The sequence below is a fragment of the Ranitomeya variabilis genome, chromosome 2 (assembly GCF_051348905.1).
Source record: "Ranitomeya variabilis isolate aRanVar5 chromosome 2, aRanVar5.hap1, whole genome shotgun sequence".
Lineage (NCBI taxonomy): Eukaryota > Metazoa > Chordata > Amphibia > Anura > Dendrobatidae > Ranitomeya > Ranitomeya variabilis.
The window spans coordinates 989,974,674-990,247,007 of NC_135233.1; the positions used below are offsets into that span (position 1 = coordinate 989,974,674).

A 272,334-nucleotide genomic window follows, 5' to 3' on the forward strand; every position below is an offset into this window, starting at 1 on the left:
TGTTTTCTCTGACAGACGGTTCAGATGTCCACATAAAAAAAGGCTGTTTTTGGATCTGGCCAATAATAATATAATAATAATCTATATATATAATTGTGTAAGGGGTACTTCCGTCTTTCTGTCCTCAACTTCCGTAACGGAAATCCTGCGTCGCTGATTGGTCTCGGCAGCTGTCTGTCATGGCTGCCGCAACCAATCAGCGACGGGCACAGTCCGATTAGTCCCTCCCTACTCCCCTGCAGTCAGTGCCCGGCGCCCGCTCCATAATCCCCTCCAGTCACCGCTCACACAGGGTTAATGGCAGCGGTAACGGGCCACGGTGTAACGCACTCCGTTACCGCTGCTATTAACCCTGTTTGTCCCTATTTAGTATTGATTCTGCCTATGCGGCATCAATAGTAAAAATATGTCATGTTAAAAATAATTAAACAAAAAAAAACCTGCTATACTCACCATCCGCCGCCTTTCCCGCTCCTCGCGACGCTCCGGTGACTGCTCCATGCAAGCGGCAGGTTCCGGTGGCAAGGATGGTATGCGAGAAGGACCTGCCATGATGTCACGGTCATGTGACCGCGACGTCATCACAGGTCCTGCGAGAAAGACCTGCCATGTCATCACGGTCATGTGACCGCGACGTCATCACAGGTCCTGTGCTCATACCAACCCTGGGACCGGAAGCTGCCGTGTGCACCGCACACAGGGCCAGGACTTCAATGGGCCTTCGGAAGGTGAGTATATGTTTATTTTTTATTTTAAGTCTGTATACTACGTGGCTCTGTGCTGTATACTCCATCGCCGTGCAATATACTACGTGACTGTGCAATATACTTCGTGGCTTGGCAATATACTACGTGGCTGGCCAATATACTACGTGGCTGGCCAATATACTACGTGGCTGGCCAATATACTACGTGGCCGGCCAATATACTACGTGGCTGGGCAATATACTACGTGGCTTGGCAATATACTACGTGGCTGGCCAATATACTACGTGGCTGGGCAATATACTATGTGGCTGGGCAATATACTACGTGGCTTGGCAATATACTAGGTGGCTGGCCAATATACTACGTGGCTGGGCAATATACTACGTGGCTGGGCAATATACTACGTGGCTGGGCAATATACTATTTGGCTGGCCAATATACTATGTGGCTGGGCAATATACTACGTGACTGGGCAATATACTACGTGGCTGGGCAATATACTACGTGACTGGGCAATATACTACGTGGCTGGCCAATATACTACGTGGCTGGCCAATATACTACGTGGCTGGGCAATATACTACGTGGCTGGGCAATATACTACGTGGCTGGGAAATATACTACGTGACTGGGCAATATACTACGTGGACATGCATATTCTAAAATACCCGATGCATTAGAATCGGGCCACCATCTAGTTATAATAATAATCGGTGATCCACAAATGAGTGTGCATAGCTTTAGCCAGTGATAGGCAGCCATGATCACTTATCATTTATGCGGTTATGAAAACAAAGGCGACCCTAAGGGTATGTGCCCATGATTTGGAATAGCAGTCCAAAACGCTTCATATTTATAGAAATCCCATGCCCACTGTGCTTCTATTTGACGCTTCGTAAACTTACTTGCGGTACGAGTTTACGAGCTGCAGCATGCCAATAATCTGCAGCGGAGAGTAGTCTCACCCGTAACCATTCATTACATGCAGTAAATATGCATGGTTCATTGAACACATGCGAATTTACCTGCGTGATTAGAATGCAGCATACGCAGCTATATCCTGATTGTGGGCACACATGGGCTAAGGGTCTGTTTACACGGACTGACCGGTTGCCCAATATGACTGCCGATTAACAAACTTTTACTGATCAGTGGTCATTTGAATGCCTATCTGCACTGGCAGACCAAAGCAAATGATGCGTACTGAGCAATCTATACTACAATAGATCGTTCAGTGCGCCTAGGCTGCATTGGTTCTTGGCCGCCTGGGTTTTGACTAGACAGGACGATGCACCGCAAAGAACAATGATCTTTTTATGCTGCATAAAAGATCTTTTTACCTGATTAATGAGCAAAATATATCAGCATTATTGGCAGCCTGTTTACACGGAAAGAGTTAATTCGCTATTATCTTGCAGTGCAAATGCCCCTTTATTCTGCCAAAAGCTAAATTGTGCTAGAAGAGATTGGGAGCTGTCTAGGTAGATATACTACTACTCAGCTACGTGGTCAAAATATTTAAGGACAGTATCTGCTGATAGGAAAACTAAAAGATAAATACAAAGGTAGAAAATGGAAATTACAATGTATAAGATAATACTGCTTAATGTATTCGGTTAATAATGTACACAAAAGAAAATCAGATTGCATGCGGCATAAAAATGGTAAACACAGGAAACCTGTAAAAGTGACCAAGCTGAAATAAAGCAATGCAAAGAAAGGATTTGAAATCCAGAAAATGATTGAGAATTAAAATCAAACTCTCATTTCAAAATTGTCGTTTCAAGCTGAAAAGCTGAAAGCAAAGGAGAAAGTAAAAAAAACACTATAGTTATATAGTAGAAAGCATGTGCTCTGCATACACTTGTAAAACACTTTACAATCTCTCATGCCAACTGAGTGTGGGTTTGATCACACAGAATATTTCCTATAGTTTTTTTTTTTTTATAAATACATATAAATGCATACAGACTGGAGCTGGCCATAAGAATTCCCCACCCAACCCCACAAGTGAACAAATAATTTTCATTATGCTTTTGACTACAGAAAATCATATTTGCAATAACGGGAACAATTTTCTATCTATGGGCCATTGCTAGGGTTTTAAAACATCCTGGGAACAGAACACCGCTGGGATAAATAGATTCCCAAATTAAAAGTAGCATCGATTCCAGTTTTAACTTCTTCATGACCCATCACGTATAGATGCGTCATAGATCGAGTCCTGGCATTTGATGCTGGCTCCGGGTTGTGCCCGCATCTTTTCCGGCACATGACAGCTGATTTGATCGTGATCCATCTGCGGCTGTTAACATGTTAAATGCCGCTGTCAATCTCTGGCAGCAGCATTTAACGCAATTGCGCTGGAGGCACGTCACAAACCTCACCCATCGGTGCCCGTGTCACATGATTGCGTGGCGCTGATGGGTTATCATAACAGCCGGGGGTCTTCAGAAGACCCCCTTGCTTGTCATTGCAGATTTCCTATGATCGCGGCCTGTGGCCGGCTTTCATAGATGATGATTCATAGCCCTGCTGTGTGTAGCCAAGCGATCGGATGACCCCAGCTTCAAATCTCCTCAGGGGACTATTGAAGGAAGTAAAAAGCAGAGAAAATTTTTTTTGAAAATAATTAAAACTTTTTAAAAATATAAAAGTTGAAATCACCCCCCTTTTGCCTCATTCAAAATAAAACAATAAAAAATAAATTTAAAAAATACACATATTTGGTATTTGCTGCCTTCAGAAACACCCGATCTATCAAAATATAAACTAAATTAATCAGATCAGTACACGGCGTAACAATAAAAAAATCAAAACACCAGAATTACAGTATTGATATCAATAAAAATGGCAGCTTGGAGCACAGAAAATAAGCCCACACCCAGACCCAGATCCCAAAAAATAGAGATGATACCGGGCTCTGAATATGGTGCTGGTTTAATTTTATTTATTTTTTTACAAAATGTGGATTTTTTTCACCACTTAAAAATAAAAGAATAACCTAATTTTCCAGTGCACGATATGGTATAATCAATAAATGTTGTTCCCTCTTTCCAGAACACGATATGGTATAATCAATTTTGGTGTTCAAAAGTACAACTTGTGCCACAAAAAAACAAGCCCTTATACAGCCATATTGAAGGAAAAATAAAAAAGTTATGGTCCTGAGATTTAGCAGAGCAAAAAATGGAAAATCCCAGTGTTGTGAAGGGGTTAATGAGTTGTATTGACCATGGGTGGAATGGGGATGACATCGTTACTCTTTTCCACCCAAACATAGTTTTTGTTGTTGTTTTTTCTTTTACATTATTTACAAGTATTACCTCTTCCTTCATGCAAGTTCAATTACATAGTGTTTCGGATTAGTTTTACAAACCTCCAACCTACCTACTTCCTGTGAGTTCCACTCCAACAGTACATGTTGTGACAAGAAGGCAGTGATGTTGTGTCTGTAGAGACATTACGGTATAGGACTGTATTAATGATCTAGAGATGTCTCCTCTGCATCGATGATACATCACTGTGGTGAATATCACCATGGACCTAAAGGACACTGCAAGCCCCTAATGATCCTTACTGGCTTAGGCAGTGCAGGGTGAGACATTTTGACAAATAAATTATAGACTTTTTGTCTTTTGCATTTATTGCATGCTGGTGAGCTTATGTTGTTCAAGAAACGGCTCCATATATTTCTTTGATACAAAGCTCCAGAGATAAGTCATACAATTTTGTTTGTGGACACCTTTCTCTAGGGAAAGGTGCTACATATGGATTTATACAGCGTCCAATGAACTTAACAGAAGATATATACAGCTCGATGTTGTAAGCTGCTCCGAATGGCAACTGGAGTGAGCCAGGCTGTTATAATTCAATGTTTCTGACAGGATGCAGAAGATTTAAGTTATGATCTCTAAAAAGATATGTGCTGTAGTTAGCTTCCTTACGGTGTGAGCCACTGGACAGTTCCCTGGTGCTTAATCAGTTCACCCTTGACTGATCTTAACCATCAGGGTAACTGCAGCACAATAGAAATATGGTATATGTGCAGGTAGTGGATAGTTTAAATGGAATCTGCGACTAGGTTTTTGCCACCTAATCTAAGAGCAGCATAATGTAATGACAGAGTATCACTGGTTTACCGCAACAGAGAAGGACCATAAGACCGTAGCGTCTGATTTCCCGCACTGATTAGAAGCACTTCTTCATGTGAAATGGTTTCTGCTAGCAGTGAAGGGGTTAAACTGTTCAACTAGAGTCTCTGAAGCCTCCCTGCTTGGATGATCTCGCACTGCAGTCTTGGCCATTCCCCTCTGCTATATACACTCAGCCTCTGACAACCTGGATTGTCAATGTTAGTCTTGTACTGCCTGGTGTGGAGTGGAGGTGTAGTTTTATGGTAGAGGGTTTTTGAGTATTGTTTTGTGATTGTTGCTTTGTGTTTCGGCTGTGTGCAAATCCTTATCCTCTCCTATTTGGTTTTCCTTCCTTTTTCTCCCAGGTGTTCCTTTTCTGTTGTCTGTAAGTGCATATTTGTATGTTTGGTACTTTCATTTATCCCTGTACATCCTCTCTTGTTTGTCTGGATTGTGTATACACAAACCAGCATCTGATTTCCCGCACTCCTGCACTGATTAGAAGCACTTCTATTTCATAAGAAATGGTGCAAGTTTCTGCTAGCAATGAAGGGGTTAAACTGTTCAGCTAGAGTCTCTGAAGCCTCCCCGCTTGTATGATCTCGCACTGCAGTATTGGACACTCCCCTTGCTATATGTACTCAGCTTCTGACAATTTGGATTGTCAGTGTTAGTCTTGTACTGCCTGGTGTGGAATGGAGGTGTCGTTTTATGGTAGAGGCTTTTAGAGTATTGTTCTGATTGTTGCTTGGTGTTTCGGTTGTGTGCAAATCCTCATCCTCTCCCATTTGTTTTTTCTTCCTTTTCTCCCAGGTGTTCCTTTTCTGTTGTCTGTGAGTGCATATTTGTATGTTTGTATTTTCAATTGTTCCTGTACATCCTGTAAGGTTTTACTCACTCGGCTGCAGGTTGAGGTAAGCAGAGGAAGTTTTCGCAAAAATGTCCATCAGGTTTATTTGCTCCATAAACCTGCTTAAGTCTAAGGCTACTTTCACACTAGCGTTAACTGCATTACGTCTCAAAACGTCTTTTTTCAGAAAAAACGCATCCAGCAAAAGTTTTTGCTGGATGCGTTTTTTCCCCATAGACTTGTATTGGCGACGTATTGCGACGGATTGGCATACGTCGTGTGCGTCGTACGACGGATGCGTCGAAATTTGGCGACACGTCGTCGGCAAAAAACGTTGCTTGTAGCGTTTTTTGTCTCCGCCTAAAAAACGTGTCGCGACGCATCCTGGGGCATGCGTCGTTGGCTACAATGGAAGCCTATGAGCGACGGATGCGTCGGGACACGTCGTACGACGCAATGCAGCGCTGCAATACGTTTTTTTACACTGAGCATGCTCAGAAGCTGGATTTTGTTGCCAATTGGCCAGACACCCCCAAATCTATATAAACCTGGCCTGGGCCTTCAACCCCACATATATGGCCACGTACTTAAGTGCCATGTATATAAGTGCCACGTATATAGGTGCCACGTATATAGGTGCCACGTATTTCAGTGCCACGTATTTAAGTGCCACGTACTATAAATACTATAACCACGTGGTTATACGTGGCACTGAAATATCGTGGCACTTAAATGCGTGGCACTGAAATATTGTGGCATTTACGTGAAATACGTGGCACTTCTGTACGTGGCACTTCTGTACGTGGCACTTCTGTACGTGGCACCTATATACGTGGCACCTATATACGTGGCACCTATATATGTGGCACTTATATACGTGGCACCTATATACGTGGCACCTATATACGTGGCACGTATATACGTGGCACCTATATACGTGGCACGTATATACGTGGCACGTATATACGTGCCACGTATATAGGTGCCACGTATATAAGTGTCACGTATATAAGTGCCACGTATATAGGTGCCACGTATATAGGTGCCACGTATATAAGTGCCACGTATTTCACGTAAATGCCACAATATTTCAGTGCCATGTATTTCAGTGCCACGCATTTAAGTGCCACGTATTTACGTGCCACGATATTTCAGTGCCACGTATAACCACGTAGTTATAGTATTTATAGTACGTGGCACTGAAATACGTGGCACTATGACTGTCAGAAAATGTTCATTAAACGGTTAGGTGTAAGGTTAGGGGTAGGGTTAGGGTTTGGATCCCTTTATCATCATCCATAGTTCATTAATCTGATGTATCCAGAGTCGCCTCCGTCTCCGTTGCTGCAGAAGCATCCTACGTCTTTCCGCTGCCGCCTCCTTTTCCCGCACTATGATATCCAGGCGATTCGTCTCAAAGATAACGTCGGTAACCAAGCTAGCAATCCTCACAAGAACACCTTCCATCGCTGCCACAAAACTAAAACCCTCAAAGATGGGCTGTAAAAACAGTAACTATATAGTTTTCCATATTTTCCAGTAGCCAATCAAATTTGGGAGCCTCCCATTTTAAAAACGGATCCGTCGTAAAAACGGATGCAACGGATGGTAAAAACGGATGCAACGTATGCAACGCATCCAGTATTTCGACGGAAATGTTTAGCGGATTTGCGACGGATCCGTCGAAATGCTGTATGCGTTGCATACGTTTTTCACTTTTTTTTACGCATCCGTGTTTTCGGTAAAAAACGGATTTGCGACGTAATGCAGTTAACGCTAGTGTGAAACTAGCCTAAGCAAACAAAAGTTGGCCTTCTGTGGCACAAAATGGAAACAAACAGAAAAACAGTTTATAAAACACAGTGGGTCCGTCCGCTCAGGTCAGTGTCTCAGCAAAACACCCACTGGAAGCCTCCATGCCTCCAATCACAGACCATGTTTCAAACAACAGCCTCCATTAAATAGGCTGTAACCACACCCAGGGGTGAGGTATGTGGGTAGCCAGACCTGCCCGTCTCTCATACCTACTCGCAACCTGGACCCAGGTGCAACAACCAAACCTCTTAGTGCTTTCATGCACTAGAGAAAAATAATCCAGGTTACATCACAGAGAAAAGCCATCTCTGTGACACACACCTCCCATTAGCCACACTACAGTCCTCTCGTTTGTCTGGTTTGTGTGTATACATACAGTTGTGTGAAAAAGTCTTTGCCCCCTTCCTTGATTTCCTATTCTTTTGCATGTTTGCCACACTTAAATGTTTCAGATCACCAAACAAATGTAAATATTAGACAAAGATAACACAATAAACACAAAATGCAGTTTTTAAATAAAGGTCTTTATTATTAAGGGAAAATAAATCCAAACCTACAGGGTCTTATGTGTAAAAGTGATTGCCCCCTAAACCTAATAACTGGTTGGGCCGCCCTTACCAGCAACAACTGCAATCAAGTATTTAAGATAACTGGCAATGAGTCTTTTACAACGCTCTGGAGACATTTTGGACCACTCATCTTTGCAGAATTGTTTTAATGAGGGTTTCCGAGAATGAACCTCCTTTTTAGGGTCATGCCACAGCATCTCAGTCAGATTAAGGTCAGGAATTTGACTAGGCCACTCCAGTCCACAAAGTATTCACCCAAAAGTCTTGGGGATCATCAAGATGTTTTCTGGCAGAACTGAGAGGAGCATTTATGTTCTTATTGCTCACCAGTGGTTTTCGTCTTTGAACTCTGCCATGCAGGCCATTTGTGCCCAGTCTATTTCTTATGGTGGAGTCATGAACACTGACCTTAACTGAGGCAAGTGAGGCCTGCAGTGTTTTGGATGTTGTTCTGGGGTCTTTTGTGACATGTTGGATGAGTTGTTGCTGCGCTCTTGGCATAATTTTCGTCGGCCGCCACTTGTGGGAAGGTTCACCACTGTTCTGTGTTTGCGCCATTTGTGGATAATGGCTCTCTCCCACTGTGGTTCGCTGGAGTTCCAAAGCTTTAGAAATGGCTTTATAATCTTTTGCAGAGTGATAAATCTCAAAAACTTTGTTTCTCTTTTGTTCCAGAATTTATTTGGATTGCGGCATGATGTCTAGCTTTTGCTCTACTTCTTTTTTTTCAGGCAGGTCCTATTTAAGTGATTTCTTGATTGAGAACAGGTGTGGCAGTAATCAGGCCTGGGTGTCAGAATTTGAACTTAGCTTTCCAATGGTTTGATAAACCACTGTTAATTTATGTTTTAAGTGTGTGTGGGGGTGCATCACTTTTTCACACATGGCTCTGTAGGTTTGGATTTCTTTTTCACTTACCAAATATACTTGAGTATAAGCCGACCCGCGTATAAGCCGAGGCCCCTAATTTTGCCACAAAAAACTGGGAAAACGTAATGACTCGAGTATAAGCCTAGGGTGGAAAATGCAGCAGCTACCGGTAAATGTCATAAACAAAAATAGATACCAATAAAAGTAAAATTAATTGAGACATCAGTAAGTTACGTGTTTTTGAATATCCATATTGAATCAGGAGCCCCATATAATGCTCCATACAGTTCATGATGGGCCCCATAAGATGCTCCATACAAAATACGCCCCATATAATGCTCCATACAGTTTATGATGGGTCCCATAAGATGCTCCATATTAAAATATGCCCCATATAATGCTGCACAAATGTTGATTATGACCCCATAAGATGCTCCATAGAGACATTTGCACCATATAATTCTGCACAAATGCTGATTATGGCCCCATAAGATGCTCCATAGAAATATTTGCCCCGTATAATGCTGCACAAATGCTGATTATGGCCCCATAAGATGCTCCATAGACACATTTGCCTAGTATAATGCTCCACAAATGCTGATTATGGCCCCATAAGATACTCCATAGAGATATTTGACCCATACAATGCTGCACAAATGTTGATTATGGCCCCATAAGATACTCCATAGAAATATTTGCCCCGTATAATGCTGCACAAATACTGATTATGGCCCCATAAGATGCTCCATAGACACATTTGCCTAGTATAATGCTCCACAAATGCTGATTATGCTCCATAGAGATATTTGCCCCATACAATGCTGCACATGGCCCCATAAGATGCTCCATAGAGATATTTGCCCCATATAATGCTGCACATGGCCCCATAAGATGCTCCGCAGAAATATTTGCCCCGTATAATGCTGCACAAATGCGGATTATGGCCCCATAAGATGCTCCATAGACACATTTGCCGCATATGCTGTTGCTGCGATTAAAAAAAAAATTAAAAAAATCACATACTCACCTCTCGTCACTCAGGCCCCTGACACTTGCTATAGTCACCTGTCCGCGTTCCACCGCTGGGCGCGGCAGAGTCTTCCGCGTCCTCTACACTGACGCTCAGGCAGAGGGCGGCGCCCACACTAATCGCGTCATTGCGCCCTCTGACCTGAGCGTCACTGCAGAGGACGCGGAAGACGGAACGGCGCCCAACGGTGGAACAGGGACAGGTGAATATCGTGCACTGCCCCCGTCATACTCACCTGCTCCTGGCGCGGTCCCTGCACATCCCTGATTCTCCGGGTGCCGGCAGCTTCCTCCTGTGTTGAGCGGTCACATGTACCGCTCAATACAGTAATGAATATGCGGCTCCACCCCTATGGGAGTGGAGTCGGGTCCATATTCATTACTGTAATGAGCGGTGCCATGTGACCACTCAACACAGGAAGAAGCTGTCAGCGCCCAGAGAACCAGGGACGTGCAGGGACCGCTCCAGGATCAGGTGAGTATTATTATACAGCTGCCGCTCCCCCTCCCCTGCCGACCCCTGGGAATGTCTCGAGTATAAGCCGAGAGGGGCAATTTCAGCCTAAAAAAATGGTCTGAAATTCTCTGCTTATACTCGAGTATATATGATAATAAAGACCTTCATTTAAAAACTGAATGTTGTGTTAACTTGTGTTATCTTTGTCTAATATTTAAATTTGGTGACTTGAAACATTTAACAAACATGCAAAACAATGGGAAATTGGGAAGGGGGCAAACTCTTTTTCTTACAACTGTACACTATTACTCCCCACTTCACTGGGTGAGGGAGGGGGACAGATGTAGGGCTGATTCTAGAGTTCAGCAAGGTATGTGGCCCCGGCATCTTCACCATCAGAAGTAATCTGGGGAGCAGGGATAGCTAGGGCGTGTTAGGGACAGTAAAGGAGCCCTGACCCTGGGTATTCCGACAACAGAGTTGTGACACAGAGACTCTGATTCCAACAATGTGTCACTTATTGGGTTGCTTTCTGTAGTTTTGATAAAATCAATATTTTATTAGGAGCAGAATATCACTACTAGAGGGCTAGTAAATCTGCTGCCATGTAGTCCTCCATATTCATGAGCTCTGTGTAACCCGGATCCCATGACTGATTGGCAGCTTTCTGTGTACCCCTTGCATAGGCAGAAAGCTGCCAATCAGTGGTGTGAGCGGGTTATACAGAGCTCAGCAGAGAACTGGTAGATCTGCAGCAAATAAAACAGTGATTTTATCAAAACTGCAGCAAGAATTCCAGTAACACATTGCTGGAATCAGGATCTCTGCCCATACATCAAGCTGCTTTCTTATGGCGTAGCAGAAATCTGGTGACAGATTCCCTTCAATCCCAAAGCCTCAATGTAGCGGAGTTGTTTGGCTTTGGTCCTGTTGAACCCCTCCATTCAAATACAATGTCCTCAGCAGTGTGTATACATGACATGAATGAACTGTGCCTGCATATACAAATAACTACATGACTGAAGGAGCCCTTTATGTAGCACTTGTTATCCTGAAGTGTAAATTACTCACACTATTATAAAAATATAAAACTGGTAATAAGTTACTGATATCGAGATTAGGCACTGTATGCCACATTGGCATACTGCAAAAATATTTTTCAAGATTCACTATAAAATCCATTGAGGGTAAATGATGGGATGTGAAATGTACCTTGCTGTGAACTTTGGCAGAATAGAATAGAGTAGTGTGTTATTTTGGAAGGTCGGTAGAGTGACTTATTCAAGGTGTCTCTGACAGCTCTCATCAACTTTGTGGTGCTGTGTATGTGTGAACTGTGTAAAGCACTGGGGTCAATATTTGCTCAGCAATGCTATTCCTTAAATCATCTTCACATGCCACAGCCATTCACTGCAACAAGAGGGATTTCTGACTATTTAACCATGGATTTGGGTTTTTGCTGCATGTTGTAAACATGTCAAACATATTTAAAGACCTGATTTTCCTGCACTTACTGATAGCCTGGAAGAAAGGGACCAATGACACATAAACCATCAGAGTATTTCCCGTCAGGGTTTACTGCTGCTATCATCTTGTCTCTAAAACTTGTTATGTGCAGAAACTTTTATCACTGTTCCTCATAATTACATCGTGTAACTAATATTTGCATAGACAAGGGTCAGATATAAGGGAATTATTCCAGCAGATAGTAAAATAATATTCAGTGTAAGGCTTTGTTCACATCTACATCGGAGCCTCAATGGCAGATTAAATCAAAAACATAGAACAAATAGCACAGCATGTACGGTATTTTTTTTTTACATAAAATTGTGCCCAGTATGACAGAAACCCAACTGACGATATTATTGTCACTGGGACACATTTTTGTTTTTCTGTTCCTAAAACAGAACGAAAATAAAACATGAGATGTTAAAGGGAACCTGTCATGTGAAAAAACGCTATTAACTTGCAGATATGGGGTTAATGTGGTGTTCATGTAATGCACATACTGAACAGATGGACATATTCACCAACCATCGATACAGGAGACGAACATTGTCAGCATCATATTCTCATCAAAACATATAGTGGGCAGTCCATGATTGGCTGCAGCGGTCGCTTACTGTAGATATGTCATCATCGTTGCAGCCATGTGAACAAAGACCAGGGAAGCAGTGGAGGGGCAGCACCAGAGTAGCAATTGGTGATTGAAGATAATTTAATTTTTTTTAACCTAAGGCAGGCCTACGGGCTATATGAATTAAATATGTAGAACCTTGTTCACATGTGATAATCTGTTAATATTCAGTGAACTCTAAAACAAGTGGAGTCATGAAAACAGCTAGCTCCCTGCCCATCAATGAGTTCTACTCCGTCTTCCCCACTGTTAGGGCTGACAGCGTTTTGTTTATCAAGTATTGTCCTAAAATATGTGCAATATTTAATATGATGCAATAAATATAATAGATTCCTGCTGTGACATTTTGATTTGTCAGCGCACTACTGTAGAATGGATGATTTGTCTATACAGTTGACATACGTATTTTGCACAGAAACCAGAGTGATAAATTATCTTTCTAGATGCTGTTTGAGCTGGCTGGGTAGTAGTTAAAGGGGTTATCCAGCCTTTGGATACAAGTCTGCAGTCTCTTCGTGTGCCCTGTGAGGATTCTCTGGTTCCGGACGGTCACGTGCGATTTGCATACTTCCGGTCATATATCCGGCCTCGCTCCGAACAATTGCATTGAACGAGGCCACACACGCCTATTCGGCACGTGACTGCATGTATGAAAATCACATACTTACGGTCACGTGCCTTCCGCCGTCGGCACCATACAATCCTTGCAGTGAGGATTCAAAAATCTGCCGTCACATAGCGCCACTGCAGACTCGCAGACTAAGGTCGGACAACGCCTTTAACTCAGCATTCCCTAACGGTATTGGAAACTGGGTTTTCTAAGTGGTTGCAGATAAAAAATAAAACAACACTTGAATATGAAAAACTTTCATTTATTCTGGTAAAAAAGTTATAAGAAAATATATAATGCATTATCTCTCCTAAAATATTCATATATATTTCAGATCTTGTTACATAATTATCATAACTTTCATTGATTCTTGAACACATGTAATAAAGGTAGTATACGTGCAAATGATAACACAATCAAACTGATACAAGGGATAAATTATATCATTGCAACCAATCAGGTAGCATCCAGGGTTGGTGTAATCTACCGTAGATAGGCGAGAGCCTTAGGCTACTTTCACACATCAGGTTTTCAGTGTCAGGCTAAATCTAGCTAAATTTAAAAAAAACGGATCAGGCGAATGTTGCCACCGGATCCAGTTTTTTTCCCATAGACTTGCATTAGTGCCGGATTGCGCCGGATGACATTGCGTTTCTTCCAGTTTTCGCCGGATCAGGCAAATCTGCCGTTTCCGGTTTCTGGAAAAAACGCCCACAGCAACGTTTTTGTCTCTGGCGAAAAAGCCGGAAGCGCCTTATCTGGCGCTTCCGGCTGTTTGCTAGAATTGAAGCCTATGGGAGCCGGAAGGTGCCGGATCCGGAAAATGATGGATTCCGGCACCAGATTCCGTTTTTTTAAACTGAGCACGCTCCAAATTTTTTTTAGCCAATAATCTAGATATGCTAGCCGGATCCGTTGAAAAAAAATGGATCCGTTGCATCAGTTTTTCACTATCTGCGCCGGATACGGTTTTTCCAACATTCGCTGTATTGTAAAAACAAAGAGAACACCGACTATGAAACCCAAATGTAATTAAAATATAATTTTATTAAATAAATCGATTTAAAATTTGGAGCAGGTGGAAACAAAACCAAAGGACAGAGGGACGCATACTTGATAACAAAATAATACACATCTCACAAAGTGTTGTCAGAAACTGAAAATGGTAACTACCTGTGGGATAGGTGACAAGATGATGGGCTGTCCAGAGGATGCATCCACCCCGACGCGCGTTTTGAGCTGTGTATAACAGCGTCCACTCCACAGCTTTCTGTGCACAATGTATAGGGACACAGAGCAGCTAATCAGGGCTGGGGGAGTGGTTAGACTAAGAGGCAAGTTGTCTTGTAGTGGGTATTCAGCATTGTTTTTAAAATTGTTCAAAAACAACCTATATTGTAGAAATGCAAAAATATTCATGTGGTATCTAAAAGTCCAGATAGTGATGATTTTCAGTTGTATTTCCACAGGCTTGGACAATCAGCATATGTGTAGGTCATATTAGCCAGCTCAGTGTCTATACTGTAGCTTTGGTTTACAACAAAAGAAACATAAAAAAAAAGTGCAAATGGAAACTGTTGTTTTCCCAGTAGCAATCAATTAGTAAAAGGATTCTGTTACTATTTTTTTTTGCTATGTAATCTGAGAGCACCATAATGTAGGAGCAGAGACCCATATTTCAGTGATGTGACATTTACTAGGCTGGGTTATCCATAGGATATGTCATCAATATCTGATCGGTGGTGTCCAGCATCTGATCCCCTCACTAGGCAGCTGATATCAGCGCCAGCAGGGGCCGGGGGGAAACAGTGCCCTGAGTGGAATACCGCCGCTCCGTCATACAGTTTAGTGGCTGCTCCTGGTTTCTGCAGATCAGTTCCTAGCCAATTCACTACAGTCCCCGAGGAGTTCTAGTAGTAATGGTCTTTTTTTAGGGAAGAGTCAGGCGGCTGTCACGCTTGGGTCAGGAGAGCCGACGGCCAGTTCCAGCATTGCGCTGTGATCCTCATCTGAGTTATACGGCCATCTGACTCTTCCATTAGAGTGGGATATGTTCTGCTCCCCCTATAGAAATATCTCTTGTAGTTGCAGGCAGAGTACTGTGGGTTTGCCTATCATCAAAGTGTAATTTGTATTAAAAATGTTATTTGCAGTAATATTTCATGGGCTGGATAAAAGAAGTACATCAATCAAACAAGATAGCATTTTTATTCCTAGCTATAAAATTCTTTCATGGAATGATTAATCTGTCCCATAAGAAAACACCCCCCTGTAATAAATGTATGGCCGTAGCACACATAATTATGTTTTATGACAACAGATCAAAAACAAAATGAGCACTTATCTGTATAGCTGACAGTGCTTTGTAGATGCCATGACCAGTCTTGAAATGACTTTATCATGTGCTCGAAGAGTGGTGATTATCCCAGCCACAAGTACAGCAGCTCCTGCACGGCCATTTTTTTCTCTTTAGCCGTAAAAAGTTTTTTATCCTTTTATTTCAAGATATATCCATACAAAAAAATATATAAAAACATACAAAAACATAAATGTATAATTTCTCCCTACACATCCACCCTCAACCCCTCACCACCCACCCAAAGAGAAAACATTTTTTTTTTTAATGCATAAATCTATTTTCTGAAAAATATTTATTCCAATTGTAGGGAAGCTCACTATTTCTCAAAAAAGGTAGAAGACCTTTTGCTCTGTATAGACTTTTTTTTCACAGACTATAATGTTCTTAAAATTTTAACCATCCTCCCTTGCTGAATTCATGAAGTGGTTAATGAGCAGAACGCAACGTCTGTTGTCTACGTTTCGCCTCCAGATTGAGCTGCTCTTGTAGTGTGGTTACCTGCGAGGACAAAAATATATTTTTATATATATTTATTTATACATTATGTAGAATAGTTTTCTTTCGCTGGAGGATAGAGAATTATATGTAAAACTTATTTATAAAATAAAATGCTGCGCCCCATCTATATTTCAGCCTAGTCAGCTCAGCAGAGAGGACTTACAAGCTCGTACCCCCAAATAATTGTGAAATCAGGTGACAAATCTGCTTTAAAGCTGCTCTTCACTTTATACAGTGCCTTTTTATTAACCTCTTACAGACTTATGACGTACAGTTGCCTCATATGCCAACTTCTTGACTTTGATGCAGGCTCAGGAACTGTGCCCGCATCTTTCCTGGCAGATGATGGCTCTAACAGACGCAAGTGGAGAGGAGCTCTGTTATGAGCTGGTGGTTTAGGAGCAACATGGGACGTGCTCTGGAGGAGGTGGTACCTGTACTGACCACAATTCCTGAGCTTAACACAACACTAGAAGTAGCCGTGGGATGTTCCTGTCACTCCCTAGACACCTCATCACAGCCGGAGGACTAACTACCCCTAAAGATAGAAACAGGAAAGCTATCTTGCCTCAGAGAAAATCCCCAAAGGATAGGACAGCCCCCCACAAATATTGACTGTGAGTGGAGAGGGAAAAGACATACGCAGAATGAAACCAGGATGTAGCAAAGGAGGCCAGTCTAACTAGATAAATAGAACAGGAAAGAATACTGTGCGGTCAGTATTAAAAACTAGAAAAATCCACCACAGAGTTTACAAAAATCTCCACACCTGACTAAAGGTGTGGAGGGTAAATCTGCTTCCCAGAGCTTCCAGCTTAACTGAATAAATCCATACTGACAAGCTGGACTAGAAAAAACATAGAAAGTGCAGAAAGATTAAGTCCACAACAAGTGGACTGCAAAAGAACAAAGCAAGGACTTATCTTTGCTGAACTGGTCAGAATATCAGGGAAATCCAAGCAGAGATGTGAATCCAACCAGGAACCATTGACAACTGGCACAGGCTGAAGGATAGAACCAGGCTAAATAGTCGAGCCAGAAAGACAATCAGTGGAAGCAGCTGCTGACTACTAAATCCAAGGAGCAGCAGCACCACTTAAAACCACCGGAGGGAGCCCAAGAGCAGAACTCGCAAAAATGCCACTTACAACCACCGGAGGGAGCCCAAGAGCGGAATTCACAACAGTACCCCCCCTTGAGGAGGGGTCACCGAACCCTCACCAGAGCCCCCAGGCCGATCAGGACGAGCCAAGTGAAAAGCACGAACCAAATCGGCGGCATGGACATCGGAGGCAACAACCCAAGAATTATCCTCCTGGACATAACCCTTCCACTTGACAAGATATTGAAGCCTCCGCCTCGAAAAACGAGAATCCCAAATTTTCTCCACCACATATTCCAACTCCCCATCAACCAACACCGGGGCAGAAGGATCAACAGAGGGAACAACGGGCACCACATATCTCCGCAACAAAGATCTATGGAAAACATTATGGATGGCAAAAGAGGCTGGAAGGGCCAAACGAAAAGATACCGGATTGATAATCTCAGAAATCTTATAAGGACCAATAAACCGAGGCTTGAACTTAGGGGAAGAAACCTTCATAGGAACATGACGAGAAGATAACCAGACTAAATCCCCCACCCGAAGCCGGGGACCAACACACCGACGGCGGTTAGCAAAACGTTGAGCCTTTTCCTGAGACAACGTCAAATTGTCTACCACATGAGTCCAAATCTGCTGTAACCTGTCCATTACAGAATCCACACCAGGACAATCAGACGGCTCAACTTGCCCCGAAGAAAAACGAGGATGAAAACCAAAATTACAAAAGAAAGGTGAAACCAAAGTAGCCGAACTAGCCCGATTATTAAGGGCAAACTCGGCCAATGGCAAGAAAGCCACCCAATCATCCTGATCAGCAGACACAAAGCATCTCAAATAGGTTTCCAAGGTCTGATTAGTTTGCTCAGTTTGGCCAGTTGTACTGTTATGAGCTGGTGGTTTAGGAGCAACATGGGACGTGCTCTGGAGGAGGTGGTACCTGTACTGACCGCAGTTCCTGAGCTTAACACAACACTAGAAGTAGCCGTGGGATGTTCCTGTCACTCCCTAGACACCTCATCACAGCCGGAGGACTAACTACCCCTAAAGATAGAAACAGGAAAGCTATCTTGCCTCAGAGAAAATCCCCAAAGGATAGGACAGCCCCCCACAAATATTGACTGTGAGTGGAGAGGGAAATGACATATGCAGAATGAAACCAGGATGTAGCAAAGGAGGCCAGTCTAACTAGATAAATAGAACAGGAAAGAATACTGTGCGGTCAGTATTAAAAACTAGAAAAATCCACCACAGAGTTTACAAAAATCTCCACACCTGACTAAAGGTGTGGAGGGTAAATCTGCTTCCCAGAGCTTCCAGCTTAACTGAATAAATCCATACTGACAAGCTGGACTAGAAAAAACATAGAAAGTGCAGAAAGATTAAGTCCACAACAAGTGGACTGCAAAAGAACAAAGCAAGGACTTTGTTGTGAACTCTGTTCTCGAGCTCCCTCCTGTGGTCAGGAATGGTATTTCTGTGAGTTCTGTCCGTGGGTTCCCTCTGGTGGCTGAAAGTGGAGCTGCTGGTCTGGAGGTGGCTTCCTCAGCTGCATCGTTTAAAACTGGTCTGGTTCCTCTATTTAACTCTGCTCAGATCGTTACCTGATGCCAGTTGTCAATGTATCTGTACTGGTTCAGATCTCACTTGGATCTCCTGATGACCTGTCTACTTCAGCAGAAGCTAAGTCCCTGTTAAGGCTACGTTCACATTTGCGGTCAGCGCCGCAGCGTCGGGCGCCGCAGCGGCGCCGCATGCGTCATGCGCCCCTATATTTAACATGGGGGCGCATGGACATGCGTTGTGCTGCGTTTTGCGCCGCATGGCCGCAAGCGTTGGACGCAAGAAACGCATCAAGTTGCATTTTTTTTGCGTCCAACTTGCGGCCAAAAACGACGCATGCGGCGCAAAACGCAGCGTTTTAGCGTGCGTTTTGCCGCGTTTTCGGTTGCGTTGTGCGCTGCGGCGCCGACGCTGCGGCGCACAACGCAAATGTGAACGTAGCCTAAGCTCATTTGTTGTTCATTTGTGTGCTGAATATATTTCTGAGTACCTGCTAAGTTTTGTCCAGCTGGCTATCATGATATTGTCTCGCTAGCTGGAAGCTCTGGGTTGCAGAGTGGCACCTACCGCGCCGTGAGTCGGCGCGGGGGGTTTCTTGCTCACTCTGCGTGGCTTTTTGTAGTTTTTTGTGCTGACCGCAAAGATCCCTTTATCTATCTTCTGTCTATTTAGTAAGTCGGGCCTCCTTTGCTGAAACCTGTCTCATTCCTATGTTTGTGCCTTCGTCTTAACTCACAGTCAATATATGTGGGGGGCTGCTCTTTTCCTTTGGGGAATTTCTCTGAGGCAAGGTGAGGCTATATTTCTCTTTAGGGGTAGTTACCTCTCAGGCTGTGAAGAGTCGTCTAGGCAGAGTCAGGTACGATCCACGGCTAATTCTAGTGTGTGTGATAATAGATTAGGGCTGCGGTCAGCAGAGCTCCCACTTCCCAGAGCTCGCTCTATTTTGCAGTTTTGACTATCAGGTCATTCCCGGTGCTCCTAACCACCAGGTCCAGCCATAACAGGACTTATCTTTGCTGAACTGGTCAGAATATCAGGGAAATCCAAGCAGAGATGTGAATCCAACCAGGAACCATTGACAACTGGCACAGGCTGAAGGATAGAACCAGGCTAAATAGTCGAGCCAGAAAGACAATCAGTGGAAGCAGCTGCTGACTACTAAATCAAAGGAGCAGCAGTGCCACTTAAAACCACCGGAGGGAGCCCAAGAGCAGAACTCGCAAAAATGCCACTTACAACCACCGGAGGGAGCCCAAGAGCGGAATTCACAACAGAGCTCCACCCGTAGCTAATAACTTGTTAAATGCTGCTGTTAATGTCTGACAGCAGCATTTATAGTGCATCGGTGGGGCACACATCATTCCATTCCCCCTTCGGCACCCTGCGATCATGTCACAGGGGTACCTATGGGTGCATGAAATGACATGTGCCCCCGAGTTGCCTTGATAGCTGTGCCTGTCATGACAGTTCTCCTCTGAACACTAGCTTCTGGCTGTTGTTCATAGGAGACCTTGCATTTTCCTATATGTAGCAGTACTGTGGTACTGCTACAGAGCACAAATGATCAGATGATCGCGGGTTCAAATCCTTTAAGAGGATAAACAAATACAGTGAACATAAAAAATAAAAAAAATAAAAATATATGAAAGTTCAAATTTCCCAAATTTTTACCCATTAAAAATAAAGAAATAAAAAAATACACATTTTTGGTATTGTTACATTATTAAGAATCTGATCTCACTAAATATATTAATTAACCTTATCGGTAAACGGCATAATGAGAAAAAAAAATCTATTAGTTTTTTTTGGCAGCCATAACACTGCAAAGACATGCAATATGAGGAGATTTACTCCAAAATGGCATCAATAAAAATGTAGCTCAGGGCGCAAAAAACAAGCCATCACCCAGCTCCATCGACCAAAAATGTAAAATGTTATGGGTCTCGGAAATGGCAACACAAGCAATTTTTTTCCCCACAAATTTTCAATATTTTTTTTTACCACTTAAATAAAAAAAAACATATTTTGTATCTCTGTAATTGTAGTGACCTGGAGTATTATATTGCCAAGTGATTTTTACTATTTAGTGAACACGGTAACTAAAAAACAATTGTGGAATTGCAGTTTTTTTTGCAATTTTGCCGCACTTGGAATTTTTTCCCCTCTTTCCAGTACATCACATATTAAAATGGATTGTGTTATTGGAAAGTACGACCTAGTCGACAGAAAAATAAAAACGTTATGGCTCTTGGAAGAAAAAAAGAAAATGCAAAAACGGAAAATAGCCATGTCAGGAAGGGGTTAAAGAGGTTCTCTTATAATAATCTGGTAAGGAGGCCCGGCTGCTGTGTCAGCCTTCAGCAGCAATCTGGTTCCAATAAAATCAATAAGCTTTCCATAATCAGTGAGATAATCTCTTTGAACTCGCTTTCTGCTTTTGCTGTTTTATGAGGCTTTAGATTGTGGGGGGCCTCCTGTTAACACAATTCTCCAGTATTAAATTTGACAACAGTTTTTATCCCCTTTAATAATTCAGTTTTACAAGCGATATCCGAATGTAAAAAAAATAAAGACATATACAAGGGAGTAAAAAGTGTATAAAATTAAATTGGCAACATTTTCCAAAAAGCATTGGAAGATTAAAGGTCAGGGGATTTAATAATTGGGTTGATTTTATATTGTATTTGTATTTTTGCCAAATAAATATATGCCTAATCTCCACATACCCTTCAGCAATGGTGTGACAATAGGAAGGGCATGCTAAGTTTATGGCATTTACACAGTACCCACCATTGAAACAGAGTTATTTCATACCCAGAAGTAGTTACCTGCTCCTCCAGCCCCCTGACCCTCTGTCTATGAGCCCTCTCTCTAGACTCCAGGGTACTTTCCGCCTGCTGCTGAGCAATCCGCAGTCTTTCACTCTCTGTATCCAGCTCCTGATGATGTCTCATGCTGAGTTCCATAAGTCGCTGAGAATGAGCACGTTCCAGCTCCGTCATCTGTGTCTATTTAAATAAAATAAGACATTATACAAGATTTGGATACATACACTAACTATAGGGCTAGGCTACATACTAACTATAGATTGCGCTACCAAAGATCCCTGTATGCCATTGCTACATCGCAGCATAATGCAAGTGACTGGGGGGTCCCGACCCGCAAGTTATTGTGACCGCGATAAGCAAATCATAAAAAGTTGTAACCAGAGATTTAGAATTATTTCGACTTGCTTGCTGCAGTACTTTGTGGGTCACAAAAAAACCCATTCACCTGAACGATGCAGCGATAAAACGACAGCATACAGCAATCTGGAAGTGATCCGCATTGCGGACAAAGTCGCCGTATAGTACCAGCCTAAAGGTATTTATGAAACTATGACACATACAAGATAAACGGATATATCCATGCAGCTCATGTGGGTGATCACACAAACAGAAAGCTTTATTGTGTCCTGTTCCAGGGTAAAAAGTGTCTGCCTAACCTTTTCACAAGTGATAGTGATCCTCTAAAACATGGAAATGTGTGTGGGATGAGTGGATGGATTACTTTTACCTTCTCAGGTCACATTCACTTGTTTAGTATTTGGTCAGTATTCTACATCAATATTTGTAAGCAAAAATCAGGAATGAGTGAAAAATGCTGAAGTGGTGACACATTTCTATTATACTTTTTCTCTGATCATTCCACTCCTGGTTTTGGCTTACAAATACTGATGTAAAATACTGACCAAATAATGAATGTGGCTGTCATAGAAAACATTAAAATCCATAACCCACTCGAGTGAGGAGGCTTTCAGCATCCTCCTGTCACACACAGGATTGCATTAAGAGAAATAACTTACAATCTACAATTCTCCTTGTAGTAGAATCAAATATTTAACATAGGGAAGTGAGGAAAATACATATAGCTGAGAAATGACAAAAATAAATTAAAATTCTCTTTGAAGCAGAGGACCTCTGCAGTGCCCAGTAGGATGTTTATTGTGAGGAAGACTGAGATTTGAAGATTGTAGAGGAATAGAAGCAGAAAATTTAACACCATTAAAGGAACCTTTACATCTACAACTAGACAATTGGGCACTGGTGGAAAGTTATGAATATTGGGGTTTGTATAGATCCGATGTTGATGGAACATGCATCTTCAATTTCAGTACTAATCAGGAAAGAATATGCATATTTTTTCATAACTGACACCTGCCTATAAGCTACAAATTAACAGTGGCCAGATAGAAAACATGGCATGGCTGCTGTCATCTATGAAAAGGTAAAATCCAAATTAAAAGTTTGACGTCGATATCGAATGTCTGTGTGCATTAGGAGTGAAGATATTGTGAATGTTAGAAATATACATTTTCAGAGACTGAAGCCACATCCTATAACCAGCCCTGTTGTGAGTTATCAAGGGGAGGTGCGTGGGTGTAACTTAGGTGCTGATAAAAGGACAAGGCAAATTATAATCTATGTTCAATGATAAGGACTATACATCTCATTGTAGGCTTGATCCACGTTAACCAGACATTTTCAATAGGATTGCTTCCATCCGCTAGCTGACCCATCTCTGAACAGCGTATTAAGTTTATCTGTTAATCCATTTTGTTTCTTTTGTTTCATGTAACTGTATATGCTGTATTGCTTTGTCCCCTTTGTAAAATATTTTGTGTTTTTTTTATAAACACTGCCTATTGTTCTGAATTAAATATAAAATGTAAGAGTTCTGTTCCTTTTGTTCTGTAAACCACACTCATGAAAGCCATTAGCTACCAGAAATCAGGCATCCAGTTGGCCTGTATAAACAACTGATGGTGACAGAGCGTAGCTCTGTGGTTATCATGGAGTTAGCAATGACCATACCGGGGCATGTATATATATATATATATATATATATATATATATATATATATATATATATATATATATATATATAATATATTTATATATATATTCCATGCATTGGAATCGTAGGTGTATATACCATTCGCTCATTGTTTGTTCTGCAATAATTGGTCTATTAGGTGTAACAGCCACAGCCTCATCTGTTAATTGTCAGCCAATTGTGTAATTGTCCTGATGATAGGGGCAGCAGAGGGCTGTTTATGACAAAAAGGTAACAGTGGGATGGTTCAGCGTGACTCCCTTGGCTGTGATCTTTGACAATTCGTGGCACGGTGGGATCTGCGTGATCTCTCCGGAATCATCCTTGACAGTGGCTTTAGCCTCTGCTCAGTATACACAGGAAATGATTGCACTTACAGCCCATTAAGGCCTGAGTATTTTGTAGATTAATACAAGAGCACATCAACACACCCCTCTAACTAGATTCAATAGTGGAAAATAGTTAAACCTACCTCTGAATATTGATTGTTTCTCTGTGCCTCAGTCAGATCTTTTTTCAAGGATATCACCATTTGGTTTAGTTGCTCTTTTTCTATGTTGAGCCGTTGTGTTTCAGCTTGCAAATGCAGCTGCTCACGCTTCACCTATAAGGGAGCAATGTGAATAACATCAGGAGTCTCACAAACCTATAATCTCTAGATAATTCCAGCTGCATCACATCTAATGTGGTGTACCTAATTATTTGTACTAAATGTCCAACTGGGGGTCTGTATTTGGGGGAGACAGGGCAAAAGCTTAGAACAAGAATGAACTCTCATCACTACACAATAAGAGAAAAAAGAATGGATCTACCTGTGGCAATACATTTTTGTCTCCCTGATCACAGCATTATGGACATGAAATTACTTGTATTAAAAGGTAACTTCAAATCTCAGAGAGACAGAAGAGTCTGGGAATATAAGCTGATGATGACCTTTGACACTCTCAGTGCAGGAATGAATATGTTGCATGGATTTATGTCTTTTTACATCAATTAAGGAATTTGCTCCTCAGGCTGTGTGGGGGAATCATAACATAGAATCAGACCCCAATCAGAGAACAATAAAACATTCACGCTCCTTATCTATGAACTGTTCCAATATTTATGGACATAACTGTTTATCACTCACATAATGGTAGTTCTGCTTCACGTCACCTGTCTTATCTATGGCATTATTTCTGTGCTGTGCATAAATATGTGATTCTTCAGAATTTGTATTAGTCTATGCCTGATGAAGAGACCTGAGTAGTCTCGAAAGCTTGCAATTTGTTACCATCTTTTCACTTAGCCATTAAAAGGTATCAACCACTGAGGACTCTCAATTCTAAATAGATAATTCCAGGATCCCAGAACAATTAAATGTATACAACTGGACTTCGTGCTCATAGTTTCTATACAATACGCTAAGTATTATTTTATTTCTTTAAAGAGGTTGTCCGGCCTTAGTCTACAAGTAGTCACTGTATATGACTGCAGACTTGTGAATCCTCATATCAGGTGCACTGCGCACTGAGAGGATTCTCCGATGCCGGAAGTATGCAATATGCATACTCCTAGCCACATTCCGACTAGATTTGTCCGGCCTTGTTCAAAACACTTGCATTGAGCAAGGCCGTGCCCATTTAGTTTGCACGTGACCACATATATGCAAATCCCATACTTGCGGTCATACGGCAACCAGCGCTAGCAAATCCTCATAGCACACAGTGCGCGTGATGTGAGGATTCGCAAATCTGTGGTCGCATAGAGGGACTGCAGACTTGTGGCCTAAGGCTGGACAACACCTTTAAAACCTCATTCAGATGTCTATGAAACATGGTCCATGTATGGATTGTGATATATGGTCTGGTCACGGGTCTACTGACCCAAACCAGACATCCTCATAGGCATATATAAGGATGTTGAGTGGGGATCGGGAGACCTGCGGCCTGTATGCAAGGACCGTCTATCACGGACACCTGAATAAAGCTTTAGGTGTATGATGACTGTAGAATGGTGTTACCTTTTCCAGAGCAGCTCTCAATGTGTTGTTCCCTTTCTCAAGAAGGCTGGCGGAGTGCTGAATGTCCTGTTTATCAATCTCAACCTGTGTCTTGTCCCCATGAAGCGCCTTTATTCTTTCTTGCAAGTCATCAAGTACAACACCCTGTTCCTTCTCCCTGTGTTGGTGTTTGAGAAGAGCCTGAAGGAATAAAAATAGATTCAACCAAACAGAAAGCATAAGGAAACTCAGCCCTTATCAAGACTTCTAACTTAGGCAAAAAGATATTTTTTTTTATGCATGTACTTGCCGTCCAATAGACTGTTGGCCTTATAAACTCCATCGCTATCTGTTCATTATAAAGTAGTCATGTAAGGTCAGTAATATGGACCTGAAGAGGTAGGACTCCATCATATCTAGATGGCAGTTTTCTTTGAAGCACAGATTTATATCAACCATTTTCTAATATGGTTTTATTTTCTTCTTTTCTATGGTGGCTTTTGTAGGTATCCTGTCAATCTATCAGCAGATGAGAGGTTGCTGACAGCAGATTCCCTGCTTTATTAACTACACACTTCCTTCAGAGGCTGGACAGACATCTGTCTGGGATGGTTTTGTGACTCCTGCTTTGAGCAGGGGGTTGGACCAGATAACCCAGGAGGTCCCTTCCAACTCTACCATTCTATGACTTTTAAAGGGAATGATAACTAGTTTTGTAAAATGACTATTTTTGCATTCTAGCTATCAGTGTTTTTAAAGTGCACGACATCTCACCTGCTGCAGCTCCTCTGACCGTGCCTGGTATTCCCTGCAGGCTAGCTGCAGTTCTCCCAGCTGCTGTTGGTGCTCCTGTACTGTCTGTGAAAGACGCAGGTTCTGTCTCTTGCTGTCACTCAATGCCTGCCGTACTGAATCCAGCCGCTCCTGGAGAAGCCATAAATAACATGTTGTGAACACATGAAAAGAAAACCATTAGGACACTTGCCAGCATTCCAAATTAAACAAATTACTGCACACCCAGTCCTGTCCCATGATAACTGGGAACACGTCCAGGTATGCATCTGTTCACATGATTCATTTTACTGAGCTGATATTCCTTCTTGTGTCTGTTACCTGTAACACTCGTCTGTCTTGCTCAGCAGCTGTCAATGCTTCTTGTAGTCTGGTCACATCATCTTGCAAGTTCCCTCTACCAGCTGCTGCTTCTCCAAGTGCTTGTGCCAGCCCCTGTGACTTCTCTTGCAGCTGCCGCTCGCCATCCTGTGCCCTGGACAAGGCAAGGCTTAACCGCTGAACCTCCCGCTGCAGAGCGGCCTCCCTATCCTCGCTCTCTTTCAGGTGCTCCTGCAAGGAATGAGCTCTGTCCTGCAACAACTGCACTTCTGCTTCTCTCTCTGCAAGACAAAGACGTGTCCTTTCCAGTTCCCCCTCCAAAGATCGGCGTCTTAGCTCCAGATCCGTGCCACGGTTCTCTGAGGCTTCAAGCACTTCTCTTAGGCTCTTGCTCTCAAGCTCATGCCTTCCTTCATCATTACGAGCCCGGCACAGTCGCTCCTGAAAGAATCAATGAGCAATTACCCGCAAGAACAACTGCGGCATGACTGAAAGAACTAAATTTCTCTAAGGGCTACTTTCACACTAGCGTTGTTTTGCATATGTCGCAATGCGTCGTTTAGGAGAAAAAACGCATCCTGCAAAGTGGTCTGCAGGATGCGTTTTTTCCCCATAGACTTACATTAGCGACGCATTGCGACATATGGCCACACGTCGCATCCGTCATGCGACAGATGCGTCGTGTTTTGGCGGACCGTCGGCACAAAAAACGTTACATGTAACGTTTTTTTTGTGCGTCGAGTCCGCCATTTTCGACCGCGCATGCGTGGAACTCCGCCCCCTCCTCCCCGCTCATCACACTGGGCAGCTGATGTGTCATAAGACTGCTTCCGCTGCTCACGTTGTGATTAATTAGCACACTGTCCGTCGGTATGTCAGGCCCACGGTTTGCGACGGTCCGTACCGACGGACTAGTGTGAAAGTAGCTGTTAGCATAAATTTCGGACTCGGCAGGAAAGTAGTTTGATTTCAGATACAATGGTCCTTTTAGGCTAATACAACTGCTTTCTTCCAGAAACACTGCCACTCTTATCTATAGGTTACGACTGGTATTACAACCCCAATTCACACAACCTTTGTCAAAAGTGGGCATATATAGTTAAACTTATGAAAGACCCTGGGTGCATTATCAATATTTGTAGCGTTTCCATAATTTTTACATATTTAAGTACACCTTCCCTACTAAACTGTAAGTACTGTGGGGAGCAGCAGAAGGTCACACGGGGATCTTGAGCAGGCTTTCCCATCAGACTTCTACTAAGAGAACACATCCAACTAATAGGTGGAGTAGACATTCGTGTTTACGGACAAACCCAGTACAAGTCACATAAAACTGTAGGTGTGAGCATACAACCAGCCTAAGGTTACAGCATTAGAACTGGAATGAAGACAGAGATACACTAGGTATAACACGTTGCTTTGGAGCCTGCCCAACCTTCCTTTACTATGCATATTATTAGCGCTCTATTCCCTCCTGCATACCTGGATGTCCCTCTTCTCATCTTCACTCACACGTAAACTGTGCTCCAGTTTTATGGCGCGCTCTCCTGCGGCTTGTCGGTCTATCTCCACTTGACGCAAGTTGTCCTGCAGCAGATGCATTTCTGTATGAGCGGTGCCCAGACGCTCCTCTGATTTCTGTTGCCCTTTAATGCAATAAAAATGCTGTGATGATATAAAAGGACCAGTTTCAAAGCTAAACTAAAGGGAATTTGTAGTGACTGTCCTCAACCGCTACTGTAGAGGTAGATTTATTCATCCTGATAAGATGTGTGATGTGCATTAGTCATGTTGTAATCTTTGATGAATGGATTATTATTCCACAGTGCCTTTTCCGCCTGACTCGTCCTGTCCCGGATCATCTCATTACACTTCCATAGGCATAACTGGCAGGCTGCATAATGCTCCTAGCGTAACACAGTATTGTATGCAGTCTGTCAATCACCCCAAGAATCCTGATGAGAAGTCTATAAGCCCGGACTAGTCCGGGAGAAGAGACATCCCTCTGGACTAGTCCTGCCTCATTAGCATATGCGACACTGCTGTATAATAGTTAATTTTGAAAAGTCTGCAGTGTTAATAATACAGAGTAAATCCCATTAGCGTTTGGGACAGTTAAGGAAACTGACAGGGTCCTTTCAGTAGCTCTAACACCCACAAAATGACCCCACAAGGTGCAAATAAGCATCCCTGCCCCTGTCATTTCTTAACAAGGTTGTCTGATCAGAGAAAAACTTTTAAAGAAAATGTAATATTACTTGGTTGTTATTTAGATGAATGTCTGTCAATGTAATACAAGGATGGATCAAGTCCGTTAGAACGGGAGCTGCTCTCATACAGTGGCTCCCTGTTCTAGCTCAATGAGCAGAGAGCTGCCTCCATGATAACTGCATGCGCTAATAGGGCTTATGGACAGCAGCTGTCTTTATGAGTCATGGATGAAAGACTAGAATTACAGGCCCTGATTCATCAAAGTGTTTACACTAGTTTTCTGACGTAAAACACTGAAAAGTTGCAACATTTTTGTGCTACACAAAGTTGCACAAACATATTGTGACTTATGGCTTTTCACATATGTTCCATTCAACTCCACCAAAATAGGTGGAACTGGGGCGGGATGCATGGCAATCCAATTCATATGGATAAGTGGATAATAATTCACATGGATAATTCAATTTGTACCTTACACCAGAAATCTTACTCCAGTCTCAGACGCATGGAGGAGCAGAGCACGCCACTTATAAATTGACCCTGATTCAATAAATGGCATGCACTTAATAATGAATCAGATCCTCTCTGTCATTACCCAGTTTTTAAGAATGGCATGTTCAACGCCAGCCTGTCACGAGTGTGTCAGGTGTGATAGACAGTCATCCTGGATCCGACTGTAGAAGGTCTTAGCGATTAACTCGAGTACCTTCTTGATTTTTGCATCTCTGTTTTGGAACAATATCCTTCTCCATCTAGGATCCAATAGTTACTTCTACCTTCTGCTGCTAATCACACACCTGTGATGAAGGTTTAAATACATTCAATTGCTGCAGCATGATGTGGGTGTTAGCTCATACTTGCCTCAGTCTTGTGGGAAGTTCTACCAGTCGCTTAGTGTCTTCCCTGAGGACCCCTGGAGGATTGCTGGTGTGACATCTTGGTTGTCTTCTCAAGATAAGTGTTCCCGCCCCCATCCGTCTACCCTCCCTGTCTTTAGTTTTAGTGGGAACTGACTAGTGGTACCCCATCCCCCTCTCTATGTATGGCCTATCGCTAGGGTCAGGCAGGGATTAGGTTCCTGTTCGGCGACAGGTGCAGAACCTATATAGGGACATTTATGGCAGACAGGGTAATTTTAGATCTGCCTAGGGGGTCTCCACTCCCCTTGTGTACCTCCAATGGCTCCAGAACAGAATCAAAGTTCACAGAGGGTCTGCTCAGACTGAGATGTCAACGAGAGCAAGTTCAAGTGCTTAAATGCATTCATTCTTGGTATAATATTGATATTTTGCAGATGTAGTTCTTGTTGTATATGTTTTATATATATAATGAAAAGCTTGAGTGCAAGATAGCATCCATATGACCAGAAGATTGCAAATACTTTTTGCCATGATATAATTATCCCCTTTAAGAAAGCAAGAGGTAAGGTCCTGAAAGGCAGTATGTGCTACAGAGGTGGTTGATCTCAGTGAGTCTGGTTCCCAAAAGCCAGCCCGGGCCTTACAGGCCTAATAACAGCAGCTGGGTTAACTTAACAGAGTGGACAGAGGTATATGGTGACCACTTTTAATACTACTTGGGCTAATTCTGACTGGAAAACCAAGATTAGTGAGGCTGCTACATTTACTTTGCTCATTGTACCTGAAGAAAGGACTGTTTATATAATGCACTTGTATTGAAGGAAGGCTATTTTCGTTTTGGAGCTATAAAGTTTATGATGGACAATAAACCTTATGCTGTTTTGATGTAAACCCCCCCTGTGCATGTGCATATCCAAGTGGCTACCAGAGAGCTGAGACCCTACAGCCTACAGATTTGAAGGCAGTGAATATAATGCTAATCTACCACTCAGTGCACTGAACGTGCAATACGCAGTGCTAAATGACTGGAGACCAGCAACATGCTAGCCTGAGTACACGGGCACATCGTTCTTCAGATGCACACTGAATGATCTGTAATACATTGATCAGAGTGCAAAGGTTGCCCTTGTTATAGGCAGCGCAAGTCCTGTTTATAGGACATGCTGCCGAGAATTATGATCATTTCACCTGTCGTTTTGATTGATTGCCCGTTTAGACTGCACGTTTCGGGAAAACAAGCATTCCTAGGAACGTGCGATCAGGATAACCGTGCAGAGTAAATGGACCATTACACTACACACTGAAATATTACATTCTTTACAAACAAACAGATATACTTTATGTTTGACAGACATACGTTTCCTTTGCTAAACTAAGAACACCAAGAATTGTGCCCCCAAAAAATCACCTTGTGTGACTCGGCATGAGTTTTCCAGAGGTGGGGTGTTGAATGCAGACCTAAATGAGTTGTCATCCTTGTGTGAGCATGAAATGTAAAAGCTGTCATCGTGTCTTTTATTTCACACAATTCATTAGCGAAGATGGATTTTAAAGAACAAAAAGTGATGTTCCCCATTTATGTGATAATCCGGGCCATTATGTTACAGCTTGTGAAGCTTCTCGTACAGAAAATAGGATAAAGTTCCCTCCCTTCCTAACTCCTTGTTATGGCTGTAGGGTCACACCCTTATAAAACATAGCTCCAGGCTGTGAACACTTCACAAACATAAACGAGAGCACAGAAAAGGTGACATGAAATTATTCTAGTCTAGAAAACTTTTCACACATGACTTTTTCAGTATAGCGTGAGAAGTTCCCTCATTTGCCATTTAGCATATTAAAGTAAACCTGACAGCGGATACTTTCTGCCCGATCAGTGGACTTGTATCTGACCCTGGCTGCATTATCTCAGACAGGTATATTTGACTCAAACGCTGCGTTTCATAGAAAAACATACTTAGAAAGCCGCCTGGGACCGAGCCACGCTAAAGACCAGTTGGACAGGCGAGTTCCCGGCTTCTTCTCGCCCACTGCCCTGGACTGACAGGTCTCTGACTATGTGCGCATATAGGCAAAGACCTGTCAATCCAGGGCAGCGGGTGGGGGAAGCCACCAGGGACTATTCTGTCCTACTAGTCTCTAGCATGGCTCAGTCCCCAGCAACTAATAAACTATATTTTTCTTTGAAACTCTGCAGTGCTTCAGAGGTAAACATTTATGGCTGGAATCGTGCAGCCACTGTCTTACACATGCTGCCTGTGGATTGGGAAGCATGCATCAGCTGTCAGGTTCCCTTTAAAGACAACCTGTCACGATGAACATATAGTTCAATCTGCCATTAATATGTCATAAAGCAGGAGGAGCTAGGAATAGTAATAGCTTTCTGAAAGCTTCCATATAAAATGTTATTTATTGATTTAAATCCCTTCTTGGTGGCCAGAGGGCACTCCCACTCAATGATTGTGTAAGGGCGAGCTGTTTGTGGAAACCTGGCAGGGATCTGGACTTACAACAGTGTCCTCTGGGTTGTGTCATCAAATGAGATCACCCACTGGACTCCTAAGGCGGGGGTCACACTAGCGTACTGCATCCGATGTGAGAGCATCGGATGCGATATGCTAATGACACTCGGCTCCTGCTCTGCTGCGAGCTGGAGTCGAGTGTCATGCGTCTGTGCTCCGCGCCTATCTCACAGAGCGGATCTGAGCACAGCTGCAGAGGAGGCGGAGAAACTAATTTCTCCATCTCCTCCATTGCCGGGGTCAGAGTTTAACGCACATCACTCGGATGATATCTGAGTGGTGTACGGTATCTCACTCGCACCCATAGGCTTATATGGGTGCGAGTGAGCCGACAGTCGGCCGAGTGTCGCATGCTGCGATTGTCTCGGACCGAAGAAAACGGCGGACAAAAAATCGGCTGCTGGGAGCTGTCCCCTAGCTTAACATTGGTCCGAGTGCAATGCGATTTTTTATTGCATTGCACTCGTCCGTTTAAGTCGCAAGTGTCACCCCGGCCTAAGGCCAAAACCTGGATAATTAACTATTCATAAATAAATAATTCCCACAAAACTATATATCAACCTTCTCACTGTATTCTATTCTATCACATTCTGCTGGCAGACCTGACTACATGCTCAACAATATAGGTTTCCATCATGGTTTCACCCCTCAGTGTGTCTAGGATGAAGTTACTGACAGCTCGGCTGTCCAATCTGGTATAGCGCTGTGCTGAATCTGTCAGTACTTTGATTGACAGCTTGATCATCTAATCTGGTACAGGGGTGTGCTGAGCTGTCAGTGTGTTGATTGACAGCTTGACTGTCCAATCTGAGACTGGGAGGTATCAGCTGTATCAAAGTGTTCATTATTCCAGGTAATTGCCATGCTTCTTAACTGAGCTGTGTCTCTCAGAACTCTGCCAGACGTATATTCAGCTTGTGAGGTTTGTTCTCCTGTGCCTTGAGTTCTGTATGTTTGATCTGTTGCCTGACCTTGGACTTCGTTCTGACCATCCCCTACCTTTCTTAAAAAGTAGAACTCATACTTATAATGGCAGTCCTGCATTATCTGTACAGTTTCAGAGGTTAGAAGATTGGATTTGAAGACATCAGTCACATGGACATGTGGTGCTCTGCTTAGGTATTCGTGTGTATGACTTATGACAGGTCACTGATCCCTCACTGACTGACCTGCTCTCTGTTTAACATAATGCATATATGCAATACATAATGCAATATTGTGTGGTAAAAAAAAAAGTGGACCCGCTGAAGCGTTCAGTCGCGAAACAGCCATCGTCCCTCCCCTGCAGGCCTCTTTGAACCAGCACGTCCACATGTTGCTTGAGCACACCATGAAGGGTGTAATAAAGGACTGAATATTTGCTTTCAAACTGGCGAGCGCCGCTGTTTTTCTTCTTTTTCATCGATCTTGGATGCATATGAATTTTTCTTCAGCAGAAGCGTCATCTATTGTTTGAATTTAGGCTGTGATATTTCAGTTATTAAGGGGATCCACAGCTATAACAATGCTTGAAGCCATTGCTCTGGTGCGGTGCTGCTGTTCTCCTATGCCTACATTTGTGAACTGATCTATCGGTAATAGATGCTACTGCGCAGGCACAACGGCACCATTTTGATGGATCCAATTTTTTTTTTCTCCAGCAAAATGGTGCTGCCACTGTTTTGATGATCTTTTTTTTTCCCACAACACTGTATGACTAAATAATAAATGCATATATGCATATTAGTCATTGCATCATGCTACAGCGCAGGCGCCATTTTGATCAATATTAGTTTCTTTTTGTTTACACACCATAGTATATGCATTATATAAAATAGGGGGCAGGTGACTGAGGGACCAGTGACCTGTCATAAGCCATACAGATTAATATGTAAGCACAGCACCAAATGCAGACCCCTCCACAGGCCGCCCCAGAGCACGAGCATATCATTATGGCCGGGGTCGCACTTATGAGTTCAATGCGAGAAACTCGCGCATCAAGTTCCGACACAGCCGCCAGCACTCGGGACCAGAGCGTTCAACTGCATGTATTTCTATGCAGCCGAATGCTCCGGTCCCGAGCGCCTGCGACAGTGCCGGAACTTCATGCGCGAGTTTCTTGCATTGAACTCGCAAGTGTGACCCCGGCCTAACTGAAAACTACAAATAAAGATTAAACAACAATCACAAGACGGATTTCATCATCCAAAGTATCATTAATCAGTATGGCGGCACCGACCTGACACTGTCTGTAGGTTACTATGCACAATCCTGCTGGCAGGTTCACTTTAAGCCTTAAAGGGAATCTGTCACCAAATTTTTGCCACCTAATCTGAGAGTGATGCTAGCACAAAAAAGGATTCGGAGATCCTCCAAAAATTCAAAAAAATAGCAAAAAAAGGCAGAGATGCTTACCTGCCTAGGCCTCCGAACAAATGCATTATCAGGATGCAGTGGACCCATGTGGTTAAGATGGCGGCAACACAGGTGCAGAAATACCGATGAGGCAGCCACTCACAACCTACCAAATTAATGGAGGGGGTGGCTGCTTGGCGTATGACTGCACATTAGAGACTTGTTTGTGACGCTGTTCACACAATGGGAATGCACAGCATCCAGGTTAACAGCCTATTAGTGACGCCCTTCTATTAGCTCAGGCGGGCTGCCCAGCGCTATTAAGATGCATTCCATGTGAACAAACACCACAGTTTACAAGACAGAGTGGGCCCAACTGCACCCCGAAAAAATGCAAAAAACACATAAAAAAATATGTGAGGTATTAGTTTATATTCTGGCCAAAATATGTAAGCTCGTAACCCAACGTCAAGGGTCCCCACGCTTACGAGTCCTACTCTAACCAATGCTAGCACAAAAAAAGATTCAGAGTGGGACTCGTAAGCGTGGGGACCCTTGACATTGGGTTACAAGCTTACATATTTTGGCCAGAATATAAACTAATACCTCTACAGTGAGCTGCTTATACCCGCTTCTCTGATAAGCAGCTCACTGTAAATAGACAATGTACAGAGAAAGCTGTGGTGTGGGTGGGGTTAGCTTTCTCAGCTCTGCTACATGCTTCATCTGAGAACTCTGTGTCACAACCTTTCCACCCAGTAAACCTAGTGATGCATCACTGGAATAAGGGTCTTGTTTCCTACATTATGCAGCTCAGATGAGGGAGCAAAGTGTTTGTGTTTTACTTTTGGATCCTCTTTCTATGTATGACATGCATTTACTTTGCTACTGCTCATGTAAAATGACCTAGAAATTAAATTAATTTTTTTACACCTTAATTCTCTTTAACCCTTATTGTGTAAAATTCTCTTTAACCCTTATTGTGTAAATTATTTTTTTGGGGGCAAATATTACTAACGTTAAGGGCTTGTGCAGATGACCATATTTTCGGTCTGAGTGTGATCCGACACAGCATTGGATCGCACTTGGAACAATGTTATTCTATGGGCCGTGCACATGTCTGATTTTTTTTCTTCGGACCAAGTCTGTCAGAGGAATAAATCACAGCATGAACGATTTGCAGCCATAAATTGGATTGCACTAGGTCATGTAAGTCAATGGATCTGTCCAACAAATTGGACCGATTTTCACGGACTGACAGAATGGAGAAGATGGAGACATTTTTTTCCACCTTCACCACATTTGAGAAAATCAGATCACACTCTGATCAAAATTCTCTCGGCTGAGAGAAAATACGTTAGTGTGACCCTAGCCTAAGGCTGCGGCCACACATAGCGGCCATGCTGCGACTGCAGCCTGTTTCCTGATCTCCTGTACGATCACTTAGTCTTGTATGGGAGCAGCAGTTTCATTCCTGACCGGCAGCCAATCCTGTGTTGTACCTTCCTGCAGCTCGCTCAGCTGTCTCTGCAGTTTCTGCAGCTGGTTCTGCAATCTCTCAGTATGGTTAGAGCTGTCATCTAGTTGTCTGCGTAGAGACACAATTTGTATGCCAGCCTCATCCTGAAAGTGAAAAAAATGATGTTAGTGCTTGGTAAAAATATGCAGGAGGAAATAGTAAGATGACGTGTAGATCGCTGACAGAACAAGGGGCATTTGTGTCTTCAAAGGTTACTAAATCTTTGGCATTATTTAGCCATTATATGAAATTATCTATATTAAACTTGTTTTCATTTCTGTAACATAGATAACGATGATTAAAGTAACAAAGCAACTTCTATATTAGGAGCAGTTATCTTAAAGGGAATCTGTCAATAGGATCACCCCTCCGAAGCCGTCTATATGGGCATGTAGGTCGTAGGAATAGAATAGAATAAAATGAGATCTGCGATGCGATGTCTATTCTAGAGATATCCATGCCGGTCAGTTGTTCCGAATGTCGGCCGGATGTGCCGAGTTGCAGAACTGCACAGCACAGCTCCGTCAAAGAAGTAGTGGCAGCGGCCCGCTACTGCAGATCCACTTCTTATTTGAATCCATGGAGGGCGGATGTGTAGTGACTGGTCACGGCTGCTATGCAGATGATGAAGCTCTGCAACTCAGCACATCCGGCCGGTACCAGGGTGATGCACCCCCCATTGATCAGATATTGATCACCTATCTTAAGGATTGGCCATCAATTTAAAAGTATCGGGCAACCTTTTTAAATGGAATGGGCATTACCAGTGGGAGATATGTAGCTCAGGAGAGCAGACTGTCAGTCATTCCATATCTCAAACTGGTAATGCCCCATTTACATTTACAATAAGCTCTGGAGGCAGATTCTCAGGGAGATCTATGACCAGCCCATAGATCCTAACAGCTCATTTAAATATTCCAGAGAAATCTACATTTTTCTTATAAGACATCAGATCCCAAATATGAAGGTATCCATTTATTCAGGTTTCTATGACCTACATGCCCATGTAGATGGCTTGAGAGGGTTGATGTTACTGACATATTCCCTGTAAAGCCTCATTGGCATGGCAGAAAGACATTAAAAATGTTAATACGTACTATCTATCAACTGTCTCTAACTTGAAGAGCCTCATCTTAAATAGAGGGAAGTTTGCATGCTCGACTTCATTCATTGATTCATTGTCCTGACCTTGTGAAGATGTTACCTATGAGTTTTATCTTCAGCATTCTATGGAAAATTAATGGAGCAGAGGTGGAGCGTGCCCATTTATATACTATCTTCAGTACTTCCATGGAAAATGAATGGAGCAGAGGTGGAGCGTGCCCATTTATATACTATCTTCAGAAGTGCCATGGAAAATGAATGGAGCAGAGGTCGAGCATGCGTATCTATATATTATCTTCAGCAGTCCCATGGACAATAATGGAGCAGAGGTGGAGCATGCGCATTTATATGCTATCTCCAGCAGTCCCATGTACAATAATGGAGCAGAGGTGGAGCATGTGCATTTATATATTATCTTCACCGGTTCCATGTACAATAATGGAGCAGAGGTGGAGCATGCGCATTTATATATTATCTTCAGCTGTCCCATGGACAATAATGGAGCAGAGGTGGAGCATGCACATTTATATACTATCTTCAGTACTTCGATGGAAAATGAATGGAGCAGAGGTCGAGCATGCGTGTCTATATATTATCTTCAGCAGTCCCATGGACAATAATGGAGCAGAGGTGGAGCATGCGCATTTATATACTATCTTCAGAAGTTCCATTGAAAATGAATGGAGCAGAGGTCGAGCATGCGTATCTATATATTATCATCAGCAGTCCCATGGACAATAATGGAGCAGAGGTGGAGCATGCACATTTATATGCTATCTCCAGCAGTCCCATGGACAATAATGGAGCAGAGGTGGAGCATGCACATTTATATACTATCTTCAGCTGTCCCATGGACAATAATGGAGCAGAGGTGGAGCATGCGCATTTATAAATTATCTTCAGCAGTCCCATGTACAATAATGGAGCAGAGGTGGAGCATGCACATTTATATGCTATCTTCAGCAGTGCCATGTACAATAATGGAGCAGAGGTCGAGCATGCACATTTATATATTATCTTCAGCAATCCCATGTACAATAATGGAGCAGAGGTGGAGCATGCACATTTATATATTATCTTCAGCAATCCCATGTACAATAATGGAGCAGAGGTGGAGCATGCGCATTTATATACTATCTTCAGCAGTCCCATGTACAATAATGGAGCAGAGGTGGAGCATGGCCATTTATATATTATCTTCAGCAGTCCCATGTACAATAATGGAGCAGAGGTGGAGCATGCGCATTTATATACTATCTTCAGCTGTCCCATGGACAATAATGGAGCAGAGGTGGAGCATGCGCAATTTATAAATTATCTTCAGCAGTCCCATGTACAATAATGGAGCAGAGGTGGAGCATGCACATTTATATGCTATCTTCAGCAGTGCCATGTACAATAATGGAGCAGAGGTCGAGCATGCACACTTTCCTCTATTGAAGACCGGGTTACAGAGCCCCGCTCTCAGTATTGCTGCGGATCCCTTAGTAATCCCTTACTATTTAGGGAATAGCCATTTAAATAAACTACGTAGTAATAAATAGCTGTAGCCTGTACACCAGTATGTTTAGTCCTGTGAATTTTAGCAACTAAGCAATTGCATTAAATCTAATTTTTTACTCCTTTCAAGGAATATTAGGATGAATTATTATTTATTAACCTTATAGAAAGTGTTTACAGCTCAACTACAATGTATTTAGGTACAATCCTTGTGCTCTACTGAACAATAAAAAGTCCCAGTAACCTTGCAAAACATATTCAGCAAGTTAATTTTTTGAATGTTCCACCTTTATGACATGATAGGAAAACTAATACAGACTGTAGCAGAGACAATGCCCTTAGATCCTCACCCTCTCCCTCTGAGTTTCTCTTAGTTCCCTCAGACGATCTTTAAGAGCTACAATCACTCCTTCAGGTTCGATTTCTGGGTATGGGGAACGACCACGATCAGGAGACCCTCCTCGTGAACATGGCGTCCTTCTTCCATCCAGTAAGGCACTTACAGAGCCGTCCAGACCTACTGTACATGACAAGGTGTGTTGGTTTAAAAATTATACAATTATATATATATTTTTGATTCTAAATATATATATATATATATATATATATATATATATATATATATATACACATATATATATATATATATATATATATATATATATATATATATATATATATAGTGGTCCAAAAGTAGGTGGACAGTATGTGTAATAGAGTTATGAAGGGGGAGATTTATCAAACATGGCTTTTGAGGTTGAAAGCTCTCATCACACATCTAGATAAGTTTCTTGGGTGGGTCTAGTTTCCAAAATGGGGTCACTTGTGGGGGGTTTCTACTGTTTAGGTACATCAGGGGCTTTGCAAACGCAACATGACCCCCGCAGACCATTTCATCAAAGTCTGCATTCCAAAACGTCACTACTTCTCTTCCGAGCTCCAACGTGTGCCCAAACAGTGGTTTACCCCCCACATATGGGGTATTGTAGTACTCAGGAGAAACTGGACAACTACTTTTGGGGTCCACTTTCTCCTTTTACCCTTGGGAAAATAAAAAAATTGTTGCTAAAAGATCATTTTTATGACTAAAAAGTTAAATGTTCATTTTTTTTCTTCCATGTTGCTTCTGCTGCTGTGAAGCACCTGAAGGGTTAATAAACTTTTTGAATGTGGTTTTGAGCACCTTGAGGGGTGCAGGTTTTAGAATGGTGTCACTTTTGGGTATTTTCAGCCATATAGAACCCTCAAACTGACTTCAAATGTGAGGTGGTTCCTAAAAAAAATGGTTTTGTAAATTTTGTTGTAAAAATTAGAAATCGCTGGTCAACTTTTAACCCTTATAACTTCCTAAACAAAAAAAAATGTGTTTCCAAAATTGTGCTGATGTAAAGTAGACATGTGGGAAATGTTATTTATCAACTATTTTGTGTCACATAACTCTCTGGTTTAACAAAATAAAAATTAAAAATCAATAATAATAATAAATCAAAATAAATGATATTTATTTCTGTCCACCTACTTTTGGACCACCCTGTGTGTGTGTATATATATATATATATATATATACATATACAGAGAGAGAGAGAGAGAGAGAGTAAAATTGGAACAGCACAATTGCTCCCCGGTGGGTGCCGGGCCTCCTGGGTTGAGTCGTCCACTTCTCCACCCAAACTGTATACAAAAAAAGCAAGAGAAGGCAGCACTCCAAACACTTTCCAAGGTGAAAAAAGTAGGGTTTATTAAGTCCACATCTCTGTGCGACCTTGGAAAGTGTTTGGAGTGCTGCCTTCTCTTGCTTTTTATATATACACTCACTGGCCACTTTATTAGGTACACCATGCTAGTAACGGGTTGGACCCCTTTTGCCTTCAGAACTGCCTCAATTCTTCGTGGCATAGATTCAACAAGGTGCTGGAAGCATTCCTCAGAGATTTTGGTCCATATTGACATGATGGCATCACACAGTTGCCGCAGATTTGTCGGCTGCACATCCCTGATGCGAATCTCCCGTTCCACCACATCCCAAAGATTTCATGTTGTTTACGCCAAATTCTGACCCTACCATCCGAATGTCGCAGCAGAAATCGAGACTCATCAGACCAAGCAACCAGGGGCTGACTGGCCCAGGTGGCAAAGAGGCAAATGCCCCCCGGGCCGCTCCCCCAGCAGCTGTTCAGGGCCGGCTGCCTGGTGGTGGCTACAGCCACACAGCAAATTGTGAGCAGCCATGTCTGCTGTACTGTGACGTGGCTGGCAGCAGACACAGCCGCATCAGTTAGCGCACACGTCTGCGCTGGGGCCAGGAGCTATGCTTGGCTGTCACCTTGACGGCTGCGCAGCTACTGCTCCCTTCATGTTCTCTATACTTCCAGGTTAGCTGTTGGACATGCGCGATGGCATCCTCACGCACACGCCGACATGACCCGGATGCTAGGAGCAGAGAGGCACTGCAGGGGAGCGACTGGTGAGGTAAGTATGAAGAACTTTTTTGTTTTCTTTATAAAATAAATTTAATGGTGGGTAACTGCAAGTTATGAAGTGGGGGGTGTAAGGAGGCTGCACATGATGGAATTTGTGGGTTAAAGGAGACTGCACATGATGGAGTGAGGGGGTAAGTGGGGCTGCACATGAAGGTTGAGTGGGGCTGTACATGATGGAGTGGGGCTGCACATGATGAAGGGGAGTGGGGCTGTACATGATAGTTTAGTGGATCAAGGAGACTGCACATGATGAAGTGGGGAGAGTGGGGCTGTACATGATGGAATGGGGCAGCACATGATGATGTTGGGGTAAGGGGGATTGCGCATGATGAAGGGGGAGTGGGGCTGCACATGAAGTGGGGGGTAAGGGGGACTGCACATGATGAAGTGGGGGGTAAGGGGGACTGCACATGATGAATTGGGGGTTAAAGGGGACTGCACATGATGAAGTGGGGGGTAAGGTGATCTGCACATGAAGTGGGGGTAATGGGGACTGCACATGATAAAGTGGAGTGTAAGATGGACTGCACATGAAGTGGGGGGTAAGGGTGACTGCACATGATGAAGTGGGGGGTAAGGGGACTGCACATGATGAAGTGGGGGGAGTAAGGGGACTGCACATGATGAAGTGGGAGAAGGGGACTGCAGGACTGCACATGATAAGTGTGTCTGATGTGGGACTGCTCATGATGAAATGGAAGGGGGATAGGGGGCTGCAAATGATGAAGGGGCACTGCAGATGAAGTGAGGGGGTGATCGGGGACTGCAATGAATGAAGGGGACTTCAAATTAAAGTGGGGGGACTGCAAAATGATAAATTCAGTGTGAGGGACAGGGGACAGCAATTTAATTGAAGGTGGGGGTGGGGAGAGCAAATGATCAATTGAAGAGGGGGTGGGGAGAGCAAATGATGATCTAGGGGAAGAACAAGTAATGAATTTTAAGGGTGGGGCAGTAAATGATGTATTGAATGTGGGGTAGAGCAGTTGATAATGAATAGAGGGTGAGAGAGAAAGACATGACAATGAATTAGGGTGGGAGGGGCATGTAATTATAACGAATCGGGGTTAGGGTTAGAGTGGTAGGTACATAGTGGGGGGCGTTGAGGATGAAATGACTGGTAATGAATTGGGGGAAAGAGTACAGGTGCTAATTAATTTATATATTAAATGGGGAAAGTGGCTATTTATAGTTAGTGGGTGCACAGTGGTGGATTATTATTTATATTTGGAATGGTCAGTTAATAATAATAATTATAATAATTTTATTTCTATAGTGCCATCACTTTACATTTTAGAGGGGACTTGTACAGACAATGGACATTAAGCATAACAATAAACACATAGATCAACAGATACCAAAAGGAATGAGGGCCCTGCTCGCAAGCTTACAATCTATGAGGTTGCATAATAACCAATTATATATTGTTTGTGGGTGCACCTCTGTATTCAGATGTCTAGTGTACACCATGTTCTAAATTATTATGCAAATTGGATTTAAGTGTCATAAATATTTAATTGTTTTGTTTTTCAAATAAACTTGTGGATGGTATTGTGTCTCAGGGCTCAATGGATCACTGAAATCAATCTTAAACACATGTGATCATTAGTTTTCCAGGTGATTCTAATTAAAGAAAAACTACTTAAAAATGATGTTCCACATTATAAAGCAGACCACAGGTTTCAAGCAAAATGGGAAATAAAAAGGATCTCTCTGCTGCTGAAAAGCATCAAATAGTGCAATGCCTTGGTCAAAGTATGAAAACATTAGATATATCACGAAATCTTAAGAGTGATCATCATACTGTGAAGAGATTTGTGACTAAAACAGAGCACAGACAGAGTTCATGCAGATAAGGGCATAATGAGGAAGGTTTCTGCCAGACAAATTCATTGGATAAAGAGAGCAACTGCCAAAATACCATTACAAAGCAGCAAAGTTATTTAAAGCTGCTGGTGCCTCTGGAGTCCCTCGAACCTCAAGGTGTAGGATCCTTCAAAGGCTTGCTGTGGTGCATAAACCTACTATTCGGCCACCCCTAAACAGTGTTCACAAGCAGAAACGGTTGCAGTGGGCCCAGACGCACATGAAGACTGATTTCCAAACAGTCTTGTTTACTGATGAGTGTCGAGCAACCCTGGGTGGTCCAGATAGATGGAGTAGTGGATGGTTGGTGGATGGCCACCATGTCCCAACAAGGCTGTGACGTCAGCAAGGAGGTAGAGGAGTCATGTTTTGGCCCGGAATCATGGGGAAACAGCTGGTAGGGCCCTTTAAGGTTCCTGAAGGTGTGAAAATGACCTCTGCAAAGTATATAGAGTTTCTGACTGACAACTTTCTTCCATGGTATAAAAATCAGAATTGTGCCTTCTGGAGCAAAATCATCTTCATGCATGTCAATGCACCATCTCATGCTGAAAAGAATAACTCTGAGTCATTGGCTGCTATGGGCATAAAAGGAGATAAACTCATGGTGTGGCCACCATCTTCCCCTGACCTCAACCCTATACAGAACCTTTGGAATATCATCAAGCAAAAGATCTATGAGGGTGGGAGGCAGTTCACATCAAAACAGCAGCTCTGGGAGGCGATTCTGACTTCATGCAAAGAAATACAAGCAGAAACTCTCCAAATACAAGTTCAATGGAGGCGAGAATTGTGAAGGTGATAACAAAGAAGGGTTCCTATGTTAACATGTAACTTGGCCTGTTAGGATGTTTTGGAGTTAAATAGCTTTTTTGCTCAGTGAATGTGACCTCCTAATGCTGAAAATTCCACAAATGAGCATTTTAAGTTCTTTAAAACAGATCAAATGTTTAGAAATTCTACTGTGCCTAATAATTTGGAACAGTGCATTTTGAGTTTTTATTCATTTTGGGGATTATAATGTTATCATTGGGAGGTTTCTCCAATAAAATTCGATGTATACTCTAACGGGTGATGACTTTTATTAGACTGTCATTTGCACAGACCATTTAGGAAAATCTGAGAAAAATATAATTTGCATAATAATTTGGAACATGGTGTAGAAGAAAGGGAAAAAGTGGGGAATGTGGTCTGGAAGCCGTGCTCTAGGTAACTGTGTTATTTTATGCAGAGACGAGTCCTGGCTGGAAGAAGTGATGGAAGTCTGTGCTGGATGAAAATGAAAAGCAAAGATGAAGGACTTCAGCTAGAGACGTCACTAGTGAGTCAGTGTATTACCTGTACACTGACACTATACACTGTATACTATATACAAAGCTCCTATGTATAATGTCACTGGCAGTGGTGATCACTGTATTACCTGTACACTGACACCTTATCCAGATCTCCTGTGTATAATGTCACCAGTGATCACTGTAGTATCTTTACACTGACCGTAAATACAGAGTTCCTGTATACAATGGCACTTAGTGTTGTACTTTTTTAAAATTAGTGATCAGTATTGTAGTATACAAGTAGTAAAAGTTGTACACTCCCTGACAGAAGTAATGTCGCTTATCCATGTTATGTAAATAAAAGCTTATAACCTGATGTTAAATTCATCCATTGGTTGTATAAATTATTCTTTTGAAAGCTGAAACCTTCCAAAATGTGGTTTAGGTTAAGAAAATAAATTGACATCAATGCAGAAATATTGATCAGTTAATGGACATAGAATGGTCAGATTTTAGCAAGACAAAAGCTTTGTCGCCTGGTCATATAATGCACCCAATCCTAGATTACATCCTCACCTGTGCTCAGTAAATGATCGGTTATTTAGTGTGTGTGTATAAAAAGAAACCCAGCACCCCAGACCTTCACTTGAACTGCAACTTGAGCTCTTGACAACATGCCAAAAATCCACCCTGCGACCAAAGCCTGGATTATCAAGAGGCTGAAGACCAGATCCACTGCAGAGGTGGCGGGCACCTTTAATGTGTCTCAGCATCAAGTACAAAAAATTAAAAAAAAGATTTGAAGAGACTGGATGTCACGGGGGTACTGGGTAGACTACAGCTGATTACCGGGGCCCCTGCAATATCCCTCAAACTAGGGAAACCCTGTCTGTCCCTCTCCCAAAGTTTACACTGAAGGTGTGCATGTCTGGGCCGCCAGGCCTGACCCTGAGTCCTGTTTCAGTACTAAGCTGAAACCTCCACCCGCCACCCAGTGATAAGACCTCTCACCAACCCCCACAGAAAGCACAGACAGGGAAAACTAAAAAATGCACCACGCCGCAGACACAGGAAAACACTATAATGTGCACAGGGCAAAACAAATACAAATATAGGAAGAAGAAATATGACAAAGGATAATACACCACCAGATACGATATTTCCTCTCCTAGACCACCACTCCAGACCGAGATCACCAGGCACAAGACACAAGCTATAATCGGCGATGCCCAAAGCCCAGCAAAACTTTTTAAAGGCAATGGGCGTGACTAAGCCTCGAACCCGAGTACCAGCCAGATTAACCCTGGACAATCTGGATCAATCTAGCCGGCGCCACTGAGCATATAGTGGACGAATGAGGAATTACCGCTGTCTGTCGGACGCCCTAGTGTGAACAGCATCCGACATGACACTGGAGATGTGTTTGACTAGCCCAGGTCCGGCAGACCCCGCAAGACAACTGCTCAGGAGGAATGTTTGTTGGTTAGAAAATCCAAAGCAAGCCCCTCTTCCACAGCAGTAGAGCTCCAACAGGTCTGGTCACCTCAAGTCCCTGTGTCAACTAGTAAAAGTTAAATTCACCGCACGTGACACGCCGATCGTTAGCAAGGCTCGGGAGCGCTGCTTGTCATAACAGACACTGCAGGTCCACACTACTGGACAGGATCTTCCATAGGCGGACATTTAGATTACAATAGAGCTTATATTGCACCGCTGGGACTTTCCGCCTTCTCTGTGTATCACTATCTTAGCTGGAACAAGCGATTACGTGACAAAGGCTCTGGTTGAGCCGAAACGTTGTATATAAAAAATCGCAGATGCTGTAATATTCTGTTACGCTCCCAATTTATGTATAATAAATTTATACCAGACTTTGCATAAGAAACCTAGAGAGAGTAGAGTGAATTTAACTTTTACTGTTATTCTGGGCCATTGGTCCGTTACACCAGCACCTCGCCATATTAAAGCTGAGTGCACACCTAAACCTTTACCTGTGTCAACTAGAACAGTTTGTAGGATTCTGTCTCAAAATGGCCTCCATGGTCGAATCAGTGCCCAGAAGCCAGCACTAAACAAAAGGCAAATAAAAAACCGTGTGGCATTTGCAAACTCCCACAACCTGCTAAATAGATGGACACTGGAAAAGTGGCAGAAGATGGATTTCTCTTCAGTAGAATTACACCACAGCTGCCACAAACACTGCAGGAGACCTACTGGAGCCCGTATGGATCCAAAATACACCCAGAAGACAGTTAAATTTGGTGGTTGAAAGATCATGGTCTGGGGTTACATTCAGTATGGAGGTGTGCGAAACATTTGCAAGGTGGAAGGCAATATCAATAGCCTAAAATATCAAGAAGTATTAGCTACCGCTTATATTCCAAATCATAAAAGGAGTCAAATTCTGCAGCAGGATGGTGCTCCATCTCATACATCCATCTCTACAACAAAGTTCCTCCAGGCAAAAAAGATCAAGGTGCTCAAGGACTGGCCAGCCCAGTCACCAGACATGAACATCATTGAGCATGTTTGGGGAAGGATGAAAGAGGAAGCTTGGAAGACAAAACCAAAGAATGTAGATGAGCACCACAACTTCATTCATCAATGTTATGCAACATATGTTTGTAATTTAAGTTAATTATTTGTCTGTGGGCAACAAAAATTTTGTCTTGCCAAAATCTGACCATTCTGTGTCCATTAACTGATCAATATTTCTGCTTTGATAACAATTTATTTTCTTAACCTAAATCACATTTTGGAGGGTTCCAGCTTTCAAAAGAATAACTTATACAACCAATGGATGAATTTAACATCAGGTTATAAGCTTTTACTTACATAACATGGATAAGCGACATAACTTCTGTCAGGGAGTGTATGGTGGCATCATTGGTCTTTGTATAGAATGCAGTTTCATGTAGAGGTAATGGTGATATTATAATATTATGTATTCTCTGTGTAGTGGTGATAGTACTAGGCACTGTGTAGCTGTATTGTTGTGTGTAAGTTTGTAAGTAAGCTCCGTTGTGGCACCATATCTAAGCAATAAGCTTGGTTCTGGTACTCTATCAATGTAGTAATCTAGATTATGGTACTGTATGTATGTCGTAATCTCAGTTCTGCTCCAGTTTCTATGTAGCAGACTTGGTTCCATGTAGTAGACTTATTAAGCTCGGTTCTGCTCCCTTATCTCTGTAGTAAGCTCGGTTCTGCTCCCATATCTCTGCAGTAAGCTCGGTTCTGCTCCCATATCTCTGTAGTAAGCTCAGTTCTGCTCCCTTATCTCTGTAGTAAGCTCGGTTCTGCTCCCATATCTCTGCAGTAAGCTCGGTTCTGCTCCCATATCTCTGTAGTAAGCTCGGTTCTGCTCCCATATCTCTGTAGTAAGCTCGGTTCTGCTCCCTTATCTCTCTAGTAAGCTCGGTTCTGATCCCTTATCTCTGTAGTATGCTAGGTTCTGCTCCCATATCTCTGTAGTAAGTTTGGTTCTGCTCCCATATCTCTGTAGTAAGGTCGATTCTGTTCCCATATCTCTGCAGTAAGCTCGGTTCTGCTCCCATTTCTCTGCACTAAACTCGGTTCTGCTCCCATATCTCTGTAGTAAGCTTGGTTCTGCTCCCATATCTTTGCAGTAAGCTCGGTTCTGCGTCCATATTTCTGTAGTAAGCTCGGTTCTGTTCCCATATCTCTGTAGTAAGCTCGTTTCTGCTTCCTTATCTCTGTTATAAGCTCGGTTCTGTTCCCCTATCTCTGTAGTAAGCTTGGTTCTGCTCCCTTATCTCTGTAGTAAGCTCGTTTCTGCTGCCATATCTCTGTAGTAAGCCCCGTTCTGCTCCCATATCTCTGCAGTAAGCTTGGTTCTGCTCCCATATTGTTGCTGTTAGCTCGGTTCTGCTCCCATATCTCTGTAGTAAGCTCGTTTCTGCTCCCATATCTTTGCAGTAAGCTCGGTTCGGCTCCCATATCTCTGAATCTAGTAAGTTCAGTTCTGCTCCCATATCTCTATAATACGCTCTGTTCTGCTCCCATATCTCTGTAGTAAGCTCTGTTCTGCTCACATATCTCTGTAGTAAGCTCCGTTCTGTTCCCATATCTCTGGAGTAAGCTCGATTCTATGCAGCAAGCTCCATTCAGTTCCCATATCTGTGTACCAGCCTGTTTTTAAAGTCTGTTATCTCTGCTACTTTAATGCAGTGGCCAGATATAAGCAGGGAAAAGGAGGGCCACCGCAACACGAGGGCCACTACCTTGTGATTGCCCCCCAGGCTGAAAATTGCCAGCCAGCCCCTGCACACATACATGGAAATGTTATGACCATATTTAAGGAAAAGGTGTCTGTCACTTAGATGTCAATGTGTGTGCAACAAGAAGTTCAATACTATACATAACATTCGACGTCCCCAAAAACATTAATCGTTTCTCTCTATGCAGGAAGGAGCCCACATATCGTTGAACTCAGAGGGGGCGTCATAATTTTGTCTGATAGTTGAAAATAAGGTACTGTGTAATATATCGTATTAGATAAATCTTCTTCTTTCTCCTCTTGGACTGGTCTGTGATTCTCAATTCATAGTTAAAATCTGTCTTTAGTTGAGTACAGATATTTCCATTACTGAGATAGATGACAGTTAGTGCTCATAAAGTTCTATGGTGAACTGTAACTGACATTTTAGAACTTGCAGCAGAATGCCTGTGTCTGCCTCTAGCTCCTCCCCTTCCCATCTCCATAGAATTTCCTAAGCACCTACTGCAATCATCTATCTCAGTAATGGGAGAATCTGAATTAACTGAAGACAGATTTTACCCATGAATTGAGAGTGAAATATCAGTCCAGGAGGGGAAAGAAGATTTCTCTGAAAACATATATTATAATGTGTTTCTTACTGTGTGTACTATTGATTTATTAAATAAAAATTAAAACGACAGATACTCTTTAAACATTTACCAAGCTGTAGGCTTACAGACTGCACTCAATAATACTTAAAATAAACATCATGAATATTAAATGCTGCAGAAGTCCAAACCCAATAATATCATATGGGAATAGAACTGAATGTAAAATAACATTTATTTTTACAGTTAAATTATTAATATGAACTGTAGATGCTGAGGGTCACTTTCTCACCTTTACTGGGAGACATGCCTCTAAGAGGTGAGGGGCTGTGGCCTCTGATCCCTAAAGTTCGCCTTAAAGCGGAGTGCAGGCTATTTAGCTGGGTTTCCGCCTCCCTACGTGCTGCCTGGATCCGATTCAGTTCAGCTTCCAGCGCTCGCACCCGAGTTTCACAAGCTCCAAGTTGAAGTTTCAGATCAGCCGCCTCCGTGGTTCCCCGCTGTAGTTGCTCCTGAAGCGTCTTGCATCCTTCCTGCAGCCGTTGCTCTCCTGCTCGGCTCTCACTTAGCCTCTGCTCAAAATCTCGCTCACGTTGGTGAGATGATGACTCTAAAGCTGAAAGACGCTGCTGCAGAGACACAATCTGAGAAAAGTGCAGGTGCTTTAGGGGTAGTCCCTCAGTTTATAGAAATCTGCCATTGCTATTTTGGTTGGCACTGCAAGCACAGTGTGGATTTTACTGCTTGCTAGTTTAGCAGTTGGGGCTACTCCTTCTTACTAACTTCCCAAATGATTATGTAAAACCAATGGGTGTCCACTGGAGTGAAATGAATTTAAAGAAACACTACTCCTCCCATCTAATATTTTTATCCTCTTAACATATTGCAGTCATCATATTACATAGCACTGTGTACTTACAATTGCTCATTTTGCCTTTCTGCCCAGTTTATTCTTCTATTTTCATTTAAGTTTATGACATCACGTGATTAAAAACTGGCTAGCTGAACTCTTCTATGCTCTATACAGAAACAAGAAGTCTCTTTTCCATGCATGAGCCATCAGTCACTGCAAAAGTCCCTGGTAGGGTGGAGGTGCAGAGCAGCGGAGTCAGGACTTGAAGAGGGGGCTGACTCATGCAGAGAAAAGAGACTTCCCGTTTCTGCATAGAGCCAAGAAAACAGAAGAATTATCTGGGTAGAAAAGCAAAATGAGCAAATGTAAGTACACAGTGCTATATAATGTAATGATTACAATATATGAAGAGGATAAAAACTTTTAGGAGGAGGAGGAGGAGTGCTTCTTTAAAGGACACAGACTATCAGTGAAGCGTACATAAACTGTTTGTTGAAAAGGACTACCTGCAAAATGTGGAAAGTAGCTCTAAATATATGTATTTATTTTGAAGAAAAGATGTAAGAACCTACCACTGGAGGATCATGTCATGGTGTACAATACAAGAAATTATCATTTTTGTTATGTACTATGGAGATAGTATTGACTTGTAATCTATTTTTTTGCATTATTGAGTAACTGTCCTTGATTACCTGCTCTATTCACATCCACAGCTGCTTTCATCATTCTGCTTGTTTCCTGTTACCATCGGGCATTGTGACAACTCAGAGGACAGGTCCATGTTGGACAAACCATTTTTGTTTAAAGTATCCTATGAAAATAGGCACTCCTACCAATCAGCTGTTCTCGGTGTTGGTGGTGGCTGGTATTGCTCAGTTACACAGCTGCACAGCTCTGTCAATGGAACAGTGGCCATGTCCAGGTACTGCACATCTGCCCACTATTGATTGAATAGGGGGAGTATGTGCAGTACCTGGCTGTGACCACTATACTGTCGAAGCAGCTGTGCCGTGAAATTCCGTAACTGAGCAGTTCCAGTCACTGCCCATTCCAAGAACAGTTTATCGGCAGGGGTGCCAATCAGACATTGATGACCAATCCAAAAGATACGCCATCAATGTTAAAGTCCCAGACAACCCCTTCAAATGGGTTGTGCAGTAAAATCAAGTGTCAGCAATCTGCCGGATAGGTGAAAACTTACTGAATTTTGCAGGTTCAATCACTGGGACCTGCACCGATCAGCAGACTGGAGCATTATTATCCCCGTTGGGACACTTTTATCCCCTTTAGAAATTGGAGCAGCAGGTTGGACGCCCGAACACCACTCCATTGATTCTCTATGAGGCTCTCAGAAAAAGTCTATCATAGCACTCGTCGTCCACCTGAGGAATGAAAGGAGCAGCGATTGTACATGTGCACTACCGCTCCATTTTAATAGGGATAAAAGTGTCCTGCTCTGCTGATTGGTTCCCAGCAGTCTTCCCTCCATCGATTAATTAGTTATCAACTATCATGTGGATAGGTGATAACTAGTTTTCTCCCTACAACCCCTTAAGTTGCGATGCAGCATTAGTATAGAGCACTGTTTAACTGTTTCGCCATCAAAAACCCAACGTAGCCCAAGCATACGAGAGATTTAGAGCAGGAAATTCCCTTGACAAATCAATCTGACTCCAGCTCACAAGACGCACTTTTCCTTTCCACTAGTCTTGATAAATCTCACCCCACCGTCTCATTGGTGACACACACCTCTCTGCGGGCAGCCTCTCGCTCAGCCTCGCCCTCGGTTATGCGCTGTCTCAGTTCTAGCGACTCCCTGCGACTCTGCTGCTCTCTCTGCTCCTCCTGCTGTATCCGAGCTTGAAGCTCCGCCACTTCTTGTTCCTTCTGACTGCTCTCTCCTCCGAGTGTTTTTACCTGTGTACATATGAAGGGAGAATGAGTTACTGGCAGAGAACACATTAATATACGGGATTTTTTATGCTTACACTTTTTAGTTATTGCAGACTTACCGACTGCATCATTAAATGTACACAATATCTGAGAGAATTAGTAGAATGTAGAAACTGGGCCAGATGACACGTACCTGTCTGCGCAGCTCTTGAAGTTGTCTGCGGGCCTCAATGTGTGAGCGCTCCACCTCACGCAGACTAGTTCTCAGTTGTGCTGCTTCCCGCTCAGCGCATGATTTTGCCTCCAGTAGTACGGCTAAGCGCTGCTGTTTCTCCTCTATTGCCACCTGCAGGCTGGAGGAGTAATGGTTATGAAATGATTGTATTATATATTAATTAAGGTGTGATTAAAGATACCCACTAGAAAAAAAAAAAAAATTCAGTCCTTGATTTCTGACATTGTTTCAATAGGAGCTGATTTGCAGTAACCAACAGCGGCTACTAAACAGTATGACGGAGTTGAAATGTCCGCACCCATCTAGTCGGCACATGATCAATTCGCATGTATGCAGATCACATACTTGCAGTCACGTGCCTGCTGCTCCTGTCACCAGTACCAGAGACTCCTTACAGCACAGTGTGCATTGCGAGGATTCTGCAGTAAGTCTACACCTGTGGCTTAGAAACAAACCGGTGCTGAAGCAAAACCGATGAGGTCGGAACGGAGAAGGCAGGGGGAGAACGGCGATCCCTGCACCCTGCGAAAAACGCTTTCCAGGTGTGGTGAAAAATGTGCTCCAATAAATGCGCCCCGATGCAGGTTTCCGAGCGCAAAACATAGAGGAAACCACCTCTCGGGAGAACCCCACTCAGGTTAGGACCCCCAGGATTCAACGGCCAGGCGGTTAAGCACAGGGCCTTGGTGGCAGATCGGGCCCTGGGAGAGCCAATCTTGTCAATCCAGTGGCCTCCAGGGGGCGTTGACGACGAGCTGAGCCAACTCCGTGTACCACGCCCGGAGAGGCCAGTCCGGAGAGACAAGCAACACCGGAATCCCAACCGCCTTGATCTTCCCAATGACCCTCAGAAGTTACAGAGGACGAATCTGACGCCATGAGCGGAAGGTGTTTCCGCCCCAATGACCTCTGGATCCCTTGGCTGGCTATGAGCCCGGGTACTTTGGCGTTTAGCCATGATACACTCAGGTTCCCATTCAGAGTCTCCCAGCGATGACAAATCTGATGCAACACCTCCGGATGAAGTGGTCACTCTCCCAAGACAAGACCCTGATGGCTGAGGAAGTCTGCCGCCCAGCTTTCCACTCTTAGTGAACCGCTGAGATGACCAAGTGTGACATCTCGACCCAGTGGAGAATGTGATCCACTTCACACCTTGCCACCCTGCTGCGGATGGTTCCCTAATGATTGATATACGCCACAGCCGTAGCATTGTCTAACTATATGCGGATGGGGCGACTCACCTGATGGTGATGGAACTGCCACAAGGACATCCGAATCGCCCGGATCTCCAAGCCGTTGATCGAAAGGGGCGACTTCCGATGTGACCAGCGCCCCTGGGCCGTGTGATCGGAGACAAGCGGCATAGACAGTGGAAAGAGAAAGGATTCCTGTTCCAGCCGATAGTGAGGAAAAGGGCGACAACGTGCCCGAGTCCCCTGTTGAAGGGCTTTGACCGTGTCACAAGAGAAAATTACCAGCCCTCGGGAAGTGTGTAAGGACATCCCTAAAAGGGATACCTGCTGAGCCAGGACCAGGTTTAAGTCTATCAGCCAGCTCAGGCAAGAAAAAGTGTCCAAAGGGATACAGACGCCTTCGTGCAGGCTTGGAAAGACTGCCCCTTGATCACGAGGACACTAGGTGTGACAGGACAACCTCACCCCGAGCGTGCTGAATGGACACGACAACCGCCATGACCCTTGTGAATACCCTGGGATCGGAGATGAGGCCGAAGGGCAAAGCCTTAAATTGGAAATGTTCCTCTCGGACGGCGAGATGCAGGAACCTTCGAGAGTCGGAAAGATCGAGATATGAAGGTAAGCATCCCGTATGTCGATGGATGCTAGGGACTCCCTCTTCTACGCTGAAGTGATGACAGAGCGGAAGAGCTCCCTCCTGAAGGATCCTGACAAACTTGTTGAGCAGCTTCAGTTCCAGGATGGGCCATACCGCTCCGTCCTTCTTTCTTCAGGGATGAACCGTGCTGTAGGCCGGGAGGAAACACTGCCTTGTATGCGAAAGATACCAGAAGACTGGCTCATTCGTCGTGAAGGAGAGAGAGCCAGATATGACAACACATACGTCCGCCTACGAGAGGACCGGAAAAGTTACTGTTGACGAACAGGACGCCTAGACTTTTGATGGGAAGGAATTTACCTTTTTTTTTTTAAAATCCTGTAGCATCATAGATAAGCTAATACGGTTTCTCGACGAATAAGCACCCGGTCTGGGAGGGCAGGGACGTCAAGGACTTTTGGATGCAGCATCCGTTCGTCATCCCTGAGCCACAGTGTCCGTCGGATGGTGATGGCAGTTGCGGCTGTAAGCACATCATAGAGCACAGTGTAGGGACGCATACAAGAGATATTCCCTGGCCAAGAAGATCTGATTGGATAGTTCTGCTGCTTCAAGGGGAAGGTCAGTGTCCTGTATGGTCCTGCTCAGAATATCAGCCCAAGAGACCATAGCATTAGACACCCACACCGTGGAAAAAAAAAGGGAGTGCCGAGCCCAAAGCCACAAAAAAAACCGCGAACGGCCCGGGTTCTCTATCTGTCGGTCCATGGGGGCTTTAATTGAGGAACCATCTGCTAAGGACCGAAGGGGTTTTGAGGCTAAGCGGGTTACAGGCGGATCAACAGGAGGAGATTCTTCCCATTTCTTCTGCAATCAGGGGAAAAGGTATCTCGCCTCTATAAGCTTCTGACTTGTGAAGCATATGTCCGGTCGCTCTATGTGCCGGCGAACTATATCCTAGCTATCCATCGACCTACTATGAGTCAGAAGAGGAGAGAAGGTCCGTCCGTCTCCCTGCCATCACCGCTGTTCATCAGGGCCGATGGAAAGGAGGCTGCACGGACACGGTAGTGCCCGGGAGTGCAGCTGGTCTGCTGTGTCCCTTTAAGACCGCCACTGGGATCTCATTGGCACCACACCAGCTGAGGAGAGTCGGCTGGGTGGATAAAGATGGCCCTCGGGAGTTGTGGTGTGCGGAAGTCTTGCAATGAGCGAGAAGCGCCAGTTCGGGGGACAGGGCGGAACCTTGGGATTGCTCTGTGAATAGGCCCAAACCAGGACCTAAATTCCTGTGGCCAGCATGAGCCTCACCTGGGGGAGGGGGACGCCACAGGGGAGCGCACTGCAGCCAGACACAATCAGAGAAGAGAGTACAGCAGCAGATGAATGGAGCTCTGAGAAAAAATCCCACAGGCATTTGTGAGCCATGTTTGCGCTGGGGGCTGCTCTTGGGGTGCACACCACAGGTAGGGCCCAGACACCCTGTGCACATAAATCTGCCCAGACACCGATGCTGCCCCACACAAGGTCCATTTTCACTCCCACGTATGACAGGTGCTTGTACTGAGATTCTGCTGCAGGGGCTCACCGCCGACCTGGATTCTCTTACCAGCGGTGCGCGTCCTGGCATGGTGCAGCCGCTGATGACTGGGCTTCAGCGTTGTTGCAATGTGGACGGTGCCGGGAACCCTCCAACCACCATCCCATTGTCCGCAAGGTGGAGAGCGACCGTCCGCCTCCTTCCATCGCCGCTGTTCATCAGTGGTGATGCAGTGGGGGCTGCACAGACGCCATAAGTGCCTCTGGACATCCTAGGGGTTAAGTCGCTTAGGATGGAGCAGGGCTGTTGGTCCGGCTGAAATAAGCATGGCTCAGAAGGGGGTACATGGAGGTGACACTCCATGTTCCCACCTGTTGTTGGTTTGGGGAGATCGGAACCTGAAGGGAACCATCGCCCCTAAAGAAGCTCAGGCATACCTTTCAACGGTGCAGGAGGGGGTACATGGAGGCGACACTCCACGTTCCCGCCTGTTGTTGGTTTGGGGAGATAGGAACCCTGAAGGGATCCGTCGCCCTCTGCTATCCATTATATGGAATAAAGAATAAAAGGTAAAATGTAAAAATAAAAAATTGTGGTCTGAAGACCAGAGAGACCCATGTGCCTACTACAGACACTATGCAAAATAAACTAGGCACTCAACTTAAGGATGAATTTTTTGACTTCTTATGTAGCCAAGGCAAAGCGTTTCGGCCGCATCTGGCCTTTATCAATTACAAACTATACAGGAGTGTCAGGAATTCGTGGGAATCCTGTGGATTTTAGTGAGGCACGTCTCGGTATGGTCACTTTCACAAGAGTATGAGGCGTCTAAAGGGGAAAAAAACCCCAATGGTAAACAAGCCAGGAGCTGACAAGCAAGCGGATGCTGTGTCTTTCTCCAGGCACGAGTGCACATTCAGGTCCCCTGGCTTGTTTACCATTGGTGACCATACCGAAACGTGCCTCACTAAAATCCACAGGATTCCCACGAATCCCTGATACTCCTGTATAGTTTGTAATTGATAAAGGCCAGATGCGGCTGAAACGTTTTGCCTTGACTATATAAAAGGTCAAAAAATTCATCCTTAAGTTGAGTGCCTAGTTTATTTTGTATTAATTCATGGTGTGGGATCCTACTACGGAACCTTCCTTAGTAGTGCACACGGTTCTCTATTAGTACTAAAGACACTAAGCATGAACTGGTTCAGCTGGAGCCAGTGTGTGAGTGTATACTGCAGACAAGGGGCTAATCTTTTTGTGTTTTTCTTAGTGTCAGCCGCATTACCCCCATGGTCCTGTGTTCCCCAATGAGGCGAAGGAGAAATAGTGTTCGATGGTGGACAATCACCATCGATTCTACTGTTGTAAACCCACCTGCTCCTGTCTGTCTCGGTTTTCTTGATTGATGCTCTCAGTTCAGTATTCGATCGTTGCAGAGTTTCTCTCTCACGTGTCAGATCGCCAAGATCTCGGCGCAACTCTAAAGCTTCCTTCCTCTGCAATTCACATGTTTCCTCTGTCTCCCGCAGCAGGCGCTGAACTTCAATGATGTCCCTGCGCAACCCATCTCGGGCATCCTCTGCCAACCGCAACTGCGTTCTCAGCTCTTCCACCTGCAAGGCGAAAAACTATTTATCAGAAATTGGCTTCTCTTTGCAATCATTAATAATTAGTAAGTGGTCGGCAATGCTGCCAAAGGTCCCAAAATGTGTATAATTACCAATGATTAGAGGTGAAAACAAGTGCAGATATGAGTCTGGAACATTAGCAATAAAATTGTTGGGCACCAGGTAAGGCGATCGAGCAGATTCTGGGCAGCAGGTAACAGGGATCACTTATTCCAGTCCACATGCTGGCAAATACCCTACTATCCCTGCACATATCATCCCACCCTGGAAAGGTTATTCAGTACATGGAGAACTGAACGTCTTTAATGGGTGGGGTTGAATAATTATACACCACAAAGATAACACCAAGTGAGAAAGATGAGTAGCGTAGCTGCAACACACGGGTGTCATATAGTTAGCTTACAGAATATCCTCTAATATTTGCTCCCCTGAGTATTTTATAGTCTTGAACGCCTTTGTTTATTTTTTTTTAAACCCGCCATATACGGTAGTTATAGAGATATAGGTGTTTTTATCTTACTGCGCAATTTTTTCTGGTGTTTAGCGGGGTGTTGCTCACAGGGTAATAATGTGGAGCACCCGAAAGACACGTCCCCTTGGTAGAGACCATACAAGTTAGCTTGGGTGCACAAAATAAAACCTAGAACCATAAGATGGGAAAAAAGAAACAGACAAAAGAAAAAGAATACTCAACGGAGCAGAAGTTGAAAAAATAGGAGCAAAATCTGGCCACTTTTGGCCTCTGTAAAAGCCAAAGCTCATGCTTATCACACATGTAATATTGTGGGGTTGCTGAGACCAGGCTACAACATAACATAGGTAACACAATTTTGGTAAGGAAACTACAATCCCGCAACTTTCACATGTTACTGCCATATGCAGAAAATAACCTTCGCTGAAGCTAAACCTTGATCCTGTCCAGCACTGTTTGGCTGGATGCCATGTATCCCTTGATATGTGACTGCTCTAGAATTATTTATTGCACATTTATATTATTGATGTTGTTCTGAATAGCCTAGTTTAAAGGTATCAATACCTAGGTGCCTAAGCATCCAACTCATTAGCATTGTGTTTCTGTGTTCTCATTGGTCTTAGCTAACCTTCTACTGTATATAAAGGAGGAAGGCCGACTTCTCACGTCTGACATTCACAGTGCACGCTTTGAACTGACCGCGGGTCTCTTGAGTCCTGACCCAAACTCAACAGCCTTAGGCTACGTTCACATTTGCTTTGTGCGCCGCAACGCACAACGCAAACAAAAACGCAGCAAAACGCATGCACAACACTGCGTTTTGCGCCGCATGCGTCCTTTTTTTCATTGATTTTGGACGCAGCAAAAATGCAACTTGCTGCGTCCTCTGCGCCCGGACGCGGGCGCCACAGGGACGCATGCGGCTCAAAACGCAAGTGCGACGCATGTCCATGCGCCCCCATGTTAAATATAGGGGCGCATGACGCATGCGGCGACGCTGCGGCGCCCGACGCTGCGGCGCTGACCGCAAATGTGAACGTAGCCTAAGGGCTGATGCAGATGAACATATTTTTTTTAATTGAAGAAAATCAGATCAATTATGCTAATCACACTTTGATTACAGTTTGATCATAGTGTGTTTCAATATTTTCAGATGTATTGAAGATAGGGAAAAAAAATTCTCTATCTTCTCCATCGTGTCAGTCTGTGGAAATCAGATGTCACCTGAGTACAGTTCAATGTTTCCCAAGCAGCCATTGACGTGCATGGCCAAGTGGGATCCAAATATTGGATCAAACTCAGGTATGCAGTGATTTATTCCTAGGACAGTCCTTGTCTAAGGATAAAAATTGGACATGTTCAGGCCCTACAGACTAACATTGGTTTGAGAATAATCCAATGTTTTGTCAGATCACATTCGGAGTGGAAATACGGTCGTGTGCACCTGCCTAATAAGCATATATGAGACTTTTAGGTTCAGGTCCATGGCGGGTCCTAACATTGCGGTCTGTAATTGGACTGTAATGTCCAGACATGTGAAACCGACCTTAGACTAAGTCCAAAATGTCTTCAGTTGTTTTTGTCCCTCACATCATTAATAGATGAGGTAAGAGTGATTAAATCTGATGACTACAGTTGATATCATGTTGCGGCGGTAATGGAAATAAATACCTGATTCATTAAGTGCAAAGACTCTAGCTTACCTCTTTGGTCAGGTTTTCCCTGTCTTGACTCAATTGTTTGACACGCTCACATAGACTCTTGTTCTCTTTAGCGTGAGCTGACACAGCATCTTCAAACTCAGCCTGCAAAGCTTTCAGCTCCGAGGAGACCCCGTCCAGCATTGCCTGCTCGATTTACAAGGACACAGATTCAGTTCTGAAGCATTATCCTATTATTCACCCCGTACTGTACTATGCCCAGTAACATGTGCCAAGACTGCGGCAATATATTTCCAGTGTATAATGTATCAGACAACTATGCTGTAATCATCTATACATCACATCCATTATATGAGAGCTCATAATCTTTTTGGAATACATTTAGTAATTGTGTACTGTGTGTGCTGCAGAAACGGACCTTGTCCTGGTCTGTCCTGATCTGAGCTTCCCGTCTAAACCTCTCAGCCTCCAGCTTGGTGTCAGAAAGCTCCCTCTGGGTCTGCATCAGCCGCTCACTCACAGTATTCTTCTCGGTTTCCTTTTGGAGGAGAGCCTGAACAAAAAAAATAAAGATGAGTCATTACCAAGAAAGTTCAGTTCTCAAAAATAGACACAAGCATGCGAAAGCGCCACATTTTCTTATTTATCATGAGTGGGGTAAAATTATGCTTCTGTAGCTATGTGTAGGGGGCTCGGGGCCAAGAAAATGGCTACCCTTGGGCTTCAAGATTCAATATGGAGCCTCTTTCACAAACTACACCAAAAATGGTGGACAAATTAGCACAGTATTATATCAGTTAAATTGACAGCGCCCCACAGGGGCAAACTAGGCATTTGCTGGGTTTCAGGAAGGTGGCACCAACAAGCTTCTCTCTGGACCGAGGCATATAGACACAGAATGATACCGTTTAGGTGAAGGAAACCCAAGCTTCAGCTTTTGCCACTATGATGGACACCCAAAGGACCCCATTATAATCAAAGTGGTCCATATGACTTTTTGATCATCATCTTTTATTTGGGTGTGTTTTTTTATTCTTTTATTCTTTTATATAAGCCAATAATAATTTCCCCTGTCCTGTAGTAATGTCCCCATCCTGGTCCCCTTCTTGTAACAATGTCCCCTATTCTGCAGCTCTTTACATACACAAAAAAAAATTCTTCTCACCTGACCTTGGCCAACAGCGTCCTCTTCCTCCTCCATAGCTGGGCTGGCGCTTAGCAATGACATTGTGTGCGGCCACATAAGGACGCCGATGTCAGCTGCTGGTCTCCAATTGGCCAGTGGCTGGTTGTGGTATTGCGGTGCAGAGAGTTGGTCTCTGCGCTATAATACATTTCAATTAAATGTGCGCCTGAGGATGCACATTGAGTTGAAAAGAAGCACTGACATCGGTGGCCCCTGGCTCACTGGACGCGGTTGTCCCAGAGCACCAAGGAAGGCGCTACAAAGCCTTAGGGGCACATGCTTGTTTGAGACCCCTGATCTACAATTTTCCTATACACTGTAGTATTGCAATATATAGTAAAAGTGATTAAAGGAAAAAAAAGTAAAACATTATAAAATGTTTTACAAAAATATTAAAAACCATATAAAAAGCTTAACTAACCCGCTTTTCCATTTAAAAAAAATAAAGAAATGTAAAAAATAAACATCTTTGGTATGGAAACATTTGTAAAAGTCTTATCTATGAAAATCTAAAATTAATTAACCTGCATGGTAAGTGCCGTAGAGGTAAAAAAAAATATTGAAATACCAGAACTGCCCTTTTTCAGTTGCCACACCTCCCCTCCCCCCCCCCCAAAAAAAAGAAGTAAAATGCAAATAAAATGTCATGTAATCTAAAATGGTATTAAAGAAAAATACAGCTTAACAAGCAAAACACAAGTCCTTCAAAAGAGGATTTGCACATTTCAGAAATAGGTGGCACAAGCCAAAACATTCTTTCTTTAGCAAAGTTCTGATAGTCACTATAATATTTAAAAATTACATAAGTTTTCTATTGCTATAATCATACTGACCTGGAAAATCAAATTGCACAATGAACACAAAGAACCAAACCCAAAAACAATTTGCACATTTTCTTTTCCTCATTACATTTCACTTGGTATTTTTTCTCCCATTTTTTAAGTTGATTACATGGTAAAATGAATGGTGTCATTCAAAAACTACAAGTTATTCCGTAATAAACATGCCCTCACATGGCTATATTGATGGAAAAATAACAAAAAGGTATGGTTCTTGGAACAAAATTAAACCTTGACTGGTCATTAGGAGGTTTAAAGCGCTGTTACATTACAATAAGCAACCCCGGACTCAACAGCATGAGGCAACATTAAAGGAAACCTGTCACCCCCCAGGCGTTTTTAACTAAAAGAGCCACCTTGTGCAGCACTAATGCTGCATTCTGTCAAGGTGGCTCTTTTAGTTGGGGTCCCTTCCAATGCTGAAATATTCATTTTTATAAATTTGCCCGTCATACCTGTAGTCTGTCCAGGGGGCACATCTTTTCCCCCCAGACACAAACACCTCCCAGCCGTCCCTCGACCCCTACGTGCGCCGCCTCCTCTGCAGTCATTAACGTGCCCGGCGCATGCGCTGTAAGGTTTTTTTTCAGGCATGAGCAGGTTGCACTGCCCTTCGACTCCCATCACATTATGGGAACTTACAGCGCAGATGCCGGGGACGTTAATGACTGCAGAGGAGGCGGCGCCCGGAGGGGCTGAGGGATGGCTGGGAGGCGTTTGTGTCCGGGGGGAGGGGAAGACATGCCCCCCGACCAGACTACAGGTATGAGGGGCAAGTTATAAAAACAAATATTTCAGCATTGGAAGGGACCCCAACTAAAAGAGCCACCTTGACAGAATACAGCATTAGTGCTCTTTTAGTTAAAAACGCCAGGAGGGTGACAGGTTCCCTTTAAAATTGATTTGGCTTGATCTTCTTGCCTTTTGTTTCTCGTTTTCCACTCGTAGCAAACTTTCTTCCCTCTCTTCCTGCAAGCGAACAATCTCCATACTCAGCTTCTGCTTGATGTTCTCACACTCGGACAAAAGCTCCTCTTTCTCCTTCTCCATACGTTGGACTGCCTCCTGCTTCTCCTCCATCATAGCCAGCAGCTGGGCCTCCTAAAATGTAAAACGTGGCAGGAGAAGTAATAGGCCATGTAGTAGAGTGTTCAGAGGAATGCTCCGGACAATCTATAAGGGAACTAACACCAAAGTGATCAGCAGCTTATGTCTGCACCCACCTTCTCCTTCTTGAGCCGCTCTACAGTATCTTGGTGCTGCTGGGTCTGGTTACTGAGGGACATTTGTGCTGTTTGCTCCGTTTTTGCTAGTTGCAACTCCACCTTGACCTTTTGCTGCCGCAGCTCAGCCATGGCCTCTTCAGCATCCAGGGCTTGGTGTTGAGCCTCAGCTATCATAGAAGATCATAACATATCTCAGCAATTCATTACCATAAAAAGCAACAGAAAACACATTAGTGGGGTCGGTATTTGGGTGATGGGTGCTAGACCCTATGACAATATTGTAGCTATATGGTAGCGGGGAGCACATTACTCCATGGCTAATCAGATCTCAGGAATTCAGGAGGTTTGGGACAGATGGGTAATAAGGTCAATTTAGAAAAATTGACATCCAGCTCCTAAGGGTGAGATCACACGGTGTTGCTGACCATGCAACCAAGACTCCATCCACCCCCATGACCAATGAATGAACGATTTTGTGACTGTCCTGGGTACAACCGGCTCCATGTGTGGTCTCACCCTTAACACATTGCATCTTTTTCTTCTGTTTTTTTTTTTTGAGTGGGCCCACTCTGAAAAAATGCTAATAAAATGATCCTATTAATTGTATGGGAGAAAGACTTGTTAGTCAAATGTTCATGCTTTTGAACATCTTTTAAAGACGCCAAGCAATTACAAGAAGTAACGCACACAATCCAGCTCTTTTCTGGTAGGAAGGCATGCAATACTTCACAATAGAAGTCAATGGGAAGGTTAAAAAATGCCTGGGTTTTTATTGCCTCCAGTAAGAAGACGCTGAAAAAATGCTCAGAAAAAAAAAAGAGTAAACAACATTTTGAAAAAGCGCTCATGAAATTCCAAAGAAAATGATAGGAAAGGACACTTTCCTATTATAGAACTCCAGAAGAAAGGAGTGATTACTGAAGCATCTTTTGCTTGAAAAACAGACATTTTTGATTACTAGAAAAAAAACACACAGTATGATCTGTGTCTCATAATTGAGTAAGTAAGGAGTGCACTACTCCCCTGCCTCTTGGCTTTCTGCTGGGAGGGGAGCGTTGTGCTCCTGAGTGCTGAATGCTGCAAATAGAGCCAGCTCCACTTCTGTAGCATCAGAGGAGAGCAGGGGCCGGATCCAGTGATCTAGCCAGCTTCAGAACAGCACTTACAAGCTCTAAAGAAAGCACTTTTAGACTCACACATCCTGTCCCTTCAGGAAGAGTCTACAGCAGTTTCCTTAACAGCAGGGGTAGGAAACACTTCTCTAACACAACTGACAATACAGGATCCATCAATCACAGTAGGCGATGTCACAGTTAAACCTTCACGATTACCTTTGCCCATGCTCATTAAAGAGCATCTGTCAATAGGATCAACACCCCACACTACCAAGCCGTTTATATGGCATGTAGGTCATAGGAAGCTGAATAAAATTATATCTTAATATCTGCGATCCAATGTCTTATTCCAGAGAAAGTCATGTTTTCCAGAGAATCTGTCTCCAGAGCTTATTTTAAATGAAAAAGGGCACTTCCAGTGTGAGACCTGTAGATCGGGAGAGCGGACAGTCCATGTCTCACACTGGTAACACCTCTTTCATTTACAATAAGCTCTGGAGGCAGATTCTCAGGGAGATCTATGTGCAGCCCATAGATTTTAACAGCTCATTTACATACTAAGATAAACGAAGATTTATCTGGAATAAGACATTTGATCGCAGATATAAACATATTATTTTATTCAATTTCCTAAGGCATGTATGCCTATATAGACAGATTACGAGGTTTAATCCTAATGACAGGTTTGCTTTAAATTATTTAATACAAAAGATAGGGTCAGAATCTGTTCATTGCTACTCATGTACATGAGTCTTAAAAAGCCCCAGTGGCCTGTGGAAAATTGTAAGACTTGCAAATTTTAATTTCTATATAGACTTTGAAAAACCATAGCCTACATTAAAAAAAATAAATTTAACCCATTCAGCTACAATGGATGGCTAAGACTAAAGCATATTCATGTTTGTGAATGGCCCAGACACAGTCCAGACCAAATTGAGAATCTGTTGCAAAATGTGAAAATTGTTGATCAGACGTCTCCATCCAGTCTCAGGCTATGTGCACACTTTGCGGATTGGTGTGCGGATTTTTCCGCACTGTTTTTGCAAAATCCGCGGGTAAACTGCACTGCACATTACCCATGGATTTACCGCTATTTTTGTGCAGATTCCACCTGCGTTTTACACCTGCGGATTCCTATTGAGGAGCAGGTGTAAACCGCTGCGGAATCCGCACAAAGAATTGACATGCTGCGGAAAAAACACCGCTGAGTTTCCGCGTGTTTTTTTTCCACAGCATGTGCACTGCAGATTTTGTTTTCCATACGTTTACATGGTACTGTACAACGCATGGAAAAAAAGCTGCAGATCCGCAGCGTCAAATCCGTAAAGTGTGCACATACCCTCACTGAGCTAGAGCTAGTTTGCAAAGGTGAACGTGCAAAAATTCCAGCCTCTAGATGTGCAAATCTGGTAGAGACGAAACCCAAAAGATTGACAGCAGTAACTGCAGTGAGAGGGGGACCCCAGGGGTTATATCACATAAAATCCCAACACAATGCATTTAAGTTTATGGGTGTAACATGAAAAAATGTGGAAAAGTTCACGGAGTATGAATACTTTTTCAAGGCAATGTAATGCTACTATCCAATACCCCAGGGGATGTATATAGCCAGATGTGGCTTCCTCCAGTGATCATACCTCCTTTAATTACACTTAATATAAAACTGACACTTTTTTTTTCTCTGATGTTAAGAAAGAAAAAAATAAATGTCATTCAAGCTCAAGTGTGAACTCGCCTTTAAGCGTCTCTTCCTTAGAGACATTCACAATTTTACAAGCATAACTTCACCAAAAATCACACTTATTAAAAAGCAAACGGGGCTTAAAAACACTTATTTATGGGAGAAAATGCTAGCACGGCTTTATTTAGACATTTCTTTGGTAGCTCTTATCAGCAACTTTTATGCAGCTCATAAATGATACATTAAAATAACTGTCCAAAAACTCCTAAGCCTATGTCAGCCCATAGAGACAGATGCGCTAGATTATATTTGTGCTATTTCAGACTTATCAGTATCATGTCATCGTGTTACACCAAATGCTCAGCGGATTATCTGTCTTATAGCATAATTCATATTAATGTCGTGTCTAGAATATAAAACCTTTCATTTTGCATGCAGTAATATTTTGCTGGCTGATTTTATGATAATCTATTGTATAATTTATGACCTCTTATGCTTTACTATAAATGGATCCTGAAGAATATGTAGTAAAATTGTGCCAGGCTGCCCACCCTGCATGACCCTTCCTGGACACCATTCTGCACATATAAAGACTTGTGTGTATAGCTGTGTGTCCGCCAGACAATAGGTGAGCATGGCCTGGTAAAAGCCTTTTCCCTAAATAATATGTACACACTGTGGCTCCTATAAATCGCTAATATGGGACTCATCCTTAGTGATTTTATAAACACAGATCTATATTATTTAAAGAATAATTACTGTCCTTGTAATTTTGATTTTTTAAAAATCAATAGTACATATGAAAATAAGCACCTTTGTAATATATCTTATAAAAATCTGCTTCTATTCCCTCCTGGATTAATCTTTAATTATCAAATCATGGGGAAAATCCGTATTCAGTGAAGACAGATCTTCCCCATTACTGAGATGGGAGATGACGGTTGGTGCTCAGAACATTCTATGAAGGAAGGCAGAGCTACAGACAGACAACTCACAACAGACATAACACAAGTTGGCATGAAACGACGGTTGACAGTTACCGTTCTCCATAGAACTTTATGAGCTCCAACTGACATCTCAGTAACGGGAAAGTCTGTATTCAATTAAGGCTGCTTTCACCCATGATTTGAGAATTTTGAGAATTAACCCCTTAGTGATACAGCCTATTTAGTACTTAATGACCAAGCCAATTTTTACAATTCTGACCACCTTCACTTTATGAGGTTATAGCTCTGGAACGCTTCAACATATCCTACTGATTCAGAGAATGTTTTTTTGTGACATATTGTACATCATGTTAGTGATAAAATTTCTTCGATATGACTTGCGTTTATTTATGAAAAAAATGAAATTTGGCAAAAAATGTTGAATTTTGCAATTCTCTAAATTTGAATTTTTGTACCCTTAAATCAAAGAGTCACATCACACAAAATAGTTAATAAATAACATTTCCCACATGTCAACTTTACATCAGCAACATTTTGGAAACATAATTTTTTTGTTAGGATGTTATAAGGGTTAAAAGTTGACCAGTGATTTCTCATTTTTCCAACAAAATTTACAAAACCATTTTTTTAGGGACCACTTCACATTTGAAGTGAGTTTGGAGGGTCAATATAACAGAAAATACCCAATAACCCAAATCCCAACCCAAACCGTAATCCCAACCCTAACCACAACCCTAACACTAGCCCCAACCCTAACCCTAGCCTCAACCCAAACCCTAGCCTCAACCCTAACCCTAGCCTCAACCCTAACTCTAGACCCAACCCTAGCCAAACCCTAGCTCTAGCCCCAACCCTAAACCTAGCCTCAAACCTAACCCTAGCCCAACCATATCCCTAAACCTAGCCCAACCCAGACCCTAATGGAAAAACGGAAATAAACACATTTTTTAAATGTTATTATTTTTACCTAACTAAGGGGGTGATAAAGGGGGGTTTGATTTACTTTTTTTTTTAATTTTGATCACTGTGATAGGGTTTATCACAGTGATCAAAATAAACCAATAGGAAAAATGTCCTATTCTTGCTGGCTGGCAGATCTCGGCGGGCGCACTGCGCATACGCCTGCCATTTTCTTCCCAAAAGAAGACACGGCCGGGGGACAGGACTGGGGATGCAGGAGGGTCCAGGGACACCTGAGGTACCGGGGGGACTTGGGGGACCCTATTGCTCTTTCTTCTGATGTGCTAGATCATATCAGAGGAGAGAGAAATTATATGGGAAATCTGACTTTTTTTTTCTTTGCGGTCGCCGTTATCCTTTGAATAACGGTGATCGCAACACTGGGTTCGGTAAAGACTGACCTGAATCATGTTCTCTGGGGTCTCGGCTACCCCTGGTAGAAGTGCACAGTTCAGGAGACAGTACAGCACAGTGTGTACACAGAGCCGATTATGGATTAAGTAGAAAGTATAGGCTTAGTAACCTATACTTTTATTTTAATCCATACCCCGCTCTGTATGCAAGCTGTGCTCTCCTGTCTCTGGAGCTGCGCACTTCTTGGGGGTCTATTGAGGAATTGGTGGGGGTCTTAAGACACTTGACCGCCACCGATCTGCAAGCAATTAAAATGCAACACTATGAAAATCAGGCAAAAAGTTTAGTTACTCTGTAAACTATATGAAAATAAGAATATAGTCTAAGCCTTAGTTGTGCCCATGTAACAGTCAATACTGGGGTATTCAGAAAGGTCAGGTGGTGATTTATACCTTGAAGCTTTTGTTTAGCAAGCATTAGCGTGTGCATTTCTCCTTCCAGTTGTTCTCTGCGATCCTCCAGTTGTGCCGCTCTCCGCTGTGTATCGTACAAGGTGCTCTCTAGAGATTCCTTTTGTCCCCTAAGCGACCAGGAGAAGAAAATATAAAGAACAGAGAAAAAGTAGAAAGAGGTAATGACCAACAGCAAAAATAGTCTTACCGCAACTCAGCAACTTCATCTTCTTGTTCCTGCCTTTCCGCCTCCAGGGCGGCTACCTGAACGCCAAACTCTGCATTTTGATTGGTCAGCTCCTCAATGTGCTGCCCAGCGCGCTGCAAGGCTGAAGCCTGTATGTCCAACTCCCTTCGATTTTCTTGCAATTGATCCTGAAGTGTCTGCACGACTGTATTGGCCTTATGGATAGCGGAACGACAGAGCAAAAAGAAAATAGGAATAAAAACACAAAGCTGTGTGCACAAATTACACTTTTCTCTTCGTGATGAGAGTGCAACTATGAGGCTCCACTAAAAACTAATGGCACACACCAAAACATTATATCCTGATTTTTTTTTTGTCCACAACAACAGGGTAGTGAAAATGTGCCTTTGTATATATGTATATATTTATATATCTACTATATAATTGTCTAAGGGTCACTTCCGCCTGTCTGTCTGTTTTTCTGTCTGTCACGGATATTCATTGGTCGCGGCCTCTGTCTGTCATGGAAATCCAAGTCGCTCATTGCAAATTGAAGAAAGCTGAGGGCACCACTGAATATACAAATATTGGGGCTCACCATGGACCTGAAAAGCTACAGTCTAACCAGAAAAAGAAAAAGATCATGTCCATACATATGGGAGCACCACAAACAAATATCAGAAAATTCAAGAAAAAATATAAGGTTTTTTGTTGATAAATAACACAACAATCACATTTCACACAGAAAACAAGACTAAAAACATTTAAAAGTGCAATATACAGCACAAAACTGCACAACAGTCATCTCCTAATATGGGGAAAATGACAAACCACATCCCTATCCCTTCCAAAAGATGGAAATATATATAAAGTGCAAATGACCTGAAACTTGGTAATATAACCAAAGACACTTATGATTAGTATATCAGCAGAATAAATAACCAATATATGACTCTCAACACACAGCTGGAAAAATACAGAATATGTACATATGCATAGGCCCACTAGTATCACAGTACCACATAGCCCTAAAAAGATATACAAAAGAAGGGAAAAATGCTTGCAGGCATATAATAAGCCAAATCTGTGTGGCCAAAAGAGTATTATAAGGCTAACCAGAAAAAACTGAACAAAATGACACTCTATGCCTAAGTAGAACATATACATACGCCCTGTGGATCCCAAATATGCATGTCAGGTTACGATTGTATACGAGCTGATAAGGGAGAAAGACGATTAGAAGGAAGGGATGTGGGGTGCGAACCCACGCGTATCGCCGCAACTATGGCGGCTTCCTCAGGGAAAAAAATAGCATACTGTGAGAAATGCTGAGTGAATCAATATACAAGTTCATGATGAGATAAATGGTGTTCACCTGTTTGGAGCAACGACGGGGGAGCACGAGGAGCAAGATGGTCGCGGCCATGTTGTTAATCCCCATTGTCAGCATGTTACAAATAAAGTTGTGTTTATGACCAACCAAGCGCATGCGCAATAGGCACGAGATTTCTGCAAAGATACACCTGCAGTCAGGTCAGAACGGACCGAAGTCAAAAAATGCGCCTGCGCACCACGTCCACACAGCACAGTGCAGCCATCCCGTCAGACAGCCAAGGCTGGTACATTTCCTACATAGGTCCCCTGCAAAAGAACCCTCGCGTGCGCAGAAATAAGGAAGAGTGATGGAGCGCAAACGCACTACAACCCTCAATGGACTATTGCCACAGATATAAGCACAGACGTGCAAACTAGCGCACTAGAAGGACATATTGTTCAAGGTGAACCATTTATAAAACATATATAATAAGGAAATAGAGGGGGCAGGAGATGACAGCAAGGTTCAAGAATAGCATATGTATTTATTTTAAGGCAAAGAGGTGCAAGATATACGAATAGTGCTGTACAAATCTACACAGGATGCAGACAATGTCTGCACACAAAGTTCAAGAGCAAAATCAGGCTAATATAGTATGGCAAAAATAGATGAACCTAGCGAATCAGGCACATACATGGAAAGGCAATACGTAAACAATACATATGAATAATAGATAAAGAGTTCTTTTCTATCACTATTATTATTAAGACGCATAAATTACTACTCAATGCATGTGTATTTACCCATGTATCCACAAAGGATATTGGACGTGGTGCGCAGGCGCATTTTTTGACTTCAGTCCGTTCTGACCTGACTGCAGGTGTATCTTTGCAGAAATCTCGTGCCTATTGCGCATGCGCTTGGTTGGTCATAAACACAACTTTATTTGTAACATGCTGACAATGGGGATTAACAACATGGCCGCGACCATCTTGCTCCTCGTGCTCCCCCGTCGTCGCCCCAAACAGGTGAACACCATTTATCTCATCATGAACTTGTATATTGATTCACTCAGCATTTCTCACAGTATGCTATTTTTTTCCCTGAGGAAGCCGCCATAGTTGCGGCGATACGCGTGGGTTCGCACCCCACATCCCTTCCTTCTAATCGTCTTTCTCCCTTATCAGCTCGTATACAATCGTAACCTGACATGCATATTTGGGATCCACAGGGTGTATGTATATGTTCTACTTAGGCATAGAGTGTCATTTTGTTCAGTTTTTTCTGGTTAGCCTTATAATACTCTTTTGGCCACACAGATTTGGCTTATTATATGCCTGCAAGCATTTTTCCCTTCTTTTGTATATCTTTTTAGGGCTATGTGGTACTGTGATACTAGTGGGCCTATGCATATGTACATATTCTGTATTTTTCCAGCTGTGTGTTGAGAGTCATATATTGGTTATTTATTCTGCTGATATACTAATCATAAGTGTCTTTGGTTATATTACCAAGTTTCAGGTCATTTGCACTTTATATATATTTCCATCTTTTGGAAGGGATAGGGATGTGGTTTGTCATTTTCCCCATATTAGGAGATGACTGTTGTGCAGTTTTGTGCTGTATATTGCACTTTTAAATGTTTTTAGTCTTGTTTTCTGTGTGAAATGTGATTGTTGTGTTATTTATCAATAAAAAACCTTATATTTTTTCTTGAATTTTCTGATATTTGTTTGTGGTGCTCCCATATGTATGGACATGATCTTTTTCTTTTTCTGGTTAGACCAAGTCGCTCATTGGTCGCAGCAAAACGGCCACAACCAATCAGCGACGGGCACAGTCCGGCGGCAAAATGGCCGCTCCTTACTCCCCGCAGTCAATGCCCGCTCCATAATCCCCACCAGTCAGCGCTCACACAGGATTAATGGCAGTGGTAACGGACCGCGTTATGCCGCGGTGTAATGCACTCCGTTACCGCTGCTATTAACCCTGTGTGACCAACTTTTTACTATTGATGCTGCCTATGCGGCATCAATAGTTGAAAGATCTAAGGTTAAAAATAATTTAAAAAAAAAAAAAATCGTTATATACTCACCGTCCGTTGGCTCCCGGATCAAGAGCAGGCCTTCCCGGCTCCTCGCGACGCTTCGGTGACCGCTCCATACATTGCGGTCTCGCGAGATGATGACGTAGCGGTCTCGTGAGACCGTTACGTCATCATCTCGCGAGACCGCAATGCACTCTTGGGACCGGAGCACGCGAGGAGCGTCGGTAACCGCTTCGCTTGGATCCGGGGGCCAACGGAAGGTCAGTATATAACTATTTTTTATTTTAATTCTTTTTTTTTTAACAGGGATATGATGCCCACATTGCTATATACTGCGTGGGCTGTGCTTTATACAGTACTATGTGGGCTGTGCAATAAAATACGTGGGCTGTGCAATATACTATGTGGGCTGTGCAATATACTACGTGGGCTGTGCTATGTAATACGTGGGCTGTGCAATATACTACGCGGCTGTGCTATATAATACGTGGGCTGTGCTATATAACACATGGGCTGTGCAATATAATACGTGGGCTGTGCAATATAGTACGTGGGCTGTGCAATATAATACGTGGGCTGTGCAATATAATATGTGGGCTGTGCAATATACTACGTGGGCTGTGCTATATACTATGTGGGCTGCTATATACTACGTGGGCTGTGCAATATACTACGTGGGCTGTGTTATACACTATGTGGGCTGTGTTATACACTATGTGGGCTGTGTTATACACTAAGTGGGCTGTGTTATACACTACGTGGGCTGTGTTATATACTGCGTGCGTGGACTGTTATATACTATATAAGCTGTGTTATATGCTACGTGGGCTGTTATAAACTACGTGGCTGTGTTATATGCTATGTGGGCTGTTATACACTCCGTGGGCTGTGCTATATACTACATGGCTGTGCTATATACTCCATGGGCTGTGTTATATACTCCGTGGGCTGTGCTATATACTCCGTGGGCTGTGCTATATACTCCGTGGGCTGTGCTATATACTCCGTGGGCTGTGCTACATACTACGTGGCTGTGCTATATACTACGTGACTGTGCTATATACTACGTGGCTGTGCAATATACTACGTGGCCTGTTATATACTACATGGCCGGCCGCAAACAATCAGCGACAGGCGCAGTCCTGTGTATTCAATGTATTATTCTAAAAAATTTAAAAATAAACTACATACATATTCTAGAATACCCGATGCGTTAGAATCGGGCTACCATCTAGTATGTATATATATATATATATATATATATATATATATATATATATATATATATATATATATATATATACAAAAAACGATGATAGAGACAAAAGCAAAGTGAAACATTGTGTTACAGAAATGTCACTTGACATTAAAATACATAGAAGAATTCAAAGTCCTAAAATACCAAAGCAACATCCGTAAAGTAAGCGGAATTCCACAAAGCGGTTATTAGTTTCGTCAAAGTTTTTCAGTTTATGTAGAGGTACAGAAAAAAAGAACAGAAAAGAAAGAGAATATCATTAGGAGGAAAAAGAGACAAAAAGAGAGTGGTGGACAGGAAGGGGGAATAAAATAGGGAACCAAGGAAGCAAATAAGATCATTCAATCATGACCCTAAGGGCAATCAAGTCTGAGAGTCAGAGAGACAGCCGTATTGAGAGACTGCTGGAACTCCATCCACTAGAACTAAGTTTTTTAGAAGGCCTCATATCTATTGTAAGGAGAAGCACCTTATATCTCTGTTCTATGGCAAGAGAGATGCCCAAAGCATCTTCCCATTGTGTTAAAAATCTGGGTGAGGTTAGATTGATGGTTGTCAAGCAGGAAGTGTAGAGATGAAAGTGGCGAATCAAATGCGGAAGTGCGTTGTGAGCCAGATACTATGTATATACAGTATGGAATCACCGGCCTTGGAGGATGTTCATTCAGTTGTTTAATTTTGTAGTAAAAAGCAGATCACAGACATGGCACAGAACTAAAGTCATTTCAACACTAAAAGAAATCAAGAACAAAAAATGTGGTAGTCAGTAATGGTTACTTTTTTAAACAAGCATAGGGGAAAAATTATGGCGTCACTCAATTATGAGGAAAAAATTATAGAATCATGAAAAATAAACAAACAAAGAAACACTCCAAAACATCACTAGTATTTTGTTGCACCACCTCTGGCTTTTATAACAGCTTGCAGTCTCTGAGGCATGGACTTAATGAGTGTCAAACAGTCCTCTTCATCAATCTGGCTCCAGCTTTCTCTGATTGCTGTTGCCAGATCAGATTTGCAGGTTGGAGCCTTGTCATGGACCATTTTCTTCAACTTCCACCAAAGATTTTCAATGGGATTGAGATCCGGACTATTTGCAGGCCATGACATTGAGCTTGTGTCTTTTTTCAAGGAATGTTTTCACAGTTTTTGCTCTATGGCAGGATGCATTATCATCTTGAAAAATTATTTAATCATCCCCAAACATCCTTTCAATTGATGGGATAAGAAAAGTGTCCAAAATATCAACATAAACTTTTGCATTTATTGAAGATGTAATGACAGCCATCTCCCCAGTGCCTTTACCTGACATGCAGCCCCATATCAAAAAATAACTGTGGAAATTTGCATGTTCTCTTCAGGCAGTCATCTTTATAAATTTCATTGGAACGGCATCAAAACAAAAGTTCCAGCATCATCACCTTGCCCAATGCAGATTTGCGATTCATCACTGAATATGACTTTCATCCAGTCATCCACAGTCCACGATTGCTTTTCCTTAGCCCATTGTTTTTTTTCTGTTTAGGTGTTAATGATGGCTTTCGTTTAGCTTTTCTGTATGTAAATCCCATTTCCTTTAGGTGGTTTCTTACAGTTCGGTCACAGACATTGACTCCAGTTTTCACCCATTCGTTCCTCATTTGTTTTGTTGTGCATATCCTGTTTTGGAGACATATTGCTTTAAGTTTCCGGTCTTGACGCTTTGAAGTCTTTCTTGGTCTACCAGTATGTTTGCCTTTAACAACCTTCCCATGTTGTTTGTATTTGGTCCAGATTTTAGACACAGCTGACTGAACAACCAACATCTTTTGCAACATTGTGTGATGATTTACCCTCTTAAGAGTTTCATAATCCTCTCCTTTGTTTCAACTGACATCTCTCGTGTTGGAGCCATGATTCATATCAGTCCACTTGGTGCAACAGCTCTCCAAGGTGTGATCCCTCCTTTTTAGATGCAGACTAACGAGCAGATCTAATTTGATGCAGGTGTTAGTTTTGGGTATGAAAATTTACAGGGTGATACCATAATTTTTTCCTCTGAATTGAGTGATTCCATAATTTTTACCCTATGCTTGGTTAAAAAAAGTAACCATTACTGACTACCACATATTTTTTATTCTTGATTTCTTTTAGTGTTTCTTAAAGCTAGAAAGTTGCCATTTGAAATTACTTTAGTTTTGTGCCATGTCTGTGATCTGCTTTTTTTCTACAAAATTAAACAACTGAATAAACATCCTCCAAGGCCGTTGATTCAATAATTTTTGCCAGGGGTTGTATATCAAACACCAAAATAATGTTTGCAATGAGTTTTTATGTGTTCCCGCTATTTAGCACTATTAAAGATTTTGAGATATAGCCTTTGAATGTTCAGAGTGATTGATTGGTTGATACTGCGGATTGAAGAACTAGTCATAATATATCACCATGTTGTAACTATGGCTATGCTCCAGTAGCAACAAGTCCACCTTTACCTGTGTGAGCTGTTCTTTCAGTTTAGCTCTATCTCTGTGCACAATAAGCAGCTGCTCCTCAATCCTTTGCTGCTTCTCGTCTGTTTCCCGGCACCTCCGCTCCAGTCCGGCTCTTTCTGTCTGGAGCTGAGACACCTGGAGCTCCAGTGCTTCCCGCTGCTCCCTCAATGCCGCGCAGCTAGCCTCGCTCACTCGCCTGTCCTCCTGCAGCGAGCTGCGCTCAGCCTCCAGCTGTATCAGGAGGTAGAATGGGAGCACCATAAATCCTTCTTGTTCCACATATTTCCAACATTCTAACATGTTATGGTGAAATCTCTTTGCATCAACCACCCAACATTTTATTGGGTAGTGGTCTTCTATGAAATGGTCTTCTCAAAGAAAATAACCAATATGCATAAAGTAAGAGGGAAGTGAAATAAGATAAGGGAGGTTTGCTGAGAATTGTGTGCTTGCTACTTCAACCTGTTAGGGCTAGTTCACACAACTATATTTACGGTCCGAGTGCTGACCATCGTGAAAACTAACGTCACACGGACAGTATTTGGCCGAAAGTTATTCTATTTGGCTATTCAGATGTCCGTCCGCAGCATATACATTTTTCTTTCATATTTCGGATGGCACTCATCTATTCAAGTGTATGGGTGTGCAAAATAAAAAAAGGATCCCGTGCAGAACCATCCAAATGGCATTTGATTTTTATAGATACATTACAATTCTCTACACAGAAAACTGTATTTGGTCTTGCAAATTTTAGATTAGATGATATACAGATGGCCATACTTATGAAAAATCATCTTTTTTGTCTAGATTTTTATATATATTTTTTTATATAAGCCTTAAAGGAATGCGTGCTATTAGTACATACCTACACTGACTATTTGATTATCTAAATCGAATGCGTTATACCTTCAGATAACGAGCATTATATTCAATGAGGAAGATTTCCGCTAACCTTGTCTTTCAGGCAAAAAGACACATTGGACTACAGGTTTAAATAACCAAAACTTCCCACTTAACATATAGAGCCCTAATCCTTCATACCAATTATGTCTTTGATAGTTCAGACAAGTGTTCTCATGCCCTCCTGGGCATGACTGATATTCAGAATCAAGCTCACTAGGCCATTCTGGGCATGACTGACATCCAGAATCTGGCTCACTACCCCTCCTGGGCATGACTGACATCCAGAATCAAGCTCAATAGGCCATTCTGGGCAAGACTGACATCCAGAATCGGGCTCACTAGGCCTTTCTGGACATGACTGACATCCAGAATCTGGCTCACTACCCCTCCTGGGCATGACTGACATCCAGAATCAAGCTCAATAGGCCATTCTGGGCATGCACAGTGCAACACAGAAGCCAGGAAGAGTCCACCTGGCTCCATAGCACATGCCCAGACAGGAAGGAGGAGTTTCACATGTAAGAGATTTCCTGTAACAAACAGATAACGTGGAAAGTGGGAAGATGTCAATTAAACCAAGGAGGCAGGATTGCTCCATGTTAAAGGAGATGCCTGCCATGCAAGTCAGGTTAATTTACTAAAGCTGAGGATGGCAATAAAAAGCTGTTTTTGAGCACACAGGAACACTTGTCTGGGCTACCAAGGATGTCATTGGGATGAAGGATTTGGGCTCTAGGTTGTTATAGGGGTGATGTGTGAGGCTTACAGGACCTAGCAGGTTACCTTTATCTTCTTCTATACTCACCTCCGGCACCGTTCCAGTGGTGACGGTGCTCGCGTTCCCGCGGCTCACATGCGGTTGTTATGACATGTGAGCCCGGAGCCCAATCAGCGCTGGTGTCCCTGTCCCCAATTTTGGATATATAAGTAATCAAGAGGAAGTGAGCGGCCAGCAACTCTGGTATTGTTTCTTGAATTTATTTATGGTGTTCACCATGAGAGATAAGTAATGACACCGTGATTATGGACCCAGAGATACCAAATTTATGTCTTGTCTAGGGATGTATGCTGTTTTCAGATTAAACAATTTTTTTTATTGGGAAAACTGGGATTTTGGAGGGTGGTTATTTCTTCCTTTTTTAACACTTAAAAACCTTTTTCTTTTTTTTTTTCAATACTCATTAGTCTCCCAAGAGGATTTGAATATACGATCCTATGATTTCATGATAGGTAGATATGGGTGGATCGCTTTAGCATGAATTTAAGGCTGGGGTCACAAGGCCGTTTTCTCTCCAACAGATAAAATCAGTCCTATTGTGCTAATCACACTCTGATCAGTCTTTGATCAGAGTGTGATCAGAGTGGGGTCTAATTTACCTGGAGGTGGAGAGAAGAAAAAAAGTTTGTCATCTGAGTGTGGTCTGATTTTGCTCACGGACCCATAGACATGAATGGGAGACTGACATCTGATTCTTGGAGGTAAATCGTGCATTCTATGATTTTTTTTTTTCCCTCGGACCACTATATCTGAGGAAAATATCGAACAAGTGCACAGCCCCATAGAATAACATGGGGACGGGTGTTAGCAGTCAAAACTACAGATGGCACATGAGCCCTAAATGTGATTGGTTAATTCTGAGCATAACCACGTCCCCACTTATAAGAGGGTGCTCATACTTACTAACCGCATTAATTTAGCTTTATTTTTATTTTCCACCTCAAATTGATTTCAGCTAGTTTCTCAATGGATTTGTACACATTATGGGTTACATTAAATGTTCTGAAATGATTCTTCTTCATATGATTTTTACATTATGAAAATTTGGCATTTCAGCAGGGGGTGTGTAGACTTTCCTATACTCACCGTGGATGATAAAGCAATACAATCGCATAAAATATCTTAGAAACGACATAGTGATTGTAAGTTTAAAGCAAATAATTTAAGAGTAAGAAATACCTGTAAAATCAGCCGATTCAGGGCCACTTTATCTTGTGCTAAACCTTCGTTCAATGCACCCATTTTGGCCAACGAGTCGTTTAGAGCCGCCCGTTCACTGCGCATCTGGTTCACTGCCAGCTCTAGTTCTGCTCTGCTAGACTCAGCCTGGCATGGAAATCCATGTTAAAAACACACAATTAACACCAGAGACACTGTGTACTGTGCTTAGATCAATATTTTGCAGCTCATGCAGAGTTATTGGACCAAGAATGATAGTCTATGTGGGTTGGCCTGGTGATCACGCTTCTTGGATTAACACTTAATAACAGATTCGCTAGCATTAATACCAAGCCTTTTTTATTCACATTGCCCTATTAATTAGGGATACTTTAATCGGAACACTATGGTCCCGATTCATTAAGACTGCTGTTTTGTTTTAAAGGGGTTGTCCACTACTAGGACAACCCCTTCTTCATCTAAATGTTTGGGGTCAATAAAATAAAAAAGCCTATACTTGCCTCAGATAGTGGCACCGTTCCAGCAGTGTCGGTACCCGCAACTGACACGAAAGCCCTGCACTCAATCAGAGCGGACGTTACTGTCTCCACCTTTGAACATCAAGAGGAAGTGAGAGAGCAGCCGCAGGCCTGACTTCCCCTTGATATTCGATTTGTCTGAAGGTGGGGCCAGCAATGCCAACGCTCACGCAGGCTCACGTGTCATAACAACAGCACGAGAGCCCTGGGAACACAAGTGCTGCCACCGCTGGGACAGCGCCAGCACCGGAGGTGAGTGAAGATGTTTTTATTTTTACGGGGCTAAACATGGTGAATAAGATCGGGTTGTCCTAGTAGTAGACAACCCCTTTAAGTAGTAAGCATGTCCCCAGGAATGTTACTCTAGTCAGGGAACGCCGACACTTTTAATTAATTTGTTGGGTGGGAATTGCCACGCCTCATTCCACCGCGACTCTTCCCCAGCTGTGCCCATTTTGTTGGATCTGTCCGAAACTGACGTGAAAATGACAAAATTCACAAGATGTTAGACATATCTACATTTATAATACTTTATTGTACTCTGTTCTGTCCTGACGCTTCTGTACCAGGGCACCAAATGTCATTTATAAAGCAGCCATCCTCATATGAGGCATAGGAACCATTGGAGCGCCTTCACAAACCAGCTTAGGTATGACTGTATTCTCAACACCATCTATTGTTACACACCATGTTTATGTCCCCGTTGACTTTTTCTGCACATAGTTACAAAAATAATATCTGTCTATATAGTATAAGTGACATTACATGACAGATAACTTTAAAAACATGTCCTTTTTCTATCAACAAGTACCTTTCTGAGAGCACTGGATACAGCATCTTTCTCGCCTTGCAGAACGTCTCTTTCAAGTACCATCTGACTAAAGCTCTCTCTGACGGTAACTAGGTCTTTCTTCAGCAGTGAGACTTTTTCTTCCAACTTTTCCTGAGTCCTTTGCCTATATTGGAATACAGAATTAAGTATTAGGCGGTCTCTGGAGCCAAGGTAGTGCTAATCTGTTTATTGCAATCACTACTGAAAAGAAATTGGCAAGTATGCACTGTTATCTCTACATTTTAGATATAGACATAAAAGTGCCTTTGAATAATCACACTCATACGGAAATTGAGCAGTGATAACAAAACTGATCACTCTAAATAATATGGGTGTAGGCTGGGAGCTTGTGATTTTGCAGGGCTGATAATAGCTGTTGGTCAGGAGCCAAGATGGAGGATGAAGTGAGCAGCAATGTAAAACTGCTTAGAAATAAATGGTCAGGAAAGATGTTGCTGGGAAGTGAAGAGTTAGTTGATCAGATGCCATCCTGGAATATAGCTATTTCACATACTCGCCATGTTCTAGTGGTCGGTCCCCATGTTAACGAGCAATAAACAATGAAAGATAAAAGTTCACGTAGCAGGAGAATAACAGCAGATAGTGAAAGCAAGTCAATTTTCAATTTGCTTATTTTAATGCTGTCTAACAAACCACACCAATTGAAGAACATAAGAATATAACTCTTCATCTAATCTGAGTTAGCAGAGAGAAGGGTCTTCAGTTCATGGTAGTTTTCTCTGTGATAGAAGCGGTTTGCTTTTTTGGATTTATTTATGTCAACCCCTATAAATATGTCACATGATGCTTTCTTCTCTAAACTAATAGGAAAAAAGGCCAAAAAAACTCTCCAAACCCAAAGCATGCAGCATATAAAAAAGAGAAAACCACTGAACCCCAAAACACCACAAATCGAGCTGCATTGTATGCTATGTAAACTGTTTAATATTTCAAGTAAGACCGGGCTTAAAAAAGGAGATTTTTGTGTACTCACCGTAAAATCTTTTTCTCCGAGTCAATCATTGGGGGACACAGGACGAATGGGTGTTATGCTGCTGCCACTAGGAGGACACTAAGTTAAACACACACAAAAGATTAACTCCTCCCCTGCAGTATACACCCACGGGCTGGACAATCCAGAGCCAGTTCGGTAACAAAGCAGTAGGAGTAAACCAGTTAAAAACAGTAAACATGTTATAGTCAAAACACGGACTGAAGAGAATAACCGAGCCAACTAGGCTAACAGGGAGGGTGCTGTGTCCCCCAATGATTGACTCGGAGAAAAAGATTTTACGGTGAGTACACAAAAATCTCCTTTTCTCCTACGTATCATTGGGGGACACAGGACGAATGGGACGTCCCAAAGCAGTCCCTGGGAGGGTAACAAGAAGTTATAAATGCTGTGCGTGCCTACGAGCTACAGATGAGACACTGCCGCTTGTAGGATTCGCCTACCGACGGACGCGTCTGCCGAAGCCTGAGAGTGCACATGGTAGTGCTTCGTGAATGTATGCAAGCTGGACCATGTAGCAGCCTTGCAGACCTGTGCAGCCGATGCCTGGTGCCGGATGGCCCAGGACGCGCCGACTGACCGGGTAGAATGAGCCTTGATCCCCGGAGGTGCGGCGTGACCCTTGACACGGTAGGACTCTTGGATGGCGGAACAAATCCACTTGGCAATGGAGGCCTTGGAAGCGGGCAGACCCTTCCGTGGCCCCTCCGGAAGAACGAACAAGGCGTCTGACCTACGGAGAGACGCCGTTCTGGAGACGTAACGTTTGAGACCCCTCACTAAGTCCAAAGTGTGGAGAGCCCTTTCCGTGCGGTGGGAAGGAGCAGGGCACAGTGAGGGAAGGACAATTTCTTCATTAAGATGGAAAGAGGAAACGACCTTCGGAAGAAAAGTCGGACATGTCCGCAGAACTACCTTGTCCTGGTGGAAAACGAGGAAAGGTGGTTGGCACGACAGAGCTGCCAGCTCAGAGACACGTCTAATAGACGTGACAGCCACGAGGAAGGCGACCTTCCACGACAAGAACAGCAAGGACACCTCATGCAAGGGCTCAAAGGGGGGCTCTTGAAGAGCACAGAGGACCAGATTCAGGTCCCATGGTTCCAAGGGCATTTTGTAAGGCGGAACCATATGAGAAACTCCCTGGATGAAGGTTTTGACTTGCAGTCTGTTTGCAATCCTTCTCTGGAAAAGAACCGAGAGAGCAGAAATTTGGCCCTTAAGAGAGCTAAGGGCAAGGCCCAAGTCTACGCCTGATTGAAGGAATTCCAAAATGTGAGGAATAGAAAAACGGAGGGGAGAACGTCTCCGATCCCTGCACCAGGCGAAGTATGCCTTCCAGGCGCGGTGGTAGATGCGCATGGAAGAAGGCTTGCGTGCGCGGAGCATGGTAGATATAACCGTCTGGGGCAGCCCCTTCTGCCTCAGTACCCAGGACTCAACGGCCACGCCGTTAAACACAGGGCCTCTGAGTTCGGGTGGTAAATGGGCCCTTGAGACAGGAGGTCTGCGCGGCTCGGCAGCCTCCAAGGTACGTCTGAGACCAATTGTACCATCTCGGCGTACCATGTCCTGCGTGGCCAGTCCGGAGCGATGAGAATTACTGGAATCCGTTCTGCCTTGATCTTCCTGATCACCTTCGCCAGAAGGGGAATTGGAGGAAAGATGTATGGGAGTCTGAAACCCTGCCATGAGAGGACGAGAGCGTCGGCTCCAAGGGCTGAGGGGTCGTGAGACCTGGCCACGAAAACGGGAACCTGGCAATTGAGGCGAGATGCCATTAGATCCACGTCCGGAGTCCCCCATCGAGAACATATCTGGAGAAAGACTGCGGGATGGAGAGACCACTCTCCGGGATCGAGACTGTGGCGACTGAGAAAGTCCGCTTCCCAGTTTTCCACGCCTGGGATGTAAACTGCTGAGAGTATGGAGTGGTTGGTCTCGGCCCAGCGGAGAATGAGCGTTACCTCGGCCATGGCCGCTTTGCTGCGAGTGCCCCCTTGGCGGTTGATATAGGCTACCGCAGTGGCGTTGTCGGACTGGACTCTGACCGCGCGGCCGGAAAGGAACGGATGAAACTGGCGGAGAGCCAGTCTGATTGCCCGAATCTCTAAGATGTTGATGGGCAGCTGGGATTCCTGCAGGGACCAGCGACCCTGAGTCGAGTGGCGTTGGAACACTGCACCCCATCCGAAGAGACTGGCGTCCGTCGTGACAACCAGCCAGTGCACCGGAAGGAAAGACTTCCCCCGAGTCAGGGAGGACCTCTTGGTCCACCACCTGAGAGACTGCCTGATTGGGCGAGAGAGCAGGAGACGGCGGTCGAGCGAGGCGGGATTCCTGTCCCATACTGCTAGAAGGGCGTGCTGTAGGGGACGGAGGTGAAAAACAGCAAAAGGCACTGCCTCCATCGCCGCCACCATCCTGCCGAGTACCCTCATGGAGAAGCGTAGGGAGTGAGGGCGAGGTTGGATAAGCTTTCGGACTTCTCTCTGTAGAGTGGAAACCTTTTCCGGAGGTAGGAATACTAGACCCTGAGAGGAGTCTAGGATCATTCCCAGGTAGGATATGGTTTGAGCCGGGACCAGGGAAGATTTTTTGAAGTTGATTTTCCAACCCAGGCGCAAAAAGGTATTTATGGTGACGTCTACTGCTTCTGAGCAGGATCGAAAAGAGGAGCCCTTTATGAGAATGTCGTCCAAGTAGGGCAACACCACTATGCCTCGAGCATGGAGAATGGCCACGGCAGCTGCCATGACCTTGGTAAACACCCGAGGAGCGGTGGCCAGCCCGAAGGGTAGGGCGACAAATTGAAAATGGTGCCCCTGGACCGCGAAGCGAAGGAAGCGCTGATGAGACGGTAGGATGGGAATGTGCAGGTAAGCGTCTTGAACATCTAGAGATGCAAGGAACTCGCCCTCTTCCAGAGAGGCAATTACCGAGCGGAGGGACTCCATGCGGAATTGACGTACGCGAACGTACCTGTTGAGAAGCTTGAGGTCTAATATTGGACGTACTGATCCGTCCTTCTTTGGTACGATGAAAAGATTGGAATAGAAACCTTGGTACCTCTCGTTCTGAGGTACCGGGATGATGACCCCGTCTTCCCATAGGGACTTTATGGCCTGGAAATACTGACGGACCCTTGCTCTGGGAGGAGGGGACTGGAAGAAACGAGATGGGGGACGAGAGACAAACTCTATCTTGTAACCGAAGGACACTAGGTCGCGGACCCATCGGTCGGGAACTACCGAGAGCCACGCGTCCCGAAAAAAGAGTAGGCGGCCGCCAACTCTGTCGGTGTCCTTCGGCATTTGCCAAAAGTCATTGAGGTGGAGACCTGTTAGGTCTGGGCCCTCGGGATCCCTGTTGTCTGGGTCTGCCTCTCCAGGAGGGAGAAGGTTTGTAAGACGGCTGGGAGGCTCTGTCCTTGCGCTGACCTCTCCCGACGCCGGGTGGCGCGGAGGAGGGATTGGACCAATTGGAGCTAAAATGGAAATATCGGCCTCAGCCCTGTTGGTTGCGAAAGGGCCGAAAAGTTCGTTGCTGGGGAAGGAATTTGCTCTTTCCTCCTGTGGAGTCTGCGATTATTTTGTCTAGTTTGTCCCCAAAAAGGCGTTCGCCCTGGTATGGAAGAGGCGTGAGGGATTTTTTGGAGCCCGAGTCCGCCTTCCAGTCCCTGAGCCAAAGGGATCTGCGGATCGTGACAGCATTGGCCGCTGCCTGAGAGGCACAGTTGGCCGCGTCTAAGGATGCGGAAACTACGAAGTCCCCCGCTCTGGCAATCTGAGTGGTCAGGTGTGAAATTTCGGGGGGTAAGTCGGCACGTAGTGCTGTAGAGGTTAAAGACTCGGCCCAATGGTCATGGCCTTTGCAACCCACGTGACGGCAAAAGAAGGAAAGAGAGAAGCCGAGGAGGCTTCAAAAGCCGAACGAGCCATCTGTTCAATTTGTCTATCAGTGGGATGCTTGATGGACGCACCCTCGGAGGAAGATAGAACCGCCTTGGTGGCTAGCCGAGACACTGGCGGGTCCACGGAGGGTGACTGAGACCACTCCTTAGCTAGGTCCTGAGCAAACGGATACTTCAATTGCATAGCCTTCTGACCTGAGAAACGTTTATCCGGACGGACTCTATGGAGATCGACAATGTCCTTGAATTGAGGGTGCGTAGGAAAAAATTTATGAGCCTTTGTGGTTCGCCCGAATGACACGGGATGAGCCGCCTTGGACGGGGTTTCCTCCTCTAACTGTAGCGTCTGACTTACAGAGTCTATGAGAGAATCTAGGGTCTCTTGATCGTGATGATACTCTGGGGAACAGGACGCGTTGGATGCGTCGTCCAGGAAGGATTCCCTGCTATGAGTCGGGGATGAGTGGCGAGAGACATCACTCTCTGAGCCGGAGGGCTGATCACGGACCGGAGATATTACCCTGGACCTCTTTTTAGATGAGTGAGGGCTTCTGGAAGCGGTACGACCTCTAGGTCGAGAGGGGTTCTTAGACCGCGTTACATCATCCGTGGAAGAGCCCTGGGTAAGGGACGGCTCACGGAGGGACTGTATCGTCCTTTCCAAGGATGCCACAGATCGAGCAAGGGAGGACGCCCATGCGGGGGTACTAGGCTCGCTACATTCCGGGACAGAGGCCGGAGTATCCTGTGCCGCAGACATTTCGCAGGCGGTGCACAGCGGAGTAGTGTGACCTCGGGGCAGAGATACCTTGCAGGAGGTGCACACAGCAAAAATAACAGAGTGGGTCTTTCCAGTCCGTTTTTGCTTAGACTGTGACATATTTATGATTAAGAGAGCGTACTGGCAGGGGGGGGGACAATCCTACCAAGTGCGTCTCACCAAAGTCCTGCGGTGGCCTGGCAGGTAGATCCTGAAGTCCTGTGCGCTGCGGAGCTGCAGAGCCACCAGCGTACTTGCCGGTCCAAGATGGCCGCCGAGATGTGAGAAGGGCGCTTCTCGGGAACGAGAAGCGCCCAGGGAGGGGGCGTGTCATGGGCGGGAGCGCCGGATTGCCCGCCGTGCCCCCTCAGAAGTACAACGCTGCCCCGCGGCTGCAGAGCCGCATTAGTAAGAGAGTAAGGGGCCCCCTCCTGTCAGCTCGTCGGTCCCCGCACTTACCCTGTGCGATGGAACCGATGCTCCATCCACCTTCACCTTGGTAGGGAGAGGGTGGAGAGCTTCTGCCGCCGTGCGTCATCCGCTATATTCAGTGGTGATGCAGTGGGCGGCTGCACGGACGCCATGTCAATCTGTCCGGCTGTGCCCTGGCTCCAGGAAACTTAGGTGGATGATTAGTCCCCGTGGTCGCCTGAGAGGGAGGGAGGGAGATCGGACCGCTAAGGAACCGTCGCCACACTGAAACGTGAGCCAGGGCTGGCATCCATCGTCGCGGGAAAGGATACAGGAGGAACGCTCCATGTACTTGCCCGTTGTTGGTGCGGGAGAGATCAGAGCTGAAAATTTGCCTGTCGCTCCCTTCTCTCCGTTAAATCCAAAAATTGGTGGGGTCCAGAGGACCCAAGTGCCTCCTGAGACACTAAGTAAGAACTGGCTCTGGATTGTCCAGCCCGTGGGTGTATACTGCAGGGGAGGAGTTAATCTTTTGTGTGTGTTTAACTTAGTGTCCTCCTAGTGGCAGCAGCATAACACCCATTCGTCCTGTGTCCCCCAATGATACGTAGGAGAAAAAAGTATTAAAACATGCAGATAAACATAAACCAAAAACAAACTAAAATATCAGAAGAATGCCGAGTGTGACTCCAGTGTTATAGCTCAGGTTCCAGGTCATGTTAAACTGAGAAAACTGCAACAAAACAGTACATGATACTTGCCACAGTTTTGAGCAACATTTACAATACTGACAGCAAATATTCAGAAAATGACAAACTGCAACCACAAAATCCATAAGTGATCCTGATAGCCCACATGACGCTCCACATATTCTACTTCATCACAGTAATGTTAGTGCCACGTGATGAATAATGATGTAATTCTTAGAATCTAATACTGAAGGAGAAGAAGACGTTGCTTCCTTTTCTTACCCTCTCTCCAGCTCCTTCTGGTTGCGATCTCGCTCCCGGTTCAGTTCTTCCTTTTGCTCCTCCAGGATCTCCCTCTGCCGCAGTAACTCGGTATTCACGGCCTTCAGCCTTTCAATCTCCATCAGGGATGCCTCGGCCCTCTGTTTTGCTGTCTCTAATGACTCTTCTATGGCCTCCTTCTCACTGAGAGGTCAAGAACGCATATAATGAATGTTTCTCATATTTAACATCTACTTTCACATTTTACAAAAGTGTAAAATGTATGAAATAAAAACACAAAAATTAAGGTGCCTTGAAAAAAAGGTACTGCAGGTGATCGCATCAAATAGGCCTATGCCGTTTATGGGGTTGGGGTCGACAGAGCGGTCCCAGAATAATCTGACAGCAGCTTATCTCTCCAGCGAGGATATGATCTGCCGATAGACTATTGGGAAACACCCACTTACAATAGATGGTCGTCCGATCCCAACTTTTATCTCATGTGTATGGAGGCCATTAAATATTATCACGGCAATAGGCCTCACTTTTCTGATGTGTTAAGCTGAGAGTCTCCAGGAAGGGAATGGCCAATGCTGGAGGCGCTAATACTTTTTGCTTAGTGTCTGTCTCCTATTGTCAGCAGCCTATACTCATGGTCCAGGCTGACATGACACAGAACAAGCAGCGTAATCTGTGGATGGGTCATCCTATAACTCGGATAATGATTGCCTGTGAATACGGCACATCTGCAATAAAATATACACCTTTTCTATTTCTATAAAACTCAGTAATGTGATATTTCCCTGCTAGAATGACATATCACTCACAGCCCGTCACCATACCTTCATCATATATCAGGACACACAAGCAGATGTCACCAAACCCTCACGAAACAGACAAGCACATTTCCCTGTACGTTACAGTTGTTTTCGGTATCACAGAATTATTTTGGTGGTGTTAACCTTAAAGATTACACGTTGTGCCATATGTATATACAGTATGAGTCCTGCTGTACAATAAAGTGCACTTACAATGAAACAATGTAGCGAGATAACCATTCCTTCCTTCAGGGACCGCTGAATGGAGTCTCAAACAATATAGTAGAAACGCAGACACCGAGTCTGTCTCTACAGCCGCTAGAATTCTATCTATACAATCTGTGAGCATCATGTATCAGCTCTGGCACCCGGTACTAGACCCGATCCAATATCACTGTAAGCTTACACAATGGATAAGACGAGCTCATCATTCAGTGGGCTCTTCCCATAGTTCTCCTCTCATCCTCCTACTGACAACGTAAACTGTTCCAAATCTATCCCAAAAGTCCGTTTTGTTCAATACCAAGCCACACTGTTTCACAATAAGCTCTCGCAGCATTGGTTTATATCCAGCAGACAGACCAAATCCCATATTCCTAGCTTGTGGTCTACTAGGTAACGTGTCTCCTTGTGGAGAGCCACACACCATAGCAATTCTACAAGTCCATATCAACCCTTTAAAAGGCCGTGCCACATGACTTGGGCTAAGAAGCCAAATCAGAAAGGCGATTTGCAGACAGGTGTTTCGGGGTGTTTGCCTCTAATTAGTGCAAAGCAGGAGAACTAGTTTGGATGGGTGAGAGGTTTCTGACAGGGGGTGTCAGGGATAAAGTTTCTCCTTTTTGAGTGTACTAAGTCAATGTAAGGAGACTTATAGGTCATGCAATGCTCCCCTGGGAATTTAAATATGAAAATATCCTCTTCAGAGAGGAAGAGGACTAGAACTTTAGTGCCACCTAATGGATGTTGCAATCCAAAAAGTCAAAATCAACCTCTTAAAGAGAATCTGTCAGCAGGTTTTTGTTATGTAATCTAAGAGAAGCATGATTTATGGGCAGAGAGCCTGATTCCAGCAACGTATCACTTACTAGACTGCTTGGTGCAGTTTTGATAGAATCCCTGTATTCTCTACTGTAGATGGTAGATGTAGCAATGATCACAATGCTGAGCTGTGTATAACCCAACCTACACTCCTGATTGGCAGCTTCTTGTGTACACTGTGCATTCTTGGAAAGCTACCAAACAATGGAGGGGGCGAGATTACATACATTAGCTGGACTGGCTTGCACGTGAGACCTAGTCAGCCAGTGATAATCTCCTGCTAATAAAACACTGATTGTATTGAAACTACAACATAGCCTAATATGTGACATCCCTGAAATATGGTTATCTTGCTCTATATTATGGTACTTTAGGTTAAATAAAGTTAATTTGTCAGCAGGTTTTTGTTAAGGGAACTTGCGACATGATTTAGGATAATATTTCATGGCCTATAAGTTTCCGTATGCCAATTTGGCAAACTGCAGTAGGAGAAAATTTCCCCCTTATAATAGGTCAAAGGTCTCCAATGGAGTAAGGTAACGTCGTTGTTGACTTCTCTGGTACAAACCCCTGTTCCTCTCAACCCTCTAGTCTGCTTATTTGGGGTATTAGATGAAGAAGTTTGGAGACACTATGACAAAATTTTTCTATGTGAGACACTCTTTCTGGCTAAAAAGGTGTTGGCTTTGCACTGGATGGGTGGTGTACATCCTTCTCTTAGAGCATGGATAGAATTGGTAAACTCAATTACACCATATGAGCGAATATTATATAAAAATAGGGGTTGTTTAAAGAAATTTGACAACATTTGGGACAGATGGAATTCTTCTCACTCTACTGTACCATCACCATGAATGACATGGTAAAAACACATCAAAATATACCATATGGCATCAGACAGTTATTTTATAATATATAGGTATCTGGCGACGGAATAAGATAGGACAGTTAGTCTTATTAGTTGTATAATGTCATCTTGATACAAGTCACCAAATAGACATAAAGTTGAGTAATGCCTTCTGTTTACCTGAGCAATGGTTTATTACAGCAATATATGGACTCATGAAACTGAAATTGTATGAGTAATTTAATGTATAAACTGTGTTGTCCATTTGTAATCACCTTGACAAATGTACTTATACTGATTTGGTTACATATATACTGTATGTATATGTTGTTTGTTTTGATTAATACACGAATTTAAAAAAAAAAGGTCTCCGATGCAACCAAACCAGTTTTCCCACTTTCCACTGATGAGGGGCAAACACCCTGAAATACGTGTCTGCAAACTGAGTTTCTGGTTTGTTTTTTCCATTCTAAGCCATGTGGCAAGGGTCTTTTTAAGGTTGATATTGACTTTTAGTATTGCTACTATCAATAATTGGCACAAGAGTTCTTCTCATTCTCACGGAATGTGTAAATTATCAGGTAAACATTGCATGCCCTATAAGTGTCGCTATGTTAACTTCAAGCTCTCCACGAGGAGAAACGTTACTCCATAAAACCATGCTCTAATTAAGTAAAAAAGGCTTCTTCCAAAGAGAACATCAGACACACAAAAAAATCATGAACCCAAACCAATGTGTCACGGGGATGCCACGACAGAGTAGGGCCAGCAGATTGTGGCATCTGGTTACACGTACATCTGTGCTGGTTAGACCTGCTTCACCTTCCTTAGCAGTTCAGCTTTTCCTTGCTCTGTTTTTGCAAGGGGTAAACAGAACTGTTTGTCTCCTGAAGCTCTATGTCCTGAGTTGTCTCAGCTGTGCTGAGTTAATCACTTCACTCTAGTTTAAATACTCTCCTCTTAGCTTCAGGTGTTGCCAGTGATAGCTTGCAACTACCTGATTTGGAGCTGGAGAACGAGTTGAGAAAGGGACGGGCGTATAGAGTTGTTTCAGGAGATATCTGCGGGTAGTTGGTTTGTGTGTGTGTCTCCCAGTCTCTATTCCCATTTGGTTTGCCTCACCTTCTCCTCCCCTATTTTCCCACTTGATTATCTGAGAGTATATTTGAATGATGGGGTAGGAATGTGATTGCCGCACGGGGTGAAAGAACCCGACTAAGGACACTAGGGAGCTCAGAGTGGCGCAGGGCAAATATCAGGCGTGCCTCCTTGTATCCTTCCCTAGTGGCAGAGTGTCCTCTCCCTCCTGTTTCACCATGTGTCGTCTTGCTTTCGGTAGAAGGGAACACAGTGTACCTGTTTAAAGATTCCAGACTGGACTGACACCTCTGCGATTCTAGCTTTATGCCTTCCAGTAGATTGCTGATCTCATCCTTCTCCCTCCTTAACTCATGCCCTCTTCTCTCTGAGTCTTCCAGACTCTCCAGCAGTTGCCTCTTGGTTTCCTCCACAGACTGTAGAGCGCTCGCCAATTCAGACAGCAGCTCCTACACAAGAGAAAGTGTGGTGAATTGTATGCAACCACTATTTTTATAGAAACAAAAATCATATTGATGAATAATATATACCATACATATATATATAATAAACTGCATAGAGATAGCTGAGAAATAACTGGGAAAATAGGTACCATTTTTGACTCTGTATTGAAGAGAGCATTGTGATGACTGACAATGTACTTTTTGACCCCTATGAGCACCTCTTTAGGTCTATTTCTCTAATACAAGGTACAGCTTTATCCCCAGTATAATTTATAGACGAAGGATTTTTAGCATTCAGGTCAAATTCCGACTTTACATGGTGAGGCAGAAAATAAGATGTTTCAGAGGAAATATTCTTCCAATCCTCATCTGTCCTGTTTTTAGAGCTTGTGCCCAGGTCTGATTTCAGTTCTTAGCTGACACATATGGATGACAAACTTGGAAGTGTATTTTTTTTCTTGACTGTGGCAGTGTCTAGTTTAAATTACCGTCATCTTCATGTTAGCTTGAACCAGCCTCACCTTAACGAAAGCCTTTTTTTTGCCTAATTAAATTAATTTTGGAGATTTTATCTCTTTCATTCTATGCAAACACTTGATCAGGGGTCTCAAACTCAGATGGGTATATGGGCCACACATAGAAAAAATTTGGGTTGCGCATTCTTTGAAGGACAAAGTGACATTTTTAGTTATACCATTTTTTTCTATACACCTTTTGATTATGTTTTTGAACGTTTTTGCTGTGTTTATTTTATTTTTTAAAATTGCATTCATTGTATGGGTGATGGTACAATTTTATAGTTTGGGTTGTTATGGATGTGGTGATAAATGTGCAATTTTTTGTTTACTTTAGTTTATATACAAAACGGTATTTTTAGTGGCAAAATATTTTTTGATGCTTTAGTTTGATTTTATTTTTATTTTTTTACATTTTTACAATTTTATTTATTGTCTTACAATTAGCACCATATAGTTCTAGCAAACATCTTGTAGTAAAGTGCCCCATCCTGGTCTCCATCTTGTAGTAATGTGTCTCATCCTGGTGCCCATCTTGTAGTTATTTCCCCCATCTTGGACCCCATCTTGTAGCAGCCTATCCTGATCCCCTTTTGTAGTAATGCCCCATCCAGGTCCCCATATTGTAGTAATGCCCCCCATCCTGGTCCCCTACTTGTAGTAATGTCCCATCCAGGTCCCCATATTGTAGTAATGCCCCCCATCCTGGTCCCCTACTTGTAGTAATGCCCCATCCTGGTCCCCTACTTGTAGTAATGCCCCATCCTGGTCACCTACTTGTAGTAATGCCCCATCCTGGTCACCTACTTGTAGTAATGCCCCTTCCTGATCCCCATCTTGTAGTAATGCCCCTTCTTGGTCCCCATCTTGTAGTAATGCCCCTTCCTGGTCTCCTTCTTGTAGTAATCTTCCCATCCAGGTCCCAATTTTGTAGTAATGCCCCCAATCCTGGTCCCCATCTTGTAGACATGCCCCATCCTGGTCCCTTTCTTGTAGTAATGTGCCCATCCTCATCTTGTAGTAATTCCCCATTCTGGATCTCATATTGTAGTAATGTCCCCTACTTACTGTTGTTCTCATACACATAAAAAAAAAATTCTTCTCACCTGTCCTCCGAACCCTTGGCATCCTTTCTGCACATGTGGCCCGCAGGCACTGTATATCTCTTGAATATTATGGTCCGCCGTTGTCAGCGCTTTATTGCAGTTGAATGAGCGTCCTTGGATGCACAACCAATTGAAGTGTATTGTCTGGCAGAGACAAGCTCTTTGCACAGCAATAAAACTGCTAGCTGCTGGCCAATCAGAGGCCAGCAGCAGACATCAGCATGCCGACACAACGGCTCATGACGTCACTGCCATGCGCCGGCACGCCGCTGTCAGTAGCTGGCCACTGATTGGCTGGTGGCTTCACTAGTATTGCTGTACAGAGAGATTGTCTCTGCCAGTCCAAGGATTTGCATTCAACTGAAATAAAGCCCTGATGTCGGCGGACCCCTGGACAGGGCCTCGATCTTCAAGGGGTCTACAGTGCCTGTGGGCTGCATAAAGCAGCCTGAGGTGTCCCCGTGTTTGAGACCCCTGCCCGAGATGCCCAAACCATAAAGAATGGTTCCTACAGTCATTATATGGTCGACATCACAATTCTTCCACTTTGTTGCTTTGACTACTCCTCATGATTTTTCTGCATAAGTTTGCTGACAAGTATATAAATATAATATATATTAGTGGATTTATATTTATTTATAATATATATAATAATGGCTTTAAGACATAGGTATAGCGTAGATGGCCTTTTAAAGGTTGCACATTTATGGCGCTCTGACATATCTATGTTTGGAAGAAATGATATTAAAAAAATCTTTATTAATCAAAAATGCTTCCTTGTAAAACTGCCCCGATAATTAATTTGTATTTGATCCTCCTTACTTTTTCTCGGTCCTGGCGCCTCTGCAAAGCATTCTGTACGGCTTTAAGGGCTGTGTCTTGTCTATGAGGTGAACGTAGATGAGCTGGAGATCTTCTGCTGGATGGAGATACAGAACGTCTCATTTCATCAGCCGCTTTTCCGCCTCCTTCAGCATTCACAGTACCAGGCCGTGAATCAGCTTCACAAGCCTGAAAAGAAGAAACATACAAATACTATAGCAATTATAGCTGGATTCACACCTTGCGGATGCGGTGTGTTTTGGAAAAAGTGGCCAAAAAATGGGTGTCTAAACACCAATTCTTTGTCTTTTAATGGTAATTAGTGAGTTTCAGGGCTCCTCTATACCTGGAGCACATAATCAGAACACATTTATGGTCACACAATTATGGCAGCACCACAAATTATAGCTAATAAAATATTCAAAGTCTGCATATACAGTCATGGCTGAAAGTGTTAAAACCCTTGAAACTGTTACAGAAAATGAAATATTTTTCCCAGAAAATTATTGCAATTACATACTGTGGGAATGCTACTCACTTAGGTGTGTCAGGGGGCAAAAAACAGGAAGCATTTCCATTTAAATGTCCATGCAGGTTTATTTCTGCTTCATAAACCAGCCATAGGCAAAAAAACAATAAACAGCCATCAAAGCAGGCAAAACAAAGTAAACAGTTCTTTTGATAAAGTCTCTTGAGAGCCAGTCCTGGTCACACAGGCTGGATAGCATCCAGTACACCAGCTCAGTCTGGATATAACACAGAGGAGGCCTTGTTCCTCCACACACAGACTATGTGTCAAACAGACTCCATCTTAACCACACCCAGAGGTTGGGTATGTAGGCAACCAGACCCACCCATCTCTCAGGCTGCCCATAAAACCTGGCCCAGATGCACCAAACAATCCTCTTAGTGCTATGTGCACTAGAGCAATACTCCAGGATTACATCACAGATGACAACCATCTCTGTGATACATACCTCCCTTTGTGTTTTGTTATACACATGTTTATTTAATTTGCGTGTATTGGAACAACACAAACAAACTGAGAAAAAAAAAGGCAAATTTGAAATAATTTCAAACAAAACTCCAAAAATAACATAGTAACATAGTTAGCAAGGCCGAAAAAAAGACATTTGCCAATACAGTTCAGCCTATATTCCGTCAGAATAATGCCCCAGATCTACGTCCTGGGCTGGACAAAATTGTTGGCACCCTCAACTTAATATTTGGTTGCTCGCCCTCTGGAATAAATAACTGCAATCAATCTCTTCCTATAACGATCAACAAGCTTCTTACACCTCTTAGCTGGAATTTTGGGCCACTCTTCTTTTGCAAACTGCTCCAGGTCTCTTCTATTTGAAGGTGCCTTCTCCCATCAGCAATATTTTGATCTCTCCACAGGTGTTCAATGAGATTTATATCCGGACTCATTGCTGTCACTTCAGAACTCTCCAGTCCTTTTTTCAATCCATCTCTGGGGGCTTCCTGAAGTATGATTGGGGTTATTGTCCTGCTGGAAGACCCATGACCTAGGACACAAACCCAGCTTTCTGACACTGGGCGCTACATTGCAACCCAAAATCCTTTGGTAAGCTTCAGATTTCATGATGTCTTGCTGTCGCATCTTGCGGAGACTTTTGGGGTATCTGTGATCAGAAAGTTGCAGCAATTGGCAGATCGCAGGTCCTCTTTAGAATCTGCCCGGCGTTTAACTTGCGTGGTTCTGATTGATTTGTGAAGTTGTGGAGTTCCGGTTGCTGTTTGATTTCTCCCTGTTTGTCACCATGTGTTTCCTTACTTTAGTAGTAAGACTAGTATCTTGCTGCCCATCTCACTAGTTAGGGCTAGCTCAGGGCCAGCCAGGGCTTAGACACGTGATCGTACACGGAGGGAAGGGGTCTGTATAGGCACGATAGAGAAAGCAGGGTGCAGTCTCAGGTGAGTGTTTATGGATGTCCCTTTTCCCCTTTACCTGCCACCAGGGCACCCTTCTATCTTCTTTCCCTCGTTTGCGCCACACGTCAAGTATTTCCTTGCTAGGGTGTGACACTCACAGTCAAGTCACCAAGTGCCACAATCAATAAAACAACCCCAAAACATCTTTGTACCGCCACCATATTTGACTTTATTAATGTGTCTTTTTCTTTGTAGCCCTCATTCTGTTTTGGGGAAATAGTAGAATGATGAGCTTTACAAAAAATCTCCATCTTGGTCTCATCTGTCCATAAGATGTTTTCACAGAAGGATTTAGGCTTACTCACATACATTTTGGCAAATTGCAAACTAGCTTTTTTCTGTCTCTGTGTCAGCAATGGGGTCTTCCTGGGTCTCCTGCCATAGCGTTTAATTTCATTCAAATGTCGACAGATAGTTTGCACATTGATGCACCCTGAGCCTGCAGGACAGCTTGAATTTATTTGGCACTTGATTGGGGCTGCTTATCCATTATCCGGACTATCCTGCGTTGCAACCTTTTATCAATTTTTCGCTGCCGTCGATGTCCAGGGAGATTAGCTTCAGTGCCATGGGTCATAAACTTCTTGGTTACGTTGCGCACAATGGATAAAGGAACATCAAGATCTCTGGAAATGGACTTGTGACATTGAGATTGCTGATATTGTTCAACAATTTTGGTTCTCAAGTCCCCAGACAGTTCTCTTCTCCTCTTTCTGTTCTCCATGCTTAGTGTGGCACACACAGACAAACAATGCAAAGATTAAGTCCACTTCTCCCCTTTTTATTTGGTTTCAAGTGTGATTTTCATACTGCCCACACCTGTTACTTGCCACAGATGAGTTTGCACGAGGATCACATGCTTGAAACAAAGTTGTTTACCCACAATTTTAGAAATATGACATCAATTGGTCCATTTTGGGGGTTTTGTGTGAAATTATGTTCAATTTGCCTTTTTTTCTCTGTTTTTTTTTGTTCCAATACACACAAAGGAAATAAACGTGTATAACAAAATACTGTGTCCAGTTCTGGGCACCACATTTAAAAAAAAAAAGACATTGAAAAACTGGAGCAAGTTCAGAGAAGAGCGACCAGGATGGTGAGCGGACTGCAAACTATGTCCTAGGATGAAAGGTTAAAGGATCTGGGAATGTTTAGCTTGCAAAAAAGAGGGCTAAGAGGAGACTTAATAGCTGTCTATAAATATCTGAAGGGCTGTCACAGTGTAGAGGGATCATCATTATTCTCATTTGCACATGGAAACACGAGAAGTAATGGAATGAAACTGAAAGGGAGAAGATACAGATTAGATATTGTAAAAAAACTTTTTGACAGTTAGGGTGATCAATTAGTGGCACAGGCTGCCACGAGAGGTGGCAAGTTCTCCTTCATTGGATGTCTTCAAACAGAGGCAGGACAGACATCTGTCTGAGATGGTTTAGTGAGTCCTACATTGAGCAGAGGGTTGGACAGGATAACCCTGGAGGATTCTTCCAACTCTAACATTCTATGATTCTACGATTGTATGAAAACATGTGTAATTGCAATAATTATGTGGGAAAAATTCCTTTTTTTTTGGACTATAAGACACACTTTTTTTCCCCAAAATTTGGGTAAATATTATAATCCGAATGTAGCTTTCTTAGGGGGTTGAAGTGGGGTCACATGAGGCAGGGTCGCCGCCGCAAGAAAATGGCAGCAGCAGAAGTGGGGCGATGCTGTGGGCCCTGGGCTGGGAGGAGGGGTGTCCTGGTGGTGATGGGCTTCAACAAAATGTTGGCGGTGCAGGCAGGAGCAGAGTGTTTTCTTTACATATTGCTCTCCCTGCGGTGGGCTTCAGAAAAATGGCCACCAGAGACGGCGCATGAGCAGATTGAGATCTTGACTCATTGTCCCACCCCTGCCACCTTTCTGCAGCGGCGACCTCGCCTCCTGTGACCCCATTCCACTGCTGCCAACTCCCCCAGGTAAGCTACGGTAGATCCTGACTAGAAGATGGACCCCTTTTGACAGATTAAACATTTTTTTTCCTATTGCCCTCCTCAAAATTTGTGGTGCGTGTTATGGACTGATTCATCTTGTAATCCGCAAGATACGGTACTTCACTTTCTTGAACAATTTCAATAGTGCCAACACTTTCATCCCTGACTTTAACTAGCCGGGTAATTTGTAAGTAATTAATAACGGAGACCAAAATAGAACCAAAGACTAAACTTGACAGATACCAATAGACTCCTGCTTGCAATCACTTCTAAGGGCTTCCATGTAGGAGTAAGCGGTAGCTTTCCACGTATGAGTGCACATACAGTGATGGCTGAGCAAGGCCTTATTCAGATAATAATAATAATAATGCGGATGCATTTCAGCATTTGTATGACGACTTCAAGTCTTGGCCTCAGGCCAGGTTCATACGTTGAGTATTTGGTCAGTATTTCACATCAGAATTATAAGAAAACAATCACTGTAATAGCCTCTGTACTTTATAATGCATTAAAATGTAACCTATATTAATAGTAAAAGTAGTCTAATTTTTAAGGGTGATGGAGGTCCTTTTTCCATTTGTGTTTTATGTCACGTTTTACTATTAATATTAATAAACGTTACATGTTAATGCATTATAAAGTACAGAGGCCAATACGGTGATTTTTTTCCTTTGAAAAACCTGCACAGAGATAATGTGTTTGAAACTGTGAAATATCAGTATTTGTAAGCCAAAACCAGGAGTGGGTGATAAATGCAAAAGTGGAGCATATGTCTCTATTATACTTTTCCTCTAACTGTTCCACTCCTGGATTTGGCTTACAAATACTGAGGTAAAATACTGAGGTAAAATACTGAGGTAAAATACTGACCATGTGAATGTGGCCTAACTGCAAGTTTACCAACCCAAACTTTAAGCATCATAGATCCAGATACAGTAACTATGAATAGCTCAGGCCCTCCTGACCTGTAACATATCTACCAATTGGACATCATGGTTTGTTCAATAGTGAACATCTCTGTGGCCCCAATTCTTTAAGACTGGCATTTCGTACTCCAGTCTCACTGAGACATGGGCAGGAATAAGATGTGCTGAATTCGGTTAGAGGTCTTGTAATTTGACTCATATACCCCGATTAATCTAAGTGTTTACCAAAACTGCTTGGCGTTGAATTCTTAAAGCAGCATGATGTAGGGGCATAGATCCTGATTCCAGCCATGTATAACTTATAGGGCTGCTTGGCCCAGTTTTGATAAAATCACAGTTTTCTCTGCTGCAGATCTACCAGTTCTCCAAGTGCTGAGCTCTGTATAATACTGAGGCAGAAAGCTGCTATTCAGTATTGGGTCGGGCTTAAAAAGAACAGGATGACTACATAACGGAAGACAACTAGTCCTGCAGTAATAATCTCCTTCTGAGATAACAGTGATTTTATTGAAACAACAAGATGCAGCCCAGTAAGTGACACATCGCAGGAATCAGGGTCTCTGTCTCTACTTTATACTGCTCTAAAATTAAATATAAAAAAAACCTGTGGATGGATTCCTTTTAAAGAGGAACTCAAATTTTAATGTTATTTAAAACTCATTTGGGGGGTCTAACTCTTCACCCTTTAACACTGTCCAATCGGTGCGAGAGTATGGAGGGGGCAGTGAAAAGTGCAATAAAATGTACAATTTATTAATACGAAGAATAACAGAGGAATGACATAACAGTTCTATGAAATGGTGGTAGAGAATGGTTATGTTGTAGGGAATGCAAGTATTTAGTAAAAGAGACATGTCAAGAGTGGTGACAGGTCCTCTGTAAGACTTATTTGCTAAAATCTGCCGAGTCTTTGTGCACAATGCATCCAGTACATTACGCTTCATAATGCCACATACCTGAGTAATGGAGTTTAGGATTTGCTGCAGCGATTCACATTCCTCTCTGACACCTTCCAGCTCTTGCCAGGTGTCACAGCCCGTGTTTTCCTGCAACAAGTAGGATCAATTCTGTTATATGGTAACATCTTGTAGTACAACTCAGAGTCCAACCTATGCGGGCGGCCATATCGGGAGCCTCGGCCCTCCATTGTACCTCAGTTTTCAAATAGAAGTTTTCCATCAGATTCAGTCTAGAGCAGCCTTATAAAGCTAGTATGGCAGTGCATACCTGGGTGGCTTAGTACTAAGGAGCGCTACAGGTTCTTGCTTTTTAGATTGTAGCATTTGCTAATAAATGAACATCCTTCACTATTAAAATATACAGTATGTCCTGTTCTTTCACTGGGAGCTCAGATATTTGGAACACCTTGATTGTAATAGAAAGACCCAAACACTATTCAAAAGCTCAATGTGAAGAAAGAGCTAAGGGTACATCTGCTGTCTAGAAATAGATTATTAATGGCCCCCGGGGTCCTGCATAAATGAAAAAAAATCTACACTTACCTTCTGGCGTCACATCTTCAATCTGACCCCTGTTTTCCATGAGCAGAAATATTGTTATGTGACCACTGCAGCCAAACAGTGGCTGCTGATCGGCTGCAGCCTTCACATTCTATACAAGCAGAAGAAACAATGTTTTTCTACCCGGTCATAATTGTGAAGGCTGCAGTAGTCCCGTGACATTATGTCAGGAGACAGAGGAGCAGAGCCAGTCCGTAAAGCAATTATAGATTCATTTAAATTTCTGCAGAACCCTGAGACCCTCATTAATGGGACCCAGCCAGTACCTTGGGGCCATTAATGATGGGATGTCCAATAAAGGACAAACAACAACAACTTCCTTGTAATAGTTCTCCATCTCTGCAGCTTCCTTGGTAATTGAATCAGTGATTCCATACTTGTAGATATAAATATCTTTACTAAGGTTGCATATAGACATGTCTACCACGATCATAAACATGGCTTGTCATTGAGCACCCCCTGCCTTATCAAATCAGGGCACTATAGAAAATAAAACACAATGTATACTCACCTGCAATGTTGGCGCTGCTGCTCACTGCAGGTAATTTGACATTGTTGTGCGGCTGCTGATTAATATGTCATATTAATCAAGGCTGCAACTAGTCATTGGCCACTGATTGACTGCAACCGTCAAGTGATTTTTAGGAACAAAACTGTAACAATGCAGTCACATCACAAGAATCTGCATAACTAATCATATGCTAAATAGTTGCAAGTCAAATTTATGTATGAGATTGCCAAAATTATTGTCTATAAAATGATGGCAGTCTCACGATCAAAGCAGTAGTGGATGGAGAGATATGGAGCCTGAAAGTCAAAAGTTCCCAACATTGTTACCCTTATGCTCGTCAGTGTATTTTGGCTGTTTATAAAGACTGAGATCCAAGAAGTATCGTTTCTCCTTGCAGAGAGTGACATGATAAGCATGTCGAGGTGAGGAGACTTAAAGCCGCAATGCTCCTCTGGGAAATATGCAAATTGTCTCTTCAGAGAGGAAGAGGACTAGAACTCTAGTGCCACCTATTGGAAGTAGCAATCCTAACAGTCAATGTCGACCCTTTAACGAGCCTTGTCACGTGACTTAGGATAAAAGCCAAACCAGAATCTCAATTTGCAGACACTGTTTCGGGGTACTGCCCCTCGTCAGTGCAAAGTGGAGATCTGGTTTGGCTGAGTGAGAGGTGTCTGACCGGGATCCAAGAAGTATCGTTGCTCCTTGCGGAGAGTGACATGATAAGCATGTCGAGATGAGGAGACTTAAAGCCTCAATGCTTCTCTGGGAAATATGCAAATTGTCTCTTCAGAGAGGAAGAGGACTAGAACTCTAGTGTCACCTATTGGAAGTAGCAATCCTAGAAGTCAATGTCGACCCAAACCAGATCTCCACTTTGCACTGACGAGGGGCAGTACCCCAAAACACAGTGTCTGCAAATTGAGATCTGGTTTGGCTCTTACCCTAAGTCATGTTACAAGGCTCGTTAAAGGGTCGACATTGACTGTTAGGATTGCTACTTCCAATAGGTGGCACTAGAGTTCTAGTCCTCTTCCTCTCTGAAGAGACAATTTGTATAAAGACTGAGTCATATATGGACCCTAGTAAAGTCACATGGAGCTGTGTGAATCCTTATGCAGTTTGCTCCCACAAAATGACGCCACAAACTTCCAAAAATCTTACTGTAAGGTCGAATTTTAGAAGTCAGTTACTTTTACTATCATGTAAGAAAAATCTGACCTATTTTTATCAGTGTGCAGGATCCAATTGTCACACATTTTTGGTCCGTATGTCTGTTTTTACCATCCGTGTGTCAATTGTTCTTGTAAAAAAAACAAAAAAAAAAACAATTGATGGAGGTTTCCCAAGGCAGACCTAGCATTATCAGTGAAGAACAGGCAGCACTAAGATGGACTACCAATGCCATCCGTGTGCTGGCCATAGTTTTCTTGGATCCATTCAGTTATCCACTTGAATTGGGGAGTTTGGTCTGCAAATCGGACAAGATTTAGATATGTCGGTTTTTAATTCAGTCCCATTGTTAGCCAAAGAAGAAAAACAATGGACATGTATAAAGGGCCACAAACTAAAGTGGGTACTTGGCCTACCCTCAAAACAAACAGATAGAACATGTACGTGAAACTTGGCTGTGTAATGGAGCCTTAGTTCTTGGACTGGTAAGAGGAAACCCAAATGAAGAATAAGGTGAATAAGGTGAAAATATTTTCTTTAATTCATTTTTAGAAAGACAACTAAATGATATCAGGTACTGATTTAACTTTCCAATTCACAAGGGTAACAGCTGTAGCCCAAATCTCCATTGATTTAGAAGAAATCCGAGATTTATCCTTTTCTGTTTTGTAGTTTCCACAGGATTAGGATTATTTTACTACAGTGTGTTTCATTTCTGAATGATCTAAATATCTTTTACATAGTTCTTTTTTTGTACTCTTTTAGTCTGGCTATAAAGATGCATTACCCCCCTTTTTCTCCAGCGTTAGATTCTAATAAGTCGCCATGTACAACTTCATCTGGAGAGAAATGTCAGCTCTGAGTGACTTAACGTTACACAGAAAACCTCGTTTCACTCACTGCCTTAGATTTATGACCTTTTTATTAAGTGTCTGCAAGTGACAGTGTTAACAGAAAATCCCTGGAGAGCGATGTTGGAAAGTGTCAGTCAAAGAAAGTAATGGCTCTGTGAAAAACGAGGCTCTCTGAGGATCGCTCACAGGACTTCACAGGGAATCCATCTTGTAGTTGCTGCATCATTAGAGCGTGTGTGAAGTACCCTATTATGGATAAGCTGATCCCTCCATGAGGGGTCCTGAACGCACCTGCAAGCATCTGACGGGTGAGACTTAATGGCCTGGTACATAGTGAAAAGTTCTGTATATGAAATACTTTTGTGCTTAACCCCCTGACTGCTGATTGTAGGGAGAAGCAACTGCACAAAAGGCCAAGAAAAGAAACATACAGATATTTTATATTAATCCTAAAGGTTTTGTTTCATGCAGGTAACCCTCGTCATATGCCCCACCGGGATTAATGAATGTCAAAAAGTGGGGTCACCGTTTCAGGAAACAAAGTCTGTAAAAATGTCTCTTGCGCTGGATTACATGGACACTACTCCTTGGTTGCAGTCAGACGAGGATTTCACCCACGAAAAAACAGATGATTCCTGGGACTAGGGATGTAAGAGAAGAGCAGTTTTCACAATATAAAGTTTAGCAATATAACTGCAGTATGATACACATGCTATTGGAGTGTTTTGGGTTTTTATTGTTACAGGACAGAAAAGAAAATTGTGTGAATCCAGCCTAAGAAATAAAAATATCCGTTAAATGTGGAAACTTTCTACTTTGGACCCCAAAAGCTTACCAGTCTTTGCTTTTCCTTTTCCATCTTACTGTTCTCTTCTTTCAACTTGTCGACCTTCATAGACAGCTCCTTGATTCTGCCCGAAAACAGAGTGAAATGTATTCAGTTCATATTACCCTATACATGTAGTGTTTGCTGTGTAAGGCTGTGTTCACATCTCAGTTTTCATTTCCGCTTTTGGGAAGGAAATAATCCGCTCAATTTCAGGACTCAGGGTTCTATCATCAGAGATTGGGATATTTTGTATAACCCAACCCTGACTTGTACTTCTCACCCACTTTGTTTGGAGATCTCCTTGGTCTTCGTGGTGTTTGGTTAGTGGTACCTCTTTCTTAATGGTGTTTGGTTAGTGGTACCTCTTTCTTAATGGTGTTTGGTTAGTGGTGCCTTATAATGGTGTTTGGTTAGTGGTGCCTCTTGCTTAACGGTGTTTGGTTAGTGGTTTAGTGGTGCCTCTTAATGGTGTTTGGTTAGTGGTGCCTCTTGCTTAATGGTGTTTTGTTAGTGGTACCTCTTTCTTAATGGTGTTTGGTTAGTGGTACCTCTTTCTTAATGGTGTTTGGTTAGTGGTGCCTCTTAATGGTGTTTGGTTAGTGGTGCCTCTTGCTTAATGGTGTTTGGTTAGTGGTGCCTCTTAATTGTGTTGCAGCCTCTGTGGCCTTTCAGGAAATGTCTGTATATACTGACCGAACATGTGACACTTTCATTGCACACAGGGGGTCGTCCTGTCACTAAGCATGTGACTTATGAAGGAAATTGCTTGAACCAGAAATTTTTAGGGGCTTCATCACACACAAATCGGATTACAAAAATATTTAAACACAGGTTGTAATGTAACAGAATATGGAAAAGGCCAAGGGGGTGAATACTTTCACAAGCCACTGCACTAAGCCTGAACATTCCCTTTATACTTGTAATGTTTAGCGTCCAGATAGTTGACCACGACATAAGGGGAAAATCATCATATGCCAGTCTTCATGAAATGCCTGCTAGAGTTGGATGTGCCAAATTTGCATGCCCGTAGCAGATTTTTTTCATTTTTGGGCTGCCCGTGCACAAGAAACAAAAATTTCTACTAGCTAGGGCAGATTTTCACTGTAATAAGTGTCAGCTTGTGGCCTAAATGACAATAAAGATGTTGGGCAGCAGCAGGGCTGTGCATCTTTTAAGTGAGCCTATGAGACCCGGCGTAAAGATCGCTGGAATGGAAAAGGAGGTCATCTTTATTTATGTTACGCTGGGGAATAGTGGACAACCCCTTTAATAACTCCATGTAAGGATTTCTTACTTATTGGAGGGCTCACCTGTACACTGTCTAAGTTGCACTGGGTGAACCAAGGGGTGCAGTCCTCTCCGTCCATATGTAACCGTATAACCTCCACTCACCGTCATACATAACTCTCATAACTCTCGGCTTCCACGGCTTGTGGGGACAGGGAGAGGTGGCAGGTGGCAGGGGCTATAGAAATGTAGTATCTAGCACAGAAGTATTTGTGGAATGTCAGACGCCAACACATTGTCTACATTTTTCTGTTCATTTCAAGCATCCGGTGAAATAAAATGCCTAAGACGGCATTAACCTTCTCTGATTAAGGCGCTTGGTCTACTTGCTAAACAAATGATGGTGACGTGGAAATCACAGTCTAAAGCAATGAATCACCAGACCATAATACCATCTCTTGGATTCGGAGCGCAGTCTATGATTAGGGCACAAAGGGATCTATTTATCCCATTTGTGAGACATGTGTAAAGGCTTCATGCTCCCATCTGTATCCGTCTTCATCACTCAGTAGGGTTCAGGAGGTGAGTATCAATGCTGTTACTTACACAAGCTAATCCCCTGGCTGCTAACTAAGGATTACAGATTACTTTGTCACACGCAATAGATCACATGTAGTCAACTAGCCATTCCTTACATCATAGTAACATAGTAACATAGTAACATAGTTAGTAAGGCCGAAAAAAGACATTTGTCCATCCAGTTCAGCCTATATTCCATCATAATAAATCCCCAGATCTACGTCCTTCTACAGAACCTAATAATTGTATGATACAATATTGTTCTGCTCCAGGAAGACATCCAGGCCTCTCTTGAACCCCTCGACTGAGTTCGCCATCACCACCTCCTCAGGCAAGCAATTCCAGATTCTCACTGCCCTAACAGTAAAGAATCCTCTTCTATGTTGGTGGAAAAACCTTCTCTCCTCCAGACGCAAAGAATGCCCCCTTGTGCCCGTCACCTTCCTTGGTATAAACAGATCCTCAGCGAGATATTTGTATTGTCCCCTTATATACTTATACATGGTTATTAGATCGCCCCTCAGTCGTCTTTTTTCTAGACTAAATAATCCTAATTTCGCTAATCTATCTGGGTATTGTAGTTCTCCCATCCCCTTTATTAATTTTGTTGCCCTCCTTTGTACTCTCTCTAGTTCCATTATATCCTTCCTGAGCACCGGTGCCCAAAACTGGACACAGTACTCCATGTGCGGTCTAACTAGGGATTGGTACAGAGGCAGTATAATGCTCTCATCATGTGTATCCAGACCTCTTTTAATGCACCCCATGATCCTGTTTGCCTTGGCAGCTGCTGCCTGGCACTGGCTGCTCCAGGTAAGTTTATCATTAACTAGGATCCCCAAGTCCTTCTCCATGTGAGATTTACCCAGTGGTTTCCCGTTCAGTGTGTAATGGTGATATTGATTCCTTCTTCCCATGTGTATAACCTTACATTTATCATTGTTAAACCTCATCTGCCACCTTTCAGCCCAAGTTTCCAACTTATCCAGATCCATCTGTAGCAGAATACTATCTTCTCTTGTATTAACTGCTTTACATAGTTTTGTATCATCTGCAAATATCAATATTTTACTGTGTAAACCTTCTACCAGATCATTAATGAATATGTTGAAGAGAACAGGTCCCAATACCGACCCCTGCGGTACCCCACTGGTCACAGCGACCCAGTTAGAGACTATACCATTTATAACCACCCTCTGCTTTCTATCACTAAGCCAGTTACTAACCCATTTACACACATTTTACATCATGTTTAATACTGAAAATAATAAACATTTCTGCTGTACAGAGATATAGGTCAGAGCTAAGCAATGATTCTTGGATTTCTTACATAGTAAGGGGCTTTGTAACGTCTGATCGACTGATTGAAGTGCCACAGTGCCATACATTGTGCAGTGGCCATGATGGGTACTGCAAGCTCTCTCCTATACATGTGAATGAGAGAGCCTGTAGTACCATTCACAGCCACTATTCAATGTATGGAGCTGAGTCATTTCTGGTGCCATTTTTAATTTGTCTCTTCAGATGTCCTGGCTGGTGTCCTGCCTCCTGTCCATTACACTGCAGCTCTCTTTAGAAAGATTATTATGTATTATCACAAAGCCAACACAAGCTCTGCAGAAAGTCAAAGTATGGAGAACTGAAAATACATTCACACTAGCAGTATTTGGTCAGTATTTTACCTCAGTATTTGTAAGCCAAAACCAGGAGTGGAACAAATAGAGGAAAAGTATAATAGAAACATATGCACCACTTCTGTACTTCTCACCCACTCCAGGTTTTGGCTTACAACAAATATTTAAGGAAAAAATTCCCCCAAATACTGCCGTGTGCATGTGGTCGGCCTGTACAGATTACCAGGTAAATTAAATGGAAATTGACCTCATATCATCTTTTGACATTCATGCTGATCACATTCTATTCAGTGTGATCCCATTTTCTTGGATGTTGAGAAGATGTTGAATGTCATCCGAGCGTGGTCTAATTTTTTAATGACAGACCCATTGATTTACGGATGCAAATAGTGCATGATGCGATTTTTTTCCCTCAGACAGACAAGGTCCAAGGAAAAAATTGAATAAAATAGAATAACATTGGTCCCACTGTGATCAAGTGATTTGTTGGATCACACCTGGACCAAAACTAAGGTTGTGCATGAGCCCTTGGGCTGCTAATTGTAAATTATAAATTACTTTATTACTGGGTCTTGTGAGAAAGGTTGTTTTTTTTTAGATTTTTGCTTTTTTTAATACCGGGAAGGTAATAAGCATGAAAATATATGTAGCTACGGTCCCTATATCACTGGGTTCGTCTAGTGGATACATATAGATCCTATTGTACAACATTTTATATATTAAAGGCATTGTCCAGTACTTTTATATTGATGGCCTAGTGTTAGGATAAGTCATCAATATCAGATTGCTGGGGGTGCGATGATTGGGGGTCCCTCTGCATTCCCCGGCTGCAGACACCATACAGTTGACAGAGCTGTGCTCCACAATTGATCATATCTGGCTGCTAACGGCATTGGAAATAGATGATTGCCTGGCTAACACACCCACCGATCCAATATTGATGACCTATCCTAAGGATAGGCCATCAAAATAAAAGTACTGGACAATGCCTTTAATCAGAAATATGCCTATAAATTTGAAGTATGGGGAAGATGGGCGGAGGTAACAGACACGGCTAAGTGGTTGTCCAATCTAAAACAAGTGGCTGCTCACTTTCCCCAGTCCCACACACTCGGTGCCTTGGGGTGATCCTTGACTCTGCCCTCTCCTGAAGATTCCAACTCAAATACATTTCCCGGATCCGTGCATTCCTTGACCATGAAACCACAAAAACACTAGTGCATGCCCTTATCATCTCCCGTCTCAACTATTGCAACCTCCTACTCTCTGGCCTCCCCTCTAGCACTCTGGCACCACTCTAATCCATCCTAATCTCTGCTGCCCGACTAATCCACCTGTCTCCCCGTTATTCCCCAGCCTCTCCTCTCTGCCAGGTCCTTCATTGGCTTTCTATTGCCCAGAGGCTACAGTTCAAAACACTAACAATGACATACAAAGCCATTCACAATCTGTCTCCTCCATATATCTGTGACATGGTCTCCCGGTACCTACCTACACGCAACCTCCGATCCTCACAAGATCTCCTTCTCTACTCCCCTCTTATCTCTTCTTCCCACAACCGCATCCAAGACTTCTCCTGTGCTTCCCCTATACTCTGGAACTCTCTACCCCAACACATCAGGCTCTCGCCTACCACGGAAACCTTCAAAAGGAACCTGAAGACCCACCTCTTCCGACAAGCCTACAACCTGCAGCGATCCTCTGTCTGCTGAACCACCGCATGACCAACTCTACCCTCTCCTAGTGTACCCTCACCTATCCCCTGTAGACTGTGAGCCCTCGCGGGCAGGGTCCTCTCTCCTCCTGTACTAGTGTGTGCCTTGTTTTACGCATGTTTATTGTACTTGTCTATATTTGCCCCATTCACATGTAAAGCGCTATGGAATAAATGGCGCTATTAAAATGTTTAATAATAATAATAGTTTGGGTACCATTTTGTATGTCTTAGTTTACTCTGTCTGAAAATAAACAGTATTAGTAAATGGATCCCTTTATCCAGGAGAATAAAGCTCACAGATCCCCACTGGAACATGTTGGGAATATTGTGAGTAGAGTTGAGCGAATATGTTTGGATTCGGTCGCTGAAACTGAATTTGCCATATTTGTGCCATATTGTTACCCTATTAGTGCTGAATGTATGCTTGATGATCGGTTCTGAACATATTTGGTCATTTCTACTCCCATTGACTCCAATGACATTCGGCTGTGTTCGGCGAATATTGCACAAACAATATTCGCAGCCGATCATAATCGGAACCAAATTTTGAAAAATTCGCTCAACTCTAAATGTGAGTTTTATGATCTGGTCCCCATAAGCAGAATACAGCCTGTACATCACCGAGGAGTCCTGAGATATCCTACTGAAGGTCTGGTCTAGAATCTAATGCCGGGTGCTACTACCTGGAGTTCAGCTCCACTTTCTCAGCATCCCACTGACTCTGCAGCTGAATCATCTGTCTCACTTTGTCTCGGAGCTGCTGCTCCAGGCGCGCTGTATGAAGAGATGCTCCAGCAGCATTTTGGGAAAGGCGGAGATTTGAATCCAAATTCAGGCAGGCTGTATGCATGCGACGTGAGCTACGGGAAATGTCTGTCTTCATTTCAGCAAGACCCCTGAAATATGCAAATAAATATTACACAAAAAATGAATTATATCAATACTTTAAAGGGTTATATAAAAAATATGATAACTTATTAGCCATTAGGGATCTGACCAATGGGACCCTCTGGGATCCTAAGAATGGAGTTCTGGAACAAGAGAACAAACAAGACTATACAGCCCATTCTTGAATGGAGCAGAAGTGTGCATGCATGCTCGACCTCCCCTCCATTTAATTTCCATGGGATTGCTGCAAATGGCAGATTCTTGTGCTCCGTTTTCTCCTGCAGTGGCATTGAGCATAGACACTTCTACTCCATTCAAGAAGGGGCATCAGAGCCCGATTCTTAGGATTGTGGTTGGCCAGAGCGGTCGGACCGCCAGCAATCAGTAAGTTATCACCTATTCTGTAGATACATCGACAATACTTTGGGAATAACCCTCTAATATCATGCTGTGTAAACTATATTCCACTGTCAGAAGGCTTCTCTCACACTATACACCTGTATGTTATTTATGTATGTCAGTGCAGCACGTTCTTTACCTCTCAGCCATAGAACGCGTATCCAGAAACTGATTGCGCAGTGCTGCTGTCTGCCGCCACAAGGTCAGGATGCTGTTCTGTTCATTTCCCAGATATGAAGTATAAGTCTGAAAACATAAAAACAAGAAAAAGTCAGAACCACTAATAATGCCCCACTTAAGGCTCCGTTCACACCAGTGTTTCCTAATTCCATTGTTCTGCTTGGTCATAGAAGCAGAATAATGATAATAATGGTAGTGCCAGATACTTCATATAATGGACATCATTGATGCTTGACAAGGCAAGGGTCAGAAGGCCATAGATTCCCTCATCCAAGTGAATCGGTCCGATAATGCAAATGACACTCTGATCAAGCTCTGAGCAGAGTTTCCTCTGAGTGTCAGCATAGTGTGACCAGATTCTCCCAGATGAGCGAAGCAGAACACACTGTGAGGAGAAGATGGAGAACATTTCTCCATTTTCTCCATTTCAAAGCAAAAGAAGTGACGTGAGACTTTTTTCACCAACAGATTCTGTCACTGAAAAAAATGTGCATCAGCACTGCCCTAATAAATAACACAAAAAATCGGATATCACTCGTCTGGTGTACAAAAGAGTTTTTGTAATGTGTCTGTTACATAAAAAATTATGCTTTTTTTATTTAAGTACAGTATTTTTGCTTAGCTCTATGGCAGAGGGTTATGTAAACTTTGCATGGTAGAAAGCTATGGTAGAACGTGTTACCACATTTATATAAGGTCTCGTGCAAACGAATATTGGTCGAAGGGTGATCTGAGAAATCATCAGATCGCACTCGGACCAATGTTGGTCTATGGGGACATGTACATTTCCAATATTTTCCTCGGACGGAGATTGAGAAAACAATCTCAGTATGCCCAAGTTTGATCTGATATTCGGAATGCACTCGTCCATACAAGTCAATGACTTTGTGGAAAACATCAGACTGAACTGGGATGATATCTGAATGCAGTCTGATTTTCACGGTTTGACAGAATGGAGAAGATGAAGACATTTTTCTTCTCTATCTTCTCCTCATGCAAGAGAATTGGATCGCATTGTGCTGACACCCTAATCAGAGTCTGATCAGAGTGTAATTTGCATAGTGACCCCGATTCCCTAGGATCAGAGAATAAACCCTTGTCTGCATCTGGCCTAAAGGCTATTTAAAATTGCTCAAAGTTTCAGCAAAAGTTTCATCGATGACATTAGTAAGGTTACTGCAGTTCACGGCTGCTGGATCTCAAGCGGCGCGAGAGCCGGAATGATGAGCAGTAACGTTACCACTCATCATTCTGGCTCTCGCGCTGCCCTCTGTGTGACCCGGCAGCCGTGAACTGCGGAAACCTTACTGACATCACCGCTGGTCACAGCAGACAGGTTCTCGCAGAGCACAGCATGAGAGACGGCATTGGCTACTGCTCATGTCTATGGAGCTTAGTTCTCTGAACGGGGCTCCGTAAACTGGACAAAGAAGATGGGGATTGTCGTGGGACCTCCATTTTTTGGATTACGGTGGACTGCTCTGGATTATTATTTTTTTTATATAAATGGGTGAAATAGGCAAATTGTCATGGAGTGATTTTTATAAATAAAAGACTTTTGTGTATGTGTGTTTATTTCTTTTGACTATTGGGTTAGTAACAGGGATGTCTGACAGACTAGGGCTCAGCAGCCCCGGGAGCGTCTACCCAGCAGCGCAGCGTCCACACGGCCCCTGGCAGCATCATCACTCAGCGCTCTTCACCCTGCGAGTACCTCGCCCTGTTACAAGCGCCTCCTTTTGCTCTCCACTGTTTCAGGCGCCCTGCGCTCCCGCTCCCAGGCTAGACACCCAGTGTGTGACCTCCACACACTACACACTAGTGTCCACACTGCCCCTGGCAGCAGCATCACTCAGCGCTCTTTACCCTGCGAGTATCTCGCTCTGCTATAAGCGTCTCTCTTTGTCCTTCATTGTCTCAGGCGCCCTGCGCTCCCGTTCCCAGGCTATACACCTAGTGTGTAACCCTCATACACTACTGTTGGTCTCCAGCTCTTACAACTATATCTGATGAAGGTCTCAGTTGTCGAGACCGAAAACGTTTATATGTTGATCTGGATGCACCAAAATAAAAAAATCTACTTTTGAACTTTGCTACAAATTTCTCCTGAGTGCCAAGTATATTTCTTACTAGACTAGGGCTTGATGTCAGCGCCAAAGCACCAGGGCAATCGGGAAGACTTAAGGTTAAGAGCCAGAATTGGCGCATCTAATACACTGTTTCTGGGGCGGCTGACGGCTGGTCTTATTAGGCTGGGAAGGGGCCAATGTCCATGGACCTTCCCAGCCTATTAATATCAGCCCACTGCTTAGCCTTTGATGGTTATTAAAAATAGGGTGACCCCACGTCATTTTTTTAGGGTCCCCCTTTTAAATAATCAGTAAAGGCTAAGCAAACAGCTGTTAGCTTATATTAATAGGCTGGGAAGTTCCCTGGTTATTGGGCCTTTTCCAGGCTAATAATATAAGCACGCAGCTGCGTGCTTTCCCTTATCTGGTTATTAAAAACTAGATGGTGGGCCGATTCTAACGCATCGGGTATTCTAGAATATGCATGTCCACGTAGTATATTGCCCAGTGACGTAGTATATTGCCCAGTTATGTAGCATATTGCCCAGTGACGTAGTATATTGCCCAGTGACGTAGTATATTGCCCAGTGACATAGTATATTGGCCAGTTACGTAGTATACAGCACAGAGCCACGTAGTATACTGCACAGCGACGTAGTATATTGCCCAGTTATGTAGTATATTGCCCAGTGACGTAGTATATTGCACAGCCACATAGTATATTGCCCAGTGACGTAGTATATTGCCCAGTTACGTAGTATACAGCACAGAGCCACGTAGTATATTGGCCAGTTACGCAGTATACAGCACAGAGCCACGTAGTATATTGCACAGTGACGTAGTATACAGCACAGAGCCACGTAGTATATTGCCCAGTTACGTAGTATATTGCCCAGTTACGTAGTATATTGCCCAGTGACGTAGTATATTGCCCAGCCACGTAGTATATTGCCCAGTTACATAGTATATTGCCCAGTGACGTAGTATACAGCACAGAGCCACGTAGTATATTGCACAGCGACGTAGTATATTGCCCAGCCACGTAGTATATTGCCCAGCCACGTAAGTCACAGGTTAAAAAATTAAAAATAAACATATACTCACCTTCCGAGGGTACCCTTGTAGTTCTGTCGCCTGTGTTCGGTTCAGGCGGCAGCTTCCAGACCGAGGGTGTGATGACGTCGCGGTCACATGACTGTGACGTCATGGCAGGTCCTTCTCGCGCAGGCGCGCAGGGGCTGTGATGATGTCGCGGTCACATGACCGTGACGTCATGGCAGGTCCTTGTCGCACACCAACCTTAGCACCGGAACCTGTCGCTAGCATGGACCGGTCACCGGAGCGTCGGAAAGGCGGCGGAAGGTGAGTATATAATGATTTTTTTTTTTTTTTTTAATTATTTTTTAACATTAGATGTTTTTACTATTGAGGCTGCATAGGCAGCCTCAATAGTAAAAACTTGGTCACACAGGGTTAATAGCGGCGGTAATGGAGTGAGTTACCCGCGGCATAACACGGTCCGTTACTGCCGGCATTAACCCTGTGTGAGCCGTGACTGCGGGGAGTATGGAGCGGGCGCTGGGCACTGACTGCAGGGGAGTAGAGAGGGACTAATCGGACTGTGCTCGTCGCTGATTGGTCGCGGCAGCCATGACAGGCAGCTGGCGAGACCAATCAGCGAATGAATATCCGTGACGGAAGTTGCCGACAGAAAGCCGGAAGTACCCCTTAGACAATTATATATATATAGATATGGGGAATCCCACACCTTTCTTTATCAATAATGTATTTGTTTAATAGGTTAAATAAAGCTAAACAACTTTTAGTGCCACACGAAAGGCACTAGGGTGCTAGTTTATTATATGTAGAGGGCTTGGGACATTAAATTTCTAACTGATATCTAACTATCTATCTATTGTATCCATCCGATCTACCTATTTGTCATGGAAAAATTAAAATCCATAAGGCATCTTTATGGAGGGGGCTTTCCCCTTCCCGCTCACACAGAATCTGCAAAAGAAGTAAGAGCTTACAATCTAAAACCCTTTTGGAAGTTGAACCACACTGAATATATGGTGTAGTGAGAGAAGCTAATTAAGATACAAAGAGCTAACCATTCAAGTTCCTCTTGAAGGTAGAGGCTCCTGTACCGAGGTAAAAATATATAAATTTCATGCGTTGGAATCGGTTGTATATTTACAATATGCTCACTGTGAGTTCTCCAAAAACCGGTCTATTAGTGGTAACAGCCGCAGCCTCCTCCGTTAATTGTCGGTCAATTGCATAATTGTCTTGAAAAATAGGGGGCTGCAGAGGGCTGTTAGTGACAAAAAGGTAACAGGGTAGGTGGGTTCAGCATGACCCCCCCCGACTGTGATCTTTGACAAATCGGTGGCAGCGGTGGGATCTGTGGGATCTCTCCTGTGTCATACTTTATACTACTCTATATTTCTATTCTAGCTATTGCAACGGTTCGGGCTGTAAATTTACTGTACTTGGCTATTTAACAATGTGTTGTGAGATCTTGTGATAGAATTAAATGGAAAATCACCTCTCTTTCTTTCCTCCACTCAGCCTCTTGCTTCTCCATCTCATCCTGTGATCTGTGCAGGTCGGTGGTCAGTTTCCTCATCTCCTCGCTCAATTTTTCATTTGTTAGCTTTAGCTGGTCCATCTGCTCCCGCAGGGTCATATTAACCTCCGCTAGGCTGTTGCTCCTGTAAAAATGTGGGCTCAAATTAGACATATATAACAGGTCCATCTAATGTGTGTACCATTTTTAGGCTATGTAATAAATTTGGATTTCTCCAACATGTAATGAGTACGTTAATATGTGGTTTATTTATTTCAGATTTGTTTCTGTCGGAAATTGTGTTCTACATACAATGGCATAGCGTGAGATGCCAGTTCCTGGGGAAAGGCAAGTATTTTGAACCCCCAAACCAGTAGAACATTAGCACTCCCTGAGTCCTTTCCACCAGTTCAGTATTGAATCCCTTATCCCCCAAACACGTGTATATTAAGAAAATATTGATGTGATTACAGTTTACCCTTGAACCCTTTAGATGCTTTATGATTTATTTATTTTTTATTTTAATACATTTTTTGTATATTTTTAATGTAATATTTTATTAGCCTAGCCCTAAACCCAACCTTATCCCTAATCCCAAACCTAGTCCTTATTTTAATCTTTAATCCTAGTTCTAATCCTAACCATAGTTTTAACCCTCACTGTAGTTTTAATCTTTCGTTCTAACTTTAGACCTAATCCTAGATCCTCACAGCGAACAAATAAGTGGCAAATGGTGGTGGTGTAAGACATGTTAATTGGTTTATTTCAAACATAAAGCAGAACCTGAACCTAGGCTTAACAGTGCCTAGGCCTATTGGCTAGGAGTAAGACTATCTCTCTGCCCCATCATCTGAAGGTAGGATTGCCAATCAGCTCTTTTTGCCCCTACTTGTAGCCAGCTGACTACTAGGGCAATCAACAGTGCCATAATTCCACCCTCCAAGACAAGAGTCAAAGTTGATCTGACTCCCTTTCAGTTACAGCCCCTTAAATGCCCCTATGGCTTTGACCACACACCAATTAGTTATTTCTCACTGTTAGACTCCAAATTGACAATGCCTCCGCATATCCAGGATCTATCACGAATGTAACCAGCAGCTTCTAAATAGATATCTAATACCTGATGAGGCTAATGCACTTACTTTAAAAATCCATATCAGAATGGCTTTATAATCCTGAAAACAAATTAGGATTTATACAGGATTATACAGATATTCTGACATTTACTTACAAAGTATAGCAGCCTCATTGAGTGTCAGACACAAACTGATTTATACCATGTATAGGTCATCAATATCATTAGCCTGGATAACTTCTTTACGTTTTTTGTATTTACATTGTTTGGGAGTAGCAGTGAGGTGTGAATTGCTTCTTACATGATTGCTCCTGGTCATACCTCTGCTGCTCTTCCTCCAGCCTTGTCATGGCGCTCTTCACCTCTGTGCTGTGATCCTTATCCATTCGGTGGAGAGTAGACTCTGCTGAATCTAGTTGTACCTTTAACTAATAAAAACACAGTAAAAATACTGTTAAACAGTAATCGTTCTAAAATATTTACCAAGATCGTAAGATTGACTCTAATGAACAATGTTCTCAAAATTAAAATAAACTTAAGGGTGCGCTCACATCTGCATTTAAACTCTTAGAGTGAAATGTGAGTAAACCTCGCATTACACTTTCTACAATGTCAGTCAATGAGGGAGAGCTCATCTGTGAGTTGGGATGAGGAAAAACTTGCAGCATGCTGCGTATGTCCATGTAAAACAGCCGAGACCCACCAATGAAAGTCAATGGGTGCAAGGAAAAAAATTGCACAGCACACAGGCCATGCACATCCATCTCATAGGAAACCCGACATTTCATCAACTAAGTGCAGTAAATTCACAGCGTGATCTGTCAGATTAGAACAGAATAGATATATAGATAGAATAAAAGAAAACAGTGGCGTCGGGGTCCCTCAGATTTTTCTTAATCAGCTGAGTGAAAGCCGACAGCAGGGGGCTGATGTTTATATTATAGTCTGGGAACGGGGTAATAAACACGGAGCTTCCCAAGCAATTAATATCAGCTCACAGCTGTTTACTTAACTTTTACTGGCTATAAACAAGGGGTGACCACCCCAAAAATGACGTGAGGTCCCTCCTATTTTTAATAATCAGCAAAGGCAAGGCAGACAGCTGCGAGCTGATATTGATAGCCTAAGAAAATGCCATGGATTTTGGCCCTCTCCCATACTAAGAACATCAGCCACGGCTCTTTCCATTTGCCCTGGTGCGGTGGCAAGTGGGGATATAATGTTTGAGTTGACGTCAGCATTGTAATGTCAGCTGATATCAAGCCCAGGGGATAGTAATGGAGACGCTATGAACTCCAGTCACCTTACTGACGTCAGCTCTCGGCACTGAAGCTGCGTTGTCACGCTCAGCTCAGTGTCTCTTGGATGCCGAGCTGAGAGGTCGCATTTTATGTCACCGCTCAGAAGTGCATCCAGATGTAGCTGAGTAGGGCTTGTCTTGGGACATATGGATTATCAGTGAACAGGTGATGATTTCTTTCTTTTTTTTATTTTATTTATAAATGAGTAAAAGAGGGTCAGGGTCTTTTTTGTTAAAATAAAAGACTTTGCTCTGTGTGTGTGTGTTTTTTAACTTAAACCAATGGGATTAGTAATGGGGGTGTCTTATAGCCATCTCTCCATTACTAACCTCTTTCCTTGTTATCAACTGATATTACAAAGCTGATCAACCCAAATATTATTACCACAATGCCACGGCACGAGGGCAAATGGGAAAAGCTGAGGCCAAGCGCCAGAATTGGAGCATCTAATTGATGCACCATTTCTGTGGTGGCTGAGGGTTGATGTTCTTAGTTTGAGAGGGGTCCAATATCCATGGCCCTTTACTAGGCTATTAATATTAGTCAGCAACATCTATCTTGCCTTTGCTGGTTATTAAATATAGGGGGACCCCTAGTTTTTATGAGGGTTCACCCCTTGTTAATAACCAAAAAAGGTTAAGTAGACAGCTATGAGATGATATTAATAGCCTGAGAAGCTCCATGTTTATTACCCCCCTTCCCAAACAATAAACATCAGCTCTCAGCTGTTGGCTTTCTCTCAACTGGTTAAAAAAATAAGAGGGACCCCACACCATTTATCCAATGAACTTCTTTTACTTCAGTGATGGCACTGCAAGCGTGATAAAGTTCTCACTCTCGCTGTGCCATCAAAAAGGTCATCGGAGTTGAGAGCCAATGAACTCTTTTCATCTCAATTATGTCAGCGCAAGCGCGGTGGGAAAAGTTCTAATAGCGTTCGTGCTGATGTCATTGAGTTGAACTGAGTTCATTGGTTCTGAAAGGAGGTGAAAGGAGTTCCTCGGATATGAACTCCGGTATACTTTATTACATCACCACAAGTCAATGAGATGAGCAAGCATGGGCAGCTCAGTATCTTTACTGGATGGTAGGCTATATAGTCACATCATGCAACAATGCAGTCTGCCATCTAAATGTAGCAGAGCTAGACGTGTCACGGGACAAATGGATTATTATCTTCACGCTGGAGACAGGTGAGGATAATGTTGCTTTAATTATTTTTTTACAGGTTACATAGGCTTCAATGGATTGGGCGTAAGGTGAGTATAAGTGTTTTTGGTTAATTTAGAGTCAATAAAAGAGTCTGTCATTTGTTCAAATAAAGGACTTTATGCTGGGTGTTAATTTTTTGGCAATTTGACTATGGGTTAAATAATGGGGATGTCTTATAAATGCCTTTCCATTACTAACCCCTGGGCTTGATGTCACCTGACAATACAAAGGTGACATCAAACCCACAAATATTAAACCCACTTGCCACCACTAAAGGGCAAGTGGGAAGAGCTGGGCAAAGCGCCAGAGTTGCTGCATTTAATAGATGCACATTTTCTGTGCAGCTGTGGACTTCTATTTTTAGGCTGGGGGAGACCTATATCCATGGCCCCTTACCAGACTGAGAATACAAACCCCAGCTGTCTGCTTTAGTTTGGCTGGTTATCAAAAGTGTGGAGGGACCCCACATTGTTTTTTTTTTTAAATTATCTATTTAAATAACTTTAAAAAAAATGGAGTGGGCACCCCTCTACCCCTTGCTGAAGCTGACAGCTGAGGGTTGCAGCCCCCAGCTGTGAGTTTTGCCTGGCTAGTTATCAAGAAAACAGGGGAACTCAAGTCAGTTTTTTAACCCCTTAATGACAGCCAATACGTCTTTTAACTGACCTGAGATATAATAGAATAGCATCCCCATACAGGTGACAATCCTGCCGCTGTCCGTTGTGCACTATAGCTGACAACTTGTTTTATCAGCCACGATCAGTATTTGCACCTTCCAAATCTGTTTAACCCCTTAGATGCTGCTGTCAATAGTGACTACATGACTACATCATTATAAATGGTTAACAGAGTGTGGGGGCTTCCTCTTTATCCAAACTGGTGCCCTCAGATCATGATTTTGGGGTCCTGATGATTGCCATGGCAATTCACGTCCAAATAGCGGCCTTAGAGTCTGACGGCTGTTGTAACCTGTTCAGAAGTTAGAGGCATTTAGGTGGTAAAAATACACATTTGCATTTCTGTCATGCAACTTTGCATTAATTCCTGTAAAGCACCTGAAGGGTTAATAAACTACCTGACAGCAATTTTCAATATGTCTAGGGGTGCTGTTTTTAAAATGGTTCACGTTTGGGGTTTCCCAATATATGGGACCCCTAAAGTCACTTCAAACATGGATAAGTCCCTAAAAAAATAAATTTTGTAAATTTCCTTGAAAAAATGAAAAATTGCTGCTACATTTTTAAACCTCCTAAAATGCTAACAAAATAAAAGAACATTTTACAAATGGTGCTGATGTAAAGCAGGCATGTGGGAAATGTTATTTATTAATGGTTTGCTGTGGTATGACCATCTGGATTAAAGGGATAATCATTAAAATTTAGAAAATTGCTAATTTTTTAACATTTTTCTCAAATTCTTGATATTTTTTATAAATAAACACAAAACATATTGACCTAAATTTACCATTATCATAAAGTATAATGTGTCACGAAAAAAACAATCTCAAAATCACTTGGATTTGTTGAAGCATTGCAGAGTTATTACCACATAAAGTGACACTGGTCAGATTTCAAAAATTTGGCTCTGTCACTAAGGGGTTAAATTATTTATTTATTTAAAGTCTCATCGTGCAGCGCTGAGCTCAGAGAGTTCACTGCACTCACAGTGCTATGCAGTGAACTCTCTGAGCTCAGCGCTGCACTATGAGACTTTCTCACTGTACTAGCAGGGATCTCACCGAGGTCACCGCAGTCCAGCCCTGCTGGGAATGCAGCCTTAGTCACCAGCAGCAAACTCAATGACATCACCGCTAGTCACTGATGCTGCACTCGCAGCAGCTCATTCCCCAATGGTTCTTAGCCTGGATAGTCGCATGTTGCCACCATCCAGGTTGAAAAATGTTTATCGCCCAGACATGGATTACGGTGTGGGATAGATGGGCGGATGGACAGACAGGTGAGGGATATTATTATTTTTTTTTTATTTTTGTTTTACTACAGGAGACAAGCGCTTCAATGGAATGGGCGTTAGGTGAGTATAACTGTGTCTGTTATTTTTAACTAAAAAAGTAAAAGTGTTTTGTTTTATTTCAAATAAAACACTTTATTCTGGCCCTGTCTTTATTTACCATATAACTATAGGATTAGTAATGGATTGGTGTTGTATAGACGCCTCTCCATTAGTAATCCATGAACTTGATGTCACCTGATAATACAAAGGTGACTTCAACCCCACAAGTATGAACCCCACTTGCCACCGCTACACGGCAAGTGGGAAGAGTCGGGCAAAGCTTTAGAATTGGTGCATCTAATAGATGTGCCTTTTCTGGGTGGCTACCGGCTGCTATATTTAGGTTGGGGAGGCTAATATCCATGGCTCCTTACCAGCCTGAGACTACCAGCCTCCTGCTGTCTGCATTAGTTTGGCTGGTTGTCAAAAATGGGGAGGATCCCACACCAGTTTTTTAAAATTATTTATTTATTTAAATAATTAAAAAATACGACGTGGGGACCCCTGTATTCTTGATAACCAGCCTTGCTGAAGCTCACAGCTGAGGGTTGCAGCCCCCAGTTGTCAGTTTGCCTGGCTGGTTATCAAAAATACAGGAGAACCCATGTTTTTTTTTTTAATTATTTATTTACTCACTGTTATTAAAAAAAAAAAAAAACACCAAATGATATCCCTTATTAGGTCATGAAGGGTGCCATAACTAGAAACCAAAAGAAAAACCTTCACTGAGAGACCAAATGTATTAATAAAATGTAACAAAGTTTATTGAAGAAAAACATACATAGATATAAAAACATGATAATGGCCACCAGTGCAGGAGAAAAAGAGGTGGGACAACACGGATACAACTCAACAATGGTATATATAATAGTAATATGAACACTGTTATTATGCAGCCTGAGGCAATGTATATAAAATATAGAACCGTGTGGTACAAATGCTATTATAGCATTGCCCAGGATGATTTATTCATAGTGAATATCTGTACACAAAATACATCTTAGGAAGATAATAAAGTGCTAACGTGCATTAAGTGCAAATGCTGCATCAAAATTAAATTGTACCAGTGCAAGTGGAACCCCTGGACGAAGCATTTCCGTGCGAAACGCGCGTCGGGTGTGGTGGGTTCCGGGTCCGCTCCAGTGGTAATTATACCTATATACTGCTAGTTTATTTATGCTCATAGTATGTACACTGTATATTTTCTTCTGTGTTAGATGTGTTAGCCCAGGGTATAGTACCTTCTTTATATGTGCACTACATTGCACTGGTACAATTTAATTTTGATGCAGCATTTGCACTTAATGCACGTTAGCACTTTATTATCTTCCTAAGATGTATTTTGTGTACAGATATTCACTATGAATAAATCATCCTGGGCAATGCTATAATAGCATTTGTACCACACGGTTCTATATTTTATATACATTGCCTCAGGCTGCATAATAACAGTGTTCATATTACTATTATATATACCATTGTTGAGTTGTATCCGTGTTGTCCCACCTCTTTTTCTCCTACTCACTGTTATTAGTTGCAGCAGGCGACGGCTGATGGGAGTAGTGTAGCGCCCCCACTGCCGCAGGGCCGAGGGGTACCCGGTACCGGGCCTCTGAGTCTCTGCTCTGGGGTTGTCACGGTGGCTAGACCCGGTCCGTGACCCTGCTGAGGGGCGTACAGTGATAGATGTAGATGGTGATGTTGCGGTGCAGTGTAGGTTGTAGTAAATAACGAGGACACCAGGTTGCAGTCTCTTTACCTCTTTACTGAAGATCTCTGGGTCCTCAGTCCGGAATCCGGATAACCAGGCTGCGCAAGTCCGGCCGGTCCAATGGCACCTCCAGAGTTCTCTTAACAGGTGGAAATCTGTGCCTTCCTTCTAGCGCTAGGTGTTGCGGTCCTTCCCTGCTGTGCTTACGGAAAGTCCCCACAACTGTTGTGTCTGTTTCTTAAGTTCCCTCACAACTCGATTAGGTGATGTTCTGCTAATCCTCCGTCCCTCCCTGATGTTACGGTTAGGACGGCACCCGTATGACGGGTAGGCTCGGAGCTCTTCCGGGACCCTAGAGTCGCCCCTCTCCACAAGTTGCCCCCCAAGACTGCATAGGTGATTTAGGTGAGACAGCCCGCCTTAGACTGACTGTCCTGCCGTTGGTTTAGAGTATTGCCTGAAGCTGAATATTGTAATACTCCCTCGGCGTTCCGGCCGCCGGTTGTGCGCCTCAGTAGGATGTTGCCTCGGTCTCACAGCACGACTCCTACTGGTATTCTCCTTCTTGCTTTGATCTCGTTTCTCACTCAGCACAATCTATCTCGCTTCCAATCCCTCCTTGGGCACCACCGCTATGCTGAGCAGGCACGGTCCCGTTACGTTCGCTCAAGTTGCCAGGCCTCTGTCAGGATCCCACCCCTGACAGGGACCCTACCGAATCTTCTCCCACAACACCCTCTGCCACAAGGTGTTGCCTGGTTCCAACCCAGTCAGCTTTCTGTCCTAACTTCCTGCCTGACCCCCAGTTTTACCAGTATGTGAGGAGTGGCCTAATGAATAGAACCCTTAGCTCCCCCTGGAGGCCCGACGGTGAAATGTATTGGTGTCTGTGATACCTGTTCAGATGAACTCCTTCAGTGCCATCAGACGTACCATAGCTCCCCTTAGTGGCGGAGCCACAGTACTGCAACGACCAGGACTCTGGGGCGCTGCACTAGTAGTCCCATCAGCCGACACCAATGAGGAGAAGTAAACTATTTTACCTCCGATCATAGCTGCTGGAACCATGGCTGTCTGACCGGCGGTGATGATTTTTCAGCTGATAAGAAGTGTTTGCCGTGCTGTCATGTGCATGACAAACACCTGATGTTTGGGGGGTCAAACCTTAACAGATGTTTGGTACGGACGTTGAATTTTACAGTTCGGGTTCACCCATCTCATTTTTTTGGGCAGTGTATATATATATATATATATATATATATATATATATATATATACTGCTCAAAAAATTAAAGGGAACACTAAAACCCCACATGCTGGATATCACTGAATGAAATATTCCAGTTGTAAATCTTTATTCATTACATAGCGGAATGTGTTGAGAACAGTAAAACTTAAAAATTATCAATGTAAATCACAACTAATATCCCTCGGAGGTCTGGAGTTGGAATGATGCTCAAAATCAAAGTGGAAAATGAAGCTACAGGCTGATCCAACTTCAGTGGAAATGCCTCAAGACAAGGAAATGATGCTCAGTAGTGTGTGTGGCCTCCACGTGCCTGTATGACCTCCCTAGAATGCCTGGGCATGCTCCTGATGAGGCAGCGGATGGTCTCCTGAGGGATCTCCTCCCATACCTGGACTAAAGCATCCACCAACTCCTGGACAGTCTGTTGTGCAATGTGACGTTGGTGGATTGTGCGAGACATGATGTCCCAGATGTGTTCAATCAGATTCAGGTCTGGGGAATGGGCGGGCCAGTCCATAGCTTCAATGCCTTCATCTTGCAGGAACTGCTGACACACTCCAGCCACATGAGGTCTGGCATTGTCCTGCATTAGGAGGAACCCAGGGCCAACTGCGCCAGCATATGGTCTCACGAGGGGTCTGAGGATCTCATCTTGGTACCTAATGGCAGTCAGGCTACCTCTGGCGAGCACATGGAGGACTGTGCGGCCCTCCAAAGAAATGCCACCCCACACCATTACTTACCCACTGCCAAAACGGTCATGCTGAAAGATGTTGCAGGCAGCAGATCACTCTCCACGGCGTCTCCAGACTGTGTCACGTCTGTCACATGTGCTCAGTGCTTTCATCTGTGAAGAGCACAGGGCGCCAGTGGTGAATTTGCCAATCCTGGTGTGCTGTGGCAAATGCCAAGCGTCCCGCAATGTTTTGGGTTGTGAGCACAACCCCATCTGTGGATGTCGTGCACTCAGACGATTCTCATGGAGTCGGTTTCTAACCGTTTGTGCAGACACATGCACATTTGTGGCCTGCTGGCGGTCATTTTGCAGAGCTCTGGCAGTGCTCCTCCTGTTCCTCCTTGCACAAAGGCTGAGGTAGCGGCCCTGCTGCTGGGTTTTTGCCCTCCTACGGCCCCATCCACATCTCCTGGTGTACTGGCCTGTCTCCTGGTAGCACCTCCATCCTCTGGACACTACGCTGACAGACACAGCAAACCTTCTTGCCACAGCACGCATTGATGTGCCATCCTGGATGAGCTGCACTACCTGAGCCACTTGTGTGGGTTGTGGGAGTCCATCTCATGCTACCACGAGTGTGAAAGCACAACCAACATTCAAAAGTGACCAAAACATCAGTCAGAAAGCATTGGTACTGACATGTGGTCTGTGGTCCCCACCTGCAGAACCACTCCTTTATTGAGTGTGTCTTGATAATTGCCAATAATTTCCATCTGTTGTCTATTCCATTTGCACAACAGGATGTGAAATTGATTGTCAAACAGTGTTGCTTCCTAGGTGGACAGTTTGATTTCACAGAAGTTTGATTTACTTGGAGTTATATTCTGTTGTTTAAGTGTTCCCTTTATTTTTTTCAGCAATGTACCGTATGTATATATAGTATACATACATATGTGTGTGTTCAGAAGTGAATATATGCATATGGTTAGGGGATAATGGCAGACTCACATTGACATCTTTTGACTAAATTCAGTAATACTTTACAATTGTTGAGCATATCTTTTCTATCACTTTATGTAATATTGCATTATGTGTATAGACCAGAATGCATTCAGCGTGACAAATATACAACAATGGAAGACATCTGGAAGGGGGCAAATACTTTGTTTTTCACAACACAGTATGTGCTACAGTAAAAACATATTAAGGATCTGGTGACAGATAGTTTTTAAACCTATTACCGGTAATTAACTTTGTCTGGAGTGGAAAGGCCTTTAAATACCTGTTTGTGCCAACATGCTGCAAACTGAAAATTCTTTACTTGAAAACACCTTGGAAGATTTTTATTTTTTTTGCTGCCAAAAAACACAAGTTGAGCGCACCTGTAGCCTAGCGGTGGGAGTCAGGTATTCAAACTGAATACACAATACAAGAGAAGACAAAAGATGGAAGGCCTCAGTCACCGCAGGTGCTCGGTGGAAAAGGCGAGATAGGATTTAAGCAAAGTCATTGATGTTTCTGCAGCTGGCGGAGCAGGATCGCAGTGCCAGAGACGTTTAAGTGTAATCGTAAACATAGTTTTAACCTGGTAATTGACAGGTTGAGAAACCTATTCAGACTTGCTTAGCACAATATTGCTAAATATTTTTCGCATTCCTAACATTTTGCAAACATAAGCTCAGCAATCTCCGTGGAACAGGCTCATCGTACAATATTCTCTTGCACCTCTCACTGATACCCTAATCCTACAGCTGACGATAGGAATAGCTGCTTCATTGTTGTCAGAACAGGAAATGGCTATGTTTACAAATACACAATCGTTACGATTCATGCACAAGGCCGTATTACAGCTCTATGGAAGAGCCAGATATAGCGCCAAAGATGGGATAGGATCCTGTTCTAGGAGACCAAGAAAACAGTTTCCACGGAAAGGCATTCTTGAATCCTGTGCACTGGATCCAATCCTGTTCTTACTCCACTAAATGTAATGCCAAAGTCGGTCACATATACGAGCCCTCATCTGAACTGTATGACTTTCAGTCCCAAAAAAAATGAACAGAGCAGGGGTATGCATGTGGGGCCTCTTTCTAATGGAGAATTTCAGAGTCCAATAATTGGGACTGTTTATTACAGTGGGTCACATTCCTTTGTTGATCAGTGATAACTTGCCCCAAAAAACTTTTAAAGAACACTCCCAACAAAGTTTTTATGGTCTTAGCATATTGCATTCATCATATTATATAGTACTATGATCTTACAATTGCTTATTTTGCTTTTCTACCCAGCTAATTCTTCTCTTTTCTCTGCTCTATGTAGAAATAGGAAGTCTCTTGTTCCTGCATGTCTCATTCCCCTCTTCAACTCCCGACCCAGATGTTCCGCTCCTGCCCCCTGTCCAGTGTCAGACCTGGGTGCAAGGGCCCATCAGTAACAAACTCCAGCGCCCCACTTTTCAACTACATGCAAATGTGACATTATTCTGAAACACATATTTATAAAAATAATTAGCTGGGTAGATTTTTAAATGAATAAGATGCTGCCTTTGTCTGTACATAATGATTGAAACATATTGTGCCAAGTACTGCTCTTATAAAAGGGTAGGGGTAGTGGCTCACTCTTACACAGGGGCCCACCAGAGGATTCTCCTGTTTTCCTGTTGGCCAGTCCAAGCCTGTGGGCCCTACCATAGACTTTTGCAGTTACCCATGACTTGTACCGAGAAAATTGACCTCCTGTTTCTACATAGAGCTTAGAAGGATTCAGCTAGTCAGTTTTTAATCATGTGATGTCATAGGCCATGTTCACACGTTGAGAATTTGGCCAGTATTTGACAACAATATTTGTAAGCAAAAAACCAGAAGTGGGTGAACAATGATCCTCTGATCTTTCCACTCCTGGACTTGACTTATAAATACTGATGTAAAATACTGACCAAATACTGAACGTGTGAATGTGGCCATAGACCTAATGGAAAACAGAAAAATGAACTGGCAAAATGAACAATTGTATGAATACAGTGATATATAATATGATGACTGCATAATATTAAGAGGATAAAAAGTTTGATGGGAGTGCTTCTTAAAGCTCTATTATAATCATTGTTGTTTTGTACATTATTCTGTATTCCCAATTGTGAACTATCAAAAGTGGACAGTTTTTGCTCTTAATTTATTCCTGCTGCTCCCCTAAGTATTATCTACTATATAATTGTCTAAGGGTCACTTCCGTCTTTCTGTCTGTCCGTCTGTCTGTCTGTCACGGATATTCATTGGTCGCGGCCTCTGTCTGTCATGGACATCGAAGTCGCTGATTGGTCGTGGCAAAACGCCCACGACCATTGCCACGACCAATCAGCGACGGCCATAGTCTGGCAGCGAAATGGCCGCTGCTTTACTGCCATGCAGTCAGCACTGAGCGCTCACACAGGGTTAATGCCAGCATTAACGGACCATGGTGTAACACACTCCGAATAACGCAGCTATTAACCCTGTGTGACTAACTTTTTACTATTGATGCTGCGTATGCAGCATCAATAGTAAAAAGATCTAATGTTACAAATAATAATAAAAAAAAGGTTATTCTCACCATCCGACGTCGCGCGCTGTCCTCGGCAGTGCAAGCGGCAGGTTCCGGTGCCAAGGATGCTATGCGAGAAGGACCTGCCATGACATCACGGTCATGTGACCGCGACGTCATCACAGGTCCTGCGCTCATACCAACCCTGGGACCGGAAGCTGCCGCGTGCACCGCACACAGGCGCCAGGACTTCAAGAGGCCTTCGGAAGGTGAGTATATGTTTATTTTTTATTTTAAGTCTTTTTTAACCACGCATATAGTGCCCGCATTGCTATATACTACGTGGGCTGTGTTACATAATGCGTGGGCTCTGTTATATAATACATCTCTGTGCTATATACTATGTAGCTGGGCAATATACAACGTGACTGTGCAATATACAACGTGACTGTCCAATATACTACGTGCTCTGTGTTATATACTACGTAGCTGTGCAATATACTATGTGGCTGTGTCGGTTCTGTTATATACTACGTCGACTGTGCAATATACTACGTGGCTCTGTTATATACTACGTGGCTCTGTTATATACTACGTGGCTGTGCAATATACTACGTAGCTATGCAATATACTACGTGCCTCTACAATATACTACGTGGCTATGTTGTATACTACGTGGCTCTGCTATATACTATGTCGCTGACCAATATACTACATAGCTGTGCAATATACTACGTAGCTGGGCAATACACTACGTGACTGTGTTATATACTACGTGGCTGTGCAATATACTACGTGCCTGTGCAATATACTACGTGGCTCTACAATATACTACGTGGCTATGTTATATACTACGAGGCTCTACAATATACTACGTGGCTATGCTATATATGCTACGTGGCTCTGCTATATACTACGTGGCTGACCAATATACTACATACCTGTGCAATACACTACGTGGCTATGTTATATACTATGTGGCTGTGTTACATACTACGTAGCTCTGTTATATACTACGTAGCTATGTTATATACTATGTCGGTTGTGTTCTATACTACATCACTGTGCAATATAGTATGTAGCCTGTGCTATATACTACCTACATATTCTAGAATATCCGATACGTTAGAATCGTGCCACCATCTATTAGATATACAATTTGGGGATTTTGGGTACTCACCGTAAAATCTTTTTCTCTGAACCTTAATTGGAGGACACAGGAGACCAAGGGTGTGTGCTGCTGCCACTAGGAGGCTGCCACTAGGCAAAAAAGTTGTCTCCTCAGCAGCAGGTTACACCTACCGACTGTCACAAAGCTAATCAGTTAGTGAGAAAGCAGTAAAAGAAGCAACAAATAAAAGAGTAGACCAACAAAGCCATAGAAAGGAAGGGTGCTGTGCTCCCCAATGAAGGAGCACACAGCACTCTCCCTATTGCTTCATTGGGGGACACAGGAAACCATGGGACATCTAAAAGCAGTCTCAAGGGTGGAAGAAGAAATCAAAACCAGAAGAAAACAAATATAGGTTATGTTCACACGTTGCATTTTTGTAGCGTTTTTTTAATGCAAATTTTAAGGTGCGTTTTACAGTACCAGCAAAGTCTATGAGATTTCAGAAATCTCATACACATACATTGGTTTTCTTTTCCTGACTGATTTGTAAAACTGTTGCATTTTTCCAGACTGCAGCATGTCATTTCTTTCAGTGTTTTTGCAGCGTTTTTTCACCCATAAGAAACAATGAGTAAGTGCAAAAACACAAAAAAATCCAAAGGAAGCTAACTCATGCTTTTTTTGGGCCACTAAACTTTATCAACATGCACAAGAGACAACAAAAACATAGCAATAAGAATTCAGCAAAAAAGCAGCAAAAACTCAGAAAAAACATGCATTTCGTAAGCAGCTTCTTTACTGCCAAGACAGCTTGTTTTGCCTGCACAAAAATACACAGAGAAAAAAAATACGAGGTGTGAACATAGAAGTAGGTAAATTGTTATGATCTGGTGGCCTAAGAGCAGCATGAGACGTACTCTGGAGAAGGTGGTACCTGTACTGACCGCAGACCCTGAACTTAACACCGCAACTAGAAGTAGCCGTGGAATGTACCTAGCAGTCCCTGGACATCTCGACACAGCCGGAGGACTAATTACCCCTAGAGATAGAAAAGGGAAAACTATCTTGCCTCAGAGAAAATTCCCAAAGGATAGGCAGCCCCCCACAAATATTGACTGTGAGAGGAGAGGGAAAAAACATACACAGACTGAAATCAGAATTTAGCAAAGGAGGCCACTTCTAGCTAAATAGAAAGGATAGGACAGAGTACTATGCGGTCAGTATTAAAACACTAGAAAATATCCACCACAGAAAATACAAAAACTCCACAGCTAACTAAAGATATGGAGGGTATATCTGCATCTCCAGAGATACCAGCTTGGCTAAACAAATCTTTATACAGACCAAGCTGGACAAGACAAAAAACATGGAAAAGAACTGAACAATAAGGCCACAGCATGTGGACAGCAAAAAATCAAGGCCAAAACTTATCTTTGATGAAAAGAACTGCAAAGCAGGAGAGACCAGGCAGAGATGTGAATCCTCCAGGAACAATGGGCAACTGGCACTGACTAAAGGGTGAAGCAAGACTAAATAGCCCAGTCCCAATTGCAAAAAGTGAACACACCTGATAAATGCTGTGATTCAGAGACAGCAGCGCTACCACTTACAACCACCGGAGGGAGCCCAAGAGCAAAATTCACAACAGTAAATTCCCTTCAGGTCGGGAACCAAAAAACTGTCGCCAGTAAAACCCTCTGCCTAGGCTAGCATCTGACGAGGCAAAGGTGTGAACACTGTAGAACATTTTAAGAGAAGACCAGGTAGCTGCCTTGCAAACCTGCAGGAGCCCCCACTGATAGCGTGGAATGAGCTGTAACACCGGGAGGAGGCGTTATGTTCCTTGTCCAATACGCTTTTAAAATTGTAGAACGGATCCAACGATCAATAGTAGCTTTAGAGTCCTGGAAGCCCTTATGAGCACCCTCGGAGAATGTTCATGAGAAGAGAGGATTTCTATTTGTTCCATTGAGCATGGTCTGTGAGGGTCTGAAAGACTGCTCCACAGCCGAGGAGACTGTCATCTGTCATCAAGACCTGCCAATGAATTGGGAGGAAATTGGATGAATCCGTCTGCAGTGGATGATAGGGGACGACAGCATCAGGCCAGAGATTGTTTGACTCGAAGCAGAAGGGAGTCGGCCAATCCAGGGAAGGGATTGTCCTGTCCCACTGGCACAAAAGAGCATGCTACAGAGATCTGGAATGAAAGTGTGCAAAGGGAATTGCTTTGGAGGTGGCCACCATCATGCTCAGAACGCCCATGCAAAAACATATATAGCTTGTAGGAGAACGTCTTAAGGAGCAAATACTTGTCCTCAGGTAGAACCACTCTTGTTAGCCTTGTGTCGAAGAGCATTCCCAGGAAAACGAAGCACTGAAATGGGAGACGATTATGGTTTGTTGATAATCCTCTTGAGGCAGGAGAGGGTATCGAGATTGATCTGTAGACACTATAGAGCTGATGAGCATGAAGGAGCCTTGATGAGGCTATTGTCCAGATAAGGGATGACTATGATCCCCTGGCCCGCAGGGTGGTCATTATAGTCACCAAGATCTTCACAAAGACCGTGGGAGCAGCGGCCAACCCAAAAGGAGACTACAAACTGAAAATGAGCCTGATGAACTGTAAAGCAAAGGAACATCTGATGACCCAAAAAGATGGGAATGTGGATATAGGCATCCTGAATATCTACTGAACAGAGGAATTCCTCGGGTTTCATGGAGGCTATCACAGAACAAAGGGCCTACATTCTGAAATTACATAGATGGACTCATATGTTCAGTAACTTGAGATCCAGGATGGGCCAGACAGACCCATCCTTCTTGGGGACAACAAAAAGATTTAAATAAAATCTTGCAAAAGTGCTCTTGTAGAGGAATGGGCATAATAATGGCTATTTGGAGAAGCAATGATATGGTCTTGAAAAACTCTGAGATGATAGAGAGGTCTCTGCTGGGGAGGGAGAGGCGGGATTTAAAAAAACGGTCCTGGGGCAGAGAGGTAAACTCTATTTTGTATCTGGAGGAGACAATTTCTCTGACCCAAGTGTCTTTGACTGTAGAAAGCCACATGTCCTGAAAAAGAAGGAGACGTCCGCCTAATCTGAGAAAGTTACCAGGTGGAAGAAAATGTGATGGATCTATTTATGGATGATCTGTTCTGTATGGTCGCCAAAAGGAAGGTGGTTTGCAAGAAGGTCTCTTCCTTACCTGTAGAGTGGATGGCTTGCCCTAACAGTGCGATCCTTCATATGAGGGAAATTGGCGAAAGGAACAAAAAGGAAAATTCCTGTGTCTAGCAGGAGGGTGCTTGAGTCTGAGCTGGGGAAGCATGGTGTTTTTCCCGCCAGTAACCTCCCATATGATCTGGTCTAATTTGGCTCTGAATAGGTGAAAACTTTGAGATGGAAGGCTGGTGAGTGAACTTTTAGATGTCGAATCCACGTGCCAAGCTTTAAGCCATATAACCCTGTGAATGGCTACTAAGTTACTGAAGGCTTGAGAAGAACAAGTGGCGTCATTAAGGAAGCCGAAAGGAAATATTTTCCAGTGTGGGCAATCTGGTCGGCCAAGTCCGCCATATTGCCAGGAGGAGGACCAGCAAGAATACCTTGCTGTAATTGTTTAGCCCAGTCCAAAAATCAATTTTGACTCCCTTGTAGCGGCAAAAGCTGGGCACAGGACTGATCCTGCACTTTCGAAGGCTGACTTAGCCAGAAATTCCATGTGCCAGCTGGTGGGATCCTTAAAAGATGCTCCATCAGAGGGAGAATAGTTTTGGAGGATAATCTGGATACCAGGGGATCCACAGCAAGAGATTCAGTCCAATTCTTGAGGAGCCTGGGAGTAAAGGGATACAAAATATTCAAATGCTTCCTTCTCTGGTATCATTTGTCTGGGTGCTCCCACTACTTTGATTGGACACCATCAAATTCCTTATGGTTAGAAAAAAATCTGGGGACTTCTTTAACCTTTTTTAAAAGAGACTGAATGGTTCGATGGAGGGGAATCAATGTCCTTGACATTTAAGAACTGGTTATTGGACAGAATTAGACTGTTGACCATGTCCTTCAGTTTTGAAGCCTGGTTGGAGTCCAGATCAGAATTGGACGCGGAACCGTGATCAGATTCTAGAGCTCCGAGTGGCTCAGGAGAAGGAACGAGAAGTGGAGACCAGCATAGAGGAGGAGAGGGAGATCCAGAAGAAGAACTTGAACAGGTCTGCTTCTAGGATCTCTTATGAGACCTGACAGAATGATGAGTGGGAGAGGGGTCTGACTTAATCTGAGAGGTGATCAGAGTTCCAGAATAGGAAGGCAAGTTAAGCAGATGGTCCCAAATGGAGACCAAAGTCTGTGAGACCCTGGTTAGGAAAGCGATGGACTGAGAAAGAAACATGGCCCAAATTGGGGGGAGAGGGAGCATTCTCCTTGTGGGCAGTGGGATGCTCCTGAGAAACTGCATGCGGGACAGCAATAGGGAAAAAGAGGAGATGACTGACCCTAAGGAAACTTTCATTTACAAGACACACAAGCAAAATGCATTATAAGAGGAGCAGGGGGGCCGAGAGCGCTCACTCTTAGAGTTAGGCAGGATAGGGAATAGAAGACCTGGAGGAAAAGAAGCTGCTGAAGAGGAGAGTGCCATGCTAGCTGCATTCAGAGGTTACCCGATCCGGGAACAAAGAGTGGATCCACGGCAAGTTGCAGCGAGACCCAGTGAGGTGACACAGTGTTTGGTTCTGGAAAACAATGATGACATGAGAGACTAAAGAGATGGGGCTGAGAAAAGGCATATATTTAGTCTGGGCAAATCTGATTGGTTGGTAATAAGAGGCATGCTGATAGGAGGAAATAGGGGCGGAGCAGAGAAAACACATGAGAAGAACAGAAGAGCTTGCCAGGGAGCTTCACCATAGTGTTGAAAGCTGTGTGCTGAGGCTGGCGGTAATGAAAGCAGGTGGGTGCCGATCCTGCTTGTGAACTCAGCTGTGAACAGTTAAAAGAAGGAAAGGATTTATCAGGCCCAAATCCTTTCCTTCTTTAACGTGAGAAGAACCTGTGCGCTGTCGATTGGAGGAAGGGAAGGTTGGGTGTGGCCTCACCAAATGGCTAGGCAGTGGCAAATTTGGGGCCTAAATTACTATGGAAGACCGTAGTGGGGGCAGGGTCATGTGGATCGACAGAGCTCAGTCAGAAAGTCCTAGGGAAGGGACCCAGAGCCCCCATTGCCTGCGGAACCTAAGGGGAAAGGGGCAAGTAACTTCAACTCCCTGAAGATGAAGTCCAGCTTCACTTCACAGAAACTGTAGAGAGATATCGACAACCTCTGGAAGCGCTACCTAGGACATTGTGAACCGTCTTTACTCCTAACACTGTCTTACTATGGAGAATGAGTGGGCCGGAGGGGGAAGGCAAGGACTGTCCGTCTGGTCACCTAAATGCTCTTAATGCACTAGGGGATAGAGACCTGGCGGGGAGACCAGAGAGGGTACCGTGTGACAATTTCCACACTGTTCTCTTGGTTTTTAAAGGGAACCTGTCACCACGTTTTTGGAAGATGGGATAAAAATAGCGTTAAATAGTGGCAGAGGTGGGCGTTACATTAGTGTGTGTGTTATGCGTTTATTACCCACCTAAGTTGCCGAAATAACTTTGCAAAGTCTCCGTTTTCGCCTGTCAATCAGGCTGGTCAGGTCGCATGGGCGTTGTCTTCCCCCAGATTTGGCGTAGTTTTCCGTTGGTGGCGTAGTGGTGTGCGCATGCCCAAAGTCCGGAATCCTCTTCCAGGGGATTTAAAATAGCGCGGTGTTCGTTATTGCATTGGTGATCGGTGGGCGCGGCCATCTTCCTTTGGCCGCGCGTGCGCAGAAGCGGCGCTCTGCTGGCCGCGGCTTCAGGAAAATGGCCGTGCGATATCCATCTGCGCACGCGCGGCATCCCGCGGCCATTTTCCTGAAGCCGCGGCCAGCAGAGCGCCGCTTCTGCGCACGCGCGGCCAAAGGAAGATGGCCGCGCCCACCGATCACCAATGCAATAACGAACACCGCGCTATTTTAAATCCCCTGGAAGAGGATTCCGGACTTTGGGCATGCGCACACCACTACGCCACCAACGGAAAACTACGCCAAATCTGGGTGAAGACACCACGCCCATGTGACCTGACCAGCCTGATTGACAGGCGAAAACGGAGACTTTGCAAAGTTATTTCGGCAACTTAGGTGGGTAATAAACGCATAACACACACACTAATGTAACGCCCACCTCTGCCCCTATTTAACGCTATTTTTATCCCATCTTCCAAAAACGTGGTGACAGGTTCCCTTTAAGTGGAATAACAGAGTAAGCAGCTACACTCTGTTGCCCTAGTCACAAGCTGTATCTGATAGAAAAAGGAAAATACTTAACAAAACCTTAGGTAGAAGGTATGTCTCCCAATAACACTAAGCAAAACCTGACTATCTTCGTGCCAGTAAGAGATTTGTAGCCTGCTGAGGAAGAGCCAACTTTTTGCCTAGTGTGAGTCTCCTAGTGACAGCAGAACACCAATGGTCTCCTGTGTCCCTCAATGAACCGACAGAGAAAACAGAATACCCAGGGGAGCAGCGGGAATAAAATAAAAACTGGCCATTTTTGACCTGGTGACAAATCCTCTTTAAGGCTATGTGCACACAGTGCGTTTTTGATGCATCTTCGCTGTGTTTTTTCCACTCGGAAATGGGCCAAAAATGCTATGGAATCCTTATTCAAGCTAATTCAATGACAATCCTGAAGTGTTGTGCTCATGATCAGTAAATTTCCTTGAGTATTTGCAGTGCATTTTTTTCTGCAGCATGTCAATTCTTTGCATATTTCAGCAGCGTTTTTCACCCATTGACTTCAATTGAGTCAGTGAAATCCGCAGCAATAACGAAGGTACAGTATAAAAATGTTTGCTGATTTGCCGAGTTTTTGTTTTGCATTTTACCAGCTTCCTATGGTGTTTCCCAAACTGTCATCTGTGTGACAGCGTGGGAAACACCAGTGCGGTTGTTCTTACTGGTGGTAACGCTACCGCCGGTAAGACAGTCGGTCAGAGCGATGCGGGGTCATGCTGTCAGATGTCAGCGTGACCCGACAGCTGTGACTATCACCCGCAGCAGTGACAGGCGGAAAAAGCTTACCGCCGGTCAGCAGGCATGGGCTAATGAGACTACTGCTCCCATCAGGCTACGTCAGCTGTCACTGATAACAGTGACAGCAGGTGCCACTGATGGGACTTGTAGTCTCATCTGCCGGCGCCTGTACTCCCAGTTGAAAAAAAAAAGTTAAATAATTACATACACATTCAGATAAAAATAAAAACCCATTATACTCACCTAAAGTCGTTCGGTAAGTATGGTTTAATTAATATTCATTAAAGGAGTCTGTCATTATTTCAAATAAAGGACTTTATTCTGGGCATCAGCATTTTTATACAACATCACTGTGGGGTTACCAATAGATATGTGTATATAGATGCCTCTCCATTACTAATCTGTGGGCTTGATGTCACCTGACAATGCAAAGGTGAGATCAACCCCACCAATATGAATCCTTCTTGCCACTGCTATAGGGCAAGTGGGAAGAGCAAGGCTAAGCGCCAGGTTTGGTGCATCTTATAGATGCGCCTTTTCTGTGGGGCTGAGAGCTGATCTTTTTAGTCTGGGAGGGGCCAATATTCATGGCCCCTTCCTAGGTTATTAATATCAGCACGCAGTTTTATGCCTAGCCTTTGCTGGTTAGATTTTATAGGGGAACCCTATGTCAATTTATGTCAATGTCCTGTATGAAGCTCACTGGCATGTCATGGCAAACCTCTTGGTGGGTCCTGTATGAAGCTCACTGGCACGTCACAGAAAACCTCTCAGTGGGTCCTGTATGAAGCTCACTGGCATGTCATGGCAAACCTCTCAGTGGGTCCTGTATGAAGCTCACTGGCACGTCACAGAAAACCTCTCAGTGGGTCCTGTATGAAGCTCACTGGCACGTCACAGAAAACCTCTCAGTGGGTCCTGTATGAAGCCCACTGGCACGTCACAGAAAACCTCTCAGTGGGTCCTGTATGAAGCTCACTGGCATGTCACAGAAAACCTCTCAGTGGGTCCTGTATGAAGCTCACTGGCACATCACAGAAAACCTCTCAGTGGGTCCAGTATAAAGCCCACTGGCACATCACGGCAAACCTCTCCGTGGGTCCAGTATAAAGCCCACTGGCACATCACGGCAAACCTCTCACTTGGTCTTTACTGTGTGATACTTTTAAATATATAAAAAGGATCTACTGGAGGAGGCATTTGATATGATATTTTAGACTAATGTCTAAAGTTTTTTGTTTTGTTTTTATCACACAGCGTGATCCATACATTCTCAAGAGGAGGCTGCCCCTCACTTACCAATAATTTCTGCTTCTCACTTTCTGATGTTTTCTCTAGGAGTTGTTGCTCCAGTTCCCCACATCTACTCTTATATTGTAAGACCTGCAGAACAAGTACAAGGCTTAGACAAAGTGATGGATAAGACAGTGTTAAAGAAATTGCATATTTTAGACAAACATCTTTGCAAACTTTACTAACTAAATATTAGGTGCTTTCTACTTTTGAGTTACGATATATTTGCAGTATATGTAGATAGATAGATAGATAGATAGATAGATAGATAGATAGATAGATAGATAGATAGATACAGTGAGGGAAATAAGTATTTGATCCCTTGCTGATTTTGTAAGTTTGCCCCTTGACAAACACATGAACAGTCTATAATTTTAAGGGTAGGTTAATTTTAACATTGAGAGATAGAATATCAAAAATAAAATCCAGAAAATCACATTGTATAAATTATATATATTTATTTGCATTTTGCAGTGACAAATAAGTATTTGATTATTCTTGACATGTGCGCAAACCTCATCATCAACTACAAAAAACGTCTGACTGCTGTGCTTGCCAACAAGGGTTTTGCCACCAAGTATTAAGTCTTGTTGGCCAGAGGGATCAAATACTTATTTCTCACTACAAAATGCAAATAAATTTATATAATTAATACAACGTGATTTTCTGGATTTTAGTGTTGAGATTCTATCTCTTAATGTTAAAATTAACTTACCCTTAAAATTATAGATTGTTCATGTCTTTGTCAGTGGGCAAACGTACAAAATCAGCAAGGGATCAAATACTTATTTTCCCCATTGTATATCATAATATTTGTCTGGAACTGAAGTGTAACTCACCTTATTCTGCAATCTCTGCACCAACTGGGCCTGGCGCTGCTGCCCCTCTTGGTAAGCAGATAATTTACGTTTATATGCCATCTCCTCCTCTTGGAAGCGCTGTTTTAAATCCAGCATGGCTTCACTTTCTCCTGATCTTTGCATCTGATGTTTTTCCAGCTGTAATTTTTAATAATAATAATAATCTTTATTTTTATATAGCGCTAACATATTCCGCAGCGCTTTACAGTTTTCACACATTATTATCGTTGTCCCCATTGGGGCTCACAATCTAAATTCCCTATCAGTATGTCTTTGGGATGTGGGAGGAAACCGGAGAACCCGGATTAAACCCACGCAAACACGGAGAGAACATACAAACTCCTTGCAGATGTTGTCCAAGGTGGGATTAAAACCCAGGCAAGGCTGCAGTGCTAACCACTGAGCCACCGTGCTGCCCATAAAATATATTATGGATAAAAAATACATACTATATAAAAAATATATATGATTGGATATGAAACTTTTCAGGCAATTATTTGTTTTATCACCAAATAAAATATTTCAAGAAAAGGCAAAAACAATAAATATATATTAAAAAAAATTGTATTAATGAAAAAGTATACAATAAAAAAAATAGACACAAAAAGACATATTGCAATAAAATATTAAAAATGGCAGATGCTAGGTAAACTATGATCAACATTTGAGCATCTATTGTACTTGTATAAAAACAATGCTTTAGGGTACAATATTGTTTTTCTATTTTTTTTCTATTATTGATTGTATTTTTAAGGATTATTACTTCACTGACTGTACATTTTTATTCTCCCATTCCCCTTTTTCAATCAACTGCGTTGTTCGCAAGGACCTCATTTAATTATTTTGATATTTGATTTACATTAATACAGTCATGGCTTAGCTAGTTCCTCTCATTTTTAATATTTATCATGTCTTTTTTTATTTTAACCTTTTTCATTAATAAAATGTAGTTTTGGAATATATATTTATTGTTTTTGCCTTTTCTTGTATCATATTATTTGGTGTATATTCATATGGTATTCCATGCCATTTGTTGTTGAATATTTGGAAATCTTATTGGTATTTTCTTCTAATGTACGTTATACATTTTTAACACTCAACGTATGTTCTATAATGTAAGTTTTACCAGTTTTCTTTCCAACAGTGTATGAAGACAATGTTTTGCATACAATAGACCAATGAAAACTATTACACACACAGTTGTTTTCCCGATATAATCCATGTCAATCACTGAAGATGAAGGGACTTAAACGGGTTAAGCAAAGATTTGAAGGACTGATGTGACTGAGACAAGGAAACGGATGTTTAGGCTTTAGAGAAATGCGACGGGATTGTGTATGTGACGTGAAATAGAAGGGAAAAAAGATATGGGCCCTTAGAATGATCAGACGGGCTGGTTTATTTGAGACAAGTGTATATGCACTTTTTTTTAAACCTTGTACCATTTGTACTGGAGCTGTCCCTGTAAAATGTTGCTTTTCACAAGGGGCATTTGCAAAAGCAGTGATATGCACACAGTTGTATACAGCTTAGCTATATATCTGGATTAAATACTGAGTGTTCATGTCAAATATAAAGTAAAAGAACATGTTATTTTTCAATTAAAAACAACAGATTCTCATTTGTCCACGCTCTGCTCCCTCATTCCCTGGTGGCCGGCCTCCACTGCTCTAAAACATGTGCTTATTATGGTCATTCGGCACGCACCTTTAATGTCACTCCTCTGGGCCTTTTTAGGCCAGCTCAGGCAGCATATGGCCTGAGTATTCAGGTAGTTCAGCATCCTCGCTGGTTACCACATCCCTGAACTCAGTGTGCCACAAGGCAAACCCAGTCTTCTACATATCTGTCAAAGTATCTTTCCTGACAAACTTAGGCTTTGCTATTCCCGGGCGCCTGTCCACCACACACTCAACTTGGCTGTTCCTAAATGCCTGCCTACACACTCGAGTGTTCCATGTGCCATCCAGGTTATCCAACTCCACTGTTCCACGTGCCTTCCAGGGTATTCAGTTCTGTGGCTCCTCTTGCCATCTCACATATTCAGGTCCTCTGTTTCATGCCACTAAGTGCCGACATACCTATCCAGCTCCACTGTTCCACATTGCTCCAGATGCCAACCTGCATATTCAACTCAGCAGCTCCATGTGCCATCCGGCTTACATACTGCTGTACCTTGCTGCACCAATTAATTAGGATTATGCTGCTCATCCAGACCTATAGCTGGGGAATAACCACCTAGGGAGAAATAATAGTAAATACTTATACCCACTTGTATCCCAATTTTAGGGATTCTTCCTCTTTAAGCATTCTTCCACAAGGAATTTTCAATTCACTGGTGGTAGTGCTGTGGCAGGATTTGTCTTTAGTGATCCAAACTATCTGCACTAGATTCTTCTCCTTATAATCTTTAGGCTTCTCTGTAGATGTTCTGACTCTAAGGGCTCATGTGTGTGGACATATTATGGTTCTGTCTAAGCTCTAAAGAAAGCCAAATTTTTATGGGGCACTACTGTATGCCAGCAGGTTTTAAATTTTATATAGTGGCATACGGAGGTTTCTTTAACCCCTTAGCATCAAGACCCTTGACGCGGGTAGCGAGCTTGCATATCTTGGCCAAAATATCGACCAATACCTCACATATTTATATGTATTTTTCACTTTATTTTTCAGGGTGCAGCCAGGCCCAGCACATTAGGTTTTGTATACTGGGGTGTCCACATGGGATGCATTTAGATAGTGCTGGGCAGCCCGCCTAATCGAATAGCATGGGGGTGACTAATAGGCTGAGACCCAGACACTGTGCATTACCTACCTGTGAACAGCGCCCTATACAAGCTTCTTTTGTGCAATCATATACTGAGCAATTACCCCCTCCATTAGTTGGTAGGCTGTGAGTGATTGTCTTATTAGTATTTTGCACCTGTGTTGCTGCCATCTTTGCTACACCCTGATAGTGCATTTGTTGAGAGACCTGGGCGGATAAGCACTGCTGCCCCTTTTTCTGCTGTATTAATTCTTGAATATTTGTAGGATTTTAGTCCTCTTTTTGTGGCTTTGCTATTAAGTTTAGAAGTCTAGAAGTAGTTAAAAATGAATTGCAACGATGTGGCAACATATGACCTTTATCAACCTTTATCAAGCACAAAAATAACAGAAAAAATTAAATACGGTATTTTACATTTTATGTTATTTTTGTGCTTCATAAAAGCCATATCTGGCTAAAACATTTAAGTTTTCTTGAGATTCTGGTGCGTATCATTTTTGTAATACAAATCTCTGACTGAACTGGTTTGAAGCTGAACCGAGAAAGCACAGAGATCCAGTAGTAGCACCATACAGCAAAATAAAGAGTGCCTATTTGTCCATAGTAAGAACATATAACCTTCTGTATGATGCCTACGGCAATGTACTTGTTGGGCTCATCTGGTGAGGTGGATCCTCTAAGCCTCATGTCCAGGTGGGAATACTGGCCCCAAGTGTTGATGCAGCAAGCAGGAAGGCATGAGGGAACGGAGGACTTGACCCACTCAATAATCTTGTGAGCAGCAGGAAGGATCAAGTGGAACCCAGCAGATATTGGAGCAAGTTAAAGCACGGCGTTGCCCAGAAGGTGGAGTACACCAAACAAAGCTTGAGTATCACTCCTAAAACACAACTGTGTGACCTAATGGGACTTAAATAGGATTAGGGAGATGATATCACTGAGCCATTCTGGGAAACCTGTAAAACTCAGTGTGGAGCAAAACAGAGGGCAGCGGACCGAGATGAAGGAAACAAAGCCCAGGATTCCTGGCACTGGTGTGTAACAGTGTTGCTATGTGAGGTGTCTTTTTCCATTATATGCTGAGAGCAAAAAGGGCACCAGTGGTTCCCAACAATTATCCAGGAGGTACATAAATGAGAGCTTGTACCCTTCAGATAGGGGGAATCTTTCATTCACATCAGTATGTTAGCTCGATGTGTATCTCACATGACTCTTTCCTATCTCTGGCATCTATGTCTGCAATGTCTCTCTCACCTCAATACACCCCATCAGGACATCTCCGTTGGTCTGTTTCTCTTTACATCTAAATTTAGACCCATCAGGGTCCATTTTGCTGTTTCCCAGTAACTCGCTGGCGCCATCGACCAGACGTTGTGCCGTTCCTTAATGCTCACATAGAGACGAACTGATCTCAATAGCTACTTTTATATTTAGTGAATCATACCTTAACCTCCCTCCCCTTTATGCAATTTACAGCAAAAATTCCACTTTAAGAGAAATGCCCGCGAAAGTAACCATATACAGCGACCTTTTTGTGCCAGAGGATACAAAAACATTGCCGCGGGGGTCAATTAGTGGCTAAATGGCACTAAAACTGTTTGGAAATAATTATTAGCTTGACAGCTTTCAATCTGATATAAAACATTCATGTTGAACCAAATCCGTAGAGAAATATTTATGTTGTCCAATAAAATGTGTCACTATATAAGCATTTCTGCTTGAAAGTGTGAAGTCTTGACGTCTCCTCTGTTGCTTGAGGGGAGCTGTGGGGGGAAGGGATGGGAGTCGGAGATCAGACGTCCCTGGGAAAGTGTTTGTGGGGAGGGCAGCGTATCCCACTGGGTTGTTAACAGCCAGACAGTTTATTTAGTGCTGTTATGAGAGAGCGTTAATTCTGCTTGGAAAGGTGGGAATCTGGTCCCCTGGGGGGAACCGAGAGGTGCAGCTGGAGGGGATGATGGGAGATCTGGTGTGAGGGACAAGGTCACAAAGCAGTCAAGGGCCCTGTCGTCAGTGTGCAAGGCTTATGGTTGACTGCCAAAGACTGACACAGCACACAATCAGAGATTTGAGCCCCAGCTTAATGTGTATTACAAGCAGATGGCATTATGGGAGAAGTTTGGAACTTACAAAGAGTTGTGCCAGTCTCGTTAAAACATCGGAGAGTTATTATTGGACTAATGTTTAATCCAAAGAGCGGTGACTCAACTGCTCCCCCCTCTCCGACTTGGAGAGGCAGAGATTTTCTATGTGACAGATCATCAGAACAGCATTAGGCTTTATTCTGATGCTGGAGGATCTCAGAAATAAAAGTAGATATCTACGATCGTTGGGTAATAATGCCTTTGTTCTACTGTCAATCAATCTTAAGAACATATAAAGAGATAACAAAAACACTGTGACAAAACTGTCATAACCTGGTATTACCACTAAAGAGAGATAAACCATAAAAAGGTCCAGTGCAATAAACCATAGGAACATATATAGAAAGATGCACATAGAGAACCAAAGTAGTAATAAAATACTGTTTATTACAAAATATTAACACAGTGTTAAAAAATGTACTAGAATCCAGAGCAGACGAAAGGGGTGAACAGACAATAAAGCACCATAAGAGTGAACCACAGGTCTGAGGCAATATCATAAATCCAAGACCCCTCAGTAAACCATAGGCCATTCACATAGTATTAAATGATGCTTGGAAATAAACATAATAAGACCAAAGTCAGTATTGTATAGAAGAGGGAGCCAGAGAAACCAAGAGTAGTACCGGTAGTAATTTTACCTCAGACCTGAGGTGCCACAGCCCCAATCAATCTGTGGACGGAGAAATTAATGGGCAAACATCACACACAGAATGACGTATTTTTTATTGAGTTTTTTGGTATACAATATCGCCATTTGAAAAACAAGTCATTATTTTCCAAGTGATGCACATTGATTTCTCAACCATATTCTTTTTGTATATATTTTCTTCAGAATTGTGATTATGCATTAATCAATTTTTATCGATAGATTTTGGCTTTTAAACAGCAATTGCTTCTTACCATTTAAAGCCCCCATACACAATAGATAGGTTAGTTTGGTAGCTATCTCTACCGACTCCTCCATATACAAAATGCGCTGCTTGGCCTAAGCTCTCCTGTCTCCTCTATTTGAAAGCTGCTGTCAGTTCCCTCTGGCAGAGGCTTATGTGCCTGCAGAACAAAAGGATCACCCATTGAAATTCCAACAGCCGATCCTTTTGTTCCGTAGGGAGAAAAGTTGCTGTCAGAGGAGTCCGACAGTGACTCTCCCATAGAGAAAACAGGACTGAGCGGTGGGTTCCTGTGTATGGGAAAGTAGGGAGAGATAGCAATAGGCTGAAGGATCATTCCTCCTTTGTAGTTGACAGTCGTTAGGCCCTCACAAACATAAGACTGACGGCCAATCCTGGCAATGTTTATGGTGGCGTTTTCCGCCTCAAGTCCATCCTGATTAAATCACAAAGGATTGGATGCCACTGTAGCTAATTTCCGCAGGGTGAATGATTGGGTCTGTGTGGTTTCTCATGCATGGAATTGAGAAAAATGTTTCCCTCAATTACAGCAAACACTGACCATGGTTGAGGAGCACTGGCATAACTTGAAGCTTGTGGGCCCTAATTCAAAATCTGCAACAAGGTCCTTAACTAGAACAGGTCTTTAATAGCACTGGTCTTTTCATATTAGAACAAAGGGAACTTTTGGGTTGCAAGGCCTGGGTGTGACTGCAACGCCTGCACCCTCACCTCTGGTGAGGAATTGAAACAAAAGTCAGAAAGAAAAGTTTCAGAATCTTTTATGATATCAGGAAGTTTTAGTTATTTAAACCTTGTAAGTTCTCCGTCAAACTTCCATGTTTATGGTGGAGTCAGGAGAAATAGCAGATAGATGTAGGTATTTCTTGTCAAGGGTTTAGTGTGGTGCAGACCATATACCGTAAACATATGTCTATCCTCATTACCTTCTCACTCAAGGCATGGTTCTTGATGGTCAGGTCATCTCGATCAGCAAGGGTTAGTGCCAGTAAGTCTTTCACACGGAACAATTCATCTTGTAGAGATCTGTTTTCCTCCTTCAAGCTGACATCAGCATATGTGTCGGAGTAGCCTAGGGGAAATTATAAAATATTTAGTAGTGAAGGCGACCATTAAAGAAGCACAGTGATAACCGACCTTTATAATTGTAGGGAGAAAATATCTTAGTTTCTGATCTTAGCTTGGTCATGTCATGCATCATTGCAAAGGATCTTAGCTGTCCCATGACAATATAGACCTGAAATCTTTGAAGGGAAATGTAAAAAAAAAAGTATTTCCAGGTGTGGGAACATATGTCATGTAAATATCACACATAAGTTCATACAATGTAGAAACTAGATACAAGCTAACAAATGGAGTAGTAGTGACATTACCTATCCCCTGGTTCCCCACTGGTCTGTGTTTACTGGCTCCAGTAATGATCTCCAGCCAATCATTGGCTGTAGCGGTGATGCGTTGACACTATTAATGTCCCTTCTGTGGCCAGTTGGCTTCTGTGGTCAGATATCATGTTAACGCATCACCATTGGAGCTAGCTGAACAGAACCAAGTGGGGAACAAAGAAGCGTAGGGAAAGTAGAAGCACGGGATTGACAAGGTGAATAGTCTTCTTTTTTGGCCAGTGTTTAAAAAAATCATGGAGTTAGACAGTCTATTCAAAGAGGATCTGTCAGCAATCCTGACATCTTAGATTTAGTAAATATGTATATTCTCCAATTAAATAATAATTCTGGAGCCTCTTTTCGTAGAATTCTGTGTTGTGCCGTTCCTCTGTTATTCCTCCTACAAATGTATAAATGTCCAATCATTGCAGGCATTCACAAACCCTGTAGGGACAAATCCCTTTGACAATGAGAAAGGTAACACTCAGTTGTCAGTTTGCCCAATACATTTTTTGGAGGAACAATAGAGAAACGGCTCCATGCAGTGTTCTAAGAAAAGCTGCTCCAGAAATTATACTTCATGAGTTATACAAACGTCAGGAGTGAGGAGAGGTTGTCCCTAAAACCTCCAGGGATTGAATACACAGCCCAAAATCAGATGACATGATAAACTTACTTTGGCTTGGGTCTTCGTTCAGATTCTGGGTGATAATTTCTCGGATACGAGCAGGCACTGGAGTGAGTGTGTCCCTCTCGCCCTCCACACTGCGAACACTCAATATTCTGTCTTCAGCTGCAATTCCTGGATTCAGGACTGTATGTTCCAGGCGCTGAAGTAATACACAGAATGGGTTAAGTTGAACGTAGTTGAAATCCACCATATTCAGATAGATAAATGATTAGGAGTCGCTGGGCCAAACCAAGTTGAAGGAGACTCATTGGCAAAGATTCTTTGAAAAAGGCCCCTCATCAACAGCAGGAAAATACTTGGTTAACTTAAATGAGTTCTTCAGTGACGTCATCAGCTACACAAATGCTGCTCAGCATAAATTAGTACACCCCCCCAGATTGGTAAGGAAACCTTTAGTTTCAACTCAGAATCAACATTGTCTATGGGATGCCATTACTTCAAAATGCTCACGCAAAAGTGGGTCATTGATTGCAAATAAGATTAATTATTCTGCACACCCGAAAAAGTAATTTTCCTAATAAATTAATTCAAGACCATGTTGGAAAAATAAGTACACCCCAATGAAAGTCTTAGGAGCAAAGCTACAGTTTACACAACAAATTTCTAATAAACATGAATTCAACCACAGGTAAGTCTAAGTATTCATTAAACAGGTGTGCAGCAGAAAGTTGATTATAAAAGCGCTTTACTTAACCCTTTAACTACCGGCGATATGCATTAAAACGGTGGCCACTAAATGGCCATATTCCCTGATCGGTAATACGGGTATAGCCCCCCAAAGTCTGAAAATCTCCATGGACTCAGCTACCGAGGGTAGCTGAGACCCTGGAGAACATGATCAGGGCCACATTTTCTGGTCCGTGATTGACGTTATTACATGAATAACAGCGATCAACTTTAAAAAAATGTGTCCGCTACTAAAATCATTTCTCTCTTTTATAACATGATATACATGTCAGAGGAGAGATAAATGATGTCACCAAGCCCCCCTCAGCACCTCCGCCATTCCTCGATTCCTCCTGCTCCGTCCCCCAGCCCTCCGCCTCCTTTTCCTGAAATAAATGGAGGTCATGCGTGGGTGCAGTGCCAGGTTAAGGTTGGGCAAAAGGTTAGGGTTGGGAAAAGGGTTAGGGTTAGTCTAAGGGTTAGGGATGGGCTAAGGGAAAGGGTTGTGTTTTTTTCAAAAGTTAAAAAAAGATGATGATATGATGACTAGTGTTGAGCGCAAGTGCTCACTACCCGCGGTTGCATAGGGTGCTCGGAGATGCACCAAATATGTTAATAATTACATATTCAATATGATGGCCTAATGTTATCAAATTCTATGTCGTACCTTTGGGTTCAAAATGCTCACTATATCCCTGGATAAAATCCTTCAGGAGTGTAGTGTCCAAAATGGAGTCAGTTGAGTGGGGTTTCTGCTGTTTAGGAACCTTAGGGGCCCTGCAAATGGGACATGGTGACCGTCATCTTTCAGCAAAATTTGTGTTCCAAAATTAAAATATTGCTTCTGATGTTTGTCCAGACAGAACTTTTTTATTACATGTGGGGTATCGCCGTGCTCATAAGAAAGGGCGTAACAAACTGTGGGGACCACTTTATGGTGTTACCTCTTGCAAAAGTTAGACATTTGGGGATAAAGTAAGATTTTAGAGGTAAAATAATAATAATAAAAAAATAATAATTCCACTTTGCATTTATTTCATTTTTTTAAATGATATAGTTTTTCTATATATAGGCCCCTCAAATTCCACTCTCCCCGTTGGTCATGGCACTCGCAAACCATAACAGTAAAATCTGCACAAAATTATGGCGCTCCTTCTCTTCTGAGTTTTTCACTGTGCCCCAAAAGTAATTCTCAATTACATGTAGGGTATTGGCGTATGCAGGAGAAATTGCACAACAAACTGAGACATTCCATTTTTTCCTATTAGCCCTTGTATAGATTAAAAATTTGTAGCTGAAACAACATTTTAGTGGTAAAAATCTAATTATTCTTTCTTCACTGCCCAATGGTATAAATTTCTGTGAGGCACATGTGGTGTAAACATGCTCTAGGCAACCCTAGATTAATTCATTGAGAGGTGTAGTTTGTAAAATGACATCACATATGGGGGGTTTCTGCTGTTCTGACACGTCAGGGGTTCTGCCAATGTGACAAGGCACCCTCGAACCATTCCAGCAAAATCTGAACTTCAATATGGCGCTTCTTCCCTTCTGAGTTTTGCACTGTGTCTCTAAAGAAGTTTTAGACCACATATGGAGAATCGGTGTGCTCAGGAGAAATTACACAACAAATTGTATGGTACACTTTGCTCAGCTACCAATTTGAAAATGAAAACAATTAGGGTAAAAGCAAAATTTTTATGGGAATTTTTTTTTTTCATTTTCACAATTCAACTTTATAAACTTCTGTCAGTCCAAGGTGCTCACTACACTTACTACATTTCCAAAATGGGGTCACTTGTGGGGGTTTTGACTGTTTCGGCCCATCAGGAGCTCGCCAAATGCGACATGCCATGCGCCCAAACAGTGTTTTTTTTTTCAAACATATGGCATATCGAAATACTTAGGAGAAACTGCACAAATTGTATGGTCCATTTTCTCCTGATACCTTTGTGAAAATGCAAAATTTTGGGCTAAAAGAACATGTTTGAGGGTTTTTCTCATGGTGCTAGCGGCGATCTCACCGAGGTCACGGCAGTTCGGCCTGGCTGGTAAAGCAACCTCAGTGACCGGAGGTAACCTCGATGATGTCACCACACTCGCAGCAGCTCAGTCACCAGTGGTTCTCAGCCTAGACAGTCGCATTTTAGCACCGTCCAGGTTGAAAATTGTTTGTCCCCCATACATGGATTATGGCGTGGGACAGAACGACAGAGAGCTCTCGCCGTTATTAGCGGCAGCAGTTGTTGGATGATGGGAGCTGTAGTCCCATCCACTGACACCAGTGACCGGAGATAAACGTTATACCTCCGAGCATAGCTGAGCGATCACGCTGTTTCTTGACAGCATGGGAACCGCGGCTCTCTGACCGGCGGGGATGATTTCACCGCTGATCAGAAGTGGTGTTTACAACACTGTCATGCACAAGATAGCAAACACGATGTTTGGGCCCCCCATTGAAGTGAATGGGGTCAGAGTTCAGGTACTGTTCTGGTACCCGAACCTGAACTTTTTGTAACTGTCAGTCCATCTCAAGTTTTGAGGACATTGAGGGGTGTAGTTTTCAAAATGGTGTACCGTTTGGATATTTTCTGTCATATAGACTTCTCAAAGTCACTTCAAATGTGATGTGGTCCCTAAAAAAATAGTTTTGTAAATTTTGTTGGAAAAAATTAGAAATCGCTGATCAACTTTGAACCCCTCTAACTTCCTAAAATGATGTTTCAAAAATGCTGCACATGTAACGTAGACAAATGGGAAATGTTATTAATCATTTTGGGTGGTGTAACTATCTGATTTAAGGGCATAAAAATTAAAATTTTGAAAATTTTTTTGTAAAATTTTCCGACAAGCCTACAACCTGCAGTAACCACCGATCGACCAAAACGCTGCATGACCAGCTCTATCCTCACCTACTGTATTCTCACCCATCCCTTGTAGATTGTGAGCCTTCGCGGGCAGGGTCCTCTCTCCTCCTGTACCAGTTATGACTTGTATTGTTTAAGATTATTGTACTTGTTTTTATTATGTATACCCCTCCTCACATGTAAAGCGCCATGGAATAAATGGCGCTATAACAATAAATAATAATAAAAATATTTTCATAATAGACGCAAATCATATCGCCCAAAATTTACTACTAACATAAAGTACAATATGTTACAAAAAAACAATCTCAGAATCTCTGTGATCCGTTGAAGTGTTCCAGAGTTACTGTATTATTCCACATAAAGTCACACTGGTCAGATTTAAAAAATTTGGCTTGGTCATTAACCCCTTTACCCCCAAGGGTGGTTTGCACGTTAATGACCGGGCCAATTATTACAATTCTGACCACTGTCCCTTTATGAGGTTATAACTGTGGAACGCTTCAACGGATCCTGATGATTCTGACACTGTTTTCTCGTGACATATTGTACTTCATGTTAGCTTGAGTTGATGCGGACCATTAACGCGGCTCTCCAGATACGACCGCCATGGGAGGCACTATTCAGCAAGGTGGACCTATAGAGAATAATGCGGTCGTATCTGGAGAGCCGCGTTAATGGTCCGCATCAACTCAAGCTGCACTAAGTCCAGATAAGGACCTTGAGAAGGCAGATGAGTATAACACTTAACCATATATGCATGCGAGTACGTATAATTAGGCATGTACTCTTCGAGATTGAACATGGAATAAGTTCACATTGCCATACGGTCGCTATTTCTATATGAGCACTTCTGTAAATTCACCGCCTAGTCTATGGTAGTACTGTAAGAGTGGTACCCTAGAGTAGAAGACCCTCTTTTCCTTATTGATATATTCTACAGGTACTATATCCAATTTGACTATTAAATATCAAGATTTAGAGAGTATGTATATTTAGAACATCAAGACTGGCTGTCTGTTGTTCGGTGGCTATACAGTATATCTCTACTCTGATATATACTTGAAACTAGTGACTAATAGTTTACTAGACATTATTCTTTGGCGGTGATACGTTTTTATACGTGTCCTTTTTTGTTGTGTTTATGCACCTAGCACTTTCTTGTCAGCACTATATGTTTGCACTTTTTTAAGTTTTAAAGAATAAAAGTTATATTTTAATATCAGTATATAGGAACTCGCTTAACTTACCTTAATTCTAATTTTCTTCAAAAACTCTGGGGTTTTCTAAACGCTGTGTAGTATATATAACTGGGAAAGTCTCGCACTTTCACTTAAAGATACTGATCGAAGAGGCCCTAGAATGTCACTCCATTGATCAGATGCTATAGGGCCTATGTCTCTTTCCCAATTACTGTATGCATATTTGCCAGTGGATATTTGCAAATCCCTGAAGAAGGAATCAGCGATTCCAAAACGCGTTGGTAATTGGTCTGGTGTGCATTCCGTAGCCGGTCACGTGATTCATCACGTGGTAGTGACGTCACGCAAGGTCCTGCAGCCGCTTTGTACCTTGCTGGCTCTATTTCTCTGATAGAGCTTTTTTGTGCCTGTGCACGGCACATTTTGTTCAGTCTTCCGTGGGGGGATACGCCTGTCACCGGCCGGGACAGCGACCCCCGATATATCGGCACCTGCTATTTAGTTTTTCCATCTGCCATTTTTTGGCACTTGCCAGCATTCAGAAACCAGCATCTACGGACATTATCCACAGGACCATTCATCACAAGGGGACATGTGTCTGCATACAGCGCACTACGACTAAGGTATGCCACATGTGAATGCACCTAATTAATACTTGGTCTATATGGTGTCATATCTTTATTTATATTTTATACTGAAGTTTTAGCGCAAATATATATTTTATAAATCAATAGTTTGCATAAATCTGAGATAAGATCAGTCCTATGCCCTTTAGCTCCTATAATAAAAAGCATGATATCTTTATGTATTCTCATAGGTTTGTGCCTGTGTTGAGCCTCAAAAGTATATCGTATCTGTCTGTAGATATTGGTAGAATACCTTATTTGATAACTGATATTCCTCCTGTAATTGGCTAATTAGTTTAAGAGTGTCGTTTGTTGGGAGATTATTTAAGTTTATTATACCCTTATTTTTCCGGTGTACTAGGTCTTCCAGCTTACCTAGTTCCGGTAGATCTGGGTTGAACCATATCGGTGTAAATTCTGTGTAGACAGATACACCTCTTACCTGTATGGTTTTGGCCAATAGTGAACTCATAAGGACCAAAATAGGTATATTTCCCTCCTTCTCATACATTTTGATTCTAGGTAATTAATCAGGTTTGTACTTCCAAGATATTGTTCTAATATGTCTCCTGTCATCATCTCAAGGGTTTGCTCGGCCAAACCCATTAAAGTGTTGGTGGCATTGTGCAGCTAAATAATTCAACCATGGGTTTGTAAGGGCCAAGCCTCCATAATCTTTGTTCTTCTGCAGCATCTCAAGTTTGATTCTGGGATGACCTTTTTCCAGATAAGATCTATAAATAAGGCATTGATATAAGGAAATTTATGCAGTGGAATCCACACAGGTGCATGTGTAGGACTTAAAGTAATAGCAGCATAAGAACCATTTTTACAAGGTTTGCCTTCCGATAACTGAGAGGAATAGTTTGGAGCAAGCGAGAATTGTTTTTTTTTTTTAAACTCGATAAGTAAAGGTGTTAAATTCAATAATTAATGAGAAAAAATAAGTTTGAATTGAATTTACCAAATGGCTGCAATGAAACAAAGAGTGAAAAATTTGAAGGGGTCTGAATACTCTCCGTACCCACTGTATATATACATGTAGTTATATTTGGGAATGCAGAAAGATGTGCTGGTCATTTTCTGCTACGCTACAACCATTCAGCATCTGTAATCCATATGTTCCTACATTTATATTGTACATTACTTTCTGCAGAAAATAGGTAGAAGTCAGTGGAAGAACTGGTTCAGTTTACAGCTCAGATGTATGGAAAGTTAACTAGTTCCAGAGAACTGTTTTACGTGAATGTTGAAAGATAAGCTAATAACTACAATCTGAAAAATGCTTGGAACTATTTTGTCTTTCAATAATTTTTAACTGTGTCAATAAATCAGACTCCGAACTTGTGCTGAGTACTAGATGACTAGGATAACTAAAAGAATGACTATGAAAAGTAGCTCAATTTCCAGGAGTAGACGAGTGTCATAAATACTGTTGTCCATATGGGAAGCCAAGAAGACCAGATGGATTGTTAGATTAGGTATCATTATACAATATGTCACCTTCTGTCTGCCCAGCAGGATCATATGAGTGATTTAGAGTGGAGAATGAATGATACTAGATTCATTATTCTTTATATAGTGCCAGATTAGAGAATCCTTTTTTAAATTCTACTATCAAACTGTAGTAATGCCGTGTGGACTCCCTAGTGTTCACTAATATCTCCAGCTGCCACCACGCAGGAAGCCGCTTGCAGGCTATTAAGAGATACATAAGGCACCCAGCCACTGGGGAACATTAATGTATACAATAATAGGCCAAATATGTCAAAGACAAATGTAGAGTGGGGGGTGGAGGGGAGTTGTAAGGCTCCGAGCACATCTGCCTTGAAGGCTTAATCTCAGATTCAGTTGTTTTGGCATGGCACAATGCACTAATCAAAAAAGGTGCCAGGGATGTGGGCACGTAGAAGGTTGGCAGTACCCTGGTAAGACAGCTATAGACTACCAGTGTGGCCGAAAGACCAGGGTCCTGTGAATCTTTTTGCTCAAAAAGCATAGTATACTTTTTTTTAGTATAGTTTAGTGACAAGGGCGTTGCTGTATAAAGCAGTGCCATCTCAGATTTATGTATTTCTCTTTTCCTGTCCTGTATAGAAAGTTTCTTCTTGCTCCAGTGTTTGAAGAGGGTGGAGATGCACACTTCAACCATCATTGGAGGGGCAACCAAGCGGTCACAAATTTCCTCCACTACATGTACTAGTGACCAGCTGTTTGATAGACTCACTTAAGACAAAATAAAATGGAAGCTCACCACATTTGCTTAATATTCAAGTGCAAGAGATCTGTAGCCGGTGGGTGCCCATTCTGCTGGTGAAACACAGCAAATGTATGCAAATTTGGAAGTTAAATGCACCCGGTAATTAAAATGAAATATTTATTGAGACTTGTTAAAAATGAGTGGATTCATCCTATATAGATTAAAAAACGGATGCGTTTCTGACAATGAAATGTCTTTATGACTATGGGCATTTCACCAACTTCCATAATTTGTGTACATGGACTCACTTTAGGCTGTGGGAATATGTTATGGAGCTCCACATTCCCACAAAGACAAACGTGAAGAAATGGATTGGAAGTAAGCTCGTTTCTAATACGTTCCTTAAAGGGTTATTTTCAAGTTGTTTCTTGAGTAGCACACAGCTTTCCAGCCTTCTCGCTTTCCAGTTTCTGGCAGGGCGGGCTGTCCTCGAGTTTCAGTTCTGGTGTGCAGCAGAGCTGTAGTATTAATACAACTATAAAGCTCAGCACAAGTTCTGCTGTAGCACATTTTGGTATCAGTGGATTGTTGTGGATTGTACATTGTTATCAAAGTATTTACATATAGAGATAAAAGAAAGAAACATGAGTAGAAGACCTGCTCTGAAAGCTGCAGATTGTGTTGATTTTGCAAGATTTATAACAGCAGATTGGTCAAGAGCTGCAAGGTCTGAGAAGTAGTGGGAGGGAGGTAAGCAACTAACTGCTGTATAGAAATCAATGGGCTGGGGAGAACTGACTGGGATGTTGAGAGTTAACTCCTCTCCTGGAATCTTTGGGAGAAAGGAATCCATTTTGTGTGTCTGTGGTATCCATCTTGAGTATATGGTGTTAATTTGTCCTATGTATCCTATATAATCGTGATCACGTAACACTGATGAGCGGGGAAGTTTCTCATTTCTATTCACACCCCTAAAGTTCCTATTGGCTCAAAGTTCAGAGGGAACCTTTCCTTTGTCTATATTTAAAGTCCCTACATGTGTTAATAAAACAGAAGTCTTATCTACTACACCATACATGGTTGTGCTGTATTGATTTTCTCGAGATCTCAAAAACATATTTTAATATTTGGAGTGCAGAAGGCATAGAAGAAAGTGTATTTCACTCATAAATGTAACTACTGCACATTCTTTGGCCAGCCACCAGTGGTCATGCTCGATGGAAACTGGAGTACACTATGTAAGACAGAAGCTCTCATTGCAGGAGAATGTCAAAAGATAGAAAAAGAAAGTAAAATGACAACTTATTTTTATGCTGTCTAACTAACTAAAGCAATTAATTTACATGAGAATACCCTTTTAATCATTGTGTTGCCATATGATCAACCTGCAAATGATTTCTCTCTGCTTTCTAGTGTAGATCAGCAGTATAAGAAGACAGCTATAAGTTATAAAACACAAAACTTGCATGGTTCCATGTATAAAAATAGGATTTCCTGCTGGCTCTGCAAGCATGTTTAGATGGATGCATCAGTGGAAAAAAGGAGGGCCCCTGAAGGAACAAGCTTTTGGAATGCTCTGTCAGTATAGCCTGCCCCCTGAATAGTATAAAACCAATTGATGTACTCAGGGGCGTAACGACCATGAATGGGCCTGGAGGGTCAGGTGCCCACGTATACCAGCAGAAACTTCAGCTGCATGTGCGTCCTGTGACGCAGACATATCGCATCCAACAATCAGAGGCCACCAGCTGACGTCAGCATGTGGGGCACATGGCAGTGACATCATACCCGCCAGTCGCATGCCAAAGTCAGCTGCTGGCTTCACAAGAGGACGCCATACTTTATGGATAACTATGGGGTGCATTATGCTTTATGGATGACTATGGGGTGCATTATACTTTATGGATGACTATGGAGGTGCATTATAGTACATGGATGACAATGGGGGTGCATTATAGTACACAGATTACTATGGGGTGCCTTATTCTTTATGGACTATGGGGTGCATTATTCTTTATGGATGACTGGGGTGCATTATACTTTATGGATAACTATGGGCGTGCATTATAGTACATGGAATACTATGGGTTGTGCTCTATACTTTATGGATGACTATGGAGGTGCATTATAGTACATGGATGACTATGGGAGTGCATTATACTTTATGGATGACTATGGGGTGCATTATACTTTATGGATGACTACGGGGTGCATTATACTTTATGGATGACTATGGGGGAGCATAATAGTGCATGGGTGACTATGGGCTGTGCATTTACTTTATGGATGACTATGGGGTGCATTATACCATATGGATGACTATGAGGGGTGATTTATACTTCTGCTATGGAGCCCCATGACTTCTATGTAAGCCCTCGGTGAGTATAATGTTTTTTTTTTATATACATTAACCCCTTTACCCCCAAGGGCGGTTTGCACGTTAATGACCGGGCCAATTTTTACAATTCTGACCACTGTCCCTTTATGAGGTTATAACTCTGGAACGCTTCAACGGATCCCGGTGATTCTGACATTGTTTTCTCGTGACATATTGTACTTCATTATAGTGGTAACATTTCTTTGATTATACCTGCGTTTATTTGTGAAAAAAACGGAAACTTGGCGAAAATTTTGAAAATTGCGCAATTTTCCAACTTTGAATTTTTATACAATTAAATCACAGAGATATGTCACACAAAATACTTAATAAGTAACATTTCCCACATGTCTACTTTACATCAGCACAATTTTGGAGCCTAAATTTTTTTTGTTAGGGAGTTATAAGGGTTAAAAGTTGACCAGCAATTTCTCATTTTTACAACACCATTTTTTTTTTAGGGACCACATCTCATTTGAAGTCATTTTGAGGGGTCTATATGATGGAAAATACCCAAGTGTGACACCATTCTAAAAACTGCACCCCTCAAGGTGCTCAAAACCACATTCAAGAAGTTTATTAACCCTTCAGGTGTTTCACAGGAATTTTTGGAATGTTTAAATAAAAATGAACATTTAACTTTTTTACACAAAAAATTTACTTCAGCTCCAATTTGTTCTATTTTACAAAGGGTAACAGGAGAAAATGGACCCCAAAAGTTGTTGTACAATTTGTCCTGAGTACGCCAATACCCCATATGTGGGGGTAAACCACTGTTTAGGCGCATGGCAGCGCTCGGAAGCGAAGGAGCGCCATTTGACTTTTCAATGCAAAATTGACTGGAATTCAGATGGGACGCCATGTTGTGTTTGGAGAGCCCCTGATGTGCCTAAACATTGAAACCCCCCACAAGTGACACCATTTTGGAAAGTAGACCCCCTAAGGAACTTATCTAGATGTGTGTGGTGAGCACTTTGACCCATTAAGTGATTCACAGAAGTTTATAATGCAGAGCCGTAAAAATAAAAAATCATATTTTTTCACAAAAATGATCTTTTCACCCCAATTTGTTATTTTCCCAAGGGTAAGAGAAGAAATTGGACCCCAAAAGTTGTTGCCCAATTTGTCCTGAGTATGCTGATACCTCATATGTGGGGGTAAACCACTGTTTGGGCGCATGGCAGAGCTCGGAAGGGAAGGAGCGCCATTTGACTTTTCAATGCAAAATTGACTGGAATTGAGATGGGATGCCATGTTGCGTTTGGAGAGCCACTGATGTGCCCAAACATTGAAACCCCCCACAAGTGACACCATTTTGGAATGCAGACCCCCTAAGGAACTTATCTAGCTGTGTTGTGAGAGCTTTGAACCCCCAAGTGTTTCACTACAGTTTATAACGCAGAGCCGTGAAAATAAAAATTCTTTTTTTTCCCCACAAAAATTATTTTTTAGCCCCCAGTTTTGTATTTTCCCAAGAGTAACAGGAGAAATTGGACCCCAAAAGTTGTTGTCCAATTTGTCCTGAGTATGCTGATACCCCATATGTGGGGGGAACCACCGTTTGGGCGCATGGAAGGGCTCGGAAGGGAAGGAGTGCCATTTGGAATGCAGACTTAGATGGATTGGTCTGCAGGCCTCACGTTGCATTTGCAGAGCCCCTAATGTACCTAAACAGTAGAAACCCCCATAAGTGACCCCATATTGGAAACTAGACCCCCCAAGAAACTTATCTAGATGTGTTGTGAGAACTTTGAACCCCCAAGTGTTTCACTACAGTTTATAACGCAGAGCCGTGAAAATAAAAAATATTTTTTTTTTTACACAAAAATTATTTTTTAGCCCCCAGTTTTGTATTTTCCCAAGAGTAACAGGAGAAATTGGACCCCAAAAGTTGTTGTCCAATGTGTCCTGAGTACGCTGATACCCCATATGTTGGGGTAAACCCCTGTTTGTGCGCACGGGAGAGCTCGGAAGGGAAGGAGCACTGTTTTACTTTTTCAACGCAGAATAGTCTGGATTTGAGATCGGACGCAATGTCCCATTTGGAGAGCCCCTGATGTGCCTAAACAGTAGTAACCCCCAATTATAACTGAAACCCTAATCCAAACACACCCCTAACCCTAATCTCAACGGTAACCCTAACCACACCCCTAACCCTGACACACCCCTAACCCTAATCCCAACCCTATTCCCAACTGTAAATGTAATCCAAACCCTAACCCTAACTTTAGCCCCAACCCTGTCATGAATCCCCAATGGCTAGGGATAGCACAGGACAAGCAAAGTATAACAAATATCGGACGAGCTCTAGGGTGATGGAACCTGGGCTGACCGCTGCCCTACGCCTGACAAACGCAACTAGAGATAGCCAGGGAGCGTTCCTACGTTGGTTCTAGACGCCACGCACCAGCCTAAGAGCTAACTAGTACTGCAGAGAAAACAAGACCTCACTTGCCTCCAGAGGAATTAACCCCAAAGGTATAGTTGTCCCCCACATGTATTGACGGTGAAATGAGAGGAAGGCACACACGTAGAGATGATGTATATAGCTTTAGCAAATAGAGGCCCGCTGAAAACTAGAAAGCAGAATGATACAAAAGGGGACTGAGTGGTCAGCAAAAAACCCTAATCAAAAAAACCATCCTGAGATTACAAGAACCCATGTGCCAACTCATGGCACATGGGGAGAACCTCAGTCCACTAGAGCAACCAGCTAGCATAGAGACATTCTAAGCAAGCTGGACCAAAAACCAAACAACTGAAAATCAGCACTTAGCTTATCCTGAAAGATCTGGGAGCAGGTAGGCAGGAACCAAACAGAGCACATCTGAACACATTGATAGCCGGCAAGGGAAATGACAGAAAGGCCAGGTAAAATAGGAAACACCCAGCCTCTGATGGACAGGTGGAAACCAAAGGCCGCAACCCACCAAAGTCACCCAGTACCAGCAGCAACCACCAGAGGGAGCCCACCAACAGAATCCACAACAGTACCCCCCCCTTGAGGAGGGGTCACCGAACCCTCACGAGAACCCCCAGGGCGATCAGGGTGGGCTCTATGGAAGGCGCGGACCAAATCAGTCGCGTGAACATCGGAGGCGACCACCCAGGAATTATCCTCCTGACCATAACCCTTCCACTTAACCAAATACTGGAGTTTGCGTCTGGAAACACGAGAATCCAAGATCTTCTCAACAACATACTCCAATTCTCCCTCCACCAGCACCGGAGCAGGAGGCTCGACCGAAGGAACAACGGGCACCTCATACCTCCGCAACAACGACCGATGGAACACATTATGAATAGCAAACGATGCTGGGAGATCCAAACGAAAAGATACAGGGTTAAGAATCTCCGAGATCCTATAAGGACCGATGAACCGAGGCTTGAACTTAGGAGAAGAGACCTTCATAGGGACAAAACGAGAAGACAACCACACCAAGTCCCCAACAAGAAGTCGGGGACCCACGCGGCGACGGCGATTAGCAAACTGCTGAGTCTTCTCCTGAGATAACTTCAAATTGTCCACCACCTGATTCCAAATCTGATGTAGCCTGTCCACCACCACGTCCACTCCAGGAAAATCCGAAGATTCCCCCTGACCAGAGGAAAAACGAGGATGAAACCCCGAATTACAAAAAAAAGGAGAGACCAACGTGGCAGAACTAGCCCGATTATTAAGAGCAAATTCGGCCAGTGGCAAAAAAGCAACCCAGTCATCCTGATCAGCAGAAACAAAACACCTCAAATAAGTTTCCAAGGTCTGATTAGTTCGCTCCGTCTGGCCATTCGTCTGAGGATGGAATGCAGACGAGAAAGACAAATCAATGCCCATCTTGGCACAAAACGTCCGCCAAAATCTAGACACAAACTGGGATCCCCTGTCAGAAACGATATTCTCCGGAATCCCATGCAAACGAACCACGTTCTGAAAAAACAAAGGAACCAACTCAGAGGAGGAGGGTAACTTAGGCAAGGGCACCAAATGAACCATCTTAGAAAAGCGGTCACACACAACCCAGATAACGGACATTTTCTGTGAAACCGGGAGATCAGAAATAAAATCCATGGAAATGTGCGTCCAAGGCCTCTTCGGGATGGGCAAAGATAACAACAACCCACTAGCCCGTGAACAGCAAGGCTTAGCTCGAGCACACACTTCACAAGACTGCACAAAGGTACGCACATCCCTAGACAAGGAAGGCCACCAAAAAGACCTGGCCACCAAATCTCTTGTACCAAATATTCCAGGATGACCAGCCAACACAGAAGAATGGACCTCGGAGATGACTCTACTGGTCCAATCATCCGGAACAAACAGTCTTTCTGGAGGACAACGATCCGGTTTATCCACCTGAAACTCCTGCAATGCGCGTCGCAAGTCTGGGGATACGGCGGACAATATTACCCCCTCCCTAAGGATACCAGCAGGCCCAGTGTCTCCAGGAGAATCAGGCACAAAACTCCTGGAAAGAGCATCTGCCTTCACATTCTTTGAACCTGGCAGGTATGAAACCACGAAATTGAAACGAGAAAAAAATAATGACCAACGAGCCTGTCTAGGATTCAAACGCCTGGCAGACTCAAGGTAAATGAGATTCTTGTGATCAGTCAAGACCACCACGCGATGTTTAGCACCCTCAAGCCAATGACGCCACTCCTCAAATGCCCACTTCATGGCCAAAAGCTCCCGATTACCCACATCATAATTGCGCTCGGCGGGCGAGAATTTTCTAGAGAAGAAAGCACATGGCTTCGTCACCGAGCCATTAGAACTTCTCTGTGACAAAACCGCCCCCGCTCCAATCTCGGAAGCATCAACCTCCACCTGAAAAGGAAGTGAAACATCTGGTTGACACAACACAGGAGCAGAAGAAAACCGGCGCTTAAGTTCCCGAAAGGCCTCCACGGCCGCAGGAGACCAATCAGCAACATCAGCACCCTTTTTAGTCAAATCAGTCAAAGGTTTAACAATACTGGAAAAATTAGCAATGAACCGACGATAAAAATTAGCAAACCCCAAGAACTTCTGAAGGCTCTTAACAGATGTAGGTTGTGTCCAGTCACAAATAGCCTGAACCTTAACTAGATCCATCTCAATAGTAGAAGGAGAAAAAATGTACCCCAAAAAAGAAATCTTCTGGACTCCGAAGAGACACTTTGAGCCCTTCACAAACAGAGAATTGGCCCGCAAAACCTGAAACACCTTCCTGACCTGTAGAACATGAGACTCCCAGTCATCAGAAAACACCAAAATATCATCCAAATACACAATCATAAACTTATCCAGATATTCACGGAAAATATTGTGCATAAAGGACTGAAAGACTGACGGAGCATTGGAGAGTCCAAAAGGCATTACCAAATACTCAAAATGGCCCTCAGGCGTATTAAATGCGGTTTTCCACTCATCACCCTGTCTTATCCGCACCAGATTATACGCACCACGAAGATCTATTTTAGTGAACCACCTAGCCCCCTTAATGCGAGCAAACAAATCAGTAAATAATGGCAATGGATACTGGTATTTGACTGTAATCTTATTCAGAAGGCGATAATCTATACAAGGCCTCAGGGAACCATCTTTTTTTGCCACGAAAAAAAAACCTGCTCCCAGAGGGGACGAAGATGGATGAATATGTCCCTTTTCCAAGGACTCCTTAATATAATTCCGCATAGCAGTATGCTCTGGCAGTGACAGATTAAATAAACGACCCTTAGGGAACTTACTGCCAGGAATCAATTCTATAGCACAGTCACACTCTCTATGAGGAGGGAGCGAATTGCGCTTAGGCTCCTCAAAAACATCCTTATAATCTGACAAAAACGCAGGGATCTCCGAAGGAGTCGATGAAGCGATAGAAATCGGAGGTGCATCATCATGAACCCCCTGACATCCCCAGCTTAGCACAGACATTGTTTTCCAGTCCAGGACAGGATTATGAATTTGTAACCATGGCAGACCAAGCACTAATACATCATGTAAATTATACAGTACAAGGAAGCGAATCACCTCCTGATGAACGGGAGTCATGCGCATGGTCACTTGTGTCCAATACTGCGGTTTATTCATAGCCAATGGTGTAGAATCAATTCCTTTCAGAGGAATAGGAACTTCCAGAGGCTCTAGACTAAAACCGCAGCGTTTAGCAAATGACCAATCCATAAGACTCAGGGCAGCGCCTGAATCCACATAGGCATCGACGGAAATGGAAGACAGTGAAAAAATCAGAGTCACAGACAAAATGAACTTAGACTGCAGAGTATCAATGGCAAAAGATTTATCAACCCTTTTTGTGCGTTTAGAGCATGCTGATATAACATGAGCTGAATCACCACAATAAAAACACAAACCATTTTTCCGCCTATAATTTTGCCGTTCACTTCTGGACTGAATTCTATCACATTGCATAGTCTCAGGTGCCTGTTCAGAAGACACCGCCAACTGGTGCACGGGTTTGCGCTCCCGTAAACGCCGATCAATCTGAATGGCCATAGCCATAGACTCATTCAGACCTGTAGGCGCAGGGAACCCCACCATAACATCCTTAATGGCCTCAGAAAGACCATTTCTGAAGTTTGCAGCCAGGGCGCACTCATTCCACTGAGTAAGCACCGACCATTTCCGAAATTTCTGACAATATATTTCCGCTTCATCATGCCCCTGAGAGAGGGCTAATAAAGCCTTTTCAGCCTGAATCTCTAGGTTAGGTTCCTCATAGAGCAATCCCAATGCCAGAAAAAACGCATCCACACTGAGCAACGCAGGATCCCCTGGTGCCAATGCAAATGCCCAATTCTGAGGGTCGCCCCGTAGGAACGATATAACAATCTTGACCTGTTGAGCAGGGTCTCCAGAGGAGCGAGATTTCAAAGAGAGAAACAATTTACAATTGTTCCTGAAATTCAGGAAGGTAGATCTATCTCCAGAAAAAAACTCTGGAATAGGAATTCTAGGTTCAGACATGGGAGTGTGAACAACGAAATCCTGTATGTTTTGAACCTTTGCCGCGAGATTACTCAGGCTGGAAGCCAAACTCTGGACATCCATGATAAACAGCTAAGATCAGAGCCATTCAAGGGTTAAGAGGAGGTAAGAAGCAGCTAGACAGCAATTAAGGGCTAGGCAGCAAAACTCTGAAGGAAAAAAAAAAATAAAAATTTTCCTTGAACACTTCTTTTCCTCCTGCTTCAGCCCAAACAATTAACACTTTGTAGGCCGGCTATACTGTCATGAATCCCCAATGGCTAGGGATAGCACAGGACAAGCAAAGTATAACAAATATCGGACGAGCTCTAGGGTGATGGAACCTGGGCTGACCGCTGCCCTACGCCTGACAAACGCAACTAGAGATAGCCAGGGAGCGTTCCTACGTTGGTTCTAGACGCCACGCACCAGCCTAAGAGCTAACTAGTACTGCAGAGAAAACAAGACCTCACTTGCCTCCAGAGGAATTAACCCCAAAGGTATAGTTGCCCCCACATGTATTGACGGTGAAATGAGAGGAAGGCACACACGTAGAGATGATGTATATAGCTTTAGGAAATAGAGGCCCGCTGAAAACTAGAAAGCAGAATGATACAAAAGGGGACTGAGCGGTCAGCAAAAAACCCTAATCAAAAAAAACATCCTGAGATTACAAGAACCCATGTGCCAACTCATGGCACATGGGGAGAACCTCAGTCCACTAGAGCAACCAGCTAGCATAGAGACATTCTAAGCAAGCTGGACCAAAAACCAAACAACTGAAAATCAGCACTTAGCTTATCCTGAAAGATCTGGGAGCAGGTAGGCAGGAACCAAACAGAGCACATCTGAACACATTGATAGCCGGCAAGGGAAATGACAGAAAGGCCAGGTAAAATAGGAAACACCCAGCCTCTGATGGACAGGTGGAAACCAAAGGCCGCAACCCACCAAAGTCACCCAGTACCAGCAGCAACCACCAGAGGGAGCCCACCAACAGAATCCACAACACAACCCTAACTTTAGCCCCAACCCTAACCCTAACTGTAGCCCTAACCCTAGCCCCAACCCTAACCCTAGCCCTAACCCTAACCCTAGCCCTAGCGGGAAAATGGAAATAAATACATTTTTTTAATTTTTCGTAACTAAGGGGGTGATGAAGGGGGGGTTTGATTTACTATTTATAGCGGGTTTTCTAGCGGATTTTTATGATTGGCAGCTGTCACACACTAAAAGACTCTTTTTATTGCAAAAAATGTTTTTTGCGTTACCACATTTTGAGTGCTATAATTTTTCCATATTTTGGTCCACAGAGTCATGTGTGTCTTGTTTTTTGCGGGACGAGTTGATGTTTTTATTGGTAACATTTTCGGGCACGTGACATTTTTTTATCGCGTTTTATTCCGATTTTAGTGAGGCAGAATGACCAAAAACCAGCTATTCATGAATTTCTTTTGGGGGGGCGCTTATACCATTCCGCGTTTGGTAAAATGGATAAAGCATTTTTATTCTTCGGGTCAGTACGATTACAGCGATACCTCATTTATATCATTTTTTTATGTTTTGCCGCTTTTATACGATAAAAACTATTTTATAGAAAAAATAATTATTTTTGCATCGCTTTATTCTGAGGACTATAACTTTATTTTTTCTTTGATGAAGCTGTATGGCAGATCGTTTTTTGCGGGACAAGATGTTGTTTTCAGCGGTACCATAGTTATTTATATCCGTCTTTTTGATCGCATGTTGTTCCACTTTTTGTTCGGCAGTATGATAATAAAGCGTTGTTTTTTGCCTCGTTTTTTTTTTTTTTTTTTTTAACGTTGTTCACTGAAGGGGTTAACTAGCAGGACAGTTTTATAGGTCGGGTCGTTACGGATGCGGCGATACTAAATATGTGTACTTTTATTGTTTTTTTTATTTTTATTTAGCTAAAGGAATGTATTTATTGGAGCAATATTTTTTTATTATTATTATTTATCTAGGAATTTTTTTTTTTACATTTTTACTTTGCCCCAGGAAGGGACATCACAGTAAAGTGACAGATCGCCGATCTGACACTTTGCTGTGCACTGTGTCAGATCGGCGATCACACAGCACAGCAGGGAGGCTTCCCGGCGCCTGCTCTGAGCAGGCACTGTGAAGCCACCTCCCTGCAGGACCCAGATGCAGCCCCGTGGCCATTTTGGATCCGGGGCTTGCAGGGAGGAGACGCTCGGTACAAGGTGAGCACATCGCCTTGTACCGATCGTCTCAGGGAAGCACGCAGAGAGCCCCCTCCCTGCGCGATGCTTCCCTGTACCGCTGGAACACTGCGATCATGTTTGATCGCAGTGTGCCGGGGGTTAATGTGCCGGGGGCGGTCCGCTCCTGGCACATAGTGCCGGATGTCAGCTGCGAGTCAGCTGACACCCGGCCACGATCGGCCGCGCTCCCCCCGTGAGCGCGGCTGATTGTGCTGGCCGTACTATTCCGTCCTTGGGAAGTAGGGCCCACCCTACATGGACGGAATAGTACGTCCAATGACAGAAAGGGGTTAAAGTACAGCGGAAAAATGGGGGACATATACCAGGATGGGGTTCAAGATAAGGGACATATACCAGAATGGGCGATATATATACCAGTATGAGGCCTGGATCAGGGACATATATGTTGTGGATTCTGTTTGCGGGCTCCCTCTGGTGGTTGCTGCTGGTACTGGGTGACTTTGGTGGGTTGCGGCCTTTGGTTTCCATCTGTCCATCAGAGGCTGGGTGTTTCCTATTTTACCTGGCCTTTCTGTCATTTCCCTTGCCGGCTATCAATGTGTTCAGATGTGCTCTGTTTGGTTCCTGCCTACCTGCTCCCAGATCTTTCAGGATAAGCTAAGTGCTGATTTTCAGTTGTTTGGTTTTTTGTCCAGCTTGCTTAGAATGTCTCTTTGTTAGCTGGTTGCTCTAGTGGACTGAGGTTCTCCCCATGTGCCATGAGTTGGCACATGGGTTCTTGTAATCTCAGGATGGTTTTTTTGATTAGGGTTTTTTGCTGACCGCTCAGTCCCCTTTTGTGTCATTCTGCTTTCTAGTTTTCAGCGGGCCTCTATTTGCTAAAGCTATATACATCATCTCTATGTGTGTGCCTTCCTCTCATTTCACCGTCAATACATGTGGGGGGGCAACTATGTCTTTGGGGTTAATTCCTCTGGAGGCAAGTGAGGTCTTTGTTTTCTCTGCAGTACTAGTTAGCTCTTAGGCTGGTGCGTGGCGTCTAGAACCAACGTAGGCACGCTCCCTGGCTATCTCTAGTTGCGTTTGTCAGGCGTAGGGCAGCGGTCAGCCCAGGTTCCATCACCCTAGAGCTCGTCCGATATTTATTATACTTTGCTAATCCTGTGCTATCCCTAGCCATTGGGGATTCATGACACATATATACCAGAATGCAGGGTGTGTGTGTGTATATATATATATATATATATATATATATATATATATATATATATATATATATATATATACAGTGCCTTGCGAAAGTATTCGGCTCCCTGGAACTTTTCAACCTTTTCCCACATATCATGCTTCAAAACATAAAGATACCAAATGTACATTTTTGGTGAAGAATCAACAACAAGTGGAACACGATTGTGAATTTGAACGAAATCTACTGGAGAGGTCTGGTTTAGAGGCTGGTTTATTGATAATGTCCGTTTTGCTGGGAAGTCACTAGTGGGGAATAGTGGTTTCTGTTACAGGTCAAGGTAAATTGCGAGTGTATCTCACTCCTGGGCTGGTGTGTTGCAGCCAGGGATACCCGTTGAGGTTTCCTTCTGGACCAGACTTATCAGATGTTATTATTTATATAATGTGTACATTGTTGTTGTTTATAGTGTGCTACAGCGCCATTGCTGTGGCTTCCTCAGGTTGTGTGTAATATTTAGTGAAAGGCTGCTGTGGCCAAAATCGTGAGCAGTTGTGTGTTCATTTAAATGGGTCGGTAAGAAAGGAGGTTGGGAGGCAACGGTATGACTAAGGCTACTTTCACATTTACGTCTTTTGAAATCCGTTGCAATGCGTCGTTGTTGGAAAAAAATGCATCCTGCAAATTTGCCCTCAGGATACGTTTTTTTTCCCATAGACTTGTATTGCCGACGGATTGCGACTTATGGCCACACGTCGCGTCCGTCGTGCACTGGATGCGTCGTGTTTTGGCAGACTGTCGTATCGAAAAAACGTTCAAGGGAACGTTTTTTCGTACGTCGCATCCTGCACTTTGTACTGCGCATGCCGGGCCGGAGACCTCAATCTCCTCCCCGGACTTTAGAATGGGCAGCGGATGAGTTGACAAACTGCGTCCGCTGCCCATGTTGTGCAGAATTTCAACAACGTCCGTTGGTACGTCGCGCCGACGCTTAGCGACGGCTGCATAATAAACGGAGGTGTGAAAGAAGCCTAAGGCCTCTTTCACACTTCCATCTTTCAGCTCCCGTCGAAATACGTCGATTTTTGAAAAAAATGTGCAGGATCCTGCATTTTCCCATAGATTTGTATTAACGACGTATCACGACGGATGGACACACGTTTCGTCCGTCGTGCACTGGATCCTGTGGGATTTGACGGCCCGTCTTTAAAAAAAAAACCTACCATGAAACGTTTCTTGTCTGCAGTGGAAAAACGTCCCCCGACGCCTCCTGCTGTCGTCACACAGAATGGGAGCCTATGGACACTGGATCCTGCGCACACTGTGAAATGCAGGAATCCAGTGATGGATGCAGTTTTTACTTCTGAGCATGCCTGGAAGCATATTCCAACCCAGGGAAAAATCCCTCTCTCTCTCCGTTGCACACGTTTTCAACGATTTTTGCAACGTCCGTTGATACGTCAGTTCACTGCACTCTGACGCAGGACAACCGACAGAAGTGTGAAAGAAGCCTAAGGCTACTTTGACACTTCTGTCTTTTTGCCTCCGTCACAATTTGTCGGTATGGGCAAAAAACGGATCCTGCAAATGTGCCCACAGGATGCGTTTTTTGCCCATAGACTTGTATTAGCGACGGATCGCGACGAATGGGCACACGTCGCATCTGTCGTGCGACGGATCCGTCGTGTTTTGGTGGACGCGATGCACAAAAAAAGTTCAATGTAACTTTTTTTGTGCGATGTGTCCGCCATTTTCGACCGCACATGCGCGGCCGAAACTCCGCCACCTCCTCCCCCGCTCATCACAATGGGCAGCGGATGCGTTGAAAAACTGCATCCGCTGACCATTTTGTGCTAAATTTACGGTTTACGACGGCCCCGTACCGACGGAAGTGTGAAAGTAGCCTAAATCCCACCTTGGATTGTCATGGGTGGCATTGTGTGCCTATGTGTGTAGAAGTATGTGTATCTGTGCCTGATTTTGCAAAAGTATGTGTATAGGATACTGTGCTCGTGTCTGTAGAAGTATGTGTATAGCAATGTGTGCTTGTGTGTAGAAATATGTGTATTTATGCATGTGTTTGTAGGAATATGTGTATGGGAAAATGTGCCTGTGTGTTTGCAGTGTTTGTAGAAGTATGTATATGGCAATGTGTGTAGAAGTGTGTGTATGGCAATGTGTGCCTGTATTTGAAGAAGTATGTGTTTGGGAAAGTGTGCATGTGTATTTAAAGTATTTGTATGGCAATATGTACCTATGTGTAGAAGTATGTGTATGTAGAAGTATGTGTATAGCAATGTGTAATGATTGTGTGTGTAAAAGGCTAAGATTCTACATTACATATGGAGCGTGTGTAGCACACATGAGACGTGTGGCTGTGAAAAAAAAATGTCAGATTATTTGTTTATTGTAAACTCCTTAAGGACCAGGTGCTTTTTTGATTTTGGACTTTTGTCTTTGTCACTCTCCTAAGAGGAATAACTTTTTCATGGGTACAGCCGTATAAGGGCAGTCTCACACGTCCAGATAATTCCGGTACCGGAAAAAAACGGTACCGGAATTATCCGTGTCCGTGTGCCCCTGCGTTTCTGTGGCACATCAGTGTGGCACACGTGTGCCTCCCGTGTGCCCACTGGGTACCACACGCACCGTGCAGGAGACAGCGCTAAAGTTTAGCGCTGTCCCCTGCATCGTGCTGAAGCCGCGATTCATATCTTCTGTGCAGCAGCGTTTGCGGTAAAGAAGAAATGAATAATCCATTTTTTTAGTGGTATTTCGTGTTTAAAATAAAGCTCCATGTCCCCACCCCCTGTGCGCCCCCCCCGCTGTTCTGAAAATACTCACCCGACTCCCTCGTTGGCTGTCGCTGCTTCCTGTCCTGGCCGCACCTTCTACTGTATGCGGTCACGTGGGGCCGCTCATTTACAGTAATGAATATGCGGCTCCACCCCTATGGGAGGTGGAGCCGCATATTCATGACTGTAATCGGCGGCCCCACGTGACCGCATACAGTAGAAGGTGCGGCCAGGACAGGAAGCAGCGACAGCCAACGAGGGAGTCGGGTGAGTATTTTCAGAACAGAGGGGGAGCGCACAGGGGGTGGGGACATGGAGCTTTATTTTAAACACGAAATACCACTAAAAAAATGGATTATTCATTTCTTCTTTACAGCAAACGCTGCTGCACAGAAGATATGAATCGCGGCTTCAGCACCATGTGGGGGAGACAGCGCTTACTGGAGCGCTGTCTCCTGCACGGCACACGGAGAACGTCCGTGTGCGGTACGTGTTTTACACGGACCCATTGACTTTAATGGGTCCGTGTAATACGTGCGCTCCCACGAACACTGACATGTCTCCGTGTTTGGCCGGTTTCACACGTCAGTGGCTCCGGTACGTGAGGTGACAGTTTCCTCACGTACCGGAGACACTGACACACGTAGACCCATAAAAATCAATGCATCTGTGCAGATGTCATTGATTTTTTGCGGACCGTGTCTCCGTGTGCCAAACACAGAGACATGTCAGTGTTCGTGGGAGCGCACGTATTACACGGACCCATTAAAGTCAATGGGTCCGTGTAAAACACGGACCTCACACGGACGTTCTCCGTGTGCGGTCCCTGTGGCGTGCAGGAGACAGCGCTACAGTAAGCGCTGTCCCCCCCACATGGTGCTGAAGCCGCGATTCATATCTTCTGTGCAGCAGCGTTTGCTGCATAGAAGATATGAATAAGTGTTTAAATGAAAGATCTACCTGTCCGCCGCCCCCCCACCCCCTGTGCGCCCCCCCCGCTGTTCAGAAAATACTCACCCGCTCCCACGTTGGCTGTCGCTGCTTCCTGGTCTGGCCGCGGCTTCTACTGTATGCGGTCACGTGAGGCCGCTCATTTACAATCATTAATAGTCGGCTCCGCCCCTATGGGAGGTGGAGCCGCCTATTCATGACTGTAAATGAGCGGCCCCACGTGACCGCATACAGTGGAAGCCGCGGCCAGACCAGGAAGGAGCGACAGCCGACGAGGGATGCGGGTGAGTATTTTCTGAACAGCGGGGGGGCGCACAGGGGGTGGGGGGGCGGCGGACACATAGATCTTTCATTTAAACAGTATTATTCATATCTTCTATGCAGCAAACGCTGCTGCACAGAAGATATGAATCGCGGCTTCAGCACGATGCAGGGGACAGCGCTAAACTTTAGCGCTGTCTCCTGCACGCTCCGTGTGGTACCCACTCGCCACACGGGCGGCACACGTGTGCCGCACGTATGGCCTACGTGAGCTCACGGGCACACGGACACGGATAACTCCGGTACCGATTTTTTCCGGTACCGGAATTATCTGGACGTGTGGGACAGCCCTTTGGCACACTGAGACACGGTCCGCAAAAAATCAATGACATCTGCACAGATGCATTGATTTTAATGTGTCTACGTGTGTCAGTGGCTCCGGTACGTGAGGAAACTGTCACCTCACGTACCGGAGCCACTGACGTGCGAAACCGGCCTAAGGGCTGTCCCGCACGTCCAGATAATTCCGGTACCGGAAACAATCGGTACCAGAATTATCCGTGTCCGTGTGCCCCTGCGTTTCTGGTGAACATCAGTGTGGCACACGTGTGCCGCCCGTGTGCCCACTGGGTACCACACGCACCGTGCTGGGTACCACACGCACCGTGCTGGGTACCACACGTACTACCAGCATCTGGTGCTGAAGCCGCGATTCATATGTTCCCTGCAGCAGCGTTTGCTGCAGAGAAAATATGAATAATAGTGTTTAAAAGAAAGATCAATGTGTCCGCCGCCCCCCCACCCCCTGTGCGCCCCCCCCTGCTGTTCTGAAAATACTCACCCGCGTCCTTCGTTGGCTGTCGCTGCTTCCTGGTCTGGCCCCATCTTCTCCTGTATGCGGTCACGTGGGGCCGCTCATTTACAGTCATGAATAGGTGGCTCCACCCCTATGGGAGGTGGAGCCACCTATTCATGACTCTAATCGACGGGCCCACGTGACCGCATACAGTAGAAGGGGCGGCCAGCACAGAACACTGCGAGGGAGGCGGGTGAGTATTTTCAGAACAGCGGGGGGGGCGCACAGGGGGTGGGAGGGCGGCGAACACATAGATCTTTCTTTTAAACACTATTATTCATATCTTCTATGCAGCAAATGCTGCTGCAGGGAACATATGAATCGCGGATTCAGCACCAGTGGGGGGGACAGCGCTTACTGTAGCGCTGTCTCCTGCACGCCACACGGACTGCACACGGAGAAGGTCCGTGTGTGGTCCGTGTTTTACACGGACCCATTGACTTTAATGGGTCCGTGTAATATGTGCGCTCCCACGAACACTGACATGTCTCCGTGTTTGGCACACGGAGACACGGTCCGCAAAAAATCAATGACATCTGCACAGATGCATTGATTTTAATGGGTCTACGTGTGTCAGTGTCTCCGGTACGTGAGGAAACTGTCACCTCACATACTGGAGACACTGACGTGTGAAACCGGCCTAAGGGATTATTTTGCAAAACGAGATGCAGTTTTGAATGGCACTTTCATCTTACTATACAATGCACAGGAAAAAATTTTAAAAAATATCAAGTGAAATGAAATGAAGAAAAAAATGCAATTCTGCCGTGATTTTTTGGGGTTTTGTTTGTCGTACATTCTGAGGTAAAAATAACTCACAAGATACTGATAATACTAAACTGCATAGTTTTTAAAAAAAATATTTTAAGTAGTGAGAAAATTCTAAAGTTTGTAAAAAAAAAAAACATTTTGTTGCTTGTGTCACCATGTTCTGAGACCTGTAGCATCTTTATTTTGCTGTCTATGGAGCTGTGTGAGAGCTTGTTTTTTATATGCTTTGTTAGTTCCTTTCATATTTGTTAGATCAGACTTTTACATACACAGCAATGCCAAATGTTTTTTTCTCCATTTCTCTATTTTAATTGGTGAAAAAGGGTGATAATTTAAATTTTTACATATTTTCAATTTTTTTTTATATATTTTTGTAAAACTTTTTCTTTTTTTCTACTTTATTTTTTAGTCCCCTTATGGGACTTGAACCTGCCATCATCCAATTGCTTATGCTATATGCTGTTATACCACAGTATGGCAGTATGCATACAGTTTCATATGAATCTCAGCTCAGTAATAAACATCGCAAGAATATTCTTTTTCATAGCCTCTCCAAGCATTTTTTTAACGGTGCACCAAAAATTTTTTAAAACTTTAAAATTAACGATTATTGATCATATACCCGACACTGTGGCAGATCGTCTTAGTAGTTTGATAAATAGAGAAAGCTTCTGGATATTTAAGCTCGGCACGCTGGCCCCTGAAGGACTGAATTTAATGATAGAGAAAGTAACCAGATAAATATCTTTATTGGTCTGATTTTTTTTATTTAGGTTTATTCATTTTTTATTCATCCATTTTTTATTGTTTTGAATTGTTTTTTAATTTTAACCAGTTTTATTAGGCTAGGTTCACACTGCGTTTAGTACAATCCGTTTAACGGATCCGTTAAACGCATGTCCAGAAATGAGCCAAATTTGATGAAAATTTGGCTTCACGTTAAGGCATGCGTTAACGCACGTGACTGCGTTTATGTCATTTTGATGTCCGTTCGTGAAGCATCCATTTGTCTGCGTTCAGGCACTGTCAATAAAGCTGCTCTCTTTTTTTTTTCCTTTAAAATCTTATCAATATGTCCATAGTGCTAATTTTTTATTTTTTTTTTTTTATCTCTGGCTTCACAGACAAAAAAAATAAATAAATTATTTGACAGCTTGCAATCTTTCCATTTTGTTTAATCGTTAATTTTTGTTGGCTGTCCTTGTAGTGTTTGGTTTATGTTATGATATGTATGTTGTGTTTTTAACGCAATCCAACGTATGGTTTCATTTGGACATTTTGCTTGATCTGCGTCTGGCTGCGTTAGCAATAGACTTTAATGGCAGAATTAGCGCTTTCGTTAATCTTGCGTTAGCTTGACCGGACCCAAAAACGCTGCAGGCCGCATTTGAAGGTACGTCATAAAAAAAGGAATGTTTGCAAACGCATGCCAATTTTGACATGCATTACGATGCGTCATACAAATGAAAGTCTATGGGGGCGTTACAATGTCCGTTACATTGCGTTTTTACTACTTAAAAACGTGTCCGTTAGACGGACTGCCCTAGCCTAATGTGAACGCAGCCTTATGTATATTTATTAAAATTTTTCTTACTGTTGTTTTTATTATTATTAGCCCATAACCCTATTAGGTGATAACTGGCATTATATGTAACTGTTACTTTAAATTGGAACTGGCTATGTCCACATTTTTGTAATTGGCTGCCTTTCATTTAAATACTGCCTTCTTACCACCAACAATAAACTCCCACCTGATGAAGATGGTATTTCCGTTGAAACGAGTTGTGGCTAAACTCCATCTCGTGTCAGAGTCTCCTTTCAGCGCTCCTGTGACCGATTTCTGCTTTTTAGACAAAGGCATTTAAGCGGTTAGTAGCAGCAATTGGAGTTCAGCTCCACTCTCTGCTGCAAGAAAAATATTTTGGCTATAATGTAACCTTCATTTACCAAATGAAGTGAGACTGCTACTCCGAACCCTTTCCACACAGTTAGGCCGGTTTCACACGTCTGGTACTGAAAAAAAAACAGTACAGAAGATGACAGTGTCCGTGTGTGTAATACTTGTGGCAGCCGTGTGCCGCTCGTGTGCTGCATCAGTACCACACGAACAGGCGCCAAGGAAGAAGCGGTACAGTAAGCGCTGTTCCCCAGTGCTGGGTGCTGATGGGTGCAAGGCGGCTCTCATCATTTTCTTTTTGTGCTGATCGCCGGCAGAGCAGGGGAGAATGATGAGAGTTATATTCAAATGATAACAATGACATTATTACTCCCTACTACTCCTGCTGCCGCTAATAGTGACAGCAGGAGTGGCTGATGGATTCATCACCTACCGCCTGCTCTCTAAATAAATTAATTAAAAATCCTGTGTGGGTTCCCCTGTATTTTCTTTAACGAGACAGGCAAAATGCACAGCTGGGGGCTGCAACCCTCAGCTGACAGCTTCAGCAAGGCTGGTTATCAAGAATAGAGGGGTCCCCATGCCGTTTTGTTTAAACTATTTAAATAAATAATTTTTAAAAATGGCGTGGGGTCCCCCCCATTTTTTTTTTTTTTTTTTGAAAATCTGTTTATTAAAATTTTCCAATACAATACATATTATACCATTCCAATGATATTACAAAGATATAACATTGTTAAATAATAAAGTACCCTCAAAACCTTCCCCCCCCCCTACATAATTCAAAATATAAACCCCCATACTCTGCTTACGCTTGATCTACGAAGTACCTCCTGAAACTGGTGAGTTACCACCAATCCTCTGAAGTAAATACCATTGGGTGTTTTCAAAATGTGCTCTCAGTTTCTCCCTAGTTTCTATAGGAAGCGATGGAATAAATGTAGCCCACGTGGAAAAGAATTTACCCGCCTGCCTCTCTCTATTAGTCAGTGCGTCCAACCACTCCATTCTGAATATGAACTGGATTTTAGTGCGAATGAAAGGAAGTGAAGGAATTAAGGGGCTTAACCACTGGTGCAGAATGCTCTTCCTGGTCGCCGAAGCCCAAATCATTAGTGTTGCCTTAATGTGTTTTGGTAATTTGTGAGAAGTCTCATCTAAGATATTAAAAATGGCCCATTGTGGAGTAAGCGTGAAATTTACTCTGCAAATTTCCTGTAATTCTTTGTGTACCTCGCTCCATAGTCCCAGAATTTGCGGGCAGCTCCATAAGTGATGGTATAGGTCAGTGTTACGAGATTTGCATTTAGAACACACATAGACATTGGCGGGGGACATCCTAGACTTCAAGTAAGGTGTAATGTAGGCTCTGTGTAATATTAAAAGTGCCATATCCGTGTAGCTGCTATATGGCAGAGTCTTTCTCTGTGACATAGTAGCCTCAAAGAGGTCCCTCACCTCCAAGCATGGCATGTCTCTCAGCCATCTCGCCACTCCCGTAGTTTTCCCTTCCCCCACCCACCTTCTACGTAATAATGAATAAATGTTACTTATAGAAGCCGGGTTGGATTTTGCATTACGAATAAACCCATCTAGATTAATTTTTCCCTCCTCCCCACCCCCCACCGACAGACATTTCTGTACCAAGCTGCGCGCCTGGAGAAATAAGAATGGTCTATTGCTAAATAGTGGGAATCGTTGTGACGCCATATCAAAGGATAATATTGAGAAATTAAGATCCATGAGATCCACTGCCTGCCCACAACCCTGGGATGCCAAAAGCTTATAAAAAGATGGTGCGGAGGTCCCCCCCATTTTTAACAACCAGCCTAGCTAAAGCTGACAACTGGGGGCTGGTATTCTCAGGCTGGTAAGAGACCATAGATATTGACACCCCCCAGTCTGGGGAACAGCGCTTACAGTACCGCCACTTCTTAGACGCCGGGATGTGTCACACAGATGACATCCCAATGTGTTGTAGGTGTGCACTTGTGCAGGACGTTTTGCGGCCTGTGTTGCCGGTAAAAAACGGACATGTTTACGTGCTGGTCGCACGGTTCATGGAAACACACGGACATGTGCACAGCAACTTAGATTTCAATCTATTTGTGTCAGTGTCTCTGGTACATGTGAAAATTGTCACCACAGGTCCCAGAGACAAGGACGGACGTGTGAAAGAGGCCTTATCCAGTGCAGGACGTACAGTTACGCCATATTGCATTAAGGGGTTAATGTTGTCATTAGCCAACGGGCTTCCAGCTTGCTAAGTGGTATTGTGCTCCTTATTGATTAAGAGATTGGATTAGCATCAGTATTATGTTACTGGTCAAAACTGTGCTCTCCTTAGGAAGCACAGTGGCAATGAAGTTGGCGGGGATCGGGAGTAAAAGGCGTGTTCCATTGATCCAGCCAGGTTCAGAGCATCTATTATTGAAAAGAGCTTTTAACACTGTGCATGTCTGACCACTGCTGCTATATGGCACTAGTAGATAGTCCCCTAAGCAAGCAGCTGCAAATAATAAAAAATAAAATTGTAATTATATGGTAAACAGAAGGGAATTTTAATAAATAGTAAGTCATGTTCTATTAGCGTATCTTAGTACTAGGAACGGTGCGTTACAAAAAAAAATGGCCATGCTTCTGATCAAAAATAATATTAATCGGAAACTGTCAGCAGGTTTTTATGTAGTAGCAGAGACTCTGATTCCAGCGATGTGTCACTTACTAGGTTTTGTTTTCAACAATCAGTGTTTTATCAGCAGGAGATTATCACTACAGGACAAGCTGCCTCATGCCTCATGGTCTAACCTTGCCCAAATTACTGTTTGTCAGCTTTAAATTAATATACAGTGTACACAGAAAGCTGCCAATCAGTGGTTTGGGTGGAGTTATACAGGGCTCAGCATTCCGAACACTGCTAGATCTGCAGTAGAGAAAAGAGTGATTGTATCACAACTGCTGTACCCAGTAAACCAAGTGACACATTGCTGGAATCAGGGTATCTGCCCCTACATCAGGGGTGGGAAACCTCTGCGGTGGTGGCTTCTCATGCGGCCTGCGGGAAGGTCCCCGGAGTCCGCAATGTCCAGGCGGCAGCCGCATCCTGCCAGCCCTTTAACTCCAAGTGCATGGCACGCAGCGTTCATCACAGAACGCTGCTTGCCCTGCACATGAATGGTGTCATTGGGGTGGGCGGGGTTAGTGATGGGGTGGACGGGGCTAGTGCCGGGGTGGGCGGGGCCAGCACCAAATGCTCTCCCGTCCTACTGTCCCGGAAGAGGAGATGCTGCAGCCAGTAGTGATGGGCAGTCCGGCTCTTTTTGGTGATCCGGCTCTCATGGCTCCGCTCACCAAAAAGAGTCGGCTCTTTTTGGATCCCTATTGACTATGTGTTCAGGAGTCCAAAACTCCGCCCACCTACCCCAGAAACTCCGCCCACTTCTTAGCAGCCAATTAAATTGAAGTGTGGGCGGGGTTTTGCTCAGGTGGGCAGAGTTACGCCTCCCGAAGTACGGGATTTTACGCCCAGTGAGAGCCATTCAGGAATTTTAGTGGCTCTCACTGGTGTGCCGGCTCCCATCATTCACAGCAGGGAGCCGGCTCTTTGTGTCGGCTCGTTCGTGAACGACACATCACTAGCAGCCAGAGAGTCCAGCACAATCTCTGTGCTGGCAGCTCTGCAGGTGATGTGTCCCTCAGCTAATCTATGTGCCCACTGTGATCTTTTTGCCCCCCTGCTATGTGCCCCAATATGATCTCTTTGCTCCCCCAACTATAAGCCCCTGTGATCTCTGTGCATCCCAGCTATGTGCCCCATGTCATTTCTGTGACCCTCCTGTGATCCCTGTGCCCCACAGCTATGTGCCCGCCGCTATGTGCCCCAATATGATCTCTTTGCGCCCCCAACTATAAGCCCCCTGTGATCTCTGTGCCTCCCAGCTATGTGTCCCATGTCATCTCTGTGCCCCTCCTGTGATCCCTGTACCCCCCAGCTATGTGCCCCTGTCATCTGTGCCACCCCGCTATGTGACCCAATATGATCTTTTTGCTCACCCAACTATAAGCCCCCTGTGATCTCTGCGCCTCCCATCTATATGCCCCATGCCATCTGTGCCCCTCCTGTGATCCCTGTGCCCCCCAGCTATGTGCCCATGATCTCTGTGCCACCCCGCTATGTGCCCCAATATGATCTCTTTGCTCCCCCAACTATAAGCCCCCTGTGATCTCTGTGCCGCCCAGATATGTGCTCCATGTCATCTCTGTGCTCCTCCTGTGATCCCTGTGCCCCTCAGCTATGTGCCCCCTGTGATCTCTGTGCCCCCCGCTATGTGCCCAATTTGATCTTTTTGCTCCCCCAACTATAAGCCCCGTGATTTCTGTGCCTCCCTGCTATGTGCCTCCATGTCATCTCTGTGCCCCTCCTGTGATCACTGTCACCCCAGCTATGTGCCCCGTGATTTATGTGCCCCTCAGTGATCTGTTCCCCCTGTGATCTCTTTGCCCCACAGCTATATGCTCTCCTGTGATTTCGGTGCCCTCCAGCTATATTCCCCCTGTGATCTCTGTGCCCCCCATCTATGTGCCCCCCTGTGATCTCTCTACCCTTCTAGCTATATGCCCCCTGTGATCTGTGCCCCAAGCTATGTACCCACCTGTGATCTGTTCCCCCTGTGATTTCTGTGCCCTCCAGCTATATGCCCCCTTTGATCTCTGTGCCTCCCAGCTATGTGCCCCATGTAATCTCTATGCCCCTCCTGTGATCCCTGTGCCCAATTTCTGTGCCCCAGTGATCTGTTCCCTTGTGATCTCTCTGCCCCCGCAGCTATATGCCCCCCTGTGATTTCTGTGCCCTCCAGCGATATGCCCCCTGTGATCTCTATGTCCCCCAGCTATGTACCCCCCTGTGATCTCTGTTCCCCCTGTGATCTCTCTGCCCCTCCAGCTATATGCCCCCGTGATATGTACACCCTAATGATTTCTGTGCTCTCCAGCTATATGCCCCCTGTGATCTCTGTGCCTCCCAGCTATGTACCCCCCTGTGATATTTGTGCTCCCATGTGATCTGTGCCCCTGTGACCTGTCCCATCCAGCTATGTGGCCCCAGGCTATGTGGCCCTCCGTGATCTCTGTGTCCCCCAGCTATGTGCCCTCCTTTGAACTTTGTGCCCCGCTGTGATCTTCGTGCCACCCCTGGAAAAGCAACTGTGAGAAGCAAAATGATCAGCATCACCTAACATCACAGCTGCACAAAAGAGAAGCAGCTTCAGCCGCCACATTAAGGGTGAGTTACCATAACAAAATTTTTTGACTAAATATACCGGGGTCATTTTCAAAGTGATCATTTTTATGTGGCACCCGGATGATGCTAGAAATTTTCAAATGGCCCGTGCCAGGAAAAAGGTTCCCCACCCCTGCCCTACATCATGCTGTTGATAGATTACAGAGCAAAAAAATTGCTAACGGATTCCCTTTAATTCGAAATCAATCAATATGTATTTCAAAATGATGCTTTTCTTTCGACAGTGCAGGAGTTAATCTGCTCTGCTGAGAGTTCCTGGAGAGTTTAGGCTCTCAGCTGTGCACTGTTAGCCACTCCCATCGCCTATATAATCTGGGCCCTGGCTAGCACTCATTGTCAGAGTAGCTTATGCTGCATGGAAGGAGGTTGCTGGTGGTTATTATTGGAGAAGGCTTTTGGTGGATTTATCTGTGACTGTTGCTAGGTTTTTTAGTGTTTTGAATGTTTTTCCATGGATAGCACTCATACCTGTGTTAGCTTATGGGGCCATTCACATGTTCGTGAAGCTTGATCTGCGGAAAATCGTAGAGCTTGTGATTTTGATCCTAGGGTCGGATCAAAATTGCCAATGTAAGTCAATGGGTCTGTGAAAAAAATTGGACTGCACTCGAATGACATTGGTCCGATTTCCATGGACTGTCGGAATGAAGAAGGTGAATTTTTTTTCTATTTAATTTCTCCACATACAAGAAAAACGGATGACACTAAGACCACACTTTGATCAAACTCTGATCAGAAAAATCGGTCTGTTTTTCTTGTACGTGAAAAAAGCGAGGACTGAATGAGGCCTAACTCTGACCTGTGTGAGACCCCTATAATGAGTTTCTCCCTAAACAGTGAATACAAAACTAGAATAATTATTTTACTTAAGATAGAAATAATTCAGTTGTAAAGCATAAAGATAATACCTACGTGCATGGATTAATAGGCATCTAATATGCTGAGCAGAGGAGCTGTACTGCACTTTATACATGTTATTTATCATGGAATCAGGGGGATGGTCAGGCTATGAGTCAACCAAATACATCTTTATCACTAAAAGAGCCGCAGTATAATTTATTCCCAGCATAGGCCATACCAGTTCCTGTGATGAAAGCTACAACGTGCTCAACTATAATTCACAAGGAAAACTTCATTCCTGCACTTCATGTGTTGCTGATAATTCATCTTGAGGTGTTTCTAGTTTCACACAATTTCATCCATTCACCCGGCAGAGAACTTTACCCAACATGACCCTGAGGTATGTTGATTTGGCTTCTAAAATTAATAACGCCTTCGTAAAGAAACACAAAGTGCAGAAAATACGCAGCGCAGCAAAATGGTTTGTGGCGGCATGGACAGGACACTATCAGGTGGCAGTATTGTAGTATACTTGTGTACAGGTCAAAATGTCCTGAACTGCTAATCCCAGGAACAATGCCTGCCTGTAGATGTGAGCAATTTGTGTATTGCTAGATAGGGAGCAGTCAGACTGCCGGCTGTATAACACAGATTGGGGTCGCATTGCAATGCTTGGACTGACCAGCAGCTCTCCTGAACCGAGCATGATAGCATGTATTTCAATGTCGCGCTCGGGTCAGGAGAGCCGCCAGCCAGTCCAAGCATTGCAATGCGATTGTCGTCCATGTTATATGGCCAACTGTGTGCTCCTATAGATGTAAACTTCACAATACAAACTGCATCCATTATTATATACGCTCCTTAACATTGAAAGAAAAGCTGTTGCATTATGGAAATCACAGAATAGACATATTAATGATATGCAAATGATGAAAAAATGGAAACCAAATTTTCAAAACATCTCGATATATTCAGTAAAGAGTTTGAGCACCACATGCAGGAATCCCCACACTTCTATGACTTGACTGTTATCACTGAGGTTATTAATGGTTGTCTGAGGAATATTCTGCCATGATGATTACACTTGGGCAAATCATCAAGATCCGCTGGTGGCAGCTCCTGTGTATTTGCTGATGTCCCAGATATGGTGGCAGCTCCTGTGTATTTGCTGATGTCCCAGATATGGTGGCAGCTCCTGTGTATTTGCTGATGTCCCAGATATGGTGGCAGCTCCTGTGTATTTGCTGATGTCCCAGAAATGCTTGTTCAGAGACAATTCTGGAGAGGATGCAGGCCATGGTAGTACATTTAACCTACCCAGGCTGCTCACAGTAGCACAAGCGACATATGCCTGGTATTGCAATGTTGAAAAAGGGCTCCTTGTCCACTTTCACATTCCCTTGTGAACACCTCTTCACTGAAATGTCCATGTTGTCTCCAGATTCATCTCTGATCATCATTGCATCCAACAAGAAAAATGGGACTTATCGCTGAAGCCTCCACTGCTGTCTTTCTCTGCATCATTATAGCCTTTGAGAGTGGTGGTGTGAGGTCAATGGCACTACTGTAACTGGACGTCTGGCTAGTAGCCTAAGGCTATGTGCACACGTTCAGGTTTTTTCACGTTTTTTTCACGGTTTTTCGCAATAAAAACGCTATAAAAACTCATTAAAAAAGCATACATTATGCATCCTATCATTTAGAATGCATTCTGCGTGTTTTGTGCACATGATGCGTTTTTTTCCGCGAAAAAATGCATCGCGGTAAAAAAAAGCAGCATGTTCATTAATTTTGCGTCTTTTCCGCTTTTTCCAGCAATTCTATGCATTGGGAAAAACCGCAAAAAACGCGTCAAAAACGCAAAAAAAAAGGGAAAAAAACCGCATGCGGATTTCTGGCAGAAATGTCCGGTTTTTGTCAGGAAAATTTCTGCAAGAAATCCTGACGTGTGCACATACCCTCACATTCCCTTGTGAACACCTCTTCACTGAATTGTCCATGTAGTCTCCAGATTCATCTCTGATCATAATTGCATCCAACAAGAAAAATGGGACTTATCGCTGAATCCTCCACTGCTGTCTTTCTCTGCATCATTAAAGCCTTTGAGAGTGGTGGTGTGAGGTCAATGGCACTACTGTAACTGAACGTCTGGCTAGTAGCCTAACATTGTGCTGATGATTTGTATAGATGCTGTTTGATGTCTTAGGCTTGGCATGTGACATCTTATTTCACTAGCAGTACAAAATCGACATCTATGTGCCATTTCTCCAATCTGACAAAGTCATTTATAGACTTTTGTAAGAAAACGTTACACCGGTCCTACTCTCACAATTATGGTGAAGGGTGGAATAATGTGTGGTAACGGGTCCCTACAGATTTTATTTCAAATACACTTAGGCTATGTGCACACGTTGCGGATTAGGCTTAGGAATTTCTGGTGCGGATTCTGCCTCTCCTGGCAGAAAACGCACCTGCGGTTTTTTGTGCGGTTCCGCAGCGGTTTTTTGTGCGTTTTTGCTGCAGTTTTCTTGCGGATTTGCTGCGTTTTTTTACCCCTGCGGTTTTCTATAATGAAATGGGTACAAAAACGCTGCAGATTCACAAAAAAAGAAGTGACATGCTACTTCTTTTAAACTGCAGCGTTTCCGCAGCGGATTTTCCGCAACGTGTGCACAGCATTTTTTTTTTCTCATTGATTTACATTGTACTGTAAATCAATTGCGGATCTGCAGCGTTTCTGCACTGCAAAAAACGCTGCGGATCCGCAGAGAATCCGCAACGTGTGCACATACCCTTACAGCTCAGCGTTACATTAATTTGGTCGTAGAATCAGTGGTACAGACATTTCTCCATAGTGTCCCCGGAGCAAATATTCAACATGACAACACCATGACACCTGTTGCTGGCGCTACTCTGAGCAGCCTACATGGCCAAAATGTGGCCTCCAGTGTCTTCGGAACTTGTTTTACATTGAGAATATCAGGAACGTCATTGGTCGTCACTTTCCAAGATAGCTGCCAGCAGCACATTTGGATGATTTGTGACCAAGTGCATTCAGAGTGGGAGAACGTTCCTCGGGCAACAATTAACAACCTCATGGTTATCAGATGAGGTTGTAAGTGCAGGGATATTTGCATGTGGGGCTCATACTTGATACTGAATTTTAAACACTTAACTCGATTTTAAACTCACAATAAATGTTTTGAACAGCTTGTTTCCATTTTTCATCATTTGCATAATAACATGTCTATCTATCCTGTGATTTTCATCATTCCATGACTTTTCCATTTGAGATTGCAGATATGTACTCATCATAAAATACCATCAGGGAAAGATCTGATTGACACCAAATTTAATCTGCAGCAAGTCAACGACCTCAAACAAACAGCCAAGGTCTTGAAAAACTAGCTTTAAATTATCCTCCAAGAAATGACATGCGTAGGGGCGTAACAGCCAGGGTTGCAGAGGTCGCCACTGAGACCTTCGTCCCCTGGGGCCCGCCGATACCAGAAAATACTTCAGCTGGATGTGCGCCCTCGGACGTATATTCAGCTGACGTGTATTGCGGTGCATTGACTCGTCGGTCTGTGTGCCAGCAGTTGTTGTCGGCCTACATGTGACTGGGGCATATGGCAGTGACGTCATGCTCTCCCGTCATTTGCACGCTGAAGTCAGCTGCCGGCTTCGGAAGAGGATGAATCGCGACAGGGGAGCGGAGGGAAGGTGAGTATAATGGTTTTTTTTTCTATACATTAAAGAACAGCGGCAGAACAGGAGACATAAAGGTGCTTCTCACAAAATTAGAATATCATCAAAAAGTTAATTTATTTCAGTTCTTCAATGCAAAAAGTGAATCTCATATATTATATACAGTCATTACAAAGTGAGTGATCTATTTCAAGTGTTTATTCCTGTTAATGTTGATGATTATGGCTTACAGCCAATGAAAACCCAGAAGTCATCTAATTAAATTAGATCAATTAACAAAAAACACATGCAAAGGTTTCCTAAGCGTTTAAAAGGGTCCCTTTTTTTTTTTTTTTAATCAGATTAATTTTTATTAAGGAAAATCAATGATAACAAATGACATCAAGCTGTTATTCACAGATAATCATATATTTTATGAACATAACTCCCCCCCCTTTTCCCTCCCTATCGCCCCCCTTCGAGACCCCTTTAATGCTTTCCCAAATTCCCATCCGAAATTCCTTCCCCAATTCAAATACAGTTGTATAGTATGAACATCATCTATAACATTATGCATCCTCCCCACAATTCTAATTCCATTCTATCCATGGCTGCCAAATCTTTTGAAATACATCTAGTTTATTTCTCTTGGTATAGATACTTTTTTCCAATAAAGTTATATGGTCCGCCTGCGTAAAGTCTCTTCTAGTCAGAGGCTCCTCCCGGATCCAGAACCGAGCTATCAATTTCCTTGCTATGAATATCAGTCTAGCAATCGCCAGTTTAACCATAGATACAGCTGCTATTTCTTCCACATAACCTAATATACAGACCAAAGGGTCTCTGGGAATGACACATCTATATACCAATTCAATCCAATTCAATACAACTGTCCAGAAGGCAGGCAATCTAGGGCAGTGCCACAGCATGTGTAACATGTCTGCCCGTTCCTGCGAACATCGTGGACACTCGGTAAAAAGGTCCCTTAGTCTGTTTCAGTCGGCTCCACAATCATGGGGAAGACTGCTGACTTGACAGATGTCCAGAAGGCAGTCATTGACACACTCCACACAGAGGGTAAGCCACAAAAGGTCATACCTAAAGAAGCTGGCTGTTCACAGATTGCTGTATCCAAGCATATTAATAGAAAGTTGAGTGGAAAGAAAAAGTGTAGTAGAAAAAGGTGCACAAGCAACCGAGATAACCGCAGCCTTGAAAGGATTGTTAAGAAAAGGCCATTCAAAAATTTTGGGGAGATTCGCAAGGAGTGGACTGCTGCTGGAGTCACTGCTTCAAGAGCCACCACACACAGACGTATCCAGGACATGGGCTACAAGTGTTGCATTCCTTGTGTCAAGCCACTCATGACCAATAGACAACGCCAGAAGTGTCTTACCTGGTCCAAGGAGAAAATTAACTGGACTGTTCCTCAGTGCTCCAAGGTTTTGCTTTCAGATGAAAGTACATTTTGCATTTTATTTGGAAATCAAGGTCCCAGAGTCTAAAGGAAGAGTGGAGAGGCCACAATGCAAGCTGCTGGAGGTCTAGTGGGAAGTTTTCACAATCAATGAAGGTTTCGGGAGCCATATTGGAGCGCCCCCACACCGCCACAGGGCCGAGGGGTACCCGGAGCCGGGCCTCTGAGAGTCTCTGTCCAGTTCTGGGGTTGTCACGGGGGCTAGACCCGGTCCGTGGCCCTGTCTGTCAGTGGGGGACGTCCAGTACAATAAGTGGTGTTGTAACGGTGCAGTTGTGGGGTGCAGGTCGCGGTAAATAACGAGGACACCAGGTTGCAGTCTCTTTACCTCTTTACTGAAGATCTCTGAGTCCTCAGTCCAGAATACGGCTCACCAGGCTGCGCAAGTCCGGCCGGTCCAATTACACTTCCAGAGTTCTCTTCACAGGAGGAAATCTGTGCCTTCCCCCTAGCGCTATGTGTTGTAGTCCTTCCCTGCTGCGCTTACGGAAAGTACCCCACAACTGTTGTGTCTGTTTCTTAAGTTCCCTCACAACTCGACTAGATGATGTTCTGCTAATCCTCCGTCCCTCCCTGAGGTTCGGGTAGGAACGGCACCCGTTTGACGGGTAGGCCTGGAGTTCTTCCGGGACCCTAGAGACGCCCCTCTCCCACAATTGCCTCCCAAGACTTCATAGGTGATTTGAGTTAGACAGCCCGCCTGAGACTGACTGTCCTGCCGCTGTTTGGAGTATTGCTTGAAGCTGAATGTTATTCTACTCCCTCGGCGTTCCGGCCACCTGTAGTGCGCCTCAGTAGGACGTTGCTTCGGTCTTACAGCACGACTCCTACTGGTATTTCTCCTTTTGCGTGATCCCGTTTCTCACTCAGCACAATCTATCTCTCTTCTAATCCTTTCTTGGGCACCGCCGCTACCCGGAGCAGGCACGGTCCCGTTACGTTCGTTCTCGTTGCCAAGCCTCTGTCAGGATCCCACCCCTGACAGAGACCCTACTGTATCTTCCCCTACAACACCCTCTGCCACAAGGTGTTGCCTGGTTCCAACCCAGTCAGCTTTCTGATCTAACTTCCTGCCTGACCCCCAGTTTACCCACTATGGTGGGGAGTGGCCTAATGAATAGCACCCTTAGCTCCCCCCGGAGGCCCGGCTGTGAAATGTATTAGTGTCTGTGATACCTGATCAGATGAACTCCTTCAGTGCCATCGGACGCACCATAGCTCCCCATAGTGGCGGAGCCACAGTACTGCAACGACCAGGACTCTGGGGCGCTGCACTCCCCCCTGGTTAAACACAGTACTCCGGGACTGGGAAGAAAACAACAATACAAGTTTAGCAAAAAGACATACAATTTTGTTGAGTGCAATAACAATAAGTATACTTGAACAGGCTTCCCTTTATGGGAGGTAAGGACACTTGAACGTTACAAACATGGTTAAATAACATAGCAACATGCTATAAATAACTCTTCTTACCCAACCGGATATTCTACTAAGTGCAAAAATTGCTGAACAATACTTTAACGTTGCCTTTAAGGACATACACTCTGTATCCACTAAAGACCTTCCTATAATCACATTATAAGGTAATTTAACTTTTTCATTCTCCTTCTTTAAATCTGCAGGACCGCCTGTCCTATCGGCACCAGACCTACTGCCTCTCCTTTCTGTTACAGGACCGTCCCGTTCAGCCCGGGCCTACTGCCTTTTCAACTACTATACACAGTATAGAACATAACATTCTTTCAGTTTTAGAAGCACTGAGCCATCTACGTATGGCTCCTAGGAGGACTCACTACCTAACCCCTACGGGTTCACTTTCTGTCCTCTGTAACACATTATTAACTCTTTCTTTACAATAAACTAACTTTCTATGGATGACTCAGGGTTTACCTTCTATCCCCACTTTCTATCAACATTATCAATCATTCCTTTTCTTCCGAGAAACATCATCATCATTTCTTCACAATTAACTGGTTGGATACATATAACTTTCTCATGTACACATTATCATCACTTTCTTTCATCAAACATTATTGCTACCTGTCTTAAAGCAATATCACCGTTTAAGTGCAACAATTGAACATCCCCTTTAAGAAGGGACCAGGTCTCTATGAGGTAGCATTTCTTCTCAAGCTACCAGTCCTTACTCAGCAAAGGTTCCAGTGTGGTATCTTCACAAAGAGTTCTTCTTTAAGTAAAACCAGTAGGGAGCACCTTTAATAAGGTGCTAACTATATACAAAAAGTTCGCATCATGCACTGTTCATGATTACAGCAGTTCTTTTCAACTACAAACTTGTGCAAAACTTTAGAAAAACAACCAAAAACAAACAATAGGGATCCCGGGTCAACAAAGGGATCCCTTCAAAAAGTTAAGGCCCCGTCTCACATAGCGAGATCGCTAGCGAGATCGCTGCTGAGTCACAAGTTTTGTGACGCAACAGCGACCTCCATAGCGATCTCGCTATGTGTGACACGTACCAGCGATCAGGCCCCTGCTGCGAGATCGCTGGTCGTGTCGGAATGGCCTGGACCTTTTTTTGGTCGTTGAGGCCCCGCTGACATCGCTGAATCGGTGTGTGTGACACCGATCCAGCGATGTCTTCACTGGTAACCAGGGTAAACATCGGGTTACTAAGCGCAGGGCCGCGCTTAGTAACCCGATGTTTACCCTGGTTACCAGCGTAAATGTAAAAAAAAACAAACACTACATACTTGCCATCTGATGTCCGTCAGGTCCCTTGCCGTCTGCTTCCTGCTCTGACTGAGCAGCCGTACAGCGAGAGCGCAGCGGTGACGTCACCGCTGCGCTCTGCTCTCGCTGTACGGCCGGATCTCAGTCAGAGCAGGAAGCAGACGGCAAGGGACCTGGACACCGAAAGGCGAGTATGTAGTGTTTGTTTTTTTTGGTAACCAGGGTAAACATCGGGTTACTAAGCGCGGCCCTGCGCTTAGTAACCCGATGTTTACCCTGGTTACCCGGGTGCTGCAGGGGGACTTCGGCATCGTTGAAGACAGTTTCAACGATGCCGAAGTCGTTCCCCTGATCGTTGGTCGCTGGGGAGAGCGGTCTGTGTGACAGCTCCCCAGCGACCACACAGCGACTTACCAACGATCACGGCCAGGTCGTATCGCTGGTCGTGATCGTTGGTAAATCGCTATGTGAGACGGGGCCTTTAACCCTGAACGGGTTTAGCAGCAAACAGTAAACAAACAATCAGTTAAAGGGAGAACTATTTACATTTTCAGGTTTCCGAGGTTTATCCTTACTCGGGTGGCCTTGGCTCCGGGCCCCCGACTACTGTGGCACGGATACCAGCGGCAGGCCCCGCAGGGACCACCAGGTCACCCGGTGTCTGAATTTGAAGACTGACCCTGCTGGCGAGTTCGGGAGCTACTACAAAGCGCACAGTGGTGACAGTAACGAGATCTGGCAAACCTGGATCAACCATAATTGGGGCCACAGGTGACACTCTCTCAGGCTCACATCGCTGAACATTCCGGGCACGCCATCCTTGTGCGTTCTGGTGACAGGTGTACGTCACCTGATCCCCTTCCCGTAATGGTTCGCCATCCCGATCACAGCAGGGAGTTTCCACGTCGTAACTAGCAACAAAGACGCCAGTCGATAGACCCGGTTCCTGTATAGAGCCCCATCCTTTCCTGGGGTGGAAGGCCGACACAGTTCCCCGCCTTACCACGTCCTTCCCACCATGTACAAACTTCTTGCGTTGCGTCTCCCGTTGTTCAACTTCACCTCGCTGTTTCCAGTGCTGGAGCACGCATTGATTGTACTGGTCCCAGGTAAGTATTGCGATGGTGAGACCATCCACCGGAACCCCATCCTGCTCAACCCAGGGGGTGTCCCACCGGAACATCACTCCGTCCGGGCCCACATCTATGGGCTCCCCCCACTTGGTTGGTAGTGGCGGTAATAACTTCCCCATTGCACTGGGGCCGAGGACCACTCGCTCGATTGTGAACGAAGGATTACTGTTGCGGGGAGGATCGGTCACGGGAGCAGTATCGAACGTGGAGGCAGGGGTGTCTTCCGTACCTGCACCTGATGTGATTCCACCGATGTCGATCCGGTCCGCTGACAAGAATGCTGGAGTCGGCTGCAGCTCGGACCGCGGCTCCTCCTCCTCTGGCCCTGGGGTCGGGGTTGGTGGACTCAGCTCCGCTATCTGTTCCAAGGGCCTCGGATCCTCCGGCTGCAGGGGACACAAGTCTGCCTCCGATAGACGAGGGTAAACCGGGACTGCTCCTTCCCCGTTCCGGCACTCGCTGTTCTTCATCATGATCTGCTGATCGGTGGCAATGCATGCATCGGACTCCGCCATTTCTCCGGGGCCGAACTTCTCCATCTCCTGCTTCCCGCCGTTGCAAATCAGGGGGTCGTCCTCTGCTTGAAGGCAGGTCCTCACTTTGCAGCCAGAAGCGCAGGGGGCGGTAGCCATTTCTCGCGCCACTCTGGTAGTCTCCTCCCATGGCACGCCCTCCTTCTTCTCTGGCGTAGCAATGGCGGCGGCTTTTGGCGGGAACTTCTCTGGGTCAATGGCAATACACAGTCTCTCAATAAAGTACAGTCCAAGCACAACAAATCACAGTTCCAAGGCACACATGACCTGATTCTTCAGGCTTAAGTAGATCCTGTTCGTGACGCCAAGTTGGAGCGCCCCCACACCGCCACAGGGCCGAGGGGTACCCGGAGCCGGGCCTCTGAGAGTCTCTGTCCAGTTCTGGGGTTGTCACGGTGGCTAGACCCGGTCCGTGGCCCTGTCTGTCAGTGGGGGACGTCCAGTACAATAAGTTGTGTTGTAACGGTGCAGTTGTGGGGTGCAGGTCGCGGTAAATAATGAGGACACCAGGTTGCAGTCTCTTTACCTCTTTACTGAAGATCTCTGAGTCCTCAGTCCAGAATACGGCTCACCAGGCTGCGCAAGTCCGGCCGGTCCAATGACACTTCCAGAGTTCTCTTCACAGGAGGAAATCTGTGCCTTCCCCCTAGCGCTATGTGTTGTAGTCCTTCCCTGCTGCGCTTACGGAAAGTACCCCACAACTGTTGTGTCTGTTTCTTAAGTTCCCTCACAACTCGACTAGATGATGTTCTGCTAATCCTCCGTCCCTCCCTGAGGTTCGGGTAGGAACGGCACCCGTTTGACGGGTAGGCCTGGAGTTCTTCCGGGACCCTAGGACGCCCCTCTCCCACAATTGCCTCCCAAGACTTCATAGGTGATTTGAGTTAGACAGCCCGCCTGAGACTGACTGTCCTGCCGCTGTTTGGAGTATTGCTTGAAGCTGAATGTTATTCTACTCCCTCGGCGTTCCGGCCACCGGTAGTGCGCCTCAGTAGGACGTTGCTTCGGTCTTACAGTACGACTCCTACTGGTATTTCTCCTTTTGCGTGATCCCGTTTCTCACTCAGCACAATCTATCTCTCTTCTAATCCTTTCTTGGGCACCGCCGCTACCCGGAGCAGGCACGGTCCCGTTACGTTCGTTCTCGTTGCCAAGCCTCTGTCAGGATCCCACCCCTGACAGAGACCCTACTGTATCTTCCCCTACAACACCCTCTGCCACAAGGTGTTGCCTGGTTCCAACCCAGTCAGCTTTCTGATCTAACTTCCTGCCTGACCCCCAGTTTACCCACTATGGTGGGGAGTGGCCTAATGAATAGCACCCTTAGCTCCCCCCGGAGGCCCGGCTGTGAAATGTATTAGTGTCTGTGATACCTGATCAGATGAACTCCTTCAGTGCCATCGGACGCACCATAGCTCCCCATAGTGGCGGAGCCACAGTACTGCAACGACCAGGACTCTGGGGCGCTGCAATGTCATCTGCTGGTTTCGGTCCAGTGTTTTATCAAGACCAAAGTCAGTGTAGCTGTCTACCAGGAAATTTTAAAGCACTTCATGCTTCTCTCTGCTGACATGCTTTTTGGAGATGGAAATTTCATTCTCCTGCAGGACTTGGCAGCTGTCCACACTGGTCATGATTAAGGGAGCTTAGTCTCCAGAAACGCGTTGAGATTCTTACCCATATGGTTCGTGCTGAAGTCTGTATCCTCCATGTTTAAAGTTTGTGAATAAAGAAAACTCTTTTTTACGGACACGGTGAAGCTGGACATTCTTTCCTTTTTTGGACTTTATACGCCTGGACACAGCGGGTCTGTGCTCCCGAGGTTTGGTTTATGCATCACGGGTGAGCTGGTTTATATTCCTTCTTTCTAAGCTGTCCACACTGCCAAAAGTACCAATACCTGGTTTACAAACAACAGTGTCACTGCGCTTGATTGGAAAGCAAACTCACCTGACCTTAACCCTATAGAGAATCTATGGGGTATTGTCAAGAGGAAGATGGGAGACATCAGACCCAACAATGCAGATGAGCTGAAGGCTGCTATCAAAGCAACCTGGGCTTCCATAACACCTCAGCAGTGCCACAGGCTGATCTGCTCCATCCCACACTGCATTGATGCAGTAATCGATGCAAAAGAAGCCCAAATCAAGTATTTAGTGCATTTACTGACCATACATTTTAGTAAACCAACATTTCAGATTTTAAAATCATTTTTCAAGCTGGTGTTATAAAGTATTCTAATAATTTACTGAGATAATGACTTTTGGGTTTTCATTGGCTGTAAGCCATAATTATCAACATTAGCAGAAATAAACACTTGAAATAGTGCCTTGCAAAAGTATTCGGCTCTCTGGAACTTTTCAATCTTTTCCCACATATCATGCTTCAAACATAAAGATACCAAATGTAAATTTTTGGTGAAGAATCAACAAGTGGAACACAATTGTGAAGTTGAACGAAATTTATTGGCTATTTTTAAATTTTTGTGGAAATTCCAAAACTGAAAAACTGTAGATCACTAAGTTTTTAAAGACTATATATATATAATATCTGAGATTCACTTTTTTGTAATGAATAACTGAAATAAATTAACTTTTTGATGATATTCTAATTTTGTGAGAAGCACCTGTATACCTGAATGGGGGATATATACACCAGGAAGGGGAACAGGATAATGGACATATATCAGAATGGGAAACATATATATCAGGATGTGGCCCAGGATAAGGGGCATATACCAGGAAAGAGGATATATATCAGGATGAGGTCCGGCATAAGGGACATTTACCAGGATGGGGATATATATACCAGGCTGAGGCCCATGATAAGGGACTTATATATCAGGATGGGGGATATATATATATATATATATATATATATATATATATATATATATATATATATATATATATATATATACATACCAGGCTGGGGGATACATATACCAGGATGGGGCCTAGGATAAGGGACATATATACCAGGGTTGAGTCAGGATGGGTGACAAATATACCAGGATGGGGGACATATATTCCAGGATGAGGGACATATATATCAGGATAGGGAGACCTGGTCCAAATCTTGAACTGGGGCCCATCAGACTCTAGTAACACCACTGGAGATGCCTCTTATTTTTCTCTGTAAGTTGTTTTTTAAATCATCAGTAAAAATGCTCAAAAAATGTATATTTAAATGAATAGGAATAGTATTCAAAATGTAATTAAAGTATGTCTGAGGAGGCACTTCTTCAAAATCATCCTCAAAAACGCAGCAGGAGCCTAGCTTTAAAATTCTCTCTGAATAAGTTTCTTAATGATTTCAATTCTAAAACATGCCTGTAGTGAACATAGTGTGACTTTCCCGCTCATTTTTTTTTTCAACATGGGAGAAAAGTGTTTTGTCAATTCTTGGGGAGAAATATGACCAAAAATTCCCATTGAATCCACTGTAATGTGTAAAAATAATTCCCCATACCAATAAAAGGTTTTTTTTCATGCCACGGTAACTTCTGTCAGAAAACTCCACGTGAAAAACTAATTGTTAACACCCCCATTGTATATAAAATATTAATAAAATTGACACGTCTTCATTGGTCACAGTTGACTCAAGGTCATGTCTTATCTTCAGTGATAGGTTCTCCGTGCTGACAATCATGGATCAGGGCGAGCTCTGCTTAGCTTTACCTCAGAGCAGTTTGTGTAGTTTCTGTGAGAACCATATTCCATTCACACAGGTCTTTTTCGCAGCCGGGAGGCCGGCCTGTGTATTGAGCTGCACACTTCTAAATCCAGAATCAGCAGCAGTGTTGCTCCTGGCGGAAGGAGATGTTGGGGTGAAAGGACTGGAGCTGCTGCTGTGGTAAACTGCTGCGTCTCGGCCCAGTACACCCAGGGGTTACATTCTTGCATGACCTTGTCGGCAGGTGTTACTGTATATTTATCCTGTGACGTGTGTATCCGCTGTGTGCACTCAGCGATGTATAAATTACACCGACTTCCTCTATCCCTAGGGTCCAGGCAGCGGCTACAGGAGGGAGCCCAGTATTGGCATTTATTCCATTCTCAGGGTTCTGCCAACCCCCCAACCTTAGCCGGAATCGCTTCCGCACCTGTCGGTGGCTGTTGTTGACTCAGGAGGCCACTCCACCCCTTCCAGGCAAGCTCTGGAGCCTAGCTCAAAGATTTGGCAGGTTCCTGAGCTGTTTTCTTTCCCTTAACAGTCTGGGCAGGTGCCAGCCCAGGAACAAGAGAGTCAGTATACGAGGAAAAGAGCGAGCGAGAGCTGGGAGGAGGGAGAGGAAGGAGACGCCGAGTGGGAGAGAGGAGGGATGAACACCCTAACAGGAGGAAATGGTCAAAGGGAATAGTACAAACAGGAGAGGGTCCAGATTACTGCAGGACAGAGGAGAAAAGCTTCTGTCCATGGTCACATACAATCAGATCACAAGAACCGCAGATCTGTGGCCCAGAATTCAACTAATACTCCAGTTGTGTATAGATACAAACATCTGTGCTTCCAAAGTCCACAATTGCTACCGCAATTGGACCACGGAGACAAAGTGTCAGCTTGCCGTCAGCATCCCGGGAGGACTGACCACCAAATAATTATGGTACATCGGGAGGAATTTAGGAAATCAATACACTTTTTGTTGATTGTTTAAATCTACTCTATTGCAAAGGGGATAAAAAGGAAGGAGGTGGGGGTGTAACATTTAGTAATACACCAGGGTTAAAATAGTTAAATTAGGTTAGTTTACACCATACGGCCGCCAATCAGCAACATGTTCACACGGGGAGACCGCTCTAAACAATGCGCACTGGACAATTGTTCAGTAAGCATTGGCCGCCATTGTTCCCGGCAGCACAGTTCTTTACAAAGGATGATGTGCTGCCGATAATGATGACCTTTTGTGCTGCGCAAAAAATAATTTCACCAGACGCGCGAGCGTTCTGTTCAATCGTCGGGTGAGTGGCAGTTTGTTTAGACTGCAAGATTATTGAGAAATGAATGCTTGTTCACGATAATCAGGCAGTGTAAATGGACCCTTACACTTTACTTTTACAGTAGTCGAGCCAGCACATAACAGCTGTTAGTGAAATTAGACTGAATGGCACAAGTTGCAGTACCGGGCACAGCCACCTACATGGGGGGAGCTGTGGTGCTTGTGTAAACAAAGGAGGTCACATGGTTTCTACATAGGGATAATCATAGGCAGGACTGGATATCAAACCTGAGTAACAATGGTGGTCTATCCCTGAGGGTACGCTCACACTACGTCAGTTTGATGATATTTTTGGAGCAGAAACTCCAAGTTTTGAGGAGGATATGAGAAGTTTTCGCTCAAAAAATTCCTAAGAAAAGCTTAATGTACAAATACTCCATATTTTAAAAGTGGTCAGAGGAAAGGGACCATTGACACGCTGGTAGTTTTCGCCAGGACTGAAAGTGATGACATCCCATCCATACAATTACCTGACCATTGGGGCCATTGATTAGCTGCAGGGTCTGGTGACTGATGGACTAAACAGGATCACTTCTGGGGGATAACATCCCATCTACAAGTATCAGTGACCTGACCCTGCAGCTGATCAGTGGCCTCCGCGGTCACTGGATTCTATGGACAGGATGTCATCAGTTCTGGACCACTTTTGGAAAAGAGATGAAAAATCCTTTAGGTTTAGGGAATCATTTTTTAGGCAAAAGTATTTATAGCAATGGAGTTATATATCCACAGGATGAGTGATAAGTGATGACAAGATGAGGACAGCTGTTGGTTTTGGGCTGGAAGACCATCAGACCTGGCTCTGAAATGTCTGACACATGTAGCCTGCACAGTTACAATGACGAGAAATAAAACCCAGTTACAAAATAGATACATGGATAAATAGAAAACTAAAGCTAGCAGCTCATGTGATGGCGAGTGCGGCAAAGGTAGCAGCAATTCAAAGATAATACCGCCATCTGCTGGTGGAAGTGGGGCCTGGCACGATGAAGTTTACTTCTGCTGCCCACAGTACAATAATATGAAACCAACTGAGCCATAAAATGAAAGGATAAAAAAAGTAATTGAATTTTCATTAAAGTTACATAATGCCGCCCCTGTTACATCTTTTTAATATATGGTGACACATTGTTAGGGCAGTTGTCTGAAATCATAGCAGGGACATATCTGTTACGTGATGAACCCCATTGACCTATAATGGGGGTCTGTCGCTATGGTGCCATGCTTGGCTATAAGTCCTGTTAAAAATGACAAAATCTGCTAATCAGTTGTGGGGGCAGGGTTATATGTAGCTCATGAATATCGAGGGCTGCCTGGTTGCAGGTTTTCTAATTCTCTAATGATAATGACTTGCCGATTGTGATTTTATCCAAACTACAGCAATCAACCCAGTAATTGACAAATCGTTGGAATCAGGGTCTCTGTCTCTACATGCTGCTATCAGATTATTTGGCAAAAACCTGGTGATTCCCTTTAATCAATTCCTGCTTTTCGTACCCGCTCCTGGCTTTGGTTAGAGAAAACTGCGCCTATAGCTGTATGCGGCATTTTTTTAATGTATTTATTGATTTTAGTCTCTTATACAGCACCATTAATTCCATCATCGCTGTCCCTATTGGGGCTCACAATCTAGTACAATTTAGTAGAAAAGTGGCAGGTTGCCCAACCTGTTCTCATTGCTGATGTTACCTCTTGCGATACCATAGGAAATCATTAGATGCAATGGGAATCCCATGTAGCCCTTATCTAGCTGCTGCCTCTGCAGAGTGAAGAAGATGAGCTGACTTTGTCACTGGCTCCTGTGCTCTGCATGTGCAAATGCAATGTACAGAGCACAGGAGCCAGTGACAAAGTCAGCTCATCAGCTGCGATCCGCAGAGGCAGGAGTTATTACACTGGTAAAGCAGAGCCCGACAGCTGGTGATGATCTGACTGCCGAGTTCAGTATAGTCCGTAAAAAAAAAAAATCACACTCCTCATTTTGTCATTAAAAATAAAGAAAAAACCCCCCATAGCTTGTATCGCTACACCCATAAAAGTCTGATCTATCAAAATATAAAATTGATAAACTATCACCAGAAAATGACCGAACTGTCATTATTTAGTCATCTCACCTGCCTAACTGCATACAATGGAGGTAATCAAAACATTGCATGGTCCCCGAAATGGCATCAATAAAAACGCCAGTTCACCACAAAAACCCAGCCCTCACACAACTACAGCGGCAGAAAAATAAAAATGTCATACGTCTCACAAAATGGGGTCAGAAACCAAAATTTATTTTTTTTACAAACTACTGATTTTTTTTTTTACGTTGAAGGGACTTTTGTCACCCCCTCCAGCCGTTATGAACTAAAAGAGCCACCTTGTGCAGCAGTAATGCCCTGTCTTTAGCCCTGGAGGCAGGTCTTAACCCCCCTGCTGCACACGCCACACTGCCGTCACTCAAGGCTTCTTCGGCGCCGGGCGCTGCCCCCTCCGCACTGTTTTCAAATCAAATCCGGCGCCTGCGCTGTTTTGTTCTGCCTGGGGCAGGCGCAGTGAACGCTGCCCGTCTGACCTCAGATGCAGTCTCGCAGACTGCGCCTTCGCGGCCACCCAGCTTGTGAATCCCAGCCCCACACTGTGCATAATGCATAACACACGGCGTTCACTGCGCCTGCCCCAGGCAGAACAAAACAGCGCAGGCGCCGGATTTGATTTGAAAACAGCGCGGAGGGGGCGGCGCCCGGCGCCAAAGAAGCCTTGAGTGACGGCAGTGTGGCGTGTGCAGCAGGGGGGGTTAAGACCTGCCTCCAGGGCTAAAGACAGGTATTTTTGCGAAATTATAAAACGCTTTATTTCTGCTTTGACTGCACCAATAACTAAAAGAGCCACCTTGTCAGAATGCAGCATTACTGCTGCACAAGGTGGCTCTTTTAGTTTATAACGGCTGGAGGGGGTGACAGTGGCCCTTTAAAATAAAAAACTCTATGCAAGTTTGGTATGATCATAACCGTACAGACCTGCTTAATCAGGTCACCAGCTCATTTTCCCCACATAATGAACATCATAAACAAGACCCAGAAAACAATGGAGGAATTGTGTTTGTTCACAGCTTGTATACAGGGTGGGCCATGTATATGGATACACCTAAATAAAATGGGAATGGTTGGTGATTTCAACTTCCTGTTTGTGGCACATTAGTATAAGGCCGGTTTCACACGTCAGTGGCTCCGGTACCGGAATAAATCGGTACCGGAGTTATCCGTGTCTGTGTGCCTGGGAACTCACGGAGGCCATACGTGCGGCACACGTGTGCCGCCTGTATGGCGAGTGGGTACCACACGGAGCGTGTGGTACCCACTCTGCATGGTGCTGAAGCTGCGATTCATATCCTCTCTGCAGTAGCGTTTGCTGCAGAGAAAATATGAAGAATAGTGTTTAAAATAAAGATCCATGTGTCCGCCGCCCCCCCACCCCCTGTGCGCCCCCCCACCCCCTGTGCGCCCCCCCGCTGGTCAGAAAATACTTACCCGCTCCCTCGCTGCTTCCTGGTCTGGCCGCGGCTTCTAGTGTATGCGGTCACGTGGGGCCGATCATTTACAGTCATGAATATGTGGCTCCACCTCCCATAGGGGCGGAGCCGACTATTCATGATTGTAAATGATCGGCCCCACGTGACCGCATACAGTAGGAGGCGCGGCCAGACCAGGAAGGAGCGAGGGAGCGGGTAAGTATTTTCTGACCAGCGGGGGGGGCGCACAGGGGGTGGGGGGGCGGCGGACACATGGATCTTTATTTTTAACACTATTCTTCATATTTTCTCAACAGCAAACGCTGCTGGAGAGAAGATATGAATACCGGCTTCAGCACCATGTGGGGGGGACAGCGCTTACTGTAGCGCTGTCTCCTGCACGCACACGGACCCCAGACGGAGAATGTCCGTGTGAGGTCCGTGTTTTACGCGGACCCATTGACTCTATTGGGTCCGTGTAATACGTGCGCTCCCACGAACACTGACATGTCTCCGTGTTTGGCACACGGAGACACGGTCCGCAAAAAATCAATGACATCTGAACAGATGCATTGATTTTTATGGGTCTACGTGTGTCAGTGTCTCCTGTACGTGAGGAAACTGTCACCTCACGTACCGGAGCCACTGACGTGTGAAACCGGCCTAAGGGAGGGGAAAAACTTTTAAAGATGGGTGGTGACCATGGCGGCCATTTTGGATCCAACTTTATTTTTTCCAATGAGAAGAGGGTCATGTGACACATCAAACTTATTGAGAATTTCACATGAAAAACTGTAAAAACTGGGGAATGAATGGAATGCAGCTTCGTTGACTTGTGGTGCTGCGCCCCCTGGTGGCATAAAATCATATGAACTCTAGCGTAGGAATTTTTCTGAATATTTTCTCATGATAGAGTTCATATGAGTTTATGCCACCAGGGGGTGCATCACCGCGAGTCTAGGTAGCTACGTTCCCCTGCATTTCGTTCATTCCCCAGTTTTTACAGCCAGGGGCAGCTGAATAAGCAGGCTCCTTCTGGTTGTAAAATTATTTAACCCCTTCAGATGGATTTACATTGTGGCACATGACTGTACGGCGGACAGGTATGGGATATTGCTGCTTTTTTATTTTTCTTTCTTTTTCAGAAGAATGAGGGTCGTCAGTTGGATTGAGCGTACAAAAAAGATATTAAAACCCCATGTGTTTATTTATTTCATTAAAATACTTTATTCATAATGTGTGTTTATTTAACCCTTTATTACTATTGGATTAATAATGGATAGGTGTCTTATTGACAGGGGCGGATTATAAGAGGGTCAATCTGGGCGGTAGCCCAGGGCCCAGTGGTGTGGGGGGGCCCTGGGCTACCGCACAGATTGCCCGCCACCATTCAGGACATTACTGCCCGAGTGCCCCCGTGCCCTGACTGGCGTATCATTTATGGGCCCGGTGGGCAGAGAGAGGGGGCCCGCATCGGGCCCCGTCTCATCTGCTCACCGGGCCCCTACCGGCGCTGCGGCGGTTTCCTATTGACCTGCGGGCACGCGCCCGCACGTCAATAGTTAACGACAGCCGCCAGTCAATTGGAGGCTGGCAGCTAAAGTCGGCCGCATGCGCAGCTCACACGTCACCGGCGTCTGACGTCATTGTCAGTCGCCAGCGAGTCCACGCTGCTGGAGGGAGCTCGCCGCTGGAGCGCACAGGTCAGGTGAGGAGAACTCACCTCACTCAGGTGAGGAGGGCCCGGGGCTGGACACACTGGGGCAGATTGCTGGAGACACTGGGGCAATGCTGGAGACACTGGGGCAATGCTGGAGACACTGGGGCAATGCTGGAGACACTGGGGCAGATTGCTGGACACACTGGGGCAGATGATTGCTGGACACACTGGGGGCAATGCTGGAGACGCTGGGGGAAATGCTGGAGACACTGGGGCAGATTGCTGGACACTGGGGGCAATGCTGGAGGACACACTGGGGCAGATGATTGCTGGAGACACTGGGGCAATGCTGGAGACACTGGGACAGATTGCTGGACACTGGGGGCAATGCTGGAGACACTGGGGCAGATTGCTGGACACACTGGGGGCAATGCTGGAGACACTGGGGCAGATTGCTGGACACACTGGGGGCAATGCTGGAGACACTGGGGCAATGCTGGAGACACTGGGGCAGATTGCTGGACACTGGGGGCAATGCTTGAGACACTGGGGCAATGCTGGAGACACTGGGGCAGATTGCTGGACACACTGGGGGCAATGCTGGAGACACTGGGGCAGATTGCTGGATACACTGGGGGCAATGCTGGAGGACACACTGGGGCAGATTGCTGGACACACTGGGGGCAATGCTGGAGGACACACTGGGGCAGATGATTGCTGGACACACTGGGGCAATGCTGGAGACACTGGGGCAGACTGCTGGACATACTGGGGCAGACTGCTGGACATACTGGGGCAGATTGCTGGACACACTGGGGGTAATATGCTGGACACACTGGGGCAGATTGCTGGACACACTGTCTGGGGGCAATGCTGGACACTCTGGGGCAATATGCTGGACATACTGGGGCAGATTGTTGAACACACTGTCTGGGGGCAATGCTGGACGTAGGGGCTAATTAAGGGATATTATTACTGCATTGATGTATTTATTTTATTTTTTGAGTATACTGTTTTAAATGGGGGGGCGGTCCTGTTACTGTGCAGATTGACACTATGTCGCCTTTTTTCTTCATGTGGTGTAATGTAGAAGTTGGGAAAAATTAAGTAATGTGTTCTGCAAGTGGAGCTCGAGATAACTGTGTTATTTCCTGCAGAGACGAGTCCTGGCAGGATGAAGTGATGGCGGTCTGTGCTGGATGAAAGATGAAGGACTTCACCTAGAGATGTCACTGGTGAGTCAGTGTTACCTATACACTGACACTATACATTGTATACTATCAGGGCCGTTTCTTCAACAGGGCGGGCAGGGCGGCCACACGGGGCGCCGTGGGGCCGGGGGGCGCAGGAGAGGCCTCGGGCCCCGGTGGTCCCCTGCCCGCTGCTGCTGCTGTTTAAGGGCTGTCAGGGGCGCGGATGCCGCGCTCAGTGCTGAGCGCGGGCGCGCCCTGCCCGAACTCAGCTGCAAATCTGACAGCTGAGCGGTCAGATCATCGCCTCGCGTCGCCGCGCCCCCCCCCCCGCACCGCACATAATGGTTGCGGCCACCTCGGCGCCGCCACTCACCCATACCTCCCAACCGTCCCGATTTCAGCGGGACAGTCCCGCTTTGGCACCGGGGTCCCGCTGTCCCGCTTCGGGCATTTAAAATCCCGAATTTGCGGCCGCCGGTGAAGCCCCGCCCACTTCCGGGACGTAGAGAGAGCCTGTTTTTTTTTTTTTTTATATAAAAGCTGCCTCCTGACCGCCCGCGCAACACCCCCCCCCCCTCCCGCCCCCTGTGCGGCGCTGCCACGCTGAAGGAGAGAGCCTGCAGCAATCAAGAAGAAAGGTCAGCGATTCACTACCTCTGGCTGTGTGTGCACGGAGCTCCGGCTTCTGCTCTTAGCTGCTATCCCGGCAGAGAAGGAGAGACGGGGGAGGTGCCGGGATAGTGCAGAGCTGTGAGCAGGAGACTGAAGACTTCAGCAGAGAGCTGCACATGGACATCAGCCGCCCCTGCATCACAGAGGAGATTGTGTGTGTGTGAATTGATGTGTGTGATGGCTGCGTGTGTGTGTGTGTGATGGCTGGGTGTGTGTGTGTGATGGCTGTGTGTGTGTGATGGCTGCGTGTGTGTGTGTGTGATGGCTGCGTGTGTGTGATGGCTGCGTGTGTGTGTGTGATGGCTGTGTGTGTGTGATGGCTGCGTGTGTGTGTGTGTGATGGCTGCGTGTGTGTGTGTGTGATGGCTGCGTGTGTGTGTGTGATGGCTGCGTGTGTGTGTGATGGCTGCGTGTGTGTGTGTGATGGCTGCGTGTGTGTGTGTGATGGCTGCGTGTGTGTGTGATGGCTGCATGTGTGATGGCTGCGCGTGTGTGTGTGTGTGTGTGATGGCTGCGTGTGTGTGTGTGATGGCTGTGTGTGTGATGGCTGCGTGTGTGTGTGATGGCTGCGTGTGTGTGTGTGATGGCTGCGTGTGTGTGATGGCTGCGTGTGTGTGATGGCTGCGTGTGTGTGATGGCTGCGTGTGTGTGATGGCTGCGTGTGTGTGTGATGGCTGTGTGTGTGTGATGGCTGCGTGTGTGTGATGGCTGTGTGTGTGTGATGGCTGTGTGTGTGTGATGGCTGTGTGTGTGTGATGGCTGTGTGTGTGTGATGGCTGTGTGTGTGTGATGGCTGCGTGTGTGTGATGGCTGCGTGTGTGTGTGATGGCTGCGTGTGTGTGTGTGTGTGATGGCTGCGTGTGTGATGTCTGCGTGTGTGTGTGATGGCTGCATGTGTGTGTGATGGCTGCGTGTGTGTGTGTGTGTGATGGCTGCGTGTGTGTGTGTGATGGCTGCGTGTGTGTGTGTGTGATGGCTGCGTGTGTGTGTGTGTGATGGCTGCGTGTGTGTGTGATGGCTGCGTGTGTGATGCATTTGTGTCAAAGCTGCATGTGTTTGTGAGCTGCGTGCGTGTGAGCTGCGTGCCTGTGTGTGAGCTGCGTGCCTGTATGTCATTATACAGTATGGAGCATCATGTGTGGTCATTATACAATATGGAGCATCATGTGCGGTCATTATACAGTATGGAGCATCATGTGCGGTCATTATACAGTATGGAGCATTATGTGTGGCCATTATACAGTATGGAGCATCATGTGCGGTCATTATACAGTATGGAGCATCATGTGCGGTCATTATACAATATGGAGCATCATGTGCGGTCATTGTACAGTATGGAGCATCATGTGCGGTCATTATACAGTATGGAGCATCATGTGCGGTCATTATACAGTCTGGAGCATCATGTGCGGTCATTATACAGTATGGAGCATCATTTGCGGTCATACAGTATGGAGCATCATGTGCGGTCATTATACAGTATGGAGCATCATGTGCGGTCATTATACAGTATGGAGCATCATGTGGGGTCATTATACAGTATGGAGCATCATGTGCGGTCATTATACAGTCTGGAGCATCATGTGCGGTCATTATACAGTATGGAGCATCATTTGCGGTCATACAGTATGGAGCATCATGTGTGTTCATTATACAGTATGGAGCATCATGTGCGGCCATTATACAGTATGGAGCATCATGTGGGGTCATTATACAGTATGGAGCATCATGTGCGGTCATTATACAGTATGGAGCATCATGTGCGGTCATACAGTATGGAGCATCATGTGTGTTCATTATACAGTATGGAGCATCATGTGTGGCCATTATACAGTATGGAGCGTCATGTGTGTTCATTATACAGTATGGAGCATCATGTGTGGCCATTATACAGTATGGGGCACTGTGTGGCCATATTTTTTTGTTTATAATTATTGTATATGAAACAGTGTGATCGGCAGTGCTAAATGGGTGTGGTTGGGATGTGGATATGGGTGTGACTAATTATGAATGGGTGTGGTCAGAGGCGTGGCCTAAAATTTGCCGCGGCGCACAAAGCGCGCCGCAAACTTTGTCCCTCTTTCCCATCTTCAAAAGTTGGGAGGTATGACTCACCTCCGCTCCGCGCTGGATGAACAGCGAGAATGAACAGCCAGGATGAGGCAGCTCGGCCACTCCCACACTGATAGCAGGGGCGCCGCGCTCTCGGCTGAGCACGGGCGCTCCCTGAGACAGTGATCAAAGAGCTAAGCACACACACTATCACTGTCAGACTAGGCTGCCTGGCTGTTGCCAATTTCAATGCTGGACAGGACAGGCTGCAGTCTAGTCTGACAGTGGTAGCAGTATAGCAAAAATGCCCACCCCCTGCCTATGGATTAGTCCTTCCCTTCCCAGCAGCCCCATTTAGCAGTCTGAGCGCGCTCAGACTCAGAGGGCAGAGGGCACTGACACACTGAACAGGTGAGGGGGTCTGAGGGATGGGATGGGTTGGGCTAGCCTTTTTTTTTGGATGGGGACCCCCACACCTGCCCCCCCCCCAACCACCCTTGGGGCATGCTGATTTGGCATGCCCCACAGCATGAAACCCGGGAGGGGGCCCAGCTGACTTACCTCATCTTTGGCAGTCTGGTGGCATCCTCACCCAGGCGAGAAGTGTTGGAAAGAGTTATGGCAGTAACTGTATACCTGGCAACCAATAATTTAGCTTTTCGAGGATCGTCAAATACATTGTTTACACCAAATAATGGACATTTCCTTGGGCTTATAGAGCTTCTTGGAAAATTTGAACCAGTAATGAGAGATCATTTAAAACGAATTACTTCCCAGGAAATCCATACACATTACTGTGGAAATTTAATTCAAAATGAAATTATCTGCTTGATGGCCTCTCAGGTGAAGAAATGTATTCTAGAAAAAGCCAAAAGATCTAAGTATTTTTCAATAATGTTGGACTGCACACAAGATGCAGGTCACACTGAACAGTTGTCATACACCTTAAGATTTGTTGATATAGATGATGATCACGTAGCAATAAAGGAACATTTTATTGGCTATCGTCCTGCTACTGATACATCTGGGGAAAGTCTCGCCAATCTCCTTTTAGAAGAGATTAGTAAATGTGACCTGGAATTAGAAAATGAACTGGCAGAAAAGCTGAATTATTCGGAAGCTATTAATGCTTTTGCAGCGGCTAAATCTAGAAGAGTCAGTTTCTCATAAATCTGCAACCTACAATTTTTAGGATCTGTTTCCAAAATAATTAATAGATATTATTTACCTACAACTTTGTTCTCACCGTTAATAATTAGCATACTTGTCCCTTTTCCCCAAGTTCTATATAAGTTAAAGGCAAATTATAATTTATTAAAAAAAGGGAAGATACAAGCCTGCTCTCTATTTATTACTCAAGCCCACAAAAATAATGTTTATTATTTTCGGTGCCGGGGGGGGGGGGGGGGGGGGGGAGAAATTTCCTACTCTCGCCCTGTGTCATTTTTGGGCTAGAAACTGCCCTGTATACTATATACTGAACTGAAGGGTAAATTGACTAGATCAATGGATGTTTGACAGGTTATAGTTTTATACAGCAACTATTTTTCTGGAATAATCTGGTTCAGGTATATGATGACCCCGTCACGACCCCATCACATGACCCCATCATATGACCCCGTCACATGACTGGGGGCCCACAGTGTCTGATCAGCCCAGGGCCCTGGCTACCCTTAATCCACCCCTGTACAGCGGCATGTAAAATTTTGAGCACCCCTTGTCAAAATGAATGTTATTGTGAACAGGTAAGTAAGTCGAAGATTACCGTAAATCATCTCTAAAAGGGCTAAAGTTAAAGATGCCACATTTCCTTTGTATTTTCGGCAAAAATATATATTTATACTGATCTTTTAGATTTTAAAAATTACGAAAAGGAAAACGGCCCGACGCAAAAGTTTGGGCATCCTGCATGGTTAGTACCTAGTAGCGCCCCCTTTTGAAAGTATCACAGCTTGTGAATGTTTTTTTGTAGCCAGACGAGAGTCTTTCAGTTCCTGTTTGAGGCATTTACATTGAAATAAATGTGGACCAGAAGTTTGGGGCTGAAAAAAATTCTCTCTCTCTGCAGCGGACGTCACCTGGAACTCTGAACATTGCAATAGACTTCCTGGAGAAGACACTTAACCCGCAGCGCCCAGATGTTCCAGCATAGTGGGGTGGATTTTATGAAATCCTGTATCCACTATGCGTGGTAACACGCACCCGGCGGCCCTGCGATTCCGGACATGCGGCGCGTCTTTTAAGATTGCAGCATGTCCGTTTACATTGCGGCAACACTGCGCCGCCGCAAGGTAAAACACAGGGCCCTATGTGTGGTGTGCGATGATGCCGGATGTGTGCAATGAACACATCCGGCATCATCGCGTCACAGAAGGGGGCGGAGCGGGTTTGCCGCTCAGTCCAAACCGCCGGCCGTCCTGAACGTGGACACACACCCTAAGAGTACAAAAACCAAACTTTTACGTTGGGGTTTATTGATCTCTAATGGTGACAGGTGCTCTTTAAGGCTGGCTCTCTCAACAAGCGTCCTGTTTTCAATATCAACCAGCAACATTGTGCCACTGGACGATATACAATGACTGTAACGTAGGAACAGTGCAAGATAGAATAAAGCAATCCAAAATGACTCACACTGGTATTAAAATATTTATATTTATTGTCATAGTGTTTCAAGGTGAATATACACTTAAAGGAGAAGTCTACTAAAGTTATAGGGGGCTAGGGGATTATTCCCAAAGATTGTGACTGAAGTGAGCTCTACAGTCCTGTCCTAAAAGGAGCTGTATCAGGCAGTCCCATAGACAATGAGTGGAGAAGTGGCTGAGCTTGTGCCCCTCTACTTCAGGGCTACAGGGTCTTGTAATGGGTCGCTGGGGGTCCCAGTGGTCAGAAAGTTATCCCTTCTCCTATACTAGGATAGGGGATAGGTAGTTTTGGGGGAATAAACAGTATAGAACAGAGTGATGTGATGCTGATGGGACCGGTGACAGTCGGGGTCCTGCTGAGGACCCCCATGGCTGCCATATTGGTCCAGTGAAGCTCAGCTGCAGGCTGTGTGCCGCATACTGGGGCTCTGCACTATACATGGCCCTATGGAGCTAATACAGAAAGGGAAAATACGTTTTTAAAACTTGAAGAAGTTCAATCTAATAACAAACTAAAATGGTTTATCTCGGATAACAATGAAATGTCAGGCTGGCACTTGTAGTTCTGCACCAGGAGGCTGCAGTGACCCCTGACATGGCCAAGAGGTTCCTGGAGAAACCAAGTGCGCAGGACGTGCCCTCACCTGAATCACTGCCTCCAGCTGCAGAGCGGAGCCCTCCTCGCCGGCCATAGTGTCGCGATCCGCTCCGCACCTCCCCGCGATCAGGCACGTTCTGACCGTCTGCTGTGGGCCAAGAAGCCTGATCTTACCGTTACCATGGTAATAGCGGACGCCGCGGCTCCGGCCGTTACCCTGGTAACAGAAAGCGGCGGCAGCGGTGGGCTAGGGGAGCGAGCAGTGATTGGCAGTTAAGGGCGGGGTTTTCCAGCGGTAACCAAGGCGATGGCAGCTGTAGGAGTGGTTGTGTAGAATAACTGGAACCGACGAGCGCTGGTGGGCGGGGCGAAAGGAGAGCGCGGGAAAGGGCTGCCGTAAGGAGGGAGAGGAGGACGAAGGAGGCCTCAGAGCCTATGCCGTGACTGAAAAGCCGCAGTAATAACGCACCATTGTACAGACATTACACTTCCAGGGTTAGGGGCTGTCACTAACGGGAAATTCCAAGTTTTTGATCGCTGGAGGCCACATCGAAGCGGGGGTTACTGACCTCGGCTTATTAGTATGTCCGATGTCAGTAAGGGGTTAAAAGTGAAAACCCACTCAACAAACATGCGGAAAAGTGGCTAGTGTTCCTGACGTGAGACTCCAATAAAGAAGGCTACTAGCGTGCACTGCACGTCGCAATGTGTCGTTGTGGAGAAAAAACGCATCCTGCAAAGTTGTCTGTAGGATGCGTTTTTTCTCCATAGACTTTTATTAGCAACGCATTGCTACGCAGTGCCACTCGTCGCAACCGTCGTGCGACGGCTGCGTCGTGTTTTGGCGGACCGTCGGCACAAAAAAAGTTACATGTAACGTTTTTTCGTGCATCGAGACCGCCATTTTTGACTGCGCATGAGCAAACGTAACTCCGCCCCCTCCTCCCCGAACCTTACAATGGGGCAGCGGAAGTGTCGTAAGACTGCTTCCACTGCCCACATCGAGCATTTTTTTCTCAGTATGACTCGGTACGTCAGGCCGACGCAGCGCGACGGCCCCGTACCGACGCTAGTGTGAAAGCAGCCGAAGCTGCACTATACAGGATGCTGCACTCTACAGGATGCTGCTCTATACGGGATGCTGCACTATACGGGATGCTGCTCTATACGGGATGCTGCACTATACGGGATGCTGCTCTATACGGGATGCTGCACTATACGGGATGCTGCACTATACGGGATGCTGCTCTATACGGGATGCTGCTCTATACGGGATGCTGCACTATACGGGATGCTGCACTATACGGGATGCTGCTCTATACGGGATGCTGCTCTATACGGGATGCTGCAATATACGGGATGCTGCACTATACGGGATGCTGCACTCTACAGGATGCTGCTCTATACGGGATGCTGCACTATACAGGATGCTGCTCTATACGGGATGCTGCTCTATACGGGATGCTGCTCTATACGGGATGCTGCAATATACAGGATGCTGCACTATACAGGATGCTGCACTATACGGGATGCTCCACTATACGGGATGCTGCACTATACGGGATGCTGCACTATACGGGATGCTGCACTATACGGGATGCTGCACTATACGGGATGCTGCTCTATACGGGATGCTGCTCTATACGGGATGCTGCTCTATACGGGATGCTGCACTATACAGGATGCTGCTCTATACGGGATGCTGCTCTATACGGGATGCTGCACTATACGGGATGCTGCTCTATACGGGATGCTCTATACGGGATGCTGCACTATACGGGATGCTGCTCTATACAGGATGCTGCACTCTACAGGATGCTGCACTCTACTGGATGCTGCACTCTACAGGATACTGCACTGTACAAGATGCAGCCTATTAGTTTCATGTGACCCACTGACTGAGCTCCAGCAGATGTTCAGCTGTGGTGTTAATCTTTTTTAAAGCATTAACCCCTTCATGACCCAGCCTATTTTGACCTTAATGACCTGGCCGTTTTTTGCAATTCTGACCCGTGTCCCTTTATGAGGTAATAACTCAGGAACGCTTCAACGGATCCTAGCGATTCTGAGACTGTTTTTTCGTGACATATTGGGCTTCATGTTAGTGATAAATTTAGGTCGATAATTTCTGAGTTTATTTGTGAAAAAAACGGAAATTTGGCGAACATTTTGAAAATTTCGCAATTTTCACATTTTGAATTTTTATTCTGTTAAACCAGAGAGTTATGTGACACAAAATAGTTAATAAATAACATTTCCCACATGTCTACTTTACATCAGCACAATTTTGGAAACAAAATTTTTTTTTGCTAGGAAGTTATAAAGGTTAAAATTTGACCAGTGATTTCTCATTTTTACAACAAAATTTACAAAACCATTTTTTTTAGGGACCACCTCACATTTGAAGTCAGTTTGAGGGTTCTATATGGCTGAAAATACCCAAAAGTGACACCATTCTAAAAACTGCACCCCTCAAGGTGCTCAAAACCACATTCAAGAAGTTTATTAACCCTTCAGGTGTTTCACAGCAGCAGAAGCAACATGGAAGGAAAAAATGAACATTTAACTTTTTAGTCACAAAAATGATCTTTTAGCCACAATTTTTTCATTTTCCCAAGGGTAAAAGGAGAAACTGGACAACGAACTTTATTGTCCAATTTGTCCTCAGTACGATGATACCTCACATGTGGGGGTAAACCACTGCTTGGGCGCACGGCAGGGCTCAGAAGGGAAGGAGCGCCATTTGACTTTTTGAATGGAAAATTAGCTCCAATCGTTAGCGGACACCATGTCGCGTTTGGAGAGCCCCCGTGTGCCTAAACATTGGAGCTCCCCTACAAGTGACCCCATTTTGGAAACTAGACCCCCCAAGGAACTTATCTAGAAGCATAGTGAGCACTTTAAACCCCCAGGTGCCTCACAAATTGATCCGTAAAAATTAAAAAAGTACTTTTTTTTCACAAAAAAATTATTTTAGCCTCAATTTTTTCATTTTCACATGGGCAACAGGATAACATGGATCCTAAAATTTGTTGGGCAATTTCTCCTGAGTACGCCGATACCTCATATGTGGGGGTAAACCACTGTTTGGGCGCACGGCAGGGCTCGGAAGGGAAGGCGCGCCATTTGACTTTTTGAATGGAAAAGTAGCTCCAATCGTTAGCGGACACCATGTCGCGTTTGGAGAGCCCCTGTGTGTCTAAACATTGGAGCTCCCCTGCAAGTGACCGCATTTTGGAACCTAGACCCCCCAAGGAACTTATCTAGATGCATAGTGAGCACTTCAAACCGCCAGGTGCTTCACAGAAGTTTATAACGCAGAGCCGTGAAAATAAAAAATAATTTTTCTTTCCTCAAAAATGATTTTTAGCCCGGAATTTTTTATTTTCCCAAGGGTTACAGGAGAAATTGGACCCCAAATGTTGTTGTCCAGTTTGTCCTGAGTACGATGATACCCCATATGTGGGGGTAAACCACTGTTTGTGCGCACGGCAGGGCTCGGAAGGGAAGGCACGCCATTTGGCTTTTTGAATGGAAAATTAGCTCCAATCATTAGCGGATACCATGTCGCATTTGGAGAGCCCCTGTGTGCCTAAACATTGGAGCTCCCCCACAAGTGACCCCATTTTGGAAACTAGACCTCCCAAGGAACTAATCTAGATGTGTTGTGAGCACTTTGAACCCCCAAGTGCTTCACAGAAGCTTATAACGCAGAGCCATGAAAATAAAAAATAATTTTTCTTTTCTCAAAAATGATTTTTTAGCCCACAATTTTTTATTTTCCCAAGGGTAACAGGAGAAATTGGACCCCAAAAGTTGTTGTCCAGTTTCTCCTGAGTACGCTGATACCCCATATGTGGGAGTAAACCACTGTTTGGGCACACGTCGGGGCTCGGAAGGGAAGTAGTGACATTTTGAAATGCAGACTTTGATGGAATGCTCTGCGGGCGTCACGTTGCGTTTGCAGAGCCCCTGATGTGCCTAAACAGTAGAAACTCCCCACAAGTGACCCCATTTTGAAAACTAGACCCCCAAGGGAACTTATCTAGATGTGTGGTGAGCACTTTGAACCCCCAAGTGCTTCACAGAAGTTTATAACGCAGAGCCGTGAAAATAATAAATGTGTTTTCTTTCCTCAAAAATATTTTTTTTAGCCCAGAATTTTTTAATTTTCCCAAGGGTAACAGGAGAAATTTGACCCCAAGAGTTGTTGTCCAGTTTCTCCTGAGTATGCTGATACACCATATATGGGGGTAAACCACTGTTTGGGCGCATGCCGGGGCTCGGAAGGGAAGTAGTGACGTTTTGGAATGCAGACTTTGATGGAATGGTCTGCGGCCATCATGTTACGTTTGCAGAGCCCCTGATGTGCCTAAACAGTAGAAACCCCCCACAAGTGACCCCATTTTGGAAACTAGACCCCCCAAGGAACTTATCTAGATATGTGGTGAGCACTTTGAACCCCCAAGTGCTTCACAGAAGTTTACAACGCAGAGCCGTGAAAATAAAAAATCATTTTTCTTTCCTCAAAAAATGATGTTTTAGCAAGCAATTTTTTATTTTTGCAAGGGTAAAAGGAGAAATTGGACCCCAATAATTGTTGCCCAGTTTGTCCTGAGTATGCTGGTACCCCATATGTGGGGGTAAACCACTGTTTGGGCGCACGTCGGGGCTCGGAAAGGAGGGAGCACCATTTGACTTTTGGAACGCAAGATTGGCTGGAATCAATGGTGGCGCCATGTTGCGTTGGGAGACCCCTGATGTGCCTAAACAGTGGAAACCCCTCAATTCTAACTCCAACACTAACCCCAACACACCCCAAACCCTAATCCCAACTCTAGATATAACCCTAACCCCAACACACCCCTAACCACAACCCTAACCCAACACACCCGTAACCCTAACCCTAATCCCAACCCTAACCACAATCCTAACCCCAACACACCCCTAACCCTAACCACAAGCCTAATCTTAACCCCATTTCCAACCCTAGCCCTAATTCCAACCCTAACTCTAATTCCAACCCTAACTCCAAGGCTATGTGCCCACATTGCGGATTCGTGTGAGATTTTTCCCACCATTATTGAAAAATCCGCAGGTAAAAGGCACTGCGTTTTACCTGCACATTTACCCCGGATTTTCAGTGTTTTTTTGTGCGGATTTCACCTGCGGATCCCTATTAAGGAGCAGGTGTAAAACAGAATCCGCACAAAGAATTGACATGCTGCGGAAAATACAACACAGCGTTTCCGCACGGTATTTTCCGCACCATGGGCACAGCGGATTTGTTTTTCAGTAGGTTTACCATGGTACTGTAAACCTGATGGAAAACTGCTACGAATCCGCAGGGGCCAATCCGCTGCGGATCCACAGCCAAATCCGCACCATGTGTGCACATAGTCTAATCTAACCCTAACTCTAGTTCTAACCCTAATTCTAACCCTAGCCCTAACCCTAGCCCTAACCCTAGTGGGGGAAGAAAAAAATATATATATTTTCTTTATTTTTATTATTGTCCCTACCCATGGGGGTGATAAAGGGAGGGTTCATTTACTATTTTTTTTATTTTGATCACTGTGATCAAAATGTACTTGGAAAGAATCTGCCGGCCGGCAGATTCGGCGGGCGCACTGCGCATGCGCCCGCCATTTTGGAAGATGGCGGCGCCCATGAAGAAGACGGACGTACACCTCGAGGCTCGGTAAGTATGAGGGGGGAGATCGGAGCACGGGGGGGGGATCGGAGCACGGGGGGTGGATCGAAGCACGGGGGGAGTGGACAGGAGGACGGGGGAGCGGACAGGAGGACGGAGGGGAGCGGACCACAGTACGGGGCAGAAAGGAGGACTGGGGAGGCGATCGGTGGCAGTGGGGGGGGGCAGATTAGGTTTTCCAGCCACGGCCGATGATATTGCAGCATCGGCCATGGCTGGATTGTAATATTTCACCATTTTCATAGGTGAAATATTACAAATTGCTCTGATTGGCTGTTTCACTTTCAACAGCCAATCAGAGTGATCGTAGCCACGGGGGGGTGAAGCCACCCCCCCCCCCTGGGCTGAAATACCACTCCCCCTGTCCCTGTACGTCGGATGAAATGGGAGTTAAACCTTTCACCCGATCTGCAGGGACGCGGTCATTCCATGACGCCACATAGGCGTCACAGACGTGTATAGGTTCTTTTTTATTTAAGTGGTGAAAAAAAATTCCAAAGTTTATGAGTTAAAAAAATGGCGCCATTTTACGAGACCTGAAGCCTCTCCATTTGTCTCCATTTTTTTGTCATCTGGGACTGGGTGAGGGCTTATTTTCTGCGCTCCGAGCTGACGTTTTTATTAAAACAATTTTGGTGCAGATACATGTTTTGATCGCCCGTTATTGCATTTTATTGCAATGTTGCGGCGACTATAGAAGCATAATTGTGGCATTTTGATTTTTATTTTCTACTGGTCAGATTAATTTATGTTACATCTTGATAGATCAGCATTTCTGAATGCAACGATCTCAAATATGTGTATACTGAAGAGTATGGCAGGGGAATGTGAGAATCCACAACCCGTTCCGCCTCATACTCGGTCTGGCCATCTACCACAACAGGTGGCTAGTGCGAGGGAGACTCCCCTGAGGAAGACACAGACGGCTTCAGAAGCACCTTATGGAACACATTGGGGATCAGCAACGACGAGGGCAGGCGAAAGGCCACAGGATTAACCACCTCTAAAATTTCTTAAAGACCAATAAACTTGTGTCACGGAGAGACTAGGTGGGCGAAAGCTTATAACCCGGGCCCCTGCAATTTCCCTAACACTAGGGAAATACTGACTGGCCCTCTACCTGAAGTTTACACTGATGGTGTGCATGTTCAGGCCTCGAACCTCACCCTGCCTCCTGATACAACCTTGAGCTGGAAACCTCCGCCCTCCACCCAGTGAATGCTATACACCAGTACCCACAGTTAGCACAGACAAGGATAAAGGAAAACCTACATCACGCTGCAGTCACTCAGGAATACACTATAAATGTGCAGGGCAAAATAAACACAAATATAGGAAGGAGTAAATAAGACAAGGGAAAATACACCACCAGCAACGATACTCCAACGACCAGCTCTCCACTCCAGACCGAGATAACAAATACGCAAGACAGAAGCTATAATCGGCGACACCCAATGATCAGGAGAACTACAAAAAGGCAATGGGCATGGCCCAGCCTCCAATCCGAGGATAAGGTAAATTAACCCCGGAACAGCTAGACAAAATCTAGCCGACGCCAATGAGCAAATAGTTGTCAAAAGCGGAACTACCGCTGTCTGTCGGATGACCTGGTCTGAACAGCGTCCGACATGACAACTTGGGACCCAACGTAGCTGAAGGAATCCTCAACCTTATATTCTTGGTGGATAACCATACCTCATCCCCCACCTGGAAAGCCAGGCCCACCAAACGTCATTTATCTGCAAAAAAATTGTACTTGACCTGAGACTCTCCAATGTTTCTCTGAACTTCCATCCAGACTTTCCCAACCGCAGAAAGGCCCAACGTGAGGGTGAAACCCATAGTTGCAAAAGAACGGGGAAGTACCAGTGGATTGATTGACATGATTATTGAAAGCGAATTCTGCCATGGGTACCGGAGAGCACCAATTATCCTGTCTAGACGTGGCAAGACACCGCAATATCTGCTCCAAAGACTGATTGGTACTTTCAGTCTGACCGTTGGTCTCGGGATAATAGGCCGACGAAAAGGCCAGACTGATACTCAGCCTTTTACAAAAAGCCCTCCAGAATTTCGAAACAAATTGCTCCCCTCTATCAGACACCACACGGACACGCACACCATGCAATCGGACCACATGCTCTATGAATAGTTTTGATAGAGTCTCAGCATTAGGAAGCCCCACCAATGGTACAATATGGGCCTGTTTACTGAACCTATCAACAACTACCCAGATCACGGTTTTGCCATTAGAGGCGGGAAGATCAGTGATAAAGTCCATGGACAGATGAGTCCACGGTCTATCTGGAATTGGCAATGGCACCAATTCCCCGGCCAGTTGTGGGAGGTCTTTGCGCGGGCACAAGTTTCGCATGAGGACACGAACCCAGTGATGTCAGAAGCCAATGAGGGCCACCAAAACAGCCTAGCAATGGCTTTACACGTTGCCGAGATTCCAGGGTGCCCACTCAGCCAAGTCATGGAACTCCCAAAGCACCCTTAACCTATACTGTACAGCCATGAAGAACTTATTATTAGGTACAAACGGAGGAGTTTGAGATTGGGCCTCACAAATCTCCGGCTCCAATGCCGAGGAAGCCGCAGCCACCAACACTTTCTGCGCTGAAGAATGGAGGAAGGAGGTTCAGAAGGTGATATAGGATCCAGGCTGAGAGATAAGGTATCAGCCTTCACATTCTTGGACCCCGGCCTGAAAATGATAGAAAACTGAAATCGAGAAAAGAAAGTGACCACCTCACCTGTCTCGGGGTTAAACATTTGGCGGACTCAATGTAAGGCAGGTTCTTGTGATCCGTAATGACAGTGATATGATGGACAGCCCCCTCCAAAAAGTGCCTCCATTTTTAAAACGCCAATTTAATGGCCAATAACTCCCGGTTAACCACATCATAATTCCTTTCAGCAGAGGAAATTTTTTTCGAAAAGAAGGCGCAGGGTCTCAAATTAGTTAAAGTGGTGGGCCCATGGGACAACACCACTCCCACCTCCGAGGCGTACACCTGCACAATAATCGGTTTAGACAAATCAGGTTGAATCAGCAAGGGTGTCGGACATGAAACAGTTTTTTAAAGTAGAAAACTCCGCAAAAGCTGGAGCTGACCAGTTTTTGAGATGAGCCCCTTTATGAGTTAAATCAGTGAGGGGTTTGACCACTTGAGAAAACCCCTTGATGAATTTTCTTTAGTAATTAGCGAAACCCATAAAGCGCTGAAGACCCTTGAGATCTCTGGGTTGCACCCAATCTACTATAGCCTGTACCTTTCTAGGGTCCATATGAAACCCCTTAGCAGACAAAATGACCCCTAGAAAGGACAATTCTTGAGCAAAAAATGAACACTTCTCCAGTTTAGCAAAGAGTGAGTTCACTCTGAGCCTCCGAAGAATCGCATGGAGGCGATGTATGTGACTCTGTTTATCCGAAGAATATATGAGGATATCATCCAGATAAACTACCATGAAATAAATTCTGAGAAAACCTGATTAATAAAATTCTGGAATACTGCTGGCACGTTAGTCAGGCCAAAGGGCATAACCACATTTTCAAACAAACCCTCAGATGTGAGAAATGCAGTTTTCCACTCATCTACCTCCCGCATACGGATGAGATTATATGCTCCCCTGAGGTCCAACTTAGAGAACCACCTAGCCCCCGACAGTTGATTGTACAAATCAGGTATATGTGGGAGGAGATAAGTGTTCCTTGTTTGACCTAGGTCTTTTTTCAACCTATGTAACTCTGTGTCGGGATGTGCTGCAAAAGACTGAAGAAAAGGGAGGTCTACAGAAAACAGCTATGGATGTGAAAAGTCATCATGGCATCTACACCATGTTCCAAATTATTATGCAAATTGGATTTAAGTGTCATAAAGATTTAATTGTTTTTCAAATAAACTCATGGATGGTATTGTGTCTCAGGGCTCAATGGATCACTGAAATCAGTCTTAAACACATGTGATAATTAGTTTTCCAGGTGATTCTAATTAAAGGAAAATTACTTAAAAATGATGTTCCACATTATTAAGCAGGCCACAGGTTTCAAGCAATATGAGAAATAAAAAGGATCTCTCTGATGCTGAAAAGCATTAAATATTGCAATGCCTTGGACAAGGTATGAAAACATTAGATAGTTCATGAAAACTTAAGAGTGATCATCATACTGTGAAGAGATTTGTGACTGAAACAGAGCAAAGACAGAGTTCATGCAGATAAAGGCACAATGAGGAAGGTTTCTGCCAGACAAATTCATTGGATTAAGAGAGCAGCTGCCAAAATACCATCCAAAGCAGCAAACAGTTATTTGAATCTGCTGGTGACTCTGATGTTCCTCAAGGTGTAGGATCCTTCAAATGTTTGCTGTGGTGCATAAACCTACTATTCGGCCACCCCTAAACAGTATTCACAAGCAGAAACGGTTGCAGTGGGCCCAGACATACATGAAGACTAATTTTCAGTCTTGTTTACTGATGAGTGTTGAGCAACCCTGGATGGTCCAGATGGATGGAGTAGTGGATCGTTGGTGGATGGCCACCATGTCCCAACAAGGCTGCGACGTCAGCAAGGAGGTGGAGGAGTCATGTTTTGGGCCGGAATTAAGGGGAAACAGCTGGAAAGGCCCTCTAAGGTTCCTGAAGGTGTGAAAATGACCTCTGCAAAGTATATAGAGTTTCTGACTGACAACTTTCTTCCATGATATAAAAAGTAGAAACGTGCCTTCAGGAGAAAAATCATCTTCTAGCATGACAATGCACCATCTCATGCTGCAAAGAATACCTCTGAGTCATTGACTGCTATGGGCATGAAAGGGGATAAACTCATGGAGTGGCCACCATCTTCCCCTGACCTCAACCCTGTAGAGAACCTTTGGAGTATCATCAAGCAAAAGATGTACGCGGGTGGGAGGCAGTTCACATCAAAACAGCAGCTCTGGGAGGCTATTCTGACTTCATGCCAAGAAGTAATACAAGCAGAAACTCTCCAAAAACTCATAAGTTCAATGGATGCAAGAATTGTGAAGGTGATATCAAAGAAGGGTTCCTACGTTAACATGTAACTTGGCCTGTTAGGATGTTTTGGAGTTAAATAGCTTTTTTGTTTAGTGAATGTGACCTCCTAATGCTGCAAATTCCACAAATGAGCATTTTAAGTTCTTTAAAACATATCAAATGTTTAGAAATTCTACTGTGCCTAATAATTTGGAACAGTGCATTTTGAGCTTTTATTCATTTTGGAGATTATACTGTTATCATTGGGAGGTTTCTTCAATAAAATTTGATGTATACTCTATTGGGTGATGACTTTTATTAGACTGACTGTTATTTGCACCGACCATTTGGGAAAATCCGAGAAAAATGTCATTTGCATAATAATTTGGAACTTGGTGTTGACACATTGGAGATGAAAAGAAAGAGACGACTCAAGAGATGATGTAATCTATATGGTACCTGGATGTAAATGTTTGTGGCACTGGCAATTCTCATCAGTACTGTGGTTCCTGTATGATCCACAGTCTGATGATGGCGGTTAATAACTCCCAGTATCTCCTTTCCAATGTTAAGGACATACTGTGAGTTGTAAGTTCATGTTATACAATTGTTTACGGGGTTCTCTTGATATTATTCTTGGTTGTATTCAAGTACTATTGGTTCTGGTCATGTATTCATATACTGATGGAGGTTCTGGTGACATTAATTTACTGATGGTGGTTGTGATGATGTAGTCAAGTACTGATGGTGGGTCTGTTGTTGCATTCATGTACTGATTGTGGATCTAGTGGTGCATTCATGTACTAATAGTGGTTCTGGTGACATATTCATGTACTGATGGTGAATCTAGTGATGCATTCATGCACTAATGGTGTTTCTGGTGACATATTCATGTACCGATGGTAGTTCTAGAGACATTCATGTACTGAAGGTGGTTCTGGTGATATATTCATGTATTGATGGTGGGTCTGGTGACGTATTCATGTACTGATGGTGGTTCTTGTGATATATTAATGTACTGATGATGATTCTGGGGATGTATTTATTGATGATGTTTCTGGTGCCATATTCATGTACTATTGATGGCTCTGGTGCTCTAATTATGTACAGATGATGATTTTCTATTCATATTCATGTACTGATGATGGTTTAGGTGAGGGATATATCACCATGATCATCATCAGTATACGAATACCGCACCAAAACAACCATCACTACATGAATATGTCATCAGAATGCAGGACCAGAACCACCATCAGGTTTGTGAAAGCTACATTTGTTCCATGATGGAAGCAAAAGCCATCAGACATATCTCTTTATTTATAATAGGGGTCTGCTTATTTTCCATTAAGACATTTGCCAAATGCTGGACACCTTAATTGAAACCAAATGGCCTTGATTATAGTTACACTTTATTAATTTCCATAACTATCCTTGGGTTCTACATTTACAATATAGGACATCAGGGATGAATATCGCTATTTTTTTCCCTATATTGTGTAAATGGTCTGCAAAAAACGATTGATTCTGTATCTAACTTTTAAATTGCTCTCCCTGTTAAGTCACATCCCTAAAATAAACAACTTTTTTTTTTTTTACTTCCGATAAAAAAATTTTGTGAAGAAGGTTCATTCTAGCCAAAATGGTCATCAGAGTTTTCTACCTAACCCATTGGAGGAAAAGGAGGATGTGCATTAGGGGTCTTGTTACCTTATTCTCTGAGCCATTCCTTTGCTTTGGGGTTGTGGGGCACCAAAATACTTTATTCCTGAACGGATTTGTTCATAAATAAGAAGGCTGATTGAGGTCAACTCCAGGTCATCATAAGTTTGTACTCTCAGGGTATGTGCACACGTCCGGATTTCTTGCAGAAACTTCCTGAAGAAAACCGGAAATTTTCTGCAAGAAATCCGGAAATTTTCTGCAAGAAATCCGCATTTTTTTTTTTTAGTGTTTGACAAGTGTGACCAACTTTTTACTATAGATGCAGCCTATGCAGCATCTATAGTAAAAGATAGAATGTTTAAAAATAATAAAAAAAATAAAAAAATGCTTATACTCACCCAGACATCTCATCAGCGGCGTCCGTTCCTCTTCCTATAGCTGGTGTCTGCGCGCAGGACCTTCCATGACGTCGCGGTCATGTGAGCGGTCACGTGAGCGGTCACATGAGCGGTCACATGACCGCTCACGACCAATCACAAGACAGTGACGTCATCACAGGTCCTTCACCGCACACCAGCTATAGGAACCGAAGCGGCAGCATGCAGCGGTGAGGCGGGAACACTGCGGGGGACATCGCAGGTGAATATAGGACTATTTTTTATTTTAATTCTTTTATTTTTGGCCAATTATATGGTGCCCAGTCCGTGGAGGAGAGTCTCCTCTCCTCCACCCTGGGTACCAACCGCACATAATCTGCTTACTTCCCGCATGGTGTGCACAGCCCCGTGCGGGAAGTAAGCAGATTAATGGACTCCTAGGTGTGCGGAATCCCCGCAATTCCGCATTTTTAATGAACATGTTGCTTTTTTTTCCGCGATGCGATTTTTTTGCGGAAAAAATCGCAACATTTGCACAAAAAATGCGGAATACACTGTAAATAATAGGAGGCATATGTTAGCGTTTTTTTCGCGTTTTTATCGCGGTTTTATAGCGGAAAAAACACGAAAAAAACGCAAAAAATCCTGATGTGTGCACATACCCTCAGACTCTTCTGTGGGATATCACTTTGATCACTTTGCCCCATGAGGAAGCTGTTGAAACGCGCGTGGGGGCGCGTGGTCACCCCCATGGATACAGATAAGGGTAAGATCTAAAGGCTGGTCCTATGTCTCTCTCCTTATTTGGGTTATAATACCTATATGGTCTAATAAAACTGAAGCCTATAATGGGAAGCTAACTTAGAGACTTAACGTGACTAACTTAGTTTGTAGACTTATGGGATGGATAAAATAGAATGCACTGTCAACATAGAGACTTAATGTGACCAACCTAATCTGGAGACTTATGATATGGATAAAATAGAATGCACTGTCACACTACATATGGAAAAGAGGACCCTGTGTGGGCCATAAGAGATAGTCTCATGTCCAGGTATCTGTTCCTGGGGTATCACCAAGTTTTGGTGCACCCTTAACTGTAATTGATTGCTCTGTTTTAATTATAATTTACTATGTAGTATTGTGTCATAACTGATTGTACCAATAAAATATATATTTTTTATGATACTTATTGTTTGTGGTTATATGCTCCTGCAGCGCCCCAGAGTCCTGGTCGTTGCAGTACTGTGGCTCCGCCGCTAAGGGGGGCTATGGTACGTCTGATGGCACTGAAGGAGTTCATCTGACCAGGTATCACAGACACCAATACATTTCACAGTCTGGCCTCCAGGGGGAGCTAAGGGTACTATTCATTAGGCCACTCCTCACAATCTGGTAAAACTGGGGGTTAGGCAGGAAGTTAGAGAGAAAGCTGACTGGGTTGGAACCAGGCAACACCTTGTGGCAGAGGGTGTTGTAGGGGAAGATTTGGAGGGGTCCCTGTCAGGGGTGGGATCCTGACAGAGGCCTAGCAACCAGAGAAAACGTTACGGGACCGCGCCTGCACGATATAGCGGCGGTACCCTAAGAAAGGACAAGAAGCGAGGTATATTGTGCTGAGTGAGAAACGAGATCAACGCAACAAGGGGAATCACCAGTAGGAGTCGTGCTGTAAGACGAGGCAACATCCTATTGAGGCGCAATACCGGTGGCCGGAACGCCGAGGAAGTATAGAGCTCCAGGCCAAACTTCAAACCTACGGCAGGACAGTCAGTTATAGGCGAGCTGTCTCACCCAATTGACCTAGGAAGACACAGGGGGGTTAACAACAGGAGTGGGGCGACGCTAGAGTCCCGGAATAGCTCCGAGCCTCCCCGTCATACGGGTGCGCCCTAACCATAAGATCTGGGGGACGTGGAAGAACATCAGAATCGAGTTGTGAGGGAACACGAGAAACAGACACAACAGTTGTGAGGACTATCCCGTGGTGCTCAGCAGGGAAGGACTACAACACACAAGCGCTAGCGGGTAGGCACTGATTTCCACCTGCAAAGGGAACTCTGGAGGTGCCATCGGACCGACCAGGCTTGCGCAGCCCAGTTAACCGTATTCCGGATTGAGGACCCTGAAGCCTTCAGTAAAGAGGTAAAGAGACTGCAACCTGGTGTCCTCGTTATTTACTGCGACCGGCACATCACCGCACCACCACCATCCACACCTATTATTTGGGCGCCCCTCAGCAGGGTCACGGGCCAGGTCTAGCCACCGTGACAACCCCAGAGCAGAGACTCAGAGGCCCGGTACCGGGTGCCCCTCGGCCCTGCGACTGTGGGGGGGGGGGCGCTGCACTCCATACTGTGGTGTTGTTGTTCTTCTGTGGGATATGAAGTTACCTTTCTATGCTAGCAATTCTATGTCCATGGTGTTGTGATCAGGGTTACACAAATCTTTGGCCACAGGTAGAGCTATTCTTTCTTTAATTGTGTGGTGATGAACTCCTCCAATATTTACTGCCACAACTGTTTCTCCCCTTCCCATACTGATAGTTCTGCATCACATCACTTATCTTATCTTTTGCATTATTCCTGTGTCCTGTTGCACATAAATATGTGAATCTTCAGATTTTGTGTTGGTCTATGCCTGATGAAGAGACCTGAGTAGTCTTGAGAGCTTACAATTTGTTACCATCTTTTCAGTTAGCCATTAAAAGGTATCAACCACTGAGGACTCTCAAATTTTAATATTTTTCTATCTACCGGCTAACACGGTACATATACTGTATATTTTTCCTGTATCTGCATCATGTCTTCTGTATATAATGGAAACCCTAATGCGGTGTCGGATCCATGGTATGGAGGTATAGAGGATACTGCCAATGACTTATGGACCCCTGTGGCGTCCATAGCTATAACAAGAAGTACATTGCTGCCCAGGGGCTCACATGCTGTTCTGGCACAGATGTCATACTCTGAATGACGGCAGTAATCACAATGTAAATGTCTTTATTAGGGTACATTTGATAGAAATGATCTCATATGTTATATATAAGTTTCCATTACAGATATTTGCATTGTAACAATGTGAAGGAGGTGACAAATCTTGATACTTCATTAAGGCAGTGAGTTTCCTTGTCAGTTGTACAGTACCGAGTTTTTACATTTTGTTTTTGGGGCAGCGCTGCAGAGCATCGCGCAGAGCGTTCAAGACACGATCTACATTTGTTTTTGTTGAGTTGTATCCCATAAGACCGATGCGAAGGACCTGCAGTGCGGGAGAAGATTGAGAGAATTAGGTAGATGGACAGGTTATCATTCAAAGGTGGTCCGTGCCGTGTAAATATTTTATCCATGATAGGTTACAAAACTCTGGGGTATAACCTAGATTCAGACTTTGAAGAAGTGAGCAGGTTTGGACGATTCCTTTGTATATGGCAGGTGAGTATATTTTACAGTCTGTTTATGTTCCCCAATGCCCGTGGGTTTCCCGGGCAGAACATATAGCCTCATAGACACATATCAGGCTGTTAGTTCAGGTCAGGAGACCTACGGTCAGTCTGGGCATTGCAGTCCATTTACAGACGGCGAAATACATCTGAACCCGGTCTATGAAAGACCCCCAAATAATAATTATATGGCAGGTAGGTGGGGGTTAATCAGATTTTCTTACTGGGGAAGCAGTTGCTAACTCAACAATTACGAATTACATGATGTTCAACAGCAAGATAACTGAAAATAACTGATTTCTATGTAGTTCGCTGCTGCAGACTCCTCATTATTAAAGGGCTACTTCTGTCTCAATGTTTGATGGTGTCGTCACGTTGGCAGTGCACATCACCACTTAAGCCAATCACTGAACTCAGCGGCTCTGATGTAGATGGCACACAATCGGATAGTACAGAGCCTCCCTGGGTCCAGCGCCAGGTCTCTGCCACTGCTACTGTGTCAGTGTTTTGGCTGCAGCAGTAACACTTCACTTCAACAGCACACATTGCCGCTGCAGCCAATCACTGAGCACAGCGGCTTGTACTGTCTACATTGATAGAGCTGCTTAGCTCAGTGATTGGCTGCAGCGGTGACCTGACAATTTTACTTTCACTGAAACTTTGAGACGAAAGCTATGATCAAGAAATGGTGCTGGACCCAAGGAGGGTGAGTTTGTTCTGATTTTGTTATTTTACACAGGTTCCATCATTTGGCGACCACTTTTTTTGTGGAAAACCCCCTTAATGTTCACTTGTAGATTATTGTTAGTGGGGGCTTTGTACAAGGGATTGTACCATTAACCAAATGTATGCTGCGTCTACAGGATCAGTGATAAATGTATGATATATGTGCAGAAACCCATCGAAAAGGAACCTGTGTTGGAATCGAGTAATGGTCATGTACGTTTGGTGCCCCTCTATTATTTGTGTGCATGCTCCATTCAAAATGGAGGCACATGAGATTGGGGACCCGGTGATTTATCACTTATACTGTGGCGATTGTTGCTCTGTTCAATCTAGTGATGTAGGGACTCACACTCCTGTCATCAGACACTTATCACCTATTCTGCAGGTGCTAAGTTGTGATTGTGGGACAGCTGAATGAAATTCCTACATTTACTTTATGGAAATACCTTTCCGGTAGACGGCCCCAGCCCCCCGGTGATTTCAATGCTGTAATTCTTCATTATATACGTAGTGATATCTTTCCAGTCATATCCGTCGGGCACGCAGATTGTTGTCACAGTGGGGAGTCGTAGAGCCTGCAAAGAATACTTTGTTAATACTGACAAGCTATAGTGATTAGCAGAGCAGCAAATAACATTTTTTACATGGTCAATTTGGGGCATGTTCTAACTTGGTAAATGGTGTCAACTAATAGAAAAGTCGCTTAGCAAACAAAAGCTAAGCTGAACTGTTAGGTAATATAACACCAATTTCCTTTTGAACTTTTGAACATATAATGAAACGGCAGAAGATTTTTATGCCATGTTAGCGCCACATTTCACTAGCCAGCTTGTATAGAAGTGTCAAGTCACCAAATAATCATTACCAGCAATTGTCAAAGCTGTTCTGGCTATGTGAAATTACGTGAAATAAGTGTACTGGAATTTGTAAAATCAAAATCAAAATCATTTTATGTACAGTCTTTGGCCGGCGTCACACTCAGCGTAAGACAATACGGTCCGTATTTTACGGCCGTAATACGGAGAAATGTTCCCAAAATAGTGATCCGTAGTCAGGGTGTGTCAGCGTATTTTGCGCATGGCATCCTCCGTATGTAATCCGTATGGCATCCGTACTGCGAGATTTTCGCGCAGGCTTGCAAAACCGACATCTAATGGATTTATGTGCTCAAATGTTCGGGAAAACATATATACAGTATATATATATATATATATATATGTCATTGAGACACATATATATATTCTGTATTTAGATTTCATTCAGCGCGATATCTGTGAACAGCCGGTAATTCAATTGCCGGCTTTTCATTTCTCCTGCACAAACCCGACAGGATATGAGACATGGTTTACATACAGTAAACCATCTCATATCCCCATTTTTTTTGCATATTCCACACTACTAATGTTAGTAGTGTGTATGTGCAAAATTTCTGCGCTGTAGCTGCTGAAATAAAGGGTGAAATGGCGGAAAAAATTGGCGTGGGCTCCCGCGCAATTTTCTCCGCCAGAATGGTAAAGCCAGTGACTGAGGGCAGATATTAATAGCCAGGAGAGGGTCCATGGTTATTGGCCCCCCCGTGGCTAAAAACATCTGCCCCCAGCCACCCCAGAAAGGGCACATCTGGAAGATGCGCCTATTCTGGCACTTGGCCACTCTCTTCCCACTCCCGTGTAGCGGTGGGATATGGGGTAATGAAGGGTTAATGCCACCTTGCTATTGTAAGGTGACATTAAGCCAGATTAATAATGGAGAGGCGTCAATTATGACACCTATCCATTATTAATCCAATTGTTGGAAAGGGTTAAAAAAAACACACACACACATGATTTAAAAGTAGTTTAATGAAATAAACACAGCAGTTGTTGTAATAATTTATTGTTCTCTCAATCCATCAGGAACACCCTCGCTTGGAAAAATAATAAACGCACAAGATACATACCTTCTGGTGAACTGTCTCGTCCCACGAAGTAATCCATCTGAAGGGGTTAACTAATATTACAGGCAGGAGCCCTGCTAAATGCAGCTGTGCTCCGTGCCTGTAATCCCCGGCGAATGAATGAAATGTAGGTCATTGACCTACATTTCCTTCAGTCGCGGTGATGCGCCCCCTGGTGGATGTCCTCATATGACCTGGAGCGTGGGAAAAAGTTCCCAGGCTGCAGTTCATGAGAACATCCACCAGAGGGTGCCTCACCGCGACTCAATGTAAGTACAGATCCTGCTTTCCTTTCAGCACCCGGGGATTACAGGCACGAGCGAGTGGTTTATTGCAGCTCATGCCTGTAATATTAGTTAACCCCTTCAGATGGATTACTTCGTGGGACGAGACGGTTCACCAGAAGGTATGTATCTTGTGCGTTTATTATTTTTCCAAGCGAGGGTGTTCCTGATGGATTGAGAGAACAATAAATTATTACAACAACCTCTGTGTTTATTTCATTAAACTACTTTTAAATCATGTGTGTGTGTGTTTTTTAACCCTTTCCAACAATTGGATTAATAATGGATAGGTGTCATAATTGACGCCTCTCCATTATTAATCTGGCTTAATGTCACCTTACAATAGCAAGGTGGCATTAACCCTTCATTACCCCATATCCCACCGCTACAGGGAGTGGGAAGAGAGTGGCCAAGTGCCAGAATAGGCGCATCTTCCAGATGTGCCTTTTCTGGGGTGGCTGGGGGCAGATGTTTTTAGCCACGGGGGGGCCAATAACCATGGACCCTCTCTAGGCTATTAATATCTGCCCTCAGTCACTGGCTTTACCATTCTGGCGGAGAAAATTGCGCGGGAGCCCACGCCAATTTTTTCCGCCATTTAACCCTTTATTTCAGCAGCTACAGCGCTGAAATTTTGCACATACACACTACTAACATTAGTAGTGTGGAATATGCAAAAAAAATGGGGATATGAGATGGTTTACTGTATGTAAACCATGTCTCATATCCTGTCGGGTTTGTGCAGGAGAAATGAAAAGCCGGCAATTGAATTACCGACTTTTCACTAACAGCGCTGCGTATTTCTCGCAAGTCACACTGCAGGTCCGTGTGGAATCCGTATTTTTCTCGCCCCCATAGACTTTCATTGGCGAATTTTTTGCGCAATATGCTGACAAACGCAGCATGCTGCGATTTTGTACGGCCGTAGAAAGCCGTATAATACTGAACCGTTATATATGGCTAATAGGAGCAGCCCCATTGAGAATAATTGTGCCGTTTATTTTGCGAGTTTTACGGACGTAAATTCTGCGCTCTTACGTCCGTAAAACTCGCCAGTGTGACGCCGGCCTTTTGTTGTTTTTATGTTTTTGCAGGACAGGAGTGTGGGACCATTGCAGAGCTGATTAGAGGATTGTAATTAAAGTGTACTTGTAAGTTACTTAACAGAAATTGAGTTAAATACTTTATAAAAATCACTAGTCTCTACTGATTCTGCCGCTCTTTTCAGTTTTTCACTGTGTTGCTCCATTGCAGAGATATTCACATTTGTTTCTTTTTGGAGCGCAGTATGTGAAATCTCTGCTTGTATTGCAACTGTGCATTTGCTCAGAGTCTTTTCTGGGGGCGTGCACATTCACTCCTCCTTCATAAATGCTGCCAGCCACAGAAAGGCAACCTCTGAGACTGGTAGACTACTAGATCAGCTGCTGAGCTGTGCAGCATTTGGCAGGTGGTCGTCTGCGGGATGCAGTACCGTTACTCATACATTTAATTAATGTCTCCATATGGGAAAAAAGTTATGTGGCAATTACAAGATTCATGGCCATTGTTCATTACAGGAATGTTGTGATTTTACCATTAATCACAGGTGAAGTAATACCCCATGGGATAGGGGATAATTTACCAATCTCTGGGGGTGGGACCACTGGAACTGTCAGCAATTCCAAGAACCAGACTCAACAGAGGCCCCGTTTTAAATGGAGCAGAGATGCACATGCTCGACCTTCTCTCCATTCATTGCCTATGAGATAGATGGAGAAAACCAAGTACAGTGCTCCACTATTTCTGCCAGTCTCATAGACAATGAATTCAGTGGAGGTCAAGCATGTGCACCTCTGCTCCATTCAAAGCCCGATTCTTGGGTTCCAGGGTCCCATTCTGAAGATCGCGTTGTATGCAAGTGGTTGGATCCCCAGCGGTCAATAAGGTATCCACTATTCCTTTTGAGAATAGCTCTTTTAAGAAAATTAGTTATGACATTAGTTGAACATTGCATTATCCAACAGAAGTTCGCATCTCGGCTTCAGGAAAATGGCCGCCGCGATCTCCATCTGCGCACGCGCGGCATCCCACGGCCATTTTCCTGAAGCCCCGGAAAGCAGAGCACTCCATCTTCGCACGCGCGGCCTCAGGAAGATGGCCGCCGCCACCGATAAACCGTTGAATAGCGCAGATCGCGCTCTTTTTCTGCCGCTGCGCAGTTCAGTGCATTCGTCTGTTGCGCATGCGCGAACCACTACGCCAACGCCGGGAAGAAAAGCAAGAGGTGGGGGAGAAACAGCGATTTCACCACACCCATTTGACCAGACCTGTGTGATTGACAGCCGAAAATGGTGTCTTTACTAAGGTATTTTGGCAGCAAAGGTGGGGAATCAGGGGATAATAAAAGCACTGTTTTACAGCACAGCTCAGGCCCTACTGAACACTATTTTTACCTCATATTGAAAAAACAGGGTGACAGGTTCCCTTTAAATAGGTTTTCCACTCTTAAAAAAGTGGTCCCCAAACGTTAGATCTTGTGTAAAATAACAAAATCGGATAGTTCTCAACCTCCCCTGGTCTAGCTCTGGGTCTTCGCCACTGTTTCTATGTCTGTTTTGTCTGCAGCAGGGACGTCATGTCGACATTGAACATCACCACTCCAGCCAATCACAGAGCCAAGTGACCCCCACCGATCCAAAGGATAAAGGAGCCGGAAGGGTCTCTAAGGTAGAGCCATAACCAATAATTAGGTGATAGAGTATCCTCGCAATATGCCATCAGTTACTAAGATGTAGGGATCACTTTACCTCCACAGAAGTAATGGTTAAAGGGGTTGTCCGGCCTTAGGTTACCAGTCTGCAGTCATTCTTATGTGACTGCAGACATCTGAATCCTCACATCGCACGCACCGTGTGCTGTGAAATTCTCTGGTGCCGGCGGCACTTGGTGCATGACTGCAATTATATGATTTGCATACATGTGATCACATGCTGGCTAGTGTATTGAGTGAAGCCGGACATGTTGGAATGTGACCAAAAGTATGCAAATCGCATACTTGTGGTCACATGACCTCCTTCTTCCAGTACCAGAGAATCATCACAGTGTACAGTGTGTGCACTGTGAAGATTCACAAGTCTGCAGTCAGAGTGACTGCACACTTGTAGCCAAAGACCTATTTAAACCAGTATAATTATTTAATATGTAGAAATCACATTTATTTCTTTACTTCCATATTTCCTTAGACTGGCAATAGACAATAGATTAATGTGGGCGGATAATATATATGCCATCCTAGACTGACCCTCATCAGAAATATGGGGGAGACAGTCATTTTGGACTTCAGGAAGCCGCTCCTTTTGTTCTTCTGGGAGTTCTATGTATGTATATTATCTATGTATAGTAATTTAGATTTTACCATCAATCACCCGACTAAATGTACAGAATTTATGCAGTTACCGAAGCGCTATATCAATCATTATATAATAAAATTTGCTACCCAATTGTGTTCATTTCCTTAATTTTCACTCACAGTAAGTACTGAAAAAGTGATGGCATTGATTGTAAATGCTTCAGAGAAAAGGTTACAGGGTATTACTTACTGGATCCTTCACAAAAAGTTTTAGTCCTAGATCTTCTAATCCTTTGTAAAGTTTCAGCGCATTCTCATGGTGGATTTCCCAAGAGTGCTCTAGACCCTGGAAATAGGCAGAAATTAATATACAGCGCCGGCATTGTTCAATCAATATTCGAGCTCGTACAGATAAAAGGGATTGTGCCACAGTAGAAAATCCTCAGCATCTTATGTGTAGGATGATGGTCACTTTTTTTTGCTGATTAAATTAGTGTTATTTTGGATATATTAAAAAATATTCTGCAATGTTTAAGTAAATGAAAATCAGATCTCTCCTTTCTGTTATACATGGGAACCTTGTTTAATCCTGGGGGATACAAAGTCTGTTCTTATATGGTGATCTGGATAGTTATCTGCGGCTCAGGCTCCTGCTGAATGACAGCAAGCAAAGATTTTGAAAACTTTAATGAATTGCTGTTGCCAGGGTTAGTTGTATACAGGCTGGTAGAAGTCTAAGGGTATGTTCACATGTAGCATTTCGTATACAGGCTGGTAGAAGTCTAAGGGTATGTTCACATGTAGCATTTTTGTAACTTTTTTTTGCAGGGAAAGAATCTGCATTTTAGAGTTCCAGCAAAATCAATTTCAGAAATCTCATGAACATTCAGCTTTTTTTTTTTTAAATTTCTTACTGAACTTGAGCACTGCAGCATTTTTGTAAATCTGCAGCTTGTCAATACTTTCAGCATTTTTTACCCATTGATGACTCATTCAGATACCCAATTTTTGTGTACGAATGCTATCTGTGATTTTCACGGATAACACTCGTACCTCTGATAGTCTATGGTGCGACTGACATGTCCGGGATTTTTTGCAGAACCAGCATTCCTTGGAAAATCATGGAGACGTGTCCGATTTTGATCCAAATGTCGGATCAAAATTGCAAGTCTATGGGTTGTGAAAAAATTGGACCACCCTCGGATTTAATCTGAATGTGGTCTGATTTTCGCAAACTGTTTAAGGCTACTTTCACACTAGCGTCGCTTGCTGTACGTCGCAATGCGTCGTTTTGGAGAAAAAACGCATCCTGCAAAGTTGCCCGCAGGATGCGTTTTTTCTCCATAGACTTGCATTAGCGACGCATTGTGACGTATGGCCACACGTCGCATCCGTCGTGCGGCCGCGACGCACAAAATAACGTTCAATGTAACTTTTTTTGTGCGTCAGGTCCACCATTTTCGACCGCGCATGCGCAGCCAAAACTCCGCCCCCTCCTCCCCGGAACTCACAATGTGCAGCGGATGCGTTGTAAAACTGCTTCCGCTGCCCACGTTGTGCTGCATTAACACACTGTCCGTCGGGCCGACGGTTTGCAACGGCCCGTACCCACGGACTAGTGGGAAAGTAGCCTAATAGGGAGAAGGTGGAGAATCTTTTTTTTCTTGACGTTAGAGAAAAGCTGATGCCACTCGGACAACTCTCTGATCAAAGTAATCATTCCATTTATCTCAGGTGAGAAAAACTAACGTTTGAATGAGGCCTGAAAGTAATAAGAAATTGCAAAAATGCTGAAAAATGCAGTGTAAACTTTTGTTCTGCTTTTTTTTCAGGGTTTTTGCTGGATAAAACTGATTTTAATAACATGTACTATAGAAAAATCACACATGTAATCAGCCTGTATGGCAGCTAGTAGCTCCGTTTTATTCTCAGTGTTTTCCGTGCCAAGAGTGATGGTTTGGTTGCATAAAAAAATGCTGCAAAAACTCCATGTGTGAACATACCCTAAGTGTCAGTACACAATTAACCTTGCCTTTCTGAGAAAAGCATAGAAAAGCTAAAGAAAGTAACTGGTGGGGGTCTCAACGCCATTTACACTAGACGTGCATCATAAACACAACTGTATTTTCAGTCCGACTTCTGTCCGTGAAAAAACTGACAGCACTTGGGCCAATGTTATTCTATGAGGCCGTGCAGATGAGAGATTTTTTCATTGACCGAATCTGCGTGTGAAAAAATTGCAGCATGCACTAGCTTCTTTCGTAAATCAGATGAGCCGCGCCCATTCAGGACTATGGGTACATGAAAAAAATCGGACGCCATATGGAGCCACAGTATAGAATCTGATTTTTACGGATACATTGCAGTTCTGATCAGAGACTGTAAATGGTCCTGTAAATGATTAATAGTTGCTGCTATAAAAAAAAACGGTTTGCACATGGATTGCAAGTGAAAAAAAAATTGTCCTGCATGAAACTGAACAATTGTTTTGTACGCTCCTGTGAACCTGCCATACTGTGGTCTGAACATGACAGTACAATTTTGACAATTATGTGCCATTACATATGAGTTATAAAACATCACCTTCTCAGCTAAGATTGCTAGTCCTTCCCTCAGGGTGTAGAAATTGGTCACTGGTCCTGTGTGATGATATCTGAAAAAACGGCAGCATTCACAATTCAGTCAATATACGGTAAATTTGGCACATAGTTATAACATCTGTCTCTAAAGAGTTGATTTTGGGGCACGTATCATATGGCACAATAAAGAGGCAGGTATCCAGGAAGCAGAGATATAGGCCGCTCTATGTAAAGACCTCACAATTTATGTCTCACATTCAAAACTTAGTACCCCAAATCAGAGGATAGGTTCTCTCTTCTTTACTAAAGCTATCTCCCTTTTGGGATCCTCTTTTTAAGCCAAATATGGCTCTAGATTTACTGTACCACCTCTAGTTATTTAGCTTACAAAAAAGACACAAGTCAATCTAGTTAACGTTTCTTATAAAGAAACAGTCATAATATTTAGTATTCATGAAAATAAGTAACTTTCCAATATATCTTATCAGAGAAATCTGCTTATTTCTCCTCCAGGATTGATCAGTCAATCTCAAATTTCTCCATTCAGGTTGAAAATCTGTATTTAGTGAATACAGATTTTTTTTCTATTACTGAAATAGGAGATGGCAGTTGAGGCTTTTAACAATTTAGGGAGAGGGAAGAATAGGAAGACACAAAAATTCTGCTGCAAGTTCTCCTGAAACAACAGTTACAGTTCTCCATAGAACTTTATGAGCACTAACTGTCACCTCCTATCTCAGTACTTGGAAAATCTGTATTTACTGCACTGCATTGAACTGAGAATTTTTAATACGATTGATAAGTTCAGTAGGGAAAAAAATCCATTATCTTTAAAAAGATAGATTATATTCATGTGTACTATAAATTTAGTTAAAGGGAACCTGTCACCTCCAAAATCGAAGGTGAGATAAGCCCACCAGCATCAGGGGCTTATCTACAGCATTCTGTAATGCTGTAGATAAGCCCCCGATGTGTCCTGAAAGATGAGAAAAAGAGGTTAGATTATACTCACCCAGAGGCGGTCCCTCTACCGTCCGGTCCGATAGGCATTGCGGTCCGGTCCAGGACCTCCCATCTTCTTACGATGACGTCCTCTTCTTGTCGGCTCTGGCGCAGGCGTACTTTGTCTGTCCTGTTGAGGGCAGAGCAAAGTACTGCAGTGCGCAGGCGCTGGGCCTCTCTGACCTTTCCCGGCACCTGCGCACTGCAGTACTTTGCTCTGCCCTCAACAGGACAGACAAAGTACGCCTGCGCCAGAGCCGCAGCGTGAAGACAAGAAGAGGACATCATCGTATGAAGATGGGAGGCCCCGGACCGCAGCGGGACCGCCCCTGGGTGAGTATAATCTAACCTCTTTTTCTCATCTTTCAGGATACATCGGGGGCTTATCTACAGCATTACAGAACGCTGTAGATAAGTCCCTGATGGTGGTGGCCTTAGCTCACCTTCGATTTTGGGGGTGACAGGTTCCCTTTAAAGAAGCCCACCCCCATCAAAGTTTTTATCCTATTAATATATTGCAGTCATCATATTATATAGCACTGTGTACTTACAATTGCTAATTTTGCTTTTCTACCTAGTTTTTTTTATTGTTTCTGTTCTATGTAGAAACAGGAAGTCTTTTTTCCCTGCAGAAATCATTCCTCTCTTTAATTCCTTATGACTCATGCAGGGAAAATAGATCTCCTGTTTCTACACAGAGCTTAGAAGGATTCAGCTAGTCAGTTTTTAATCATGTGATGTCATAGGAAGACTTAAGAGGGTAGAAAGGCAAAATGAGCAATTGCAAGGCTATGTTCACATTTGTGTTGCGTCGGGCGCAGGTTCGGTGACGCATAGCGGCGCATGCGTCATGTGCCCCTATATTTAACATGGGAGCGCATGGACATGCGTTGTCTTGCGTTTTATGTCGCATGCGTCATTTTTGGCGCAAGTGTCAGGGCGCACAGGACGCTGCATGATGCTTTTTTTTGCGCCGAAAATCATGCCAAAATTGGACGCATGCATCACAAAAAGCTGCGTTTTGCATGCGTTGTGTGTTGCGTCGCCGACGCTGCACCGCACAACGCAAATGTGAACGTAGCCTAAGTACACAGTGCTATATAATATGATGACTGCAATATATTAAAAGGATAACAATTTTGATGGGAGGTGGAGTGCTTCTTAAAAAATAACTATATTAGCAATTCCATCAAGTAATGCTAACACTGCAGTATCCCAGTTAGCTAGGGGTTAATTGTGTCGATGGCTAAAGTGACAAAAGCTGGAGATGGTTAGGTCTAGGTGGTTTCCACTCAGGATCAGTCGCATATTGAGAGCTCAAAGGGTATGTGCACACATTACGGATTTTGCTGTGGAGCCGCAGCGGATTGGCCGCTGCGGATTCACAGCTGTTTTCCATGTGGTGTACAGTACCATGTAAACCTATGGAAAACAAAATCCGCTGTGCCCATTCTGCTGAAAATACTGCGCGGAAACACTGCGTTGTATTTTCTGCAGCATGTCAATTCTTTGTGCGAATTCCGCAGCAGTTTACACCTGCTCCTCAATAGGAATCCGCAGGTGTAAAACCGCAGTTGGAACCCGCACAAAACCAGCATTAATTCCGCTGTAAATCCGCAGGTAAAATGCAGTGCGTTTTACCTGCGGATTTTACAAAAAAGGTGCAGAAAAATCCACACCCTATTCCGCAATGTGGGCACATAGCCTTACATATAGCCACTTGTGCCTCCTCTGATGTTAGGCAATGGGTTGGGGGTTCTCAGAAATCCATGATTGTAAAAAACACTTTTAGGGCTTGTTCACACGATCCTTTTTTCGCTGCGGATTTTTCAGGTCCTGATTTTTGAAAACCGCAGTGCAAAACCTGCGGTGGGTTGCACTGCGGTTTTCAGTCCTTTTTCTACTGCGGATTCCACTGCGGGTTTCCAGCTGCATTTTCCTATTGGTGCAGGTGGAAACCCGCTGCGGAATCCGCAGAAAGAATTGACATGGTACTTCTTTTTTTCCGCAGAAAATCAGCGCGGATTTTCCAGCGGAAAAAAATGATCATGGGAACAGCGGTTTTTTTTTCCATAGGGTAACATTGTACTGTACCCGGCATGGAAAAAGGATGCGGATCCGCAGCAAAAACTGCATCGTGTGAACATAGCCTTATTAAAGTTTTAGTCCAGCTGGTGTAGGGTAATTGGTGCAAGCTGAATTGTAACTCACATTCTTGGCTTTCCATCACAGCCCCAGTAGTTGGAAAGCCAGGTCAGGTCTACATATAGAGATGGTGGTTTTGTCTTACGGCTGAATATCTTCTTACTGTGCAAGAAAAGAAGGCAGCATCCCTGTTAGCAGGAAACTCATAGTTACATCTGAGCTTTTTATCCATATACACTTCATGTTACAGTTTACATTCCATACATATGATTTCTAGGGCATTAAAAGGAAACTTTTAATTAGAGTAAGTTACTGTACATAAACATGTTGGGCATAACTAGCAAAAATAGTGAAGCACAAATGCCTTCCTGTGCAACAAGGGACATTGCCGTACCTGTGAATGATGGATGGAATACTGTTTTGTACAATCCATCTATATCTGTCACTTGCTTTACCACTTACCTTGCTGCGTCACTAAACGAGATGGGTGCCGTTCCCGGAGGAGCATTTAATACCTTCTGAGAACCAGAGTAAAGGATGTCAATTCCTATGAGAGACACAATAGAAAGGACAGATGTACAGTGGGCTAGCAACAATGAAAGCCATCATATGCGAGTTGTAGTTTGGATACTTGCTGTGCTTTAGTGTATTACTCTGTCTGTCCTTTAGGTGGCACTATAAGACCACCCAGCAGGCCTCCATCATCACTGAGTACACCAGTCTTTATCATTTAAAAAGGACCTGTCGCTAGGTTAACAATGTCCAGTTTTTTCTCTTATTTTATTCTTGCTCCCCGCAGTAATTTTTTTAAAAATTTTTGCATTCCGTCATATGGTTGCAGAGATGTGGGCCTTTTTATTTAGTGCTATTTTTTTCCAAGAGGGTGGGGTTCACATGATTCTCTGCAGGCACATCTTTACTCTGCTCTGCATTATTACCCTGCGATCAATGCCCTCTCGGGAAGGCCTTATTCACATGACCATATATTCGGTCTGAGTGATGTACGTGGTACAAACGGATGGCACTCGGACCTATGTTATTCAATGGGGCAGTGCTGATGATCGAATTTTTTTTGTTCACTGACTGAATATGTGGGTGTAGAAAAATAGGAACATCCAACAGTTTCTTCCATATATCAGATGAGACTCGTCCATTCAAGTCCATGGGTGCGTAAAAGAAATCGGATGCCATACGGAGCCACAGTAAAATACCAGTTTTTTCAGGGATACATTGCATTTCTGTAACATAGGACACTGTAAATGGTCCTGTATATTATTATTTTATGCTGCTGTAAGAAAGCAAATTACACATGGATAGCATGTGAGAAAACATTTTTCCTACTTTTCTGGATGAAACTCTGAACAATTATTTATAATGTTCGTGTCAAGCTACCCTAAAGATCATAAAAATGCACGCTACATTAAAAGGCCCATATCTCTGGAACTGTACGGCGGATTTAAAAAACACAAAACATGGCATACTCGGGAGCAGCGGGAATAGAAAAAAGGGCAAAATGGCCACTATTGGCCTATGATTGGTTCTCTTTAACACCACACAAATAATATGTTCCATTTTTTGGTCTGTGCTGACGTCTAACCAGTAATGTAAACTAAAACCCTCAGCATAAATAGTCAGATGATATAAACCTCAATTTATTTTACTCACTTATAAATCGCTGCAATCAGGGTCTCTGCCCCTAGATGCTGCTCTCAGATTACATAGCAAAAACCTGCTGCACATATTCCCTTTAACTGTACAGTGAAATGCTAAACACACAAGTCAAAATTACAGTTTCCCTTAAAGGAGTGATCCAAAATTTTCTAAAATCACTATATAATGCCATAAAATGAAGTGTCATAAAAAAGGAAGTAGGGAAAAAAAGGAAAAGCATGGAATTTTTAATTAAAGTATATTAAAAAATAGTTTATATTATGCCTTTAAATAGATAGGGATTTGGGATGGAAATTAATTTGGATTTTCGACCACCGCTTTAAAGTCTTGAGATTTCAGTGTTTTAAAGATTAGACCAGAATTGGATTTCAACGGGTGGCTATTAACATGGCTGAATTCCTTAGCATCCATCAAAACAAAAAGAAACGGAGTATTAAGTCCAAAATTACTGTAAAAGGTATAATTTTAATAACATATTTAATAAATAACAACAAACATTTCATCAGAGAATATCCATGATGCACACAATAAGTTTAAGAGACACAGACAGCAAAGGATCAGGTAGATGATGGCTAGTGTGTCCTGACTGAAGCCAGCAAGGGCATAATGTTAAGTGCTAGTGCCTTATAATTCCCACATGGGGATGAAGGGGGTGAACATCAATGTAAATATATTAGACAGCTCGTCCTATTACCCATATATACCCATATCATACTTGGAAGTACTATACCCTGGCCTCACCCAAAAGTGCTTACCCATGCTAGCAGTCAGGCAGGAACACACGCCACTCCGCCACCGACGCGCGTTTCGTACAAATGGTTTTCTTGATGGTTTATATTTATTGAATTCCTTAGCATGCATCATCTTATAAATGGACATATTCTTTCTGTGTTATGATTTAGTACTTTGAAATGTAAGATATTGTGTGGCGGTGGGTTTAAGATTAAGATTACACTGATCTCACCTATGTAATCTAAAGAAATCTAGCCATATATGTCCTTATAGAAGGGTACAGGAGTTTTACAGTGCTGGAAAAGAATGATTGAACGGAAGACCTACGTGATAAATTGCTTACCCTGCTGGTCCATGTAGATAGGAGCCCCTCCTAGAGATGCCACAGAGTCTACCAGAAGGAGGCAGCTATACCTGTATACGGAACAGATATCAAATATCAATATTCAAATTTGGAGCTCCAGTTTTCCAAATCCTCAGTGTAGTCATTTGGATGAAAGGGTTGTCCTGGAATTTATGAAAGTTGTCTAATAGTAGGCATATAAAAGTGACTTAAAGGGAATCTGTCAGTAGGATCAACCCTCCTAAGCCGTCTATATGGGCATGTAGGTCATAGGAAGCCAAGTAACATGATACCTTGATATCTGTGATCCGATGTCTTATTCCATAGAAATCCACATCTTAATATGTTAATGAGCTGTTAAGATCTATGGGTGAGACACTGATCTCCCTGAGAATCTACCTACAGGGCTTATTGTAAATGAAAGGGGGCGTTATCAGTGTGAGACATGTAATGACTGACAGTCTGCTCTCCTGATCTACATGTCTCACAATGGTAACATCCGCTTTCATTCAACTGCTAAAGCCACATGATAGATATATCCATCATGGAACATGGCAGCGACTTTGGAGCTGGCTCAGAAAGAAAGTCCGCTCCATTGAGGGCAGATGCCAGTTATACTACAGAGCTGACATCTGCCTCTAACATCAGCGGTTCGCGTGCCCACCAATTGCTGCTGTTAACCTCTTAAACTCTGCTGTCAATTCCTGAGAGCGGCATTTAAGTGTCTATTAGCTTCCCTCAAACATGATAGCAGGAAAATAATGGGTTGTTATTATAGCCAGTGTCCGGTTGAACTCTCCCCGTGCCTGTCATGTGACCCCCTCTGTGACATCCGGCTTGTACTGTACACAGCAATGCTGTGATATTGTTGTGTATTTTGTGAATCGGTCAGACGGTCGCAGGTTCAGGTCTCCGAAGGGGACTAAGGCTGCATGTCCACGTTCAGGATGGCCGGCGGTATCGCCGCAGCGGCGAAGCCGCTCGGTGCTAAGCCCCGCCCCCTTCTGGGACACGATGATGCCGGATGTGTTAACTGTACACATCCGAGATCATCGCCCCCCTCCCATAGGGCCCTGTGTTATGCCTTGCGGGGACGCTGCGTCCCCGCAAGGTGAACGGACATGCTGCGATCTGAAAAGACGCGCAGCATGTCCGGAGTCGCAGGGCCGCCGCGTGCGGGTTTCCACGCATAGTGGAGACGGGATTTCATAAAATCCCCTCCACTATGCTGGAACATCTGGACGCTGCGTGTTTGACGCTGCAGCTCTGCGCAGCGTCAAACAAGCAGCGTTTACTGACCGTGGACACATACCCTAACAAATAAAGTAAAACTACAGAAAAAAGTTTTTAAAAAAGTGTAAAAAAATATACAAAAGTTCAAATCACCACCTTTTCCCCTGTTACCAATAAGAAAGTGTAAAAAAAAAAACAAAACTTATATACAGGGTGGGCCATTTATATGGATACACCTAAACAAAATGGGAATGGTAGGTGATATCAACTTCCTGTTTGTGGCACATTAGTATATGGGAGAGAAAAAACTTTTCAAGATTGGTGGTCCCCATGGCGGCCATTTTGAAGTTGGCCATTTTGGATCCAACTTTATTTTCAATGGGAAGAGGGTCATGTGACACATCAACTTATTGAGAATTTCACAAGAAAAACATTGATGTGTTTGGTTTTAACGTAACTTTATTATTTCATGAGTTCTTTACAAGTTTCTCTTTGTTTACAGCCATTCACATGTCGCAGAGGTTAACACGTGAGGAGCAGATAGAAATTGTGTTGATGTCTGCTGAACGCAGTACCCGGGTTATTGCAGCAGATTTCAATGCAAGACACCCTGCGAGACCACCCATCTCCCTTGCTACAGTCAGCAAACTGCTTGCCAAATTTCATGAAAGAGGTTCAGTGTTGGATTTGCCAAAATGTAGACACAAGACAACTGTCACTAATGAAGAAACATCAGTGTCTGTCCTAGCTTCATTCATGAAGAGCCCACAGCGTAGCACTTGCCGCATGTCACTGGAGAGTGGCATCAGTCGAACATCCCTTCTGCGGATATTGGCTACTCACAAATGGCACCCTTACAAAATCCAGCCGCTGCAGCATCTCATCGAGGATGACCCAGATCGGCGTGCTGAATTTGCAGAATGGGCAAATCAAAAATTGGAACAGGACCCTCAGTTTACACAGAACATTATGTTCAGTAATGAGGCAAACTTTTTTGTGAATGGTGAAGTTAACAAACAAAACCATCACTATTGGTCTGACACTAACCCACAGCGGATAGATCCCTCCAAGACTGTTGGAACACAAAAATTGATGGTATATGGGGTACAAAGATAGTGGGGCCATTCTTCATCAATGGAAACCTCAATTCCACTGAATATCTGAAATTGCTACATGATGATGTATTGCCCTCTTTATGCACTGAAGATGGCAGGTTCCCTGAGTTTTTTGAGCAAGATGGTGTACCACCACATTATAGGTGTCCGGTCCGAGCATTCCTACATAAACAGTTTCCTGGAAAGTGAATTGGTTGTCATGGGCCAGTTGAATGGCCACCAAGGTCTCCCGATCTTAAGGCCCCGTCTCACTTAGCGACGCTAAAGCGATCCCGACAACGATACGACCTGTCAGGGATCGTTGCTGCGTCGCTATGTGGTCACTGGTGAGATGTCAAACAGTGAGATCTTCCCAACGATCGCTGCTGCGATCTCACTGTTTGACATCTCACCAGCGACCTGTAGCGACCTGTACAACGATGTCACATGGGAGCTATTATGACGATTCAGTGTCTGAGTCGTCAACGAGGTCGTTGGTAAGGTGTCAAACACAGCGATGTGTGCTACCCAGCGGGACCTCAACGATCAAAAAAAGGTCCAGGCCATTCCGACACGACCAGCGATCTCACAGCAAGGGCCTGGTCGCTGCTACGTGTCACACATAGCGAGATCGCTACTGAGGTCGCTGTTGCGTCACAAAACTTGTGACTCAGCAGCGATCTCGCTTAGTGAGACGGGGGCTTAAGACTTCTATCTTTGGGGTAATCTGAATGCAATTGTCCATGCTGTGAAGATACGAGATATGCAGCATCTGAAACAACGGATACTGGAAGCCTGTACTAGCATTTCTTCTGCGGTGTTGCTATCAGTGTGTCAAGAGTGGGAGAAGAGGGTTGCATTGACAATCCAACAAAATGAGCAGCACTTTGAAAACATTTTTTAAGTGGTCATAAACTTGTAAAAAATTAATGAAAGAATAAAGGTACGTTAAAACCAAGCACACCATTATTTTTCTTGTGAAATTCTCAATAAGTTTGATGTGTCACATGACCCTCTTCCCATTGGGAAAAAATAAAGTTGGATCCAAAATGGCCAATTTAAAAATGGCAACCATGGTCACCACCCATCTTGAAAACTTTTCCCCTTCCCATATACTAATGTGCCACAAACAGGAAGTTGATATCACCAACCAATCCCATTTTATTTAGGTGTATCCATATAAATGGCCCACCCTGCATATAGTATCAAGGTATTTATATATACATACATACATACATACATACATACGTGCATACATACAGCCAGCTCTGGCCAAAATTAAGAGACCACCACATCAAAACCCTGTCATGGGCAGCCCAATCTCCAGACCTGAACTCCATTAAAAACCTCTGGAATGTAATCAAGAGGATGATGGGTAGTCACAAGCCATCAAGCAAAGAATTGCTTAAATTTTTGCACCAGAAGCAGTGTGAAAGACTGGTGGAAAGCATGCCAAAATGCATGAAAGCTGTGATTAAAAATCAGCTCATGGTTATTCCACAAAATATTGATTTCTGAACTCTTCCTGAGTTAAAACATTAGTATTGTTGTTTCTAAATGACTATGAATTTGTTTTCTTTGCATTATTTGAGGTCTGAAAGCACTGGTTTTTTTTTTTGTTTTGTTTTTTTTACCATTTCTTCCTTTCAGGAAAAAAAATACAAAATTTATTGCTTGGAACTTCGGAGACATGTTGTCAGAAGTTTATAGAATAAATTAACAATTTACATTTTACTCAAAAATATACCTATAAAGAGAAAAATCAGACAAACTGAACATTTTGCAGTGGTCTCTTAATTTTTGCCAGAGCTCTATATATACTGTATATACAGTGGCGTAACTACAAAGTGAGGGGCCCCGATGCGAACTTTCAAATGGGGCCCCCCCGCTCAAAATATTTCCCACCGAAATTCACATTTTCCCTATTCATTTCGCACACTATAGTTTTGTTGCTTTGTTGTATAGTCTGACCTAATACTGCCCTGTAATCGCTGAGAAAAATGATTTTATAATAACAAGTCCCTATACTAATTATGGTGATGTCTTCGGAAGTGCAGACTCTGGGCGTTCATGTCCTTCCTCGCTCTAATTCCAAGCGCACTCCCGGCGTTTGAAATCTGTGTGCTGTTTCTTCTTGGTATGACGCTGCAGTGCGTCATTTCCGGACCTGTGCAGTGTGGGGGTGTATTGGGTGTACTGGTCGGATCCGGCGCATACGCACTGCATATTCTGACGCTGGCAAGTACACCCAATAACCCACAACCGTGTACCATTCTTTCCGACTCGGAAATTTACAGCCCGTACACACGCGGCTTCGCTCCATGAACCCCGTACACACGCGGCTCCGCTCCTTACACCCACGGATCTGCTCCGTACACCTCATACACACGCGGATCCACTCCGTACACCTCACACACAGCTCCGCTCCGTACACACGCGACTCCGCTCCGTGCACACGCGGCTCCGCTTCGTACACTCCATACACACACGGCTCCGCTCCATCCACCCCGTACACAAGCGGCTCCGCTCCATACACCTCGTAAACACGCAGCACCACTCCATACACCCCATACATACACGACTCCGCTCACCTCTTTCACACTCGGCTCAGCTTTGTACACCTCGTACACATTGCTCCACTACACACATACACGGCTCCGCTCTGTACACCTTGTACACACACGCCTCTGCTACATCCACACTATAAACCCCTCCTGACCCCACACATAAACTTCCCCTCATTCAGCACCATGACAATCAGCACAGCAGAGTCCTGCATACAATTAATTGAGACATCAGTAGGTTAAGTGTTTTTGAATATCCATATTGAATCAGGAGCCCCATATAATCCTGCATAAAGGTTAATAATGGCCCCATAAGATGCTCCGTAGACACATTTGCCCAATATAGTGCTGCAGAAACGTTGATTATGGCCCCATAAGATGCTCCATAAAGATATTTGCGCCATAGTGCTGCAGAAACGTTGATTATGGCCCCATAAGATGCTCCATACAGACACTTGCCCCGTTATAGTGCTGCACAAACAATTATGGCCCCATAAGATGCTCTATACAGACGCTTGCCCCATATAGTGCTGCACAAACGTTATGGCCCCATAAGATGCTCTATACAGACACTTGCCCCATATAATGCTGCACAAATGTTATGGCCCCATAGATGCTCCATGCAGACACTTGCCCCATATAATGCTGCACAAACGTTATGGCCCCATAGATGCTCCATACAGACACTTGCCCCATTATAGTGCTGCACAAACGTTAGGGCCCCATAGATGCTCCATACAGACACTTGCCCCATATAATGCTGCACAAATGTTATGGCCCCATATATGCTCCATACAAACACTTGCCCCATTATAGTGCTGCACAAATGTTAGGGCCCCATAGATGCTCCATACAGACACTTGCCCCATTATAGTGCTGCACAAATGTTATGGCCCCCATAGATGCTCCATACAGACACTTGCCCCATATAATGCTGCACAAATGTTATGGCCCCATAAGATGGTCCACACAGATATTTGCCCCATTTGCTGTTGCTGCGATAAAAAAAACCCCACATACTCACCTCTCCGTCGCTCAGGCCCCCGACACTTTCAATATTCACCTGCAGGCTGCTCCTCGTTCCAGCCGCCACTCCATCTTCCGCCTCCTCCTCACTGACGCTCAGGCAGAGGCGTGCACTAACTACGTCACTGCGCCCTCTGACCTCAGCGTCACTGCAGAAGAGCGGCGGCTGGAACGAGGAGAGGTGAATATCGTGCAGCGCTCCCCCTCCCCGTTATACTCACCTGCTCCTGGCGCAGTGCAGTCCCTGGTTTCCCGGCGCTGCTGCTTCCTGTACTGAGCAGTCACCGTTACCGCTCATTACAGTAATGAATATGCGGTACCATGTGACCGCTCAGTACAGGAAGAAGCTGGGGCGCCAGGCAGCCAGGGACCTGCAGGGACCGCGCCGGAGTAGGTGAGTATAATTAGACAGCCCCCGCTCCCTGGCCCTGAAAAGCCCTGGATACGCCACTGGGCGGGCCCCTAAGCACTCCGGGCCCGGTCGCAGCTGTGACCCCTGCGACCGCGGTTGTTACGCCCCTGTGTGTATGTATGTATGTATGTATGTATGTGTATATATATATATATATATATATATATATATATATATATAATCTATCAAGAAAAAAAATTGAAATGCCCAAATTGCAGGTTTTCGTTTGCTGCAACGCCACAAAACAATGCAATAGGAAGTGATCAAAGTGTCGTATATACCCGAAAATAGTGTACATAAGACCATCAGGTTACCTCGCAAAAAATTAGCTATCACACAGCTCCATCAACCGAAAAGTAAACATTATGGATTTTGGAAAATGGTGACTCAAGATCATTTTTTGTTTTCTTTAAGGAATGTCTAAATTTTTTTTCACTACTTGTAGTGAAACATCAAATGTAAGTTTGACATTGTTATAATTGTACTGACTTGGACAATAATATTTCCTAGTAATTTTTACTGGAGAATAAATGTCGAGAAAACAAAACCTGAAAACAATTGTGGAATTGAATTTTTGTTTCACTATTTCTCTTCACTTGGAATTTTTTTCCCATTTTGCAGTAAAATGGATGGAGTTATTGAAGAATATTAGTGATGAGCGAGTATACTCGTTGCTCGGGTGATCTCCGAGTATTTGTAAGTGCTCGGAGATTTAGTTTTCGTTGCCTCAGCTGCATGATTTACAGCTGATAGCTTGAATACATGTGGGGATTCCCTAGCAATCAGGCAACCCCCACATGTACTCAGGCTGGGCAGTGGTAAATCATGCAGCTGTGTCAACAAAAACTAAATCTCCGAGCAGTTACAAATACTCGGAGACCACCCGAGCATGCTCGGGAAAACCCGAGCAACGAGTACACTCGCTCATCACTAAAAAATACAACTAATTCCTCAGAAAGTCCCACATGGCTTTGTCAGCGGGAAAATAAAAAGTTACAGATTATGGAAGGAGAGGGCAAATCAAAGCATAAAAACGAAAAATTGCTCGGTTCTTAAGGCGTTCAAATAAGCTATGAATGCAGATTCTAAGGGAGATCTTTGTCCGGCCTACAGATCTTATTCTAAATAGCTCATTTACATATTAATAAAAAGCGTGTATTTCTCGATAACTATTCATTTGTTCGCAGATATCAAGGTCTCATTTTTTTCTATGATCTGAATGCCCATATAGATGGCTTAGGAGGGGTGATCTTACTGACAGAATTCAACTTTCAAAATCCCTGCCGTTCTGATTATGTCGCTCTTGTTATTTCTGATGCTCAAGCAGAGGTGATGTCAAATTTTCTGATGCGACCGGTGCAGATCATCACTGTGGACCACTAGACCGACGGCATTGAAGCAATGGAGGTATTAAAATGTGAGTTTTCACAGCGCCAATGTTAGACAGCTTTCATTAAATTGCAGTTAAATTATAAAAGCCTTTCTAGTCTTGCATTTTTTTTAACTTTTTTTTGTTTGATTTTTTTTTCCAAATACACATACCGGTGACAAAGGTCTCCAATACCATTTAATGGCTGTACTACTCCACTGGATGACTCTCCATGAGTGATGAAGAAGAGAGAAGGCTTGTGCTCAGCTAGACCCTGGATTAATAGAAGGAAACACATGGCCTTGGGTAATGAGTATTTGTCACCATGATCTTTGCATCAAATCAAAACTATTGATCTAGTTAAGTGCTTCTGTGTAACCAAGATGTAGATTCAGCAATTTGTCACTAGAAACTGTAGCCAAAGATTGATAATTCTATTTGAGGTATATTAAAAGGGACACTCCTTTCTGTATGTCATATTTGGTAACCATGGGGTGATTTAAAGGTCTTATGTAGATCTGTGTTAACAAATGGGTCCTAATTTCTAATAGTTTATCAAACAGACTGGGGAATGGGTACAAAGGAGCTTATCAAGGATCCAACATTTCCTCTAATTACAGTTGAAACCAGAAGTTTCCATCCACTATATAAAAAGACACATATGCATATTTTTCTCAATATCTGACATGATAACAGAATAAACCTTTCCAGTTTTAGATCAATTAGAATTACCACAATTATTAATATTTGCCAAATATCAGAATAATGAGAGACAGAGAATTTCCTTGCTAGAAATCTTACTCCAGCTAGACAGGGACTAGTGTAAGATTTCTGTGGAACACTATGCCATGTCTAGAAAGATGTTTAGAATTGAGAGTCCTCAGTGGTTGATACCTTTTAATAGCTAACTGAAAAGATGGTAACACATTGCAAGCTTTCGAGACTACACAGGTCTCTTCATCAGGCATAGACTAATACAAATTCTGAAGAATCACATATTTATGCACAACATAGCACAGAAAAAAACAAACAAAAAAAAAACATGGAAACATCTTTCTATCTACTGGCTAACACGGTACCAAGATATATATCTTTCCTGTATGCCATGTCTAGTCATGAACTAGATGGGCGGCCGCTCACCACACATTGTCCCGGCCATGCTCTGCCCACTGAGAGGTGCTCAAAAAATGTGAGATTTTTCAAAGTGTTTTACTCCAGTTTTCTGCCATAAATACTGTGATGAATTGGAGCCATTATTTCTGCTGTGCAGATGTAAAAAAACTGAGCACTTGCTTCTCTGCACCCACACAGATTACTGCTGATTTCTGAGAATCCTAAGGGTATGTGTCCACGTTCAGGATTGCATCAGGATTTGGTCAGGATTTTCCATCAGTATTTGTAAGCCAAAACCAGGAGAGGGTGATAAATGCAAAAGTGGTGCATATGTTTCTATTATACTTTTCCTCTAATTGTTCCACTCCTGTTTTTGGCTTACAAATCCTGAGGAAAAATCCTGACAAAATCCTGACAAAATCCTGACGTGTGACCCTAGGTTCCAGACCCTAGGTCGGATGCTGTTGCCCTTTGGTGCTCTTTGCACTAAGCAAAAAAAGAAAAAGCATTAGACCCAACTCAAAACCCCAACATGTCCAATTTCAGTTACCCTATCAGGAAATTGTAAAGTAGACATTGCGCTATCACCACAATATCTTATATGTAGGGCCAGCTTTACACAAGTTTATATTATGATATTTCTCCATGTGCATTTCTACTTATTAATATGACTTATTACACCGGACCACAGAACAGCACCTGGTGCCTGAAAAGTTAGTGTATTTTTAAAGGGGTTGTCTCAAGGTCATAAATGGGTAAAATTGCAAAGTGCTTGTAAAAACATTCTTAAGAATGGAGGAATTTTTAATTTTATAATGTACGGCTCATTGTCAAGGTTACAAGCTATCCTGCAGTCCTGGTCTGGCCTACACAAAGAGCGCGAGGCAAGATCAGATTCTGCTTTACAGCTCCCGTGGCTCTGATGCTTGCCAGATCGCTGGATCCAATGAGCCACAGTCTGCCGCGCTTCTCCTATGCTGCAGGCTCAAGGCTGCCGCTGCTAGAAACCTGGGAGAGAGCACTGTTGTCTAAGCCGCTGGTCTGAACTATCAATTTTCAGGACTGCATCGGGAAAGCGAAGTCAGGAGCAGTGCAGTTCTGAACATACAGCCTGATAAAACATCTTTAAGGGGTTGTCTCAGAGAGAACCCCTTTCAGAATTCTTCTAAGAAGAGATGTAACTATAGTGGGTACAGGGAGCTTAAGTCACACCATGACCCTCAATCTTATGGGGTCCAAAAGATCTCCTTGACCCATATTAGAAGAACAATTTTATTAAAAACTCTTGAAATTTGGGGGCCTTTTTGGATAACTTGCATTGGGTCCACATGCTCCAAGTTACACCACTGACTCCTATCACCAAACAGCTCATCAAGTTAGAAATGTAGTATTGCATGGGCATCCTGCTCGTGTAATACAAGAACAGCTCAAGTCTGCTAGGTCAGGACCTTTTCTTATTGAGCATCTCTCTGTTCTCATGGATGGGGATAAAGTTGATGCAAATGAGCTTGCAAGACCCAGTACATTGGTCATTTCAGTAATTTGTGATTGGTGAACAGGATCCTACAGAACCACCTTTTACCTGATAGCATCTAAGGCTTTTCTTTTTATTAGGGCCAGGCCGGCTAATCAAAAGAGAAGCCCAGGATGCCATCAGATAAGAGGCAGTTCTCAGGGTCCCATCCAGAGGCCACAGATTACTGACATGGCTGATGGACCGGATTCTGCAAATTCACAAGTGCCCTTCCTCTATGACATCCATAGGTTCTCATAGTAGGCTTTAGAGTTGAGTAAAAAGATTTGCAAGACCCTCGTACGGTGGCCAAGTTGCTAGTCTTTTACTGCCTGATGAAAGTGAACCTCCTATTATCTGCCGGCACCCCAGTTTTTTTGCTGATAATGAGACCCAGTGCAAAATTATGCTGAGAGGTCGGAGGTTCGCAGGGCTCTGGGCCGGCAGCCACAAACTACCTACAGTATGTGGCCACTGGACTAAGGTCCTGTAAATCATTTTTACTTAGCTATAGTGGGTTTAGTTCAGGAGGCAACTCCTATAAAGAGATGTACGACCAGGGCGATGGATAGGAGAGCAAAACAAGACGATATGTATAACATTGACATAACACAATATATTGTGTCTTAGTCCCCTTATCTGTGGAAATGTGGAGCAATACATTTTTTGTTTTTCTTTTAGGTGAGTTCCTGTGCAGAAGCTGCTTTTTGAGTGACCTATGAAGATAATGAGATTTCTGTTGTCTGGCATTTTACTCATTGTAGAATACCGTGACGGGTTTACATTACCTTTTCTATTTCTTTTAAGGTGAACCCCTCACCAGGTGGCTTTGTCAAGAGACGAACATCAGCACCTGAATTACACAAAAAAACAGTGTGCTTGTAACTTTCCATTTCTGTTTCAATAATTACATTTTACATAAAGTTCTCACAAGCCAACGGGAAATGCTGCCAAGGTGCAGATTTTCTAATTGGTGCACTTGTTTATTCCAAAGGTATAATTTTATGAACATCTGCCAAAGACCAGTTCTCCAATAGTGTGTTGAGGATTCTTAGGTTGCACGGACATCTGCTGAGATCCACGGACTTTTTAATCCCACACATAGAAAAAGTCTAGCAGTGCAGAGATAATCCCATTATTAACTTTTATTCTATTAAAATAAGGTGTTATGGGGTCAACTCTGCATTACATTGATCTGTGTTTGAGAAAGATATAATTTTGGTTCAGAATGAAGCTAGGAAAGTGTTAAATTTGAGCGTGAATTTTTGGCAGAATGCGGTGACAGCAGCAAGAGCAGAGTCCGCAGGAACATTGCTGAGAACAGAGCAGGTGCAAGTGTTAGACAACAGGAAGATGGCAATAATTAACCCTGACACAGAATTTCAGGTTCGGGTCACTTTGGTTATATACCTGATATAAGTTATAACATGGCCAATATGAGCTCGTGTTCATACATTGGTAGCAATATTTTATTGCAGCAAGCCTCTTGTGAGGAAGGAGGCATGTATGGAGCGTAGTCCAAACCTTCCTGATTGATACGCACTTCAGCGTTTATGATCTATAGGATAGACCCTACAAATGTCTCACAGCACCAAGTTGGCCTGTCCGTCCTTCTTACCTATCCTCTGAGCAATGTCAGCTGCTCTTTCCCCCCAAATGCCCTTTGAAGCCACAAGGACTACATCGCCTTTTTCCACCACATTAAAAATGGCGGTCTCCATAGCGCAGTGTCCAGAACCGCTCACTGCCAGGGTCAATGTGTTCCGTGTCTGGAAGGCATACTGTATCCCAAGTTTTATGTCATCCATTATCTGTAGGGGAGAAAGATGCATAAATGACTAAATTGTGCATAATCCCAGTCACATACATCAGCCATATATGTTTTTACCCTTTTAAGATACTATTAACCCTTTAATGAACAGCTCCATTTTCTTATTAGCCAAGTTAATGATCAAGTAGGATTTTTTCCCCATTTTTTTAATTCTTGAATTCAAAGAGCCATTTTATTTCACACTTTTATTATTATTATTATTTATTTATATAGCACCATTAATTCCATGGTGCTGTACATGAGAAAGGGGTTACATACAGAGTTATAGATATCATTTACAGTAAACAGGTTTACAGTAAACAGGTTTACAGTGACACACTGGTACAGAGGGGAGAGGACCCTGTCCTTGCGGACTTCCATTCTATGGGATAGTGGGGAAGAGACAGAAGGTAGGGGTGAGGCGGCGGCGGCTCTGGCGGTGGTGAGGCGGCAGCTCGGTTATTGTAGGCTGTAGGCTTTCCTGAAGAGATGGGTTTTCAGGTTCCGTCTGAAGGATCCGAGGGTGGTGGATAATCGGACGTGTTGAGGCATGGAATTCCAGAGGATGGGGGATATTCGGGAGAAATCTTGGAGGCGATTGTGTGAGGAACGAATAAGTGTGGAGGAGAGTAGGAGGTCTTGGGATGAACGAAGATTACGTGAGGGAAGATAGTGGGAGATTAGTTCAGAGATATAGGGAGGGGACAGGTTGTGGATGGCTTTGTAGATCAGTGTTAGTAGTTTGAACTGGATTCGTTGGCGGATTGGGAGCCAGTGGAGGGATTTGCAGAGGGGAGAAGCAGGGGAGTAGCGAGGAGAGAGGTGGATTAGGCGGGCAGCAGAGTTGAGGACAGACTGGAGTGGTGCAAGAGAGTTAGCGGGGAGGCCGCAGAGGAGGGTGTTGCAGTAATCGAGGCAGGAGATGATGAGAGCATGCACAAGAGTTTTGGTAGATTGTGGACTGAGGAAGGAACGGATTCTGGCAATATTTTTGAGTTGGAGGCGACAGGAGGTGGCAAGAGCTTGGACGTGAGGTTTGAAGGACAGGGCAGAGTCAAGAGTTACTCCGAGGCAGCGGATTTCAGGAGCGGGAGAGAGCGTGATGCCGTTCACCATAATAGATAGATTGGGTAGGGGGGATACGTGAGGTGGGGGAAAGATGATGAATTCGGTTTTGTCTACATTGAGTTTTAGGAAGCGAGAGGTGAAGAAGGAGGATATGGCTGACAGACACTTTGGGATTCTGGACAGCAGGGAGGTGACATCTGGGCCAGAGAGGTAGATCTGAGTGTCGTCTGCATACAGGTGGTACTGGAAGCCATGGGACTTTATGAGTTGTCCTAGGCCAAGGGTATAGATGGAAAAAAGTAGGGGTCCTAGGACAGAGCCTTGAGGGACTCCAACAGAGAGAGGGCGGGATGAGGAGGTAGTGTGGAAGTGGGAAACGCTAAATGTGCGGTTGGATAGGTATGAGGCAATCCAGGACAGGGCGAGGTCTTTGATGCCAAGGGAAGAAAGAATCTGTAGCAGTAGGCAGTGATCAACTGTGTCGAAAGCAGAGGACAGGTCAAGAAGGAGGAGGAAGGAGAACTGTCTGTTAGCTTTGGCTGTGACTAGGTCATTAGTAATTTTTGTCAGGGCAGTTTCGGTGGAGTGGTGGGGGCGGAAGCCAGATTGGAGTTTGTCAAGGAGAGAGTTAGATGAGAGGTGGGAGGAAAGTTGACCATGGACATGCTGCTCAAGGAGTTTTGAAGCAAACGGGAACAGTGATATGGGGCGATAGCTGGGCATAGCAGTTGGGTCAAGGTTAGTTTTTTTGAGGATGGGTGTGATGGTGGCATGTTTGAAGGCAGAGGGGAAGGTACCAGAAGAGAGCGATAGGTTGAAGAGATGGGTTAGGGCTGGAATAAGCGTGTTAGTGAGGTTGGGGAGCAGGTGGGAAGGCATGGGGTCAAGTGCACAGGTGGTGAGGTGTGATTTGGAAAAGAGGCGAGTAAGCTCTCCTTCAGTGATGTTGGAGAGGGAGGTTATTAGGGAAGGGCAGAGGTCTGGTATATGGAGTGGTTGGGGTGGTGGACAAGTAAAGGTTTGCCTTGTTTGGTCGATCTTGTTTTTGAAGTAGGTGGCAAAGTCCTCGGAAGAGATGAAGGGAGTTGGAGGTGGCAGTGGTGGGCGGAGGAGAGAGTTAAATGTGCTGAACAGTTGTTTTGGGTTGTAGGATAGTGAAGATACAAGGTTAGTGAAATAAGTCTGTTTAGCAGAGGTGAGGGCTGATTTGAAGTCAAATGTAGCTTGTTTGAAGGCAGTGAAGTCATCTGGCAGGCGTGTTTTCTTCCAACGCCGCTCCGCAACCCTGGATGCTTGTCGAAGCCTATTGGTTTGTTGCACTGTGCCATGCGTGAGAGGGGCGACTGAGTCTATGGCTGATGTGAGGGTCGAGTTATAGAAAGCGGTGGCGCTGTCCGTGTCGTGCAGTGAATATATGGAGGACAGGGGTAGGAGAGAGTCTGAGAGTCTGTGAGTGTCTAGATGTGCGAGGTTTCTGCGAGGATGTGGTAATGGCTGGACATGGGGGGCAGGTGAGGAGGACAAGGATGCGAAGGTGAGTAGATGGTGGTCAGATAGGGGGAAGGGAGAGTTTGTGAGATTAGATAAGGAACAAAGGCGGGTGAAAATGAGGTCTAGATACATCTGTACCATGGCTTTTTTATGGAATGACTTCTATATTTTATTATCACCATTTTGGGGCAAATATACTTTATTGATTAGTTGTTATAATTTTTTTTTTTGAGGGGACGGGATGCAAAAAAATCCTACCATTCTATTGTTGCTCTTTGACTTTTTTTGTGTTGCTGCACCCAAGGGCCAGAACTTTTTTATTTTTTCTCCAATGTAGTTATGTGTATTCCTTTTTTAAAAATTTTATCTATTATTTAAGGTATGTCTTATAGCTTTTATCGATGTCATTTTTGGGTACTTACAATGTATGGACAGATTTGGGGATTTTTTTGGTGAGGGAGGTGTTTGGAGGGAAAAAAATTGCCACCTTTTTTTTTTTTCTTTCAATGCAACTGTTTGGAATAATTGATAATTAAGCTTTAATCTATGGATTGTGACAATTGTGGCGGTACCAAAATATGTTGCTTCATTCATACTCTGTAGTACCATTGAAATAATCTGAGCGCTATAGCCCCATAGAGAATGACTTGAGCGTCAGTTGGGCATGCAGACTGCCGTTTCATTATAACAAGGATAAAAGTGCCCAGTTCTGCCGATCGGTGCTGGTCAAAGCAGTTGGACCCCCACTGATCTATTAAGTACCACCTATTCTGTGGATAGCTAACATATCTCCACTGGACAAACTCCATTAAAAAAACAGTTTAGCAGTTATACGTCTGTTTTACTGAATGCTTGTAGGACCTTTTATCACAATTCTGTGCTATTCCTGTTATTTGAGGTCACCACTCCTATCGTTGTATAGGACTCTTTAATAATTGAGTTTGTCTTCGGGCCTACTTACATACCTCCCAACCGTCCCGGATCCCGCGGGACTGTCCTGATTTTGACAGCCAGCCCCGGGATCCCGGGCGGGACACTAATGTCCCGTGCCTAGGGCAGGGACAATGCAGGGGGCGGCACCTGAGTAGCTTAGGTTTGTGGCTGTTTTTTTTTTTCTTATACATGCTGGGTCTCCTCCCGACCGATCCCGCCCCCCCCCGCCCCCGCCCCCTGTGTGTGCGGCGCTGCCACGCTGAGGAAGAGAGCCAGCAGCGATCAAGATGAGAGGTCAGTAGTGATGGGCAGTCCGGCTCTTTTTGGTGATCCGGCTCTCATGGCTCCGCTCACCAAAAAGAGCCGACTCTTTCGGCTCACGAACCGGCTCTTTTTGGATCCTAAATGGATCCCTATTGAATATCTATTCAGGGTCCGAAACTCCGCCCACCTACCGCAGAAACTCCGCCCACTTCTTTAAAGCCAATTAAATTGAGTGGGCGGGGTTTTGCTCAGATGGGCGGAGTTACACATGCCGAAGCCCGGGATTTTACGCCCAGTGAGAGCCATTCAGGAATTTTAGTGGCTCTCACTGGTGTGCCGGCTCCCATCGTTCACAGCAGGGAGCCGGCTCTTTGTGTCGGCTCGTTCGCGAACGACACATCACTAGAGGTCAGCGACTCACTTCCTCCTCGGTCCTGTGTGTGCACGGAGCTCCGGCGTCTCCTGCTCTTAGGCTACGTTCACATTTGCGTTGTGCGCCGCAGCGTCGGCGCCGCAGCGCACAACGCAAACAAAAACGCGGCAAAACGCACGCTAAAACGCTGCGTTTTGCGCCGCATGCGTCCTTTTTGGCCGAAAGTTGGACGCAAAAAAAATGCAACTTGAAGCGTTTCTTGCGTCCAACGCTTGCGGCCATGCGGCGCAAAACGCAGCACAACGCATGTCCATGCGCCCCCATGTTAAATATAGGGGCGCATGACGCATGCGGCGACGCTGCGGCGCCCGACGCTGCGGTGCTGACCGCAAATGTGAACGTAGCCTTAGCTGCTATCCCGGCAGAGAAGGAGAGACGGGGGAGGTGCCGGGACAGTGCAGAGCTGTGAGCAGCCAGAGAAACTGAAGAGCTGCAGTGCACATGGACAGATCAGCCGCCCCTGCACCACAGAGGAGATTGTGTGTGTGTGATGTGTGTGTGTGTGTGAGATGTGTGATGCTGCATTTGTGTGTGTGTCATGTGTGTATGAGGTATCTGGTGTGTGTGATGGCTGGGTGTGTGTGATGGCTGGGTGTGTGTGTGTGATGGGTGTGTGTGTGTGATGGGTGTGTGTGTGTGATGGGTGTGTGTGTGTGATGGGTGTGTGTGTGTGATGGCTGGGTGTGTGTGTGTGATGGCTGAGTGTGTGTGTGTGATGGCTGGGTGTGTGTGTGATGGCTGGGTGTGTGTGATGGCTGGGTGTGTGTGATGGCTGGGTGTGTGTGATGGCTGCGTGTGTGTGTGTGTGATGGCTGCATGTGTGTGATGGCTACGTGTGTGTGTGTGTGATGGCTGCGTGTGTGTGTGTGTGATGGCTGCATGTGTGTGATGGCTACGTGTGTGTGTGTGATGGCTGCGTGTGTGTGTGTGTGATGGCTGCGTGTGTGTGTGATGGCTGCATGTGTGATGGCTGCGTGTGTGTGTGATGGCTGCGTGTGTGTGTGTGTGATGGCTGCGTGTGTGTGTGATGGCTGCGTGTGTGTGTGTGTGTGATGGCTGCGTGTGTGTGTGTGTGATGGCTGCATGTGTGTGTGATGGCTGCGTGTGTGTGTGTGATGGCTGCATGTGTGTGTGATGGCTGCGTGTGTGTGTGTGATGGCTGCGTGTGTGTGTGATGGCTGCGTGTGTGATGACTGCGTGTGTGTGTGATGACTGCGTGTGTGTGTGATGACTGCGTGTGTGTGTGATGGCTGTGTGTGTGTGTGATGGCTGCGTGTGTGTGTGTGATGACTGCGTGTGTGTGTGATGGCTGTGTGTGTGTGATGGCTGCATGTGTGATGCATTTGTGTCAAAGCTGCATGTGTTTGTGAGCTGCGTTTGTGATGCTGCGTGTGTATGTGTGATACTGTGTGTGTGATGCTGCATGTGTGTGAGCTGCGTGCCTGTATGTCATTATACAGTATGGAGCATCATGTGGGGTCATTATACAGTATGGAGCATCATGTGCAGTCATTATACAGTATGGAGCATCATGTGCGGTCATTATACAATATGGAGCATCATGTGCAGCCAGTATACAGTATGGAGCATCATGTGTGGTCATTATACAATATGGAGCATCATGTGCAGTCATTATACAGTATGGAGCATCATGTGCGGTCATTATACAATATGGAGCATCATGTGCGGTCATTATACAGTATGGAGCATCATGTGCGGTCATTATACAGTATGGAGCATCATGTGCGGTCATTATACAATATGGAGCATCATGTGTGGCCATTATACAGTATGGAGCATCATGTGTGTTCATTATACAGTATGGAGCATCATGTGCAGCCAGTATACAGTATGGAGCATCATGTGCGGTCATTATACAATATGGAGCATCATGTGCGGTCATTATACAGTATGGAGCATCATGTGCAGCCAGTATACAGTATGGAGCATCATGTGCGGTCATTATACAATATGGAGCATCATGTGCGGTCATTATACAGTATGGAGCATCATGTGCGGCCATTATACAGTATGCATGCGGTCATTATACAGTATGGAGCATCATGTGCGGTCATTATACAGTATGGAGCATCATGTGCGGCCATTATACAGTATGGAGCATCATGTGCGGTCATTATACAGTATGGAGCATCATGTGCGGTCATTATACAGTATGGAGCATCATGTGCGGCCATTATACAGTATGCATGCGGTCATTATACAGTATGGAGCGTCATGTGTGTTCATTATACAGTATGGAGCCTCATGTGTGGCCATTATACAGTATGGGGCATCATGTGTGGTCATTATACAGTATGGAGCATCATGTGCGGTCATTATACAGTATGGAGCATCATGTGCGGCCATTATACAGTATGCATGCGGTCATTATACAGTATGGAGCATCATGTGCGGTCATTATACAGTATGGAGCATCATGTGCGGCCATTATACAGTATGGAGCATCATGTGCGGTCATTATACAGTATGGAGCATCATGTGCGGTCATTATACAGTATGGAGCATCATGTGCGGCCATTATACAGTATGCATGCGGTCATTATACAGTATGGAGCGTCATGTGTGTTCATTATACAGTATGGAGCCTCATGTGTGGCCATTATACAGTATGGGGCATCATGTGTGGTCATTATACAGTATGGAGCATCATGTGCGGTCATTATACAGTATGGAGCATCATGTGCGGCCATTATACAGTATGCATGCGGTCATTATACAGTATGGAGCATCATGTGCGGTCATTATACAGTATGGAGCATCATGTGCGGCCATTATACAGTATGGAGCATCATGTGCGGTCATTATACAGTATGGAGCATCATGTGCGGTCATTATACAGTATGGAGCATCATGTGCGGCCATTATACAGTATGCATGCGGTCATTATACAGTATGGAGCGTCATGTGTGTTCATTATACAGTATGGAGCCTCATGTGTGGCCATTATACAGTATGGGGCATCATGTGTGGTCATTATACAGTATGGAGCACTGTGTGGCCATATTTTTTTGTTTATAACTATTGTATATGAAACAGTGTGATCAGCAGTGCTAAATGGGTGTGCTTGGGACGTGGATATGGGTGTGACTAATTATGAATGGGTGTGGTCAGAGGCATGGCCTAAAATTTGCCGCAGCGCGCTTCGCGCGCCGCAAACTTTGTCCCTCTTTCCCATCTTCAAAAGTTGGGAGGTATGCCTACATGTATGTCCTTGACTTATTCTGCCATCTTTATACTTAAAAGATGACATAGCAGCCGTTTTCCCCATTAACTATCAATTCTAGATCACCTTTTCTCATAACTTTGTGTTGTGCCATTATTTATTATCTCATCTTTAAGGCTCTGAAAAACAAAAACGAACGTTGGTTGTTACCCTTCCCATTATCGAAGGGGCACGTTACTAAACATTTTGACATTAACAACATTGATTGGACAGTGTCAGACTCTTCACACCCACTCCTATCTGGTAACACCCAATTGTTAAGTTATCCATGCAAAAAAATGCCACAGAATTTCTGTTCATGGGAAAATACGGTATTTCCTAAAAGCGATATGTCTTGGGTGATAGGTCCTCTTTAATCAAACAGGCTTTTCTGATATCCTGTTCTCAGCCATTTGCTGTTTTCGCTTTTACAGCAATCACTGCAGACGTCCTAACAGTGCCGTTCTCTGGACAGGAGTACTGGGAGCTATGAACCTCTGCCTGTTATCATTTACCAGTATTACTGTTGCTTAGGTCTGTGCAAAACTAAAGGGCCTGCATTCCAGAAATGGAAAAAGTGTTTGAAATAGGCAGTTTGTATCACCCAGTGTAAATGTGCACTCAGATGAGACTTACAAAGGTGTTGTTCTGATTTTTGCCATTCCCGATGACCAAGAATAATCTTTTATAGTCATGAAATGATATTATTATTGTTGAATGGTAAGATACCAGACCATGTATAGTCCTTCTAAGGCCAGTGTCACACTTGCAATTCCAATGCGAGAAACTCACCTCAATACCGGGCACTGCTGCCGCCACTCGGGGTCGGAGTGTGCTGCTGCATGTATTTCTATGCACCTGAACGCTGCCGTCCAAACTGCCGCGGCAGTGCCGGGTATTGAGGCGAGTTTCTCGCATTGCAGTTGCTAGTGTGACACCTGCCTAAAAAGGGGTCATGCATATTAGGTAGATTGAAGAGATGTCGGTGAACCTTTGTTTGGTTGGCCATTATTCTTGCTGACTTCCATGTGCCAACTTACTTCGGCTGAGCACGCATGTGTTCTGAGCGAGGAGAAGGATGTACGTAATCCACTGCCAGATATCTCTGGCGGCAGCTTATCTTTCCTGTACAACATGTCGATTCTTTTTTTTTTCTTGACATTTTTTTGATTGAACTCCGGCCAGACATCTAGAAAAAAAATGGTTGGCTGGTCTTGCTGAAATCGGTGGCTTCAACATAGCTGCCCTTAGTCTTGCCTAGTATTAACTACACATTTATGGCAGCCAGAGAATGTTATTGGGTATCGGAAATTCAGCCTTTTTGTTTTATGTCAATTGGTAATTCTGCAGATATTGCTGATGTCAGATCAATGGGAGTTATAAGAAAGTGAATAAGTAGGTAGTGTAATCCATAAAGTGTACAACAAAAGGTTGTCCTAAACCAATAATATGGGGTGACAGTAGGGAAAGCGCTGGTGAGAGCAGAAGCAAGATGGCTGAACTCGTGATTTGCTCCAAGGCAGAATAAAGCATGAGTAACGAGGATGAACATGAAGCTCGGATTCAGATGGCCATATTGGAAATCGTGCCGGATTACACATGGGTATAGGTGTAAGTGTAGCAGCTGCCTTTACAATGTATCCAGTATTCTGGTACATAAAATGGACTAAAGTATTGCATGCTGTGTAATTGTCCAGGATAAGAATATAGGGTTAACTTTTGTTTAAGAAACAGCACCCTTCTTATCTATGGGCTATGTCTGGTATTGCAGCTTATTTTCATACTATCAGACAATGTGGCAAGGTTTCTGTACAAATGTGAACCCTTTTTAATTTATCCTAATGCCATTTTATTAAAAAAAGTGCTCAGAATAAAATGACCAAATAGAATCATATATGTAGCTGATGATTGGGAGCACACCGCGTGGTTGTACTGACACCTATTATTGCCGGCTGGGTTAAAACTTGAGCCAAATGCTGTGCCTTGATAATAGCTGGGGTAGTGGGGTACCAGTACATTTTGGATTGTGCAAATCAGACATCACCTTTATATATGACCCCTTGCCCGTAGATAAAGGATGTACAAAAAAATTATTAATCGCAGTGATGATATAGAGAAGCCATGTGAACTTATTACCCCATCTGATGAAGAGGTGGGGTGTACGGTTAGGAATTAGCTGGAAAAAGCCTGCTTTTTATAAATATACAGGGGGATTGTGAAATGTTTGGACATAGCTCCATTCCCCATAGCAAATATTTACATTAGCTATTTGTTCTAATTGTTAACTAACGGTTACAAGACAATATAATAACAGCTTCTCCGGAATTCTCGCTTCTCTTTTTCCAGAAAGCCTTCTTCTGCAATTATTATAAGGTCCACTGAACACATTTCTCTTCCAGTGGTTTTCCTAGTGATACTCTGATTAGGGATAGATGTTGGTGACCCAGAGAATCCATGAATTATGAACTGCAATATTCTGCTGTAAATTATTTCTAAAAGTCATGAATAGACCTGACACTATGTCATCCACCTTGTACAGAAGACCCAGATCATTCAAAAAGACAACTGTGCTTATATTTTAGTCTAATTTGTTCTGTAAGGTGCAGTATATTATGGAGATAATGATCTTTTTTGGCCTTACCTTGTACATCTCAGAATGTAATGGACTGATTGTTGTTTGCCCTCCTGCCGCCAGAATTCGAGGTGGCACGTTTGCAGGACCTGGTCCCAGAAGGAGTTTTTGAGGGACATGTAAAGGCAGCTGTAGGGATTCTGGACTGCTCACAGATAGCAAGGAAGTCATGTTTCTTTTCAAGTACCAGAATCTAAAACAAGCTCAAGTGACTGACTGCCTCTTATACCTTCTGTTAATTATCCTGTGTTAATGAACCATATCTTGGCCCACCAAGCCTTATGCGCCTTCCAATCAAGACTATGCTGCATTGACACCTACTTCTTAGAAACATATTCTACGAATGTTTAATTATTTATTCACAGTGATCCGTGGGATTTGATGAGTCAGGTATGTTTCATAAGTGGTCAAACTGTTCATGTCCGAGCCATTATGAGCAGATGAATCACATAACAGGCCAATTATGTCGTTTCATTCAAAAAAAGGAGGCTTTGTCTGCTTTAGAAACATGATTTTGAGTTAAAAAAAGGAGGCTATCAACCATTGTAAGTTCTGCAACTGTCCTATTCAACTGTTACAAAAATATTCAGATAAATAGAACTAGTCACAGTCAGGCCGTGTTCACACAAACATAGTTTTGGTCAGGGCACTGAGCGTGTGGAAAATGGATCACGCACAGACAAAATACCTCCCAATTTGTAAACCGTTTGCTTGAATGTGATAATGTCTTTCTGTTTGAGTTGTTTTCTTCCTGTGGCAATCTTCGTCAATTCCTGCAGATTTTTAGTGAGGCTGTTATGCCAGGGTATATTTATTCAGCACATTGTGCCATGCACATGGTGGGCCATAGAGTCAAGAAACAAGGAGATTGTGGTGTTGGAGAAAATGTTGGCTGTGTCTTGGAGTGAGGCTCTGGTTGAGACCAGTACAACAGAGTCAAGGAGTGTGTGAAAGTGTAGAGTGAGGAGAAGCAGAGAGAGGGAGACGGGAGAGGGAGACTGGAAGTGGGATGGTGCTGAAAGAGCTACTGCTGGAGAGGAGAAGGCTACACCAGGTTTATGGCCAGGGCAAGGAGTGTGGGTGAAGTGATGGCCACCATAACACTGTGAAGCATTGAAGCCTGTGTTACAGGGTGTCTGCCATGTTTCTGTTAGACCCAGGAAGAAAAGCTTGAATATAGAGGTCATGAATGGGTATTAGTTTAGAGAGATTGCAGGGATTTCTGGGGGTTGCGGAAGGAGAAATAATAGTAGGCATTAGCCGAGGAGGACCAGGACTGGGAGACACCTCATCAGCAGTGAGGAGAAGCAGAAAGAGGGAGAATTAGGCCCCTTTCACAAGTCCATGTCTCTGGTACGTGTGGTGACAGTTTTCACATGTACCGGAGACACGTACACACGTAGACCCATTCAAATTAATGGGTCTATGCACATGTCACATTGTGTTTCCACGGACCGTGTGTCCGTGGGCAAAACACTCTGACATGTCCGTTTTTTGCTGTCAGCATGGACGGCAAAACGTCCCGCATATACACACGGAGAACACACTTTGATGTCCTCCATGTGACATGGACGGCCGCCGGGGAAGAAGCACTACTGTAAGCACCTGTTCTCCGGCGGTTGGTGCTGAAGCCGGCTGTTATCATTTTCCCCTGCTCTGCCGGCGAGCAGAGGATAATGATGAGCATTATATTAAAGTCTGAACGACAGCAGGTGGTGGCTCTTGGGACTGTTATCCCCATCATCTGACACCTGCTGTCACTAATAACAGTAATGCCAGCGGGCGGGCGCACAGGGGGTGGGAGGCGGGAGGTGACCAGGAACTTTATTTTAAACACAAAAAAATAAAAAAACCTAGATTTTTCATTCCTTCTCTCCAGCGAACGCTGCTGGGGAGAATAAATGAATACCGGCTTCAGCACCACACGCAGGGGGGACAGCGCTTAACTCTAGCGCTGTCTCCTGCATGGTCCGTGTGGTCCTCAGTCGGCACACGGACAGCACACGGACGGCATCCGTGTGCGGTATGTGTTGACACGCACCCATTGACTTTAATGGGTCCGTGTGATCCGTGCGCTCCCACGAACACTGACATGTCTCTGTGTTTTACAAACGGACACACGGTCCGTGAAAACACGCTGACATGTGCAGAGACACATTGATTTTAATGTGTCTACGTGAGTCAGTGTCTCCGGTACGTGAGAAAACTGTCACCACACGTACCGGAGCCACTGACGTGTGAGGCCAGTCTAAAGGGAATCTGTCAACAAGTTTTTGCTACCTAATCTGAAAGAAGTATAATGTAGGGACAAAGAACCTGATTCCAGCGTTATGTCACTTACTAGACTGCTTAGTGTAGTTTTTATAAAATCAGTGTTTTATCAGCAGGAGTTTATTACTAGGAGACTTGTATGACAGGCAGTCTAACCACACTCCCATCACCGATTGGCAGCTTTCTGCCTATGCACAGTGGAGAGGGTGGCGCTATACAGAGCTCAGCATTGAATCTTCAATCAAAACTGCAGCAAGCAGCTCAGTAAGTGATACATCACTGTAATCAGTTTATCTGCCCATACATTATACTTTCCTCAGAAGGGGTAGCAAGACTGGGTGACAGAGTTTCTTTAAGGATGTATTATTGTGGAATTTTTATAAAAATAGGAGGTCCTGTTATTTTAGTTGGTTGCTCTTACCCTCTGATCATATCTGGTATATTTCTGGTATATTTGTGATGTGTACAAAGAGACCAAGGTCAGAATAGACCTATGGCTGCAAAGCTGCAAATTTTATACTACTTCAGTTGCTCTTGAAAGTTGCCAGGTGTGAACAAGAGTGTAGGAGATATACAGTATGTGAGATAGGTCAGAGAAACAATGAGAAAAGGATGTATAAAGTGAAGGTAGTCAATATAAACAATATGCTAATTTACAGATCGAAGAAAGAAATGGAAAGTGACATATCAGGAAGGTTGTGAGAAATCTTGGAATCTGTGGTGTGTAGGTACCGTATATATATATATATATATATATATATATATATATATCTATATATATATAAGAGGCATCGTGATTACTCGTTAATCCCACCCCCTGCACAGTAGCTCCGCCCCCCACCACATCACCACACATAATCCTGCCCCCCACCCCATTACCACACATAATCCTGCCCCCCCACCACATCACCACACATAATCCCACCCCCCACAAATCCCGCCCCCCCAACACATCACCACACAATCCCGCCCCCCCACCCCATTACCACACATAATCCCGCCCCCCACCACATCACCACACATAATCCTGCCCCCCCACCACATCACCACACATAATCCCGCCCCCCCACCACATCACCACACATAATCCCGACCCCACCACATTGTCACACACAAAATCCCGCCCCCCACCACATCACCACACATAATCCCGCCCCCCCTCCACACATAATCCTGCCCCCACCACATCACCACACATAATCCCGCCCCCCACCACATTACCACACATAATCCCGCCCCCCACCACATCGCCACACATAATCCCGCCCCCACCACATCACCACACAATCCCGCTCGCCCACACCATTACCACACATAATCCGCCCCCCACCACATTACCTCACATAATCCTGCCCCCCACCACATTACCTCACATAATCCTGCCCCCCACATTACTACACATAATCCCACCCCTCCACCACATTACCACAGATAATCCCGCCCCCCACCACATTACCACACATAATCCCGCCCCCCACCCCATTACCACACATAATCCCGCCCCCACCACATTACCACACATAATCCCGCCCCCCACCACATCACCACACATAATCCCGCCCCCCACCACTTTACCACACATAATCCCGCCCCCACCACTTTACCATACATAATCCCGCCCCCCACCACATTACCACACATAATTCCGCTCGCCCACCCCATTACCACACATAATCCTGCCCCCTCACCACATCACCACACATAATCCCTCTCGCCCACACCATTACTACACATAATCCCGCCCCCCACCACATTACCACACATAATCCCACCCCCCACCACATTGCCACATATAATCCCGCCCCCACATCACCACACATAATCCCACTCGCCCACACCATTACCACACATAATCCCGCCCCCCCACCCCATTAACACACATAATCCTCTCCCCCACCACATCACCACACATAATCCCGCCCCCCACCACATTACCACACATAATCCCGCTCCCCACCCATTACCACACATAATCCCGCCCACACCACATCACCACACACGATCCCGCCCCCACCACATTACCACACATAATGCCGCCCCCCACATCACCACACATAATCCTGCCCCCCATCACATCACCACACATAATCCTGCCCCCCACCACATCACCACACATAATCCCGCCCCCCACCACATCACCACACATAATCCTGCCCCCCACCACATCACCACGCATAATCCTGCCCCCCACCACATCCACATCACCACACATAATCCCGCCCCCCACCACATCACCACACATAATCCCGCCCCCCACCACATTACCACACATAATGCCGCCCCCCACCACATCACCACACATAATCCTGCCCCCCACCACATCACCACACATAATCCCGCCCCCCACCACATCACCACACATAATCCCGCCCCCCACCACATCACCACACATAATCCCGCCCCCCACCACATCACCACACATAATGCCGCCCCCCACCACATCACCACACATAATCCTGCCCCCCACCACATCACCACACATAATCCTGCCCCCCACCACATCACCACACATAATCCCGCCCCCCACCACATCACCACACATAATCCCGCCCCCCACCACATCACCACACATAATCCCGCCCCCCACCACATCACCACACATAATCCCGCCCCCCACCACATCACCACACATAATCCCGCCCCCCACCACATCACCACACATAATCCCGCCCCCCACCACATCACCACACATAATCCCGCCCCCCACCACATCACCACACATAATCCTGTCCCCCACCACATCACCACACATAATCCCGCCCCCCACCACATCACCACACATAATCCTGCCCCCCACCACATCACCACACATAATCCTGCCCCCCACCACATCACCACACATAATCCCGCCCCCCACCACATCACCACACATAATCCTGCCCCCCACCACATCACCACACATAATCCCGCCCCCCACCACATCACCACATATAATCCTGCCCCCCACCACATCACCACACATAATCCTGCCCCCCACCACATCACCACACATAATCCTGCCCCCCACCACATCACCACACATAATCCCGCCCCCCACCACATCACCACACATAATCCCGCCCCCCACCACATCACCACACATAATCCCGCCCCCCACCACATCACCACACATAATCCCGCCCCCCACCACATCACCACATATAATCCTGCCCCCCACCACATCACCACACATAATCCTGCCCCCCACCACATCACCACACATAATCCTGCCCCCCACCACATCACCACACATAATCCTGCCCCCCACCACATCACCATACTATTGTTATTAACTTCATTTTAAGTTAATTTACCACCTGCATAAGCGCTATTGAATGTTGTCATTATTTACTTTAGTTTAATCACCAGCAGCGTAAATTAGATAGCAATGAGCGTGCCGAGCTTTAGCGTTTAGTGTGTATATATATATATATATATATATATATATATATATATATATATATATATATGAATCTGTGGTGCTGATGAAATGTATGTATGTGAAAGGGGAGCGACCCTTATATATACCCTTACTGATATATGAGTTACTGGTACATCACATGCCGGCTCCCTCACTTTGATGCGACCTCAGGAACTTAGCCCATGTCTTTGCTGGTAGATGATGGTTGCCCCTAAGAGCTGCAGGTGAAGGGGCATTTACAGCACGTTGGAAAGGAGACTCATTCTATGTGCCAATCGCTGCCTTCATGATGCACTCATGGGGCACCAATGGGTTGCCATGATGGCTAGGGTTCTGGTTCTAGACCCTTGTGCCTGTCATGATGGTTCTCCTCTGAATGCCAGGTTCTGGCTGGTGTTTATAGGAGACCGTGATTTTTGCTATATATAGGAATACCACGGTATTGCTGTTTATAGCACAAGTGATCGGATTGTCGCCGGGTTCAAGTCCTCTAAAGGGACTAGCAATTACAGTGAAAAGTGAAAAAAAGGTATTTAAAAATATGAAAAAATGCAAGGTCAAATCTCTCCCTTTTCTCCCCAAAATAAAGAAATAAAAAAATGTGGTATAGCTACATTTGTAAAAAGCCGATCTAGCAAAACATAAAATTAATTAACATGCTCCGTAAATGGCGTAATGAGAAAAAATCTAAACTCCAGAAGTATGTTTTTTGTCCACTCCCACACTAGAAAAAAATGCAATAAGAGATGATCAAAACATCAAATCTACCTCAAGATGGTATGAATAAAAACATCGAATCAGGGCGCAAAAAACAAGACCTCACACAACCCCATTGACCAAAAACTGATATCCCTTACGGATCTCAGAAAATGTCAAGGCGACTGGATTTTTTACCGCTTTCCAGGACATCGCAAGATAAAATGAATGGTGTCACTCAAAAGTACAACTCGTCCTGTAAGAAATAAGGCCTTATATGGCTACGTCGACAGAAAAATAAAAAGCTATCTAGGCTCTCGGAAAAAGGAGAGGGAAAAATGAAAATGCAAAAACGAAAAATAGCCATATCGGAAAGGGGTTAAAAACTGTAGAATTTATTATAGTTCAGCATGTCATGATGGGATAAACTCAGTTGAGAAAAATTTGGATACGGGAAGAATCAGACGGCCGTATAGATGGCAATGAAATACAAGCTGTCACACTCGGGTTTGGAGATCTGCCGGCAAATCCGTGCACTGAGTTCTGATCCCTGTCTGATTTGTATGGCCGTCTGACACTTCCCTAAGGAGCACTGATTACAGGATGATTTGCAAGTTGCGCCCCCATATGCCATTGATTACTAGTCTTAACTAAGTGACTTACCTGGAACATTTCGGGGTGCATGTGACCAATGACCTGTTGAGCGCCAGCAGCTTGTACCCGTGGAGGAACATTTGAAGGGCCAGGACCCAGCATTAGGCGTTGGGGGACTTGTAGAGGCTGCTGTAGGGCTGGAGACGGAGGTACGATTGTATGAGTAGACATCCTGACAGATCCTGACAGCCGGGCAGCATGAAGAAGAGAATAGGATATACTTCTAACTGTCCCTTGCATCTTTATTAACCATTGACTGGATGGAGGACAATGACGCACAGTGAACCTTCACCCAGTCTCTGTGTCTCCGCAGCTCAGCCATCATATGAATGCTACCTTTCCTCCTCCCACCCTCTCGCTGGATTTGTCACACAGTGTCACTCCCACTAACCTTGGGGTCACAGGTGTCTGACCCGTACACGGTAACACTAAGGACATTACACCTGACCACATTTAACAAAACATCTTCTACATTAAAACTGTTGAAACTGTGAAATGTGCAGTCACAGTGAATATTATGCCAAGGACTCGTGAGCCAATATATTTGACGTGACTGAGAAAATCAGTCTTATCTCCAAGCTGCTGATAAAATATCTGCATTCCTGGATAATAGACATATTAGTTTTAGCTAGAAGCATAGGTGACATGGACCACCATGATGTCCCCAAATGTGTTATTTGAAAGGACAGGGTGTGAGGTTTGGTAATAGATAAAAACACACAAATAGGAAGTTACTTATTATACAGTAGTGCGTTCTAGGTGAAGCATCACTGACTGCTGACGAGGCAAATGGTTAGATTGATAACCAATGTCCCTAGTCCTGAGCCAAAACCAATGAGAAATGATATTTTCTTGCTTTGGATGCATGATATCCAGCTATGAAATATTTATCCCCAAGAGCAAGTGTGCTTGACAATGTTTTGAAGTGTCATAAAAATGAACTGATAAACCTGCTCATATGCACCCACCTGTCCATTGCTGGTGGTGCGTCACTTAGCTGTGTTCTTGAGAAAGATGTGGGCCCTAGTAGTACCACACAAATCTAACAGACATTTATGGAATAACGTGGATATACCATAACTGTCCTAGAAGTAATAAGCCTTTTGATTACACGATCCATATACAGTATGGACAAATTCTTTATGTAAAACAAATTCATCAAAAATCTGTCTTTCCCTATTAAAGTCAATAATAACTAGAAACATAGCACAAATAACTTAAGATTATTCAATTTGGACAATCAACGGACTGGAAACAGTGGAATCCTGCACCACAAAGCGGCCCTCAATCTCAATTTCACCAGTATCTGCCCCCTCGGATGGTATATGCAATGATGGAAGAGGGAGTTGTCAGATTACCCTTCTACCATTGAGCCTGTGCATCTGAGAGCCCAGCAAGTACCAGTTGTGCATAGCCTCAGTATACGACGCAGACCAGATCAGTAGGGGAACAAGGTTAGGTGAGTAGTTTTATTTTTTAAAATTGTCAGTATTTGTGGGAATGTGTTGGGACATCATACTGCATGGAGGGTTGTGGGAGGACATCGTACTGCATGGGGTTCTTTGTGGGGACATCATATTGAATGCAAGGCTGTGTAGGGACATCATACAGTGTGGGTGGATTGTGAAGGCATCATACTGCATGTGGGGGCTTTGTGGGGACATCCTACTGTGTGTTGAGCTATGTGGGGTCATCAATCTGCATGCAGAGTTGTATGGGGATATCATACTTAATTTGGGTGCTGTGTGGGGACATCATGCTGCATGAGGTGGCTTTTTAGGGACATCATACAGTGTGTGAGGAAAGGTTGTGGAAACATCATACTGTGTGGTGGGCCATGATACTTTGTGGTGATATTATGCTCTGTGGGTAGCTGTGTGTGGACATCATACTTTGCGGTGGGGGGTGCTTTGTAGGGACTGTGAGGCAATGATACTGTGTTTGGAGTTGTTCATCAAGGTACAAGTGCTGAAGAACCAAAGCATTATGATTTACAGTATGCTTTATAAAAAGCAGTAAATTACATGGTTTTGATTTGCTGCCACAGGTAAGAATGCAGATTGCAATAAGCCCTTTCATAACATGTATTAGCAGTAGCAGCGATATGCAAATTGCCTCTTGAGAGAAAAAGAGGACTTGAACTCTATAGCGCCACCTGTTGGAAGTAGCGATCCTACCAGTCACAATCAACCCTTTAACGAGACTTACAATATGACTTAGGATAAAATGCGAAATCAGTGTCTCAATTTGCAGACACGGTGTTCTCTGAAGAGGCAATTTGCATATTAAATTTCCCAGAGGAGCATTGCATGGCGAATAAGCCTCCTTACAAGTCAGAGCTGGTATATCACTCTCCACAAGGAGAAACTTTACCCCTTAGATCTCAGTAGCAGAGAGTCAGCAGACTTATTTTTGCTCAATATTCACCCCTTTCTGACATTGGACATAATAATCCATCGATGTGACCTGGGCCTATTTGACCACGGATGGATTATTACGTCCGCGTGATCGCCCGTGCACACTGATTCTGACAGATGGCAACCGGCACTAAGTGCCAGGAGCTGTCATGCACTGCTCCCGCCACTTTAACCCCCGAAATGCTGCAATCGAACACTATTAAAGCATTCCGCGAGAAGGCAGAGTGCTGACAGCCCCTCAGACTTTGGATCAGAGAATGTGCAGAGTGACGCGGGGTTCCGATCGTTGCCATGATGACCGGATGTCGTCATGACGACATCTGGGTCACCAAAGCTAGGAAACTTTCCCTGTTTGGGCAGAGCTGACAGTTTGTACAGCATGGGAAAGATTCCCTTCAGTGAGGCAGATGGAGGCACTGTGGACGCCGTCTGACCTGTGAATCGGCGGTGTCCTTCTTTTTTAGGATTGCATAAAAGTGCCGTCGGCCACAGTTTTGTGCACTTCTGAAAAGAAGGACACCACTGAACAGAGGCCAGACAGAATCCAGAGTAACTCTGCTGCCTCATTATAAGGAATGGATCCTTCGGGGGTTTCATCTGAATCACATCACGCAGAGATTTAGATGGAAACCCCAAAGTAAGTGCTTAGCATAGAACGCCAGATATTTGTGATCCAAAACGATACGTAAAATGTTCCCAATAAAAGCTTCAACTCAATCCACAAAAAAAGCAAGTCCCCACTCAGGTCTGTCATCTGCTAACAGAAATATAGGAGGCTTCCACGTTACTGGTAGTGCAAAGGCTCTGGAAAAGCAAAATGGTTCCATAACCCTGCAAAAGAAATTCAGCAAATTCTGTACTGCCAAATACAAATGCCCCCTCCCTTCTGAGCCCCACAGTTTACTTAAACCACATATAGCGTCCACATGTTTGGCACTTCTGAAGCAATGAAAGCCCACCTAACTTACGGGCATAAAGTACTGGTGACTGCAACGTACTGGTCAGTACAGCGTACTGGTCACTACAACGGTAGTTTGCAATTTTCACTCGGCAACATTAATTGCTGCTTCTTTCTGGAAAATACCCATGATGTCAAAATCAGCACTACACCTGTAGATAAATTCCCAAAGAGGTATAATTTCCAAAATGGGATCACTTGAGGGGAAATTCTGCCTGCGGAGGACCCCTTAACAAGGACTTTACTACCCCCACCCTCTGTCTTTCATTTCCAGAGGCCCGGGGACGCAACTCAAAAAAAAAACTTACATCCCTCCTTAAAGACCCTGAACAATTTTTTATCCCCAGAAAAAGTATCGGGTAACTTTACCGGTGGTTCGGGGTCTGCTAGGGATACATCAGAGGGACCCCCCTCTCGGGACCGCAATGAAGCAGACATCTGTAAAGCACCTGCCACATGTCTCTGCACCTGTTGGTGTGAGTGGACCAGGGCTTGCTGCTCCACGGATGGCTTCTGAAAAAGCTGTGAGAGCTCATTAATCTGCCCCGTGAGAGCCAGTACTGGATCCATGGCATATAAACACCTCCCCACCAGGGAGAAAGACTTTACAGTCAGCTTTAATGGCACAGCTCCCATGTATTAATTCTGCAGGGAGAGCTGCATACAGCAGCAACAGAGCTGAGCTAAACGCCGGGTACTAACCTGGTCACCCACAGGACCTTAGACATGTGACAGAGTGACCAGGTAACCAACAGGACCTTAGACATGTGACAGAGTGGGAGGAGGACAGGGGGGCGGAGCCAGACACCGAGGAACAGAGAAGAGATAAATACTTAGAGAAATACCAAGCAATCAGAGATCTGGGCTAGAAGATCAGGAGGTACCAAAGGGACGAGACAGGGGATAGTCAAAAGCAAAGCCAGAGGTCAGGAATCCAGAATAGCAAACAGAGAAACGCACGGAAAGCATGGTAAACACAGTGCAAAAACAGAAGGTATAGATGACAAAGAACCCCAGCTGGAAGCGAGTATAAATACCCCTCCCATCTTGAAAGAGAGGCTAACCATATTAACCATACGAGAACAGGACATTTGCCATGTCCTAACTATGACAGGAGTGAAAGAGAAGCGGGCACCACTCCAATACAAAAATTAGGGATCAACCATTGCATATAAATAATTACTGAACAGAGAGAGAAGATATGCAAACCAATGGGATCAACCTTAAATAATCAATTTTATTATACAAAAGTCATAATCCAAAAACAGAGCCAGGCAAGACATACATTTTAAAACATTTAAAACGATATGGCAAAATAGACCATAAAGAATTTAACCCGAGGGGAAAAAGAAAGCTAATACTTCACAACATATGTAGAACAGGAAAGATTACCAGAAAGTGCTAAGTATATGAATACACCAATCTTAATCAAATATAAATAAATCCTATTGTTTGCTGCCAACTGACCCCCTGAGTACTATGACAAATAACATGTACTCCAGCCTAATATCAGATATATGATATATCTTTATTTTGTCAAAATAAAAAAAAAATTGGATCTGAAGTCATTTTTTTGTGAAAAAAAGTTGTGTTCTTTATCTTTTTCATAAAATTCTTGTGAAGCACCTGAAGGGTGAATAAACTTCTTGAATATAGTTTTGATCACCTTGAGGGGTGCAGTTTTTAGAATGGTGTCATTTTGGGGTATCTTCTATCATATAGACCCTTCAAAGTGGCTTCAAATGAGATGTGGTCCCTAAAAAAAGTGGTTTTGTAAATTTTGTTGGAAAAATTAAAAATCGCTGGTCAACTTTTAACCCTTATAACTTCCCAACCAAAAAACAAAATTTTTCCTCCAAAATTGTGCTTATGTAAAGTAGACATGTTGGAAATGTTATTTATTAACTATTTTGTGAGACATATCTCTGTAATTTAAAATTGCAAAATTTTCCAAATTTTTGCCAAATTTGCGATTTTTTTTACAAATAAACGCAAGTCATACCAAATAAATTTTACCACTATTATGAAGTACAATATGTCACGAAAAAAATAATCTCAGAATCACGTGATCTGTTGAAGCGTTTCAGAGTTATTACCTCATAAAGTGACAGTGGTCAGAATTGTAAAAATTAACGGTCATTAACGTGCAAACCACCTTCGGGGGTAAAAGGGCTTAAGAGATAAAAAATAATATAGAAGTAATAATGTGCAGAAAGTTTGGCTGGTTGATTCGGCCCTTCACCACAGTCAGGTCTCTCATGTGGCCCCTTGGGAAAATTAATTGCCCAACCATATTCTTTGTCTAGTGGAAAGAAAGTTTCATCATTATCACAGACTGCGATTCTTTACTGTACGAGTAAGACTATGGAACATGGCAGTGAGACTGCGAGCACATACAGTAATAGACAATTTATTCACTAATCAAGCTCAAGAAGGACCTGGAACAATTTAATATTACAGGTTAGGGTACTCGATTTTGGAGATGAGTTGTTGATCAAGGAAGCTAATCTGATTGAAGTATGTTGAGTCGAGAATAACTTTTTTCCCCAATATGGGGCAATTAGCATCTGCCTCTAGGGATTTGGGCTTCCTCTAGTTCAACATTTTAGGTTATACTGTAAGTTTAACTCAATGGATTTGTACTTTCTTTCAACCTTAAATTTGTTGTCCATTGCCAAACAGCCCCTTTTCATCATCCCTAATGTGCCCAGTAAAATTA

The 272,334-nt window shown here is 44.0% G+C and overlaps 2 protein-coding genes across 4 annotated transcripts; both read right to left on the reverse strand.

The window, feature by feature from the left end:
- Positions 1 to 13,453: 13,453 nt before the first annotated feature.
- Positions 13,454 to 206,264, reverse strand: LOC143808409 (uncharacterized). 2 transcript variants are annotated; one of them, XM_077291027.1, is made up of 36 exons: positions 206,139 to 206,264; positions 145,271 to 145,424; positions 144,139 to 144,284; positions 137,367 to 137,525; positions 136,534 to 136,617; positions 115,650 to 115,756; positions 114,233 to 114,398; positions 109,572 to 109,678; positions 108,829 to 109,041; positions 102,995 to 103,070; positions 99,058 to 99,147; positions 93,241 to 93,429; positions 90,613 to 90,803; positions 86,572 to 86,754; positions 79,484 to 79,628; positions 78,155 to 78,301; positions 75,295 to 75,525; positions 68,225 to 68,418; positions 68,017 to 68,144; positions 62,505 to 62,674; positions 62,203 to 62,382; positions 59,675 to 59,809; positions 59,299 to 59,442; positions 56,870 to 57,108; positions 52,117 to 52,276; positions 51,780 to 51,947; positions 49,470 to 49,821; positions 39,078 to 39,244; positions 36,107 to 36,227; positions 28,160 to 28,323; positions 26,678 to 27,118; positions 26,339 to 26,488; positions 25,586 to 25,765; positions 24,056 to 24,187; positions 21,537 to 21,716; positions 13,454 to 16,037 (listed from the first exon to the last, which is right to left on the reverse strand). In XM_077291027.1, exons 1-36 carry the CDS (start codon positions 206,184 to 206,186, stop codon positions 15,966 to 15,968), a joined length of 5,913 nt encoding a protein of 1,970 aa, XP_077147142.1. In that variant the 5' UTR covers positions 206,187 to 206,264; the 3' UTR covers positions 13,454 to 15,965. The 2 variants fall into 2 exon arrangements, with proteins under 2 accessions (XP_077147142.1, XP_077147141.1); XM_077291026.1 differs by having other exon boundaries at positions 39,078 to 39,247.
- Positions 206,265 to 221,835: 15,571 nt separating this feature from the next.
- Positions 221,836 to 266,721, reverse strand: AGXT (alanine--glyoxylate aminotransferase). Of its 2 annotated transcripts, none has more exons than XM_077292977.1 (11): positions 266,250 to 266,721; positions 248,984 to 249,176; positions 248,154 to 248,218; positions 244,913 to 245,013; positions 237,042 to 237,112; positions 234,758 to 234,842; positions 234,362 to 234,457; positions 231,153 to 231,222; positions 228,820 to 228,915; positions 223,465 to 223,593; positions 221,836 to 222,111 (listed from the first exon to the last, which is right to left on the reverse strand). In XM_077292977.1, exons 1-11 carry the CDS (start codon positions 266,478 to 266,480, stop codon positions 222,004 to 222,006), a joined length of 1,245 nt encoding a protein of 414 aa, XP_077149092.1. In that variant the 5' UTR covers positions 266,481 to 266,721; the 3' UTR covers positions 221,836 to 222,003. The 2 variants fall into 2 exon arrangements, with proteins under 2 accessions (XP_077149092.1, XP_077149093.1); XM_077292978.1 differs by lacking the exon at positions 266,250 to 266,721 and adding an exon at positions 259,229 to 259,526.
- Between the last annotated feature and the right edge of the window lie 5,613 nt (positions 266,722 to 272,334).

Coding starts and splice junctions, on each gene's coding strand:
- LOC143808409 (XM_077291026.1), bottom strand. CDS start 206,186: ATGGCCGGCGAGGAGGGCTCCGCTCTGCAGCTGGAGGCAGTGATTCAG. Junction 62,383..62,504: donor AGCGGCTCAAGAAGGAGAAG/GTGGGTGCAGAC, acceptor TTTACATTTTAG/GAGGCCCAGCTGCTGGCTAT. Junction 49,822..51,779: donor GAGAGGCTGCCCGCAGAGAG/GTGTGTGTCACC, acceptor CACTTTTCTCAG/ATTGTGTCTCTGCAGCAGCG.
- AGXT (XM_077292977.1), bottom strand. CDS start 266,480: ATGCAAGGGACAGTTAGAAGTATATCCTATTCTCTTCTTCATGCTGCC. Junction 245,014..248,153: donor CCTTAAAAGAAATAGAAAAG/GTAATGTAAACC, acceptor CTATTAATCCAG/GGTCTAGCTGAGCACAAGCC. Junction 223,594..228,819: donor AACTTTTTGTGAAGGATCCA/GTAAGTAATACC, acceptor TATTCTTTGCAG/GCTCTACGACTCCCCACTGT.